This window comes from Bubalus kerabau, chromosome 2 (assembly GCF_029407905.1).
Source record: "Bubalus kerabau isolate K-KA32 ecotype Philippines breed swamp buffalo chromosome 2, PCC_UOA_SB_1v2, whole genome shotgun sequence".
In the NCBI taxonomy this organism is placed as follows: domain Eukaryota; kingdom Metazoa; phylum Chordata; class Mammalia; order Artiodactyla; family Bovidae; genus Bubalus; species Bubalus kerabau.
The window spans coordinates 131,670,549-131,958,906 of record NC_073625.1 but is presented as its reverse complement, the minus strand read 5'-3'; the positions used below and the strand labels follow the sequence as shown (position 1 = coordinate 131,958,906).

General features: G+C 39.1%; 1 protein-coding gene and 6 long non-coding RNA genes across 9 annotated transcripts; 4 read left to right on the top strand and 3 right to left on the bottom strand.

The window, feature by feature from the left end:
• Window positions 1-61,772: 61,772 nt before the first annotated feature.
• LOC129643830 (uncharacterized) lies at window positions 61,773-156,665 on the bottom strand. Its single transcript, XR_008710528.1, has 4 exons — window positions 156,530-156,665; window positions 80,592-80,665; window positions 75,837-75,909; window positions 61,773-62,079 (listed from the first exon to the last, which is right to left on the bottom strand). It is a non-coding gene; the product is annotated as an uncharacterized LOC129643830 (long non-coding RNA).
• Window positions 67,903-76,594, top strand: LOC129643833 (uncharacterized). The gene is made up of 3 exons (XR_008710533.1): window positions 67,903-68,640; window positions 68,759-68,827; window positions 76,249-76,594. It is a non-coding gene; the product is annotated as an uncharacterized LOC129643833 (long non-coding RNA).
• LOC129643832 (uncharacterized) lies at window positions 104,135-104,938 on the bottom strand. 2 transcript variants are annotated; one of them, XR_008710532.1, is made up of 2 exons: window positions 104,894-104,938; window positions 104,135-104,539 (listed from the first exon to the last, which is right to left on the bottom strand). It is a non-coding gene; the product is annotated as an uncharacterized LOC129643832 (long non-coding RNA). The 2 variants fall into 2 exon arrangements; XR_008710531.1 differs by having other exon boundaries at window positions 104,907-104,938.
• Window positions 156,666-157,079: 414 nt separating the features above from the next.
• On the top strand, window positions 157,080-202,896 carry LOC129643834 (uncharacterized). Its single transcript, XR_008710534.1, has 4 exons — window positions 157,080-160,933; window positions 176,476-176,583; window positions 196,018-196,104; window positions 200,040-202,896. It is a non-coding gene; the product is annotated as an uncharacterized LOC129643834 (long non-coding RNA).
• On the top strand, window positions 173,646-175,734 carry SOX2 (SRY-box transcription factor 2). The gene has a single exon (XM_055568956.1). It carries the CDS (start codon window positions 173,669-173,671, stop codon window positions 174,632-174,634), a length of 966 nt encoding a protein of 321 aa, XP_055424931.1. The 5' UTR covers window positions 173,646-173,668; the 3' UTR covers window positions 174,635-175,734.
• Window positions 202,897-215,349: 12,453 nt separating the features above from the next.
• LOC129643827 (uncharacterized) lies at window positions 215,350-230,314 on the top strand. 2 transcript variants are annotated; one of them, XR_008710526.1, is made up of 4 exons: window positions 215,350-215,834; window positions 218,483-218,700; window positions 220,147-220,492; window positions 230,201-230,314. It is a non-coding gene; the product is annotated as an uncharacterized LOC129643827 (long non-coding RNA). The 2 variants fall into 2 exon arrangements; XR_008710525.1 differs by having other exon boundaries at window positions 218,398-218,700.
• Window positions 218,606-219,425, bottom strand: LOC129643828 (uncharacterized). Its single transcript, XR_008710527.1, has 3 exons — window positions 219,369-219,425; window positions 218,886-219,063; window positions 218,606-218,722 (listed from the first exon to the last, which is right to left on the bottom strand). It is a non-coding gene; the product is annotated as an uncharacterized LOC129643828 (long non-coding RNA).
• Window positions 230,315-288,358: the final 58,044 nt, after the last annotated feature.

The window sequence follows — 288,358 nt, the reverse complement described above, 5'->3', positions numbered from 1 at the left end:
TCAACATCCATTTATGATAAAAACCCTCCAGAAAGTGGGTGTAGAGGGACCACACCTCAAAATAATAAAGGCCACACATGTATGGTAAACCTACAGCAAAAATTATACTCAACAGTGAAAAGCTCAAAGCATTCCCTCTCAGGACCTCCACGGTGGCTCTATGGTAAAGAATCTGCCTGGCAGTACAGGAGACAGAGAGATGTGGTTTCAATCCCTGGGTCAGGAAGATTCCCCTGGAGTAGGAAATGGCAGCCCACTCCAGTATTCTTACCAGGAAAATTTCATGGACAGAGAAGCCTGGTAGGTCCCAGGGTTGCAAAAAGTCAGACACGACTAACCGTGCATGCACACTCCCTCTAAGATCAGGAACAAGCCAAGGATGTCCACTGCTGCCACTTTTATTCAACATAGTTTTGGAAGTCCTGGCCACAACAATCAGAGAAGAAAAGGAAATAAAAGGAATCCAAATTGGAAAGGAAGAAGTAAAACTGTCTCTGTTTGCAGATGACATGCTACTACACAAAGAAAATCCTAAAGATGCTACCAGAATACTACTAGAGCTCATCAATGAATTTGGTAAAGTTGCAGGATACAAAATTAATATGCAGAAATATTGAACTTTTATACCCTAACAACGAAATATCAGAGAAATTAAGGAATCAATCCCATTTACCATTGCATCAGAAAAAATAAAATACTTAGGAGTAAACCCACCAAGGAGGCAAAAGACTTGTACCTTGAAAACTATGACACTGATGAAAGAAATGGAAGATAATACAAACAGATGAAAAGATACACCATATTCTTGGAGTGGATTGGAAGAATCAATATTGTCAAAATGACCATGCTACCCAAGGAAATTTACAGATTCAATGCAACCCCTATCAAATTACCAATGACATTTTTCACTAGAACAAACTGGAACATTTTTAAAGTTATGTGGAAATACAAAATACCCCAAATAATCAAAGCAATCTTAAGAAAAACAGTGATGGAAGAATCAGACTCCCTGTCTTCAGACTGTACTACAAAACTCCAATAATCAAAAAGGTATAATATTGACACAAAAACGGAAATACATATCAATCAGTGGACAGGATAGAAAGCCTGGGAATAAATTTGTGCACTGTAAGACAATGAAACAGAATTTTTCAAACAGAACATTGTGATATCCAGTGGGAGGCTTTTTGCTAGGCCTTGCATCTTAAGATATAAATGTTCTATCACAGTGGAGTTACCTCTGAGAAGAGAAGTAGTGGTGACAAGATGTTCTCAACATTATACACTGACAGATTCTCCAGGATGACGAGAAACAACTAGCTGGGCAATTACAAAGTTACTGCTTAGCATTCTGCCATCTGAAATTTGTCAGACTAGTATCTGCTATAAAATAACCTATATGGTATATGTGTAATAGTATTCCTGAGCAAAATATGGCTTTCATTATTTTTAAAAATTTGTGTTTGTTTAAATTTTGCCTATAAAACACATAGGTGTGGGGAGATAAAAATCTGTTGGATATATACCCAGTGAAATATTATCCTCATTTTATTTAAATCAGATGTTCTCCACTGTGCTTTTTAGGATAGTGCCAATAATTAAACATTTGTATTATAGCTTCAATCGTACGGCTGACATTTTTTTTAAAGATGTGATATTAAACAAATTTAATACCAATTTTTAGGTTGTTTTTTCCTGCAATTCTTACTTTGCATATGTAGTAACTGTGGTAAACAGTTTCAAGAAATGCTCTAGGGAAATACTACATATCTAAAGCTCTTTTTGGTTTTTGATGTCTATAGTTGCAAAAATAACTTCCTGTACATAAGCTTTAATTTTTTCATTCATTTGTTTATCCTAGCAGCCCGGGTAGAATTAAGTATTTTGAAAGTAAATAGAGTTTGGGTCATGATTCATTTTATTAACTTTGAGTGATCTCATTTTTTCATTTTTAAAAATCCTGATTATTATTTTGACCCCTTCTTTACAAAGAGGTAAAAATCACTTTAAAATAGTATAGTATGAATTTATTGTCTGAAGGATCAGTGATTTTTCTATACAATCATGAAATTGTAGCTCAAAGAGAACCATTTCTTTGATCTAGTCTGAGATGGAAATGCTAAATAAGACTTTCAGGTTTTTCAGTAGCATTATGTTGGTTGAACACTAGGCCAGTAGACTTGTTTCTCAAGACAATATCACAGGTGGCTCAGTGTTAAAGAATCCACTTGCAGTGCAGGAGATGCAAGAGACTTGGGTTCGATCTCTGAGTTTGGAAGATCCTCTGGAGAAGAAAATGGCAAACCACTCCAGTACTGTTGCCTGGGAAATCCATAGACAGATGAGCCCGGTGGGCTACAGTTCATGGGGTCTCAAAGAGTCAGACACAACTTAGCAACTAAACAGCAACATGATCAACTAATCTATGAAAGAGGAGGGAAGAATACACAATGGAGAAAATACAATCTTTGCAATAAGTGGTGCTGGGAAAAACAGACAAGTACATGTGAAAGAATGAAATTAGAACACAGAACATTCTCTAATACCATATGCAAAGATAAACTCAAAACGTATCACAGACCTAAATATAAGGCCAAACACTATAAAACATAGGGAAAAAAGGCAGAACCTCCTTCGGTATAAATTGCGGCAATATCTATTTTGATCCACCTCTTACAATAATGAAAATAAAAACAAAAATAAAATAAACAAACATAATTAAATGAAAAAGCTTCTGCCCAGCAAAGGAAATCATTAAAAATTTTTTTTCAAACGAAGTAATCAACAGTGATTAATCTCCAAAATACACAAACAGCTCATGCAACTCAATATGAAAAAAACAAACCTCCCAATCAAAAAAAAAAAAGGACAGAAGATCTACATAGATATTTTTCCAAAGAGGACATACAGATGGCCAAAAGAGCACATGCAAAGATGCTCACCATCACTGATTATTAGAGAAATGCAAATCAAAACTACAATGATATATCACCTCACACTGCTTAGAATGGTTGTCATCAGAAAAACCTACCAACAATAAATATTAAAGAGGAGGACATGGAGAAAAGGGAACCCTCTCACACTGTTGGTGAGAATGCAAATTGGTACAGCCAATTACGGAGAACAGTATGCAAGTTCCTTTAAAATCTAAAACTAGAGCTACCATATGATCCTTCAATCCCATTCCTGGGCAGACAGAGAAAGACAAATATATCACTTATATGTGGAATCTAAAAAAATGGTACAAAGAACTTATTTACAAAATAGAAATAGAGTCACAGATGTAAAAAACAAGTTGTGGTTACCAAGGGGGAAAGCCAAGGGCAGGGTAGAGAGGGATAAATGCAGAGATTGGGGCTGACAATATACACAAAACTATATATAACTAATAAGGACCTACTGTATAACACAGGAAGTGTCTCAATACTATGCAAAACTGATGTGGGAAAAAAAATGTAAAACAGAGTGGATATAGGTATATGTATAACTGATTCCCTTTCTGTACATCTGAAACACACTGTAAATAAAATATACCCTAATAAATACTTCTTTTTAAAGTATACAAACAATAAATGCTGGAGAGGATTTGGAGAAAAGGGAACCCTCCTACACTGTTGCTGGGAATGTAAATTGGTACAACCACTATGGAGAACGGTGTGGATATTAATTAAAAAACTAAAAATAGAGCTTGCATATGATCCTGAAATCCCACTCCTGGACATATATCTGGAGAAAACCATAATCTGTAAAGACACACCTCAGTGCTCATTACAGCACCATTTACAACAGCCAACACACGGAAGCAACCTAAAATGTCAATCGACAGAGGAAAGGATAAAGATGCAATGCTGCTACTAAGTCACTTCAGTCGTGTCCGACTCTGTGTGACCCCATAGACGGCAGCCACCAGGCTCCCCCATCCCTGGGATTCTCCAGGCAAGAAATGCAATACGTATATACAAAGGAATATGAGCCATAAAAAAGAATGAAATAATGTCATTTGCAGCAACATGGATAGACCGAAAGATTATCACACTAATTAGACACAGATAGAAAATTAGACACAGATAGAAAAATATTATATGCTATCACTCATATGTGGAACCTAATTTTTAAAAAGGTATAAATGAACTTATTTACAAAACAGAAGGACTTACAGATGTGGAAAACAAACTTATGTTTACCAAAGTGGAAACGTTGAGGGGGAGGGATAAGTCAGGAACTTGGGATAAACATACACACACTACTACATAAAAGAGATAACCAACAAGGACTTACTATTTATTACAGGAAACTCTACTCAGTATTCTGTGATAACCTATATGAGAAAAGAATCTAAAAAAGAGTGAAGATATGTATCTGTATAACTGAATCACATTGCTATACACTAGAAACTAACAACATTGTAATTCATTGATACTCCAATAAAACTAAAATTTAAAAAGACAAAAAATAATAAGTATTAGCAAGGATGTGGAAAAAGGAGAATCCTTATACACAGTTGATGAGAACAGTAAATGGGTTAGCCATTATGGAAAACAGTATAAAGATTCCTCAAAATATAAAAAATAGAACAACCATATGATCCAGCAATTTCACTTCTGGGTATATATCTACAAAGGAAATGAAATCAGCACCTGAAAGAAATGTATGCATTCCCATATTTGTTTCAACATATGTGCAATAGTCAAGATATAGAAACAACCTAAGTGTCTACCAGTGGATAAACAGATAAAAAAGAGATGGTGTATGTAACACTGCCAGTAAATATGAAATCTGCAACATCTGAAATCTGTCATCTGCAACAACATGAAGAAACCTGGAGGATATTATGCTAAGCAAATTAAATGAGAAATAAAAAGACATATACTGCATGTGCTAACTTATGTGTGGAATCTAAAAAAGCCATCATAGAAACAAAGAATGGAGGGATGGCTGTCAGAGGCCAGGAATGGGAAAATGGGAAAATATTGGTCAAGGGGTATAAACTTTCAGTTATATGATGAACAAGTTCTGGGAATCTAATGTACAGCATGGTGACTATAGTTAACAATATGGTGTTTTATACTTTGAGTGTGCTAAGAGTAGTTCATTAGCTTAATTTTAGAAATCATTTCCAGTTTGTCCATATATTAAATCATCACATTGTATATCTTAAATATATATGTATTTGTTAATTATATCTCAAAAAACTGGAAAAAATAAAAGAAACTGAAAATGACAAAGAGATAGGCAGTATTTTTGAATTGGAAGAATCAATATTGTCAAAATTTTATACTACCCAAGGCAAGCTACAGATTCGATGCGATCCCTATTAAATTACCAATGACATATTCCACAGAAGCAGAACAACAAAAATTTTAAATTTATAATGGAAACACAAAAAACCCTGAATAGCCAAAACAATCTTGATAAAGAAAAATGGAGCTAGAGGAGTTAGGCTCCCTGACTTCAGACAATACTACAAAGCTACAGTAATCAAAACAGTACCATAGTGGCACAAAAACAGAAATATAGATCAATGGAACAGCACAAAAAGTCCAGAAATAAACCCATGCACCTATGATCAATTAATCTATAACAAAGGAGACAAGAATATACAATGGAGAAAAGACAGTCTCTTCAATAAGCAGTGCTAGGAAAACTGGACAACTATGTGTAAAAGAATAAAATTACAACATTCTTAAACACCTTACACAAAAATAAACTCAAAATGGATTAAGGATCTAAATGTCGGACTGGATACTATAAAACTCAGAGAAAAACATAGGAAGAACGCTCTTTGACATAAATTGCAGCAATGTTTTTTTAAATCTGTCTCATAGAGACATAATAAAAGCAATAAAAATAAATGAAAACAAAAAACAAATGAGACCTAATTAAACTTAAACGCTTTTGCACAAAGACTACCATTAAAAAAAAAAGCAAAAAGACAACTCACAGAATGAGAAAAAATATTTGCAAATGATGTGACTGACAAGAGATTAATCTCCAAAATATACAAACAGCTCATGCAGCTCAATATCCAGAAAAACAAACAACCCAATCAAAATGGGCAGAGGACCTAAACAGACATTTCTCCGAGGAAGACACACAGATGGCCAAGAGGCACCTGAAAAGATGTTCAACATCACTAACGAGAAATGCAAATCAAAACTACAATGAGGCACCACCTAATACCAATCAGAATCAGATCAGATCAGTCGCTCAATCGTGTCCGACTCTTTGCGACCTCATGAATCGCAGCACGCCAGGCCTCCCTGTCCATCACTAATTCCTGGAGTTCACTGAGACTCACGTCCATCGAGTTAGTGATGCCACCCAGCCATCTCATCCTCTGTCGTCCCCTTCTCCTCCTGCCCCCAATCCCTCCCAGCATCAGAGTCTTTTCCAATGAGTCAACTCTTCCCATGAGGTGGCCAAAGTACTGGAGTTTCAGCTTTAGCACCATTCCTTCCAAAGAAATCCCAGGGCTGATCTCCTTCGGAATGGACTGGTTGGATGTCCTTGCAGTCCAAGGGACTCTCAAGAGTCTTCTCCAACACCACAGTTCAAAAGCATCAATTCTTCAGCACTCAGCCTTCTTCACAGTCCAACTCTCACATCCATACATGACCACAGGAAAAACCATAGCCTGGACTAGACGAATCTTTGTTGGCAAAGTAATGTCTCTGCTTTTGAATATGTTATCTAGGTTGGTCATAACTTTCCTTCCAAGGAGTAAGCGTCTTTTAATTTCATGGCTGCAGCCACCATCTGTAGTGATTTTGGAGCCCAGAAAAATAAAGTCTGACACTGTTTCCACTGTTTCCCCATCTATTTCCCATGAAGTGGTGGGACCACATGCCATGATCTTCGTTTTCTGAATGTTGGGCTTTAAGCCAACTTTTTCACTCTCCACTTTCACTTTCATCAAGAGGCTTTTGAGTTCCTCTTCACTTTCTGCCATAAGGGTGGTGTCATCTGCATATCTGAGGTTATTGAGATTTCTCCTGGCAATCTTGATTCCAGTTTGTGTTTCTTCCAGTCCAGCGTTTCTCATAATGTACTCTGCATAGAAGTTAAATGAACAGGGTGACAATATACAGCCTTGACGAACTCCTTTTCCTATTTGGAACCAGTCTATTGTTCCATGTCCAGTTCCAACTGTTGCTTCCTGACCTGCATACAAATTTCTCAAGAGGCAGATCAGATGGTCTGGTATTCCCATCTCTTTCAGAATTTTCCACAGTTTATTGTGATCCACACAGTCAAAGGCTTTGGCATAGTCAATAAAGCAGAAACAGATGTTTTTCTGGAACTCTCTCGCTTTTTCCATGATCCAGCGCATGTTGGCAATTTGATCTCTGGTACCTCTGCCTTTTCTAAAACCAGCTTGAACATCAGGAAGTTCACGGTTCACATATTGCTGAAGCCTGGCTTGGAGAATTTTGAGCATTACTTTATTAGCGTGTGAGATGAGTGCAATTGTGCGGTAGTTTGAGCATTCTTTGGCATTGCCTTTCTTTGGGATTGGAATGAAAACGGACCTTTTCCAGTCCTGTGGCCACGGCTGAGTTTTCCAAATTTGCTGGCATATTGAGTGCAGCACTTTCACAGTATCATCTTTCAGAATTTGGAATAGTTCAACTGGAATTCCATCACCTCCACTAGCTTTGTTAGTAGAGATGCTTTCTAAGGCCCACTGGACTTCACATTCCAGGATGTCTGGCTCTAGGTCAGTGATCACACCATTGTGATTATCTGGGTCATGAAGATCTTTTTTGTACAGTTCTGTGTATTCTTGCCACCTCTTCTTAATATCTTCTGCTTCTGTTAGGTCCATGCCATTTCTGTCCTTTATCGAGCTCATCTTTGCATGAAATGTTCCTTTGGTATCTCTGATTTTCTTGAAGAGATCCCTAGTCTTTCCCATTCTGTTGTTTTCCTATATTTCTTTGCATTGATTGCTGAAGAAGGCTTTCTTATCTCTTCTTGCTATTCTTTGGAACTCTGCATTCAGATGTTTATGGCCATTATCAAAAAGTCTACAAACAATAACTGTTGGAGAGAGCATGGAGAAAAGGGAACCCTTCTATGCTGTTGGTCGGAAGGTAAATTGCTACAACCATTATTGAGAACAGTATGGAGGAGTTCCTTAAAAAACTAAAAATAGAGCTACCATATGATCCAACCATATATCTGGAGAAACCCATAATTTAAAAAGATACATGCACCCCAGTGTTGATAGCAGCACCATTTACAATAGCCAAGATATGGAGGCAACCTAAATGTCCATCAACAGAGGAATGGATAAATGAAGATGTGATACATACATACAATGGAATATTATTCAACCATAAAAAAGACTGAAATAATGCCATCTGCAGCAACATGGATGGACTTGTAGATTATCATACTAATTGAAGTAAGTCAGAGACAAATATCATATACTATCACCTATATGTGGAATCTTAAAAAATGATAGAAATGAACTTATTTACAAAGCAGAAACAGATTCCAAGACTTAGAAAACAAACTTACAGTTTCCAAAGGGGAAAGGTTGGGGGGAATGATAAATTCAGAGTCTGGATTAACATATATTCACTATTATATTTAAAATAGATAACTAACAAGGACCTCCTGGATAACACAGGGAACTCTATATTCTATAATAACCTAAATGGGAAAAGCATTTGAAAAGAAGAGATATATCTGTATATATTACAGAGTCACTTTGCTGTACATCTGAAAGTAACACATTATAAATCAATTATACTCCAATATAATATTTTAAAATTTTTTAAGAAATTGTAATGCAATGAGATTACAAGGTGAAGAGAGAGTGCTCATGTTGATTTTTTTTCCTTCTGGTAAACTAGCCTTACATGCAAACTATCAGGGAAGAATACTGACAACTATTCAATTTTCATAGGAAAAAATGTGCTTATTGAATTTTTTTGATCAGCAGGGAGATTTTTGAAGCATGCACTTTGCACACGAACAATTTCCCTCTCCCAAAAAGTTCAGTATATTTTTTCTTTTTTTGCTTGTATGTTTGGAGCTGCCAGAACTTTAAAGCTCTCAGGGTGTTTCTAGCTTGAGTAAAGTTGCATCCATACAGAAATAAAAATATATCTTCTTAATTTTCAAAGCAATTTCATTTGAAAGTGAAAGTCGCTTAGTCGTGTCCAACTGTTTGAGGCCCCATGGACTATACAGTCCATGGAATTTTCCAGGCCAGAATACTGGAGTGGGTAGTCTTTCCCTTCTCCAGGGGATCTTCCCAACCCAGGGATCAAACCCAGGTCTCCCGCATCACAGGCAGATTCTTTACCAGCTAAGCCACAAGGGAAGCCCTTTCACTTATGTGTGAAATCTAAAAAATGAAAGAACATACATAACAGAACAGAAACACTCATAAGTAGAAAACTACTAGTGGTTGCCAGAGGGGAGGGAAGTGGGAAGATAGGCAAATTAGGTGAAGGGAATTAAAAGGTACAAATTACAAGTTATAAAATAAGTAAGTTATATGAATATAACGCATAGCACTATCTATTGTCAATAATCTGGGACACAGTCAATAATATTGAAATAACTTTATATGGTACATAATCTAAGAAAATAATGAATCACTATACTATAAACCTGAAACTAACATAATATTGTAAGCTAACTATACTACAGTTAAAAAAAAAAAAGGCATTCAAATAGTACACCATTGTTGCAGCATGTTAATACAGAACTCTTCAGAGTCTTAATTTACTTGAGCAAACCCAGTATAAACCCATGCCAAAGAGTGGGAAAGAAGGTTGGCAGCCAGAGAACTAGAAGCCAAATGGTTCCTCACTGGCAGCGGCATCTGGATGGGAGGTTGGCTTGCCTCCGGGACTCTTGGCCAAAGCACTGTTGTCTATACAGACGGCTGTGTATCTGTTCAGGAGTCCAACAACTGTGTGTATGTATTTTGGTAAGCTTTTATTTCTGGGCCAAAGATTTCCATGGCATTTTTACATCTGTTGGCACCAATTCTATATTCAGCTCCCCCCTTCCTCACCCATAGTTACATTTTAGTTTTAGATGAAAAACACTGCACATAAATGGAAATGCATTAAAAATAAATTTCTTGAGATTTTTTTTCTTAAATTCAATAAAACATGTATAGGTATGGCACTGACATTATTCTAGATGGTCTATCTTCCTTTCTCAAACCTCTAATAATGTGTTAATTCCCAAACAAAAAGCAAAAATATCCTTGATATTCACAAGATTTAGATAGAACCTAACTATAAAACTATCAGAAGTTACTTTCATCGTCAAAAGTATAATGGACCATAAAGAAATTTAAAGTCAAGTTACTCTTTCAATGTTCTAGAGAAACAAAATCATTTTATAATTTTATAAATGTAGTTCCTGCAATATAACCACAGGAACTGCCACACATCCAATCAACGAGCTTGTCAAAGTCCTGTTTTGCAGGGCTTCAACTTCTCAACCTTTTAAGAATCTGTTACCCCCAAATTACTTGTTTCAAGGTCACTCACTCTCACACTAATTCAATCAATATCTATCAAATAGCCCCTTTATACAAAATGATAGGGGATATAGAGATATCTACCCCTAAACGTTTATATCTTCTTTTTAATGAAGAAAGTTGGAACAGACTTTTAAACAAGTAGCAAGAGCACCAGGACAAAAAAAGTAAAAGCTCAGTGGAGGTCCAAAGTACCATATAGCATATTCCAGGAATAGGACAATAAAGAAATGAACCCCATTTTTATGTGAAACATTTCAGTTGAGCTTAGTGCTTTAAAGCTAGAAGGGTCTGTGGAAATCATGTAATCCAAAACTATTCTTCTATACTTTTGATGAGGAAACTGATAGTCAAAGAGAAGTAATCTGGGGGATAACGTGGTGGTCCGGTGGCTAAGGGCTTCCCAGGTGGCTCAATGGTAAAGGATCTGCCTGCCAATGCAGGAGATGCCCGTTCAATCCCTGGGTCAGGAAGATCCCCTGGAGTAGGAAATGGCAACCCACTTCAATATTCTTGCCTGAAAAATTTCAAGGACAGAGAAGCCTGGAGGGCAACAGTCCACAAGGTTGCAAAGAGTTAGACACGACTGAGCACACACATACCAATGATTAAGAATTTGCCTTTCAATCCAGGGGATGTGGGTTCAATCCCTGGTTGGTGAACTAGGACCCCACATGCTAGCAGGGCAACTAAGCCCAAGCACCGCAACTAGGGAGAAGCCTGAGCACCCAAATGAAAGATCCCACATACCACAACTCGACACAGCCAAATAAATAAGAAGTGATTTAGTCACAGTCACAGAGTAATAAGTATGAGGACTCAAATCCAGTTCTCTCTCAATGCTACTCCTCATGATTTGAGGGTTAGGGCATACTTAAAGGAAGTTTGCATAGAAATCCTTTAAAATATCATGGCTAAATTTCCAAGATAATAATAAACAATGAACCAAGAATAGGTCATTACTGTGCGACGTAAATGAGAGGTGGGATGGAGTTACTACAATTACAAGCAATCCTCTTTGGCTAGAGTGTTGGGACAGAACCCCAGAAATATCACTCAGTGCCAGCCTATAGATGTTGCAATTGATAATGAAAGAGGCATCTGCCACAACTTTTCTCTCCCTATGGCTTGTAGACATCTCTGTGGAGAAAGGAGGTGTGTCCAGAAGCTTGTAGACAACTACGATGTTACCTCCATCCTCTTAGGGACCATGTTGTTATTTTTTAGTTGCTAAAACATGTCCAACTCTTTTGTGACTCCATAGACTGTAGCCTGCCAGGCTCCTCTGTCCATGGGATTCTCCAGGTAAGAATACTGGAGCGGGTTGCCCTTCCCTTCTCCAAGGGATCTTCTCAACCCAGGGATCCAACCCATGTCTCATGCGTTGGCAGGTGGATTCTTTACCACTGAGCCACCAGGGAAGCCTCTTAGTGACCACAGTGTCATAAAAAATGGCTCCCCCTCGGATATACTACTTAAGTGTCACTCATCAGCAGCCCTCTGAAAAAGACTGAGGGCTCCATGGTTTGAAACAGGGTGTTCACGTGTTTAAACAGTCTTACTGTATTAAGCTGAAGTTACCGTACACAGTAAATACAGTGTAGTCTGTATTGAACACTACCGAGAAAAGCTCTTATCCAACTTGGTCTGAGCAAAATAAGATTGTTTTCTGAATTAAACTAGGTAATCAGTACTTGATGGACTGGAGCCCTGCTGAACTGATAATCAATATACAAAACCAACTTAAAGAGGCTGAAGGATGCCCAGACTAGAAGGACCTCTTCATAACCTAAAAGAATTAGCAAATCTGAAGGAGGAATACAGCACTTAGATGGGAAGTTAATCAACTACAAAGAAACACAGAAAAAAAACGAAAATGTGTGTATGGGCAGTGTCCATCCTATAACCATCCTAGGCAAGAGTGCCCTGGGCAAGGACCCACCTATATTAATCATGCCTTTTTATTTTCTGTATTTTCTAGTATTTTGACATCTAGGGCCTTGAGGAAACTGGAGAGACCTCCCTTCCTAGTGCTAATTCCAAGAGAGAGCAAACAACTTAAAATGACTACACTTTCACAAGTAAACCACCCAATACTCAAAGCCCATACCCTCAACTCCCTTCTTTATCTAGTTTTTACACTCTGGGCCCATTATCCACGAGCCCTAATCACCCCAGGATCAGGTACTAGACAAAGAGAGACAGTCCCTAACCCCTGAGCCTGCTAAAACTATTCAAACAAGCCCATCCTAAACCTGCTCATCCTGCCTCACCTACTTCTTCTCTCAGAATAAAGGCTCTTCCCCATGTTTTCACCTTGCTCCTTCCTCCTGAGCTACCCTGGTGCCTCCCTGTAAAGGTATATAGTGTGTCTCTTATTTCTAGGCATTTGTGCATATAAAACTTCTTCCCTCATATAAGTCATTTCCATGTCTGTATGACTACGTATCACTAACCATACCTGATTAAAACAAATCCCCTATACATTTTAAAACCACCATTCTGATGCAGTGACAATGAGCTCACAAATCTCTCTTAGCCTGAAGACTCTGAACAATCTAGACAGACAAATACCTTTCACTGTTTCCAGTCCATTCCAATCCTGTGCTCTAATCTGGCATCTCAGGTGGCATGTCTTAGGAACAGAAGATTCTGGATCAGTCCCTACCATTTTCTTAATTTAACATATTAAGTAGATATTTATAATATGAGCAATAACAAATTAGATTTCTAGGTATTTACATCAGTCTTGTAAGCCTGGTTCAGTTCACCTCAGTCACTCAGTTGTGTCCAACTCTGCGACCCCATGAATTGCAGCACACCAGGCCTCCCTGTCCATCACCAACTCCCGGAGTTCACCCAAACTCATGTGCATCGAGTCATTGATGCCATCCAGCCATCTCATCCTCTGTCATCCCCTTCTCCTCCTGCTCCAAATCCCTCCCAGCATCAGGGTCTTTTCCAATGAGTCAACTCTTCCCATGAGGTGGCCAAAGTACTGGAGTTTCAGCTTTAGCATCAGTCCTTCCAATGAACACCCAGGACGGATCTCCTTCAGAATGGACTGGTTGGATCTCCCTGCAGTCCAAAGGACTCTCAAGAGTCTTCTCCAACAGCACAGTTCAAAAGCATCAATTCTTTGGCACTCAGCCTTCTTCACAGTCCAACTCTCACAGCCATATATGACCATTAGAAAAAACATAGCCTTGACTAGATGGACCTTTGTTGGCAAAGTAATGTCTCTGGTCTCTGCTTTTGAATATGCTGTCTAGGTTGGTCATAACTTTCCTTCCAAGGAGTAAGCATCTTTTAATTTCATGGCTGCGGTCACCATCTGCAGTGATTTTGGAGCCCCCCCAAAATAAAGTCTGACACTGTTTCCCCATCTATTTCCCATGAAGTGATGGGACCAGATGGCATGATCTTAGTTTACTATGACTCTATTCCTAAAAGATCTCCTAATCGGACTTATCAGTCTTGGAAGCCTAAGTGTTGAGGACCAAAATCTAGAGGCTTGTTTCTCAAAATGCGGTCCTCAAACTAGTAGCAGCAGCATTACTACGGGCCTGTTAAAAATGCAGACTCAAACCTCAGGCCCCACTCTAGACCTACTGAATCAGATCTGTATTTTAAAGATTCCAGATTTGTATGCAAATTAAGACTTTGTGAAATACTATTCTAGAGCAAAGAGAAGCAAACTTCTTCCAGAAAGGACTAAATAGTCAAAATTTTAGGTTTTGTAAGATATATGATCTTTGTTGTACTTCTAATCTCTGCCATTTTAGACCAAAAGAAGCCTTAGACAATGGAAACAAAAAAGCATAGTTATGTTCCAAAGGACTTTATGTATGGACACTGAAATTTGAATTTCATATGACTTTCACATGTCACAAAACATTATAAAGATTGTTAACCATTTAAAAATGTGAAAACCAGTCTTAGCTTTCAAAGACTTACAATAGTAAGTGGCAGGCCAAGATAGTTTGCTCACCCCCAATCTAGACCATGGAAAAGTCAATAGGATAGTTATTCTTTCAAGTGAGGCATTAAACCCCATGTGCCAAGTGAGACTCTTCCTCTTTACACTTCCAGAGTTGGATTACATTTTTTGTTTTGATAATTAACATTTCAAATTAAGATCTTATAGGAACTCAAGGATTCTAGAACACAGATGCAGAAGCTAACAGAGAAAGAGCTCCCTTCCTAGTGGAAGAGCACTGTAATCTGAAATATCAGTACTTAAGCCAAACATACCATTTCCAACTTATTTCATATGGTTTCCTGAACTGACTGAGAAGCAATGAGGAAGTGATAGACCCTTAGCCTTACTACAACCATGCACTCACACGCAACAAGAATCATCAAAGCTTACTTAGTGTAAGTGCAGACAGAAGCAGACATGGAGTACCTATTACCTGATTTTCAATCCCTGTTTATAACAAAGGCCAAATGACAACATTCTGGTGTCTTGATTTTCTTCTAGCATTTGTGCAGCAGGCTATCTATTTGGAGGTGTGCCATAAGCACCCATCAGCCCTGACACCATCTAGTTCATCTGTCAACCACAGAAATGGTCTGGCCATCTCCAGTGGTTTTATTTTTCCCCAATGAGATAAGGCAATTGACCCTACAATTCCAATTAGTGACATGCAATGAGTTGCTGAATTAGGAATATCAATTTTACTGTTGAATTATTAGCTATTTCTCTAATTGGATTAACTAAGAAAAAAAAAGGTATTTCCATCATAATACTTGAAGTGGAAACTTCAAATAACTCTATAGCTCCCATGGTGATGTGCTTAAGTTTCCTGACATCCATTTCACCATAATATTCTGTAATGTGAATTTTCTAATTTTATATATTTATTCCCCATTCTAAAGCTTGAAGACACACACACACACACACACACACACACACACACACACGCATATGAATCATCTAGGGACATTTTTAAACATGCCAGTGCCCATGGGGCTCCTAGTGGTGGGTCCCGAGATATTCATTAATAAAAAAAAAAAAACTCCCCGGTTATTCTAATATATGGTAACTGGAACCACTGCTTTTGTGATTCCAAAAATTATTAAATATCACCATTTTTTTCTGAAAGTTTTGTAAGTCACCTTTTGTTACAATTATAAAAACTCAAACACTATTTTAAAAAATTAGGATTCTTCATGAAAATGACTTCCAGAATGTTCTCAGGATCAGTATCAATACAAGTGAAGCTATACACCTCCTTTATTTTTGTCTTTTTATCTAGATAAACCGGTTTCAAATGCTGATTAACTATAACCCAGTAGGTACATATTCCCTAATGTCCTAGAAATATGGTAGTTTTATTACTGCTCAACATAGTTTCAAAACTATAATTGCAGTATAGTTGCTTCTCTGGGTACTTTCATAATTTTCATTCTCTGTTAGATGGTTAATATTAAAGTAGATATATAGTAAATTATCAAAATGAACATACCTAGATGTTATTTTTATTGTTCATGTTTGGTTTTCTTACTATCTCAATTCCACCAGGATATGGGATTGTGATAAATAAACATTACTCAGATTTGTCTCTACCATCACCCTAGAAGTTTCTGCAGACATTCTAGCCTATGTGCCATCTCATCAATTCCAACTTTTGTGCCTCTGAGAAACATCTCAATAAATCAAAGTAGCACCTTGGGATATCTACTCCCCAGGGGTATTAGTAATCTTTCCTCAATTTTCCTTCAGGGATAAGTGAGCATACACTTGTTTTTTTTAATTTTTTTCTTATTATTTTGGGCATATGGAGGGAAAAAAGAATTAGTTATTCTTAAAATTTTCATCATATGAAATGGAAATGGAAGTAATTTGATTATTCTGATTACAAACAGTTGTGCTAAAAATAATTAAATGTTACTTTTTAAGTGCTTTCTATTCTAGGTACTGTGCTAAGATGCACATATTGTATCACTTAATCCTCACAGTAACACTATAACATAGGTTGAAAACGCTCCCATTTTACAGCTGAGAAGCTGAAAAAAATCAGCAAGATTACATAATTTACCCAAACTCATACAACTAGTTAGCAGGATCAAAATTTGAAACTAGGTCTTTAGGATTCCAAAACCCACAATCCTAACCACTCTGTATACAATTCAAAACTATACAATATTCAAACACACAATTCAAAACTACTACTTATCATAGTAAATGACCTTAAAAAAAAAAAGACAGACTGGGTCCCTTCTCTCACACTTTGCTTTCCTCTGCACAAAACTTGACTCTTGGTTAATAATTAATCAGCTCAAACAGGTTAATCACCTCCTGACCAATCTGTTTCTAACTGTTCAATTCAATAGAAGCAATCAGGCTGGCAGCAGTTTTGAATAGCTGCTTCAAGAAGATGGTTCCTTCAGTTTGGGATTGAAACAGGATTGAGAGAACTCAGACTGCAATTGTTTTCAGAGAAAATATCCAACTCTGGAAAAAAAAAATCAACCAAAAATTTTTTTAAATGACCATCACACACCCTAAGTTTGTGTCTGTGTAAAGCATAACTATTCCTTAAAACTATTCCTTAATAGTTACTGTACATACATGTAAATGGATATAATGAGTATGTCTATGTATGCATAGTGTATATGTACACATACACAGATTACTAGCAGGTGAGCATAAATTAAACCAAGTATGCATCCTTTTATTTTTTTTAGTCTTTTCTTCCACACCTGATAGATTTAAACCCCTACAGGTCATCTTGTCAAAATACAATTTCAGCTCTGAAATAAAATTACAGAACAGAAACAAACACAATCTATTACAACTCACTGCCAGTGTTGCCAGATAACTACAAAAAAATAGTGTCTCAGACAGAAATATCAATAACTTTAATGCGTACGATTTGTTAACAGGGAAGAAAACAAGCAAAGTTGCTCTCTGCTGACTGTCACTAATATTTATTCGTCCAGTGACTGTTAATCAAACCAAGTTTACAGTCCCGTACAGCACCTGTCACAGGTGCTGATCATTAATCAGCTATTACAGCAGTTTATTCTGCTGCTGACAACTTGCAATTTTCCACTGATTCAGCTAGTTTGTCAGGTGGGAATTATGGCATAGCGCATGTGACAAAACACATCACCCTTTTTTTTTTTTTTTTGCATTTTCAGGCTTCTCTCTCCTGCTTTCTCCCCCTTTTTAGACAAACAATATCTGGGAACTCAGAAGTAATAAGGCGGAATGCATAATTAATTACCCAGCTTGCTCTAATTAGGGATGAATAAGTTGTGTCCCTCTCATCATCACAAATGTGGTGATGGGTAATACCAGTTTATGCTGTATTAACTGCAAATATGCAATCCTTCTGAGAGCACTTTTGTTGATGAATTTGATGAATGTGACAATAATTAGCAGAGACAGATGAGAGCTAAATTACTACTGACAATGTAATGCTATCCTGCTCGAGGGCCTGGGAACGTGGCAGGATAACATGGCAGGGACCTGGGCCTCGTTTCTAATTAATAGTCTTTTTTTTTTTTTTTTCCTTTTCCTTTTTTTTTTTTTTTTTTTTGCCAGTGGGGGGGAAAAAGGAGTAACGGTAATTGTTTTCGTCAAAGGCTGCAGGGAGTTATCAGGGTAATAAAGTTAATTAGCAGAACAAACATCCTTTCACTGACTTACCAGTCTGAGGAAAAGAGGGTAATTCAAACTGCAGAAAGATATGACTAGATGGGATGATAAGAAAAGAAATTTTACACAGGAGGCCAACAGGGAAGAATGGTTTTCTCCCTTCACTTCTCTGACTTGAAACATAGAAAGAAATTAGACTGTCCCTGCTTTCAGTTCACAAAGTTGCTCATATAAAGAACTTTATTGTTATGGTTTTGAGTTTAGGAAATAAAGTTGGCTTAGACTGTTTTTTTTTTTCTAGGTAGTGATAGGTTTGTTCAGTTTCATCTTTATTCAAGTGACAGTTTCTTAATGTCTCAGGCTTAGAAGTTCAAATATTAGCCAAGGAGAACATTTAGCTGCATTCCGTCCTACAGATATCTGTTTCATTCTCTGAATCTTTGGGGAAAAGTAAGAAATTGTTAAGCAATTTCCACCAAGTAGTATTTACTCTCCTGTATAAATTAAAAATTAAAATGGGATTTTAAAAATACATATTTTATTCTATTTTTGTAGCCTCAAAAAATCACCTGTATTTTTTATGGCAACATTGTTTTTCACTTCCACTGTCTCTTTTACAAATACAATTGAACAATTTTTAAAAAGGTGAACATTTTAATGAATCTCGGTTTTAGACTTTATTCACTTCATAAACACTGCTTACCATAAGTAAATACAACATAAAGAGAAAAGATCCAAACATTCTGAAGCCTTTCCAAGTTCATTTTCTCCCTTTAAATATCATTAGTGGTTGGCCACTTTAAAATATCAAACACTTGAAACACGTATAAAATAAATAATACTAGAGGGGAAGGAAGTCTGATGCCCCCATAAAAAAGTATCTATGGATTTTTATTCCATTTAGGTACTGGTTTCAAAAAAGTTTTATGTTTTTTTGAAAAATTAAATATCTCACATTTATTATGTACATTAATGTGCACACATTTGTTTGCTGTCAGAGTCAAATAATAAATATAGCCTCCCATAATGTTCTGCTTGATTCTAAGTTAAGAACGTAAAGAGTAAGTAAATGGTAAACCTGACTTCTGAGTCTGGCCTCCTAGCAGACTTCTGCATGCATAGACTTTCACTAAGAATAGGGAAAACATACCAAAATGGCCTTAACTCCTAATATCTACATTTAAAAAGTGCTATGCTTGTCCCAAAGACACAAGCAGCATGAGAGTGGAAGGCATAACACTGAACTACACACAGACACACACACACCAAAAAAAAAAAAAAAAAACCACCTGAGTTCTTTATTCACTTTTCTATCAACATCTATATGATCATGAGCATTTCTGTCATGCCTCTGATCCTCAATTTGCTCATCAATGAAACTGGGAGCCTTTCCTACTAACTTGATGGTATTGCTGTTAACACAAAAGAAATCATTTTTGTACTTTAGAGACCAAGAGATAATCTATGAATATACTGTTAACATTATTACAGCACAGAAAAATCATGAGAAATAATATTGAGAAAATCCATCTCCTTTTAATAATCTTCCCATGTGTGTTAGTCAGAAGTCAGAGCTAAAAGACTTGACAAGAAGTTTTTGTAGTAAGAAGAACTGAAATCTAGCTTTACTTTGTGCTTTTGCTGCTAAATTTACCAGAGAAATTCTCATTGAAAAAAATATTCCCTTGGGGGTTCCCCAGGGGCTCAGTGGTAGAAGAATCCATCTGCAATGCAGGAGATGTGGGTTCAATCCCTGGTTTGGGAAAATCCCCTGGAAGAGGAAATAGCAACCCACTCCAGTATTCTTGCCTGGAAAATCCCAGGACAGAGGAGCCTGGCGGACTACAGCTCATGGGGTCGCAAAGAGTTAGACACAACTGATAGGGCACACAGCCCAGATAGATGTTTATCTTACACACAGATGAAATAATACAGAATAAGAGTGAGCACAAACAATGCCACAGAGGTAAACTTGAATCCAGATTATTTATTAAAATTCATTAAATGCTAAAAAAAGAAAAAAATACCCTCCAAGTTCATTTTCAAAATTTTCTTAATCTCTTTTAGAACATATTAAGGTCATGACTAAAGAAAACTAATAACTGGCCAATATAGAAAGATCTCTTAGATTTGTCAAGCAAAATTTCCATTTGAAAATAGTCAAATTATCACAGACAGATATGAGCACACACACACACACACAACAGATTTAGACGGCTATTCTTTGCCTTGTATCCTTAGGAACATTCTGAAGTTTTTACCATATAATCAAACTTTATGTAGGAAAACTCTATAAATCAAAGAAACATTGTAATGCTACTTTCAACAACTTGTAATAGTTCTTATTTAATAACAGCTACCATATGAGGTAATAAGTTTTAATAGAAGGTCATTTTACAGAGAGGGAGGGAGGGAGAGGGAGAGAGAGAGAAAAGATGTTAAGCAGCAACACAAAAATCCAAATGTGAAATTGTTTCTTTCTAGGAGTGGGTTGGAATTTTTTATTGTGAGAGAGGGAGTAACAGGGAACATGTTTGTTTCCTCTGGGACCAACACTGAATTTATCGAATATTTTGGTCTTTTCCCCTCTAGTCACAAGGTATGTCCTTTCAGAAAAGTAATGCAGAGTCTAATCAACCTAACTTCACTGACCTCCAAGGACTATTGAAAATTACAAAACTTGCTATGGTATTCTGACATGCCAGAAACCACTAGAAAAAGAAATTTGGTAACTCAGAGGTTCTCCTCATCTTGGGATGGAGACCAAAGTGATACTTCAAAGTAAGCAATAATTTCCAATACTAGCTAGCCTATTGGGTGAGCTAAAAACACTTAGTGAAAAAAAAACTATTAAGAGATTCACCAATCAGATACTGTAGGCACTGGGAGCATGTACTGTTGGTATTATTATAAATGTTCAGGAAATTTAATTCTTTCTTTTCCTTTTTGCTTGGAATTCCTTGGCCATTTTAGAGAGTTTTTTGACAGATTCTCAGTTCTTGAAGGCTCTAGGGCATTTTTGCTTCTTATTTGAGTGTAGAGAAGTGTTACTTAGTTAAATAATTGCAAAGGACTAAAAATAAACCATAGTTTACTTTTTCAGATTTTGAATTACAAAATTATTTAAATGTTGTGTATAATCGAAGTGCTACATTACTACGTAATGAAATTACAATACTGCTTAATGACATTAAGGAACTGCATGCAAAAAAATATTTGTACACAAGGTGGTGATGTTAGCAACCAACTACAGTACTTTTATTGTGCTAAAAACCACAATAAATAACAATAAATTATTTTCCCTGAGTGATCTCCAAAGGGTATGTTTAGGTATTCATACAGTGACAGTATACAAGGGCACAAAGCACGTAAGAAATTCGTCATCACATCTTACAGAAGTCGCAGGGAAGAAAGAGAAAAAGGACAAATCACACACACACACAGAGTAACTTCTAAGGAATAAGATTATATTGAATGTAGTAATGATTCAAGTATTCAGCTTTTAACACTTACGTCTCTACAACACGTATTTGGATATTTAAGTCCGAAGATTAAATCCAAAATGTAAAGTTGTTTCTAAAACTAGCTCTAGCAAAATATTCCCACTTCCCAGAAAGGTTTCTTTAGAAAGCCTCTGCCTTACCACTCTCCCTGGCCTTTGTAAACAAGTTTCCTTATCCTGGTGACTCAAATGGTAAAGAATCTGCCTGCAATGCAGGAGACCCAGGTTCAATCCCTGGATGGGAAAGACACCCTGGAGAAGGAAATGGCAACCCACTCCAGTATTCTTGCCTGGAGAATTCCATGAACAGAGGAGCCTGTTAGGCTGTAGTTCATGGGGTCACAGTCAGACACAACTGAACAACTGACACTTTTACTTCCTTACTTTCCTTATCCCAAGCCTAACTACAATGGTGATTAATGAAGAGCAATGTCGTACTCTCTATTCATGTTTCTTGTGAAGAAACTGAAGTTCTTAGATTTATATTAGCATAATTCAGAGCAATTAAAAAGTGAAGCTGATAAATAGTAAGTCACAATCTTATTTCTCATGAAATACTGGACTCATTAACATTATCAATACTAAAATATAAGTTAACTAATATATAGAGAGCTATATGCTAGCTAATATGTGTCCACAAAGAGTCGGACATGACTGAGCAACTGAACTGAACTGAATATGTGCTAACACAAATCAATTCATATTTTTTGAGTACTGGTACACTAATAATGACATATAAGGCAAGTAAATAATTTTATCATCAAGCCCCAAGTACAATTATTTGTTACAGTGAAATATATTTCTACTGATAGTTTTTCTTTAAAAAAAATTAAATGATGACACTAGCAGGAATGCAGAACTTGTTGGTTACAAAATGAAAAGCTTGTGTGCCATGAATCAAAAAGGTAGACAGATGTGTTTCAATTTTAAGATTCTTCTCCCAAGATGAAAAGAACAGCAATTGTTATTTGCAATCTAGAAAGCAAAATATCTGTTCATGAATTATCTAAGGATGAGTAGGAAACTTAAACCCATAGAAAAGTAATAAAAACGACAACAGATGTTTGTAAACCTGTGCTCTCCTGTTCAGTGTTTCTACGTGTTGTTTTTGCTTTGATGTGCTGTCAGCCGCCTCTCACCTGGGAGTAGTGATATCTTATCAAAGCCCAAACAGTTCCTCTTCACAACAGACAGATAATAGTGCTTTTCAATTTATCATACTGGAAGTCTAAAAGAACCATGGGAACGATTGGTCAGGTGACAGCTTGATGGACAGTTTGACAGCACTTAAAGCATCATGGGAAATGGCTGTCACCTGATTTTCAGAGCGACCAGGGAGATAACCTTCAGAATGATGAGGAAAACAAAAATCTGAATATTTGTATAAGATCCAGAAGCAGCATCAATGTTCACTTAAGTGATAATAGGTATGAATTTAGATGACTCAAAATGTTATTATCAAACTTGAGAGGTTTCTCCAAGTCCAGAAGTGCCCTTCCTCACTTTTGATGCCTTTTACAATTTTATTCAAATGTCATTTGAAAAATATATACATAATATAGGAATTCTGACTTTAAAAAGACACAATAAAACATATTAAGTAGTTAACCACATGCTAAATATATTGGATGACACTAATATTCTCCAGCTTTGAAATCACCTTTTCTTTTTTTACAAACTCCTCATATACTTTTTCTTAAATTTAATTTGCACATTACAGTTCTAATTAAAAACGCTATCATAAAGAATCATATGGATCAAGTGTCACACTCTGGGCTAACTCGGCTTCATGATCAGTGTAATCTTGGTGTGAGAAACAAAATAAGCACATCAATTTGAAGATCTTTTGCACAAAAATGTTTGAATCTGTATTCATTAATTTACACAGCCAATAAGAACTGAGTACTTACTACATCAAGGGTCTCTGCTAGATGTATAAAGATGAGAAAGAAAACACTTCAGCTTACAACTTGCCTACAGTTTGAATGTGAAAATGGATAGAGTTTTAATTAATAGTAGTTGGCAAGTGAGATCAAGAGATCAGTCCAAATTTATTGCCTTTTAGTTCATGAAGCTGATACACAGTCATTTGCAAAATTGTCTCTTGAATTTTTTCTCTTGTGAATTGTATATACAGTTTACACTAGTTTTATGGTCTGATCTGAGGAATTCGGCCTGAAAATTAGGATTCCAAAGAAAAAATAAGCAGTCAGTGTTTATACATTTACTGAGTGCCTCACACGCAAGTTTAAAGAATGATTCCAGAAGTAATAGAAAGGTAAGAGAGACTTAAGATGCAATTTCTACAATCAAGGACTCTAGACATCAAAAACCCTCTGTCTCTTAGATATTTCAGCTACCTTTTTTTTTTCAGAGCATACACATGATAATTTATTTTAAAATAATACCTAAGAAAAGTTATAAGAATAGTACAAAGAACTCCATTATACTTATCATCCAAAATTCACCAGTCGTTAACATTTTGCTGTATTTGTTTTTATCACTTCAATGCTCACTCTTTTTCTCACACACATAACCCTCTCTTCCTCCTTCTTCCCTCTTTTATTTAGTTATCTGTATATTGTATTTTATATAATTTTAATAGAGGGAAATGAGATTTGTGTCTAATTCATCTTTATATTCCTTTACAAAACTTAGCAACTGCCTTTTATATACTTAATAAAAATATACATGAATGAATAATAAATAATATTCAACCTAAATATAGTCTCTGATCTTTTAGATTTGTGTTTATACATAAATATAAAAGGAATTATATTATTCATCTAAAATGCATGTAATATTTTACAAAATGTGAATCTTCCTTCTATGTCTTATCACTAAGTGATTTAGTAAAAGAATAATAAATAAAATAATGAAATCACAGCAGGAATGTCAAATAACTTTCCAAAGGAAGTAAAAGATAAAAGCTTCAGGTGCTGCTGGCTCTTTGTCTTTCTCCGGGACAGACAGACTAACTATAGATGCCAGACAAAAAGCTGAGATTTAAACAAAAACTGTCTTTCTGAAAAACATTCTGGCACTATTGTTGAAACTGGTACCACTTGGCTGCTTGACACTTTTGGGATAACACTTTGCTTTCATAAAATTTGATGCTTTGGATTCACATTCCAACATGATTTTCCAAATCCAGTTGTGCCAAAGCCAGACAAGCCAAACAAATTGTGAGAGTACCCTTAGTGTTTTCCAGAGACCTGAAAAAAGCCAATAAATAATTTATATGACTATTAACAAAATGTTCTCCAAGTATTCTTCATAAGAAGACACATTATTTGGAAAAAAAAAATGAAGCTGAAGTTTGCAAATGCAAAACAAAATGCTTTTGAGTGTTATATGTAAAATGAAATACTTAGAGACTGATAAAAACACATTTTGCTTGTTTCAAATTGGAGGGCAAGATGCAGAAGGATTTATAATAACTGATTTTTGGAGAAGGTCCAAGTGCTACTGAACAATTGAATTCAGAGTCATTTCTGAATCATGTGCTTAGTCACTGTCATGTCCGAATCTTTTAGACCCCACGGACTGTAGCCCACCAGGCTCCTCTGTCCATGGAATTCCCCAGGCAAGAATACTGGAGTGGGTTGCCATGCCCTCCTCCAGGGGATATTCCCAACCCAGGGATTGAATCCAGGTCTCCCACAGTGCAGGCAGATTCTTTTACCATCTGAGCCACCAAGGAAGCCCAGAAAGCTTTTCCTTTCCTTGCTGAAATAAACCCATGCAACATCAGGTCCTAACAGGTCTCAGGTGTAGTCCCTAGCTCACCTGAAATGAATTAAGTTTCATTTTTAACAATTAATGTAGTCAAACCAACTAAAGTTAAATATAAAGCCAAAACTAAAGTCTTATGACATATTTCATAGTAATGCCAATATATGTGGTCTGGAAACTTAGAATAAGTTTTAGTGTTGAACTTTCAATCAGATTAAATTTTCACAGAAAGAAATTTTTGAACTAAAAATTCCACAAAAATAAAAAATGATTAAAACCATTTTAAAAATAAGATATGTACTGTCCCATTATAAATTTTAACATATAAAATTAGCTTTTGGGGGGACTGTTAAGCAACATTTTGAAGATATGTACTGTCCCATTATAAATTTCAACATATAAAATTAGCTTTTGGGGGGACTGTTAAGCAATATAAAAGTCTTAAAGTATTGGTTAATGTAGGCTGTATGAACCATGGACTTTTAAAAACACTATCCTTACTTGAAAAAGTGTATAAAATTGGTGATCTTTTGACTCAAAAATGTATGCACCACTGTTTGGACTCTGCTTTGGTATGAAATATAAAGAGAGCCTTGAGTCTTATGACCCAAATTTGAGCACTGAAGTTATTTCTGTTAGTTCATTTTTCTTTCAAGGTATGTACAGTATGCTTTAAATGTGGGATATTCTGAATTCATTTTCCTTTACTTTTCTGACTGCATCTTTTTCAGATTTGGTAGATTTTGATATTCAAAACACAGAAAGCTTTCCTTTAGATGCCTTCTCTTATAGAGGCTTTTACGTATTTATTACTGATGATTATAAAGCAGGTGGTGATGGAGAGGGAAGCCTGGCGTGCTGCAGTCCATGGGGTCAGAGAGTCAGACTGAGCAACTAAACTGAACTGAACTGAAAAAGCAGGATAGCTTGCACATTTAGAACACAGGTTTAAGGTTTTAAAATTTGAGCTCATCAAACTTCTTCTGTACCTTTCCAGTAAACTGGAGACTTGCCACAGAAAAGAATCAGTAAAAAAAGCTGTTTAATTTTCTTAATGCCAGAAAGCAATCACTGAAGAATCTTACCTAAAGCTGCTGTTATGGCTTATATAACGTCTTTACAGATAAAAAGGCTTAATTTTTGTTTCTTTTTTTCTCAATAAAAATATAAAAAATGCTGGAAAAGAGGGGAATTTGATAGCATATCTCACTTATACTATTTGAAAAGTGAAAGTCGCTCAGTTGTGTCCGACTCTTTGAGACCCCATGGACTAGACAGTCCATGGAATTCTCCAGGCCAGAATACTGGAGTGGGTAGGTAGCCTTTCCCTTCTCCAGGGGATCTTCCCAACCCAGGGATAAAATCCATGTCTCCTGCATTGCAAATGGATTCTTTGCCAGCTGAAGGGAAGCCCTATACTATTTAAACATTTACTATAAAAGCTGCATATTTACATTTATAAGACCATGTTTTGAATGTGGAAAAGGAATAGATTCTCAACTTTCTGTTCAACTATTTCTCAGAATTCTGATTTGTGATTATTCAGAAATTTATGACAAATTTTCTAAACCTCACATATACTGTATAAAGCTAGGATTATAAAAATGGCACCTTACATGGCTCAACTTTCATATCTACCAAAAGTATTTTAATAAACTCTTCTGGAGGATATAAGAAGAAAATACATGAAGCTAGATTAAGCCAATTCTTAGTATCCAAGTGTTATTAGTACCTACATTATTTACCTACATTAGTACCCACCAAAGTGAAAAGTCAAATTATTGCTCAACTCCAGTACTTTGGCCACCTCATGCGAAGAGCTGACTCATTGGAAAAGACTCTGATGCTGGGAGGGATTGAGGGCAGGAGGAGAAGGGGACGACAGAGGATGAGATGGCTGGATGGCATCACTGATTTGATGGACGTGAGTCTGAGTGAACTCCGGGAGTTGGTGATGGACAGGGAGGCCTGGCGTGCTGCGATTCATGGGGTCGCAAAGAGTCGGACACGACTGAGTGACTGAACTGAAGTGATTTTTTATCTCCATTATATCAAATTAACACTTAGGTTTTTTCCATTGAGATGCTTAACTGGCAGTTGTGTTGGAATTTCATAGGTGCAGCTGTAGTGTTTTAACAATCGAGCAGCAACCTTCCTCTTATTCATTCTACATGGCATTTTAAACCCATCATTTTCTTTCTAACTTTATAGTTAACAGAGAGCAAATGAACATCCTACTTTCCACCCCTGCAATGTTCCTTATCTATTATGTTGGAAATTTGCTCTCTCTTCTCTCAGTCAAAAAAGGCTTAATCCTTTGTTGTTTCATTTCCCTCACCATCTTAGGAAAGTTACAGCTCTCTGAGACTCAGTTTCCTCACCTGTAAAGTGGAAATAATTATGCCCACCTCTCAGATTTGTTATGAAGATTAGAGATTACTACAAGTAACTGCATAGGACCTCCTGTAACAGTCTGCTCCCCATAAAAGCTAATTCCCTTCTCTTTGATTAGTATTGAAATCCTTATTGATTGACTTGTGTACAAAGACAGGTTATTCAATGTCTTAAATTAACCTCTTTTCAACTACACTGAAGCATAAACCAATGCATCAGCAGATACTAATCTTTCTTGCTGGGCTGATTCATTAAAAGGGATTCAGCACAACACAAAAAATCCTAAATCATTAAGGCTGACATTGACAACATTCAGACAACACAATCTTTCCCAAAGACAAAAAAAAAAAGATTCTTTGCCTACCTTACTAAAAGCCAATGGGGGACTTGGGCAAATTGAGAGACTGGGATTGACACATACACATTATTATATGTAATACAGGTGACTAAGGCAACTAATAAGGACCTACTGTATAGCACAGAAAATTACTCAGTACTCTTATGGCCTATACGGGGAAAGAATCTAAAAAAGTGTGGATATATGTATTTGCATAAAACATACTCACCTTGCTGTACACCTGAAACTAACCCAACACTGTAAATCAATTATACCCCCAATAAACATTTTCAAAAAAGAAAAGGCCAACACCAATTTCCCCTTAAATATTTTTCCTACAATTCCATGAGGCAATAATAGAAGAATAATCAGATTATAGTCACAAGGATGTTTATACAGATGTTTGAAAACTAAAAAAGATATACAAGGTATTATTCACATTTGCTACTATGGAATCAAAGAGCTATCCTATCCTCAAAACAATAACAGAAGAAATACCAGTGACAGGCATTGTGGTCAAGTACTTAACATGGATTATCTCATTTAATCCTCACACCACTACTGAAGTAGGTATTACCATTATCATTCATAGATGAGAAGCATGGTCATGGAGATAATAAGCAATCTGGTGAAGGCTATATAGTTTTTAAGTGGTAGGACTGAAATTCCAAATGATCTACAGAAAACTATATTCATTTGGACATAAGCTTTAAAAGAATAGCAGTCTTTTTATTCTTTAAAAAAATAAAATTATATAACTATTTCATTATCTTTTGTCTCTCAGCCAATAACAAATCTAATTTTAAATATGTAAGCATTCATAGCATTCATTTACTGTGGTTTACAAATTTTGTTGGCCTCAGATAGGCAACCCACTCCAGTGTTCTTGCCTGGAGAATCCCAGGGACGGGGGAGCCTGGTGGGCTGCTGTCTATGGGGTCACACAGAGTCAGACACAACTAAAGTGACTTAGCAGCAGCAGATATCCTTTACATTCTTAAAAATTATTGAAGACCCCAAAAAGCTTTTGTTTATGTAATCTAGATCTAAGAATATTATATTAGAAATTAAAACTGAGCAACTTTAAAAACACTTAACAATTTATTTAAAAATAACAAAGAATTCATTACATGTGAGCATAACTAACATACGAAATATAACTAGAGTTATTTCATCAAAAAAGTGGCATTACTTGACATTTTTTTCAAATCCTATACTATCAGGCTGAATAGAAGACAGCCGAAGAATTTGAAATAAAAAACTTCCAACAAAAATCCAAGACCAGATGGTTTCAAAGGTGAATTACACCCAACATATAAAGAAGAACTTAAACTAATCCTTTCCAAACTCTTCCAAAAAAAACTGAAGAGGAAGGAACGCTCTCAAACACTCTGTATGAATCCACCATCACTGATACCAAAATGAAACACACCACCAAAAAAATAAAATTACAGGTCAATGTCTTCATTGAATATAGATGCAGAAATTCTCAACAAAACATTAGCAAACTGAATCCAACAATATATAAAGAAGATCATACATTACAACCAAGTAGGATTCATCCCAAGTTCTCAAGTATGATTCAACATACACAAGTCAATCACTGTGATATACCACACAAAGACAAGACAAAAACCACATGATCATCTTCACAGACGCAGAAAAGGCATTTGACAAAATTCAACATCCATTCATGATAAAGTCTTACAAAGGTGGGTATAGAGGGGAACATATCTCAATATAATAAAAGCTATTTATGACAAATCCACAGCTAATATAATTCTCAATGGTGAAAAGCTGAAATCCTTCCCACTAAAATCTGGAACAAGACACAGACTTCCACTATCACCTCTTCTTTTCAAAATAGTATTGAATGTCCTAGCCACAGCAATCAGATAAGAAACAGAAATAAAAGGTATCCAAATTGGAAGCAAAGAGCTAAAATTATATACAGAGGTCATTATATGCAGGTGATATGATACTATATACAGAAAACCCTAAAGACTCCACACAAAAACTACTACAACTGATAAACTAATTCAGGAAAGTAGCAGGATACAAGATTAATGTATAGATATCTGCTGTATTTCTTCAAACCAACAATGAAATGTCAGAAAAGGAATGTAAAAAAAATGATATATTTTAAAATTGCACCCCCCAAAATAAAATACTTAGGAGTAAACCTAACCAAGGAGGTGAAAGACTTATATGCTGAGAACTATACAACATTAATAGGAAAACTGAAGATGATTCAAAGAAACTGAAACATATTCCATGGTCTTGCATTGGAAGAATTAATATTGTTAAAATGGCCAAAGCAGACCCAAAACAACCTACAGATGTAATGCAATCACTATCAAATTATCCATAACATTTTTTCACAGAATTAGAACAAATAATCCTAAAATTCATAGCGAACCATAAAGGACCCAGAATTGCCAAGTGAAAGTCACTCAGTCATGTCTGACTCTTTGCAACTATACAGCCCATGGAATTCTCCAGGCCAGAATACTGAAAAGGGTAGCCTTTCCCTTCTCCAGGGGATCTTCCCAACCCAGGGATCGAACCCAGGTCTCCTGCATTGCAGGCGGATTCTTTACCAGCTGAGTCACAAGGGAAGCCCAAAAATTGCCAAAGTAATCCTGAAGAAAAGGAACAGAGCAGGAGGCATAACACTGCGAGACTTCAGACAGGGTAGCTACAAAGCTATAATAATCCAAACAGCATGGTACTGGCACAAAAACAGACATGTAAGTCAATGGAATAGAGAGCCCAGAAATAAGCCCACACACCTGTGGTCAATTAACCTCAACAAAGGAGGCAAGGCTTTACAATGGGAAAAAGACAGTTTCTTCAGCAAGTGGCACTGGGAAAGTTGGACAGCCGCATATAAGTCAATGAAGTTAGAACACACCCTCATACCATACACAAAAATGAACTTAAAATGGCTTAAAGACTTAAGAAGAAGACATGACACCATAAAAGTCCTAGAAGAGACATTGGCAAAACATTCTCTGGCATAAACTGTACCAATGTTTTCTTAGGTCAGTCTCCCAAGGCAACAGAAATAAAAAAAATAAAAGAAAGAAATGGGACCTAATTAAACTTGAAAGCTTTTGCATAGCAAAGGAAGCCATAAACATAACCTGCAGAATGAGAGAAAATATTTATATATGATGTGACCAACAAGGGCTTTACAAAATATACGAGAGGTCACACAACAACAAAAAACAACTCAATTGAAAAATGGACAGAAGACCTAACTAGACATTTCTCCAAATAAGAAACATAGATGGCCAATAGGCACATGAAAAGGTGCTCAACATCACTAATTATTGGGCAGCTCTGGTGGCTCAAGATGGTAAAGCGTCTGCCTGCAACGCGGGAGACGAGAAACGCAAATCAAAACTACAACGATGTACCAGCTCACAACAGTCAGAACAGCCATCATTAAAAAGTCTATAAATAACAAATGCCAGAGAGGGTGTAGAGAAAAGGGAACCTTTCTTCACTGTTGGTGGGTATGTAAGTTGGTGTAGCCACTGTGGAAAACAGTATGGAAGTTCCTCAGAAAACTAAAAATAGAATTACCATATGATCCAGCAATCTCACTCCTGGGCATATATCCAGATAAAACTATAATTCAAAAAGACACATGCACCCCCATGCTCACAGCAACACTATTCACAATAGCCAAGACACAGAAACAACCTAAAGGTCCACTGACAGCTGAATGAATACAGAAGATGTGGTGCATACACACAATGGTGTATCAGTCAACTATAAAAAAAGAATGAAATAATACCATCTACAGCAACATGGATACAATTAGAAATTATTACACTAAGTGAACTAAGCCAGAAAGACAAATATCATATGACATCACTTATATGTGGAATCTAAAATATGACACAAATGAACCTATCTATGAAACAAACAGAATCATGGACATAAAAAACAGACTGGTGGTTGCCAATAGGGATGTATGGAGTGGGACACTGGGATTAGCAGACGTAAGTTTTTATATAGAGAATGGATAAACAAGAAGGTCCTACTGTATAGCACAGAGAACTATATTCAATATCCTATGATAAACCATAACAGAAAAGAATATTTTTAAAAAGGAATATATATGTGTATAACTGAATCGCTTTGCTGCACATCAGAAATTAACACAACAGTGTGGGGAGTTCTCTGGTAGCCTAGTGGTTAGGATTCCAGGCTTTCTCTGCCATGGTCCAGGTTCAATCTCTGGTCAGGAACTGAGATCCTACAAGCCACATGATGTAGCCAAACCAGGAAAAACAAAAGAAATTAACAACATTGTAAATCAATTTTGAAAATTGATTCAATTTTCAAAATCGATTGAAAAACTTAAAAAAGAAGACAGCTAAATGCTCAGATCTGTTTCTTCACTCAATCTTCTGTGATTTTGAAGTATATCGAGAAATTCTGATCTCTTACAAATGTGCAGTTAGAAAGGGGAGGAGTGTCTAAATAGCCTTTATAGTTATGAGTATCATCCTTTTATGCAACACCAAAACTTGATGAACATGGTTTCTTTAATGGTTAGTTTCAATATGGAATCTGAAACATCAGTGAACTTTCTGTACTCTGTTATATTGGCTTATTTCTAGTGCCTGGCTTTGAAATCAGGCTTCCAGGTGGTTCAGTGGTAAAGAATCTGTCTGCCAGTGCAGGAGACCCAGGAGACATGGGTTCCATCCCTGGGTCAAGAAGATCCCCTGTAGTAGGAAACGGCAACCCACTCCAGTATTCTTGCCTGGAAAATTCCATACACAGAGGAGCCTGGAGGGCTGCAGTCCATGGGGTCACAAAGAGTCGGACATGACTGAGCATCCACATACACAGTAGTTTTGAAATATTATATTAGTCCTTTGGAAAATATCCGTCTACTTCAAATATTCTACATGTCAATATATTTCATTATGTAATATTTAAAATCAAGCCATATTAATTAAAATTACCACTAATTTTATCAAAGAGTCACCTTGCATCTCAATCATGATAGTGCTATCCTTGAGACAACTATGTTACTTCAGTACACAGCAGAAATGCTTTATGTGTATTTCCCATTTAGTTACACAGACTATTAAAAAAGACGTGTACTCAAGGGACAGCATTTAATAAAATTAAAAACTTTTATTGTTGAATCAAGGAAATTCTTAAGTGCAACTGGCTTTTTATTGTAAGTGTGGAGGTGAAGAATATATTGACTATTCGAGTTTAGTACCACTGCCTTATATCATCAGCAGTTTATCCATCATAATTTGTGTACAATCAGTGCAAAATACCAACACAGCGAGAAAATAAGTAACATCTTAGTAGTATCATGGGCTTCCCAGGTGGCTCAATGATAAAGAATACACCTGCAATTCAGGAGATGCAGAAAAGGTGGGTTCAATCCCTGGGACAGGAAGATCCCTGGAATAGGAAATGGCAACCCACTCCACTATTCTTGCCTGGAAAATTCCATGGACAGAGGAGTCTGTTGGGCTACAGTCAATGGAGATACAAGAAGTTGAAGATGGCTGAGCACGCATGTGTGTGAGTATGTGCGTGCACACACACACACAGTAGCATCATAAAAATAGTTTTGATTTCACGGACTCCTTGAAAGACTCTCAAACAAGGGTCTAAAGACTACACTTTCAAAACCATTGATTTAAGGTTATACTCTCCTTTGCCAACCAAATCTTCAATCTTCCCTAGGCAATTCTGGCAGAGGAATTAAAATGGGATGGAAAGGATGCATACAGAAATTTTTTTATTCCTTTGATTCTTGGGTCTTCCTGTTGTATCACAACAACTAAAATTTGGCCTCTTCACATACTGTAAAACACTAAATTCATTTCTTGGTAACTGCTTGTCTATATTATTATGGTGTCAGTCAATGTCTACAAGTTATTACACTGTCTGGAAAGGTTTTTTTGAACATATTAGGAGAAAGACAGAATAAACAAGTAATAATATTTTCCCAGCATATAAATTATTTACTATGTGTAAACTGCTCCACAGGTAAAGTTATTCAGTCAATAGGGTATCTCTCTCACTAATCAACCTCTACATTAATTTACTAATTTATCTGTACCTCCCAAAGTGAGAAGTCTGTTTCCTAATTTGAACAGATTATGAATATATTATGATATAATTGAAGATACATGCTGCTGCTGCTAAGTCGCTTCAGTCGTATCCGACTCTGTGCGACCCCATAGACAGCAGCCCACCAGGCTCCCCAGTCCCTGGGATTCTCCAGGCAAGAACACTGGAGTGGGTTGCCATTTCCTTCTCCAATGCATGAAAGTGAAAAGTGAAAGTGAAGTCGCTCAGTCGTATCCGACTCCTAGTGACCCCATGGACTGCAGCCTACCAGGCCCCTCCATCCATGGGATTTTCCAGGCAAGAGTACTGGAGTGGGTTGAAGATATATAGATTGTACATATTAGATCTTTTCTGTAATGAGTTCAAGGATGAAATAATACATGTTTTTAAAGGTCAGTTATCATGGGTAAAAGATGCTAAACTAAACTTCAGAGGAATTCTTTTACTCTGGGCCATTGTAAACTACTTAATTCTGAAAATACCTCCTTAAAATAAATTTAAAAATTTATTCCAATTAATCCTTTATGAATAAGGGTTAAAGACTTAATCCTATGAGTTTATAAATCCATGGTGTGTAACAAATTTCATGTTTATTTAACTCTATTGTCCAAATCAGTTCATACAAGTTCTTAAACAAGAAGGATTGATGCTGAACCATAAGACACCTTGTGATCTATGAACCCTTTATCTTAGAGTCATTTTAGACTCTGAATATGTAACTAGTTTATTTTATTTTTTCTTACTTTTTCTGGTTGTAATCTAATAGTAAGACACAATAGAGGACTTTTACCAAATTTTCATTCATGATGTAACATTTTAAATAACTTTATTTAGAGTAAAAATAAAACTGAAATATTTATCATAGGAGTAGTACAAGTGAGCATAGAGTGGAGCACCTGCCATTTCTCTAGTAAGGCAGTGCTAACCAGTGGCCCACTTTTGGGCTTTTAGATATCCCTTTCCCGGTATGTCAACACCTCACATACCTCCTATCTTCCTTCTTAAATGCTACTCATTCTTCAAGGTCCTCTTCAATAAAGCCTGGTGATTCCTGGTTCCATGCTTGTCCCTGTCGTATATTTTTAATCTAGGGGCATTTCTTCTATTCCTTCAGCATTTTTTCCAGCTTATTACCATAGTATTAGTTATTAATCAGCACCCAAGAAAAACTATCATGCTCAAATATAAACTGCTGCTGCTGCCAAGTCACTTCAGTCATGTCCAGCTCTGTGCAACCACACAGACGACAGGCCACCAGGCTCCCCTGTCCCTGGGATTCTCCAGGCAAGAACACTAGAGTGGGTTGCCATTTCCTTCTCCAATGCATGAAAGTGAAGAGTGAAAGTGAAGTCGCTCAGTCGTGTCCAACTCTTAGTGACCCCATGGACTGCAGCCTACAAGGCTCCTCCATCCATGGGATTTTCCAGGCAAGAGTACTGGAGTGGGTTGCCATTGCCTTCTCCGCAAATATAGACTATCAGAAAAAAAAAAAAAGACAGTTATTTCACTGAAAAATTATTTAAATGTTTTGCCATATATTATGACTTTGAAAAAATACAAAATTCAAGTTAAAGACAACAAGAAAATTCAGAAAAACAATTTCCCTGTTTTACAAATGTTTTACCTCTAAGAATGAATAAATTTTGAGAATGAATAAATGGGTTTTCTGCAAGAGTAAAATGTTGGTTATAATACTGGCTATAGACTGAAAAATACATACAATAAAGAGGAAAATAATGATCTTTTGAGAAAACAAGTTAGACATGTATTTAGTGAGAAGAATAAAGCAAGTTTGACAGGTTCAGAGAAGAAAACAAAATCAGAACTCAGCTCACCTATAACAACAATTCAAAACATCTGTTTCCGTTGAAACATAAGCCTCAATAAATCTGCTAGAGTATTACGACTTTCTCAACTGTGTGATTAAATTTTTAATAAAAATGTGAATTATAAATATTGGAAGACAGTTTCCATTTTTGTAGTGTATAATTTCCATTTTGTAGATATACTATAAAATATTTGCATTTATGTATATAATACCCACATATGTATTACATATCTTATTTTCCACTCCATTTACTTTCTACTATATATAACAATGTAATATATGAAAAACAGTGTTTATTATAACTAATGAAAAAGGAAAGGATTATGCAGTAAACAGGAGTGGGAATTGAACGCAGGACTTGGAAAATTGCCAATTATTGCCAATTAAGGTGGCCACTTCATATTACATACTCCACACACAAATAAAATGTGCATGTTTTGAGACAAAATGAAAGGAAAAAGTTACTACGGGAATTTTGTAATTTGGCAGTGGGAAGATTCTAGATACTAGTCATTTATCCAAAGTGTATTCATTTGATTTTAATTACCAATGGTTTTTGCAATGTATGCATATTTGTCCTCCTCACAACTAGCACTGAGCTTTTCACACTCTAACTGTACAACGTATTTTTGATAGGTGGTTGATAGATTTATTCATTCATTTACTCATTCAACTCTGTTATTTAAAAATATTTGACTACATTCACCTTTTAAAGGTATTTTTTTTCCTCTAAAGAGAGTACATTTTGATACATCTTTTTATCTTTATACACACATATGCTATGCTATGCTATGCTAAGTCACTTCAGTCATGTCCAACTCTGTGCGAACCCATAGACGGCAGCCCACCAGGCTCCCCCATCCCTGGGATTCTCCAGGCAAGAACACTGGAGTGGGTTGCCATTTCCTTCTCCAATGCATGAAAGTCAAAAGTGAAAGTGAAGTTGCTCAGTCGTGTCCGACCCTCAGCGACCCCATGGACTACAGCCTTCCAGGCTCCTCCATCCATGGGATTTTCCAGGCAAGAGTACTGGAGTGGGGTGCCATTGCCTTCTCCGTATACACACATAGTTGTATCTATTATACTTGGACTGTACTTTCCAAGCAAAATAAGATGAAAACAATAGCTAAACTAAAAACAACCTTGTACCTATAGATTTTGGATCATAACATGTTTTCCAGGAATAGAGCAGTTGGGTATACCCAACTTTAAGATACTAGAAACCTGAAAAGTGGGGCCCTTCAATGACTGTCTTCACACCATAATCCAAACATACTAGTCTGGACTTCATTTTCCCAGTATAATGATTTTGGTCATGGATAATTTGTAGTGGAGGTCTCCATGCTGGAATTGGTCTCATTTCAGGATAAAAGATTTATATAAGAACAGCAAGATGATGGTCAAAATAATCTTTCAAAAGTCAGGAGATAACCTTATCTCAAGAGAAAAATACTGTCCAGTGACCACACATTCTAAAATAAAAGCCTTGCTACTGGTGTGACTTTTCTATCAGGGAAACTGTAAAAATATGATAAAATAGAAGCTATTACTAGAGTTCAGGGAAAATTGAAGGTATTTTATTTAAATATTGCTCTTTCCCCCAGTGTGCTCCTTGTTGTTGATTTTTTTGCATGATATAATTTCATGGTATTTTGATAGAATTTTGTACCTAAAAGAAATCTTAATATGTATTATTGACCTGAAAGTTCAGAGGCAACATTACCAAATAGCAAGCAGTGTCTGAGTTAAATTTTATTATTTATGACAAAGGCATCTCTATCTTGTCTGGACATGTTAGTCAGTTGTGCTTAAAGTGCAGTCCTCAGTCCTTTATAGGCTGTGTTTATTTCTTCACGTCAGTTTCCTGTTCTTTTAGAAACCTTAAATCTAAATAACTGTGGGGTTTTTTCCCTGCTTGAATGAAAGTTGCTTTCTTTTCTTCCTCCTTCTATATGGTTGCACAAGTTCCCTTCTAGGTTCATGAACCTATGACTGCTTAGTGAAGTTGAATATAATTCTTAATGGATGCTCATGTATTACTTTGAATATCCAAAGACACTTATGGAAAAAGACCTGATCATATGTACTACTGTATCTTGCAGGGGCCACTTGCTCTCATACAGTCTATTTTGCTGGGCACTGCAGTGCCTACAGTACTCTATTAAAGCTGGTGATTTGGGCAGGAACAGACTCACAGACTTAGGCAACGAACTTCCAGTTACTGGGGTGAGGGCGGAAAGGATGATCGGGAGAAGTAGACTGGGAGTTTGGGACTGATTGCTATATTTAAAACAAATCATCAACAAGGACCTACTATATAGCACAGGGAACTCTGCTCAGTACTCTGTCATAACCTAAATGGGAAAAGAATTTGAAAAAGAATAGATACATGTATTTGTATAACTGAATCGCTTTGCTGTACACCTGAAACTAACACAACATTGTTAATCTACTCCAATATAAAATAAAATTAAAAAATTAAAATAAAGCTGGTGATTTGGGGATAAAGTGACAGACTGACAGATATGGTACATAGATGGATGGATGGATGGTCAGGAAGTGAAAATACATATATAAAATATATATATATACACATTAATATATACTTTGATCTCTTCCTGATGAGGTCAAAGGTTTAAACTATTTTCTTTCCAAGGCCTTTGGATCACAGACATCATCTATCTTGCTGCAGGAATGTTTCTTCAGCAGCCTATCCAACACTGTTCTTTTTTTATGAATGGCATATAGGGATCTTCTGAAAAAGTGCCAGAGTTTCAGCCAATGCAGATTATCATCCATGAAGATCTTTCCAGGCTACAGTTATTTGCATGATTGCTGAATCTTACATTTCTTCTCCCTCAGAGCAGAGGTAGACTGCCCAAATAAGATAATATAATTCCTGGTCTTCTTTCTGAAATGAGTTAAATAACATTTTCCTATGTTATATTTTGAAAATTATTTAAGGAATAAATGGGTATTTTAAAATAAATATTGATGGTTAATTTTTAAAGGAATTTATCATGTGCAATCCAAAAACTGGGCAAACGAATGATCTGTAAGAATGGATTTCTTTTTCTGTGTAAAAATTTTGTAAGCATTCAAGCATTCTTTTTAAAAGAAAATCTAAAATCAAGAGGTAGCACTATGAAAGACTTACATAGATACATATTATGACAAACACCCCCCTGCTAAATTAGAACAAATTATTTTACCTCTCCTTTCTCTCTGAAAAATAGGCATAATCTTAGCCTCTGACATGAAAGTTTTTCAAAGTGACAATCAGGATATGCCAGCTAATATGCACATTGGCATTATGTGGGTTGTGGTTTGCCTTTCTGAGAGATGGGATATCAACTCATCCTGCATAAAGAATATTTAGGGAAAAAAAAAAGAATATTTAGGATGACATTAGATACCGAAAGACAAGGATAGAATAAAGACATGGCCATTTTCACAATAATCTAGGATTTATGTCTAAAATTAATTTCTAAGTTGTGACCATCCATATGAGCAATATCACCAATTAGAAGTTTCCTTGGTGTGTGTTGTTATAGAGGAACTGTAAGATATATGCAAAATATTTTCATCCAACAATAATTTCAACAGAAAGTATCATATAAGGCTGAATAATGAAAATAGTTTGGCCATTAAAAAGAGATTGAAAGACCAAAATCTATCTCAATTTAAGATAGTTTATAATACCAATGATATTCAGTAAAGACCTTTCCTGAGAATACTATGGAAGCAGCAAGTTAGAAAAACATGTTGATATTCATCCTACCCATCTGGAAAAAAATAGGTATTATGAATACAACACTATGCAGGTCAAGAAGTAACACTTAGAACTGCACATGGAAAAACAAACTGGTTAAAAATTAGCAGTGGAATATGTCTAGGCTGTATATTGTCACCCTGCTTATTTAACTTATATGCAGAGCATATCATGCAAAATGCTGGACTGGATGAAGCACGAGCTGGTATCAAGATTGCTGAGAGAAATATCAATAACCTCAGATATGCAGATGACACCACCCTTATGGCAGAAAGCAGAGGAAATAAAGAGCCTCTTGATGAAAAGGAAAGAGGAGAGTGAAAAGTTTGGCTTAAAACTCAACGTTCAAAAAACAAAGATCATGGCATCTGGTCCCATCACTTCATGGGAAATAGATGGGGAAACAATGGAAACAGTGACAGACTATTTTCTTGGGCTCCAAAATCACTGCAGATGGTGACTGCAGTCATGAAATTAAAAGACACTTGCTCCTTGGAAGAAAAGCTATGGCCAACCTAGACAGCATATTAAAAAGCAGAGACATTACTGCACCAACAAAGGTCCATACAGTCAAAGGTATAGTTTTTCCAGTAGTCATGTATGGATGTGAGAGTTGGACTATAAAGAAAGCTGAGCACTGAAGAATTGATGCTTCTGAACTGTGGTGTTGGAGAAGACTCTTGAGAGTCCCTTGGACTGCAAGGAGATCCAACCAGTCAATCCTAAAGGAAATCAGTCCTGAATACTCATCGGAAGGACTGATGCTGAAACTGAAGCTCCAGTACTTTGGCCACCTGACGCGAAGAACTGACTCATTGGAAAAGACCCTGATGCTGGGAAAGACTGAAGGCAGGAGGAGAAGGGGATGACAGAGGATGAGATGGTTGGATGGCATCACTGACTCAATGGACATGAGTTTGAACAAGCTCCGGGAGTTGGTGATGGACAGGGAAGCCTGGTGTGCTGCATCCCATGGGGTCTCAAAGAGTCGGACATGACTGAGCAACTGAACTGAATGAATACAACAGCAGAAATTGGACACCCCAATTTAACATACTTGTGTGATAGGGATCTTTGGAGTGTTCTGGTAGTGAGAAAATATGGGCCTGAAGTTTGAGGAACAGCTACAATAAACAAGCACTTTGAAGAAGACTTTGATCACATGAATTCAGTAACTGCTTAAAATATTCCTCACACAATAGTTTTATTTCCATTTCAAGTTGAGAAACTGACTTTCAGACAAGCTGACTTTCTTAAGCTGATAAATACCAAGATGTGTGAAGGATGTGTTCTTTTGGTTATATTTGGTGTGTTCTAGGAGTCAGACACGACTGAGCGACTTCATGTTCACTTTTCACTTTCATGCATTGGAGAAGGAAATGGCAACCCACTCCAGTGTTCTTGCCTGGAGAATCCCAGGGACGGGGGAGCCTGGTGGGCTGCCATCTATGGGGTCACACAGAGTCGGATACGACTGAAGCGACTTAGCAGCAGCAGTAGCAGCAGAGGCTGTACAAGACAACGGAGACAGAACATTTTCATCAAATAATTTGCAAGTTGGTGAGGTATATATAGACATACATACAAATGTGACAACACTAGGATAAATAGAAAAGAATGAGAAACACAAAACTCAGAAGAATGGTTACTCTTTTCTAAGGAAGGACACTTCCATTTTTTAAGTAGAGGGTACATGGGTTTTTAAAATTATTATTATATATATCATTTATGCATACAGAACAATATGAATTTCCTGTTTGTATGTATAAAATAAGGAGCTTCATGTTTTAAAAAACATAATTACAAGTAGCTAATGGGAATACCAGACCACCTGACCTGCCTCTTGAGAAACCTGTATGCACGTCAGGAAGCAACAGTTAGAACTGGACATGCAACAACAGACTGGTTCCAAACAGGAAAAGGAGTACGTCAAGGCTATATATTGTCACCCTGCTTATTTAACTTATATGCAGAGTACATCATGAGAAACACTGGGATGGAGGAAGCACAAGCTAGAATCAAGATTGCTGGGAGAAATATCAATAACCTCAGATATACAGATGATACCACCCTTATGGCAGAAAGTGAAGAGGAACTAAAGAGCCTCTTGATGAAAGTGGAAGAGGAAAGTGAAAAAGTTGGCTTAAAACTCAACATTCAGAAAACTAAGATCATGGCATCCGGTCCCATCACTTCATGGGAAATAGATGGGGAAACAGTGGCTGACACGACTGAGCGACTGAACTGAACCTATATGTGATTTACAGGTATTATACCTATCTGTGGAAAAGTCCAAAATAAAATTTACGTATCAATCAGATAGAAATTTATCTGAGAGAAAATAATTTGGGGGTCCATATATAACAGATGAGGACAGTGTCAGAATAAGCCATTTGATAACTGACAAAAACTAACAAATGCTTATATGCAATTAAGCTTTTTATCCTCAAATCACTTCAGGGGTGTTATTTATTTGTGACAACTCTTAGTACCACAAGGTAAGAATATGAGAAAATAATGGCTAATACAATAGCCTTCTTCAGTTCAGTTTAGTCGCTCAGTCGTGTCCGACTCTTTGCAACCCCATGGACTTCAGCACACCAGGCCTCCCTGTCCATCACCAACTCCCGGAGTTTACTCAAACTCATGTCCATTGAGTTGGTGATGCCATCTAACCATCTCATAATCTGTCATCCCCTTCTCCTCCTGCCTTCAATCTTTCCCAGCATCAGGGGCTTTTCAAATGAGCCAGTTCTTTGCATCAGGCGGCCAAAGTATTGGAGTTTCAGCTCCAACATCAGTCCTTCCAATGAACATTCAGGACTGATTTCCTTTAGGATAGACTGGTTGGATCACCTTGCAGTCCAAGGGACTCTCAAGAGTCTTCTCCAGCACCACAGTTCAAAAATATCAATTCTTCAGTACTCAGCCTTCTTTATAGTCAGCTCTCATATCCATACATGACTACTGGAAAAACCACAGCCTTGACTAGATGGACCTTTGTTGACAAAGTAATGTCTCTGCTTTTTAATATGTTGTCGAGGTTGGTCATAACTTTTCTTCCAAGGAATAAGTGTCTTTTTATGTTATGGCTGCAATCACCATCTGCAGTGATTTGGGAGCCCAAAAAAATAAAGTCTGACACTGTTTCCACTGTTTCTCCATCTATTTGCTATGAAGTCATGGGACCGGATGCCGTGATCTTTGTTTTCAGAATACTGAGCTTTAAGCCAACTTTTTCACTCTCCTCTTTTACTTTCATCAAGAGGCTCTTTAGTTCTTCTTCACTTTCTGCCATAAGGGTGGTGTCATCTGCATATCTGAGGTTATTGATATTTCTCCCAGCAATCTTGATTCCAGCTTGTGCTTCATCCAGCCAAACATTTCTCATGATGTACTCTGCGTATAAGTTAAATAGGCAAGGTAGACAATATACATTCTCGATGTACTCCTTTTCCTATTTGGAACCAGTCTGTTGCTCCATGTCCAGTTCTAACTGTTGCTTCCTGACCTGTATACAGATTCCTCAAGAGGTAGGTCAGGTGGTTTGGTATTCCCATCTCTTTCAGAATTTCCCACAGTTTGTTGTGATCCACATAGTCAAAGGCTTTGGCATGGTCAATAAAGCAGAAATAGCCTTCTTAATAATCTGAAATATTTACCAGCTACACTGTAAATCCACATGTTCCTTAGAGTAAGTATCATAGGGACTTGTACACAACACACACACAAATCAGGGCTTTATTTAAAATTACTAACATAAATATACTTACCATGGGCTAGGTAATTTTCATACATTATTTTCCTCACAGCCACCCTGAAAGATAGGTGACTGTTTCTCATTGCAGTATACAGAAAGTGTGGCTCAGAGAGAGTCAGTATTTTGCCCAAGGTCAGAGGAGTAGTATATAGCAAGAAAAGTATTTGAACACAGATCTGTTCCCCCATACAATCACAGGTAATAGCAATCCTTACAACCACCCTGTAAGATACATTCTATTGTGCTCTGCAAAGTCCCTTCAGTCATATCCAACTCTTTGCGACCCTGTAGCCCACCAGGGTCCTCTGTCCATGGGATTCTCCAGGCAAGAATACTGGAGTGGGTTGCCATTCTCTTCTCCAGGGATCAAATCTGCATCTCTTCCATTCACTGCTTTGGCAGGCAGATTCTTTACCATCTGAGCTACCTGGAAAGCCCATCCTAAATTTACAGATAAGGAAATTGAGGCATGAAGGGACTGTCATATGTCCACAGTCACACACTTGACTTGGACTCAGGGAGACTTAACTGGGATGGAGATTGGACTAGATCTCATGTCCTCAGGTCTGGGTTCATGGCCACCACTGTGGTGGAAGAGAAGGACACCATCTCATACATGAACTTTCCCAAGGCAAACCAGGAAGAGCCCTCACTGTAAATAACCTTATTTCTGGATTGAAGGGGCTTAAAACTGGCAAAAATGCCCCCTGCCCTTTGGCCTCCTAAGATCTGTCCTAAGAGTGGACAGAATCTCCCAGGTACCCCATAAGACCAAAATCCACAGAAATATAGACTTAACACTTGAGTTCAGTGTCACGTTAAACTGGAGCAAGACAAGAATCCCCTCAAAGCTCTCTTTATTTCTCCTCCTCCTTCTCACAGGCTTCTGACATCAAAGTTTACCATTAAAGCATCGTTAATAGAAATATTACTGTATATATTTTCACTAGAGAGAAGAATGTCATGGAAATTTTTCATGATAGGTGTTTACTGTAAGTTTGACATGCATTATGTTAGCGCATTCTGCTCTCCTATAATTTTTCTATGCAACTTACTTATGTGCATATTTAAATGGTGTGCCACTTAATTGAAATTATAGTGTGTTTAAGCCAGATCTGACACTCACTGGCAGTTGCTATTAAGGAATATTTGGAACCTATGAACAGGTCATTTTCCAAATAGTACGGATATAACCATGTTATCTAGCAGAATGTTTCAGGAAATCAAATAACTGATATTGCTAACCTAAGTACCCCATTCACTGCAGGCAGGATTATGTCTTATTAACCTTTACAGTCCAAACTCCAGATCCACATATGACCTAACAGTGGTACCACTAACTTCTTCTCATATAAAGACTCTGCATACAAACCCAAGGATCTGGTAAATAACTTTTAAAAAAAATTGTTCAATCATTGGAGTACTTCTTTAAAAATGTAAGTATTTGTACTGCATACAAAAATATTTTTATTCAGTTTTCTTTAGATTTCATCCGAATATTTATTATAAACAGTCTGTGACAAAGAAAACAAATCCAAACTATCACAGGAAGAAGGTCCTTGATAGGGTAACAGTCCAAATAGTTCAAGGAACTAACAAAAACACCAAATAGCCTCTAATTTTAGTTGTGAATTTAGAAAGGCTAAATTTTATAATAAGCAACAGATTTTCTTCTCCCCTCCTTTGTTTCCTACTATACATATCTACTTTAGTTCTCAGGTACTTAGTCACTCTGTGTCTGCTTCTCATCTGTCAAACAGGATAATAATAATACCTTCTCTCTGGGTTGTTGTATTAAATGAGGTAAAGCAGTTAAATGCACATATCAGATACCTGTATGTGATAAGTGCTGTATTTTAGATAATAATATTATTTATAATTATTGTTCTATGATTATTATTCCATGATTGTTATACACTATACCTTACAATAGCTTTTAAAAAGTAAATTAACAAAACATTTGTGGTACCTCTATGAATATAAAAAATTAATTATGAACATAATGAAATGAAAATTTGTATATGATCAAAGATCACTTTGATGATAATACTCATAAAAATTATACAATGGAGCCACTCTTGAAATGTCCTTTATTTTTCTACAGACTAGATTACATGACATCCTAATGTGTTCTGCAAAGAAACTTCAACCCTGTATCAAAGATGTCTATAATGCAAATTTCACTATAAGAAATATATGACTACCTTGATCTCTTATAAGATTTGGCTTTCCCCTGTAACTTTTGCTTGTGAAATAGAAATCAAGTAAATAGGTAAGTGATCAGTATGTTTTAACTATGAGGGATGCAAAAGGGGAAAGGAATTAATATTTGTTGAGCACTTTCTAAGTGCCAGAGAGTCTGCTATGTGTTTTACATTGGCCATTACTTCATTTAATCCCCATAACTGTTCCCCTGAGATAGATATTATCCCTACTTTAACAAATGTGGACATTGTTTCTCAGAGACTTCTTTATTTGACATGATTAGTCAATTAATAAGGGATGGATCAGAGTTTAGAACCTAGATCTCTCAAGCCTATTCTCCATATACTGTAAAACTTTGCGAAACTGCTTTTTAAATTGAAGTATAATTGATGTACGATATCATACTAATTTTAGGTGCACCTCATAGTAATTCAATATTTATACATTTTTTCTTTTTTAATTGAAATGTAATTGCTTTACAATGCTGTGTTAGTTTCTGCTGTACAACAAAGGGAACCAGCTATATGTATACATGTCATATGTCCCCTCCCTCCTGGCCCTCCCTCCCACTTACCTCACCCATGTATCATCACAGAGTACTCAGTTGAACGCCCTGTGTTTCACAGCAGCTTCCCACTAGCTATCCATTTTACACGTGGTAGTGTATACATGTCAATCCTACTCTCCCAGTTCATCCCACCCTTCTCTCCCTCTGCGATGTCCACATCTCTTCTCTGCATCTATGTCTCTATTTCTGCCCTGCACATTGATTCATCTTTACCATTTTTCTAGACTCCATATATATGCGTTAATATAAGACATTTGTTTTTCTGACTTACTTCACTCTGTATGACAGACCCTAGGTCCACCCACATCACTACAAATGAGCCCATTTTTATGGCCAAGAAATATTCCATTGTAACATTTATATACATTTTGAAATGATCATCACAGTAAGTCCAGTAACAACCTGTCACAGTACAAGATTGTTGCAATCTTATTTTTTCCTATTCTGTACTTTACATCCCCATGACTTATTTTATAAATGCAATTCTGTATCTTTTAGTCCCCTTTTTTGCACCCCCAACTCCCTCTCCTCTGGCAACTACCAGTTTGTTTCTGTATCTATGAATCTGTTTCTGCTTTGTTTTGCTGGTTCTCTTGTTTTTTAGATTTCATGTGTAAGTGAAATCATATGGTAATTGTCTTTCTCTGACTTACTCACTTAGCATAATGCCCTCAAGTTCCATCTATGTTGTTGCAAGTGGCAAGATTCAGTTCTTTTTTATGGGCTTCCCTACTCAAACAGTAAAGAATTTGCCTGCAATGCAGGAGACCCAGCTTTGATCCCTGGCTCAAGAAGATCCCCTGGAGAAAGAAATGGCAACTCACTCCAATATTCTTGCCTGGAAAACTCCACGGACAGAGGAGTCTGGCAGGGTACAGTCCGTGGGATCACAGAGAGTCGGAGTTCTTTTTTATAGCTCATAATATTGCATTGTGTGTATATATATATACATATATATGCCACATCTTCTTTATCCATTCATCCACTGATGGACACTTAGGTTGTTTCCACATTTGGGTTGTAAATAATGTTGCAATGAACATAGGAGTGCATATACCTTTTCCAGTTAGTGTTTTTGTTTTATTTGGATAAACAGTCAAAAGTGGAATTGTTGGATCATATTTTTAATTTTTTGAAAAACCTCCATACAGTTTTCCACTGTATGGAAAGTGGCGGTACCAACTTACATTTCTACCAACAGTACACAAGGGTTCCCTTTTTTCCACGTCCTCACTGAGTAACTACCTTTGACTGACTACTGTTTTATAGAACCAGATAACTTATTTCTCAGAATTATCTGAGAATCACCTTTAGAATAGCACATTGTGATCTTCTGGGAAATGCTAACAAATTTTTTTTCTTTTGCTGACTCTAATTAGGATATTTCTCTTTAATTTTGGGGAATCCTGGCAACAAATTTCTACAAAGAATTTCTGTAGCAGCTTAGAAACTTCTCCATAAACATTTCATTTGATATTCTCATATTTTACATTAGTGTAAGTGTTCTATACACCCCAGGGGAAGTGAGCTGCCAGTCAACGCCCCACAGGGGGATTTATGAAATGAAATCCTGCATATGTTGTTTGTTTCTTTTCAGCCCAGACTGCATGAATTATTTGAACTAAATGGGGGTGGGGGGGATGGGTGAAGGGGTACAGGAAGCTAATACAGAGCTCTGCACCCCCATGGATGATAAATAAATACTTATGGTCTGAATGACAGACTACTTATTACAAAAGTCTAAAACTTTTTATTTTGAGATACTGGTTTTATGTAACTCCTGCAGATTTGTTTAAAAAAAACAAAAACAAAAAAACAATTTACCCCAATTATCATCACCATCCTTCCTAAGTAAAAGCCAGACTCGGCTCCTTGAACTGCTCTCCTTCCTCCTGCCAGGAGAGGGACTGCATGTGAGATCCAGGTGCTTTATTCTGACCAGGTTTACCTTCTGAGACAGAAGAAGGGTTAGTCTCAAGATTTGGAAGGAGCTAGACTGATAGGGAAAGAACCATGCTGTCATGGTTAACACTTGATCTTTTAAGGGCCTGAAAGTGAATGTGTAGTTGCTCAGTTGTGTTCAACTCTTTTCGACCCCATGGACTGTAGCCTACCACACTCCTCTGTCCATGGAATGCTTCAGGCAAGAATACTGGAGTGGGCTGCCATTCCCTTCTCCAGGGGATCTTCCTGATCCAGGGATCAAATCCGGGTCTCCGGCATTGCAGGCAGATTCTTTACCATCTGAGCCACTTTAATGAATCTGACGAGACCAGATCCATGGAATTCTCCAGGCCAGAATACTGGAGTGGGTAGCTGTTCCCCTCTCCAGAGAATCTTCCCAACCCAGGGATTGAACCCAGGTCTCCTGCATTGCAGGTAGATTCCTTACCATCTGAGTCACTTGGGAAGCCCAAGAATACTGGAGTGAGTAGCCTATCCCTTCTCCAGGGAATCTTACCCTGTCAGCAATCAAACTGGGGTCTCCTGCATTGCAGAATTCTTTGCCAGCTGAGCAACCAGGGAAGCCTGAGTTTTACTCAAAGTTTTTCTACTTTCTAATTGTTTAACTTGGGCAAGATTACTTCCCAGAGACTCCAGTTTCTCATCTCTAATATAGAGGAAATATCAGGAGCATTAAATGAGATGCAATTTTTAAGACACCTGGTACATAGTAAGCATATCATTTACTAAATATTAGCAACTTTTGTTTTCATTTTTGAGGAGGCAAGAACACAAAATAGTATCATGCCCTGAATATACACTATTAGATATCTGGGAGATTTTACAGGATTAATTGCCACTTAAAGGCCTTTTTTTTTTTTTTTCTAAACTGTAGTTATCACTGAACAACCCAGCAGAACTCCTTGTTCACTTAGTGGCTGTACATATAGTCTGACTGAAAACTAACATCCTCTTCTTCAGTAACCTTCTTCTCCAGGAATCTATATAGTACTATAGTCCTCAGATTATCTCACTAATTACTTAAATCCTATTGTTTGAATATAAGTTGTCAAATAATCATCTACTTGTTCATATAGAGTAATATAAAACATAAATATATGGTCAAAAGGATTTATCTTCACCAGATAAATTTTTATATTTATATATATATATATATATAATATATTTATTCTATATGTCTAGGGACTCAGCTGGAATCAAGTGGGGTTATTATTATCATTCTCAAGCCTGTGAGTGAAAGTTGCTCAGTCACGTCTCACTCTTTGCAACCCCATGGACTATACAGTCCATAGAATTCTCTAGGCCAGAATACTGGAGTAGGTATTCTTCTCCAGGGGATCTTCCCAAGCCAGAGATCAAACCCAGGTCTCCCGCATTGCAGGCGGATTCTTAACCAGATGAGCCACAAGGAAAGCCCATTCTTAAAAAGCCTGTACTACCTGGAATTAATGTGGAAGCTATCCATTTTCAAAAACTAGGCAAAATGAAATATTCTATGGTCATCCTACTGCATTATTTTTGATATAGTGGTACATGTTTCAATCTGCAGAGAGCTAAACTTAAACAGTGGGATGTGCTTTACTGTTATAGAGACTGTTTCATCCAGAGATGCAGACTTAGCTTTTCTATTTACTTTTGTTTTAGTAAGTTTTAGAAAAACTTACTAAACTTACTGTGTATATATGTGAGTGTATGTGTACAGTATTTGCCTGACCAGTTACACTTCAAGTATAAGAATTAAGGGGCTTTCCTGGTGGCTCAGTGGTAAAGAATCTACCTGCCAATGCAGGAGACATAATTTTGATCCCTGGTCTGGGAAGATCCCAAATGCCATGGAGCAATTATGCCCACGTGTGCTCTAGAGCTGGGGGGCTACGACTACTGAAGCCCGTGTGCCCTGGAGACCATGCTCTACAACAAGGGAAGACACAATAAAATTAGAGAGTACCCCCTGCTTACCACAACTAGAGAAAAGCCTGCACAGCAGTGAAGACCCAGTATAGCCAAAATTAAATAAATAAATAAAATCATTTTTAAAAACTCAAAATTTCTGTCATTCATCCCAATATTTCATTTTACGGAGCTCCTAACTTCTATATTTAACTAGATCACCATTTTCCAGTGTGGAGACATCAGTGTATATAGCTAAAAATGTATTTCAGTATTTATTTATTTTAGTATGCTTTCAGAAATTTAAAATACTAAATTATGATATAAAATTTCCTTTTTCAATAAAATTACTAACATAAAAAGAGGTAATTTAAAGTATTAAGGAAATATTATTATAGGATTTAATGTGGAAATGTCAAATATTACAGAGGTAGGGCTTTCCTGGTGGCTCAGTAGTAAAGAATCCATCTGTCCGTGCAGGAGACATGGTTTTGATCCCTGGTCCAGGAGGATCCCATATCTGGTGGAGCACTGAGCCCATGTACCACAGCTACTGAGCCTGTGGTTCTAGAGCCCCAGGAGCCACAACTAGCGAGCCCACGTGTCACAGCTGCAAAAGCCTGCGCATCTGAGAGCCTATGCTCTTGCACCAAGTGAAGCACCAAAATGAGAGGTCCACGTATCACAACTAGAGCGTAGTCCCTGCTTGCTTCAACTAGAGAAAAGCCTGCACAGCCATGAACACCCAGCACAGCCAAAAATAAATAAAAATTTTTTAAAAGTTACAGAGGTAGTATTTGAAAGAAGTTCAGAAAATAACTACTCTAAATAACTCATTGAAAGCATCTTGTTACATGTTAATATTAAGTTATTTTGTTGTATGGTTTTACAGAGTATTTTGAGTGGTAAATACCTGATAGTTTAAAGAAACCAGGTTGTATCATTCGGTAATCAGAGACTCTTGCCTGACTAAATTAGCAGAAGAATGTGGTATGTAATTTTCTATCACTCCTCACTATAAAATAAATCCCAAATAAAGCAAAGATCTAAGGGGAAAAAAATGACAGAAGGGGGCAACACAGGATGAGATGGTTGGATATCACCAACTCAATGGACACAAGTTTGAGTCAACTCTGGGAGATAGTCAAGGACAGGGAAGCCTGGCATATTGCAGTTCATGGGGTCACAAAGAGTCAGACACAACTTAGTGTCTGAACAACAATAATCTTGCAGCAGAACAGATCTTTCAAAGCATGATTTAAATTTCAGAATACTTCAAAGATCTAAGAATTTGACCTTTTTTTTTTTTTAATTTCTCCATTGCAAAGTAAGTAAATAATAAATAAAATCAAAAACCAAAATAGAAAACTTATTTGCAGCATATGACAGACAAAAGCTAATTTCCATAACATAGTAAAAGTCTTACAATACACACACACACAAAAAGACAACTAAAGGATAACAGAAAATCTAAGGTCATGAAACTAGTAAACATAAATGGCTTTTAAACATACTTGAATGTACTTAAATTTCTCATAATACAAGAAATACAACATAAAACCAGACATTCCTTTTACCTGCTTCGTGAGAATTTTAAAAGTTTGATAGATATAAGTATATATTTATATAGATATATGACACATGTATGCTGCTGCTGCTGCTAAGTCGCGTCAGTCGTGTCCGACTCTGTGCGACCCTATAGACGGCAGCCCACCAGGCTCTGCCGTCCCTGGGATTCTCCAGGCAAGAACACTGGAGTGGGTTGCCATTTCCTTCTCCAATGCATGAAAGTGAAAAGTGAACGTGAAGTCACTCAGTCGTGTCCGACTCTAGCGACCCCATGGACTACAGCCTACCCGGCTCCTCCATCCATGGGATTTTCCAGGCAAAAGTACTGGAGTGGGGTGCCATTGCCTTCTCTGATGACATATGTATATATGTATATGAATCTAAGCCTCTGCACCAGAATTAGCGAGCCCGTGCTCTAGAGACAGCAAACAGCAACCACTGAGCCCACACGCTCCAGAGCCCAGTGTTCCACACCAAGAGAAGCCCCAATCACTGCAACTAGAGAAGGCACACATGCAGCAAGGAGGACATAGTGCAGCCTAAATTAATTAATTTTTTAAAATTATCTATTGTGCTTTATAAAATTTTAGTTTTTCTAAGTTCAAAAATAAAATCTGAGGCTAGCTGGTATTTTAGTTGAATCCTTTAAATTTGTGTGGACTGGATGAAAAATAAAGAAAACCAATAAAATATTAGACTATTTTGTGTATGCAATAAAAATACCAGGTTTTTAAAAAGAATTTAGAAGCCTGAGTAATTTTTTTCAGTCATTTCCAGGACTCTTGGATTTGTACGCAGAGTCTTCTTACAATGATAACAGTCTGTTTATTCAAGTCTGCATTAAATGCTAAATCCCAGGGCCCCATATCAACGCAAGCATTACTGGAGCAAGTGACCAAGGGAGAGAGTGGTAAGACACGAACTGGGAGATAGAGCCAGAGGTCAGGTCTTTTGGGGCCTTAGAGCCTACATAAAATATTTGGACTTTAAGTTTACCATGCAATGATTGGAGGCTTTTATTTTTAAGCATGTCATTTCTGAGGTTGATCTGATATGAATTTTTAAATCACAGAAGTCTATAATAGCCATTTTCTAACAATATATATGAGCCATGCCATGTAGGGTCACCCAAAACAGAAGGGTCATGGTGGACAGTTCTGACAAAACGTGGTCCACTGCAGAAGGGAATGGCAAACCATTTCAGTATTTTTGCCTTGAGAACCCCATGAACATTATGAAATGGCAAAAAGACAGGACACTGAAAGATGAACTCCCCAGGCCGGTTGGTGCCCAATATGCTACTGGAGATCAGTGGAGAAATAACTCCAGAAAGAATGAAGAGAGGGAGCCAAAGCAACACCACCACCCAGCTGTGGATATGGCTGGTGATGGAAGTAAAGTCCAATGCTGTAAAGAGCAATATTGCATAGGAACCTGGAATGTAAGGTCCATGAATCAAGGCAAATTGGAAGTGGTCAAACAGGAAATGGCAAGAGTGAACAATGACATTTTAGGAATCAGTGAACTAAAATGGACTGAAATGGGTGGATTTAACTCAGACGACCATTATGTCTACTACTGTAGGCAAGAATACCTTAGAGGAAATGGAGTAGCCATCATAGTCAACAAAAGAGTCCAAAATGAAGTACTTGGATTCAATCTCAAAACCAACAGAATGATCTCTATTTGTTTGTAAGGCAAACCATTCAATAACACAGTAATCCAAGTCTATGCCCCAACCAGTAATGCTGAAGAAGCTGAAGTTGAATGGTTCTATGAAGATCTACAAGACCTTCGAGAACAAACACCCAAAAAAGATGTCCTCTTCATTATAGGGCACTGGAATGCAAAAGTACGGTCAAGAAATACCTAGAGTAACAGGCAAATTTGGCCTTGGAGTACAGAATGAAGCAGGGAAGAGGCTAATAAGAGTTTTGCCAAGAGAACACACTGGTCATAGCAAACACCCTCTTCCAACAACACAAGAGAAGACTCTACACATGGGCATCGCCAGATGGTCAATACCGAAATCAGATTGATTATATTCTTTGCAGCCAAAGTTGGAGAAGCTCTATACACTCAGCAAAAACAAGACTGAGAGCTGACTGTGGCTCAGATCATGAATACCTTATTGCCAGATTCAAACTTAAATTGAAGAAAGTAAGGAAAACCACTAGACCATTCAGATATGACCTAAATCAAATCCCTTACAATTATACAATGGAAGTGACAAAGAGATTCAAGGGATTAGATCTGATAGAGTGCCTGAAGAACTATGGCTAGAGGTTCATGACACTGTACAGGAGGCAGTGATCAAGACCATCCCTAAGAAAAAGAAATGCAAAAAGGCAAAATGGCTATCTGAGGAGGCCTTACAAATAACTGTGAAAAGAAGAGAAGTGAAGGGCAAAAGAGAAAAGGAAAGATACATCCATTTGAATGCAGAGTTCCAAAGAATAGCAAGGAGAGATAAGAAAGCCTTCCTCAGTGATCAATGCAAAGAAATAGAGGAAAACAATAGAATGGGAAAGACTAGAGATCTCTTCAAGAAAATTAGAGATACCAAGGGAACATTTCATGCAAAGATGGGCACAATAAAAGACAGAAATGATATGGACCTAAAAGAAGCTGAAGATATTAAGGGTGGCAAGAATACACAGAACAACTATACAAAAATATCTTTATGACCCAGATAATCACAATGGTGTGATCACTCACCTAGAGCCAGACATCCTGAAGGCGAAGTCAAGTGGGCCTTAGGAAGCATCACTATGAACAAAGCTAGTGGAGGGATGGAATTCCAGCTGAGCTATTTCAATTCCTAAAAGATGATGTTGTGAAAGTGCTACACTCAATATGCCAGCAAATTTGGAAAACTCAGCAGTGGCCACAAGACTGGAAAAGGTGAGTTTCCATTCCAATCCCAAAGAAAGTCAATGCCAAGGAATGTTCAAACTACTGCACAATTGCACTCGTCTCACACGCTAGCAAAGCAATGCTCAAAATTCTGCAAGCAAGGCTTCAACAGTACGTGAACCAAGAACTTCCAGATGTTCAAGCTGTATTTAGAAAGAGCAGAGGAACCAGAGATCAAATTGCCAATATCCGCTGGATCATCAAAAAAGCAAAAGAGTTCCAGGAAAGCATCTACTTCTGCTTTATTGACTATGCCAAAGCCTTTGAATGTGTGGATCACAATAAACTGTTGAAAATTCTGAGAGAGATGGGAATACCAGACCACCTAACCTGCTTCCTGAGAAATCTGCATTCAGGTCAAGAAGCAACAGTTAGAACTGGACATGGAACAACAGACTGGTTCCATATAGGAAAAGGAGTACATCAAGGCTGTATATTGTCACCCTGCTTATTTAACTTACATGCAGAGTACATCATGAGAAATGCTGGACTGGATGAAGCACAAGCTGGAATCAAGATTGCAAGGGGACATATCGGTAACCTCAGATATGCAGATGACACCACTCTTATGGCAGAAAGTGAAGAGGAACTAAAAAGCCTCTTGATGAAAGTAAAAGAGGAGAGTGAAAAAGTTGGCTTAAACTCAATATTCAGAAAATTAAGATCATGGCATCTGGTCCCATCACTTCATGGCAAATAGATGGGGAAACAATGGAAATAGCAGCTAACTTTATTTTTGGGGGGCTCCCCTCCCAAATCACTGCAGATGGTGATTGCAGCCATGAAGTTAAAAGATGCTTGCTCCTTGGAAGAAAAGCTATGACAAACCTAGACAGTATATTAAAAAGCAGAGACATTACTTTGCCAACAAAAGCCCGTCTAGTCAAAGGTATGGTTTTTCCAGTAGTCATGTGTGGATGTGAGAGTTGAACTATAGAGAAAGCTGAGTTCCGAAGAATTGATGCTTTTGAACTGTGGTGCTGGAGAAGACTCTTGAGAGTCTCTTGGACTGCAAGGAGATCACATCAGTTCAATCTAAATGAAATCAGTCCTGAATATTCACTGGAAGGACTGATGCTGAAGCTGCAACTCCAATACTTTGGCCACCTGATGTGAAGAACTAACTCATTTGAAAAGATCCTGATGCTGGGAAAGATTGAAGGTGGGAGGCGAAGGGGACAACAGAGGATAAGACGGTTGGATGGCATTACTGACTCAATGTACGGGAGTTTGATTAGGCTCCAGAAGTTGGTGATGGACCGAGGCCTGGCATGCTGCAGTCCATGGAGTCGCAGAGTCAGACATGACTGAGTGACTGAACTGAACTGATGGTATCTCTTATTCTTTATAGCAGAGGATATTTTGCTTTTTATAACACATTGTTTTAATTTTTTAGTGTGAAAGTAATTTATCCTTTTCTCACTTTGGAAAATTGAGAAAAATATTTAAAAAGGATAAATGCATCTGCAAATCTAACCTAGAGGTTGACAAATTATGGCCAGCAAGCCTATTTTTTGTAAATTAAGTTTTATTGGAACACAGCACCCCGCCCCGCCCCCCCATCTGTTGACTGTTAATTACGGCTGCTTTCCACACCACCACAGCAGTCTGGTAGTTATGACAGAAACTCTACGGTCTACAAAACCTAAAATGTTTACATCAGCCAGCACTTTACAGAAAAGGTTTGATGACCTTTGTTCTAACCCTCTGAAACAATGTTATTAACTACATTTTCAAAGGTATGTTCTAGACATATTTCTAAAGTGAGGATCAGACTATAAATACAACTATATATTTTGCTGAGCTCTCTCACCACTATACCATTAGCATTTGTGCATGTAATTAACATTCATTATGAAAGATAGCCAGAGGCCAACATTTTTTAAGCTAGTATATATTGTACCTTTTAAATATGTCATCATCTATGTAAAGAATCCTTATTTATTCCCCTATTTTCTGACATTTAATTTTAATTTTTATTCCTACATAATGCTGTGGTGAATAATTTTGTTAATACTTTTTTCATTTTTATTATTTCCTTCAACTAGGTTCCTTAAGGCAAAATTATTGAATCAAAGGGTATCAACATTTTTATGACCCCTGATAAATATACTGAGATTTTATTTTTTTTTTCTTTTAATTTAATTTTATTTTTAAACCTGAAACAGATGGTGTGGGGAGGGAGGAGGGTTCAGGATGGGGAGCATATGTATACCTGTGGCGGATTCGTTTTGATGTTTGGCAAAACTATACTGAGATTTTAAATCATTGTTTGCCAAAACTCTGGGCCTCTGCCAAGATTGTATAACAACATATGGAGAAACTAAACAATGGGGAGATTGCTTGCAGAAATTACTAATTTTTCATATTTTAAATATTTGTGAGGATATTTATAAATATAACTAATCTTTATTTTGGATAGAATATTGTTCTAAGTGATTTACATATAATAACTCATTTAGTCCCTACAATGACCCTTTGGGATAGGTTTTACTACCCCTATTTTAGAGGCAGAGCAAAGATTAAAACCTAGATACTGTGACACCAGAGTTCCTGCATTTAACCACTTTGCTAAACAGTTTGAGTATTCCTGCTTCTTGTTCATTTTTCTTTTCATATACACTATCATATTACTACTACTATTAAGAATTATGTTCTGTGTGAACCTTCTAGGAAGTGTGCTTTGACTCTAAAGATCTGTGACTTCAAAAAAGTTGGAAACCCATTTATCTCAAGGACTGTATCCTGTTGGCAACAGGATTATTAATTTACATTACATATTCCTCCTTCCATTCCTTTGGGCTTTCTGTATTTGTTCTCTCATTTTTTCATCTCTCAGTACTTTGTCTTGTTGACATTTATCTCCAAAGTTTAAAGTTTCCGTGTCATGCTGTTATTGAAAATTTGTTTAGTGTTACTCCTAATTATTATTACCACCATGAACACAGAGGCAGAATCAGCTTCCAGAAACTCAAGGAAAATTTTATCTACTATAATTTTTTTAAAAGATAGATGCAGACACAACTTTGATGTTATAATTACTTCTTTTGGGTTTCCAGCTATTTTTAAAACAAATTTACACCATTTCATGCTTGTGTGAAACCTCAAGGATAATGTTCAAGAGTTCCTCCAATTATTTTTCCAAAGCATAAGGCCTACATCTTAATTGTTTTAATTAGCAAACCTATGAAAATTAATTAAAATTGGCATCATACTTCCAAAATTACATACCACTGAATACTGAACATAAAAATCTTAATTGAAACACTGAAAAGCTTGAAACCAACTTGTTTTAATTGTCTAAAATGTTTGCTTGAGGAATAAAATAATGAAAACAGTGAGTAAAAAGATGATGCCTTTTTCAGGGAGTCTACAAGACCTTCTAAATTCGTGCTTCAAAAAGTAATAACGATGATGATGTGGCCAGTTTCTTTTTCATTCTACCAAGAAACAGAGTTTGCTTTCAGTAGAGGTGCCCACCCTGATGAGGGGGAAACAATTCAGTTGCAGTGAGTCCCTGACAGCTTTGCATGGAGATGCAATGTGAGCAGCCTAAGGAAGTGGCATCAACTAATGTCCAGGCAGAGCAAGGAAGGGAAAAGAAAGAAATGCAAATGGTCTGGCTGTCAGGAGAGTAAACTGTTGCTCCTAGTAAGTGCCAGGAACTGGGTTAGAAGCCTTCCTAGAGGCTTTTTTTTTTTTCCCCCTGAAAAAGAACAGGCCAAATTGTGTTTTTATTAACCTCATTTTACAGCTAATGAAATCAGATTAAAAGGGATTAAGTAATCTGTGAAAAGCCATACAGAATGCACATGGCAGGACATGTTCTCTTCACCATTTGCTCCTTCTCCCTTGGTGGATCATGTCTCCCCTTCAAGCTCTACTCCTAATTCCATTCCTGCTATGACCACTTCAAGGAGGGAAGCAGTTCATACATGACAAATCTACAACTAACATCATACTCAACAGTGAAAAGCTGAAAGCCTTCCTTCTAAGATCAGGAACAAAACAAAGATATCCACTCTGGCTACTTTTATTCTACATGGTTTTGGAAGTCCTAGCCACAGCAATCAGAGAAGAAAAGGAAATAAGAAAATAAAAGGAATCCAAATTGGAAAGGAAGAAGTAAAACTGTCATTGTGTGCAGATGACATGACACTATACATAGAAAATCTAACATTGCTATCAGAAAACTATTAGAGCTCATCAGTGAATTCAGTAAAGAGGCAGGATACAAAGTCAATTTACAAAAGTCTGTTTAATGTCTATATATTAATAATGCACTATAAGAAAAAGAAATTAAGGAAACAATCCACATACCGTTACATCAAAAAGAAGAAAATACCTAGGAATAAACCTACCCAAGAAAGCAAAAGAACTGTATTCCAAAAACTATTAGATGCTAATGAAAGAAATTAAAGATGACACAAACAGATGGAAAGATATACCACTCATCCTGGGACTGGAGGAATCAATATTTTAAAATGATCATACTACCCATAGCAATCTACAGATTCAAAGCAATCCCTATCAAGTTACCAATGACATTTTTCACAGAACTGGAACAAAATTTTTTTAATTTGCATAGAAACACAAAAGACCCCCAGTAGCCAAAACAATTCTGAGAAAGAGCTGGGAGAATCAAGCTCCCTGACTTCAAACAATACTACAATCTACAGTAATCAAAACAGTAAGATCCTGAAACAAAAACAGACACTAGATCAATGGAACAGACTAGAAAGCTCAGAAATAGGTGGGACTATAAACTAATACAGCCACTATGGAAAATAGCATGATTTTAGTTTCTTAAAACTAAAAATAGAACTACTATATGACCCAGCAATCCCAATACTGAGCCTATACCCAGCCTAAAACCATAATTTAAAAAGATACATGCACTGCAATGTTCACAGCAGCACTATTTACAATAGCCAGGACATGGAACCTACCTAAATGTCCATCAACAGAGAATAGATAATGAAGGTGTGGTACGTATATACACGGGAACATTGTGATATAAATGTGAGTCACTCAGTGGTGTCCAACTCTTTGTGACCCCATGGACTATATAGCCTGCCATGCTCCTCTGACCATGGAATTTTCCAGACAAGAACACCGGAATGAGCAGCCATTCTCTTCTCCAGGGGATCTTCCTGACCCAGGGACCAAACCCAGGTATCCTGCATTGCAGGCAGATTCTTCACCATCTGAGCCACCAGGGAAGCCCAAAGGAATATTACTCAACCATAAAAAGGAACAAAATTGTATCATTTGTAGAGATGTGGATGGATCTAGAGAGTGTCATACAGAGTGAAATAAGTCAGAAAGAGAAAAACAAATATTGTATATTAATACAGATAGGTGGAATATAAAAAAAAAAAAAGGTCAGATGATACTATGTGCAAAGTTGAAACAGAGACACAGACGTAGAGAACAAATGTATGGATACCAAGGGGGAAAGGGAGCAAGAGGAACTGGAGACTGGGACTGACACATATACACTATTGATACTGTGTATATAATAGATAACTAATGAGAAATACTGTATAGTACAGGGAACTCTACTTAATGCAGCTTGGTGACCTGAATAGAAAGGAAGTCCAAAAGGGAGGGTATATACATATAAGTATGGCTGATTCATTTTGCTATACGATAGAAATGAACATGGGCTTCCCTGGTGGCTCAGATGGTAAAGAATCTGCCTGCAATGCAAGAGACCAGGGCTTGACCCCTGGGTCAGGAAGATCCCCTGGAGTAGGAAATGGCTACCCACTCCAGTATTCTTGCCTGGAGAATCCCATGGACAGAGGAGCCTGGCAAGCTACAGACCATGGGGTTGCAAAGAGCTGGACACGACTGGGCAACTAACACTTTCACTTTTCAGAAACTAACACAGCATTGTAAAGCAACTATATTCCAATTAAAATTAATTTAAAAAAAGAAAGCTCAGAAATAAACCCATACATTTACAGTCAATTAACCTATGACAAAGAAGGCAAGAACACACAATGCAGAAAAGATTCTGTCTTCAATAAGTCACGTTGGGAGAACTAGACAGCTACATGTAAAAGAATTAAATTAGAACATTCTCTAACACTATATACAAAAATAAACTCAAGATGTATTAAAGACCCAAACGTAAGACCAGATATTATAAAACCCCTAGAGGAAATCATAGGCAGAACACTCTGACATAAATTGCTGTAGTATTTTTTTTGCATCCATCGCCTACAGTAATAAAAACAAAAGCAAAAATAAATGAATGGGACCTAATTAAACTTAGCTTTTGCACAGCAAAGGAAACCATAAACAAAACAAAAATCTATGGAATGGGAGAAAATATTTGCAAATTATGTGACAGATGAGGGATTAATTTCCAAAAACACAAACAGCTTATACAGCTTGATATTTAAAAAAAAAAAAAACTAAAACAAAAACAACCCAACAGAAAAATGACCAGAAGACCTCAATAAACATTTACCCAAAGAAGACATACAGATGGTTATCAAGCACATGAAATGACACTTCACATCACCAATTATTAGAGAAATGCAAATTAAAATGAGGTATCACTTCACACTGGTCAGAATGGCCATCATCATGAAGTGTACAAATAATAAGTGCTAGAGAGGGTACAGAGAAAAAAAACATTCCTACACGGTGGTGGGAATGTAAACCAGTGTAGCCACTATGGAGAACAGTATAGAGGTTCCTTTACAAACTAAAAATAGAGTTACCATAGTATTCATCAATCTCATTTCTCAGTGTAAATCCAGAAAAGAGGAAAACTCTCATTCAAAAAGATACATGCACCCTGTGTTCAGAGCACCATGATTTACAATAGCCAATAGCTGGAAGCAACCTAGATGTCCATCAATAGATGAATGGATAAAGAAGATGTGATATATATGTGGATTATTATCCAGCCATAAAAAAGAATGAAATAACATCATTTACACCAACATAGATGGACATACAGATTATCATACTTCATGAAGTCAAAGACAAACATTATATCACTTACATGTGGAATCTAAAAAGATGATACAAATGAACTTGCATACAAAACAGAAATAGACTCACAGATATAGAAAACAAGTTTATGGTTTACCAAAGGGGAGAAAGGGGGAGGGATAAATTAGGAATTTGGGATTAGCAGATACACACAACTATATATAAAATAGATAAAAAACAAGGATTTACTGCATGGCACAGGGAACTGTATTCAATATCTTGTAATAACCAATAAAGTGATGGCATCAGCAACTCGATGGACATGAGTTTGAGCAAGCTCCAAGAGTTGGTGATGGACAGGAAAGCCTGGTGTGCTGCAGTCCATGGGGTCACATAGAGTTGGATACGACTGAGTGACTGAACTGACTGACTGAATAACCTATAATGGAAAAGAATATGAAAAAGTAAATATGCGTATATATATCTGAATCACTTTACTGTACACCTGAAACATTATAAATCAAATAGACCTCAATAAAAATAATATGATAGATTCAATTTCTCTGCATCCAAATAAAATAAAAATTGGTGATCTGAATATAATAAACTAAAACTGCTTTGAAAAGAAAACATTTTCTTAAGAGTTAATACTTATCTGTGCAACTTGGATGATTCCTCAAACATATTTTCAGTAGTCACTTTTATAAAAATATCACTACTCCTGTATTTTTGCTACTATCACTTTTATTCAAGAAGTACAAATACATCTTTCCACATTCTTCTCATTTTATTTGATGTTTCAGAAGTATGCACTTCCTCCTGTTATGCATGTGTTATGTAGTTTATTTGTAATAAACCTTTCTTATTGCATGCAAAGACATGCAAAATAAAGAAAATGGCAATATTTACACTTTGCCCTTTTGGTTTGGAAAGTTTCCTCGCCATATCAGTTTTCATACTTATTATTCTTCAAACATAATGGGTGCATATTCTTGGATTTTTCTCTGGATTCTCCAGAGATCTAATAGTACATTTAGAACATGTTTCACCACAAACATGTGCATCTGTACCATGTATGCTACAGTAATAGATTTTCATCAGTGATACAAGATCATATTTATAATTTGATTTTGGAGTTCTTAAAAAACTCTCCATGGAACCCTTGGTTCCAGAAAACACTATGAAAACCATAGTAATAGGAAATGGATAGTCATTAAAGGTGAGAGACACAAACGGATCTGTATTTTATAATAACATCTCTGGTCATAAAATGGAGACTACTTAAAGAGGGAATATATTATTAGAACCCGAGAGATCTATTAGAAGCTTATTGTAAGGCACAATGGAGGGCTGAACTTCAAATTAAGAATTAGAAAAGATGCAATATTTGAAAAGTAAAATTTTAAAAATTAGACAATTATCAGTTATCAGAATTGAGAAATAAGAGATCATTGAAAGCTTCCTGCTTTGGAATCCACCATAAGTAAGTGTGGTAAAGACAGACAGGGTGTTGAAGACAGGGGAACATGTTTTCATTGGTTCACAGTTAAGCAAATAAAGAATCAGATTGATTTAAAATACTATGCAGCTGAGGTACTATATGTTCAGTGGACAGCTAAATACAGATCTAGAATTCAAGAGAAAGACTAGGGCTGCCTTTGAATTTGATAACCAATTTGATAAAGCCATGGGAGTGATAGGCAAGGAGAAAGTGCAGACTGAGTTGAGAAGATGGTTAAGGGCCAATTCTGAAGACCATGGACCATTATGGAGAGTGTGGGGAAAGAGCTACTGAAAAGTCAAGTTACTCTAAGTCAAGCAGGCAAGAGTTAACATTATAGAAGTATGCAAACTAGAAATGTGGAAGTAAGGTGAAAGCCAGTGCTAAGCCTCTGAGAAATGCATTTTTTCCTCAATCCTTTTTTTCCTCTTCTAAATCTCTGTGCACCTTTACCCTCTGCTGTCTCTTATTCAAAAAAGAAAAAAAAGAAATTAAAGCCTTAGTGAATGATTTTACTCCTGCTTCAAAAAGAAGCTTGGTGCCATCCAGTATGACCTATTTATTACACTCTTTACCTTCACAAACCATTTTTCCATATAAATCCTTCTATGTTTCTTTTCTTTTTCCACTCCTAAGGCAACTCTGAGTCCTCTTACTTCTTTTCTACTCCTCACTTTATTCTGTGTTCTCATGATAGGTCTTCTTCCCACTTCAACAAATACAGTCTCCTGAAGGCTTCTTTATTTTTCTGGGCTCCAAAATCACTGCAGATGGTGAGTGCAGCCATGAAATTAAAAGACGCTTACTCCTTGGAAGGAAAGTTATGACCAACCTAGACAGCATATTAAAAAGCAGAGACATTACTTTGCCAACAAAGGTCTGTCTAGTCAAGGCTATGGTTTTTCCAGTGGTCATGTATGGATGTGAGAGTTGGACTATAAACAAAGCTGAGTGCTGAAGAATTGATGCTTTTAAACTATGGTGTTGGAGAAGACTCTTGAGAATCCCTTGGACTGCAAGGAGGTCCAACCAGTCCATCCAAAAGGAGATCAGTCCTGGGTGTTCAATGGAAGGACTGATGTTGAAGCTGAAACTCCAATACTTTGGCCACCTGATGTGGAGAGCTGGCTCATTTGAATAGACCCTGATGCTGCAAGATTGAGGGCAGGAGGAGAAGGGGACAACAGAGGATGAAATGGTTGGATGGCACCACCGACTCGATGGACATGGGCGTGGGTGGACTCCGGGAGTTGGTGATGGACAGGGAGGCCTGGCATGCTGCGGTTCATGGGGTCGCAGAGAGTCAGACACGACGACTGAGCGACTGAACTGAACTGAAGGCTTCTTCCTTTAGTTCTTAAAATATGAAAACTTCTTCCCTAACACTGGCTTCTTGGAGGCTGCTGCTCCCATTAACTGCCCTCTTTCTTCCTTTCCCAACCAGTATTGAAAAAATATTTTTTATACCTACTGCACCTCATTCTTCTCCTCCCATTCTCTTCTGAATCTCCATAGTCTGACTTTTTCCTCCACCCCAATATTAAATTCCTTGGTCAAAGGTTAGCAATGACTTTCTTCCAGCCAACTCTTTTGTCCTTTTCTTAGATCAGCCTAATCAATTGCCTGCCTCATCTGACATTGCTGATTGGTCAGCCTGTCTTCGAAGCCACTGGGGTGTCCATGGTCTCGTCCTGCCTCTGTGCCAGGTCTCTCCTCTAGCAGTGTTTCTTCCTCCTCCTAACTCAAATTGTGGGTATTCCCTGAGTTGCAAACCTTGTAGTTATTTCCTCACTGTACATGCAATGTTCCTTCAGACCATTCATCTATTCTGCTAGTTTCCACTGCCATTTCTATTCCAGTGGCTCTCAAGCCCGTATCTCCTGTCCTGACAGAAAGATTACGTTGGTACTCCCATCTCTCTCAAGCCATCTGTGAATTAAAAGTGAAGACAGCAGGCTGAAGACAGAGGATGCAGCTCATCGAGGGCAATACTTTGAGAATCACTAGTTTAGAACAATGATTCTCAAAACTTGGCTTCACTTTAGAATCACTAGGATAGCTTTTCAAAAACTCTGAATGCCCAATTCTTTTGACTGAAGTGACTTAGCAGCAGAGAGTCAGACACGACTGAAGCGACTTAGCAGCAGCAGCCCAATTCTTTCAACCATCACTCACATGTTTTCCAGAGTCCAACCCACCTGAGTTAATATTACTTGTCAACCACTGATTTGAAGTATCCTTCTCAAAACTTAGGACCCAGAAATAAGTATGACCCTCCAGAGGTTCACCCAGTGTAAGCAGGATACAGGAAGGCTGCTCCTTGCTGGTGGTGTGGCACCACTCAGTACCTGTCAGCAAGCAGAGGATCACCTCTGTTAACCAAGGTCCCTGTTTCCCTTACACTACAAATGATGCCCAGGAACCAAAGAGAAGAAAGGAAAGAGTTAGTCGCTCAGTCCTGTCCAGCTCTTTTTGACCCCATGGACTGTAGGCCACCAGGCTCCTATGTCCATGGAATTCTCCAGGCAGGAACACTGGAATGGGCAGCCATTCCCTTCTCCAGAGGATCTTCCTGACCCAGGGATCCAACCCAGGTCTCCTGTATTGCAGGCAGATTCTTTAACCACCAAACCTATGTTGTATCATATAATTCTACTTTTCTTGATTCACTATATATTCATATATATATATATATATATATATACACACACACACACACATATACACACAAAGAGAAAGAGAGAGAAGTATCATAGATTTTAAAACCAAGGTGTATGTAATATGGCAAAAGCAGAGTCAGAGAGAGGTTATTCCAACAGTGATGTTGTGGGTTAAGATGGAAGATCAGATCATCTTGAAAGCAGTTTTATTAATGCTTGTATGACCTGCTATAGATCTAGACTAGTACATAGGTCTTTGGAGAGCAAGTGTAAGGATATAAAAGTGATGTTTCATGAATTTTATCTGGTATATTTTGAATAATAATATCACTGCTATAGCAAGTATAGCAAAGGTAACAGGGAAGACAGTAACTTGTTTGAGTAAACAAAACTTATTTAGTGCTGTCAGCATGCCAGTATCGTGTGACGGTATCACATGCTGTCACATACATATATTTATAGAATATGTGGGGCTCCTAGGTGGCGCAATGGTAAAGAATTCACCTGCCAATGCAGGAGACACAAGAAACAAGAGTTCAGTCTCTGGGTCAGGAAGATCCCCTGGAAAAGGAAATGGCAACCCTCTCCAGTATTCTTGCCTGGAAAATACTATGGACAGAAGAGGCTAACATTGAGAGAGAAAAAGCTGCAAACACTGTCAAGTCATTCTAGACAATAAAACTGTAGTTCAGTTTACATTGTGACATTCAATAAAACAAATTCTATGGATTTAGGACATCAAGGTGAAATAGTGAGAAGTCATGTTTCTTATCTGTTTGGGTGTGTTTTTTCACTTTTAAACAAGATCTTATAGAGGGATGGGAGTGGAATAAGAGAGGAAATCAGTTCAATCTTTCATAGCATATTTACATCACCAAAAATAATAATAATGACTTTAATTGTACAGGGATAGAAAAAATGTTTGAATATCCTTCTTTGACAAGATTCAGGACTTTGATGTGAGGGAAAAAAATACACATTTACAGTAAGTTTAGATTTGGTGGTGGAATTTAAACCTCATGGCCATCAACATATCATAACGAACGTGACACTAGCGTAATAGCACTTGTTTGAGCACTTTTACAAAGAGCAGGGGGAGTCTTTGCAGTGCAGTAAAGGAGTTTAAATTTTTAAGGATGTTTTCTTTCCAATGAGAAACAACACCTACTCAAAATAAGTTGGAGATTCATGTTCAGAACCTATGTTGTCAGTCTGATGTTCAGGAATGGTTACAGAAGGAAAGAATCTCAAGGTCACTGGGAATGATCGTTAGAGTATTCTTATAGGGCTTATCTGTGCTCACATGCCTAATTTTTTTCCCAGTGCAAAGAATGGCCACTTGCTTGAGACAGGCCCAGTGCCATCCTTTATTCAAGTTCCTTTATACTCCTCTTTTTAAAGAAGCTGTCAAGTTCTTTTTTTGCAGCTGACAGAAAAGGCCAAATCTGTGGTACAGGAAAGGAGGCGCAAAAAGAAACTTTTTTGTGTTGATGTTTTACTAAGTGAGCTAAGGAGAATTTTAGAATCATGTAATTTACTCTGGAGGCATTTACTGTACATAGCTATAGTGATGGTAATTTCTTTCATTGTTGAAGTGAAAAGATAACCATCAATCAGTTGTCAATTGGTCAATTGCAGAAGTGATGAAAAGAAACTGGTAGGAACAATCACTTCTGTGGCTACCTAGACCATTTGCAGGCTTAAGAAAAGTATGGGAACTGGATTGCATCTTAAAAAGGGATTGGACCAGATTTCTAAAAGGTTAATAGGCATAACTTCCTCGCATAGAATGGCTTTGCAGTTAAACATGATCAGGAAATGCATTTAAAAACAATGAACAATTAAAATGACATGGGGTCAAAAAAGTTTAAAAAATGTATTAAACTAGATATCAGGAAAGTAAGCCCCCAAATTTTGGAGTTCAGTGTGTTCTTAATGGAGGAAATAAATATAGTATATTAATAATCCAACACAAGTATTTTAATACAAATCAATGAAAATTATTTTGTACTCAGCCCTTAGCATCAATATGGGTTCTTTGAAATGAACTTTCCAGGTATTTATCATAAGAAATTGAAAGTCCAAGTTAATTTTAAACACTGTTATTAAGCAAATTTCTACAAATATTTTAATGTTTTAAACCTATGGAAGCTCATATAAAGGTTAAGATAGATTTAAAAATCATTAACTTGCATAAAAAGCAAGTGGCACTTTGGGATTTAGTGTTACAAGCAAGACTTCATTTTAATTTATCCTATTTACCTAAGAATAGCAATGTTACTGATTTATTCTGAAAGAGCTTCCCCCACACACACAGTGATTTTTTTTTTTTTACTGTGGTAGGTAATAAAAAGGATTACAGGCCCCCAGAAGGATGAGATATCATCAGTTTGTAATCCAGCCCATGGTTTCCTAGATACCGTATTGTCTATTCTGTTCCGCTATGTGAAAAATGTTGAATATCAACAATGGGTTTCAGTGCTGTATTGTTGAGTTTTGTATGAACTAATCTAGCTTCACTAAGGAAGAAAAAAAAAAAGAAAGAAAGAAAAGAAAAGAAAGAAAGAAGAAAAAAGAGGAAAAAAAAAAGAACCACAGCTTTGGACAAAAGTCTATAGCCAGTGCATTTGAAACTCCCCTTGCACAAGGGCTGACTGTAGCTGGGGAAAGACAGTTTACTCATTTGCTCTCTCCTTTCATACAGTCAGCTGGCCCTCTTCTCAGGTGTAGATCACCTATTATCATTTCACCTGTTTTGATTCTCTGATGAGGCAAGTCCCAGGACTTATCAGCAGGGATAGGCCTCATTGCCAAGACAGCTCTGTTCAGTATTTGGAAGGTAAGCCATTTGCGCAACTTCTCTGCTGTAGTGTGCTGGCCTAGCTCTAGAACTTTTGCAGCATATCACTTATTTTTAACTTTTACTTTTTTCTTCTCTTTTCTTCTTTTGGAGAAAGAAAGCCTGACAGGTTTCTCCGGGAAAGTGACCATCCATGGAATGAATGAAATGTTCCCTTTCTATTCCTGTAAGTAATTGACTTGTAACTAAAAATTGAACTGGCTGCTATGTCAACTGCAATGTGAGCTGCTGCTGGCACAGGTGTTGCTTACTCTTTAGCCTGGAAAGAAAAGGGGCTTAACCTGTGATTAAATTTCAAGTCAATTGACCTCAACAAGATAGTACATAATTCTCACTTGCCTACTGAATGGCCTGAGTCTCATTTTGACCCTGATTCTGGCACCTGCTTTTTTAATGTTTGGTGTAGCTAAAGCTAGAGGTTGCTCTTTTGGTTACAAATAAAGTGGGAGGAGAACAGTTCTAAGCAAATAACAAATGATGGTCAGCCGATTAAGTCTTTAATCCAGTGCTCAATGTGTTCTATTTCTTTAATGAATTAACTGCAAGTCATGTAAATTATTATTCAAACTTTTGTTTTAAAAAGTATGGGTTCATGGGCAACCATTTTATTACTAAAGACATACAGTAAATCCAAATCAATGAATTACAAACAAGCAAAAGAGGTGAAAATAATGACGTTTTCAAATCCTTAAGTTTGATTATGTAACCTATCACAGGCTCTCTAAATAAGACTTGCACTTTAATGATTTTTTTAGCCCTAGGAATTAAATAGCAGCATTGTTTTTCCTAGAATTACCACAGTTATCCAAGTAGGAGAGGAGCGAGTTTCTGTAAATAAACAAAAGACTGTTGAACTTTAGCAAAATGACCCTATTTGAGTTCTTGGAGAAAAACCTCTATTTCCAAAAAGCAAAATAAAAATTAATGACATCTAAAATTACCATTTACACATGAAGCTATTCTCTATTTTTTGCAAAATGGTTGCACGCTAAGAACTGGTCTGTAAGAGGAGAACAGCCTGGACTGTTGTTTTTTCTTCCTCATTTCCTTTTTAACCTGAGAATTAGAAGAAAGTGCTGATGATGCTTGCTTAACCCTGCTTTTAGTGCCAGGCTGTGACCAGCTCTCTGTGAAACCATTTCTGACCCTCTGCTTGCAGTGTTGAGCCTGAATTTTTCCCCTTCCTTGCCCATCACTGTCAGTCAATTATAGGATTGAACTGAACCAGAAAATCTGGTACAGTCTGGTAATTAGTACAAAGGGTTTCCAGTCTAGTGTAAAGACGGGGATGCAAGAGCCCCAGCAGTCACAGAAATCATTTTGATTGGCCGTGGACATTGCCTTTTAGTGCTGCTCGGTGACTTCCTAAAGATACTGCCTCCTACCCTACAGGTCTTCTCCTTTAAGTACATTATGGACCTTTTTTAAAGTCGTGTGTCTGTGTATGTGTGTGTGTTTCTTTTTTTAGATCCAACTTCTCCCATTTTTAGTCTGTCATTTTTGCCTATCAAACAGACACATTTTGACTTGCCCAACAAAGAACCAAGTTATCAACACTCACAGAAACTGACATTTTTAATTCAGGCTTCATTATGTCTTTGAATTATGACAGTGAAGTACAAAGACATTTTAAGAGTTTTTTCATTATTTTTTTTAAATCCAGCATTGGGATGTTTATCTTTCTTTAGTATTCATATTTCCTTTTCTACTTTAATTCTCAGAAATATATAATTAGCATTATCAAAACCATCAGCTATTATCCTTTATGACTTTTGACCTTTATTTTTTTAATATGTGTCAAGCTAGAGCACTCTCTAAAATAAGTAAAAACGCTTTCAGAGATTTTAATGAAATATTTTAGGGTTATAAAAACAATGAAATAATTTAAAACATGAATCTCTTTTAAATATCAATGTTACATGACAAACAAATAATATATGATAAAATTATAGTGACAATAAATTTCAGAAAAAAATTATTTTGTAAAACAAACTTGTATTTGATGGTAAGTAAAATTTTATAATCTATAATTCATCACATCTTTAAACTACTACCATGGAGTTCTTGGCTTAATATCAATGCTATGTTTAGGTAAATCATATATTTTTTTGCAGAAGCAAACATCCTCTTTGATTATAAATGAGAAAAACTCATTAGTCACATATTAAATGCAGCAAAAGTGTTTGGTAGCTTGTCAGTGTAAACAAATGCCTGCTTTCAAAAGATAGACATTTGTATATTTAAGGACAAATTTAATGTCTGACACCTTGTACAAAACTGCAAAAGCAACAATCCCTAATATAACAGAAGCAAAAGAAAAAAACAAGGCTTTTCATTTCCAAGAATGCTATCCTTAGCACAATCTGCATCAGGATTTTATTCATCATACATGTGTGCTGTGAATCTTCTAAAGGCCCATTTACTTACCCACATCTTAATGTAGTTTTAAATATCTGTTTTATCCTACATACAATCTTAACAAAAGTAGTTATGTGACCACGTCTGGTACTGATTTTTACATGTCTGGCTTTGCTATTAAATTTCAAGAAGGTTAATATTGCTTTTGTAACCCCTGTCACAAGTAATGTATTTTCCCAGTAAACATGTCATAATTTTAAAGGCTGTTCAAGAAGCAGTACTTCTGTTGAAATAGTTTTGCATTCATTTTTCTATTTTTTTAACCATAATATAGTGTATGCTTTGAAAAGAATACGCATATTTATGTAATTAACACTTTTTGTTTTTAGTAAAACCTTGCTCATTAAAAATAAGAGAGTCTTAGAAACCGTACAAATGGGCAACTTCCAGTGACAATATTTGCATTCAAATTTAATCCACCATCATGTTGGTATCTTGAAATGTATCCATAAAATGACTGAGGGAAGGATACACTCTGGTAATATTTTTCTTATTTTTTAATCTAAAATATATGTTGAAATTCAAAAGGTGCTTGCCGCATGTGGTATGGTACGTATTCTACATTCTGTAATAGCTAAATGCTGTGTGAGTCTGTATAACATTACAGGGGTTCACAGGCTTTAATATGGACACAAATATTCTTTTCTGCTTCAGTCTTACTTCAAGTGGTAGGAATAAGGCTTGGGTAAAACTAAAGATTATCTAACATCATGATTTTCAAACTGTGTTCCCTTGAGCTCTTGGGCTCTCTGGGGATACTTAGGGCCATGGAGGAAGGGAGGCCAAGTAGCCTCTTACCTCTTGCCTTTATCTGCTGTGACTGTTAGAGTTCCATGTAAGATGGGATAACCCTGCTGGAAGGAAGAAGTAAATATCTTATGGATAAAGAAACGTTATCCATAAGATAACCAGGGTTTAATGTACCACTCCGAGTCAGTAACAATGTCAATTTTTTGGCGCAATTTCTTGTGCCTTAGTCTTAAACTCACTCTACTAAACCACAATAAACTTTCCCTACACATCTATAGATCTTTTTGCATAGTCATCCTAAACAATATTACTAAAAACACACACTAAGAGATCCATAAGTCAATGTTCAAAACCAAGATACTTACTGAGAATACAGCATCCAGGTATGTAATACAACTGAGTAAAGGTGGTAGCCCCAAATCATGCCCTTTATTTGGCAATAACATTAAATTTTTGGTTCATTATTATAGCCCTTAGGTAAAATACTGATTCATCTATTTTTAGTAAAGTAATATTTGGGGAGTATTTTTAAACTTTTAATTGTGATTTAAAAAAACAGAACATAAAATTAACCATCTTAACTATTTTTATGTGTAAAATTCAGTACTGTTAATTGTATTCACATTTTGTGCTTAAGGGTATCATGTACAGTGAAAGAAATTAGAACTTAAATTCAAAAGAGAATTAAAGAAAGTAAAGCTGAATGAAGATGCTACTTTTCCCAAACTGTGTTTTATGGAATAGTCTTTCTATAAGATGTGCCAAGTAAAAGAGGAACATAGTCAAATAATCTTTAAAATATAGCATGTTATATCCTGCTCTAAGAAATTTACAGTGACAATTTGGACCTGAAAAATTCTGAGAAATCATATTGTAAAGATCTCTTTGAACTTTGTATAATATAGAGTATCCTAAACAATTTTTTTCATAGACTTTCCTCACCTATTTTGCATTTTAAAAATCTATCTATTCTTCAGAGCTAATGTTTTGTTAAATACGTTTTGGGAAATTCTCTAGTAGAACTTTTGCAGATTAAAGAAAAAGACCTACAAGGTAATGTTTATGTTATTTATGTTAACTGGTTCTGTATTTACCCATCCTTTATCCTCAATTTTTTGGACAGGATATTAATAGACATCCCATTAATTCAATCACTCAACAAATATTTAATCACAACACTAAATGCCAGGAGTATAGTACTGAGGAAATCAATCAGGGCCCATGATCTTACAGAGCTTCAGGAAAAAAACCACCACAAGTGCTCTAGTGTCTAAAAAAGAGAGAAAAGGAAACAGAAGAAGCACAAGCAATTTTAGCTCTCTCTGGCACTCACATCTGGTTATTTTTGTTTTCCCTAATTCTAAAATGAGAGAAGAGGGAAAGGAAAAAAGAAAAGCAGAATATCAATCTGTTTACAATCTGTTCTTTGAATAGAGATATGCCATATTCTCCTGAGGTCTACTTATGCATCAATTAGATCTATGGTAATTCTCTAATAATCCAAAGATGGGCTTCCATTGTTTATAACGAGGGAGATGGGTAGGAATGGAAAGAAAGAGAAAGCAAAGGAGGAAGGAGGGAAGAACCGCCGAAAGGAAGAGAGGGAAGAGGATGGGGGGAGAAAGAAAATGCAACACAGTGTTTTCTGCTCTTTCCTCCTATTGTAACTGCTTAGTTACTAATGTTACCTTCTATATAAGATAATTCTTTTTCAAGTGTAAGCTAAAGACCTTGCTTGTTCAACAACAGGCTGCATGTCATCACTGTCTTTCTAATAATTCAAGAATATCCCTCCATCAGATTCAAGCCCTACTTCTGTTAGGAAATATTTTCTTTAATTAACTAACCAACCTACTAGCTCAGGCTCTGACCTCTATACTGGGGAATCTGTGTCTTCATCTGAGCAGATGTCTCCTAAGCAAAGGAAAAGACAGGCCCGTGGGTTCAGCTAGTACATGACTCTCTAGAACTATCCCAGCCCAAGAATGCCTACACAAAAATGTTAGACATAGTCCTACCAAAAGATGTTCTTGAAAGGTTTAGGAAGAGCCTTGCCTTCTTACTGGACGGTTTCCTCAGGTCCTGTTTTCTTGAGTAGAAGTCAATGACCTGAGGGGTAGCTCCTGTATATGCTACTTGAAAGTAAATATTGTAGATTACTGGTCTTTGATCATAGAAATTTAGGAAGAAGGAAAGGCTGCAAAATTTATAAGAGAAAAATAAAAAAGCTTACAACTAAGAGAGAAAAAAGGAAGACCTATGGTTTATTGGCTACATTTGCCATCACTGATGTGCCACAGGTGATTCTGTAAATTGGTTCTGAGCTGCATTCTCTAGGAAATTACAACTTCATTTTGTTCTTTCCCTCCAACTCCTCCCAGCAATTCCTTCAATGGAAATAGTGTGAGATAATATCATTGTCAGAATACTATGAGGAAAGGACTTAGTAAAGAATTTGGGATTTTCAAGTTTAAAATTAAGAGCTGTGTTAGTCTGGTTTCTTGTTCTAGTTAGCTGGGAATCAATTTTCTAATTCATTCTCCTCTCTGTCATTTGCCTGTTGATAACATGCTAGGCCACTGCACTATTTGGCCTGTGTTATTCCTTTTAATTAACTTTTAAAAATCAATTATGATTACTTGCATGGATTTCTATTCTCTCTTCTCATCAAATTTGTTTGGCTTATTTTTTATTTACACACCACTACCCACTGCTGTGAATTAACAATAACAAAAAATCTGCACTCCTCCCTTCTACCTCTTGAACTGGAGAAACAGTTAGCTAATAAGAGGCTAAATGAGCCTTAGAGTATAGAGAAGCAGGAATCCTTAAATTATTTAAATTGAAAAATGGCTGGTTTTACAATCAGAAAAACTCAAGTGGACTGTAAGCCCTACTTGATTGTCCCCCCCTTATCTGGATGATCTTGTAATGACAGCTGGAGTTATCTACCATCAGCATCACTGTCCACAAAAGCGTCTCCTCTCTCTGCTCCACTCTGCAGCAGCCCTGGGGAGCTGGAGTTGTTTCAGGGGAGAGGGTCCTAGAGGACTGGAAACTGTATTAAAATGCAAAGCTGTCTCTAGTGACAATAAAAGCTCAGTAAACAGTGACAGATCTGCAGACTAGAAAACTGAGATTTCATACAGTGCCACCAATAGCCTAGGGTCAGTGTAAAATAAAAAGCAATGTGAAATAAAGAGCAGTGTAAAATAAAGACTAAGAGCTGGAAGGAAAGGAAAATATCATGTTTCAATGTTGGCAGTGCAATAAATGCCGTGTGTCAGACCAGGCCTTGCAGATTTCTGTCTCAGGAAGCAACCCAGTCAAATATATTGTGGGAAGTCAGGATAGTGTCTGCTTTGAAAGATTAGGGAAGTACCCCCCAAACATTCCTGATTTTCTCTCCATAAGCAAATTTTTCTTGAGCTGTATCCATGAATTTTCTGAAACTTTTTGTTGCGAATAGTATTAGTAGTAATAAGATGGTAACAGCAATCTATCACACTTTTTGAAAGTCCTTCACTTCATTTGCCATACTGCCACAAGGAATCAAATCTTCAACATATATTTTATGTTACTTGCCCAATTTAATCGATTGCATTGTAAAATAAAATCAAATTTATTTGACATTGTGTCCATTTAACTCAAAGGACTCCACATAATATTACTCACTAATAAGTTGAGAAGCTGAAAATTAAGATGCCAAAGTATAATTAAGTCATTTGTTACAAAAAGGAAAATTAAAAACATGATTCAAGTGATTTCAATTTGAGAATGCTAAGCTTTTCAAAAATCCCTCTTTATCTTGCATTCAAAGTCCTTACTAGAAAAAAAATTAAGCACAAAAGTTATAAATAATACTTAAAATAGCTCAGTACTCATAAAAATCAAAGTACTCATAAAAATCAAAGTTCCCTGTGATTTGAAAACTTTCTCAGGAGAGATTTATTAATATTATCATCACCACCATGACAACCACCTACAGCCACTTATTGAGTGCTTACCATATTTCTCCCCAGCCCTTCTTTCTCCTCCAAGCCTCATGTTTAAGCTCATTTTCCCTTCTGCTCAGGAACCCTGAGAAGCAAAAAAAAAAGCAAAAACAAAACAACAACAACAACAAAGTGTTGATCTAAATTACCTAACTGACAATTTCTCTTTTTATTCAACTAGCAAGTTTAGCTAACAAATGAAAAAGCTGAACGGAGTACCCCATTCCTTCATGTTCAGCAGAAAATATTAAAATTACTGGTCAGATCACAATTACTCAAATTATCAGAGGAACCCCCTAAGTATGTAATACTTTTGTCCTTATTTTTCCTAAAAATATTTCGTTTACATTTGATGTGTTTATATACTGATTTTTGTGATGATAAAGCCTGGTAGAGTTACTTAAGATGTTTTTTCCATTTTCAGTTCAAAGATGCCTTAAGGTGTGACCTTGTACACCAGCTTCCTTCCTCAATGTAAGAAAACAAGATCCTCTCTGTCCCCAAAAACAAGACTGGGCACCGGAACACAGAGAGGCCCCTTTGTCCAGCTCCCTCCACCACCCCCATTAATATGCACTGCTGCAAATGAGGCCCAGTGAGGAACGCTTTTGACTTAGGAGATTGGATTTTTTGCAAAACCCCAATCTTTGTTCCACAGGGACACATGTCAAATGACAGTCCCCCATAGTAATTGTAACTCCACCATGTTCTCCCATTCAGGACAGTGTTCTGGTGTGCAAGTGAGTGAAAACAACGCTGTTACAAGGATAACCTTGAGTTTTCTGGAATTAATTCTTAAACCCGAAAGCTTATCATTTCACATTTCTTGTAACATATCTCAATCACAGCAGATCATGACACACACACCAAAGTCTTGTGGACAGTGGGGTTGAAGATATACATTTAGCACAACTAACAGCCAAACAAGAGCTAATAAATGAGGAGATCCTTTGATCCCTAGAGCTAACCAGAGATGCAAGAGAGCACTCTGAACTACCACTGCCTCTTAAGAATCTTTCAGTAAATGATAGGATCAAATCCTACTGCTCTGCTCCTTCCAGCCTGGTACCTTTCATACCAAGTTGGCTCAACAGCCTTAATTTTATGAGGCAGGGCAGGACAGAGGGTGTTTACATTAAACTAGATTTTAAATAACTGTGTGTGTGTGTGTGTGTGTGTGTGTGTGTGTGTGTGTGTATTAGTTGCTCAGTCGTGTCTGACTCTTCTTTGCGATCCCATGGACAGTAGCTCACTAGGCTCCTCTGTCCATAGAATTCTCCAGGCAAGAATACTGGAGTGGGTTGCCATTTACTTTTACAGCAAATAACCTTAAGGTACCAAAATATTCTTAATAGTATGAAATTAATTCTATGCCCTGTGACTCAATTTCTTTTTATTAACTGCATTTTTGGTATGGGTTAACTTGGACTTTACGTTGAAAAACAAAATTAATTTTGAAATTTTCAGTGCTCAAAAGTGCAATGACTTTCTGGAGAGCTTTTAAAAAGACAAATAAAATCAGACTCTCTGAGAATGGGACCAAGTCATCGATAGTTTTCAAAGCTCCACAGATGATTCCAAGGTGTAACCAAGATTAAGATCCACTGGTCTAAGGAGGGGAAAAGGGCAGGAGAGGGAAGTTAGTACAGGGCAATATTGAGAAAACTGTGGTCATGCAATTATAATTGGTGTTATTTAGATTTATCAACCTGATATTCTTAGAGCTGCCAATGACACTGGAGAGATGGGCCTAAGATGTTCCCCGATGGCAATCATTTGCTGTCTCCCTGTGCCTCTATCCTTGGAGCCTCGTATCCCTGGGAGCCAGGGCAAAAAGGAAGTGCTGACTTCTGCATAGCCGCAGAATTCTCTTAAAATAGATTCATTAAAATCTTTCTCTACTTCTTTCTCTTTAGAGGCAGGTAGAAGTAGATAGTCCTATACCTACTACAGACCTCCTCAGAATACACAGATTCAGACTAGAGTGAAAAAAAAAAATATATATATATGGTATATCTATTGCAAGCAAGGTGCTAACTTAACCCGTACTACCACCTCATGAGTCAGGTATTAGATGTGCCTCCATTTTACAGGTGAAGATACTGAGAAAAAGCAACATAAGAAGGCTGCTCAAGGTCATACAGCTAAAACGTGTCTAAATCTGGACTTTTTACTACTCTAAGACAGATGGAAAACTGACCAAAGGTCACCCCAGCCATTCATGGACAGCTGTCTGTATCAAAGCAATTCTTCATTCTTTAGGTAGAGAATCAAATTAGTATGCTAATTGTGTTCTTTGCTAGTATGTGTAAGCAAGCATTATACTCACAGACATAGAAAAAAATCTTAGTATTCAGACACCACTATGGTATATTTGTCCTCTTTTGAAACATCATCACTAGTTCTCATAACCAATTTAAGTCTATTGGAGTTTCTTTGATTAAAAAAATGCTTGAAATAGCTAAGAGAACCCAGCATATGCATCTAAGCTCAAGCTTACATGGAACCTTTGAAAACAGTGTATGACTCCTTTATATAACTTTTTTTTTTTTTTTTTTTTGATTTGTGCTTAGTCGCTCAGTCATGTTTGACTCTGCAACACCACGGACTGTAGCTTGACAGGCTCCTCTGTCCATAGGATTTTCCAAGTAAGAATACTGGAGTCAGTTGCCATTTCCTCTTCCAAGGGGATCTTCCTGACCCAGGGATCGAACCCGAGTCTCTTGTCTCTCCTGCATTGGCAGGTGGATTCTTTACCATCATGCTAACTTTTTTTGATACTGAACTGTTGAATTTTTATTGGGGTATAGCTAACTTACAATGTTGTGTTAGTTTCAGGTGTACATCAAAGTGAATCAGATATACATATACAAATATCCACTGTTTTTTAAGATTCTTTTCCCATATAGGCCATTACAGAGTAGAGTTCCCTGCGCTATACCGAAGGTCCTTATTAGTTAACTATTTTATATATAGTAGTACAGTAGGCACCCAATATGCTACTGGAGATCAGTGGCACTGACTCGATGGACGTGAGTCTGAGTGAACTCTGGGAGTTGGTGATGGACAGGGAGGCCTGGCATGCTTCGATTCATGGGGTCGCAAAGAGTCGGACACAACTGAGGGACTGAACTGAACTGAACATACATGTTAATTCCAATCTCCCAATTTATCGCCCCACCACCCCAGAGTAAATGGAAATCTTGAATTCACAGTGCTAGAAGAGAAAAAAAAAAAAAAAATACATCTTGTACGGTCTCCCTGTGAAGTCCTACTTTGTGAGCATAACTGGGATTTGGCGTCAACCCCAAACAGCTGGAGCCATCTGTTTCCTATTTTGTAAACTTTTACTCAACCAGAAATCACTAGCTACCTAAAGAAACAGCCTAAGGTAAAACTTGCCCTTTACTCAAGCACTGCCTTGAGTAAATTGTGTCTACTATGTGCTAGGCACTGTTGCTCTAGCTATTTCATTTTTACCCCTTTCCCAACTTACTAGCTCTCCTGTCCCTCTTCTTCTCACACTCCCAAAGGCCTTTTCTCTGTCCTTCTACACCTCAGAGCCCAAATCTGCTCCTCGATTTTTCATTTATATGAAGGCAAAAGTACTTGATAACAGCTAACAATAATTATGATTTCCAAGGTGATGTGCATTTTCACAGTGATCAAATTCTTTATGCTAAAAGGGCAATGGTCTTATAATTCCAAGCAATGGTTCCCTGGAGATTGATGAAGCTTGCTCTGATCTTGTCACTTCATGGCAGCCTATGGCTCTCCTGAGGTCAAGTCCATGCCTTTCCAAGTTTTTATCCCAAGTACTTGGCACAGTGACAAACATATCTGGCACTCAATAATGAAGGAAGCTCTGGCCTGGGGCAAGCAAGTTACAATAACAAGTTGCTGACATGAATGAACGAGAAGGTGCTGGGTTAGTTTTGAGCCAAAATACCATCAGGAGAGGCCAGGTAGAATAATAAGAGGAGATAACCCAGAGCCATCATTTGAACTCTCCTAGAAGCCTGTATCAGTTTTGAGAGATTCCTGGGAGTTCCCGTTAGCTCTAGGATCTACAGATCTGGTTTTACTTAGAAGCTCTGCTACTTTTCAATTTGTTGAATGGAACTGGGATAACAAGTAACTGAATTATTTTCAAAAAATCCATACTGAGCATCTGCTATGAGCCAGGAATGCTGCTAGGCATTGCAGATACAGCAGCATAAAATCTAGTTCCTGCCCTCATAAAGCTAATATTCTACTTAAAGAGTCTGGTGTGAAAGCATTAATTACATAATTTAGTATTTAACTGGAGTCATATTCAGCGCTACAAAGGAAAATTGCAGGGTGCTAAGAAAGCATATAACAGAGGGATATGATCTAATACAGAAGATGAGACAAAGCTTCTCAGAAAAAAAAAAGTCATTCAAGCTGATTCCTGAAAGATAAGGAATTAGGAAAGGAATTAAGTGGGTAGAGTAGACATTTCTAGTAAGTACCTTTACCATGTGATACACGAGAGCTAATCCTGAGAACTGTCTCAACTCCTTTTCTTGATGTTGTTCATGAAGTAAAACTTTTGAGACCTTTGCAACAAGTTAGCCTATTCAAGGCTCTGAATTCAGACAAAAGGAAACACTGGCATAGAAAAAGAAATCATTTCCATACAGTCAACAACTTCCTGAGGCACACACAAGTATACTGGGATCCCATCCATGACTGCTCTTCTGTGCTCTCACCTAGGTTATTAGCATGAACGCCCATTTGACTTACCCCATCAGCAGGCCAGCAGCTCAAATTCTAAAATTACCACAGACCAGACTTTCGATACGGTTCTATCCAAAAACCTTGGGCAAAAGAAAAGGAATTAGGAAAAAGGAAATGAGACAAGGCCCTGAAGACCTCAGAGAGAGTCTGATCTATATAAGGGATATTTTAACCATTCCACCCACCCTTCTTTTAATACGGAGCCAATTCTTTGTAAGTTTGCAAAAAGACATTTCCAAGCTCATCATGCTATTTTATACATCACCTTTCCTTGGCCCTTGGTGCCCTTCTTCAGCTAATTAAATTCTTGTTCCTAAACTTTAACCTCTGGTATTTTATCTTCTTACCTTACTGTCCCAATCAAGATCTCCCTTTTTTGTGCTTTCACAGAATGCTGTACTTTAATACCTCATCAGTTATAACTGATTTACTTATCTGACTCATCTATTTCTTGTGGGAGTAAGTTCCTTAAGGGCAAAGCTCATTTTTAATCATTTTTATATCCCTAGTTTCTAGCAGAGTACTACTTTAAAAATCCACTGAATGAATTAATGCTCACGTATGATACTTTTCTTAGCCTCTAGACAGACACGGAGGTTTAGATTTTATATATCTAGTAAATGGACATGGAAGCCTGGCGTGCTGCAGTCCATGGGGTCTCAAAGAGTCAGACACGACTGAGGGACTGTGAAATGAACTGAACTATTTAGTAAATAAGTCTCGTTTTGTACATAGGCAATTTTTGACTCATACCAGCCTGAAATTTAAAGATAAGTCTGCTGTGATTATCTTAACAAGGCTGTTGCTCTATAGTCTTCCTTTGAAAACATCTTAAGAACTAAGTAGACCAGTATACATGGCCCCACTGACTAATAGATCAGTCAAGAACACGATTAGTTTTGATGTTCAACACTGAATAAGATTCAACCATATGCATGCTGCTGCTGCTGCTGCTGCTAAGTCACTTCAGTAATGTCCGACTCTGTGCAACTCCATAGACGGCAGCCACCAGGCTCCCCCATCCCTAAGATTCTCCAGGCAAGAACACTGGAGTGGGTTGCCATTTCCTTCTCCAATGCAGGAAAGTGAAAAGTGCAAGTGAAGTCACTCAGTTATGTCCGACTCTTAGCAACCCCATGGACTGCAGCCTACCAGGCTCCTCCATCCATGGGATTTTCCAGGCAAAGTACTGGAGTGGGGTGCCACTGCCTTCTCCGAACCATATGCATAAGTCTGATCTTTTAGATACTGCATTTTAAATAACTTCCATGTTTCATATTCCAAGCTAGAAGCAAGGGAAGAATAAACTATGCCTAGCAAGATACTTATCAAGTAGTAAATACTTAAATATTTATTTAATGAGAAAAAGAAAAGATATATTAATAAAGGAATAACTAGGTACAAGTATAAATATAGTACAATCCACAGGAATCAAGTTATAAATTAGAATAAGAAACTTATCATTGCCCAAAATGACTAAGCCATCAAACATAAAAAAATAAAAGCTATTGGAGAGTCACATGGAATCAAAATAGAATCAAAACATCATTCAAATATTAAAAAAGAGTGTGTCTGAAAAAAAAATACTAACCTGGAGGAGGCAAAATTTGGTAAATGAGGAGAATATATTATAAACTCTAAAGAAATCCTCATACCACCCAATCTTTCTTCTCACACCCATCCTCCTCCCTATCCACCCCAACACGCACAATCGCCATCCTCAGGTACACACATCATGGTTGTCTTGTCTATTTTCTCTTCCTAAAATAACTTTGATCTGCAAAAGAGGAAGTCAGAGATGATAGCAGGATAAAAGAAAGTTTCCTCCAGCTAAAATTCTCCTCTTCCAGTTCTGCCTATTATTCTTCAAGAAAATGTGAAAGTAAAAGTTGCTCAGTCATGTCCAACTCTTTGTGACTCCATGGACTATAGTCCATGGAATTCTCCAAGCCAGAATACTGGAGTGGGTAGCCTATTCCTTCTCCAGTGGATCTTCCTGACCCAGGAATCAAACTGGGGCCTCCTGCATTGCACGCAGATTCTTTACCAACTGAGCCACTGGGAAGCACCATTATTCTTCAAAGACTGGCATAATTGCCACCTCTTCTATGAAAACCTTTTTTGATCTACTATATAGCCCCCTAACTAATTGCCTCCTTCCTCTGCACTATCACCACAAGTTACCTCTTCCCCCCTTTTGCAATTATTTTATTAAAATCTTTTATTGCAGTTGCTTACATCTGTCCTTCCTCTAGGACAGCAGCTTTGAAAGAGGCACTGGGTCTCATTTACCTTTATATTCTGTTCTCCCTCCCTCTGTTCTTCATCCCTAACCCAGAATCTGGCAAAAAGTAGGAACTCAGAAAATGTTGTATGGAAAGGAAGAAAAAAGAAAAAACGGAAGTTTATTTCTGATGAAAAAAGCCATTTGTCTTTCTTCAAAATATTTTGTCTTTTCAAAGTCAGGGGCAGCCTTTTATTCCCGAGGTGTTAGGGCGTGTGCCCTTAAACACCTTACTTTGGCAAAGAGCCCAAATTCCATTTCCAACCAGCTGAGTCATTTTCAGTTTCTTTGTAGTTCATTCATGCTTTCCGCCTTCATTGACACATTAACATTTCATGGTGAGTGGGCCCTGTTCAGCTGGCAGCCCCTCAGCCCCACACCTCTAAGCTGTACTCACTTCACTAGTTCCCAATTGCCCGCCTCTTGGGAGGCTCTCTGTCATCAGCATCATCTAGCTGGCTCTGCTGTTGTCACACCTAAGTTATGATACTGAACACCATGAAGCAAACTCGGAGACTGAGAGACCTCTGTTAGAGGCTATTTTCTCTCATATGTTTTTTTCAAAAGCACCTAGTTTAAGAAAATAAGAGAAATACAAATAATGAAAGAACTGGATAGGTCTAATATCGGCTTAATTTGTTATCTTGTTAAAACCTCTCATGTTTATTCTTCTCAAATACCTATACTCTGTACCTCCATGCCGTCTGCAACAGTGACACTCAGTGAGTTTCTAGCTTGATCTTGTTTTGTAGGTAATGAATTTAATATCTTAACCTCAAAAACAGTAATACTCCATGAACGAATTTAGTAACTAAAAATCTAGCATCTCGAAAGCATGGCATACAAAGGTTTCTGCTCATTGACTTCCAAAAGGAAATCATACATGCATACACATATAAATATCTGTTACAAGGTTAGCATTTCAGGATTGACTTTCATGCCTTAGGCCCTTAGTAGGTGTTCAATAACTCCCCACAGAGACACTGATTCGTTTTAGTAGATTCCTGTTATTTCCAAAGAAACAGTATTTTCCAGACTTTTCTGATCAACAAATGAAATGTACATTTTTTTTAAAGCTGTAGAAATAGAATACTTCATATTGCAAGGTTATTTATTACCAGCCAGACCCTCATCTTGCTCTACGGGTCTCTGATAATCACCTATTTCAGAAGCCATTAGCCTTCTGTGTGTTGTTAAGCACTCTTCACTGTAACGTGTCTACGCCTTTGTATTCTAGGGGGAGGAATGGTGTGTACTGAAGTAACAGACCTCTGTTGACCAAGTAAGAAAGTCTTTGATACACAAATAGTACATTAAACTGCTTTTATTTGTTATTGTTGAAATTAAACAGTTTGTGGAATCCCTGCCCAAGTATGGGAACTTACAAAACCTTTGAGAATGTGTACATTAATTCAAATTTTTAATGTTACTCAAACACAGACTTATAAGGAAAATGTACATTGAAAGGATGTAACAGTCAAAGCTTAGGCACTTATAGGAGGACAGCAGGAGTTGGATTTAACAATGATTTTGGAACCACTGTTTTTTAAAAAGGAGGCGAAATATTGCTTTTACTGTTTTCAGATAATAATGACTGTTGTTGCAAATTATAAAATTTAATTAGCTATATAAATGCCAGAGGAACAAATAGTGTGCTATTGTCTTGATATCTTTCCAGAAATTAGTCTTTTAAAATAAATTTGCCATATTAATCATCTAAAAATATTTTTGATCACTGAATTAATAGTTTGCAGCCTGTTTTCAGGTACTCATTGCCATAGGTGATTGCTTCTTAATTACTACATGGGTTCTTTCTATTCACTCATATTAATTCATGTTTTCTGGCACAGTCCCAAAAGGCAGCCTTGCCCTATATCTTCTAATTACTTCTATAATTGAATTTGCCCACTTTTTCTAACCTATTTTTTAAACTGACTGTGTTTGTTCATGGTTTATTGTGTCTTTTTTGTGTCAGTTCTCTGCAAGCAGAATGTACATTGATTCTTTCCTCGTTTCTCATTAATTTTCAAGAGCTTTGCTGCATGTCTGTTTTTTCAGTCTGTCAGACCTATTGCTGAACCAAAAAAATAAAAAGACTCTTTTTATTAAAGGTTAGGTAAAATAGACTGAAGTTAATTAATTCATTAGTAACTCTGAGCCAATTACTGAAGCCTTCTCTTATTTATATACTTGTTAACAAGACAGAAATGAGAAAGGCCAATTACAGGCACATGTCCTTCAGAAGTTCAGCAAACCCAGAGCTTATGCATTTATCAATAGTCATCCAAAAAATATTCAGTTAATCTATTATATATGTGAAACTACATTAAAAAATTTTTTGACTAACATTCTATTCCATTCTGTTGATAAATTCTAACATGTTTTTGCCCCCATCCAGATATCTTTAACCTGTCTAAATTCTTCTAAAATTATCTCAATGTATTACTTAGCCTTACAGCAATTACAAAAATAGAAAAAAAATATTTTCTGGTTTGCAGCATTTTCTTCTTTATAAGCTTTTAACTGATAAAAGCTCAGATAACTGATTAGCAGATTCAGTATACTAGAACTCTTTAAATATATTCCACTTGATTTTTATTATGTCAAAACTTTACAACATGCAGAAAGGCAGTTTTTCCCAGATTTTTCCTGGTGACCAATATAAAAAAATTTAACTTGTTCATCTATACAAACTACCTTCACAGTACATACTATAACCATTACTTCCCCTTCCTTACCTCAGAAATATTTTAATTTAAATGGATTTAGGAGGGAAGGGGGGTGATCAGTGACTGATTAGTTTTTTTATACATTTATATTCTCTTTATAGGTTTGTGTCACCATGGGACCAACAAATCAACAGAATGAATTGACATTAATGTCTCAATAAACTGACTGGTTGTTTGGTGGAATTAAAACTTGAGGCTTTTTTTCCCTCAGTTTTTTCTTACTTTTGAAATATTGTATAGACGTGGTTTTCCATAGTCAAGTGATGCCAGGGTTACTGCTCCCTTAGTTTTCCCACAGTTCCAAATGTATTCAAACTTAATCGATTATTTGATAACATGATAAGAACAGTCACAGTATTACAAAGTAAGAAAGAATCTCAGCAGATGGTTAGTTCAGGTCTTCGATTCTTAGAAGACCAAAGAATAAAATTTTATAAAAGGTAGTATGCCTTTCTTGATACTTTCTACATCTGAAGTTAATACTTTCTTGCCTCTAAATTTTCCTATCCTCTTATTTATAACCATTTTATGAAGTTTTCCACTTTTTATGGTGCATTATAATAACTTGTATCTTTTTTTCTGCTGAATTGTTACTTAATTGAGGAAGAAACTGTGTTTTATGCATTTTTTAGCCCTAACACTTAGCACAATGCCTGGCAAATAGTAGGCCTTCAATAAATACATACCAAAAGAATTAGGAATGAGGAGTCCATAATCTCCTTTTAATGTGTTCGTTGTCTAACCTCCCTCACTGTCTGAGCTAAAGAGTCTCCTGCTTGAAATCAATTAGTGTATCTTGGTTTTATGTGGTAACTACAGTAAATGGATAACAAATGTTCCATTATTAATTCAGTATGTAAGCGTCTTTGCTCAAGATTAAAAATCTATAGTAATTCTTCCTCAGATGAACTGTTTCTCATTCCTTTAATTACTATATAACTAATTTTTTATGACTTTACCGGCCTCGAGTTTGTTACTTTGGGCCAAGACCACACAGGCCCTTGTTAGCACTCTTCCCAATTCCATGTGCAGTGTGGTCTCGGTATCTTCATCAACACCTATGTGGAACAGAAATTAGATTTCCCAGATTCCTCTACCTTCTTCTACCCATAAATTCTTCAAACCCCTGCAGCAGTGACTGGTTTTCCTTCTGTTTCTTTTTTAAAATATTGTCCTTGCCTCTCTTTTCTTTTTACCCTTTTTTCCTTCGTCTCTTTCCCTGACCTCCCTCCTTTTCTTTCCTATTTTTTTTAAATAAGGTATTTCATTGCTCTATCTCCTAGTAACAGCACTTTGTATGTTTATGATGATTTTCCAGTGTATGAGCTCTTTTCACAGGTATCACCTTATTTAATTCCTACAGGCTATTATGCAGATAAGGAAACTAAAATTCAAAGAGGTGAAGTGACTTGCTCAAGGCCACACAGCTAGTTAGAACTTGGGGTTTTAAATTCCTGATTTGTCTGCCAGTGAGTACAAAATCCTGAAGGCCCCTTTCCTTAGATAGTTCTTTATGTGAGGAAATTGGATTTGCAGCCAACTAAATGATTTTTCCAGTAATTATACAGATCACTCTAAGGGGAAAAAATGTCGCCTAGTAGTTTAGGGGGCGTATATCATGTGAAAACGCATATTCTGACTCAGTAGGTCTGCATTTCTAATGAGTTGTCAGGTGGCCTGGGGACCAAGACTTCAGTCCACGGACCTCACTTAAAGTAGTTAGGCTAGTGACAGAGTGAGGCTCTGGAGTTGGAGGGACTTGATTCAAGTCCTGGCTTTTCTATTTACTATAATCTGGGGCAAGCTACTTAGTCCCTCTGACCCTCAATTTCTTCATCCTTAAATGAGGATAGTAATATGTATCCTGCTGAAAGCCAAGGGAACTGACTTTCAATGAACTGGCCTGCTTCCTCTCCATACTACCACCTGATCAATCTTCCTAAGGTCTCCCTCTACTCAGACACTTCCCAGGGAGCCTCACCGCCTGGTGAATTACATACAAACTTCTCCCCTTGAGGCTCAAACCTTCAAAAATATTATAGCCAAAGCTGCCTTTCTAATTTTATCCCTCCTTACTTCTTACTCACACCTTGTATGTCACCAACACATTAGATTTCTATTTTTTCTTCTTGATTCAATTTTGTTCCACTCAGCCTTCATCACATCTCTTTCATTCTTCCTTTTAGTCCCTTTTCCCATCCAGGCTCTTAATGGGAGTGCTTTCCTGCTCTCCATCTCCTCTCACTGCTAATTCCCACACAGAGCTAGATAGGCATGTCTGGATCTGAATTCTCCTAACACTCTGTTTATATCTTGGTTGGTTGGTTTTGTATCCTTTCTTATGTCTTAGTTATTTCTACAATTATATCATATCCTATTAGACTCTGAGTTCCTTGAGGATGGGATCCAGTATTGTCCAGACATCAAGGAACATAACTTTGGGGTGCACAGAGCTGGGTGCATATCTCATGAGGCACCACCATTTACCAGAATAAGTCTCCTAACCTGTCTTAGCTCCATTTTTCTCATCTTTATTTTTTTTTCTCTCATATTTAAAGTATGTGCCAATAATTACCAAACTTGCAGTTACGGGGGAGAAATGCTGTATGGATAAAATACCTCACACAGTATCCAGCACATAATAAGAGCTCATGTCAGTGAAACTGAATAGATTAGAACTGACCATGTAATCCCAACAGAACTCAGACATTTATCCTAGCGTATGAACAACTGGACCCAAGCCCAGGCTTCCAATCTGTGTGAACATTTTAACATTTTCTTTTCTGGCTATGTTTATGTAAGTGTTAAGTCTTCTCAGAATGTTCCATATTCAGCCTTCTTCGAATGAAACTACATTTGTTGATCTAGCACCCAGTGAGTATAGTTTAAAATGATATTAGAAGGTAACACTGTATAGTTAAAAAAAAGCATATGGTTTCTAGTTAAACCTGAGTTTGAATCTAAACTGCTACTCTTCCAACTTTCTAATCTCTCAGATCTATAACAATCTCAGAAGTTGGATCTAGGATGTTTTCACTTTCTTCTTTGTATTTGTCTATATTTTCAGATTTTTAAAATAAAAAGCATATTATTTCTATAGCCTAGATACAATAATAATATTACCATGAGTGACAGCAATAACTTTGAATGTTCCAAACCTCACTTTTGTAAATTACATTTATACTTATATTTTTACATATGTGTGTGTGTGTGTGTGTGTGTGTATATATATATATATATATTTTTTTTTTTTTTTGCTTCACTCTTCAGGGCCTTTGTGAATTTAAATGTTTTACTTATTTCAGTAATTGCTAAGGAGTAGTACATTCTTTTCATAATCTTATAAACTAATTTTAAAAACAATTAAATCTATCAATAAACTATATCACCATTCAGTTTAGGATTTGGGGGAGGACAAATAATATTACATTTTGTCAGTGCAACCAGATTTCATTCAATACCTGGATATAATATGAGAGGCAGAAATCAAGTTCGATCTAAACTTGAAGGCAGTCAAACAAATAGACTCACAGACATATAGAGGACAGATCTGTAGTTCTTAAAGGCCAGAGAGGGATGAATTGGGAGTTTGGGACTAGTAGATGCAAACTATTACATGGAGAATGGATAAACAGCAAGGTCTCACTGTATAGTACAGGCAACTATTCAGTATCTTATGATAAACCATAGTGGAAAAAAAGAATGCATATACGTATAACTGAGTCACTTGCTGTACAGCAGAAATTAAACAATACTAAAAATCAACTATACCTAGATAAAATAAATTTTAAAAATAATCAATTTAAGACAGTCAAAGCCAAAGTCACGGCCACAGTCAGTATGCTGTTTTGTTAATGGGAGTAAAGATGGCTTAAAAAAAAAAAAAAAGAACATGGGGCAAACCTTGTTTTAATCATGGAGTATATGGAAAGAAAATTAAATGTCTATATTAAAACCTATTCTTTCAGACCACCAATAACATTTTCCCTCGGCCTCAAGAGACACTCACAAAACAATGGCTCACAGTGCTTTTAGGACAAGAACTGCAGTTGTGCACTGTGCATGTATAGTCCTACGGAGGAGGAAGGCAATGTTTAAAGCTGCTGTCGCCTCCTGGAAAAAAAAAAAAAGAAAACTGGGACTCTGAGTCGAGTACGTATGCATTTTCTGTTTTTCTGTCCTGTGGGTCTTTATTGCTAAAAATATTTTTATGAAGTTGTTCTGCGCTTCTTTAAGCTTCGTGTGGTCTTGTTTGCTTGTTCTCAAATCTCAAACCACGACATAGTTATGAAACATCTTGAGTTATTAAAAGTAGAGAAAACTGTACTTTGTTTGTGAACTGAACAGCAGGCCAAGCAATGGCTTCATAAAGTAAAATCTTATATGAAAAAATGTTCTTTTTTCATTATAAGCTAAAAGGATGACAAACTGAGACACACTCCATCAAACAGTTAAGAGCATGGGCTTCAATTTAGACCCACCTGAATGTGAGCCCTGGGTCTACTGCTGGCTAACCATGTGATCTCTGACAACTTAACCTCATTAAGTCTATCTCCTCTTCTGTAGTGTGGGGAGTATATCATAGTCCTCAGAGTTAAGGTGCATATTCTTTCACATTTTAACATCTCTGATATAAGAATGCATCTTAGAACTGATGATATGTCTTGGTTTAAATAGTAAAGCTTTTTTCTTACTAGTAAATAAATTGTGGAATTTACAATCTATGACATGTGAGATTTGGTTAAATAATATATACTTTATGGAGTTGTTCTGAGATAGAAGTAAAATAATGATAGAAAACTCTAAGTAATATCTATTAATGTTGTTCAGTATGGTTTTTCATAAACTCTGGCATTACCCTGTCCTTTTAATCATAATTTTTGTCTGCCAAAACTGGAAGTTCTTTTCAAAATCCTTGTGCTGGAATAGTCTACCTACTGAATTGTTCATTAAATTTCCTCTAATTTCTCTGGCAGCAAGATATTGACCCTAAGGGCATAAGTCTGAAACATGATCAAAATAAAGGTTTGGACAAGTCCACACTGATTTGTCAGATTAAGCTCTCTGCAGACAAAGAGAGGAGTAAACAGTGAGCATGCCTCACCAGTGCCCAGCCCATAGGTAGCATTACCACAGTGTTGTTGAGAGGCAGCAGTGTGCATAGCGTGGTGAAGGACCACAGATTCTGAACTGGACTGGCCGAGTTCAAATCTTGGCTCTTCCCTTTACAAGCTGTGCAACATTGGAGAAGTTACTCAACCTCTCTCTGGCCTCCATTTCTTCCTGGGGTTATTGTGAAAATTAAATGAGAGCTGTCTATGTCTAGAGAGGATGCTTTGTAAGTTTGCTATTATTGAAAATACACCCTTCTGTGTTTAAGTTCCTTTTAAAAAGGTCTGAGTTTTCTTTCTTTAAAAAAAAAAATCTATTTTTTTTTTTGGAGCCAGGGGGGCTGTGCTGGATCTTCCCTGTTGTGTGCAGGCTTTCTCTAGTTAGAGTGAGCATGGGCTGCTTTTTGCTGCAGTACACAGGATTCTCTTGCTGCGGAGCACAGGCTCTAGCACCAGGGCTTCAGTAGTTGCGGCGTGTGGGCACAGCAGTTGTGGCGTAGGGGCTTAGTTGACCCGTGGCACATGGGATCTTCTGGGACCAGGAATCAAACCCCTGTCTCCTGCACTGGCAGGCAGATTCTTACCCACTGGACCAGCAGGGAACTCTCAGGTCTGAGTTTTCTGATACTAAAAGGGAATATTCTAATCAATTTACTGTTCAAGAAAGTAACTGTTATAATTCTATTAGAGGTTTGTATATATGTTTATATGTTACATAAAACCTATAATACACAAACAGTGCCTTTGAGGTATTTTTAATTATGTGGCCCAACTGATAAAACTAATCTACTTATCAGTAAATACATGACTAAAAAAAAAATAAAAAAAGTTTGAGGTTCTTCCAACAGCCTCTGGAGTATCTGTATAATATCTTGTTGTGGCTTAAAATTCACTAAGATTCAGGTCAGCCTGTAACCACTATGTTTAAGAATTTTAAAATGGATGGCCTTCTTCCAACATTTGTTCACTTGTAACCCATATTATTCTAACTTTTTACAGTTGTGAACATGACTATTATGCCTAGAACAATTATGGCCATCAAATGTGTATCTCTAAGCACTGAGACTGGGCATGGCTTGTAACTTACTGTTCGCACCTTTAAATATAGAGAATCAACTCTGAAATGAAATAATGCTTACCAATAGTCATTTTTTGAGTGGTAATTATGTGTTAATTCACTCAAATAATTGTAATCAATATTATTTTTTCAAAAGCAAAGCACATTTTTAGCTTTTATCTTTCTCTTTATTCAAATTTTGTTCACTCTCTAATGTCTGTCATTAGTGTCAATATCAAGACACTACAGCACAGTGTTAGAATGTTGGGGTCCCAACAACTTGCTCTAAAACCCAGTCTGTCACTCAACTAAGCCCCAAAATCTTCAATAAGATTTATTCTTGTTCATGTCATAAGTCTGATAAGAGATGATAATTCCTTTATCCTGTACCTCTGCTATCCTGGTAGGGAAAGCAGAACCTAGAGACAATCAGTCCTGGAAATGACTTATGTCACTTCCATCCAGATGCATCAGCTAAAAAACAATCACACAACCCGAACTGAATTACAAGAGAGCCTGGTAAATACTACTTGCCCAGTTAGAAAAAATAGTGTGGTTCCCTGGTGGCTCAGCGGTAAAGAACTTGAGTGCCAATGTAGGACACGTGGTTTCGATCCCTGGGTTGGGAAGATCCCCTGGAGGATGAAAGTATTCTTGCTGGTAAAATCCCATGGACAGAGGACCCTGGCGGGCTACAGTCCATGGGGTCACAAAGAGTCAGACATGACTGAGCATGCAGAAATAGCCTTTTCTCTACCACAGCCACTTACAAACTGTATTACTTTAAGCAAGTTACTTAAATTCTCAGAGCCTATTTTTTCATTGGCAAAGTGGCAGTAATAATATCTATCTTGCAAAGCTGCTATGAGGATAAGTGAGGAAAGGAACATAAAGCATGTGGCATATGATAAGTAATCTATAAAACTGTTATGTTTTAGTACTAACAATAGTTTCTCCCTAAAACACATACATGCATAGAACCAAAGCCACTAGAAACCCAAGTGCTTTGGTCCTCACCAGTTTAGCTCTCTACTGAGCCTCTAGCTCCCGCCCAGCCTGCCGGGAGTGCAGCACTCAAGATAGCTGAGACTCTTGGCCATGGGGCTGATATCAGTTATAAGGGTCATACTACAGGAGCAAGACTAAGGAGAAACCAAAGCCAGGGCAGGATACTGAAAATGGCTGTATATTCTCCAGGAGTCTTGGAGGGGAAGACTTTATGGGGACGAATTAAAGGGGTAGAGGACAGACAGCAGAACTCACCAGTTGTGTGAACTTATGCTCAAAGTTGACCCCAATATGTATAGCTGATTCACTTTGCTGTACAGCAGACACTAACACAACATTGTAAAGCAACTGTGTGTGTGTGTGTGTGTCCTCAGTCATGTCTGATTCTTTGCAGCTCTATGGACTGTAGCCCGCCAGGCTCTTCTGTCCATGGAATTTTCCAGGCAAAAATACTGGAGGGGGTTGCCCTTTCCTCCTCCAGGGGATCTTTCATCCCAGGGATTGAACCAGAGTCTCATGTGTCTCCTGCATTGGCAGGAGGATTCTTTACCACTGTGCCATCTTACTCCAATTTAAAACAAAAAGTTTCAGTTACATAAGAAAAAATTAGTTTCTGTCAAGACAGATGGGGGAGGGAAGGACTAGGAGTTTGGGATTAATAGATGCAATCTATTATATATACGATGGATAAACAACAAGATCTTACTGTATACACAGTGAACTATATTCAATATCCTTTGATAAACCATAATAGAAAAGAATATGAGAAAGAATATATATATAAAACTGTGTCCCTTTGCTGTATAGCAGAAATGAAATACAACATTGTAAATCAATTATACTTCAATAAAATTATAACAACAAAAAACACAAAGTGGACCCCAAGTCCCAAGATGGCAGCTACAAGAAAGGGGGAAAAAAAATGAACACGTACTGAATACTTACAACGTAGCAGGCATCATGCTGGGACCTTCACACAAGTGACCTCATTTAATTCTCACGAAGATCCTTAGGTTAAGAATCACAAACCCCTGTTTCCAGTATGGTCAAAGTAACTCACCCAAGTTTACATAGCTAGTAAGTTGGGATTGAGTCTTCAAAATCCTAATGTAGTGCTCTTTGTACTACACCACCACTTTACATCTCCCAGTGATGCTAAATTGTGCTGAGGACCAGTAGATCTCAGAAAGTAGACAGGAAGTTTGTCCTGCTCAGTGGAGCAGGAAGTAGATCCATTAACCTCCTCAAGTAATCCCCTCTACCCCTACTTCTCACATAACCAAAATAGCCTGGAGTACAACAGTAGACCCTGCCAAAGACATACAAATATATCCCTATCTGCTTGCTAGTATCTGAAATTTATTTCACTGAGAGAGGTAATTAGTGTGTGGATGGGTTTCCATTAACATGTATGTGATATCATTTCTTTTGTGGGGGCACATGGAAGGTGGAATCATTTTATGAACAGAGCAAGGCTTTGGATGGAGAATATGGATTAAACCAAGGCCACAGCTCCATTTTCACCAGAAAATGGTTCAGAAGAACTTCTGAGTCCTCTGTAGCCATGTAAGTCTAAAATATGGTGGGAATTAATCCCATAGAACAGTCTCACAGAATGAACCCTGAGTACCATGCCATAAAGTGCCCTCAGGGTATCCAAACATATTCAGAAAAACCAAGGGATTTGGGGCTTGGCATCTTACAGGAACAATATAAAGGCAGAATATATTTGCAGCAGCAGAACTGAAATGAATATAAGACCAGGTTTTTCCAATCTATCAAATTTACTTGGAATTGTGAGCAGCATAAACTCTAAAAGTTCTAGCCTCTGCCTCTATTTTTAACACATGCTAAGATTCTACCTACTCATTTGGGCAAGTATAAGAAAGAGTACATAAGATGCTCAGCATCGCTAAGATTAGAGAAATGCAAATCAAAACTACAGTGACTTACTAACTCATGCCGTCAGAATGGCCATCATTAAAAGCCTACAAATAAATGCTAGAGAGTGTGTGGAGAAAAAGGACCCCCTCCTACTCTGTTGGTGGGAATGTAAGTTGGTGTAGCCACTGTGGAAAACAGTTATGGAGGTTCCTCAGAAAACTGAAATAAGAATTACCATGTGATCCAGCAATGCTACTCCCTGGCATATATCCAGACAAAACTATAATTCAAAAAAGTACATGCACCCCCTATGTTCATAGCAGCACTATTCACGATAGTCAAGGCATGGAAACAACCTAACGTTCATCAACAGATGAATGGATAAAGAAGCAGTGGTACAGATATTCAATGGAATGCTACTCAGCCATAAAAAAAGAAAAAAGGAATGTCCTTTGCAGCAACATGGATGCAGCTAGAGATTATTATACTAAGTGAAGTAAGTCAGAAAAAGAAAAATACCATCTGATATCACTTAAAGGTGAAATCTAAAATATGGCACAAAGGAACATATCTATTAAACAGAAACACGGTCACAGACATAGGGAACAGACTGATGGTTGCCAAGGGGGAGGGGTTCAGGGAAGGATGGAGTGGGAGGTTGAGGCTAGCAAATATAAGCCATTATATACAGAATAGATAAACAAGCACAGAGAACTATATTCAATATCCTATGATAAACCATAATGGAAAAGAATATTAAAAGAAGAATGTATACATATATATGTATAACTGACTCACTGCTGTACAGCAAAAATTGGCATGCTGCTGCTGCTGCTAAGTCACTTCAGTCGTGTCCAATTCTGTGTGACCCCATGGACTGCAGCCCACCAGGCTCCTCCGTCCCTGGGATTTTCCAGGCAAGAGTACTGGAGTGGGGTGCCGTAACACTGTAAATCAACTTTAATTAAAAAAATAATAATAAAAGGGAAAAAATCCATAGAGCAGGACAAAAATACTAAAAATAACTATATTTTAAGTTCAAAAAAAGAAATAGTTCATGACCCAAGATGCCTCTCTTACTTGCAGTATATTTTGGGACTCCTCTGTCATTTCTATGAAATGGTATCTTCCTTACTATTACTTCTCATGGATACTATAACACTCAGAACAGGGTTTCCATAATATACATTGTACTGAGATGCAATTCAGTGTAGTGGTTAGTGGTTCTGTTTGTACAGGTTTCGTCATGTACAAGCTGTCCAAGTTTGGGCAAGATTTTCCTGTGTGCCTCAGTTTCCTCATCTGTCAAATCTAGAGATTAATAGTGCTACTTCATAAGTTTGTTTCAAGGATTAAATAATATATGTAAAACAATTAGAAAAGTTACAGACACAAAGTAAAATCCAAATTCTCTAACAAGGCCCTCAAGGATGACGGAAAGAAGCTGGCAAAGAGAAGATTCAAGCTCTAAATACTTTTATGTCATGCAAAAGAATGGAGACAAGCCAGCATAAAGTGGCTAAAATTTGTCTCACTGGTCCATGTCTCAACAGTTCAGAAACAAAGGCCAGTGCTTCTGAAATTTTAATGTGCTAATGAATCACCTGGAGATCTTGTTAAAATGAGGACCTGTTAGGTCCAAGGTGCAAGTTAAGATTCTGCATTTCTAACTGGCTTCCAGGTGGCACTGATGCTGCTGGTCTGCAGAGCTCACTTGCAGGAAACCAGTGTCAAGAGAACACCTATTCTAACTGCCACAAAGGCTCTTTCTCCAGAACAAGAAAATTCTCCAGGGATCTTCCTTTAACTCAGTCTCTTTTGTCACTTTGGTCATGGATCAATAAAATGTTGGAAAATAAGTATTGATTCAGAGGAAAATGGCACAGATACTATATCTTGAATTACATAAAATATTTTTAATCCTTAAGCATGTGATGATTTTTTTACCCTTGAGATCCAAAACTGGTTTCTCTCTTCTGCTCATCAATTATAAACTAAAAGAATGAGACCTTTTTTGAGGTAGGCAAAAATGTCTCCATCTGTTTTCCAAATAGGGATGGGATTAGCAAAACTAAGCATTCTCTTGCCAAATGGTGACCTTCGCCAAGTAACCAGTTCTTTAATTCTAACCTCACACGCATTTGAAGGGAAATGTAAGCCACATGTTTGTGTTCCACTAATACATAAAGATTGACATTTCTCATAAAAAGAGTTCTGATTGTTTAGGAGCTTCAAACTACTAGACACTGTTTTGCTAAGACCAAAGTTGGGCCTTGGCAAAGAGCTAAATTGAACAGCATTCAGATCTGAAAAGCCTAAATCCAGTTAAATGACTGTTTTGACCTTGCCGTTTTTGACCTCACAGATTCAGATTAAATTAATTTTTAATCATTTAGCCATTTTTTTTCACTATTATCTATTCACACTTCTTCATAGAAAGCTACAGTATGCAGAGACTTGAACTTGTGAGTATATATGTATTTTAAAACATGCCTGCAAGCAAAATCAACAAGCACCGTGTCTAAACTTTTCTGAAGCCAGAAAAAAGACCTCAGGAAAAATGATCCATAACCCACCATCAAATCATGCTCGAGCTCAGCTGTGACTGACTCTTTGTGACCCCATGGATTGTAGCCTGCCAGGCTACTCTGTCCATGGGGTTTCCCAGGAAAGGATACTGGAGTGGGTTGCTGTTTCCTTCTCCAGGGTATCTTCCCGACTCAGGGATCAAACCTACATCTCCTGCATTGGCAGGAGTTTTCTTTACTGCTGAGCCACCAGGGCAACCCAACCATTAAGTCACTTATGACTAGTTCTTACTTCTAATTCCACCAAGATTAAGCCAGAGCCCTACAGCAGAGTTGGCAAACTTTTTCTGTAAAAAGCCATTACTAAATACTACAGGCTTTGTGAGTTATACAGTATATTAGTTTGCGAGAGCAACTGTAACAAAGGACTCCACACTGGGAGGCTTAAACAACAGGAAAGTATTGCCTCACAATTGTGGAGGTTAGAAGTTAAGATGAAGGTGTCGGCAGGGCCGGTTCCTTCTGATGGCTGCAAGCCAACTGTCTCACGTCTTACCTAACTCTGGTGGTTTGCGGGCAATCCTTAGCATTCCTTGGCTGCATCACCCTCATCTCTGCTGTCAGCTTCACATGGTGCTTTTCCTGTGTACATGCTTGTGTCCAAATTTCTCATTTTTATAAGGATACCAGACATATTGGATCAAGGTCACATTCTCCGCCAATATGACTTCATCCTAACCTAACTGATTAAATATGCAATAACCCTATTTCCCCAAATAAGATCATATTCAGAAATACTGGGGTCAGGACTTCAACAAATGGAGCTGGTGGGGAGGGAAGCGCACATTTCAACCTATAACATAGAGTATCTGTCCCAACTACTCAACTCAGCTCTTGTAATACAAAATCAGTCACAGAAAATTCAGTTTAAAAATGGGTATAGCTGTGTTATAAAGAAGTTTCACTTAGGAAAACAGGCAGCAGGCAGGCAGGCAATAGTTAGATGAGCCTAGTCTTAAAGCATTTCTGATCCTTTCTGAATATGAGAGAAACCAGGAAGAGATTTGGCACTTCGCAGGAAAAGAGAAGAAAAAACTTCTCAAGCTTGGAGAAAATCTACTTTATATTTTAGATTCTAGTCACAGTGTTTTACATTAGACTTAATATTTTATGTTTGTATTCAGATAGAACCTGAGTTAGTATACATAGTTTCAATTAAGCAAACTGATACAAATTTTATGAAGACGACTCTCAGTTCAGTTCCAAAATGACAAAAAATAGACCTTTCCATTTAATATTATGCTGCATGTTTTGTTTTCAGTATAATTTGTCCAAAAACATTATAATTATTTATGATTCCCAATCCCATAGGAAATGTGTATATATTTATCCTCATGAATATATTTGTATAATCCTCTCAATATGATTACCATTTCTAGAATGCCCACATGCACTATATTTCATTGTGTACAGAGTCCTGGACAAGACACAAACATTGCTTCCAGGGATTTACTCTGTCCTGGAATTTGGCCTTGGAGTACAAAATGAAGCAGGACCAGATGGTCAATACCGAAATCAGATTGATTATATTCTTTGCAGCCAAAGATGGAGAAGCTCTCTCTATACAGTCAGCAAAAACAAGACTGGGAGCTGACTGTGGCTCAGATCATGAACTCTTTATTGCCAAATTCAGACTTAAATTGAAGAAAGTAGGGAAAACCACTAGATCATTTGGGTATGACCTAAATCAAATCCCTTATGATTATACAGTGGGAGTGACAAACAGATCCAAGGGATTAGATCTGACAGAGTGCCTGAAGAGCTATGGACGGAGGTTCGTGACACTGTACAGGAAGCAGTGATCAAGACCATCCCTAAGAAAAAGAAATGCAAAAAAGCAAAATGGCTGTCTGGGGAGGCCTTACAAATAGCTGTGAAAAGAAGAGAAGGAAAAAGCAAAAGAGAAAAGGAAAGCTATAGCCATTTGAATGCAGAGTTCCAAAGAATAGCAAGGAGAGATAAGAAAGCCTTCCTCAGTGATCAATGAAAAGAAATAGAGGAAAACAATAGAATGGGAAAGACTAGAGATCTCTTCAAGAAAATCAGAGATACCAAGGCAACATTTCAAGCAAAGATGGGCACAATAAAGGACAGAAATGATATGGACCTAACAGAAGCAGAAGATATAAGAAGAGGTGGCAAGAATACACACAACTATACAAAAAAGATCTTCATGACCCAGATAACCACAATGATGTGATCACTCACTCAGAGCCAGACATCCTGGAATGTGAAGTCAAGTGGGCCTTAGAAAGCGTCACTACGAACAAAGCTAGTGGAGGTGATGGAATTCCATTTGAGCTGTTTCAAATCCGAAAAGATGATGCTGTGGAAGTGCTGCACTCAATATGCCAGCAAATTTGGAAAACTGAGCAGTGGCCACAGGACTGGAAAAGGTTAGTTTTCATTCCAACCCCAAGGAAAGGCAATGCCAAAGAATGTTCAAACTACCACACAATTGCACTCATCTCACACGCTAGCAAAGTAATGCTTAAAATTCTGCAAGCAAGGCTTCAGCAGTATGTGAATCCTGAACTTCCAGATGTTCAAGCTGGATTTAGGATTTAGAAAAAGCAGAAGAATCAAAAATCAAATTGCCAACATCCGTTGGGTCACTGAAAAAGCAAGAGAGTTTCAGAAAAACATCTACTTCTGCTTTATTGACTATGACAAAGCCTTTGACTGTGTGGATCCCAACAATCTGTGGAAAATTCTTCAAGAGATGGGAATACCAGACCACCTAACCTGCCTCCTGAGAAATCTGCATGCAGGTCAAGAAGCAACAGTTAGAACTGGACGTGGAATAACAGACTGCTTCCAAATCGGAAAAGGAGTACATCAAGGCTGTATATTGTCACCCTACTTATTTAACTTATATAAAGAGTACATCATGCAAAATGCCAGGCTCGATGAAACACAAGCTAGAATCAAGATAGCAGGGAGAAATATCAATAACCTCAGATATGCAAATGACACCACATGTATGGCAGAAAGGGAAGAACTAAAGAGCCTCTTGATGAAAGTTTAAGAGGAGAGTGAAAAAGTTGGCTTAAAACTCAACATCCAGGAAATTAGGATCATGGCATCTGGTCCCATCACTTCATGGCAAATCTATGGGGAAACAATTGAAATAGTGACTGACTTTGTTTTCTTGGGCTCCAAATCACTGCAGATGGTGACTGCAGTCATGAAATTAAAAGATGCTTGCTCCTTGGAAGAAAAGCTATGACCAACCTAGACAGCATATTAAAAAGCAGACATTACTTTACCAACAAAGGTCCATCTAATCAAAGCTATGGTTTTTCCAGTAGTCATGTATGGATGTGAGAGTTGGACTGTAAAGAAAGCTGAATGCCGAAGAATTGATGCTTTTGAACTGCGGTGTTGGAGAAGACTCTTGAGAGTCCCTTGGACTGCAAGGAGATCCAACCAGTCCATCCTAAAGGAAATCAGTCCTGAATACTCATTGGAAGGACTGATGTTAAAACTGAAACTTCAATACTTTAGCCACCTAATGCAAAGAACGGACTCATTTGAAAAGACCCTGATGCTGGGAAAGATTGAAGGTGGGAGGAGAAGACAACGACAGAGGGTGAGATGGTTGGATGGTATCACCAAGTCGATGGACATGAGTTTGAGTAGGCTACAACAGTTGGTGATGGACAGGGAAGCCTGGTGTGCTGCAGCCGTGGGGTTGCAAAGAGCCTGAGGGACTGAACTGAACTGAAAGATATACACAAAGCAAATAGATAATACAGTATAGTAACATATATTAAAACATCAACCAAAGGTTACATGTATTCCTGGCATGCAGGGGTACTGCTTTGTCCTGTCTGAGTTCCTACACATACATATATATGTGAACCTTGTTTCTTCACTTACAGATCCTTAAATGGAACCAAATTACAGAGTTCTGTATAGGGTCATAGATGGAAGTGTTTTAAAAAGCTTTTACAGAAAGCTTGAAATTTCACTATGTAGGAAAGAAAAGCTATCAGTCAGCCACATACTACATATTTTGTAATAGTAGCATAGGTCATGATCCCATTTACATTAAAACACAGACTGGGCTTATTAACGATCTTTTATATTAAAATGCTGGGCCTCTGAAAAACCCTGGAACTCTTCCTCCATATGGTTATAAAGGTGGCTAGAATCAGAGGCCAGCATCAGCTTTAAATGTTAAGGGAACGTATATGGAAGCAGTGAGTGGTCTCATTGAAGATGAAACAAACCTGGTCACAGGTATCAGAATTGCATGTTGGGGCTCATTCATCTTCAGCAGAAGTGCCCCACAAAATCACTTACTTGGAGTGCCCCCAAGATTGGCCTTGTATTAGGATCTTAAAGAAAATACCCACTGGATCGTACCAATTATAAAATAGGTCAAATTTGGGGTCCAAAAAAAGTGGACCATATGCCTTTAATCAAGCTTGTTACCTAAAAGGTTTTCAGTTCAGACAGAAATTTTCAGAGAAAGTGTCAGCTATGATGATATATATATTTATATAATTGCTATATGACCTGAAATGTCAGATATATGTGGCTTTAACAATTTTAACTATTTCAGGTCCAAAGAAAACTTCTAAAATCATAATTAAAATGCAGTTAGTCTCTTTATAATTATAAACGCCACTACATTTCCTGACTACTATACCCATGACCTTCATTAACATAAGCCAAAATCTGCCTTTACACATACAGATGATCTCATAACCACATATAATTGACTTTTACTGCCTGAAATAAGATTTGAGCTCAAGGAATGCAACTAGAATTTATTCTATGAATAAGATAGTAGAAAATCCTTAAAAGTTTTTTATTCTAGAAATTCTTTTAATCTCTTGGATTCCCCAGCCTATAGTTTGGAAAAAACTGTCAACTATCCTAAGGATTTTGTACACAGTTGTTTGGATACGGAATGGTTTCTCTCTTTTCCTTCTACTTTCTCTAAAATAAAGAGAACGGACATCCATCTTCCCACAGAACTAGAAAAAGAGAATGGAACTAAAGGGCTTTTTTCTTCTCAACACTTTGCAAACTTTAAGAAAATGAAGCCCTACAGCATGTCAATGCAGAATAATGATAATATTAATAATGATGGTGACATTGATGATGATGATGAATTAGACAATATCATTCTCTTCTTATAAGTAAAATGATGAAGTGCCTTTCCCAAGATCAGTGGCTCCACAATTAGAACTTGGGCTTTTCCTCCCTTCACACCTCTTCTTCTGAACAAATATCACTAATGTTCATCCTCACCAGGAGAAAACCATACTGGCCCACTCAATGGCCAATTAGAATAAATTGTAAATTAGGATAAATATGATAGGTAATACAAAAATCAAAAGCTCTCAAAAGAAAAGGAACAAAAAACCTGAATAAATAAGCTTAACGGTCCATTGTTTGTGGGGAAAATGATGAAATTATCATCAAAATATTCTATGAATTGAGAATGAAGATACATTTTTATGTGGAAAGATTTTACAAAAAAAAAATCTATCTAAAAAAGTAAGACTCTTCTAGGACAGGTATTAGTTTTCATAAAGGGAGCATCAGTCTGTGTCTGGTAAGGGAAAATATATGCTTTATGTAAATCTCAGTAAACTGGTTAATTAAGATTCTTCATACTAACCCATATTTAAGGGACTATTTGTGACGAGGCTAAGCATCTGGACATTAAAACCGTATCCACACAGGAGAGTTCCAATTATCCCTGAAGCGGCCACACAGTCTGAATCATTCAGGTGAAAATACCCCTTTTCTTTAAGAGCAGTTTTAGGGACACAGGTTAACAGTAAATTCTGTGATGCTTTTTTTGCCCTGAAGAAAAAAAAAAAAAAAACACCTAGTCTAAATATCAATCCTCAGATATCAAACCTGTGTTTAAACCAAGTACCAATCTGCTCCCCCACCAAAATTCTGGGTGAGGTATTGTCTCCACATTCAGGGACATTAGTCCAGCAGTGTGGGAAAAAAAAATCTTCATTTGGACAGTGCATCTTCCAGACATTCCCTTCTATTATTGATTTGTTTTCTCCTGTCCCTTTTCTCCTTCTTTTGTTTCCTTATCATAGCTTCAGGTTATTACGTGCGAAGTATTGATGGGAATGGATGGTTTTGGTCGATGGAGAGCTAATGCATCCCTAATCCCACTATTGTTACAGAGTTATGCTTTACTCTGGTCTCTGATGGGGGAAAAGGTGCAAAGCTGTTGATCCTAGTTTTATTTGTCACAAACCCATCCATCAATCAAGCGCAAGCATGTCTGAATGCTGAATGACATGTGGGTCTCAGCTGAAAAAATTCGATAACACTGTATTGTCAGCTCTCTCACTCTTTTTTTGATAAGAAATACATTTGACTGAAATAGATAAGCATGCAACTACTAAAGACTTGAAGAGAGAAAGTGACGCATTGGCACCAAAGGTTATATATCTTTGGTATTAATGATACTTATGAGTAAATAAAATGGGAGAGGGCAGCTACAGCTAGAGACATACAACATCCCTAAGGCTTGGTTATGTTTAAGTATTGTCACTCTACTATTATTCAGGTTTTCAAATATTAATCTGACCGTATTTCACAGTGGGCTACACTGGTTAAAATGTAAGCAAATGTGCATTTAGTGAAGGTGGTGAGGTGGACAGAATCAAATATCACTTGTTTACACTGCTCTGAACAATACAGATAGATCCTTTTTTTGTTATGTATGGTACATGAAGCCATGCAATATTTTTGTGTATATATGAACTCATAAGTTCACAACTGTCTACTCTTGTGAGTGAAAGCATTTGGGGGAAAAAAGCTTTAATTATTTTAAACTGGAAATATATATACATGTCATTTTAATAGCGACTTAACTTATAATTACAGTCTCAAAAATGGTTTCTGTGTGTCCTTTTTATTCTTAGTTACTAAATTAGGTACTTTAATACATTATAAAAGCCTGTCTTTTCAGTTATACACAATTTTCTATTCATAGTTATTTCAAGATAATTACATTTGGAAATAGTTAAAGCGTTAAAAACAACACTAGTATAATATAATTTTAGAGGCAAAATTAATCAACAAATCAGAACATTTTAAAAACCATTTGATTTTCTTGTCATAACATTTTAGAGAAGACAAGAATTTTTTAAATGACCTAAAAAAGCCTATCAAGAAAGGTAACAAAAAGACAGTCCTGAATTAGAGGGCACGACAGATGAACATTTTGTAGCTGTTAAGTATCACCATGCTCTGAAAGTAAGCCATCTTTTCTCTGTTCAGTGACTGGGGGCTAGAAAACTGCAAAAAAAAAAAAAAATCAATGTAGAAGTGCTTTAGATTTGTGGGGTAAATTACATGTGCTTGGCCGCTCCATTGTATCTGCCCTATATTCTATACGAGATACTTTAGATGGAACTGTCACATAATACATATACTTAATATTGATTTTTAGAGATTTAACAGAACTTAAATTGAACTCAATAGCAAAGCAAAAGAAACTGTATCTTCTTCAAATCCCTAATACTTGAAATATTCTTGAAATTAACTAAATAGTAACTCCCAATTTTAAGTTCATGATGATAGACCAAAAAAAAAAAAAAAATCAAGTTTGATTCCTAATTCTCCTCACTTTGTTTTGCTTCTCTTACTAACATTTTAATCTTACTTTTCCACTTCTTTAAAACCATGTTAATTCTTTTTTTTTTTTTTTTTCATTTTTTAAAATTTATTTATTTATTTATTTATTTTTTTTTTTTTTAAAACCATGTTAATTCTTAAAGACTTCCCAGGAGGGTCCATGAATCAGCAAATGGGAGCCAAGTGGAACCTTTGAGAGTTGCTAGAAGTTCCAAACAATGACCTTTCTGTTGACTCTTCTTTTGGGTTTTCAACTTGTTTTAGTTTGGCCTCAGTTTGCAGTGATTTCAATTTGCAGGGCTTCCCTGGTGTCTGCAATGAAGGAGACATGGAATCGATTCCTGGGTTGGAAAGATCCCCTGGAGCAGGGAATGGGTACCCACTCCAGTATTCTTGCCTGGAGAATTCTTCATGGACAGAGGAGACTGGTGGAGTATAGTTCATGGAGTCACAAAGAATTGGACACAACTGAACAACTAACACTAACAGTGAATTATACACTATTGTGAATTCTAATCCCATTTAAATAAAGTATCTGAAGCCACCAGGATCAAGGAGTCCATGGTTTTCCAAGGGCAGCCTCTCCTAGCTAAATACTATCTATGAGGCTCCAAACAACTCTAGTTGAAAGAGAACCCAATTCAGTCCCTGGTAAGAAAAATACTATGAGGTTATTCCAGTCAACTCTGAATATCCAGGTCCTGGACTTTGGACAGAAATATAACCTAGTCTGTACATATTCTTGAATAAGAATTTATTGCATCTAGGGTGACCTCAGTTCCACAGTGGGCCTCCAGAAAGAATATAGACTTTGTAATTTTACTCATCATGATGAGAAGCAATAGCAACGTCAAAAAACAGAACCATCTTGAGATCTGTTGGTAGTAGGGCCTCATTCCATCCACAAATGCCTTGGGAAGAAGGATAAAATGTGGAATAAAGGGGATTTTATGTTCAGGTGGTATTTTGAAATCTTTTTGAAATATTTTAGAAAATAGTTAATTTTATAAAAAAGAAAATGAAATCACATACAAAATGCCATAACCCACAAATAGCATCTGTAGCTTTTCTATAATATATATGTAATACAATGAAATATTGAGATTAATCAATTGGTCTAATGGGAATATTTTAATGTGGCTAATTACACACTAATAACCTTATTCCAAAACTCCTCTGATAAAAGAAACATCATTAAGAGAAGATCTGTTACTTCCAAGTGACCAATATTTTCACATAAATGAATGTTAAAGATAGCCAAGATATTAAACAGTATCTATTTTCCCATGGGACACAGAATTTTGAACTCTACTCCAATGATCAAAGAATTTAGAAACAGCTTTTCTCTAATGACTATGAGATAAAGTTCTAATGACTCCTGCTAGTCCTACTTAGTATAACAACCGTGTTTGCGTGTGTGTGTGTGTGTGTAAAACCATTTGACTCTGGGAATATCTATTATAGTTAATATTGCAATCAAACCTTTTTTAAATGGGGACAAAGTAAAATTAGGAAAAAATATATCTATAAAAACAACTCAAACTCTACTAAAGAATACAAAAGAAGATTTTGAAAAGTGGAAAGATATACCATTTTTCTGACTGAGAAGACTCAACGATAAACAGATTAATTCTTTCCAACTAAGTGTACAGATGTAATATAAACAAAATAAAAGCCCTAATGCCATTTTTAACCTTAGAGACTAATTCTAAACTCTATTTGGAAGAATAAATGTGTGATGACAGTCTAAAAAATGTTAAGAAAGAAATAGGAGAAACGATTTGTTCTACCAGGTAGCAAAGCATTCTGTAAAGCTTCAGTAATTAAACAGTGTGTGTTCTGTTTGTATCTCCTGAGTAGATAATTTGTATCTCCTGGGCCCCCAGTTATGATGATGTTCATTATTAAATTATAATGTCATATAGTCTAAATCACTCTCCAAACCCAAAGGGGAGAAAACAGGCAAAACAGTAGCAGCAATGGTGAGACCTTTTCTTCCTATCAATATTCCTAAGGTTTGAGCCCTAGCAGAAGGTGAAGGGGGAGGTGGCAGCTATCACAGAAGCCCGTAAGAACTGGAAAACCTTGTTCCTCTGTCTATTTTCTCATCTCACAGAGAGGTAGAATTTTAAAAGGGCACACAGAGAAATATTTTACACTCTCTCTAATTCCTGTCTCCTTGCATTAGTCAAAGTTATATAGTATTAACAGCTATATCTTTAAATAGTTTTACAGTGAAACTGAAAGTGGTACTCGCTCAGTCATGTCTGACTCTTTCTTGACCCCATGGACTATAGCCTCTGTCCATGGAATTCTCCAGGCACGAATACTGGAGTAGGTTACCATTCCCTTCTCCAGGGGAATGTTCCCCCAAATAGTTACTTTAAAACTCTAACACCTTTGTAGGAAAGAAGGGAAGACAATCTTATACCTAAGCCCACTCAAGCATTCTTGGTGCTGATTATAGGGAAAAGTTGTCATATATGATTTGAAAAAGTAGAAACTATCTATGGCTTTTAGGCCTGGCTCTAGTTCATGGATCTCCCAAATTCTGCCAAAAAAGCGAGATGTTAGTGAAACAGAAAAAGCAGTACAATAAACAGAACCTGGGAATTTGGTAGCGGTAAAAACAACATTTTAAATAGAGAGGGCTGCTCTCAGACACTACTGGTATGAATGTAAAATTGGTAAGCCAATTTAGAAGCCAATTTTTGCAGTATCTGTTAAGATGAAAGACATGCATAGCCCAAGACCCAGCAATTCCACTTTTCCATGACAAACACTGGCACATGTGCACAAGTAACAAGGTCACAGCACCAGCTGAGCAGTGAAAAATCGGAAACTACAAACGACCACAGGGGATTGGCCAAATACTATGAATATAATACATAAGTAGGAAAGGGTGAGATCAATCCCTCTATACTGGCACAAAAGAGATTCCTAAAACATATCACTGAGTGAGAAAAAACAAGCTTCAGAATATTATTACATAAAGTATTTTATGCTTGAGGTATATATACATGTATAGTGCACCAATCACTGTGAAAAAAAAATGACATAGATTTTCATTAATCCTTATCTACCTCAAATCATATACAAAAATATACTTATGTATTACCTTAGCTGTGACTTTAAGCTATAAAGTTAGTTACTAAAAGGAATTATACGAAACTATTTATTTAACCTTATTATGGTTAAATAAAAGCCAGAAGGTATAAAAGAAAACAACAGCAACAAACTTCTGTATAACAAACAGCACTAAGAAAAACTGAAAGAAAAACTGTCAGAGGAGTTCAGACGGTACAGCATCTCTTAGGGAGAAATCCATTAATATGCACATTTAAAATGCAGATACCCTATATCCCAGCAATCCCTTCCCATTTACAAGATTTTATGCCAAGGAAATAATTGTATATATTGTCAATTATGTGTGTAAAAGGATGTTCAGCATGGCATTTTGTATTTATTACTGCACATAAAAGGGGGGACACTAAATGTCCATCAGTAAGTAAATGGTTCAATAGATCATGGTGCTTCCATATAATGGAATACTATAAAGTCATTAAGATGAATAGTATTAACTTTGTCAAGTTCCACTGACCAAACTCTGAATTAAATGCAGTATCTCATTCAATCCTTTCAACAATGTTTTGAAGCAGCTGTAGTAAGAATTGTCATTTTAAAGATGACAGGGCTGAGACTTAGGTTAAGCAGCCCAAAAACATACCACTGTCTCACTCTGAATCTGGAGCTTTTTGAAGATCCACGTGTACACAGACATAGGAGGATATTGGCAAAATACTAATATGAAAAAAAAGGAAACTGAAGAGTAGTATGTATAGTGCAGTCACATTTATATACATAAATGTAAAAGTCTGACAGGGAGAGAGAAACATGTTAAAGTGGTCTCTATATGGATGGATCTTTTCTACTTTCTTTTTACTTGATTATATTTTCTTATTTTTTTCCAGCAAGGAACACATACTGCACTTTTTAAAATAAACTAAGCAATTCTAAGATAAAAAAACAATAGTGTTTCAGAGCAGGAAAGATTATTATTCTAGCAAATGTAATTATTTAAATAAAGATTTTTAAGAAGTTCGATGGTTTTGCCTAGAAAACACATTTCCATGTGTAAGTAAATGCTGTGTAAGTTAGAGTATGAAAATTCAGCTGGCTTTTCCAATAATCAAAAACTGATATCATTGGAGAGATAAAACTGATCTTTTTCTAATTACCTAGAAGCTCAGGAACTCTTTTAAAGCAGACTGGAATAACAGCTTTTGAGCAAGCAATTAATAATATGAATTGGGGTTTTTGACAGAAAGGATGAAAAAAGCAAGTTACTTTAAACCTACTATCTCCACTTTTCAAAAAGCATCCTCTAAGATTAGCTGTGCTTTTTCCAGGCAGTGTACTGATCTAGAGGATCCCTAATCCATTGGGATGAGCCTGCCCGATCAATAAGATGGAATCTACACTTGTCACATCCAGGGATGTAGTTCTGGAGACAAAATCGCCACCAAATGTGAACCCTCAACCAAACCATGATCTTGTCAAACACCCCTACCACTTTTCTTTTCTCTTATTATCTCATTCCTTTTTTAATGACATCAGGTTAAAATGAGTATCAGAGGGAAAACTGAAGACAATGTAGCAAGACAATGCAGTTCTACTTTCTCAACTGGAAGATGTACCAAGTGAGACCCAAAATATAAATTAGCCCCTTCTTCCTAAAGCTAGAATCACAACCCAGGTCTCCTTCATGGCACAGAATTCTTTGACTGGACAACTCTGTGTAATATATAGTCTGAGTGGGCTGGTGTATAATGAAACACAGTTTTTGCCTTAGGGACAGAGTCAGGCAGAGGTGAAGAAGGGTAAGATTCTGGGATGTGGGCTGACTGTAGACATGTACGTTTGAACACCAGCAATCAGAGCCACTTTTCCTTTTACCATAATTTCCTGAGAATGATGAGCCAACAGTTCCAAAGCTCTAGATTCCAAAATACCACATCCTAAGGAATATTCATGGGGTCGCAAAGAGTAAGACACGACTGAGCGACTGACCTGAACTGAACTGAAGGAATGTTCACATCCATTTGTGAGAAGCCAAGGACTCGGAGAGAAAAGAGCAACAGCTGTTTTCTCTCTTCCTTTAGTCTGCAATTTGGTTGAAAGATATCTAGAACCACCTTCTAGTATGATCTGAGAAAAACAGTCCTCCCACCTCTAAAACAGGTCCTCTAGGGACTTGCTGAAGTACTTGACACATCCACATTAAAGAGTCATTCCTTTGGGACAAAGAATTATTTACATACTCAATGCTGAAGAAATATCTACTAAGAATCTATGTGCCCAACACATGTTCTTTATGCTTCCCTCCTTAAAAAGTGACAAATGAATAATAACTGGGCTCTATCCTAAAGGCATTTAAAATCTAGATGGGAACGAGAGCAGAAATAAGATAATTTAAGTAGAAAACGATGTGTTAGCACAGGGTTAGGATGAGTGTCAAGCACTCAGGAGACCTGAAGGCAAGCTGCAACAAAGTGAGGTGAGACTTATCAGGTGGCAGGCGTAGGCATGGGGCCCAGAGCTGGAAGGAAGTGTAAGAGACAAAGACAGAAAGTGAACACAAGCTGAGCACGAAGGGCCCACTTCATCCTGAGGAGGAGAAGCTGAAGAGGGTTAAGCTAGCAAGGAAGGGTGGGGAGAAGGTGATATAGAACATATTATATTGATGCTTATGTATCATAGTGGAGAAAAGAATGCATCAGGTGATCAACAGTCGTTAACACTTACGAAGAATTTGTTCCAGGAAACAAAAAGGGGAGAGGAATTAATCTCAGAATTACATTCATGCTCTAAAACTGTGTGAAACGGTCTTGCCAGAATTTGTAATCCTGTGGAAGAAAAAAAAAATCTGGCAAGCAAAATCTTGCCAGAACTTGTAATCCTGTGGAAGGTCGAAATCTTTGCGTGCAAAAATATTAGAGTACATATGTTAACCTACAGGGTGGAGATTTCAGTGCATTAGTGGTTCAGGGAAAGGCCTGCTCCGGAGAAGACTGAAGCAGCCTCAAAAGATCTTATAAAGGAGAGGGGAAAATACTTGCTGGGAAGAGTGACAGCAAGTGTCTGTTTGGGGGTGACAGAAGCTAGTGACATTCATTCAAAAACATTAACCAAGCCCTGTGCGGGTGCCTTTGGTGGATGAACAATAGATAGAAATGACCTGTCCTCAAAGGCCTTCAGTTTAGTGTTCGCTGGGGGTGACAGAAATAAACAAGGTCTTACCATACAGCACAGGGAACATATTCAATATTCTGTAATCAACCATGACAGAAAAACATGAAAAAGAATATATATCTATAACTGAGTCACTCTGCTGTACAGCAGAAACTAACACAACATTGTAAATCAACTATACTTCAATAAAAGAAAAGATACTCGTCTGACTGGAATAGAAGCTTTGCTGAAAGAATGATTCAGAGCAGGTGTGTGTGTGTATGTACTGGGCTAGGGACTGGGAGTCAAAGGACTTGCATGGCCAGGGTTCAACTCTGAGTTCTTGAGGAGACAGATGGATAGAAAAGCCAGTGAGAACTCTGAAGGTAAACTTGATCACTTCACAGTACATCCTTCTGACTTAAACATACACACATGCACAAACACACACATGCACACGTATCTATTCACATGCATATTTAATACATACTGACTGAAGTGTACTTTAGAAGTATACATAAGTTGCTCCTAGATGAAAGATTTGCTGTAGAATACTTAATTAAAATGTGTCTCTATTTCAGTTAGAGCTGCCTTCCAAATACATTATTGCTAAAAGCAATCAAAACGATAGCCCTTCTTTGGTGTGAATAGATATGTTTGAAAAAAGGTAACTTTGGTTCATGTGTTACTTTTTTTAACTACTTAACCTATTTATTCCATTTATATAATAATTTTACCTCTTTTGTGGGTTTTAAAACTTTTTATATCAAAGTATAGTTGATAATTATGTGATTCATGTATCATTTAGTTGAAGGATGTTTTTATAGAAAAAGTATATGTGAAGGTCATAGCAGGGACCCTGGACCTTGGCTTAAAAACAAAAGTTTGTTTTCTACTTGGAAAACTTTTCTATCCATTATTTAAAATGTATAATGTACATAAAAATATGAAACAATCATCCATAAGTGACCAAAGCTGACATTCATTGTAGCTCCTTCTAACCGTGTATCTTTTAACCAACTGTCTCATTAAAGCTGAGCTTGCTGTTTGTATTAGTAGACACCTTCAGGTGCTCCCACTGCCTGCAAAGCACAGGTGACTGTGTTAACTGACCCAGGTCTCTGGCCAGCTAACCTAAAGTTTTGTATTTATTAATATGTTCAGGGTAAACATCAATTTCAGGTTTTGCACTGAAAGGAACCTCAGGGAGTGAGTTCACTGCCCTGGAGCAGTGATTCTCAAAGTGTAGACCTCACAACAGCAGTTTTGGCTTCACCTGTGAGATGGTTAGAAATGCAAAATCATGTGCCCCACTCCCACCTGCTCCATATAAACCTCTGAGAAACGAGCCCAGGAAAGAGCATTTTAGCAAGCTTTCCAGGTGACTCTAGTGCACATATGTATTTGTGAACCCATGCTCATGGGGAACACACAGCTAGTTAGCAATAGTCCCAGTCCACTGCAACCTGGGAAAAACATGTTTGATGGTGCCTCGTGTGACTTACATAGAGTAGGCACTTACTAAATGCTTGTTGACTGAAAGAGCTGACTTCTAAATTCTCCCAAATTTCTAACCCTTTTCCCATACTTTTTTCTTAGAACAATGTCTGGCGTTTTATTATCTAGTTATTGTTTACAAACTCATCACCTTCCACTGCTTACACTTGCATGCACCATTTTTGAACACATACCACTGCAACCTGCCTCTGAAGTAAACACTCCCTTTATTTGCTGAGAGTTCCCTTTGGTGTCAACAGAAAAAAAAAAAAAAAAAACTAAGTACCACAGTGTTTTCTTCACTTTCCTCATTCTAGGGCCTTACTACCCAAAGTGTGAACAGCAGGTTAGCAGCATGGGCATCACCTGTCATCTTGTTAGAACTGTAGAATCTGGGGCCCTACTCCAGACCTAATGAACCAGAATCTGTATTTTAACACAATTCCAAAGTGATGCATATACAGTTAACATCTGAGGAGTCAACTGCTAGGGAGCCAGTTGCTACTCTTAATCGTGCTCAGACAGGCTTTGAAGTAAGTGTATCTCAGTATTAACACTATGTGACACTCATTCACTCATTATTCAGCAAGTGTTTCTTGAGTAGTAACTACTGTGTGCAAGGATGCGTGCTTGATTGTGCTTGCTAAGTTACTTCAGTAATGTCTGACTCTTTGTGGGCTCCTCTGTCCATGGGATTCTCCAGGCAAGAATACTGCAGTGGGGAGCCATTCCCTTCTTCAGCAGATCTTCCCCACCCAGGGACTGAACCCAGGTCTCACATGTCCTGCATTGGCAGGTGGATTCTTTACCACTAGCGCCACCTGGGAAACCCATGTGTAAGGATGGGTGGTATGGAAATACAAAGATGAAAATGACTCTTTTAGGAACATAGTATAGCTAACAAGGGAGATGGACAGTGGGTGCCAATAGCTACAGTGCCAAGCAGGATATGGTTAAGAGTCTTCTGAGTGGTCTAAAAATACTGGCATTCAGAGAGGGCAGAGAGTACTGTCTCCTAGGGTAGAAGAGGATAAATGAGTCATTCAATTTGAAAACTTGACTGAAGTATGAAAATAAGAAGTTTATTGTCTTAGCAATGCATGGCCAACTACAGTAGAAAAAGCATCTTTGGAAACAGAGGCCTGAGTTCAACCCCAGCCAGGTGATCTTGGGAATATTACCTAACTCTTTGAAGCTAATTTCCTCATCCTCGAAAGAACATAATACTATATTTCAGGATTGTTAAGAGGCTTAGTGAGAGTGAGTGCACAGCTCCTAGAACAGCACCTGTCACACAGCAGGCACTCAACAGTGATGCTATTGCTGCTACTCCTGTTGCTGAGATTCTTTGTGAGAGGTACTCTGTCTCCTTTGATCTCAGAAACATGGCAGGAGCTGCTTGAATGTGACACCGCTGGAGTAGCCCAACAGATTCTAAGAAACAAAAGGGCAAGAAAAAAGTCTTGACAATTACTCTTGAATATCAAGATGTTAAAGCTCAGTGTCTGGCTTTCCAAAGAAAAGACCCACACAGAAGGAGTGCCACACAGTCAGCATAGCCATGAAGATAGGGTGATCATACACCTTATCACTTCTAACTCTTTTAATAATTAAAGACGTGCTATTAATAATATTTATATAATTATAAAAATTATTAAACCAGGATAGTCCCGGGAAACAGATGTATAGGCACCCTACCTAAATGCAAGAAAGGAAAGGACAAGATTTGGAGCAGAGGTAATGGTAGGTAGGGCTTCCCCGATGGCTCAAACGGTAAAGAATCTGCCTACAATGCAGGAGCCATGGGTTCGATCCCTGGGCTGGGAAGATCCCCTGGAGAAGGGAATGGCAGTCCACTCCAATATTCTTGCCTGGAAAACCCCATGAACAGAGAAGCCTGGCAGGCTACAGTCCATGGGGTTGCAAAGACTTGGACACGACTGAGCAACTAAGCAGCAGTAGGTAAGGAGATATGGACAAATTTTTTTTTTCTGCATTTGATAAGTATATTTATAAAATCTGTCCATGGGGCTACAGATTGATAGGACTTTGGTAAAGTAGTTAAAAACATACTTCATCTGACTTAGTCAGCAAGCTCAGCCACACGGACTAGCCCAGAACTGAGTTTGAGTGGCAAAGCACACCCATTAACATTCATGTGCCTACGAAGAAACAAAAGAGAAGCCCCTCAAACCTTCCCTCAAAGTTTACTGAATCTTCCATGAAATGCAATCCATTAAGATATTCATTTAACTAATGCCAGACATAAAAAGTTGTGTATCAGAAAATATAATGGGCCTGGCACACTCATAAGCAGCATGGGACCTGACAGCTTCATTGTTAGAGGATAGAAAACTCCCAAAGCAAAGTTTCTATGACCTATAAACCTATAGCCTCTACAGTTGCCATTGCTGCAACAGCATAGTACAATAACTGATGTTCATCATTATGATCCTGAGTCAAGAAAAGAGTTGTCATTTAAGAACAGAAGCAGTATAGTGACACTGAAAGAACACTAACAATGGAAAGACCTAGGATACAGTCAGAACTCTCCCATTCCCTAACTTCATGATCTTGGGTTAATTATTTAATCTCTCTAAACATTATCAGCATTAGCATCATCTCCAGAGTAGGAAGATTACATAAGCTTTGGAAGTTCTCAGAATAAAAAGATCTTTATAAATGAATTGTACTGCCTTGAAAAGTAGTGAATTTTCCATCAACAAATGAGTATTCAAATTTAACTTTAAAAGTTTCTTGGTATGGGTTTTGTTGAATGGATTTAAGCATTGGCTGGAAGACAAATCACCTCAAGATGATCCTTTACAAAACTAAAACAATATTTTATTTATGTAGAATACTCTCAGTTCAGTCACTCAGTCATGTCCGACTCTTTGCGACCCCACAGACTGCAGCACACCAGGCCTGCCTGTCCATCACCAATTCCTGGAGCTTGCTCAAATTCATGTCCATCAAGTCAGTGATGCCATCCAACTATCTCATCCTCTGTCGTCCTCTTCTCCTGCCTTCAATCCTTCCCAGCATCAGGGTCTTTTCAAATGAGTCAGTTCTTCACATCAGGTGGCCAAAGAACTGAAGTTTCAGCTTTAGCATCAGTCCTTCCAATGAATATTCAGGACTGATTTCCTTTAGGATTGACTAGTTTGATCTCCTTGCAGTCCAAGGGACTCTCAAGAGTCTTCTCCAACACCACAGTTCAAAAGCATCAATTCTTCAGCACTCAGCTTTCTTTATTAGAGATTCATAAAAATGCTAAGTGAGATGCTATTGTAAATAGTTTATTTTTTTCTGAATATAAAGAGAATGTATATCAACTGAAAAGATTAATATACTACCAAAACACATATGTTGGGCTGGCCAAAAAATTCATTTGGGTTTTTCTGTAACATCTTATGTAACAACTTTTTGGCCAACCCCAACACAAGAGAAAATAATCTTAATTCTACCCTTCCACAGATGACCATCATAAACATTTTCTTTCAGTCTTTCTTCCGCAGAATTTTTTCCAAAGTTGAGAATTTACTGCTCATACAATTTTTATGGTTCTGAAAACTGCTTTCGTTTTTAATTTACAATGCATGATAAACATTTTTCCGTCCAATGAATGGAAATCTGCCACTGAAACACAGAGGGCTGCAGTTGGCTAACAAGAGTGACACCTAAAGCACAGGATTAGCATAAGGTTAAATAAAGCACAAGGCCTGGTAAACACCTGCCAGATGCACTACACAAAAGGAATGTCTTCCAAGGCCCCTTTGTGGGGCCCTGCAGCCACCCCTGAGTTCCCCTGGGCCCCTCAGGTAGAAGGGGTCCTATAAACTTGTTTGCATCCACATAAATCCCTTCAATTTCTGTCTGGTTTTCTTCACCTCATCCTCCACCCTGGCCATCTCGTCCAATTCTCTTATCTTCTCTTCACTGCTCAATTGCATATCGTGTACAGCCTCCTCATTTCCTTAAGACACTTAGAGCCAGCCCTTTTGTTGGTTTTTCTTTGGGCCTTCCTGGGTACATCCTCCCCAGCTGAGTGCTTTCTGGTGGCACTTGGTTCGCTGGCTGGCTTGTCTTCTTTTAGTTTTCCCTTGCTTTCTGCTTTTCTTTCTTTCGCTTTTCCTCACTCACTGGCATTCCCTGGCTCTCTGGGTTTCCTTCTTTTAGCTTTGTCTCACTCTCGGACCTTTCCTTATCCTTTAGAATTTCCTCATCTTCCATCTTTCCCTTGTGATCTGTCCTTCCCGTCTTCTAACTTTTCCTTGTCTTCCACAGTACACGCTACTCCTGGCTTTGCCACATCCAGTGGCTCTTCTCTGTTTTCCATCTTGCCTTGGTTCTCAGGCTTTCCTTCATTTTCACTGCAGAGTTTTTCCTTGTTGACTGTCCTCTCCTTTTCCTGTTCTGTGGAGATTCTGGATAGGTTCCTCCTCTTTCTCTAGCCCTACAGAGCTCTGGGAACAATAGACACGTAGACCTGAAAGAACCTGTGGCCACAATTAGGGATTTGCAGATGGCTCTGGGTCCAAGAGCACAGAAGGAGGATGGGTACCTGGCCTGGTGCCCAGTTTGGAGCCCAGCAGTCACCACACATTCAATTTTTATCCTACTTTTATTTTTGCTTTGTTATACCATAATCATTTTTGTGTCATAAAAAAAAAAGTTTTAGGCAGTATTTTAACATTGCAAAATATTACATTATCTGAATACCTCAAATTTGGGCACAAATTCACATGCCTAGGTAGGAGTCCTGCTCTGCCATTTACCAGCAGTGTGAATTTGGGCCATTTACTAACACCTCTGGGCCTCCTCTGTAAAAATGTGAATAACAGTACTACCTACTTCATAGTTTTATTATTAGGATTAAATGAGTTAATACATATAAAATACTTAAAGTGTCTGGTACAGGAAAAAGGAAAGTGTTAGTCACTCAGTCATGTCCGACTCTTTGTGACCCCAAGGACTGGAGCCCACAAGGCTCCTCTGTCCATGGAAGTCTCCAGGCAAGAATACCAGAGTGGGTTGCCATTTCCTTCTCCAGGAGATCTTCCCAAACCAGGGATAGAACCTGGGTATCCTGCACTGTAGGCACTCTTTACTGAGTGAGCCACGAGGGAAGCCTTAATACTTAAAGTATCTGGTACGAACTTAGAAGTGTCTGGTACACAGTAAGTGTTTAATAAATTTTAATTATTACTGTTGCTACTCATTTTAATCAAACATAAGTCATTTAGATTGCTTTCAATCTTTTCATTATTATAAACAATTATGTGATAAACATCTTTGCAATGAATGAGTTTTTAAAGATATTCTTCACAATCCAAAATCTTCAGCCATTTTTTAAAAACTTGTTTCAGCTGTACGCTTCAGCTATAAAGCAGTGGATGAACAGATGCTATTTATCTGGAACCACTGGCTTTGCCAATATTTTTTAAGTTAGAACTATTTCTATTGTTCTATTTCCTCTTTTTTTAACTGTGATACAACACACATAAAATTTCCCACTACTGACATCCAGTACACTGTTGTGCGATTTGCCAATATGTTGCCAGACTACTTATCCTAAAAATCGTCAAATATAAGGCACAGAATGGAAGGAAAAAAAGGTAAAGGTTATTAACCTTAAAATGTCTCTCAAGAAAAAGGAAAAATAACTTCTTCATTCTCAAATTTTATTAGGAAATCATTAGGTCCAATCACCAAATTATAACCACCTTAAATACTTTCTAAAGACATATCATACATATATACTTATTAAAACTTCAACTGTCTGCATCTCTGGAGTCAGGAAGAAGATAGCTGAGGGAAGACTATCACTTAGAGTCCCATTACTTAAGGAGTCCTATTATACTTCAGGCATTGTGGAAGCTGGTTAACGTAAAATATCCTATTTAGTCCTTATGAAGACTTCAAGTTACAACTATTGTCCTCCATATTACCAGTGAGGAAACTGAGGTTTGGCAATGTAAAGTAATTTGTCTAAATTAACACAGCTAAAAAGTGGCAGAGATGGGACTCAATCTCAGATTTACCTGGTTCCCAAGTTCCATTCTTTCCTTTATACTATGCTGCCTTGTTGATATAAGTATTCGTTGTTACCCCAAGAGAAAGTTATTCTCTGAAAGTTGTAACAGAAATTCCAATAATCATCTAGATAGAAAACTGCAAGTCTACAAACCAGCAAATTCAGTTTTTGCAACTTTTCCTAATGGATGATATAGTTCTCCTAACATTTCATCCTCCTCTATTGCCATCAATTTGTTGCCTGGATATCTCAACATCCCTGAAAGGGTTATTCTAAAAGGATTAGGCATTAGCATTGTCAGTTCTATGCCAAAACACACAAGGCTTGTTGACTCAACAAGAAACTGCTTGTAGAGCAGCTTTACATAAACCAAAACCACAGATCTCCAAAGCTTCTCTCTTTTCTATCACAGTTATTTTCTTTTTCACGTTTGACAACATACACAGACCATCAAGAAGAAAATGTTTTTCACTGATTTACTAGATTTTAGTAATAGAAATTAGCACTGAAAAGTAGTCTTCTGTTAATAATCTCTTTCGATCCAAAGCCTTTTTTATTTGCTCATGTTCTCCAGTTTTCCATGATGCTAAATTTCTCATTTATAACACAAGAATGACTTAAAAACTGTACCTAACATTGTTATATAGAGATCCCCTTCTGCTTCACCTGCTCTTGGCTTACTTTTCTTGTACCCTTCATTCCATCCCACTGATACCCTCCTGAGGTGGTTTTCCTGGGGTATTACTAACCTCCAAAGAGAAAGAAAAAGAACAAGCAAATACTGTAAATCTTAGGGGAAAAAAATTCCTTCCTAGATGACTACAATTTACAACCATACTATTTAGTCTAAACAGAAATTACGAATTTTAAGTTAACCTTCAATGTTTTTTTTTTAAGATTTTTTGATGTAGTTCATTTTTAAAGTCTTTATTGAATTTGTTACAATATTGTTTCTTTTTTATGTTTTGGTTTTTTAGCCATGAGGCATGTGGGATCTTAGCTCCCTGACCAGGGATCAAACCCACATCCCCTGCACTGGAAGGCAAAGTTCTAACCCCTGGACCGCAGGGAAGCTCCCGAAGCTACCAACCTTCAACTCTTACCGGGGCCAGGGTTCCCCTCTCCTGTTAATGTTCAGTGTTTTGAGGTGGGGGATCAGTAAGTGTCCACAGATTACAGCACTCTTTTTCCAGAATGACATTCATCTGCCCAGGCAAAATTAACTCCATCAGCAGAAACAAGTTCATAAACAATGACTGTGCAGATGTACAATGCAATCTCCATCAAAATCTAGAACTTTCCAAGGCATTTTAACCAAGGGGGGAAAAAAGCTTGAAGAATTAAATTTCTCTTTCTTTCCTCCCGTGCTCCCTGCCACCCCTCACAGTAATATCAATATTCTGTGTAACTTGGATATTTCAGAGGTTATTATAGTAAAAAGGCCATGGTCTGTCATTTACTTTCAGTAAATAAGCTGTAAATATACACACACAAAAAAAACAGAAGTTTTGGAGATACATTTTATAGTTTATCAAGATATGAATATAAATAATTATTACCAAAAAAATTATTGGGTATGATTATCATACAGATCTACAGATGGCCTCAAATGACATGACACACTGCTGACTTACAGATACTTGGACTGTAGGACACTCAATGCTCCTTAAATCACACCATCAACACGGTTGCTTATTTCACCTAAGGACTATGGGATTCAATTTTATGTGGTGTGATTACAGAATATTAGAAAATCAGCTGGTAGAATAGTTTGAGTCAAGCAAATTGTTAAGAAAAAAAATCACTGAAACCTATCCTCTAAGCAATTTGGAAAATATTTATCAAAATTATAAATACATATACTTTAATACAATTTTACATCTAGGAATTTATTCTAATGAAAACCTGTGTAAAGAATGACTTTTACGAAGTCATTATGAAGTCATGACTGCATGAGGAGGTTAGTATCCCTAACCCCACAGGGGTCAAGAGTCAACTATAGAGGAAATAGTGGTTAGTTAGGTCAAAACAACTGATACTGACAAGGCCTCAAAAAATAAAACATGATAACTCATGTATGTTTCAAACTGCCCTGAAACAGGAAAATACTGCTGTAAATATTCCTCTTATAAATTTTCTCAGATTACAACATTTTAAAATTTAGTTTAAAAAAACAAATACTAATGCTTGTTGTTATTGTTTATTTGCAAAGTCATATCCTACTTTGCACCCTCATGGACGGTAGCCTGCCTGGCTCCTCTGTACATGGGATTTACCAGGCAAGAATACCGAAGTGTGCTGCCATTTCCTCCTCCAGGGGGTCTTCCTGATTGAGGGATCAAACCCACATCTCCAGAATTAGCAGATTCTCGACCGCTGAGCCACCAGGGAAAGCAAATAATAATAAGCAAATCAACAATTAAATGGGGACTTGCCTGGTGGTACAGGGGTTAAGAATCCACTTGCCAATGAAGGGAAATGGATTCAATCCCGGGTTCAGGAAGATTCCACATGCTGAGGGGCAACTAAGCCCATGTGCCACAACCTGTGCTCTACAGCCAGCAAGCTGCAACTAGAGAAGGCCCACTGCTGCTGCTAAGTCGCTTCAGTCGTGTCCGACTCTGTGCGACCCCATAGACGGCAGCCCACCAGGCTCCCCCATCCCTGGGATTCTCCAGGCAAGAACACTGGAGTGGGTTGCCATTTCCTTCTCCAATGCATGAAAGGGAAAAGTGAAAAGTGAACTCGCTCAGTCCTGTCCGACTCTTAGCGACCCCATGGACTGCAGCCTCCCAGGCTCCTCCATCCATGGGATTTTCCAGGCAAGAGTACTGGAGTGGGGTGTCATTGCCTTCTCCAGAGAAGGCCCACATGAAGCTCCAAAGACTCAGCACAGCCAAAAACAAAATTAATTTTATTTTTATAAAAAGGCTTTAATTATACAGTTTATAATACCTGTACCTATGCAAACATAATGAAAGGCAATTTAATCTTTTGACTTTCACAAAGTTATAAACTTTTAATGTAGGCATCATTATGTATTTTATCAACCAGGACAACAATAATCATTCCTCATTCTCTTAAATATATATTGAGCACCTATAAGATATCAAGTACCAGGTTGGCCTCTGGAAACTCAGTGTTGAATAAGATAGCCTTGGTCTCTAACCTCTTGTACAATTCTGATACTCTATCTATTAAGGACAGAAAAGGTTCTATGCAACACTCAATAGCTGCTTTCCACTTTCAGTAAAACTGTAAATATTCAAATGTGAAACAAAAACAGCTGGAGCAGATGGATACAATTTAACCTTAAATTAAAAAATCCTCAGACATATATTACTTATTCTCTCCACACTCATATGAGTTCAGAAGGCTCAGTGTGCAAGGAGAGTTGGAAAAGACTCCCCTCTTCCTCATGTCTCTATCTTCTTCCTATACATGCACACTTTTGTTGGCCCACAAAGAAGAAAATACAGGAGTGCTTTTAATATAAGGTTCCATAAGTTATGGTTGGACTAAATGATAGTTTCCTAGGTATAAACTGTTGTGTTATATTTACTCTCTTTTTAGAAAGTCTGGAAAACACATTGCTTAAAACCTGTGGAAAAATTATTGGACGGTCCCTATTAGAATTCACTTGCATACTCTCTTCATTTGAGTTGAGATATACAATCATAAACCTCCCCAAACTAGCAAAGCATACTTTGGTGAAAGGTGATGAAGGGGATGGTTTTCCAAAAGCAACAGCAGTGAGAGGAGAATAAGGGCAATGAGGTGAGAGTAACTTCATCCCTGAGTGCTTCCTTCACACGTGACAGACATTAATCGTACTTCAGAAATAAGATGCTCTCCCTCCTGAGACAACCAGAGTCTGGGGCAAAGAGCAGTCCCCAGATGAGAAAACAGACAGAAAACATGAATGGCTGTTAAGGCATATTCCATTCAAGCCTGAGTAGACCACAGGGAGGAGACACTGTTGAGGCCTACTTCCTGGGGAATACCTAGGCTGCAAAGATGGACAAATACTACAGTCACAATAGAAGATCGGGAAGATGCTCAATAAACTGATCTCAACACTGCTAATCTGATGAAGTGAATTTCTGTCTTTGCTTCCATGATTGTTTTTAACAATTAACACACATACGCTCTTATGCAGGTAAATGACACGTTTCACAAGCAATAGCCTTCAGGAAAACAATATGCACTTTGCAAACCCAAGTTCTGCTAAATGAGAGAAATTATTTTCTAATAATAATTAGAAATGTTTTGGGAGAACCTTTAATTATTCATAAACAAGGAAACTTTTAATACATCATTGCATTTCTTTTGGCTACCAGAAGAGTAGATATGATTTAAAGCAACTACATGTCTCTAACTTTATGCTATAAAAAACTTCAATATGCCTCACAGTTTTGCAAGACCACACACTGTCAAATGTCTAACACACACAATAATCAGTGAGTGCTATACCTCATGTGTTGAGACAGGGTTGGGGGAGGAGTTAGGAAAAGGAACATAAATATGCTAACATGAGATGAACCAGTGAGAGCAAATCTACTGTTGAAAATTGTAATATCTCACAGAAATAGTCCTCTGTTGTCTACTTATTACATATATAGGACACCGAAATTTTATTTATTACAGCTATATGGACTTCTATATATTTGAAAATTAATCTACCAAGATGCAATTTTCTTATAACAATAGCCTACAGTGGTATCCCTTTCGGTTTATGCAGAAATGAAGTACTGTAAAATGAAGAGAAAGGAAACACAGATCTTATCTTTAATCATACTTCAAAAAGTTATTTGGAAAAAAAGATGAATTTTCATGAATCTCATTCATACTTATTCCTTACCAAATTTTGACTGTTTGGCCAAATAACTTATAAGAAAAAACTATAAGCAGTTTGTTGGAAAACTGGACAGCCACAGGCAAAAGAATGAAACTAGACTACTATCTTATACCAGATACAAAAATTAACTCAAAACGAATTAAAGATTTGAATATAAGACCTGAAACCATAAAATTCCTAGGAAAAACATTGGCAGTAACTTTAATGACATGGGCTTAGTGATGTTTCTGTGGACCTGAGTCCAAAAACAAGAGCAACAAAAGCAAAAATTAACAAATGGGACTACATCAAACTAAAAAGTTTCTGCACAGCAAAGGAAATCATCATCCAAATGAAAAGTCAAACTACTAAGGGAAGAAGACTTTGCAATGGTATATCACATAAAAGGCTAATATCCAAAGTACATAAAGAACTCATACAATTCAGCAACAACAACAAATTTCTAATGGGCAGAGGCTCTCAAAAGACATTTTTTACAAAGAAGACATACAGATGGCCAATAGGCACAAAAAAAGATGCTGAACATCACTAATTATTAGAGAAGCAAAAGTCAAAACCATAATGAGATACCACCCTGCACCTGTTAGAATGGCTATTATCAAATAATAATAATAATAAATACCGAGAAGAATGTGAAGAAAAGAGAGCTTTCATACAGTGTTGGTGGGACTGAAAGTCGGTGCAGTCATTATGGACGGCAGTATTGAGATTCTTCAAAACATTAAGAATAGAACTACCTTTTTTTTCCCTGCTCAGTGGTGTCCAATTCTTTGCGACCCCATGGACTATACAGTCCACGAATTCTCTAGTCCAGAATACTGCAGTGGGTAACCTTTCCCTTCTCCAGGGGATCTTCCCAGCCCAGGGATCAAACCCAGGTCTCCTGCAATGCACGCATATTCTTTACCAGCTGAGTCACAAGGGAATGACTCAGCTATTTCACTTCTGAGTATTTATCCAAAGAACACAAAAACATTAATTCAAAAGATACAGGCATCCCTGTTTACTGCAGCATTATTTACAATAGCCAAGATACAGAAACTACCTAGGTCTCCATGGATCACTGAATGGATAAAGATACGGTATACAAATACATAACAAACTAGTACTCAGTCATAAAAAAGAATGAAATCCTATTATCATCCTATGACAACATGAACGATTTTGAAGGTATTATGCTAGCAATAAGTGAAATAAGTCACATAAGGACAAATACTGTATGATTTCATTCATAAGTTTAAAATTTAGTCGCTCAGTTGTGTCCAACTCTTTGTGACCCCACGGACTGTAGCCTACCAGGCTCCTCTCTCCATGGGATTTTCCAGGCAAGAGTACTGGAGTGGGTTGCCATTTCCTTCTCCAGGGAGTCTTCCCGACCCAGGGATTGAACCCAGGTCTCCCACATCGTAGGCAGACGCTTTACCGTCTGAACCACCAGGGAAGTCTATGGAATCTAAAAAAACAAAAGAAATGAATAGGGAATTCCCTCGTGGCCCAATGGTTAGAGCTCTGCACTTCCACTGCAGAGAGCATGGGTTCAATTCCTGGTCAGGAAACCAAGATTCCACATACCATGTGGTACAGCAAAAAACAAATGAACAAACAAAACAAAAACACTGAGAAAAAGACCAGATTAGTGGATAACAGAGGGGAAAAGGGATTGGGGATGGGTGAACAGAGTTAACTGTATGGTAATGGGTGGTAACTAGACTTGTGGTGATCACTTTGTCATGTATACAGATGTTGAATTAAATTTTTTTTCAAAAATAAATTTAAAGTAGGCCTGATTCAATATGGTACAGAATATCAATAAGATCTCTGAAAATTAGTTTTTCAGGAAAGATGATAGAAATAATCTCTGGAATCATTTTCCAATGCTATTACTTGGTAATTTTAAGAGTTGATAATGATTTTAGGCCCATAAATATGTAACTAGAAGTGAAGTTCTTTGCTTAAAGTTCACTAAAGTTTTAGGATTACTAATGGATTTAGGACCATCTTAGCTATGGTTTTTCCAGTGGTCATGTATGGATGTGAGAGTTGGACTGTGAAGAAGGCTGAGTGCCCAAGAATTGATGCTTTTGAACTGTGGTGTTGGAGAAGACTCTTGAGAGTCCCTTGGACTGCAAGAAGATCCAACCAGTCCATTCTAAAGGAGATCAGTCCTGTGTGTTCATTGGAAGGACTGATGCTAAAGCTGAAACTCCAATACTTTGGCCACCTCATGCGAAGAGTTGACTCATTGGAAAAGACTCTGAGGGATTGGGGGCAGGAGGAAAAGGGGACGACAGAGGATGAGATGGCTGGATGGCATCACCAACTCGATGGACATGAGTTTGAGTGAACTCCGGGAGTTGGTGATGGACAGGAAGGCCTGGTGTGCTGCGATTCATGAGGTCGAAAAGAGTCGGACACAACTGAGCGACTGAACTGAACTGAACTGAAACCATAGATTCTGTTATCTTCTAGCTATCATGTAAATTCCAGTAGTAGTAGCTGATCTTAAACAGATGGGAATACCAGACCACCTTACCTGCCTCCTGTGAAACCTGTATGCAGGTCAAAAAGCAACAGTTAGAACTAGACATGGAACAACAGACTGGTTCAAAATTGGGAAAGGGGCACATAAAGGTTGCTTATTTAACTTATATGCAGAGTACATCAAGCGAAATGCCAGGCTGGATGAAGCACAAGCTGGAATCAAGATTGCTGGGAGAAATATCAATAACAGACGCAGATGACACCACCCTAATGGCGAAAGCAATGAGGAACTAAAGAGCCTCTTGATGAAAGTGAAAGAGGAGAGTGAAAAAGCTGTCTTAATACGCAACACTCAAAAAACAAAGATCATGACACCCAGTCCCAGTCCCATCACTTCATGGCAAATAGATGAGGAAACAATGGAAACAGTGACAGACTGTGTTTTCTTGGGCTCCAAAGTCACTGCAGATGGTGACTGCAGCCATGAAATTAAAAGACACTTGCTCCTTGGAAGAAAAGCTATGGCAAACTTAGACAGTGTATTAAAAAGCAAAGACATACACTAACGTATGTAAATAGACAGCCAATGGGAATTTGCTGCATGACTCAGGGAACTCAAATAGGAGTCTGTAATAACCTAGAGGGGTGGGAATAGGCATGAGGTGGGAGGGAGATTCAACCACAGATACACCTATGGTTATTTCATGTTGATGTATGACAGAAATCAAACCAATAATATAAGCCAATCATCAATCAGTTAAAAATAAATTTTTTTTAAAGTAAAAAAAAGAAAAGCAAAGGCATCACTTCGTCAACAAAGGTCCATACAGTCAAAACAACAGTTTTTCCAGTACTCATGTAAGGATGTGAGTTGGATCATAAAGAAAGCTGAGCACCAAAGAACTGATGCTTTCGAACTGTGGTGCTGGAGAAGATTCTTCAGAGTCCCCTGGAGAGCAAAGAGATCAAACCAGTAATCCTAAAGAAAATCAGTCCTGAATACTCATTGGAAGAACTGATGCTAAAGCTCCAATACTTTGGCCACATGATGCAGAGAGTCAACTCACTGGAAAAGACTGATGCTGGTAAAGATTGAGGGCAGGAGGAGAAGGGATGACAGAGGATGAGATAGTTGGATGGCATCACCAACTCAATGAACATGAGTTTGAACAAACTCCTGGCGATAGTAAAGGACGGGGAAACCTGGTATGCTGCAGTCCCTGGGGTCACAAAGAGTCGGACACGACTGAGTGACTGAACAACAACAGTAGCTGATAATCAATACAAAATCTTTTTGCCATCCACACTTTCGGTTAGTAGAGCAGAGCAATTGACAATAAGATTATGTTGCCTGGGTTAAAAGAGACCTTCAAAAAACTCTGAAATGTCTTAGCTACTCTTAAAATTCACCTTCCTGGTGTTCTTCACAGTTCTCTACTGCTACTTCCCCAGCAGCCGCCTTCTCTTTCTTCTTTCATGTTCTTCATTCACCATATATTTATGGAACATCTACTAGGTACCAGTGTGTGCCTGCTCAGTCGCTCAGCCATGTCAAACTCTTTGTAACCCCATGGACTCAGCCCACCAGGCTCCTCTGTCCATGGAATTTTCCAGGCAAGAATACTGGAGTGAGCTGCCATTTCCTCCTCCGGGGGATCTTTCTGACCCATGGATTGAACCTGCATCTCTCGCATTGGAAGGTGGATTCTTCACCACTGTGCCACCTGGCAAGCCCACTAGGAACCAGTACCAGAGCAGCAACTAAGACAGGCAAAGATTTTGTACTCCAGGTTTAATTACCTTTGAGCCTTCATTAATCACCAACTGCTTATATCATTCTTAATCCAAAGTTACAAAAGTGATAATTCTCCTCTTTAATCTAGATTTACCTAACTACATTTAAAATCCCATTTCTTTAAGCCAAATCTCCATCCCCTGGAGAAAGGAATGGCAGCCCACTCCAGTATTCTTGCCTGGAGAATTCCATAGACAGAGGAGCCTTTTTACTACAGTCCCTGGAGTCACGAAGAGTCAGACACGACTGAGCAAGTTAACACTTTCACTTTCACACTTTCCTAGTGGTTCAAAAGTAAAGAATCCACCAGCCAACGCAGGAGACACAGGCTTGAGTTCCCACATGCCACAGAGCAACTAAGACTCTGCACTTCAACTACTGAGCCTGTGCTCTAGATCCCTTGGAGTCGAAACTACTGAGCCCAAGTACCACAACTACTGAAGCCCTCTGCACACCCTAGAGCCCACGCTCATCAACAAGAGAAGCCTCCACAATGAGAAACCTGCACCACAACTAGGGGGAAGCCTGGGCAGCAGTGCGAGTCCAGAATAGCCAAAAATAAATTAAAAAAATTTTAAAGTAGGAAATAACATAATCTCAGTGTAAAGGACAGTCCTAATATAAACTTAAATTTAATGATGAAAAACTTACTATGTTCTTCTAATATTTCTATTTTACCACAGACAGGTGTAAATTTAATCATGAATCACTACTTAGGAACCAATAATATAGATTATGCCAAGTCTAGACCTATCAATTATTTTAAGAATTGTATTTGAAAAGTATTTGTAAAAATCTGGCTGCCCTAATTTTAAATTTTAGATAAATTATCATTAGTCTTCACTGACCAAAACAACTAAGTTTTTAAGACCAAAAAAAAAAAAAAAATCCTATCTCTACTTCTAGGTGAGATTTTAATAAAACCATTTTAGAAATGAGAGAATCTACCCTATTTAAAAAAAGCAATTTCTAAGAGTTTCCAAGAGTTCTCAGGATAAACCATCTTGGAGTTTTCAAACCATGCTGGAGAACTTTGAAGATGTGTTGTAGTTGTACATAAGCCCGCAAGTTGTGTCTGTAGGGGAGCAAAATATCTGTTACCTGTTCAATAGTTTGATTTGCATGCACTCTCAGAAATGAATTCCAGATGCAGAAATCATTAGTTTCCATAAACATTCTCAGGCAGGCAGACAATATAACTTGTCTGCTAATAATGAGAAAAATCTTTGACAGACTATTCCATAGCTGTATTCTTGCTCTTCCCATGTGGGAAGGGGAGGCAGTTTCTGCAAGGAAATTCTCATTCCAACCACATGTGAAAATAGAACAGTGATGCCTCCAAGCTGGAAATGATGCCATCCCCAGAAATTTCTGTGCAACACAGAAAAAGATTAAAAAATTGATTCAGCCCTCATTTGAGTAATTTCTGATTTTTCTTCTAAACATAAATATTTATCTATTTTTCCAAAAATAAAACTTAATTTGAATTAAAAATGATATAGTTTGATCTCATGTAGAACAAATTTAAGAAAATTTTGACCTTAATTTTGTTAGTTATTAAAGTTGAGTCTGTTAGAAAATAATTATTACTCGGAAAAATAATGAATAATTTAATGATGAAGGTGCTATATCAAAAATGAATGCTACAATTATGTCAGTTATAAATATGCATTTTTCGTTAATGAAAGCTTTTTAAAAAGTGGTAAGTGGATTATTTTGTATCAACATATGTGTCTGTCCATAAAGACATGTAAAACTGTAAATGCTTCAAACAAACTGAATTGCACCTTTCCTCTGTTTTCCAATTATATGTCAGGAATTTGATACCATGTAAGTGTATTCTGTTGGCCAGAGTAAAAGAAAAAAAAAATAGTGAGAGAAAACTTATGGCACTTACAGTATATGCACAAGGAGCTTACAATAATAATTTGTATTATGTATGATTCATGAGTTTGAGGAAACAGTAAGAGGTTATTATGTTATTATTCACTTACATTAAGTATATATTATATTACATTTATAAATTTATAAAGTTATAAATATAAATTTATACCTTTGATTTACTGGATTTTCAGTTCTTATGGGATATGTTCTATTTGACCAAGTAATTGACTGATGTAATAAAAGTATGAAAATTCAGGAATCAATGGATCAATTATAAAATTTCAAGCTCTGTGACTAGTCCCAGAACTCAACAATCTGGTTTCTGTCTACCTGTACACAAAAAGGTAAATAAATTTTTCAATTTAAATCAGTTTATTTGGTATAATATGGACCCTGCTTTACTGTTTGTTTAAAAAAAAAGGGGGGGGGCATAAGTCAGAACCACCAGCTTTTATATAGACATTTGTCCATTCACATGGAGTAGTCTTTGCTCAAACATATTTTTATTCAGGTCTGGGAAGTGGAGCATGACTGGAAGCTCATGTTTATAAAAACAAAGAGAGAGAGAGAGAAAGGAGGTGTAGGAAATAAGATACTGTCCCAAGGAAGAAAGACCATGGAACTAAAAGTGAGTTTTATCTCATGTGTAACATTATCATAACTAATAGCACTGCAATGTCACTGTCCATTTTTTTCATTCATTAATTCAATATGTATTAAGTGACTACTGAAAATACTAGTACATAATTTCAATTTCACGTATCAGAAAATATATGGATTCTTTTTCTTCCCATTTTCTATCTTTGCAACCATAGAGAGAAATTTAGTACCTGCCAGGTAGTATAAACCATTTTAAAAAATCTGTTAAATGTAATGGGTAACATGTTCAGTTTTTTTCAAAACAAAATATATGGTGATAGATACACAGACAATGTATGACTAGGAGAAAATATTTGCAAATGATGTGACCAAGAAGGGATTAATTTCCAAAATAAACAGACAGCTCATGCAACTCAATAACAGGAAAACAAACAACCCAATCAAAATATGGGCAGAAGACCTAAACAGACATTTCCACAAAGACGACAAACAGTTGATCAACAGGCACGTGAAAAGATGCTCCACATTGCCAATTATTAAAGAAATGCAAATCAAAACTACAATGAGGTATCTATCACCTCAAACCTGTCAGAATGGCCATCATCAAATATTCTGCAAATGATAAACGCTGGAGAGGGTGTGGAGAAAAGGTAACCTTCCTACACTGTTGGTGAGAAACATAAATTGGTTGCAGCCACCACAGAAAACCACCTGGAGGTTCCTTTAAAAACTTTAGAGTTACCATATGATCCAGCAATCCCATTTCTGGGCAAATATCAGAAAAGAATAAAACTCAAAAAATAATTTGAAAAGACAGCTGCACACCAGTGTTCACAGCAGCACTGTTCACAACAGCCAAGACATGGAATCACCTGGAATGTCCATCAACAGCCAAACGGATAAAGAAGATGTGGTACATTTATACAGTGGATATTACTCAGTCATAAAAAAAGAATGAAATATTGCCATCTGCAGAAACATTGATTCTGATAGAGATTATCAAACTAAGTGAAGTAAGTCAGAAAGAGAAAGACAAATACCATATTATACCACTCATACATGGAATCTAAAAAAATAACACAAATCAACTTAGTAATAAAACAAAAACAAATCCACAGACATAGAAAATAAACTTATTATCAAAGGGGAAAGAGGAGGGGTAGATATAAATTAAGAGTAGGAGATTAATAAATCTACAGCACTATATATAAAATAAATAAGGATTTACTGTATAGCACACAGAACTATATTCAATTATCTCGTAATAACCTATGATGGAAAAGAATCTGAAGCTGTACACCTGAAACTAACACAAATTGGAAATCAAGTATAGTTTAATAAATAAAATAATGTAATCCACATCATAATGATATATTAAAAAAAAAAAAAGATAGTGGCACAAAACCATTCTATCATTGTCATTCAGCACCATGCTAGGAGGAAAGACAGATTCATTTAAGAATGTCCTCCATGAGTCAGCAGAAATCATTAGTTTTATTAAATCTCAACCCTTCCGTACAAGCCTTTTTACTATTCTGTTATAAAATGGGAAGTATACACAAAACACTTCTGCTGCACCCCGAAGAAAGGCCTATGTATATCTCATGATACTGTGTGTTGTACCTGAGTTGCAAGCTGAACTACTAGTATCTTTTTTCATGGAACACCATTTTTATCTGAAAGAAGAGATTGCAAACAAACTATGGTTTATTCAGACTTGGGTATTTGGTATTTTCTCAGAAGTAGAGTGAGTCTATAACCTGAAGAGGAAAAATTGACAGTTGCCAATGATAACTTGCAATGAAAACTAAAATTTTGGAAAACCTGTATGCAACTGCTGGGAACTTCAAAGTTTCCCACTACTTAAGCACTTTTCTGATGAGATCAGTGTTATAACTAACAAATGTCATTTTTTTTAATTGTATATGGTCCCTCATGTCTCATTGGTAAAGAATCCACCTGCCAATACGGAGATTTGGGTTCAATCCGTGGGTCAGAAATATCCCCTGGAGAAGGAAATGGCAACCCACTCTATATATTGTTTACTGGAAAATCCTATAGCAGAGGAGTTTGGTGGGCTACAGTCCATTGAGTCTCAAGAGTTGGACACGACTGAGTAACTAAACAATAGTGATACACATAACTCAGCAAAGCAGAATTTTCCAACTGACCAATGCATGAAATTATAAAATCATGCATGGTTAAAGATTCATCAAAATATAAGATACACCAGTAAATTTAGTATAACGAACTACATAATGTTCATTGATAATAGTTTCAGATCTCAGAAGGTGATTGAAAATCACCTTGAAGAAACTACCACTTGTCGAGCTTTGGTGCAATATCAAAGACAAATATCCACAATTAACTGAAAAGGCTGTTAAGATACCCCTCATTTTTCTAACTACATATCTGTGATACTGGATTTTCTAGATATATTTAAATCAAAACAACATTTTACAAGAGATGAATACAGAACAAATATGAGAATCCAGCTGTCTTCTATTAAGTCAAACATTAGAGATTTGTACACATGTAAAATGATGCCACTCTTCTCACTAAATGTTTGCACTGCAAAATATTATTTTTAATTTAAAATTATGTTAACATTTTATGTTTTATGATTATTATTTTAAAATTATTAAATATTTAACATTTTTATTTCTAATGTGGTAAATAACAAGGGCTCTTAGGATCCTCAATAATAAGAATATAGAGATCCCAAGACCAAGATCTCAAGATCCCAAGATCCCAAGACCAAGATTTTGATCCCATCAAAATCTTTGAAAGTTGCTTAGTGTTTTTCTCTCAGGATCAGTCAAGCAGTTCATGTGAATACCCTTGATGCTTGCCAGGCACATAACTATGATTTTACTTCTGCCTAAAGTACTTCAGAAAAGAACAGGACTACAGAAGACATCTAAGAAATGCACAGTGCAAGAAAAAATTTCATTTTTAAATTACAAAGTAATGTATGATAAAGATAGCCACTGTTGCAAAAGACTAAAAACCACCTGTTTGATCTGTTGTTAGATTTTGAACTTCAGACACACAGACAGCATCTAATTGTGGCCTTAATTTCTCAACATGTTGTCGTCACTAGTCCATGCCAGATCCCTTTCCTTTGCTTTATTCTTTCTTCACTTTGATCTTTACTTTTCACTCTTTATTCAATTTGCACCTCAATTCCCTCCTCTGAGTATTAACCCATTTTAAAGAGATTAGCATGTATCTTTAATTATGTGTAGTAGTATAAAATACTACTATAAAATATTATAAAATAGATATATCTTTATAAATACATGTAGCATTATAAAATGATATATCTTTAATATGTGTAGCATTATAAAAATAGATATATCTTTAAATAAATATGTGTAGCATTATAAAACAGATATAGTTGTTCTGTAAAGAATTGTGTGTTCTGTTTAAATAAATAGCATTCGTGCTATAACTCATTATGTTTTCTATTTTTCTTTCATTATGTTTTTAAAATTCTTCCATGATCAATGAGTTCATTGCTTCTTACTGCTGCATAGCACTTCATAGTATGCATCCACTCTATTTTACTTATTAAAATTATTTATTGGATGCATCTCTCTACCAACACTAGTGATATTATAACATCCATGCATATAATCTCAGATGCATCTAACTCTCTACCTCCATTTGCAGGAATATAATATCCATGAACATGTCCTCACTAAAACTTTTGCTAGTTCTCTGGAAAAATAGACCCATGCGTAGCACTGCTATGCATATGATTGTGCAGTTTATATCCCCATCACTCACTGCTGTGTTCAGTTGTGTCTGACTCTCTGCAACCCCATAGGCTGTAGCCTTCCAGGCTTCTCAGTCCATGGAACTCTACAGGCAAGAATACTGGAGTGGGTAGCCAATCCCTTCTCCAGGGGATCTTTGAACCGAGGGATCAAACCCAGGTCTCCTGCACTGCAGGCAGATTCTTTACCATCTGAGCCACCAGGGAAACCTCATCAGCAGTGCAAAAATCTCCCCTATCCATATCCTCTCCAATACTTGGTATTATCTACCTTTCTAAGGCTTCCCTGGTGGCTCACATGGTAAAGCGTCTGTCTGCAGTGCAGGAGACCTGGGTTTGATCCCTGGGTTGGGAAGATCCCCTGAAGAAGGAAATGGCAGCCCACTCCAGTACTCTCACCTGGAAAATCCCATGGATGAAGAAGTGTGGTAGGCTATCAGTCCACAGGGTCACAAAGAGTCGGACATGACTGAGTGACTTCACTTTCACTTTTCTTTCACCTTTCTAACTGCTGCCATTCAAATGTCAATACTTGTAAAGTGGTATTTTATCATTGCTTTAATTTGCACTTCACCTCCTTAGACAGGAACTGTAGCAGCTCTTCATACATCTGCTATTTACTCAGACATCTCTGATTTACCTGTTCATTCTGTTCGAGTTTTTTGCTTGGGTTCTCCATATTTTTCATGTTGATTTAAGAGGTTCCTCCACTTTGGGGATATTATCCCTTGCTGGTTTTAAATACAGCAAATATCCTTTCCCAATCTAACATCTATTCATCAACTTCATCTATGGAATACTGCACTGAACAAAATCCTCAACTGTGGTGTAACCAAATCCAACCACTCTTTTTTGACTTTCAGTTGGAGCTTCTAAGAAAAAGTCTTTTCTAGGGCCAGAAAGGGATAAATTAGGAGGCTGGGATTAATATATACATGCTACCATATATAAAATAGATAATCAAGAAGTAACTACTGCATAGCACAGGGATATTAATATTTTATAATAACTTATAAGGAAAAAGAACCTGAAAAAGAATATGTATACACACACATATGTGTATATGTATATGTAATGATTTATAAGGAAAAAGAATCTGAAAAAGTATATATACACATCACTGAATCACTGTGCTGTACACCTAATACTAATAAACATTGTAAATCAACTATACTGCAATAAAATTAAAATATTTTTCCTATCCTTTGGCCACAAAGATTTTATTTCACATTTTCTTCTACTATCCTCTACTAGCATTATACCTTTATCTATCACTTTATTAGGGGCCAATCTTTATATGTTAGAGGTTTATATTTTTCTCTATATAATGAGATAGTTATCCTCACATCATCTACTAAATGATTTGTCTTTTTTCAACTGTTTTGTGATACAAACATTTATCATACAAGTCTTTATATATACCTAGATCTATTTTTGAGCTCTCACTTCTGTTTTATTTATACATTGTTGAACAACAGCAGCATCATCACCATCTCCATTTACAACATATATTATCCGATGACTAAGGGTGACTATCAATTTGGCTTATCTTTTTCTTTTTTTTTTTCTTTTTTAGGCAAGATATAGTGACCTGATTTATTTATTTATTTATTTAATTTTATTTTTAAACTTTAAAAAATTGTATTAGTTTTGCCAAATATCAAAATGAATCCGCCACAGGTATACATGTGTTCCCCATCCTGAACCCTCTTCCCTTCTCCCTCCCCATACCATCTCTCTGGATCATACCAGTGCACTAGCCCCAAGCATCCAGTATCGTGCATTGAACCTGGACTGGCAACTCATTTCATACATGATATTTTACATGTTTCAATGCCATTCTCCAAAATCTTCCCACCCTCTCCCTCTCCCACTTTTTCTATGCACAGTTTTAGAAATGTTGGAACCATCAGCCATCCATATATATTTTAGAATTTGTTGGGTTCCTAAAATATCCTCAAGAATTTTGACTAGAATTTCACTCACTTTGCATGTATACCTGGAAAGAATTAGTAACTTTATTAGGTTAAATAATACAACAGTGCACACAGTATCTCTTCCCATTTATTAAAATCTTATGTACTTTTCTATTTTTCTACTAAAGGAAACAAAAAAATTATGTGTCTTAAAATAATACATTTTTATTATAATAATAATTTGTCTTAAAAGGAGTATTTTTTTCAGTTGATAAACAAATACAGAAATACACAAATTCTATTCATCTTATTAAACTTTTGTTACTACTCACAGTATGTTCATTCAGTTGAACTTTCTACATAGATAATCATATCTGCTCTTCCAATCCTAACATACCTTTGATGCTAAGTCACTTCAGTCATGTCCGACTCTGTGCGACCACATAGACGGCAGCCCACCAGGCTCCCCCGTCCCTGGGATTCTCCAGGCAAGAACACTGGAGTGGGTTGCCATTTCCTTCTCCAATGCATGAAAGTGAAAAGTAAAAGTGAAGTCGCTCAGTCATCCTGCCTTAAAAGACAGGTGGGACCTGTAATATTATGTTTAAGTGATAGGGAAAATTGTAAACATCTTTCTCTTGCTCTTTGTTTCAATGGAAATGCTTCTAATTTATTCCAGTGAGTTTTCTGTAAATTGTCGGAGAAGTCCTCTGATATTCCTAATATTCTGTTCAGATCAGATCAGATCAGTCGCTCAGTCATGTCCGACTCTTTGCAACCCCATGAATCGCAGCATGCCAGGCCTCCCTGTCCATCACCAACTCCCGGAGTTCACAGAGACTCACATCCATCGAGTCAGTGATGCCATCCAGCCATCTCATCCTCTGTCGTCCCCTTCTCCTCTTGCCCCCAATCCCTCCCAGCATCAGAGTCTTTTCCAATGAGTCAACTCTTTGCATGAGGTGGCCAAAGTACTGGAGTTTCAGCTTTAGCATCATTCCTTCCAAAGAAATCCCAGGGCTGATCTCCTTCAGAATGGACTGGTTGGATCTCCTTGCAGTCCAAGGGACTCTCAAGAGTCTTCTCCAACACCACAGTTCAAAAGCATCAATTCTTTGGCGCTCAGCCTTCTTCACAGTCCAACTCTCACATCCATACATGACCACAGGAAAAACCATAGCCTTGACTAGACGAACCTTTGTTGGCAAAGTAATGTCTCTGCTTTTGAATATGCTATCCAGGTTGGTCATAACTTTGCTTCCAAGGAGTAAGCGTCTTTTAATTTCATGGCTGCAGTCACCATCTGTAGTGATTTTGGAGCCCCCAAAAATAAAGTCTGACACTGTTTCCACTGTTTCCCCATCTATTTCCCATGAAGTGATGGGACAGGATGCCATGATCTTCGTTTTCTGAATGTTGAGCTTTAAGCCAACTTTTTCACTCTCCACTTTCACTTTCATCAAGAGGCTTTTGAGTTCCTCTTCACTTTCTGCCATAAGGGTGATGTCATCTGCATATCTGAGGTCATTGATATTTCTCCCAGCAATCTTGATTCCAGCTTGTGTTTCTTCCAGTCCAGCGTTTCTCATGATGTACTCTGCATATAAGTTAAATGAACAGGGTGACAATATACAGCCTTGACGAACTCCTTTTCCTATTTGGAACCAGTCTGTTGTTCCATGTCCAGTTCTAACTGTTGCTTCCTGACCTGCATACAAATTTCTCAAGAGGCAGATCAAGTGGTCTGGTATTCCCATCTCTTTCAGAATTTTCCACAGTTTATTGTGATCCACACAGTCAAAGGCTTTGGCATAGTCAATAAAGCAGATATAGATGCTTTTCTGGAACTCTCTTGCTTTTTCCACGATCCAGCACATGTTGGCAATTTGATCTCTGGTTCCTCTGCCTTTTCTAAAACCAGCTTGAACATCTGGAAGTTCACAGTTCACATATTGCTGAAGCCTGGCTTGGAGAATTTTGAGCATTACTTTACTAGCGTGTGAGATGAGTGCAATTGTGCGGTAGTTTGAGCATTCTTTGGCATTGCCTTTCTTTGGGATTGGAATGAAAACTGACCTTTTCCAGTCCTGTGGCCCCTGGCTGAGTTTTCCAAATTTGCTGGCATATTGACTGCAGCACTTTCACAGCATCATCTTTCAGGATTTGGAATAGCTCAACTAGAATTCCATCACCTCCACTAGCTTTGTTCGTAGTGATGCTTTCTAAGGCCCACTTGACTTCACATTCCAGGATGTCTGGCTCTAGGTCAGTGATCACACCATCGTGATTATCTGGGTCATGAAGATCTTTATTGTACAGTTCTTCTGTGTATTCTTGCCATCTCTTCTCAATATCTTCTGCTTCTGTTAGGTCCATACCATTTCTGTCCATTATCGAGCCCATCTTTGCATGAAATGTTCCTTTGGTATCTCTGATTTTCTTGAAGAGATCCCTAGTCTTTCCCATTCTGTTGTTTTCTTTGCATTGATTTCTTTTGCATCTATTTCTTTGCATTGATCACTGAGGAAGGCTTTCTTATCTCTCCTTGCTATTCTTTGGAACTCTGCATTCAGATGTTTATATCTTTCCTTTTCTCCTTTGCTTTTCGCTTCTCTTCTTTTCACAGCTATCTGTAAGGCCTCCCCAGACAGCCATTTTGCTTTTTTGCATTTCTTTTCCATGGGGATGGTCTTGATCCCTGTCTCCTGTACAATGTCACAAACCTCATTCCATAGTTCATCAGGCACTCTATCTATCAGATCTAGGCCTTTAAATCTATTTCTCACTTCCACTGTATAATCATAAGGGATTTGATTTAGGTCATACCTGAATGGTTTAGTGGTTTTCCCTACTTTCTTCAATTTAAGTCTGAATTTGGCAATAAGGAGTTCATGGTCTGAGCCACAGTCAGCTCCTGGTCTTGTTTTTGCTGACTGTATAGAGCTTCTCCATCTTTGGCTGCAAATATAATCAATCTGATTTTGGTGTTGACCATCTGGTGATGTCCATGTATAGAGTCTTCTCTTGTGTTGCTGGAAGAGGGTGTTTGTTATGACCAGTGCATTTTCTTGGCAAACTCTATTAGTCTTTGCCCTGCTTCATTCCATATTCCAAGGCCAAATTTGCCTGTTACTCCAGGTGTTTCTTGACTTCCTACTTTTGCATTCCAGTCCCCTATAATGAAAAGGACATCTTTTTTGGGTGTTAGTTCTAAAAGGTCTTGTAGGTCTTCATAGAACCGTTCAACTTCAGCTTCTTCAGTGTTACTGGTTGGGGCATAGACTTGGATTACCGTGATATTGAATGGTTGCCTTGGAAACGAACAGAGATCATTCTGTCATTTTTGAGACTGCATCTAAGTACTGCATTTCGGACTCTTTTGTAGACCATGATGGCCACTCCATTTCTTCTGAGGGATTCCTGCCCGCAGTAGTAGATATAATGGTCATCTGAGTTAAATTCACCCATTCCAGTCCATTTCAGTTCACTGATTCCTAGAATGTCGACATTCACTCTTGCCATCTCCTGTTGGACCACTTCCAATTTGCCTTGATTCATGGACCTGACATTCCAGGTTCCTATGCAATATTGCTCTTTACAGCATCGGACCTTGCTTCTATCACCAGTCACATCCATAGCTGGGTATTCTTTTTGCTTTGGCTCCATCCCTTCATTCTTTCTGGAGTTATTTCTCCACTGATCTCCAGTAGCATATTGGGCACCTACTGACCTGGGGAGTTTCTCTGTCAGTATCCTATCATTTTGCCTTTTCATACTGTTCATGGGGTTCTCAAGGCAAGAATACTGAAGTGGTTTGCCATTCCCTTCTCCAGTGGACCACATTCTGTCAGATCTCTCCACCATGACCCGCCCGTCTTGGGTTGCCCCACGGGCATGGCTTAGTTTCATTGAGTTAGACAAGGCTGTGGTCCTAGTGTGATTAGATTGACTAGTTTTCTGTGAGTATGGTTTCAGTGTTAATATTTCATAAATAAGTATTAATACTTTATTCTGCAACTTTTATCATAGATAAGATGCTTTTTATGTGTCTCATGAAATCATCATATATTTCTTCTTTGATCTAATACTAAAATGAAATACATAGATACAATTTTTCTGACACTGAACTATCCTTTCATTCTTGGCATAAATACTACTTAATCAATATGTACTTTTTAGGGAATTCCCTGGCAGTCCAGTGGCCAGGAGTCAGTGGTTTCACTGGCAGGGCCCAGGTTCAATCCCTGATCAGGGAACCAGCCAAATAAAAAAAGTACTTTTTAAAACATACTATTGGATTTGGCTAGCAAATATTGTATTTAGAATTAATGCACCAACATCCATAATGAAACAGATATATGCTTTTCTTATCTTGTATCTTCCTTATCTGTCTTTTATCTCCATTTTCCTTGACTTGATAATCAAGATTATAAAGCTTTGTATAAAATGAGCTGGGCAACTGGGCAGCTCTTCTCTTGCTCTTTTTTTTTTTTTCATTTTCTGAAGCAACATATATAAAATAAATACTATTTGTCCCTTGAAAGTTTTGTAAAATTCCATTGGAAAACCATCTAAGTGAGGGAGCCTATTTTGGTAGAGAGGTTATAATTTCTTTTTCTTTTAATCATTATATATACACTCACATACTTTATAAACCTTGTATTATGTGAATGTGTAAGTTATACAGAAAATTATACACACACCTTTTAAAAAAACAGAGAAGTAAGACACCATCATGTTTTTAAATTCATACAATGCAGTCTGTGCCGAATATCTTCCATTTGCCCATCCAGACCCTTTCCCATCCTGCTCTGCCTCAGGAGGCTGCCCCGTATAGACATGTTGCCTAGATTCTAGCTCCCTGACTATTAGGCAATCTGCAGTGAGAAATCCAAGAGAGGGAGGAGAGCATTCATGCCCCTGTTGGGCTTGTTGCCCAAAGGGCTTGTGACCAAAGTCACAGCCCTTCCCAAGGTAGCTGTCCCTCCTCCACTCTTTGTCTCTGAATTCCAGAAATTGCTCCTTCTCTTCATTCTTTTGGGCCTCAAGGTGTTAACAGTCCCTGCTGCTGCTAGGTCTGGGATACTACACTAATTTTTGTGGTTTCCCAACACCTCATCCACATGTTTGTAAACAGTCTCTTTAGTAACTGTTTTGATTATCCTAATTTGAAAGTACCATCTGTTTTCTCCCAAGACCCTGATATGGACATGAAAAGAGAAAATCCAACTCCAACTCCAACAGATTAACAATTATTAACAGTTTGGTGTATATCCTTCCAAACACAGAACATACTTGTGACATATATTACACCAAAAGCATGCAGATAAAACACAGACAATGAGAACTTGTTTGGAAACGTGAACATTTCTGGTTGCTATTGATCTCGTCTCATTTTTTTAAACTCTTTCCTTTCTTGGTCCCTATAATGTTTCACAATTCTAATATTTGTTTAATCTGTTTGACAACTCTACCTGTTTCCCCTATGGGCTTATCTTCCCTAGTGGATAAGTAGTAAAGAACCCAACTGCAATGCAGGAGACATGGGTTTGATCCCAGGGTCAAAAAGATCCCCTGGAAAAGGAAATGACAACCCACTCCAGTATTCTTGCCTGGGAAATCCCATGGACAGAGGAGCCTGGCGTTGAAAAAGAGATACGACTGAGTGGCTAAACAACAAAATCTTCCATTTAAGTGTTTGGATTTTGTCTGAATGCAGAGTTCCAAAGAATTTCAAGGAGAAATAAGAAAGTCTTCCTAACTGAACAATGCAAAGAAATAGAAGAAAACAACAGAATGGGCAAGACAGCAGATCTCAAGAATATCAGAGATACCAAGGGAACATTTCATGCAAAGATGGGCACAATAAAGGACAAAAATGGTATGGACTAACAGAAGCAAAAGATATTAAGAAGAGGTGGCAAGAATACACAGAAGAACCATAAAAAAAGATCTTAATGACCTAGATAACCATGATGGTATGATCACTCACCTAGAGCCTGACATCTTGGAATGCAAAGTCAATTGGGCCTTAGAAGCATCACTACAAACAAAGCTAGTGGAGTTATGGAATTCCAGTTGAGCTATTTCAAATCCTAAAAGATGCTGCTGTGAAAGTGCTGCACTCTATGTGCCAGCAAATTTGGAAAACTCAACTCCAGGCCACAGGACTGGAAAAGGTCAGTTTTCATTCCAATCCCAAAGAAAGACAATGCAAAAGAATGTTCAAACTACTGCACAATTGCACTCATCTCACACGCTAGCCCACCAGGGCTTCCCTGATGGCTCAGAGGTTAAAATGTCTGCCTCCAAAGCGGGAGACCTGGGTTCAATCCCTGGGTCGGGAAGACCCCCTGGAGAAGGAAATGGCAACCTACTCCAATATTCTTGCCTGGAGAATCCCATGGACAGAGGAGCCTGGTAGGCTACAGTCCACCGGGTCTCAAAGAGTTGGACACGACTGAGCGACTTCACTCACTCACACGCTAGCAAAGTAATGCTCAAAATTCTCCAAGCAAGGTTTCAACAGTACGTGAACCAAGAACTTCCAGATCTTCAAGCTGGATTTAGAAAAAGCAGAAGAATCAGAGATCAAATTGCCAACATCCACTGGATCACAGAAAAAGCAAGAGAATTCCAGAAAAACATCTACCTCTGCTTCACTAACTATGCCAAAGCCTTTGACTGTGTGGATCACAACAAACTGTGGAATATTCTTCAAGAGATGGGAATACCACACCACCTGACGTGCCCTCTGTGAAACCCCTATGCAGGTCAAGAAGCAACAGTTAGAACCGGACATGGAACAACAGACCAGTTTCAAATTGGGAAAGGAGTACGTCTAGGCTGTATATTGTCACCCTGCTCATTTAACTTACATGCAGAGTACATCAAGTGAAATGCCTGGCTAGATGAAGCACAAGGCGGAATCAAGATTGCTCGGAGAAATATCAATAACCTCAGATATGCAGATGACACCACTCTCATAGCAGAAAGCAAAGAGGAACTAAAGAGCCTCTTGATGAAAGTGAAAGAGGAGAGTGAAAAAGCTGGCTTAAAACACAACATTCAAAAAACAAAGATTATGATATCCAGTCCCATCACTTCATGGCAAATAGAGGAGGAAACAATGGAAACAGTGACAGACTGTGTTTTCTTGGGCTCCAAAATCATTGCAGATGGTGACTGCAGCCATGAAATTAAAAGACGCTTGCTCCATGGAAGAAAAGCTACAACAAACCTGGACAGTGCATTAAAAAGCAGAGACAGGAGAAGGAAATGGCAACCCACTCTGGTATTCTTGCCTGGGAAATCCCATGGACAGAGGAGCCTGGTGGGCTATAGTCCATGGGGTTGCAAAGAATTGGACATGACTGAGTGACACAGCAGCAGCAGCATATTCCTAAGATTGTACAGGTGTCGCCACTGACTCCAGCTGTTTCCATCACCCCCAGAAGACAGCCCTACCCATTTGCAGTCGCTCCGAATTACCACTTCCCCAAACCTCGGGCAACCACACTGTGTTCCTATGAATTGGCCTATTCTAGACACTTCATATAAAAGGAATTATACAGTCAAAAAAAATAAAAAGCAGAGACATTACTTTGCCAACAAGGGTCCGTGTAGTCAAAGCTATGGTTTTTCTGATAGTCATGTATGGATGTGACTGTAGGATCATAAAGAAGGCTGAGCACAAAAGAACTGATGCTTTTGAACTGTGGTGTTGGAGAAGACTCTTGAGAGTCCCTTGGACTGCAAGGAGATAAAACCAGTTAATCCTAAAGGAAATCAACCTTAAATATTAATTGGAAGGACTGATGCTGAAGCTGCAATACTTGGGCCACCTGATGTGAAGAGCTGACTCATTAGAAAAGACCCTGATGGTGGGAAAGATTGAAGATGGGAGGAGAAGGGGGTGACAGAGGATGAGATGGTTGAACAGCATCGCTGGCTCAAAGGACATGAGTTTGTGCAAGCTCTGGGAGATGGTGAAGGTCAGGGAAGCCTGGTATGCTGCAGGCCATTGCATCGCAGAATCGAACACAACTGAGTGACTGAACAACTCTTCTCTCACCATCTTCTCTCTCTGAGACTGTATTCCCCACAAAGCTTCAACTATAATTACAAGACAAATGATTCCTAGATCTCTGTCTCTAGTCCTGATTTCCCTCCCAAGTCCCTCCATTTTCATCACTCTCTGATAGCTATCTTCATTCAACCTGAGGAAACTAACAATGCCGATACAACAGGATCAAAACTAAAATCACATCTTTTCCACTAATTCAGTTTCTCCACCTGATTTTCCTCTTTCTACTCCTAATACCATCATTCTCCTTGTCATCCCAGCCCAAAATTTGGTGACATACTTGGTTCTTTTTTATTGCTTTCCATCACTTCTACTTTGACAAATTTTAGCAGCTCCTACAGCCACACTATTCATCCAATATTAATCTCCTTGTTTACAGTCACGACAGCCAAATTCCAGTATGAGCCTCTTATCCTGGAATCTTATCACAGACTTCCAACTTAGCTACCCACTGATAGTTTTTCCTTCCCTCATACCTAGCCTTCCAAAAGACTGACAACCTAATCCTCCTTAAAAAAAAAAAAAAAAAGAACATTTCTATTTTCTAAATTAAAAAATAACTGCCCAGTATTCCCCAAATTTAAGTATTTCATAGTTTATATTCAAGTATCTCTACTATATGACCTTAAACTGATACAAGCCTTCATTTCAACACCTCCCCTATACTCCTATCATGGAGCTTTAATATGCTCTTTTCTCTTCCTCATATCCTCTGCTGTTTTAAATCCTTCAAAGTCCAGCTCAAACATTACTTCCCTAATGTGCCCCCCTTGGAACATGAATCATATTAATTGTATTCTGCTTCACACTGCATGTGTATTGTCTTCTTGTTCACCAGATTAAAAGTTCCCTGAGAACAGGGGCTACTTCTTAATCATTTTTGTTTCCCTCATAGCACCTGTATAACCCCTTTACAGTATTGGCGGTCAATAAATAGCAATTCTTATGTTAAATCAATGAAACCAAATCATCAGAAACTAAGTTTTCTTTCCTTTAATGAATATTTAGAAACCACCTGCTTTTTGGTTTTTTGGTTGCTGTTTTTAATAGTTTTTCTTTTTAAATTTTATTTATTTTTGGCTGTGCTGGGTCTTCATTGCTGCATGGGCTTTTATCTCATCACGGTGCACAGGGGCTACTCTCTAATTGTGGTACTCTGGCTTCTCACTGCAGTGGCTTCTCTTATTGTGGAGCATGGGCTCTAGAACGCAAGAGCTCAGTAACTGAGTTTCCTGGGCTCTGGAGCACAGGTTCAATAGTTGTGCAGCACCAGCTTAGTTGCTCCACAGCATGTGAGATCATCTCAGATGAGGAATTGAACCCATGTCTCTCACATTGGCAGACAGTTTCTTTACCACTGAGCCACCAGGGAAGTCCAATAGTTTTTCTTTTCAAATGCATACATACCTATACTCTGTAAGTTGTCTATTCTGAATTCTTAAAAGATTGTAAATTCTATAAACTACATACAAGAAATGAAATCCAACATAAGGTATGGCTGATCACAACATGATCCATGTGTTTTTGTGTTCAGTCACTCAGTCTTTGCGACCCCATGGACTGTAGCCCTCGAGGCTCCTCTGTCCATGGGGATTCTCCAGGCTAGAATACTGGAGTGGTTTGCCAGGCCCTCCTTCAGGGGATCTTCCCAGCCCAGAAACTGAACCCAGGTCTCCTGCATTGCAGGTGGATTCTTTACCATCTGAGCCACCAGGGAAGCCCAAAACTGTTGCATGGTCTCTAACCAAAAATAAGTGTGACTTTGGCACAAGTCAATCTTTCTTTAAAGAAAGAGTAGAATAAGAACTCTGGGCCTTTAACTGAAAGACTATGTGGTTACTTCCTCTTTAGTGACACTACCGTCCAAACCTACTTGAATGGAATTATTCTAATTGTATTTTTGTAGATAACCAGTGCAAACAAAAAATAAATATGGTACTTGTGGCTGTCAGAAATTCAATGTGTTGAGTGAACAGCTCAGCTTAAAAGCTACATTATGAAGTGTTATATAGTATATACATAAAAGAATAACTTGTAGCTTCAAAGATGGAATGGCACAGGTGGCTGAAAAATCTGTTTATTACTTCCGGGTGAAGAAAAGATTGAACATTTTCCTGCCTTCATTCCTTCCTTCCTTCCTAAATTCATCCTACATGCTGATCATTATGGTAGGCACTAAGGGTATCCAGTAGGATAAAGACATGAGCCCTTCTTTAAGAGAGAGACACAATTAGAAACAAATGATGAGAAAATAATCTAAATGTAAAGTTTGTGCCAGGTATAGCAGCAACACAGAAAAAGAAAAAAAACTGTTAACAGTTTTATCCTTTAGAGCCTTTGCTAGTTTTTCTATAAATTACTATACAAGATCATTCACCAGACAAAACCAAGAAAAAAGAATATTTTACAAGACTTAAATATTTGAATAATGGCTATATTACTCAGAAAACTTCAGTTCATTTAGGCAAATGATGAGATCACTGATCTTAAAATTGAAGAAAAGCATATAGCATTGTAGGAGAAGGCAATGGCAACTGATTCCAGTACTCTTGCCTGGAAAATCCCATTGACAGAGGAGCCTGGTGGGCTGCAGTCCATGAGGTCGCTAAGAGTCAGACAGGACTGAGCGACTTCACTTTCACGCATTGGAGAAAGAAATGGCAACCCACTCTAATGTTCTTGCCTGGAGAATCCCAGGGACGGGGGAGCTGGTGGGCTGCCCTATGGGGCCGCACAGAGTCGGACACGACTGAAGCGACTTAGCAGCAGCAGCATATAGCATTGTAGGGCCTAAAAACAACATACAATTGCAAGTATTTAAAAGTGATGGCTAACTAATAAGAATCAACTTACAGCACAGGTAATTCTACTCTGTAATGGTCTATATGAGAAAAGAACCTTAAAAAGAGGGGATATATGTATAACTGATTCACTTTGTTGTACACCTAAAACTAACAAAACGCTAAAAAAAAAAAAAAAATCAATCTTGCGCACATGCTCAGTCATGTCCAACTCTTTTGCGACTCCCATGGACAGTAGCCCGCCAGGCTTCTCTGTTTATGGGATTTTCCCCAGCAAGAATACAAACAATCCTCCTCCGGGGAATCTTTCAAACTCAGGAATCAAACCCGTCTCTCCCATGTCTCCTGCACTGGCAGGCGGATTCTTTATCACTGAGCCATCTGGGAATCCCTGTAAATCAACTAGATGCCAAGAAAAATTTGTTTAATAATTGTACTTTTACCATTAAAAAGGTGGGGGGGGCCTAGTCATAATTATTTTCTGTAGTCAAGAGGAAAAAGGCCTGTTTACTTCATATTTTAACAGAATGCTTACCTGCCTGAGATTTCTTATCTCTGAGCTAAGCAAATCATTTTAATTTCAAGCAAAGTCACAAAGCATTATTTCTCAAAATATGTATTTAATTAACTGCTTATTTACTGGGCTTTTTCCTCTCTAAACCGTGAGCTTCTTCTAGGACAAAGACTATTTCCTATTCATCTTTATATCTAGGGCCCAAGCACAATTCCTGGCACTTAACAGGCAATAAATACTTATAAATGAAAAATGTAAATACAGAATTTTAGATCCTTTCCAGCTCGCAATATTAAAGTTTTTAATGCTCATCGTTTGCATACTTCTTTTTATTCTTCTACTGATAAAAACAAGGGGGATATTTCTAAACAGTCTAATTTGTGGTTTACTGGTGATCCAACAAACTAAAGCCCCAAGAATTACTGTGTGTGCCCTCAGTAGCTAAGCTGTGTCCAACTCTTTGCAACCCCATGGACTACAGCCCTCCAGGCTCCCCTGTCCATGGGATTTTCCAGGCAAGAATATTGGAGTAGGTTGCCATTTCCTCCTCCAGGGGACTATCCTGACCCAGGGACTTTAATTCTCAAAAAAAAAAAAAAAAAATTAAAAAGGAGAAAGGAAGGATTGGAGGGAGGGAGAAAAGAAATCTATTTATATTTCAACTCAAAACTGTACGCTTCCTGAAGATGTTCCTCTTGCTAGGTAACTGAGACACCTTGAGCAAATAGAAAATGGCATACATGGCCCTAAACTTCACTTAAAATGATTGTATTTATTATTTATATTTTTATCCTCACTTTTGCTGTAGCTGCCATGAATGGCTTGGAAAATGCAAAATATGCTAAGCAAGAAACACAGCCCATACCTGAAGAGTTAGCAGTTGAAAGGCACAAAGAGGTAGAATGGATTTAAAAGCCTCTTGAAGAACAGCCTTTTGCTGCATAGATGCCAGGCAAGACAGTATGTGGCAGGAAAAGAGTTGGGGAAACTGCTTTAAAAACCTATTAACTAGGAATGTGAAAAAGCAGGGAACAATTGGGAAAGGAGGGAGGTGCTCACTGCTTAAAAGGCTTTTAAATGTGACTATATTTTTGTTGGCTTTTTGCCTGCAACATAAAATGAGGATGGTGTACAGAATAGCTAGATGGCTGCTGAAGGTGGAATGAATGGAAGCTAGGCTAGGGAGTCAAGGCCTAATTTTGAGATGCCACTATGGACTGTGTGCAGCTGTCAAGACCACTGTCAGCAATGGCTTAGTGAAGTAAACACAAAATTCAGTCAGCCGGTTCAATCACCCTTTCATTCTTGTGGTTTTCTTGATCCGTAAATATTTCCCTATGCGGTCTTTGCAGCAGATAACAAGGAGTTAACAAATTAGCCAGCCAAACAGGCAGGAATGGAGAAAAGCCACAGAACTTAGAATTGAACAGCTGACAGAAGATTCTGCAGGTGTGAGATGAGAATCAGCTCTGCATTTTCCATGTAGCACAATTTTCTCTGTCTGGGCTGTGGCCTGATTTTCTGGCCCCTTCAGAACAAGCTGAGTTATAAAGGGGAGAATTCCAGAGGGCTTTGTTCTATGATCTTATGAACTCTAACTTACTTTAGAAAGGAAGCAATCTCCTATGTTTAGACTGATAATATTACACGTTGTAAGATTTTAGTTTTATATTAGGAAGGAAAATACTCTAGCTGCCATCCTACTTAAATAAGAAATGGTGGATTAAACTGCATAGCACAATGAATCATTCCCTGCAATTGGGAGTCATGGGGCAGCCCACACATACACACACAACACGTGTAAGAAAGGGGATCACTACTTGCAATGAATATGTAAACATCACAACAAATAATAAGGTCATAACAAAGTAGGTAAAAAGGAAAGAAATGGACTGCATTAAAGTGTATCTTTCTAATGTACTACTTTCTAATATTCTTCTAATCATTCATTTGCTGGTAATGGACATTCAAGGCTAAACTCCACACTGCGGCAGTTCTTCTAAATCTTTTTGACTGATAGTGGTAAAATACACACACACATATATATATACACACACACTAATTACATAACACATTAAAGTGTTCAATCTGATGCCTTGCTTAACAAAACATTCCACTGTTTCCTTCTGGGGTATCTAAAAAAGTGATTGTGCCTGATCAGATTGATAATTAAAGAATTAATTACGCTTTACACTGGTGAATATGGCCTACCAATCCAAACCCTTTTGACCAAACTCTGCTTTTGGAATAAGGATAGAAAAACTCAGCAAGCTCAGGCTTTTTTCTAGATAGACTCTGGGAAGGACAGGTAAATACCTTTAGTTATCAACATTCAGAAGTTGATACCTACTATTAAATCTCATTTTGGATCTTCTCTTTCCCCAAAACCTACTTTATGTCCCTATAATCGTATGTTTCTAATTTCTTCTTCTAAAACAAAAATCCTATGATTTATACCATAAAAGATTAGCTGCTTTCAGATACGCTGCCCTTACTGAGACCTGAAAGTCTCCCCAATCCAAAAATACATTCCTTTTTTTGTGAAGGTATAAAATTTTATCATTAGAGATTTTAATATTTAGGGAAGTCATTGTCCCTTCCCTAAATGACAGATTCAATTTCAAAAACAAAAAATTAAGCAAACATAAAAATAAAAACTATGTGTACTACAAATGTAATTTTTAATTATCTATGGGCCAAAGATCAGAAAGGAATACAGAAAATTTAAGTTATTTACATTGTTAGGTTGGTTGTATTATAGAGGACAGTTTCCTTTTAAACTTTCTCTTTAATGTGTTTTTAATAAATATCAGTAAGGAAAAATTAATATCACTTTTAAAGACCAGTTCTGCTTGATTGCTATACCTAACCGTTGGAGCCTAAAAAATAAATACATAAAATTTAAAAATAAAAAACATAAGATTAGTCTCAATTATATACAACTAGATGTGGGGACAAAAACACAAAGCAACAAATATTCATTTAGGATTTAATGTATAGTATATTTATTATGGGGAAGACGTTAATGAGTGATACAGAGATACAAAAATGACACTAAGATCTCTGCCCACCTTCTCCTTCAGTAACAGCAACTTTGAAGAAAGAACACAATGTTATTACCAGTCATTAGTATATTAGGTTGAATCTATTGGCCATTTGTTTCAGATTTTGAAAAGCGGAATGGTAGGGTAAAGCTGGGACATTACCTAGGAAAGATCAGCCAGGATTAAGATACTTAATGAAGGAAGATGAGGGCAGTGGGTACAAACAGAGGAAGTGATAGCAACAAAAGAGGGAAGATGAGAGCATGCTGACAGCGTACTCTCTATTTCAGAGGATTGATCAGAGTTAGCTGTGGCTTTGAGCAAATAATTTTCAACATATAAAATGGACCCTGAAAATGTATTATTCCTATCATTTAAGGAGCACCAAGTAATTAAGGAGGGATATTTAAACACAAGTGTACGTTTATATTCACAATATAAACTCTGAAATCATGTGTATTTCATTTAAACCACCACTGTAGTGAAGACTCTTTTAATCCAACCATTTTGAAGCTCATTCTGATATCTGATGTTGCAGATATCCTTGTTCTACTATTCTGTCCCAAATGTTCAAAACAGGACGGGAAAAAAAGTAATATCCTTAAGGAGTGGAATTCATCATTAAAAATAAAGTATTTTCCAAGTTTTTGGGGAAATGGGTTACTTTCTCTCCCTCTCTCATTCCAGGCATCAAACTATATTGACTTTTACTCAATGATAAAGAAATACGGCATCAAGAAGTGTCAAGAAAATTCACCTTAAGAGACCTCAAAACAATACTACTAAGCAATTGTTTCTAAATGTTTGTCTCTCCAAGACTAAGTTCTTACAGCTGATAACTCTCTTTAGGAAGTGCTGACACTCACAAGGCCCTAAATTTTCATTTGGTCCCTAATACTCTATTTGGTAATCAATATCCTCTTTTACTCTTCCCAGAAACCCCATAAGCCTTATTCTTCATCAGTATCACATTTTTCTTTTCATGGTCTTTTATTTTTAATCCTTCCTTTTGGGCCAAGTTGTCTGCCTTTTATATCTATATTTATTTTCCCTTCTTTTCTCATTTGACCCTTTTCAGACCTTTAGATTATAAACGCTGACATTTGTGACTCATTTTTTGCCAAGGCAGCCTTTCATGAATAAAATTTCCCTCCTCCACAAGACTGTTCTAAGCAAGCATAATTTTAAGCATCCACAACTACTGTCCAAATAGAGATTCACTTCATTTGATTCTTCATGTGCTAAATCAAACATATTTAAGAATATGACTTCCTACTTCTGTTCCTTTTCAATATTTTCTCTGTGTCTCCTTTATTATACCTTTCTATTGCCATGTGGAAACTTTAGCTATCCATGGTCTAGTGTGAACTGTACATAGGACAGTGATAATGACCTTCTGACCCTACAGTTCTTCCTGGCTGTGGGTAGAATTGATAGCACTTTTTCAATTTCTCCCTTGTCTTTGCTTGAACATACTGGAATTACAACCTCTGACAGAGGCAACATCCCTTTTGTAGTGGAAACAAAAGGAGTGTGTAATGAATTGGTTAAGATCACATTGCATGTTTAGATGATGAAATCCAACTGCAGCTCAATTCCTTCATTTTCTCTAGCTGGGCCTGGTCTTTCAATAAGACATTATTGACTGGCATCTTCCCCAGAACAGGTGATTCGGAATACAGTCTTGCTGCTTCGAGTTCTTTAGACTGAAACACAACAACTGCACAGGTCAAGGGAATCAGATATGAGACAATAATTCCCAGTATCTTAGGATGAACACTCTAGATGATCCATACCCAGCTGGCATTAAAAGAATGAACAGTCCTTGAATTTATATGATGTGCCAACCCTTTCAAATTAACTTTAGTTACCAAGATGGCAAGATGTGAATTTTAGTTTTATATGCCATTTCTCTGCAAAATTCTAGGACAGAGAAGTTCTATGGCAAGGAGAGTGGAGAAAGGCAATTTTTATAATTCATCAATACAGATTTCGCTATACTGACATTATAAAACAAATTATTAATCTTTATGACTATGGAATCAATATCACAATTATGTGGTATTAAAATCTATCTTTTTATCATAAGACATATAACACCTTTGGTTGCTCTGAACAGCAAATTACTGGCCTCTTTCTGCCCTCCCTCTTATTTAACTTGTACTTTTCTTTTTCTAACTTAATCTTTTTACAAAAAAGCACTTAGAATTTTTCTTTTCAAAATGGCATAATACCAATATTGGCTGCAGAAAATATTTAAAATGTGTGTTTTTCAAAGAATGATCAGATCACTTATTCATCTGATAAAAATGACTATATTCATCTCAATTATTTTTGCCAAGGACTGTAACACTAATTTTACTCTTTCTAAAAATTAAAATGGCAAACAGTTTATATAAGGTGTTGATAATTACCTATATTATTGTACTGCTGTGACAGATGTTGGCAAAAAAAGCCTAAAATGCCTACAGCTGTGCACTCCATGACATCTAGTTTATACTCAGACAGAAGGCTAACAGATGTTCTGAACTGTCACTTTGCCTAAATGTTTTTAAAGTCTAAGGACCTGCTTTATAATTCACCAGAGTCTGGTTTGGTTTCACACAGGTCCTCAGAATTCCCATCTGTGACAATTAGTTTTAAAGACATTGACAAATCAACCCGTGTGTCTTCCCTCTTCTTTAATAAACAGGCATCCGTTTATATATGGACTGTGGATTGTAAAAGCTGTTTTTATATACATCCTAGTTGTTAAGTTCTTTCCTTAACATAGATTTTATTGGGCTACCAGAATTCATGAAGCTCTGTTTTGAGCTGAGTGGATGGAAAGAGCCAGGAAATCACCTATTCTTTTCTTTTTGCTAAATTTCATGCACCATGAAAGTAAAATGTTAACTATTTCCAAAGACAGTTTTATTTTTTCTAGTGAATAAAAGTGTTTTATTTCAGTATTTTAATAACTCTGCTCATAACAATAACTATTAATTGCACAGCCTGTTAGGATAATGAAAGAATAAAATAAATGGCATTCACAAAGCAAACAGCACATCTTCCCCTGCCTGACAATCTAATACTTCCTCTTCCCAAACATACCTTCAGATCCTTCATACAGAATTACTGCCCCGTGCAAAGGCCATCAATGCCTTATTTGCTGTTTCTCTTAATTTTAACAAGCTGGATTCCTGTAGTACACTTGCTTAATAGTTTAAACATTCTGTTAACAATCAGGTGTTTGGCCTATCCTGTTTCTCTCCCATTCTGTATCGAAATATAACTCCAAATAGTACATCTTTCTGGGTTTGTTTCTAAATTAGTCCCCACACTTAATTATGAGGATGAGAGGGATGCCTTATTCCTCTTTGTTATAGGCTAAGCTCTCAGTAATCCCAAACAAAAGAGCCAGTTCTGGAAGATATAGGATTTGCTAGCAGGATTATGGTCTCATAGATAATGATGTGCAGTCAGCAGAAGCGAAGCTTTATTTTAATTCAAATAAGCTAGTAAACAAACCACTGACAAGTCTGCTGGTGAGAGTAACTGGCTGCTGTTGCCACATTGGCAGCTAAATTATAGAAAATCTATTATACCCTGTTCACCATATGTTTAATTTAATACAAGATACAAATTAAACTATCCACAGTGCCTATTAAAATAACAATACTTTTTTATATTTGAATGTCTTAAAATAATTTCTACTGACCTTTTAAAGGGTGGTTTTGATATAGGTGATTATCGGGGGGGAAAGGTAGTTAATAGAAGGCAAAAAAAATTAATTGCCTTTGAGAAAATAAAAATATAAATGTTCACTGGCTTGCAGTTGTTAATAAGGTTAATTAGCAATCATGCGTTCTGTTATTACTATATTTCCCTCCCACCCTTTTCATTTCTGAGGCTGGAGTTTTAAGAGTGATACTTAGTTTGACCTGAGTCTATCCTCACGAAATCATACCTTGACCAAGCCAGCCTATGGGTAGCCTGATGCCAATTGAGACCTAAATACAGAAAACTTGCATTTAAACTGTAGGTTCAATTTTGGTATGGCACAGGAAAAAGACACAGAATTTTATATCCCTGCTTCAAATCAGTCTCTTCATAGCCAAAAGATCCTAAGGAGAGCCAGAATTAAGACCTTGCCTTCTAGAAAAAGGAGAGAAAAACAAACAAAAAAAAGATAAAATGACATACTGTTCACAGTTTCCACCTGAACCTGCAATAATCAGTAACCAATGGTGCTTGCTTGAGTCTATTTAGACTCAGTTAACCAGATTCTAAACACTGAGCTGGATCTTAGAATTATAGAGCTAGATTTCAAACCTAGATTAACTATTGCCACCTGTGTGACCACAGATATTTAAACCAGCTGGATCTTTCCCTTACTTTTTTAAAGAGGATAATTCCATTTTATAAGATTATGAAAATTAAATATGAGAAAGTTTCTGGTACATAATAGATGTCCATTAAAGGTTAGGTCCTTTCCTCTTGTTACCCTCAAACAAATAGAATGTTGCTCTTTTTTCAACAGTGAAGAAAGAATGTTGGAAAAATGGATTGGAAGGGAAGATATAAGTAGGAATTCTCCCTAGAATCAGTTTCCTTGGATCATTTAACTACTTTCCACAGGCAAAACTTCAAATGGGATGGTCCTTTTCTCCCAAAATTCACAATTTTTACTCTAAGAATGTGTCAGCAAATGAACTTATTTATAAAACTGAAACAGACTCACAGACAGAAAACAAACTTATGGTTACCAAAGGGAAAGGGAAGGGGGTTTAAATTAGGAGTTTGGGTTTAGCAGATATGCACTACTATATATAAAATAAACAAGGACCTACTGTAGAGCACAAAGAACTATATTCAATTAACTATAATGGAAAGGAATGTGAAAAAGTTTATTACTATATATAATGGAATTAATTTACTGTATATCAGAAACACACCACTGTAAATGAGCCCATTAAAAAAAAAATATATATATATACATAAAAAGAAGAATGTATCAGTAATCTACCCATACCAACTGCCCATCCTTGGGCCTTTGAAATAGAGAAGCAAAGAATAATCACCACATTCTGAGGTACCTTTTTAAATATTTACGTACATACAGCTTTTGCACTGGGTCTTTAAGGGTGTTATGGAGCCGCACTCCACCATTTCAGTTCAGTTACAAGCCTATCAAATCCAACTGCGTACTGGTAGTTACATCACAGAATAAGGTATATGTGTGGAGAATATCCTCAGTTTATGTCATTCTTGAAGTCCAGTAGATGGTGACACTATTTGAACTAAAACGCAAATTACTTTATCTTGGGAGCATAGTACTAGTTGACTATGCCAAAGGGACACAAAACAAATATTCCACTACCCTCAGAGGTTGAAAGACCAGAGACATTTCCATTTACTGAAACTCTAAAACTGATAAAGTTTTTTCAAAAGTCACAGATGTGTGGCATATCTTAAATGTTCAACACTTTTAAGTGCTAACACATAAACACAGAACATACGATTGCATGAATTTCATGTATCTCAAGAAAGTTTAAGGAGGCCATTGATGAATGCTACTCACAGGCCTTACTCCTACCTCCAACTTGCCTCTTAATTACAAAAACACATCCTTCTTAGTCCCTTCTTAACGTAAAACAAAGACTGGGGGATCCTCAGAGAGTTCCAGAAGTTTGAACACTAGTGGGGAGGAAGACCACGCCTGGCATGTGACCAGCGAGGAAGGAGGCCGCCTTGGAGCCTGCAGCCTCGGCTTCTCACCTGGGCCTCCCAAGTCGTGGCCGCGGACCCGCGAGCCGCCTCCCCTGGGAGGGTCTGCCCTCCGCTCCCGACTAAACGTCCCTGAATCCCTCGAGCCGTCGAGATGCCCACAACCCAGCCCCGGGGAGGACACCACGCTCTCCACTCTTCCTGGGCTGTGCCGGGCTCGGCCTCCACACGCGGCGTAGTGGGAATAGAACCAAACCCCCCATACAGTGCACTCGAGTATACGAGCGAGTCCCAACACGCTTGAGTCTAGAGTCCGGGAGGCAGGCGCGCACGTCCGCGCCTCGGGGCGACCAGCGTGGGAAAGGGTGGCCTGGAAAGCAGGCCTGCAGGCGACCCGGGACTCAAGCTTCCACTTACTCGGTCCGCGCCGCTTGTCCCTCGGCGGATAACCTCCGCCTTCCCGCTCGCAGCCGGAGACCGAGCGGACCCGGAGGCGGGGCCGCGCGGGGCCTTGTAGGCCGCGCCGGGAAGTACGGGCCGAGAGCGCGGGAAACGCGGCGGCGCGCGAGGGACGCTGCTGCTGCGGGGCGGGGGTTATGCAGCCCGGCAGACCGATCGAGCCTCGGCTCTCCAATGCGAGCGCGGTCGGGTCAGGCAGACTGGTCCCGCAGGGCCCCGCCAACTTAGAAGGCCGACCCGACCCAATGAGACTCGATCACCCACATTCCCGGCTGTCCTCGGGAGGAGAGGGGGGCGAGAAGTTTATTCTAGAGTCTCTGAAAACCGACGTTCCCAGCCTCTTCACACACTCGCGCGCGCTCCCGGGTTAGAAGCTCAAGAGCTTGGATTTTAAAACACGTTTCTCCCCGAGTCGTGTCCGGCGGAGGGTCTGCCTGGCCGCGCTCCCCTGTCCTTTTAAGTGCGCATCAAGTGGCAGGTTGGTGTGGCAGTGGTGGTTTATCTAAGTGAATAAATGAATCATGTCGGGCGAGTTGACGGGAGCAACACGTTCAGAGTCCCCTAGTGATTTGGAGGCACTCGCGGCCGTACCCTCCGCAGGCTGGGGAGGCAATCGCCCTCGGATCTGGCGCGGGCCGCTCCCATCCGAGCCCCGCTTGGCCGGCACTCGGTCGCCCGCCCGCGCGCCCGCGCCCGCAGAGGGTTCCCAGACCCAGCCCGCGCCGGAGGCTCCGAGTCCGACTTCTTTCCGTGTGGAATGGTAGAGCGGCCAGTTAGTGAATGATGGATTGCCTACGAGAGGGAGGCTAGTTTCCACGATAGCTGATGGCTAAAGCATGACACTATGCCATCCCTGTGAAACTCGTGATTTGTATGGTCATCAGTTCGCTGGAACACCCAGACCCTGATCGTGCGTAGTGTTTCCTTCTAAAATGCACTCGCCAATTTAAAACCAGGTCCCGAGTGCCCCTCTTGCTAATCCCCTCTGCCACTAAGTCCAATTAAATCCTCTCTTTTTAAAAATCTCTTCTCTTTCCTCCTTTCTTCCTTCCCTTCCTTCCTTTTTTTTCTTCTTTCCTTTCCTCCCTACCTCCCTCAATCTGAGTCGTTTTTGCTGAATGCAGCCTAGTCTGGTGGTGGGGGAGGAATATCCCCCCTCAACATCTCCCCAGTAGGGCTTTCTGCTTGTAGAGTTGGAGAGCTCATTTGGCCCCAAAGCACTTTTGAATAGTGAAGTTTCCGATTCAGAGGCACCTATAAACGCCCCTAAATAGTGCACACGTATTCCCCACCCCCTCCCCCCGTCAGAAAGCCGGCCCTGTAACTTAGAGTCGTTTTTGTGGTGTGTGCTTGCTCCAACGAGAGGGGAGCTGACCAGTCAAATTAGTTTGTGGATACAGAAAGGTTATTTTGCTTTTTGTTTTTTTTTTTTTAAGCAGTTTTCCAATTGAAGGCAGCTGGTTCTTGATTCCCTCACCTACTAAGGCAGTTAGTCACTTTCCCTTCATCATCACCCACTCCACATTTTAGTCATAGGCTGAAGTCTCCTCACATGTCAGATAGAATGAATTGCATTACAGCTTTTTAGACAAATTTTGGAGGCTTACCTACAAAACTGTCCTCCTATCCTTAACCAGAGAGAGAGTGAGGCCACCTGAGAGATTTTAAACTTCCTTTTGACTGGGATTGAATAGATTCAGTTGATAAAATATGTAAGGTTTACTCACCCTTTAGACACCTCAGGGTACTCACTGATGCCTTCCTAGCTTACAGACACATTCAGTCCCAAACCCCTCCCTTGGTGGAAAAAGGACAAGCAGTTCAGAATCTTCTTTCAGTTCATTATGAAAAGGAAAATAGCTTTCAGCAGGTTGGGACCTCCTTTATAAATTTTGACATTCAAAAAAATAGGACAAGGGAAGCAGGAAGAGATCATTCCTTTATTTCAGTGGATTACTTTTGTAGTGCAAAGTTATGAAACCCTGGAATAAACATTTTACATTTGCCCTCTCCCACTCCACCTTAGTTGGAGGAGGTGTTTCTACTATTGACTTTCAGTTTTGCATAATGCCCCCCCCACACACACACCTTTCCCCTGGTGAGGAAAGTAACACTCCTCAGCCTATTCTATTAAAGGTTGCTCTTGATTTACACTCTCCACTTGCTTGCTTCACCAAAATACACTTATACAGGCACATTTTTCTTGATCCAGAGCATGCAGAGAGGTACATAACTTTTTAGTATTGCCTTAACTTTCATTCCTTTCAAACTGATATTAAGGTGTTCATCCTGAGACATAAAATGAATTTTTGAGAAACAGCCATGTGGAATACTGTTTAATTTTCTGTTTTATTGTTTGTGTTTTTCAAGTTTTGCAGGAAAGGCTTTAATTAGTGTCTAAGTAATAGTCCCCAAGAATTCCTTATTAGATTATTTCAGACCAGTTGTAAACAAATAACATTACAGTTTCCAAAAGGGAAAGTAGAAGCTAAGATCAGTTCTGTCAAGACATTCATTTGAGTATTCATCTTTTATTTCGAATGGTTTGTAGGAAGAAAGGGAGGACTGAATGATGAAGGGGGCAAGAGAACCCAATGAAAACTTGTTTTTAAGACTAAAGCCATTTCCCCAGACTATTGTCTTTCCACAAGTGACAATACACAGAACAGAAGTCATGAAAGTGGATTACTGTCACTTTGGACTATTGGAGGCCCAGAGAGCCCTGGCATTAATTCCTGTAGAAAGGTAGAGGAATTTAGCCATCTTCTCCTGCACTTCTCCTGCGGCACCCTCATTGCCTTAGGGTTCAGGGCTCAAAGTTGATACAGACCTCAGCTGAGTCTAGGTGTCAGGGCTCCCCCTGTGAGGGGAAGCAGATGTTCTCTGTGGAACCAAGGGGGAAGCAGGGTGGTTATAAGAACCCTGAGGGCATGGGGCACTGTAGCAGCAGGGCTGTGGCCAACAGTCCCCTTGCAGGATAGCAATCCATGAGTCAAAGCTAACTAATAGTAAATGAAAGAGAGCCAAGAGTAGGACCCTTTGGGTACTAAAGACTAACCTCTAGTTTGTTCTAGTCCTCCCCCTGGGATCCCATCCTAGGTTTTCTGTGATTGGAGATCTACCTAGAGAAGAAGGGAAGCATAGTAGGAAAACATGCCTAACCCCTGTCCAACATGCACGCACGGGTGGAGCTTGCAGAGATCAGCAGACACATCTCAAGTCCTCAGTGATCTATGTGTCTGGCTTGTGCAGTTATGCATGGCCAACAGGGGGTGGGGGTTGGCAGGGAGGAAAGCCTGTTTCCCCCCCACCCCCCACAGTTACTCTGTCTGGGGCTGGTGTGTTTCCTCTTCCCCCAACCCTCCACCTCACCCCATCAGAACGAAACAGATTGAAACTCCATTGCCTTTGCCTGCATTGAGCCTAAAAACTCAGGATTTGATAAGGTTACTGCACCATTGATACAATTGCAGATTTTTTTTAAAGCTTCCTCAAAGAGACAGATGTTTGGGCTGATTAAGAATCGAGGAGGAAACCTGCAGCTGCACCAAGGAATAATCTATTGGACAAATATTTTAATAAAAAATATGAAGAGATCAGCCCGACCTTGCAAGGTCTTCTGCTTTAAAAAAATCTTTATCAAACCCCTATTCTATGGCTTCAATAAACAGAACCCATTACCTCACGGCATCTTTTGTTGGCCCCATACAAGAGAGAACAAAATGGTTATTCAGGGGAACGCTTTCGATTTTTATTGTGGGTAGCCTGCACAAAGAGCCGTGTTATTGTATTTAAAAGAACCATCTGTAGCAGAAACAATGGCATCAAATTATCTTTGAATACCCACTGAAAAAACATAAAGCTTTTTTTTTTATTCTTCTTCTGTACGGTGGGGGGATAGAGCAGTGTTAGGATAACTGACTTTTTTGTTGTTCTCTGGGTGCATTCTTCTCGCTCCCCCTCTCTCTCCCCCTCACCCTCTCTCTCCTCTCTCTCTCCCTCTCCCTCTCTCTCTCTCTCTTTTAAAAAATCAGCCATTTGGGGTTTTAAGCCATAAACGATTTTTCTTGTTGCAGGGGATTGCAGTGGCAAAGCTAGGCTAGGTCTTGGAGGCTGGTGTAAGGCGAAGCGGGTGAAGGCAGGAGGCTGATGGAGAGACTGGGGGGAAGAAAAGCCGAAATGGATTCATGGTGCCTTGGATGGAGGACGAGAGGAGAATAGCAAGCTCCTTCAACTCGTTCTGTCCGGTGAGAAGTGATCAAGCTTGGGCTGACAAGAGGCTCAGGGAGCCCTCACGTTCTTTTGCTTTTTTACCTGCCAATCAAACTGCTACAAGACAACACCCTGATCTGGCATGGACATGTAAGTAGCTTGCAACCCAACTTTGACATTCACTGCTAGCTCACTCCTCTCCGCCCACCCCCCCCAACTCACTCTTCCTCTCATTCTATTTTTTTTTTTTTTTTTTGACCTTTAAGAGATCTGGAAATACACTCTGTGTGGCAGTCATTTTACACAGATTTAAGTCTGAAGGCGTTAACTTTTGGAATTAAACACTAATTTTGATTTCTTTAACAAATGCAGAAATGAAATGACATTATTTTATTCTCTTCTGAGCAGTTTTAGCACTGAACATAATCAGTTGCCTTCCCTGGTGTGTGTTTCCTTTTCTATGAAAATGAAGAAATCTGTGAGCCCCCAGAGAGAAATGCAGAAATGAACAATTCAGGCTTCCATTTCAAAAATATTAAATTCTAACATTTCATCTCTACAAAGAATCTTCTCCATACCTAGATTACACAGAGTAGAAAGAGTGATTTGCGTCAAAAGGTATATATCATTAAGGGGCTGCTGCTGTTTTATCTGGCATCTTACTATTTTGGTGGTGGCTGAGGGGAAGGGTGTGAAAAGAGAAGGAAAGGGACATGGCGACACCTTGTTCTTTATGAGAGATTGACACTGAGGAGGCTAGAAAAGCAAGAGGGCAGGATAAGCCGGAAATATTACCTGAGAGAAGGAATTACAGAGCATGGCGAAGCTGGAAGCTAGGAGGGCTTCTGTGGGAAGTTGTGCGAAGGGGTGATAGGGCTTGCTCTCTGGTGCCCTCTAATGGCAATTTAAACCAACGTTTTACTTTCTCAATTCTACACAGAAAAGCAGCTGGGTTTTGTCGTTACCGTTGGTGGGCTCCCCCCCCCCCCCAACTCCCCGCAGACTTAGAAACTGTAGACTACTTGTGTAAATTAATTGTTTTCATCCTGGAAACTTATGTACGTGCCTTAAAATTATCAGTATATTTTCCTCAAACATTCGTCCTCTTCCAAAATTTTGTTAAGAGTAATAGAAAAGGAGAGGCTAATGGCAAACTGACTTATGGAGGGTGGCCCATGCCCAATTAGTAATTCGGGGGAAAAGATTTCTTTCCCACCTGAACAACATTCTGACTCTCTTACTGCACTCGAGAAATGCAGCGGGCTGGGGTGAGGAGGGAAGATTTGGAAATTGCAGATTCTGACATAGGTTCATTATAATACAATTTTAAGGGGTCTCTTAGGAACCTCTGTTATTTCGACATGAGGTGGTAAGAGGGCTTTCCTTCCCGCCTCCTTTTTCTTTTTCTTCTTTCTTTCTTTGCTTTTTTCCTTTTCCTTTTTTTTTTTTTTTTTCTAAATTTGGTAGATAAAGGTTAATCTTGGGCTGAATGATAGAACTATGATTGACAAGAGAAAAGGTGTTGAGGGCAGGTCGCGCTGTCTTATTTACAGCCCACTGCTTGCTGTAGAGTCTTTGTTAGGACTGGAAAGCTAATTTAGTGCTGATCAAAAGCACCACAGAGTTAAAGGACTGGTAATGACTGCTAATTTCATTTCAGCCTCATGCATCCCCAACTGCTGTAATTAAAGACACGCTATTTAAATACAGGTGAAGGTTTTTTTTTTTTTTAAGTTAGGGTGGGGGTGGGTGGATTACAATTTTATTTAGATTTCATCTTACACTTGGGTGTTATGTAGTCCAACATCAAAAAAAATTTTTTTAGAGTCGCTTCTTGTCATTTATACCTGGCTTTGCAGAATAGGCAACGTGAAGTGTGTCAATCACATAAAAGTCCCTATTTAAAGAAAGAAAATGGGTAAAAAAGGATGCAGAGGAGTAACTGTTTTGGGGGATTTAAATATTTGGGTCTCTTTTTTCCCCCTTCAAATTAATAGAAGGGCCTTCGAAATAGCTAAAGTATTTGAAACTTGGGGCAGGGTGAACAGGCCAAAGAGATCAGTGTCAGCTTTTTAAGTACTTCTAAAAAGATCATGTGAACAGATGGAAAAATATATTTTTAATTAAATAATTTCCCTCACACTGTAGCTGCAGTGTTGGCTCAGAAACCATGTAATTCCCCCACCGATAGGAGTCTCTTTATATAGAACATCAAAGGATAAAAAGCTCTACATTTTCGTAGTTGGTTAAAACTGATAAACCCCCGCCACACACACACACACATACACACACACACACACACACACACACACACACGCACACGCGCGCACACACACCCCAAAAAAGAATTTAGCCTTTAATCTCTTTTTATCCACGAAGACTAAAGCTCTGTACTCGACCCCGTGAGCGGCTCTCGCCTTCAGGGGCTAGAACCCGGCTCAGATGTGAAGCGGCGCTGAGCCGCCGCGCAGGTTCGAGCCCAGCGCCCCCTGTTGGACACAGTCGGAGCTGCGCAGCGCCAGTCCTGGAAATCGCTAGAACCTTGCTCTGGGGTTAAAGATAACACGCTTTATTACCGTCCAAAAAGGAGACGGGACCAGGAAACAAGTTCTTGTATCTTTGAAAGATAATATAAGTTTAATTCAACAAAACTAAAAGGAGATAACACAATTTTAATTCAATAAAAATAAAGACGAATCTATTCTCCCTCCTCACATCCTGCAGCCACATCCTGCCCCCGTTTGGGTTTGGTACTCTCTTTAAAGATTCAGCGAGAGTAAAACAGGTACAGAAGCATGATTTTAAAAAGAAAGAGAGAGAAAGAGGATTTTCCTCTGTAGCAGTGGAGAACCAACCAAAAGTTACCTCTCCCGTTCTGTACACATTAAAAACAAACAAACAAACAAACGAAGATGCTGTTGCGTGCTGTATTGATGTTGTCCACAGCATCTTGTTGCCCTAAGAGGTCCTTCACATGTAGTAACAGAGTCTCTGACTAAACGAAATAACTTGCTCCTTTAAAAATTTATTTTCAGAGTGTAATTAAAAGGCCAATCTCTTATTTGAATGTTTCCATTCCCCCAGACCAATCTTGATCAAACTTTTCCTTTTCCGGCTAGCGCTTAAATTCCAGGTATTCTCTAAGAAACAGGTTCCTGATACCTCTCCCTCTCTCTTCACCACCCCCCACCCCCACCCGGAGCTGTAGGATTCCAGGAAAGCTGTGCCGGCGGTAAAGAGTATTTTCTTTTGAAATTCAGCATTTTCGTTGACTAGGAATCCAAATCATCCTAGGGGAAAAGGAGTATTTTTTTTTTACACTTTCAAAAACTACCTGTCTACATAAGAAAGAGCTTTGACTTTTTCTTTGGTTTGGGAGTGAGGGCAAAGGTACACTTTGAAATCGTTCAGAAAGATAACTATAAAAATGACACAGTCTCTGAATTTAAAACAGTGGGGAAACATGGATTTGTTTAGGTGTTTAAGCTCAAACTGAAACGATGTGTGTGCTAAATGAACACACATGATCTCAGCAAGGTGTTTAGTGATATGGTTCTTGAGGACTGTACTAACAATTCTAACTTGTAGATAAAAACCTTAAGAAGTTTAAGGCTTGCTTGCTTGCTTTAAGTTTGCCTTTTGAAGGAAACTAGCTTAATTTTCATAATAGAATTACTTTTTAAAATATTTAATACTGTGGCTACACAAGTTGTTTTTAACGTTGATCTTACCTTTGTTCTCACCTCCCACAGTCATCAGATCTGAGATTGTTTTCGGGGAAATTGCTGTTGGGTGAGAGGAGAGATGTTTTCTCTCCCTGATTCCAGAATCAAATCTTGGTTTCTGTTTCTCAATACGTGAGTTCAGAAACAGTGGCAGAAAGAGATTCAAGGCTTTTATTCAGTTTTTACCTGGAATTCTATGGAAAAGACAGGCAAGCAGCCTTTCCCCTCCCCCCCCCCCCTTTGCTTCACTGAAAGTCTAGTCCCCATTACAGAAATATTAAGTCTGGGCAAACTTTCATGCCAACCTCGTTAAGGTGACAAACTGAGCTCTGACAGCCGCGGTCCAAGGCTGCCTAAGGCGTAGGGAGGCCAAAACCAGCAGAATCTTGGAGGTGACCAGCTAAAGGGGCTAGATATATGCTTGCTGTTCGGAAGTGATGTAGAATTTGCAAAAGCAGAGGCCGAGATTTAACACACACTCGCGCGCGTTGCCCCCCCACCCACCCACCCACTTCTGCCCCGCGGGGGTCCCAACCTACTGGGAGAAGTCTAGGGAAGGAGCTGCACCTGGCTGTGAGAGGGCAAGCAATAAGCCCCCAGATTCCCAGGACCCAGGGAGAAAGCACAGCCCCAAGTTTAGGAAAAAGAACTGAACAAGTGGGTGGCCTAGGCCTGGAAATACCACCCAGCTCTCCCAGCACAGTGTCATTGCTGTGGTTTCAGGCGGCCTCAGCCCCTGCAGGAATCTCACGCCCCACGCTGGCAAGCAGGAAAGCAGCCTCGCATCTTTGGGGCCTGGGGAGGAGGCAGCGACTGACTCCGTAGAAGCAGGAAAAGCCGCAACACTGGCAACCCGCTGCGTTTTCTCTGCAGGAGCCAAGTGCCCTTTGGGGCGGGGCGGGCATTTTTGGTCTCTTGTCCCAGTGTCCAGGCCAGTACCCACGTCTGTTGACTGAGCCCCCTGCTTTGTAAGTAGTCAATCTTGTCCGTTTCTGAGGGCGATCCAGGAGGATGGGCTAGCCTAGCTTTGGGCCCACTGGGTGCCAAGTCCTCAGACCCCTCTCCCCTCCATCTCTCACACCTTTCCTGGTGAATACAAACCCTCCTTCTGAAAGCCAGTATATGAGGCTCGGAGTTTGGTAGCTATTTGGGAGTGTAGAAAATGATTATTAAAACCAAGATTATAAGGATGAACCTTCATTTATTATTGTTTGCTCTTTTACTTTGTCTTTAAACTTTGAAGATCTTTAAGTTCATTTGATCCAACCCTGAGACAGACAGGGAACCAGGGAGAAAGTACAGTGCAGCTTGGGCAGGAGCTGGGGTATAGACAGATACTCACCTCTCCACCACTCAGTGGGCAGATAAGTGCTGCCAGACTGTGGGTCCTAATCCAAGGCCCAGCTGCTATGTGGGTTGCTGAAGGGTGTTGAAACTACAAGTACAACTTGACACCACTGAGCCCACAGTGCTTGTCAATAATCTGTGAATTAGGTGCAGAGATTGTCACCGTAGATCATAACAGTTTCTGAAGGACTCATTACAGCCTATCGTGTCAATGATCTTCAAATTAAGGAGAGGGGTGGGGCGGGAGGCAAAAGGAGTAAGGAGAGCCTGCAAAAAGGAAAGAAGTGTGGGAGGGGAGATAAAAGTCAGAGCCCCAGCTCCCAAGGAGCCTTTAAAGATTATCAGGCTAGCGATCTGAGAATTCCGTTGGGATGGATTTGGAAGCCCAACTTCATGTGAGCCTGAGCCAGGTCTGGAAGCAGGGGCGCTCGGGCTTGAGCAGAAGTGGGCCCCTGGGAAGGCAGACTCTTCAGACATTTCTTTTGAGAGCAGAAGAGCTTTGGGGAGAGTACTCCAGATGTAGAGGGGAGGCCTTAAAGATGCCAGTCCATCCAGTATGGGTGTGCACTTTCATTTACAGTGCTTTCCAGGGCTAGATGTTGCTGCAAATCTTGGAGCAAAAGTGGGTAACAGTTTTGTTTAGAGCTGATAGTGATTGTACGGTGTTTATTTGTTGGTTCTAATGGTTTTCTTTCAGTGTATTTTCATGGAAACAGGTGAAAGTCTTAATTCCTTTTCCTTTGATAGTACTCCTGTCCCTCACACATACCTTAATTAAGCAGATCTTTCTTCCCCCAACTTGCTTTTTGGGGTGTCAGATACCTCTGCCTTGTGAGGTTGTTGAGTTGTCACTCTTGGGGAATTTGTATTATGCCTGACTGTACTTCTGGAAAGGGGATTTTGCAGGTAACACAGGAGCAGTGTGCACCATGAGATCTCCAAAAGGAAGGACATTAAACCCCACTACTGTAGCTTGGAAGGGACCAGGCTAAGGGAAAGATGTTCTCTCTGCTTGGTGGGCTGCCGGTGCAGGCTGTGAGGAGCCCAGCCCACACTTTGGTGTTACTTATCTGTCATTTAATATGGTCTAGAGAAACTTTAAGGAGGACTTAGATTTGTTTTTCACATAAAAGCTGTGGTCATAGTCAACTGAAATAATCACATTTGGAGAATTTGAGACAATCGTCTTTTTCCCAAAATGGGGGCAACAATCCTAGTGGCTGGCAAATTAGGATTCTAAGGAAACCCTGTTCCTTTGGTATGATTAGTTGCATGAGATAGTATGGTCAATCAGGGAGGTACGTATTTAGACTCACAAGCAATGATTTAGAGGTGGGAAAAGGCCCATGTGTTTTTTGGGCCATTTGCAGTTCTTGGTGATCTATATGCTGATTTTTATTTTTCATTTGCTTCTCCTAAATTTAATATCAAAATCAGAGGATCTTTTTTTTTTCAGTGCAAATGAAAACCACTGGTGGCAGCTATTTACTCATTTTTAATTAAATTTTTTATGTTGTATTGGAATATAGCTGATTTACAATGTTGTAACAGTGTCAGGTGGACAGCAAAGGGATTCAGCCACACACATACCTGTATCCATTCTCCCCCAGAATGGCAGCCTTTAAATTTTCAGTTTATCTTTTTAAAAAGAGAATTTCTGTTTTAATAATTAGATTATTTAATGGCCACACTGAATTTTCCCTGGACAATAGCTGCAGTACAGAGACTGAATCCTATGTTAAAATTGCTTGATAATTCAGGAATAGAAATGAAATTGTGAAATTGTGTTAAATATTTTCCAGAAAATATTTAAGCTGGAATATACAGGGATGTGTGTGTGTGTGTGTGTGTGTGTATATATATATATATATATACACACATACATACTATAAGCAATATGATTCTTATATACAACCCTAAAGACATACACAAGTGATTATATATAACTCTGTTGCCGTAATTTGAAAGGAGAAATATATTTAGTTTTATAACTATTGAGTTCTTTTTAAAATGTATTTATTTCATCAGTGGGAATTAGATGAAAGAAATGAGTATAAAAAAGGAACTGAATGCAGAGTAGCCCTGCATTCCTTAGGTTTCAAGGGTCCTTACAGCTCTTGAGTGAAATTATTTGGTGAAATTGGGTCTGGACTGAAATAGCATTTGTTATCCCCTTATTCATTTGTTATGTGTAATACCACTTCTGAAAATTAAATGCAAGGTGCTGAAGGGACAGACAAGAAGAAAAAAATATGATTAAGCAATTTAAAATTGTCACTCTATCATGCATCCACATGCATGTCTATGCCTTAGTAAATAAAAAGGGATAGAGGTATATGCTAGTCCTTTGTATCAGCTAGAAACATTTATTGTTTCTGTTGCTGTCAGTAATCCTCCACACTTCCAAAACCTGACAAGTTTGCCAATATGAAGAAAATGGGAGAAATACAAGTGAAAGTTTCTATCATTTTGAAAATTGCTTTATAAAAATTGAAGTATCCCCCTCTTGGATTTCCTTCCTGTGAGGGACCCTTCACAACCTAAAGCAAATGAAGTTTGGTAACAGGACAATTCTATTCTAATTTTTGCTCTTCCTTTCAGTATTCTAACTTTTTCCAGACTATTTTGTATTGATGTTCTGGGGAAATATATGGTGCTTTTTTTAAGGAAAAAAATCCTCTATGTTTGTTTGATAAATCTTGGAGAATCAAGTGTTGATCATTTTGAAAGTCTTGTGGCATGATCCAGTTTGGAGTGACTGAGGTTTTTTGCAGTTTAGAAGGGGGAAGGAAGCATTTTAAAAATTGACTTATACCAGTTTCCTTTCTTTATAATTCTCAGTTTTCTTTTTTCTTGCGTTGGGAGCTAAATGTCAATAAAATCTCATCTTACCAGATTGCACCAACGTTGTCCCAAACACTGAAAATCTTCCTTTATTTTTGGCTTTTAAAGTCAGGAACTTTCCTTGGGTTGCCGTACTTCTCTTTTTAGTTGTATTCGCTTCTTACTTCCCATACTGCTGGTGTGATCTCTTTCACTCCAGTATGATCACTGCTATGGTCACTTTCCCTGGAGCTGGTTGGAAGGTTAGGATTCGAAGGAAATATGATTTAAAAGAGGAAGAAGAAGAAGAAGAAAAAAAAACCCTTCATTTGGCCAAATCCAACTCCTAATATACTTAACCAGTTCCAGAATTAGAAATCCTTTCTGTACATTTTCTTCTATTTTTCTCTCTTTTTTTCCTTACGTAATGAAATTAAAACTTTTGGAACCCACAGTTGACATTTTTCAGAAAATTGAGTTATCAAGGCAGTAATTATTTCACGGGGAGATAAAACTCTCATAGCCCTAACTGTCAAATAGGACCCTTTTCAGATTTTAATTACAAAATAAAATTAGTCTGCTCTTCCTCGGAATGGTTTGTGAGTGGTTAAACAGAGCTTTCCCCCCAATACTGGTGGTCGTCAAACTCTGCTAATTAGCAATGCTGAGAAATTCCAGTTAACAAGGACATTCTCCAAGACTCTGCAGGTTCCCTGCCGTTTGCCTTCATTTCCATAAGAAGATTAAGAGAGGAGGGGAACACACTCAAATGCAGATGCAGAAAAGAAGCGTTTTTTAACAAGCATCATAATAGTAAGATGCCTGGCTAGTTCTCACCTAATTACTGCAAGTTAAACCTCTATTTGCCACTAAGGAGAAAAAATAAGTCTACAGTCCCCCATCTCCACAAAATTGTTAGTTGGCTTCAGATATAACACTTGAGGAGGGATGCAGGAGTTCAGGAGGGAAATATGAATGCAAAAGATTTTTTTAAAAAACTGAGTTACACTTAATCAGTTAAGGATTTGGAGTTGGGGCCTATAATAAAACAAAATCGAATCAAAATATCCTGGGCATTAAGGATTCTTAATTTCTAAGCTTACTCTGAAAGTGTGCAGCTTTTTGCTGCCCAAGGAAGGGAAATGTTACACTATCTTTAGATTAAGCACTTTCACATTTTCATAAACTGTGCCAGTGGCAACATTTTAAATTCTCAGAGGATGAAGCACCCTCTTCCAAGTCTTATTTTGATTCCTCAGTAGTCAATGGTGTATTGTTATTAGTACTGTAGCCGTCTGTTAGAAGCCTAAAGCCGGGCTGCTTCTGTCATCTATTATGATTGTTATAGTTATTATTATATTTAGGGCCCAGTGATGGTGCTGGATTGAAATAGAGTGGCCGGTGATCTGATTTTTTTAATGCATATGTTCTAAAAAATCTAATGAGAAAATTGTTTCTGCTATCACCATCTTCTTTAATCTTATTTTCATAGCACATTATTATGCATAAACGCCAGCCACAGTTAGTTTATTGCCTTGATAAGTACAGCAGGCTTAATTAAAATAAAGCTGTAAATAAATGCAACCAATGATAACACAATTGTAATGTATTTCCATAGCTTATTTATATGATAAAAGCAATTAACAAAAGACCTAGCCAGCCCCTTTAACCTCTTAAATGCATTATTATAGAGTTCAGGCACAAACACATGCATCTGAGAATGTATAAAAGCTTTTATATATCATACCAAGGAAAAATTTGTGCCTCTTACTACTACCCTTGAGAGAGATTAATAACATTTGCTTCTATAACCATCCATTATTAGTATTTATTTTAATACATATACACCATTATCCACATCAACCCCTTGTATTTTTTTTCTTCAAACTTAATTATCCATAACCTTTTTTTTTTTAGTTTTCCGATAATGCTATTAAGCGCAGACCAATGCATACACAATCATAAAGTGAACGTTTGGTCTGCCCTTCATGGCGTCTGGACAATCACAATTCATTCATATGTTGAATCTCATAATTTGTACCTATTTTTTCCCATGGTTTAACCTCCCACTTATCTCTAGGTTATATGTACATTTCTAAGCTAAGCAAATTAAATCCGATTCTTGTGATTTGGTTTCATAGCTTATACATGTTAACTTTTCTTTTGTTTAGATTACGTGCAATTAGTTTGGTCTCACTCCCATCCCCCTCATTTTTTTTTTTTTTCTTTAATTATTTCCAAACACCTTATTTTAAAGGTTAAAAGCAATAGTCTTGGAAAAGTGAATCCACCAGTAGGGGGCGCACCAGCCACATCCCTGAAACCAGACGCGCTGAAAAGCCGGTGGCCGCCTTCTGTTACCCAGATCCTCTCAACCTTTTCTCTTTCCTAACTCCAGGTCTCTGTTTAGCTTAATATTACACCTCGAATAAACTGAAAACTTTAAAGACTTTAAAACAGAAGATTCTGCTTTATTTTGAAGAGTAAGTGTGTAAGTTTTCGAACTAGCATCATCTTTCCCGGATTCCTGATAACTACAACTAACCATAACTTAAGTGCTAATAAGAGAAACTGCAGGGGTAGGAGAGGCTGATTGGAAATAATAATTTATTAAGAAAAGTCTGCAACTTTTCTGGGTTTCCAGGGAGCAGACTTGAGTTTGACTAGAACAGAAAAGCCTGGGAAGGCAGGGATCGGGAAGCTGGAGCTGGGGGGTGGGGGTAGGGGGTAGGTTATGGGAAGAAGGTTAGTAAGGAACAAAACAATGCACAGTTTTGTAAAGATAATAAATGGAACGTGGCCGACAGATACTATTCAGTACATTTTCTCTGGGTGAGTAAGGGTAGATCAGGGGAGGAGGGAGGCGGAGAGAGTGTTATAGAAGAAAGAAAATAAGTAACCCTGATGGTTTAAGCCCTTTATAAAAAAGAAATGGCATCAGGTTGTTTTGTTGTTTTTTTTTCCCATCTCCTCCCGTCCCCCCCGCCCCACCCCCCCGCTTTGTAGTCAAGTGCATTTTAGCCACAAAGATCCCAACAAGAGAGTGGAAGGAAACTTAGACGGGGCTTTGTTTGACTCCGTGTAGCGACAACAAGAGAAACAAAACTACCTATTTGTAACGGACGTGCTGCCATTGCTCTGCGCATTGAGCGCCTACCTATTGAAATCTTTACGTCGGGACAATGGGAGAGCGGCTAAAATTACCCTCTTGGGTCCTGGGAGGGCAGGATTCCTGAGCCCCTACTCCCGCCCCCATCCCATCCTCCTCCAGCCCGGGCCTGGCCGGGTTCGCTCCCTTCTCCAGCCCAGGTCGCCTTCCTCTTGCCTTGCCTGGCCTGCACCTGTGCCTGGAGAGCACCACCCCCGCCTCCCAGGCCCGGAACCCCCTTCGAGGGCAGCCCAGACCCAGGCTGCCCGGGCGATGCGGCCACCGCGGTAGAAGTCAGTGGGGGAAATGCCAGGGCTGGTTCTGCTGGAGTCCTGGGAACTCTGCGTGGGAGGGAGTTTGTGAGTGCGGCTCAAAAGCCACCTCCAAGCAGTGCCCGGAGATGCCAGGAAGTTGAGACTACCCTCCCCCATAGCCTGCACTTCTCAGGGCCCTTCGGTTGATCTTTTTCTTCCCCCAGCCCGCCTTTGGAACCCCGCTCCACTGAGATCCCTCCTTGGGGCGGGGAGCTCAGGAGAATGGGGAGAGAGGACGAACGTCCCATTTTGCACGGACTGAGTGGAGGAAGATGGGTGGGAGCTGTGGCTAGGGTGAGGACCAAGCTGTGGTTTCCTGCCCCGCGGGCTGAGCTGGGCCGGGAAGAGGGTGGATTCGGCTGCTCACACAGGCCTGGTCTGACCTCAGCTCTGGAGGCAACCGCACAGTCGGAGCAGGATTTATTGGGGAAAAAAAAACAAGAGTACATTACGTGGAAGCAAGAAGGTTTTGAGGACAGAACTTCTTGTCGGGACAGTGTGAGAAGGGGGCGAACGAGTGTCGGTGCCCGTGGAGCGAGCCGGGCGAGCGGAGAAGCCAGCTTAGGGAGAAGCGCTGGATCGGCTGGAGTTGGGGGAAGTGTGCGGAGGAGCGGGAGAACAATGACACACCAACTCCAGCACGGCTGGTTTCCAGAAATATTAGTGGGACAGTCTCACTGAGCCACCTTCTCTGCCCTGCCCCCCCCCACCTCAGCTTCTCGCGCCCCCCTCCTCATTTCAGCAGTCCGCACCAAAAGAGTAAATTCAAGATTAAGTTTAAAGAAGAAAATATCGTAGTCTTAGGGCTGTTTACCCACTTCCTCCGAAAAGGCGTGTGGTGTGACCTGTTGCTGCGAGAGGGGATACAAAGGTTTCTCAGTGGCTGGCAGGCAGGCTGTGGGAGCCGCCTCCCCCTCCCTCCCCCCTCCCGCGCCTTCCCCCCGCCTCCCCCGCTCGGCTGGCGGCGCGGCAGGCCCCGCCCCCTTTCATGCAAAACCCGCCGGCAAGGCTGGGCTCGAGTGGAGGAGCCGCCGCGCGCTGATTGGTCGCTGGAAACCCATTTATTCCCTGACAGCCCCCGTCACATGGATGGTTGTCTATTAACTTGTTCAAAAAAGTATCAGGAGTTGTCAAGGCAGAGAAGAGAGTGTTTGCAAAAGGGGGAAAGTAGTTTGCTGCCTCTTTAAGACTAGGACTGAGAGAAAGAAGAAGAGAGAGAAAGAAAGGGAGAGAAGTTTGAGCCCCAGGCTTAAGCCTTTCCAAAAAATAATAATAACAATCATCGGCGGCGGCTGGATCGGCCAGAAGAGGAGGGAAGCGCTTTTTTGATCCTGATTCCAGTTTGCCTCTCTCTTTCTTTTCTTCCCCCAAATTATTCTTCGCCTGATTTTCCTCGCGGAGCCCTGCGCTCCCGACACCCCCGCCCGCCTCCCCTCCTCCTCTCCCCCCCGCCCGCGGGCCCCCCAAAGTCCCGGCCGGGCCGAGGGTCGGCGGCCGCCGGCGGGCCGGGCCCGCGCACAGCGCCCGCATGTACAACATGATGGAGACGGAGCTGAAGCCGCCGGGCCCGCAGCAAACTTCGGGGGGCGGCGGCGGCGGCGGCGGCGGCAACTCCACCGCGGCGGCGGCGGGCGGCAACCAGAAGAACAGCCCGGACCGAGTCAAGCGGCCCATGAACGCCTTCATGGTGTGGTCCCGCGGGCAGCGGCGCAAGATGGCCCAAGAGAACCCTAAGATGCACAACTCGGAGATCAGCAAGCGCTTGGGCGCCGAGTGGAAACTTTTGTCCGAGACGGAGAAGCGGCCGTTCATCGACGAGGCCAAGCGGCTGCGAGCGCTGCACATGAAGGAGCACCCGGATTATAAATACCGGCCCCGGCGGAAAACCAAGACGCTCATGAAGAAGGATAAGTACACACTGCCGGGAGGGCTGCTCGCCCCGGGCGGCAACAGCATGGCGAGCGGGGTCGGGGTGGGCGCCGGCCTCGGCGCGGGCGTGAACCAGCGCATGGACAGCTACGCGCACATGAACGGCTGGAGCAACGGCAGCTACAGCATGATGCAGGACCAGCTGGGCTACCCGCAACACCCGGGCCTCAACGCGCACGGCGCCGCTCAGATGCAGCCCATGCACCGCTACGACGTGAGCGCCCTGCAGTACAACTCTATGACCAGCTCGCAGACCTACATGAACGGCTCGCCCACCTACAGCATGTCCTATTCTCAGCAGGGCACCCCTGGCATGGCGCTTGGCTCCATGGGCTCGGTGGTGAAGTCCGAGGCCAGCTCCAGCCCCCCCGTGGTTACCTCTTCTTCCCACTCCAGGGCGCCCTGCCAAGCCGGGGACCTCCGGGACATGATCAGCATGTACCTCCCCGGCGCCGAGGTGCCGGAGCCCGCCGCCCCCAGCAGACTTCACATGTCCCAGCACTACCAGAGCGGCCCGGTGCCCGGCACGGCCATTAACGGCACACTGCCCCTCTCGCACATGTGAGGGCCGGACGGTGAACTGGAGGGGGCGGGGGAGACATTTTCAAAGAAAAAGAGGGAAATGGAGGACAGCAAGAAACAGCATGGCGAAAAACCCGGTACGCTCAAAAAAAAAAAAAAAAAAAAAATCATCCACAGCAAATGACAGCTGCAAAAGAAAACGCCAATCCCATCCACACTCACGCAAAAACCGCGATGCCGGCAAGAAAACTTTTATGAGAGATCTTGGACTTCTTTCGGGGGGACTATTTTTGTACAGAGAAAACCTGGGGTGGGCAGGTGGGGAGGGCGAGGGAATGGACCTTGTATAGATCTGGAGGAAAGAAAACTACGCAAAACTTTTTAAAAGTTCTAGTGATACGGTAGGAGCTTTGCAGAAAGTTTGCAAAAGTCTTTACCAATAATATTTAGAGCTAGTCTCCAAGCGACGAAAAAAATGTTTTAATATTTGCAAGCAACTTTTGTACAGTATTTATCGAGATAAACATGGCAATCAAAATGTCCATTGTTTATAAGCTGAGAATTTGCCAATATTTTTCAAGGAGAGGCTTCTTGCTGAATTTTGATTCTGCAGCTGAAATTTAAGACAGTTGCAAACGTGCAAAGAAGAAAATTAATCAGATTGGGCATTTTAATTGTTTAAAAATTGTACAAAAGGAAAAAATTAGAATTAAGTACTGGCAAAACCATCTCCGTGGTCTCTAAAGGGGCAAAAGTTTTAGATTGTACTAAATTTTTTTAACTGTTAAAAGCAAAAATGGCCATGCAGGTTGACATCGTTGGTAATTTATAATAGCTTTTTTGTTTCCCAACTTTCCATTTTGTTCAGATAAAAAACCAACATGAAATTACTGTGTTTGAAATATTTTCTTATGGTTTGTAATATTTCTGTAAATTTATTGTGATATTTTAAGGTTTTCCCACTTTTAGTTTCCGTAGTTGTATTTTAAAGATTCGGCTCTGTATTATTGAATCAGTCTGCCGAGAATCCATGTATATATTTGAACTAATACCATCCTTATAACAGGTACATTTTCAACTTAAGTTTTTACTCCATTATGCACAGTTTGAGATAAATAAATTTTTGAAATATGGACACTGAAATTATGCTTGAGTCTTTCATTTATTTGGATAACATTGTGATTATAACCTAGCTCCTCGGGGAATATACTGTGCTCAGCCAAGAACGCAGAGTACCTAAAACCTTGGTATTCTAGTCCAGTAGCATGTGCTAATGTTAACTGCAACAAATAAATGGCTGGATGATTAATTGAATAAGTATTCTCGAAAAAATGGAAATGCTTATGTCATTTCCAAAATAGAAACTAGGGACATATATTGTAAACCCACCCCCTCCTTTTCTAAGCAGCATGAATAAGCATGATGGGGACTTAAACTGATTTATGCCACTTGTTGCCAGAAAGGAGTCAATTCTGAAAAATTTCATGTAGCTTAGCAGATGGGGTATTGAGCCAAATCAGAACCAGGTTGGCTGGTTTTGTTTTCGTTTTCTTCACAGCACAATGGCCCTTTGGAAACGTGGTTATAGGGGGAAATGATGCTTCTTGTATAGGAATAATTGCAAACTAGACAAGCAAAGTGCTCATCTGCTGGGTGGATGTTTAGATTACTCTGGCCCTGCTATTGTCTGAGAAGAAACAAGTGGTTTGCTTCTTTGTTCCATCACTTCATAAACTTTCTTCTCTGCCTTTTCCTGTTTAGGGACGAGGGAAAGCAGAGAGCGGCTTGCAAAAACTCCCCGACTTATCACAGCTATTTATTATTATTATTTATTTTCTTTTTTCCTCTCTCTCCCTCCACGAATTCCATTTCTTAAATTGACAGCGTGGGTCCAAGCCTGTAGCCCCAAATCGGATAATCTCTGCAGCTGATAACAAGCAAAAGAGAAGCCAGGCAACAGCCATATTAAAGAAGAAAACAATCAACTCTGAGGTAGATATTTTACTTTGTCCGGTCTAATCACATTTAGAGATGATTGTGCTTTTGATCTGTTAACCATGTTTTACTAGAGTAGTAGAGAAGTAGGGGGAGGGGAAAAGGGGTGGAGAAACAAGATTGGATTTGTTGTTTTCTTTTGCCCTAGGAAAGGTAAAGAAAGACTGTAGTTATCCTCAGTGGGAGCGGAAAAGTTAGGGAATCGCCACGGTCTCTGAATTAGCGATGTTTCAGCTTCGCAGCGAACCCGCGCGCTCTGGCGCAGAGAATCTGTAAGACCGACTCGGGGACTTTCTTTTATTCACTACTTACGTCGTTCATCTTCCCCTACCGAAGGGGACCAGGAACCTAGAGTCCTGCCTTAGGAGCGTGGGTTTCCTTCCTACAATTTCAAGGGCTTGTTGTGTGAACTTGCCACAACTTTGGAGAAGTTGGAATCCAGCTGCGCCTTTCACCCTTGAGTAAAGTATAGGCTGCAGCCACTAAATTAGTTCATCCCGTTGGTTTGCATCTTCTTGTTTTCCAAGAAAGTATTTCTCTCTCGTGGTGTTGTTATATTAGTTCTGGGCTCAGCTGAGGATATCCTCATATTTTCTCTTTTTATTTCATATGGATTGCTTTATGTGTTGGTTTTTTATTTTATTCCCTTTTTTCATCCTCATTTTTAGGGTAATATTGTACTGAGAAAGACAATTATTATGCCAGTTCCCAATTCTAAGTGAGGCATTTCTCCCCCTAATTAATGCAGAGACTCTAAAAGAATTTCCCCTGGCCTGGCCAGCCATTGTAATGCATATACAGATTATTCACGTGGTAATGAGCACATTCGCCAGTTCTTGCTCACACATACGAATAAAAGAAACTTTGAATAAAGATCCAAATGATCTTGCTGGGGGGTGGGCAGAATATTCCCGGAATTTGAGCCAATCAACTATATAGAGTGTATATATTTGAAAAAAAAAAAAAGATATATTAGAAATATGTATTGGGGTTTGGAGTAATTGCACTGCACTAACCTCCTGTTTAAAAAGCCCCACAGGATCAGACTGAAAAAGAAAAAAACTTACTGGCAAAATGCTCAGATTCAAATATTTTGCAAGAGTGATATTGTGGGAAGTTGAACTAGTTTTGAATGACTGTTACTGTCTGCTGAAAGGAGAGTACTTGCATTCTCCCTCCTAACCCTTCATAGGTCCTAACCAATGAATGGAAAAACATTTTGTTTGCAAATATAAATGCTTTTGATAAACTGCGTTTGAGGAAAATGATGCATATTTCATCACTCATTGGATTGGGTTGGTTCCCCAAGATGTGTAGTTTCATGGCTAGATCGATACTGAACATATGATATTTTAATTATAACATGATTTCCAAGAAGGGGGTAAACCCATAAGCTTGCCTAGAGATGATTATCTCCCAGTGCTAAAGTTGTTGAGTGTTCAATTCCTTCCTTGGGATATTATCCTGCTCACTAAAACTATTCAATTTGCAGTGAAAGAGGTGAATTTAATGTTTTGCTAACCTTATACACAGGATAGAAATGGGCAGAAGGATGAGATTATTTGTTCCCTCTGCAATTTTTTTCTCTCCCTGCATCCCCTCCCATACTTTAAATAAAGAGTGTTAAAATATTTTGCTGAGCTGTAGTAGATTAGCAAGGTTTCTTGCCAATGCTGGGAAGCCGGTATTACAGATGGTCCCAGGGGAAAATGGCTCACATTAACTACTAAATGAATATTTGACAAGGGCTCATTCGGAGGTATTATTACTATAAACGTGTCCCTACTGGACTTTTCAAGGGTCAAAGAGCAACGCTTCAATTAATTATTTAGTCTGCTAGTAGATTTGGTTGTAATAGCTGTACTTATTTCTAGAACCGACACATTCTTACAGTAGGAAATCTCAGGAGAATCTTCTCCATCAGCAGTGCCTTGAATTGAAATACACACAGAGCCCTGGCTGACTTTTTCATAAAATCTTTTCCTGGACTGGGAGTATGTGTATGTGTATTAAGGGGGAGGGGGGTTATAGTCTCTTTTTCTATTTTATTTACTGGTTTTAGGTTTCAAAGGAAGAAAACAAGAACATAATAAGTTGTCTTAATTTCTGCATCATGTCTGGCATAGTCTTTCAGGGCCTTGCAATTTGGAGAGAGAGGGGAGGAGATTTATTTATAACCTTTGCCTTTTCTAAGTGGAGATGTCACAGAATTTCAGAAACTCAAGCAGGCTCGGAATTTAGAAAGGATACAGATTCCCATTTGCCAGTAAAATTCAGGTTTTAAAATGGAAGACTCTGTAGATTGAGTACTGAGTTCTAGTAGTCTCACAGTAAATTAGGGTACAAGATAATCCCTCCTCCCCTCCCTACCTATTGGGTGTGAACATTTCCAGGTATAATGGGGTGGGTGAATGTTCCATTTCTGCCTTGTCATAAGTTCCTCTGAGACCCCAGGTAAAATGGGAAGAGAATGATTTTGAGAGTAAGATTCTTTGACAATAATATAAGGTGAATGAATAAGAGATAAGCTGCAAGGGGTGGGGAAACGGGGAACGGGATGCAGTAATTACAAACCCAATTCATTCAGCTTTTCAGAACTTTTGTTGTGGGCGCTCCATTGATGGGTTTTGAGCTGACACTTTTCTCACGTTATAAAGAACTGATCAGCACCTCAGGAGGACAAGAAATACCGTTTAACTGCATAGTGATGGGGTCTTCATTTAGAACCCTTACAAGAAGAAAATTAAACAGTGCCTTTGTGTGCACAAGGTTTACTTTTCAACTGCTAACAGTTTATAGCTAAATGCCCTGAGATTGAAGTTTGATTGTGGTTTGATTGCCTGATATCTGGCATTGTTAATTAATTTATTTGTTGTAATTAAAAGATTTTAAAATATCCTTCCCCCCTGCTTTTATTTCTTGCTTTTGGAGGATTTTGCAAAACAGGTTCTTATATTTTGCTTTGTGGAAGGAATTTCCTTTGCCATGAGCTTTAGCAGAGGCCTGAGTTAACATTTTCCTGAACTTCCTTTCCACCACCACCCCCAATATTGCCTTAAAATAATTTGCATCTCACTGTTTTTTATACTGCCTTTCCTTGCTCTCAGAGCAAAGGCTGTTTTCAGGACAACTACAAGTGAGATTGGGGGTAGGGTTGATTGATTTATTTTCGTTGCTTTTTTTTTTTTTTTGACCGAATTTGGAAGATGGCTGGATGGATTTCCTTGGGGACCTCCTCGATGAGGTGAATCCCTTTAAGACAGGAGAAGAGGGAGAAACTCTTGACCTTTACTATGAAAATATGGATTAAAGTCCAAAGGGACACGGCTTCCAGAGTTCTAGAGTAAGCAAATGTGGAAAGAGCTTTCCAGAGATTAGGAAATTGCCCAAACCAGAGAACTGGTTTAGTGTCTTTCATAGTTATTTTCTATTTAAAAACTTTCCTGGAAATATGACCTCTAATATCACCCAGAGAGACGTTGTAACATTACTCCCTTCTGACGATGCTGTCCAGTTTTACAATTTTTGTTTTCAATTTTTTCTGTTTTGCTTATGTGGCCTTTAGGAAATTATAGATTTGACTCTCTTATTATTTTAACTAAGAGACTTCTCTTTGGGAGAGTGGGCTCCTAAGACAAGCCAAGATTTCCCATGGTAGACAGCTCTCTTTCTGTATGCGGGTTCAAGGGATTTTATTTTATATTTGGTGTAACGGTCGTATTTCTTATTCCTTGAGCGATGCACTTAGTTTCTGTTAAAAGCAAATAGGACGTCCTCTCTTTTCAGGATCCAAAGATATTTGTTACTTTTGGGATTTTGGACTTGAGAGGCTTGCTCTACTTTGCAAAGAAGTGCCAGGTGATGTAAAAGCTCCCAGGAGTCACTCGTTTCATTACCCTCGTCTGCCTTTATGTACAGATGAAACGTGCAGTATTAGTAAAGATTTCAGCGCTTTGAACTATCTTCTGCCTCCCTCCCCGTGCTTCTGTGCGGGGCGCGACTCAGGGCTATGAGCGCGCGGGCCTCCCACCGTCTGCCCCAGGGAGCGCGCCGCGCCCAGCGCTGGGAGCGGATGCGCGGGCAGATGGAAGCTGAGGCGGCCAAGCGCTGGGCCGGGGCCCTGACGTCACCGCGGCCGTGGCCACGGCCCCCATCGGGCTCCCTGAGAAGGTGCTGCGTGGGGCTCGAGTTCTCTCCGCGCGGACCCTGCCCAAACTGCCCGATTTCCTTTCTAGGCCCTGGGCCGTGCCCGCGTCGGGCAAGTTTGCAGTCTGCCGAGTTGTTGAGAGCTCTCGCCCCTCCAGAGTGCTCTAGCTCCTGTACCCCAGCCCTCTCCACGTTGACATCGTGACGCCAAAGACAGCTCTAGACTCTAGACTTCCCAAATCAGAGGCTCACTGACTCAAGTTCTGCCTTCCTTTTGCCTCTTAACCCAGACCCTTATTTTTAAGGGGTTGTTTGTCCTTGTTTGGCGCCGAGGCTCAGCATGAGTTATCTTGATCTTAGTCCTTCCCAGTGCCAGAGGTTGCGGATAGACATGGCTGTGGGATGCTACAGGAGCTATGTGGGCTCCCGGGAATATTGCTCCCCCTCTAGGATCAGAGTAGGTGGGGATGGGAGGATGCAGATCTCTCTTTTCCGTTTATAAAATAGGGATAATATATAATTACCCCGCAGAAGATGAGTACAAAGTCACTGACACTAAACAGGATTAACAGCTATTACTTTTCTTACTGCCCAATGGTAATAGGGAAGGTGATAGGGAAGGCAAAAGAGTCTCATTTGGACTCCAGAGTTCAATACCGACATTTGGGTTCCTCCTCTGCTTGCTGGTCTTTGGCCATGAAATTAGCCTTGTTTGGACCACCCTGCTCCCTTTTCCAGTGCCCTTCCTGGCTTTAGGGTTCGCCTAGGAAGTTATCCTGCAAACTTGCCACCCCTGGGCATCTTTCCGAAGGGAGGGATACAGATATTCCTGGCAGGAGCCGCCCCCACCCATAAAAGGCAGAAAAAATAATTACTGTATTAAAAGGAGCAGCAAATTCTTCCCAAGGGTTCTTATCGCTGGCGGCCAGACCAGTAACAGGACTGCGCCCCCACCCCCACCTCGTGACGTCAGGGTCTGCAGGGCCTCCGGGATGAGATGATTCGTTTGAGCGTCCCAGAAAGGACCATGCAAACACTTGCAGGACGAGGCCAGGGGAGCTGGCCCCCTTCCCCAACACCCAGCTCCAGCTTTTGAAGTCTCAGAGGCTCTCCGCCTCAACACAACCAAACACAGCGATAGCAAGAGTCTTCACTACACATACAGTTAGCCACAGGACAACCATCTCTATCACCTTGGCACTCTATATATTTATATATTTATCCATTTACATATATGTAAAGAACAATATTTATAGTTTTTTGATTTGCTAACTAGAGTTTGTTGTGAAGTCTGAATGAGTTGATTTTGATTTAACGTGTGTTTTGAGATGATAAACGCCTTTACAAAGTACACCACATCCTTATTTTATTTCGTGCCGCATAAGTTTCACTGGTGGTTGGAGAACTGGACTCCCAAAAGTTCTCCGGTTCCGATATGGAGAGGTGATTAGGACAGTTGCTTCTGGCTTGCCATTGCTATGCCATTTCGATTTTCTCTTTCCTTCTCCATCCCTAATAATTTGTGTAGCTTGTAATAATCTTTTTTTAGAATCAAAAAAGTATTGCTGAGAGAACTCCTTGGAACAGTGATTTAAACTGTAGATAAGAATGACATTTGGTCTGTGCACTCCATATGAAATGGATAAAATTATGTGTTAGGTGAAACACCTCTGCATTTCTCAAGTTTTATTTACGACCCAATGTAATTCATTGAATGCCCTTGCAACAGGAAGGATTGTAGGGCCTTATATTGGCTAGACTAATGATTTGCTGAGAATGAGCCAATATTTCACATACAGTCAGTTTAGTATCAACTTACATCCAGGTTGATTTGACTATCACATGTAACTCAATTCTGGGTTATTGCATAATATTACAGTTTAATCAGTCTGAAATACTAACTGGCAAAGTTGTGTTTCCTTCTGCTTAAAGTCCTCTTCCCTTTCTTTGTTTCCCCCCTTACTCCTACCTCCAAGGAAAATCTCATAAACTCAAGTTTGCCTTGTGAGAGTTTGTTTACTCCAACTTCTGTTAAACTAGACTAACACTCTCTCATCAGCTTTCTAAACACTCTCTCATCAGCTTTGTAAAATGGTGCAAAAACATCTTGGAGTCTAAGATGGCAAAATAAACCTGAGCATATGGGAGGAAGACTTTATTGTTAGAAAATTGATTTAAATGTTTAACTCACACTTCAGCCTGGTTGCCTCCCTTACTACCCTCTCTCACTTTGCTCACTGCCCACCCTTGGCTCTTGGGTACCTCACCTCTATTAGCAAGTTGGTTCACCAGCATAAATTATGAATGCATTTCCAGCCACCGTTCTGTAAGATAAATCAGGGGCTTTTCTCTTTTGCAAATTTCTACTTTCGTTCCCATTAAAACTTCTCCGTGAGCCATGCTGCAGTGTCTTTTTGCAAACTTACTATGCCGGTGTAAAATATGAAGGTATGTTTTCAATAGGAAAAATCAGGTAATCTTTTCTCAAGAAGCCTTACACGTTAAGGATACAAAATATTTCATGGTTAGTTGTGTGAGCTTCCAAATTAGCTGCATATAAAGTATTTTAAGATTTTTTTGGCTGTCACTGGCTGGCAATACTCATTTTGTGTGTGTGTGTTGGTTTGAAAAGCAGGAAGAAATGTAATGAATTGAGTGCTGTCAGAGATGTCTTCTGTTTGAACAATCTGCGATGGGCTGAATGGCAGAGACTCCCTCATCCAGTGCAGGTGCAGTAGAGCTGGGGAAGGGGGAGAGGGGGGCTCCCTCTGTTCAGTCAAAAAGCACCATTCTCCACAATAGACCACACACTGACAGCCAGCGTGACATCAACTCACACTTTCATACTTTTCCCCCCATCCATAGTTCTGAGTTCACAAAGTGGCCATACAGTAGCCTTGGTTAGGTTTCTTTAATGAACATTTTTGTGGCTCCATGACCAACATTGAAATCTGCTGAGCCCTGGGAGGAACAAATAGATTTTTAATCGAGAGTTCCAAATCAAAACGTATAGCCATAGGTTTTTAAAGTTAAGCTGGTCTCTCCACTCTCTCCCAATACCCATGCCCACAACAGCCACCCCCGCCCCTCCGCCCCCAGATGATCTGAAAACTCTGAGTTTAAAGTTCTTCTAAGATTCACTAGGTTCCAAGACGCTGTTTTCTGATGTCTGGAGAGAGAAACCAAACAGGAAGGGAGAGAAGGCACGAATTTGGGGTGTTTATTTAAATTTAAAAGAACCTCTAGTATTTTATTATGCTTCGTAAGAGGGTTAATCCTGCAAATGAACGGACATTAATCTGGTGGAGTGGAGTCTGTCCCCTTTTGAATTGGTTTTACTGGGAGATAGAGAAGGGGGTTAGGAAAGGCAGCAACTGTTCCAAAACTCTCGACAAAGATGCGACCACCCTTTGGCTGCCCCGCAGCTGAAGGGCCGGACCTTCTGAAGATTTCATTTTTACATTTGTTTAAACTCAGGCCTCGGTGCCTCAAGTTTTAAATGGAATTATTCAAGGAGGGTTCGCTACTAGAGAAATTCTTCTCGTCCATCCCTTCTTGCCACCACCCCCACGCGGTTCCTACTCTTCTCCGCCCCCAACCTCTACCCCCGCACCCGCCCCGCACTGCTTAATCTGAGCTTTTGGTGGAAAGAGGGAGGGGCAAGAAAAGGACTGTGCGGACCAGGAAGGTTCCCCCAGCGCCGCCGCCGCGCGGGGCCAGATTCCATGGCCCTGCCACTGGCTGATTTCCCTCTGTGCCCGGACTTGCTGAAGCATCGCGCCGAGGAAAATTGCTCCCCTGTTTGCTTATTTAAAAACCATGTAACCGTATATATTTTTAATCGCGGCAACAAAAATATCAACTTTCTAGCCCTTGGAGCAAAACCTTTATCATTCGCCTGAACATTGTTCAGTGGGGTGGGGGCGGGAATAGGCAGACCTCCCAGGGCCGAAGTCACAGCCTTACCCAACACTCGCCTACGGCGTGGAGGCAAAGAGTCGGGAGTTCGAGGATATGGTGAGCAGGGTAAATAAGGACCAAGTTCTCTAAAAACCTCAAATAACACAGAAGAGATGTATCTTACCATCTCCGTGGCGCCCTTTGCTTGGGACTGCAACGAGTTGCCGATGACCTGCGATAAGTATGCCTACGGCGCCTACTAAAGTCTGGGCCTCGGAGGAGAGGCGTCTCCCTCCCCTCGACCCGCTGCCCGCCACCACTTGATAACTGCCGCGTCTTCCGGCAGGTACACACCCACAATTAATCTTTCTTATTAAAGCCTCCATTCTGTACCCAAGGGGCGACTCAAACCTATTTAGATTTTCTTGGTTGGCTGCACAAATTTAAGTGGGCAAAGAGTTATAAACCTAATAACAGAGGGCGAGAGAGAGTGATTTGAGTAGAGAAGACGCAAAGATCCACTAGGAGTGTGAGGATGCTGCGGGCCTTGCCCGCTCGAGGCCCCCGCCTCCGGTTGCACTCTAGGCTCTGGGAAAGACAGCGAACCTCCCGCGCACACACGGCGCGCAACCTCCGTACACACACCTTCATCGCTCACAGGTACACTTGCCCTGAGATTGCCTCTTCCAGATTTCTTATAAACCCCTCCCAGAAAGGAGGACATTTTCAGAGCATCCCAAACCAGGGAACTCCCAGAGAACCAGGGAAGGTCTGCACTGTTTGGGATTAATGGAGAATAATTAACACTGGAGACCGTTAATCACCACTTTGCTGCTCTCTCCCTCCTTTCGGGCCTGCGGCGACTGCCTCTATCGCTCCGGCTGCAGGCGCGGGTGGGTTCGCTGGTGAAAGTGAAGACGTCGCGGTAGCTGTCACCCAGTTCGGCTGTACTTTTTTAAACGCTCGCATATTGTTTGATTACTAATTCGAGTTAATATGATCTTTATGGCAACATAACAGTGGATAATTGGCCTTTTTTTCTGAACAACAATGTAAATCACAATCGCTTTATTATTTAATAACGTCAAACGCTTCGTTGGATTGGCCCCGACCGAGAAGACCTTTTCTTTCTAGACAGTGTTGTGGAGGAAGAACAATGAAGATCTAATTGTGGAGATTTCATAAGTTGGCTCCCGTAAATGAACAGCTTAGATATGGAAGTTCCAGCAGATGCGGGCACTACTGCCGTAGATACTCTACCCCCACCCCACCCCCAATGTACTCAGCCCAAACACTCTATTGGAGGTTTTTTGTGGTGGTGGTGGTCCTCAGATCCTAGCAACCACCCAAATCTTCCAGTAGCAATTAGAGCTTTTATCGGGCTTGCTCTTCAGCCCTTTATGTTGCCGATTTAGCATTAAGGCATTGAGTCCACATACCAAATTAGCGGAACTCCCCAAGAGCCACAACCACTAATGGCGCCCCTTCGGTTATTTTGGTTGTTGGACACGGAGAGCACGGACTCGGGGCTTTTAAAAAGTCTTATTTTGTTTTGATTTGATTTTTAAAACGGATTCACCAACGCAGTGTCTTGGAATATACTTTTTCAGGTAGAGTTTTACAAGAGGCACGAGTCATTATTTTGCTAATGCCTGCAAGAGCAGATGAAAGCCAGAGACCCCTCAAATGCAGATGGCAACGCTTGGAAGGATGGGCCCTCGTGGCCCGAATGAGAGATGAGTCACATTTGCCCCCAAAGCCCCAATTCTAACGGTTCTCTGTCGCGGCTCTTGCAGACTCAGGAGGACCGCTGTCTCTGGGGGTCTTAAGACTTTGGAGTTTTTTGCAAATGGGGAACCCTCACCATTTGCAATTCCGGTCAAGGAGAGAGACTCCGAGTCTACAGCAAGTTTTGGTTTTTTGCGTGTGCCCGCCTCTCCATTTTATTCAACTTCTACTGCTGGTCGGGAGGAAGAACAATTCGCCCCCCTCCTGCCCACCCGCCTCGCTTCTAAGATAAACAAGAGGTGCGAAATGCTTCGCCCGCACACGCGCCCTCGGGGCCCCTCTCCCCTTTCCCCCGGCGTACGGACTGTGCAGCTGTCCTCCTCCCAGACCTGAGTGGAGACACCCCACCCTCTCTTCCCACCCTCATTTTAAAACCGTCACATCGACGGTTCTAGAGTCATGTTCACATTTTCGGCCCCTCTTCCAATTTTTTCCGGTCCACTCTCCCCCTTTCTGAGAACCGAAAAAGTGACAAAGAAGAGTTGAGAAAGTGAGAGAAGGACATGGATTTTTCAAAAGTTATTCCCCCACCCCACCCCACCCCGCCCTGTTAAAAGTATATTTTACCACAAGGAGTGCATTAGGAAACTTTCCCTAACAGGACTTGGGCGCAGTGTTATTCTTCTCCAGGGGCCCGCTGGCCTCCCCGCCCCCGCTGGACAATGCCCGCTTTGAGGCTCGGTGGCCTGCAGGCAGCGGGAGACGAGGGGACTGGGCGGCCTTCCTCCAAGGGGCCCGCAGCTGGGGGAGCGCCGGGCAGGGAACAGGGCCGGGGAGGCGGGCCGCGCAGAAAGAAAAACCATAAAAACACAAGTTTCCTCCCCCACCCCCTCCACCCCCCCAAACTCCCCAGCCCTCCACAGAAGTCGGCTTTGAGGACGTGGGGGAAGGGCGGCTGGGGAGGGGGATGTAAGAGGTTTTGCATTTTGTTTCTTTCTTATTCTGCCCCCACCCCGTCCCAAACATTTTACTTCGACACAGAATTGTGCAGCCTAGCGTTTCCAAACCCCTCGCCTTCACTCTTGGGGACCTGGTCTCTGGTTAATATCTCAACCCGGGTCTTTAACGCTCGAATCGACCCGACGCCCAAGCCTGGACCCAGCCTTTCTCAACGCCGACTCCCCCCTCCCCCCTTCCACCTCAAGCCTCCCCGCTCGGGGTGCCGGGCCACAAGGGAAGCCCCCATGACCATGTACTCTGGGATGCTACTTTCTAGTTTGGGGTCTTTTTTCTCCCAAAGAGAACACCACCACACTCCCCCCTATGCAGCATCAGGGCAGGACCGCTGAGATCAGCAGAAGCCCTTGAAGGGTTACCATATTGGTGCAAGCGTTTGTCTGATGTTTTAAAAATTATACCAAACGGGGCGCCAAGGCCACGTGCTGTGCCTTCGAAACGCCGCCGCGGGCCCTGGCTTTCAGAGCCGGGGACGCCTGGCTGGCGCGGAGCGGGCGCAGAAGCCCCGCGAGGGCGTTAGGGGCCCGCGCTGCGCCGTAGTTCTGGCCGCAGCGCTGAATGAAGCGCATTATCTGGAGCGTGTTTGATCTGGGACTGCGTAGTCAGCTTCTGCTTTATTTGTTTGTTTGTAATCTCATATTTAGCAAGCCGGGACGGTGGCAGCAAGGGAGAAAAGGAAGGGATGGAGGAGGGGGCTTCGCAGTAACCACACCCCTTCCTAATGAGTTAATTTCCATATTTGCGCCTCCCGTGTCTAGCGCCCTCTTTTTCGCGACGCTACCGTGCTGTTGCGTCTTGCGCAGCGCAGACGCCTCCTCTCAGGGTTGAAATGAAAAAGCTCGCGGTGGGAGCAGAAAATTGGTCTATTGATACATTCGCTCCGAGTCTTGGTTGATTTTTTGGCATCACCGGCAACCGGTTATTCCCCACGCCCCAAATGGTGCGCACACGGATTGCAGAGCTCGCAGAAAGCCAGGCAGGCAGCAGACAGAAACCGACCTTCCTGCTTTTTCCCGTGCTCCAACTGTCCGACCCCCACGTCCCTTTCTTTTTACCCAACTCTAGAATTTTTTTTTTTTCTCTCTCTCTCTCTCCCTCAAGGTGATGGCAAGAGAGGGCAGGGTCGCAAAGAAAGGGAGGATATAATCCCAAACGAATGAATCAAAAGTGAAAGTTTCAAAGTAGATCCCCGGTCCTGATCGAGAAAAATAATGTTATCTTTCACTCAAGAGAGTGTGCTGGCCCGAGTCGTGTGTATGTCAGAGAGGAAAGGAGAGAAACTGAGGTTGTGGTTTTGTCTCTTCTCTGAGTTGGTTAAAAGTTGTGGCAAAGATAGTGAAGTTTTGGAAGACCCTCAGTCGAAAACTCGAGGCAGGTTTCAGGCGCTTCTCACCTGCTTTCCTATACATTTTTGTGGCAAGCCTGCTCAGGAAATTGGAGAAACAGACTTTTACAATGTGCTCACACACACACACACACCCCCTTACCCGCACCGCATCACCCTCCTTACTTTGCCGCGCGCTAACTAGGGTGTGGGCTCGGGTTTGAGCTCCAAAATAGTGTGCTTGTCAATTGCGAGCTGTAGCAATATCAAAGTGAACTGTCCCAAGTAACTCTTGTCTAGAAGCTGGGAAGAAGCTTAAGCAGCTCGCTTTAATGATGATTTGTAGCTCGGCGAGGGGCACGGACAGCAAACACCCCGCAGGTGTGTGCCGTAACACCACCATCCGGACTTGAATGTAGATTACTCTGGCGATCGTTTGATCGGCCCTTTGAAACCCTTCACAATTGCCTGTGACGAACGGCCAGTCTCAGTTTTTCTCGGAATAATGCCTTGAGGGTAAGTCCTTCGGGCTTTTAAAGAGCTCCAGTATTTTTTTTTTTAAGAAGAAAAAAAAAAAAAAAGAAAGACGTTCGATTTTGGTTTAGACGTTGTCAACTTTGAGTCGCTAACAGGCATCACTCAAGCTATTCAATACTTAATGGCCGTTACCTTTGCTGCTTTTATATGTATACTGTATATATATATAATATATATATATGTTAACGAAGTCATTAATTTTGTTACAAACTGCCCTGCCTGTTTACAGATGTTCCTGTGGGTGTTTATTATAGACATGCATTATTATTATTAATGGCATTGTTAATCTTGTCTTAGTATGTTCTCTGTATTCTCTCTGAGTTATATCTCTTTGAGCAAGTGGGAGTTTAGCTTAAACATTAAAGCTTTCCAAAAGTAAAACTGTAGTTTAACCTGCCACCAACACCTTCACACCATCCCCCATCACCAAAATGAAAAAGGTAGTGCCTGTTCAGCCTTTAATATTTACTTTGAGTGTTTATATAAGGGGAGGAAAATGAACTTTTGTCTGAAACGTGCAACAAGCGGCACTTTGATTCCATAAAATAAATGTCAACAGTTGCAAGAGCTTATCAAACTAGGGTAGGGGGTGGAGGGTGGGAGTTGCAGTTGAATTAAAGGCCCATTCCTGCCATTTCAGACTACAAAGGGTTACACATAAATAAGTGCCACATTTGCCTATTGCAAAAGTTTTCTCGGTGCTTTCTAAGTCACAACAGGGGAGGAGGAAAGCTGTCGTTTATTATCAGCTCTGGGCAGGAGCAGACCCCAGTACCATGAGGCTCTTAGCTTTGGCCGGCAGAAGAGGGGTAGCCTTTCAACAGCAGCCCCCTTTGTTCTCCCGATCTCTTTCCCAATTTCAAGCTTCACTTGCACATCCCAAGTTTGTGTGTTAATGACGCTATTACCATCTGGCTCGCCCTACTTTCCAAAAGATATAAATCTCCTAGCTCCATTGCCCGCATTATCATTTAAGTGCCACCATAGCCAGAAGAAAAAGATGCTTTCAAGACTCCAGATTCTCTTGCACGGACTACCCCTGGCATGACTCTTCCACGATATTTATAGACTATACATTGGGTGCGAGAGAGCTCCCTGAGAGCCCTGATTTCTCAAAAGCTGTCCCTCCAAGCCAAGGAAGACATGCTACTGGGTGAAAGGATTTCAAATAAATTTCCCCTTAATATATTTTTGGTTTGTTTATAGCAAGCAGATCGTTTGCCCCAGCATAGTTTTATGTGCCTGTGTCTCCCTTTCTCCTGGTTCAGGTTTGTAAAAAGTCGAGGTACAACTCCTAGACATTCAAGATGTGCCACTCTTCAAACCCTATTTTGAGTGGGAGAATAGACTGACCTCTTTATGGGAGTGGGGGCAGGGGTGAAGGGAGGAAAAAAGTCCTGTGAGGCAACTTTTGGGAGCTGGGACAACTGCATCCACTCTCTTAAACCCTCACTTTTATAGTGCCTTCGTAGATGTGTAGATGTTGTGGGATGTGCCCACTTCTAGCTGTAGATTTAGATCCAGCTCTTTTTTTCCCAGGTAATCAGTGATTTGCGTGTTTTGAGAGCAAAAGCTGAGAAACTACAACAAAAAGAGTTGGGCTGGCTTGCGAGTGACTCCGCAATGACTTCATTTATCTGGCCAGGTCTGAGTGACCAGAGCGGAGCAGAGTCTGCCTCCAAGCACACGGAGTTTAGACTCAGGCCACTAGCTGATTTGAACAGCTCATTTCCCTGAGAGCTTCTCCTGTCTGTGGCCCTAGATGACCATATCCAGGGTCATCTCTCTCCTTCCCAATGCCATCTTCACGGAGGTGAGTTCCACTAAGATCAGCCAACCCCACAGGTGGGAAGTGGGATTGGAAAGGTAAACTTCTCAGGTTCCTAAGAAAAGCTTTTAAAATCATCAGGATTTGAGCAGACCCCTTTCTCTGGCTCTTAAAAAAAATCTTGTCAGACAGAGAAAGAAGAAATTACATTCTTCTGGAGGGATGAAAAAACTTACCTGAATATATTCCTAATACTTTGAACTGAGCACAGAAGATACCCAAAACAGTGATTAATTTATATCACACCCGTGTCTCTGTTTGCATGCAAAACCCATTTTTTTTTCCAGTTCACTTTCCTGCTTCCCCCCCAAACTCAAAAAAGATCTTGTTTAGAAATGTGTATCCCTATTTTTTCCTTTTGAGAATATTATCAAGTTGATATGAACAAATTGCAGAGGATATACCATTTAAGTAAGATGCACTTTTAATCACTGATCATTAAAATGGTTATGTTAAATATACTCAATTACATGCATGACTTAACTCTAACAGTACTTTCTATTCTCCCAGCTGCTCACGTATTCCTTAACGATAGTCTGCGGTAGAAACTTGATTATGCTGAATTCATACATTTCGATGGATTTCATCAGCCTAATTAATGCTTCAGTGTGGTCCTGGGGTCTGAATGAACCCTTTACTATGTTTGAGGTTAAAGGCAGTATTGGAATGTAGTTGGTTTTTCTTTTTTCAAAGTACTCATGAAGTACTTTGGAATTCCACTAAGAAAGGTAGGTAGCAGTTGTTAAACAGAAAGACAGCAAAACAAGGACACCCATCCTGATGACAGAAGAGAGACAAGGCTACTCTCTCATCCTTCCTTCCATATCAGTGTTTCTGGATTTGATAGACAATCTCCAAATATTTAGTAAACAGGAAATTACCACCTGCCCCCTTGTACCTTAAAACTATGCTAAAAAGGAAAAGTTGAACATAGAGTTATACTGCTGCTAAGTCGCTTCAGTCGTGTCCGAGTCTGTGCGACCCCGTAGACGGCAGCCCACCAGGCTCTGCCGTCCCTGGGAGTCTCCAGGCAAGAACACTGGAGTGGGTTGCCATTTCCTTCTCCAATGCATGAAAGTGAAAAGTGAAAGTGAAGTTGCTCAGTCATGTCCAACTCTTGGCGACCCCATGGACTGCAGCCTACCAGGCTCCTCCATCCATGGGATTTTCCAGACAAGAGTACTGGAGTGGGGTGCCATTGCCTGGTGGCTAAATAAATTACCTTTAATTCATCAAGACTGTCCCTACTCCCCACCCTTCTCCCTGCTCCCATAACTTCTGGATGACTTTCCCCTCCATTTCAACTTTCACGTTTCCCAAGGAAGCACTTAAGGCCAGCATTCATGAGAAACTCCAGTCACCCCCCATGTGGGTAACTGCATTCAGCCTTTTCAGGTGTAAATTAACATCTGAATACATCTCAACCTTGCTGACCCTTGCCACCACCGCTGCCATCCGGGCCTCAGCAGAGTCTCAGCTAATCTACAAGGCCACAATTGGCAGGGCAGACTGAGGTCAGGTTTCCCAAACCCCACCCCCAACAAAAGGACGAAATAGTGCTCGTATTGCTTGTGAGAGCAGGACCGGTATCTGTCCATGTCCAGTGAGACACCTGCGGAAGAATATCATTTAAGACATTTTTTTGGTGGTCAAGGAAAGAAGTGTATGGAAAGAGGAAGGTAAAAAGAGATTGAGGCATCTGTAAGAAATGTCCCAACCAGGGCAGCTGACACTTGAAACTTTTACTTCACTTTGAGTTCCTCAGGACAAATGGTTCAGGTCAGAAGAACCTCCCTCCATCAGGAGATCCACTGACTCAGATCCTAGTGGCCACAGGGTAACCTCATACCTCAACACCAATCTGATGGAAGAGGAAGGATTTGAGATCTATAACCAAATTACCACTTGGAATTTTGTGCTTGTTATGCTAATGTAATGACTTCTGTAGTAAGAGTATATTTTTCCGAGTTGAAAATGAGCTTTTTAGAATGCTTTGTGTAATGACAGACATTAGACAGAAGAGATGAATGTGCCAGCTATGGTGGCACAATACTCCTGGCACACACCCTGAACCATTTTAACAGATAAGTGGAGACCCAGATAGTGTGTAAAATTGAGCTTAGAGTGAGTTCAGGGAACTGCCTGAGAAAACAGATGCAGCCAGAGTACTGCAATGGTGAAGATGCTCTTCAACCCCCACCTTTTCTCTCAGACCTAGTTGAGTAGCACCATGCATCACTCAGTCCCTTGGGGTGATTGCCTGGGTAGGAAAAGCGAAGTATTTCATAAATAGATGTTACCTCCAGCTCATGATTTGTGTGCTCTTAAATTTAGATTGTAGACAGTAAAGGAAAGAAATATTTTCTGTGTGGTGGTGGGGGTGGAGGGGGTGTGTATGAAATTATAGAGAGAAAAATGAACAACTTAAAAATTTCAGAGCCATATATACACTGATGTTGTCCAGTACATCTGTATCCAGTGTGTCATATCTGTGCACTGTGTGATTAAAGAATTCAGGCAAATTCTCAAATTTGTGATATTGACCTCATGTGATTTATGTCTCAAGAATCAAGGACAAGATGATTTAATGATTTAATGCACCACATTTCTAAATAGTCTGGGATGGGATCAGTCATTTCTCATAATCGTGAGGAAGATAAATTCACATACTGAGCAAGAATCCAAGAAGAGATCTTGTTTCATCAGTTACCTGAATGTCCTTGATCAGAACTCAGTTACTCCCAGCCTGGTTATTTTGTGCCTATTTCTTCCCTGCTCCCCGCCCTGCTCTGGTCTTGCCCCCACTTACCCGTGGCAGTTACTTCGGAAATAAGGGACTTGGTTACTGGATGGATTTTCATCCCGTCTGCATGTCACAGGTTCCAAATGTCAACTTGCAGCTATGGAGAAGCCTGTGAACTATGATAATGGATAAACTCTACTGTGTTAACAGTCCTGTTTGGGGCTGGAGCAAGTTTGCCAAGACATAGTCTGAATGAGTTGGGGGTTTCTGAGAACTTGTAAAATGAAGCCAATTTGAAATTTTGGCACTGAATGCTGAGCTTTTTATAATAGCCCACGTTGTCCCATTTTCTTCTAGAGTTGAATAGGAGCAAAATACCTGGCTTGATGCAGTGGTTCTCTGATGACAAATGAACTAATTAGAGGTGGTGTTTCTTAGTTTACCGCAAAGATCTTAGCCGTGGTAGATGTGGGAAATGCAGATTCCAATAGCTTTAGTTTTAGAAAAGACAAATTTTATGCCTTTATGCTTTGAATTTATAAACTGAATTTGTCTAACCTAGCTTGCTACTGTCTGATCTAGTACTTTGCTTTGTAGAAGTGGGTCTAGGTAGGTTAAGTGTAGCTGTACTATTTAATACATCATTTCATTGACAGAGCAAATCTATGAATGAAATTACCTTTCACCTTTGGTGTGTAAAGGATTCCAAGTACAGAATGGTATGCAAATAGTATGTCAAGGTCATGAGGCTTTTTAGCAAGGTTCTTGTGAGATAAATTAACCTTTTAATCACATAATTTAATCTATTGAGTGGCATAGATTCCACAGTAGGTCCACCCAGTACCACTTTAAAAATACTGCCAGTGGTGAAAGAAGTCATTGAGTTGAAAGTACTTTATCTAAGATAAAAGAGGAGAAAATATAGATAAAGATTACATCTTCTTCATGTTCTCATATGATATGGCAGCATTTGTACATGGCAGATTGTAGAGAGAAAGCCAAAAATGCAACTAGAGACAGCAACTTTGAGGCAGAAAAAGAGAGATTATGGGTTCCTGCTACTTATGATCAGATGCCATTCAGTTACTTTTGAGCTGAAAGATTTATATACTGCAGAAATCCTGATCACATTGATGGAATGATGTAGGACTTCAAAGGATGGGTGTTGAAGTTGTTGAACATTTAGTTTCAGATTTCGACTCCAAAATCCACATCTGAATTGCTCATTGGCTCAGGGAGGAAAATGCCTGATTTAAAATTCTCTCATAAACTCTATGAGAGCAGACAAACTTAGATGAGGTTAGAAATAGCTTTGAATCCCAGATCCCAATGTTTTTATACTACTGGATAACAGAAGAAAAAAAGGAGCACCTGGTCTCTAACCAGGAGAGAAGCCTATTTGAAATATCTCAGCAGGTCCATCCATAGCCAATCATAGTGACCACGACATTTAAACCGTCTAGGTAGTTCTGGTCTCATGTCATCCAAACAGCATATTTTTCAAACTCACAAATGCCAGATCGTGTTATTTCTGTGGCAAGGAATTGCTTAGGATCTGTGACAACTGAGTTTTTCCTATCGATTATGTGATAATGCAGTTCATTTATAGAGCTCAAGGAAATGGGAAACGCCTTCAGTTTAACAAGACCCTAAATTCAAATGCTGTGTGGTATTTACTTGCAGAAATCAGAATTCAACTTGGAGAAAGTGGAAGAGTGGCTTCAACTGTGAACTCAAACTTTAATAGCTAAATCAGCCACCTAGGTGGGCTGTGATTGATAATGGAAACCGAAGCCTTAAGTTTACAGATAAATCACATAAGAAATCATATCTTACATAGAGAATTCTGTTTAGATCGATGTGTATGTTTGAATTTGAATGTGTATGCTTAAATTTGAAACACAAGTGAATCCAAAATGTAAAAAACAAATCAAAGGGCACTCTAGTGAATCTGGTGTGTGTGTGTGTGTATGAGTGTGTGTGTATGTGTGTGTGTGTATGTGTGTTTGTGTGGGTGGGGGTGGGAGAACGTGTGATGATGTGTGTGTGTGGGTGGGTGGAGGCACTAACTTGCAAACACTTTGAAAGAGCTTTTTCAGATTTATCTTAAATTCTGAAACGATTTAACTTGCACACCTTCCAATGCATCCACAGGTAAAAATATTATTTCTCTTGAGCCTCAATTCCTAATCATTTTCTCTGTCGCAGGATACAGACAGGCATGCAGAAGTAACTAGACGTCCAACACATGCCAAAGTCTTGCGGGCCCAGGATTTCAAACAAAAGAAAACTCGGGTAACGTGACTGTAAATCAAGGGCGCTTGAGACCATAGACACGCGCACCCAAAAGGGTTAATCGGCGGAGAGGGTGGAGAGAGGCTCCTCCTGCGGTCTGTGTTGATTCAGACTGCTGAAAGAGAACCAGAGCTCCAGCGGGCGAGTGGGAGCCCGGCGGTCCTGCACCGCGCGCGGTCCCAGGCTGAGGGGCTGGGGTGGCGCCGGGCTGGGGCAGGGCGCCACCTGGGAACCGCGGACCCGGCTGCGACCCGCGCGCCCCCTGCCCACCTCTTGGTGCGTCTGCTTTTTTATTGCCTGCAAGTCATCTTGCACGTTGAAGGCGCGATTATCGACAATTTGTCAGCCCCAATTTGTCGCTGGCAATAACTTTTGGTGACGTTTCACTTGCAGGCATTTGAGTTTGGGGATGAGAAAGCTGGTGGTGGGAGGGCATTGTCGTGTGTGCTGCCTCTCATTTCGACGTGGCTCCGGGCAGGCAGAAGAAGGGAAATGAGCGTTAATGTGACCACAGTCACTCCAGCATACAAGTCATGCGGATCCAGGAGAGAAAACTGGTTCCTTCTCCTACAGAACTCTCCCTTTTCCCCCAGGTCCCTCACAAAAGGGCCTCATCTCTCTCTCTCTCTGTCTCTCTCTCTCTCTCTCTGTCTCTCTCTCTCTCTCTGTCTCTCTCTCTCTCTCTCTCTCTCTCTCTCTCACACACACACACACACACACGCACACAATGTGTGTTCTTGGGCCTACAAGTCATTTCAGCAACCTGGGACTGAGTGATAGCTGTTTATTTGTTTTGCTCACCTTTTCCTTGGCGTTTGTGGCTATGGATGTCTCTCCAACACTCAGGGCCAGGGCCCTCTCTCTAAACTTGACCCCTTCAATTCATGCCCCTCTTCTTGCCTCCTTCTGGGACTAGTGGGTGTGGTGCCCAAGAGGCTGGCCTTTCTCAAGGCGGGAGCAGCTGGGGCAGCTGCTTGGGAGCAGCTGCCAGTGCCTCACCCCTCTTTTCTCAGTCTTTACAATTCAATTTCAAAATTTCTGTCTTCAACAATTTCCTAAGGAGCCTTTGAAGGATGCCAAAAGAGTGAGCCCCTTTTCTAGTGGTCCTGTCTCAGCAGAAGGAAGGCACTGGCCAAGTTGCCTTAGCTAGCACTCCCCAACCTTTTTGCCACCAGGGACCGACTTCCGTGAAAGACAGTTTTTCCATGGACCTGGTCAGTTGGGGTTGATGGGGGTGGGGATGTTTCAGGATGATTCAAACACATTTATCGTGCACATTATTTCTATTATTATTACATCAGCTCCACCTCAAATCATCAGGCATTTAATTAGATCCTAGAGGTTGGGGACCCCTGCCCTAGACTGTGGAGAAAGCAATGGCACCCCACTCCAGTACTCTTGCCTGGAAAATCCCCTGGGCGGAGGAGCCTGGTAGGCTGCAGTCCATGGGGTCACGAAGAATCGGACATGACTGAGCGACTTCACTTTCCCTTTTCACTTTCATGCATTGGAGAAGGAAATGGCAACCCACTCCAGTGTTCTTGCCTGGAGAATCCCAGGGACGGGGGAGCCTGGTGGGCTGCCGTCTATGGGGTCGCACAGAGTTGGACATGACTGAAGTGACTTAGCAGTAGCAGCAGCCCTAGACTGTGCCGTTCTAGGAGCAGTGCAGTGGATTGTTATAGGAAAGGAGGCTGGTGTTTGGGAAGACAGTTATGTGCGATTAAGAGGTGAAGGCAATGGGTCATGTAGTCCTTAAATGCCATCTAGAATTTCAAAGAAGTGCTATATCCTTTCCATGATGTTTTAGACAGGAGCGCTGTGCCCACCTGGACTGAGGGAACAGCCCTGGCAAAGTCTCAAGACAGGTCAAGAAGCTGGGGAAGGCAATCAGCTCTTGCATCGTCCACATTGTTTCTGGAGCACAGCCTGGCTGATCCTGGGGCTAGAGCTCAGAACCAGGTGGGAAGTTCTCAATCTTTAATCTCACAATTCCCCACTGACTTTCTTGGCTGGCTTCTCATCCTTGATTCCAAAAAGAAAAAAATGTGTGTATATAGAAAAGTTTCCTTCTGCACAGGAGTTTCCCTTAACAGCTCTTTCTCCTCTGGGTGAAGTCTACTTCTGGGAAAAGGGGAGACGACTGAAGTGTTTTTGAGAAATAGAACGATAGATAGACTCACACACATAACTGTAGGATAGGTAGCTGAACTTCATTAGGAGCCTTGAGTAGCCAAGCAAACATTCTTCTGACCCTCAACCTCAGAGTTGTTTTTCATTCCCGTCCCCCAACCACCACCACCTCCAAAACTTTAACAAGTAATTAGTACCCCAAATTCCTCCCTTAACCAACACCCATTAGAATCTATGGAAAAGATATAGCATTTCTTTGAAATTCTAGATGGCAGTTAAGGGACTACCTGACTCTTGCTGCCTTCACCTCTTAATCACACATACCTATCTTCCTAAACCGGAGAAGGCAATGGCACCCCACTCCAGTACTCTTGCCTGGAAAATCCCATGGACGGAGGAGCCTGGTGGGCTGCAGTCCATGAGGTCACTAAGAGTCGAACACGACTGAGCAACTTCACTTTCCCTTTTCACTTTCATGCATTGGAGAAGGAAATGGCAACCCACTCCAGTGTTCTTGCCTGGACAATCTCAGGGACTGTGCAGCCTGGTGGGCTGCCATCTATGGGGTTGCACAGAGTCAGACACGACTGAAGCGACTTAGCAGCAGCAGCAGCAGCAGCATCTTCCTAAACACCAGCCTCTTTCCATATTAAAATCCCTCAGCATACCTAGTACTTTTCCTCCTCCCCTCAAATTCTTATCCTTTACTCTTTTTTCCCCTCTGGAGCCTTGAACCAGATTCTCAGGATTCAATCATGGTCTTCTCCCAAACACCATGACAAGTTAAAAGGGAACTTTGATGATTGCACTGAAAATACATGATATAGAAAATAAATGTTATAGTTGAATGCAGTTGACAAATGGCAGTTTGGGGTATGAGCAATGAATTCCATATTTTTCTAGGGGCTTCCTTTTGCTTCATTTTTAGGATCCACTGATCCTAATAGAAACAAGTTAAAGCTAAAGCTAATTAGAGAAATATTAAAGAAAAACCACATTAAGCCCTTTCTACACTGGCAGCCATCAAATCTTACATAGCTCATGGTTATTTGGACAGACCTTCATACCACTGGAAACTGAGACTAACACCAAGAGCCCTTCTTCTCAGTATTTAATTATAAACCTGGCAGAGTGAAGACTCCATACTGATTAAAAGAAAATCAATCAGTGCCTGTTAGCCATAACAAATCAATAAAAACAATTAGCTGAAGAAATAATATTAACAGCCTACCCTTGTTATCTAAGTTCCTGAAAAATTTTAAGCTTCCTACAGCACACATTATTGTATTATTTCCTACCTGATTTTATGGAATTAAAGTTGTTTCCTGGAAGTATAACTTGAAGGAGTTTTACAATCATTTTATACCATGGTTCCAGAATAACTCTGTCACCAAGGCTCTGAATAGGTCTACAGGTATGGGGTTTTAACACCCTTTCTACCCAGTGAAGCGATCACACATTATAGTGGAGAATCCACTAAGCTAGAAGTGCTGAGCAGGATCTAAGTAAAGAGATAGGACCAGATGATCTCTTAAATCCCTCCCAGTCCCTGAATTCTGTAGTTCTAGAACCAACCAATTTTCAACATAAGAGAAGACCCATATTTATGAATCTTCTAAATATCTATTTATTTCATTGTCTTTTTAGTAGAAATTTATGCAGAAAACTGATAAGTGATTTTTGTTTTTTCCCTGGGAGAGGTCCTAACTTTAACTTGAGGAAACCAAACTAAGAGACTTGGCACTGTTTTCCTACGTACAAATGAACCATTGTCTCATACTTTAACTTCTTTTCCTTTTCAGATCCAGCTTAGAAATAATGTTTCACTCAAGATAAGGCTTGTGGTTTAGGAGATTCTGGTCTGGCCTGCCTCACTTTAAGACTTCTATCATCTCTTTTCAAAACCTGAGGAGGACCTCATTTCCTGTTTGATAGTTCTTCATGCTTTGCCAGCCTCCGGGTCTTTAACGAAGCTTGCCAAGAGTTCCCGGCTGGGAAGGCCAGCCTGAGTTCATCATAGAGAATGAGCTGGCACCACACTTGTCGTGACTCACCAGCCTCATTGCCCACTTTGCAATGGCAAGAACCACACCATCTAATTGAAAGACCTGTGTTTTAACAAAGTGCAATTGGATCACATGGCAAAATCTTCTCAAAATATGTCTCCAATCTTTCCTTTCACTGGATGTTTTGAACCCAAAGGAAATTATATTCTGAATTATATATTTTTTTGTTTTTAATTGAGATTAATTAACAGATACTTGGTTTTATGTCCATTCCGTTTTAGGTATTTAGTGGTGATTACAAAGCAGTGAAAATAGGTCACAGCAAAATGAACATTCCAGATTAGGTTAAAGCATTCCTCTGAAATTTCAGTATTCATTTTTGGAGTGTCAGTTACTACATTTCTGTAATTCATCATTTTTTTTCTTTTTTGGCTTACAGTCAAGATGAGAAATGATATCGAGACCAAAGACATTGTTTTGTTACATAGCCAGTGCTTTTTAAAATGCAAAACCACCCTCCCCTCACCAATGCTTAATCGTTTGTGTGTGCTTATGTTCACACACACACACACACACACACACACACTGGAGAAAAACCTTTCAAGACTTCCAGGACCTGGGTCATGTAAGAGGCAGATGAGAAAATTAGAGGAGGACCAGAAGGAGGCCAGAACAGTAGCAACACTACGAGTCCATGATTTCACTTTACAAAAAGTCCTTATATACCACACAGGCATTTTTAAAAAGCAAGTATTATTATAATTAAATAATATACTTCTAACGTATTATGATTCTCATCTAATTTCAAGATGTATATAGGAGCCGTTTAAAAGTATTTTGTATTATAATCTGTCACCAAAAATCAACTAGCAGAGTTTTATAATGTGTGTAGGTTTACCCAATGGGAATTAAATTTTAATTTATAAGTCTTTCTATCACTGTAGAAATTTAGGACAAGATAGCATTTGGTATTAACATAGAAGAATATTCTATAGCTTTTTTTTTTTTTAGTTTCAAATTCATCTAAAAGAAAGTACACTTTGAATTTTTCCTCCTAGTGTTCTTGTGTTATATTAGAGTATTTTCATGACATTGTTTTTAATGTAAACATTATTTTATTAAGTCATTAGTTAAAAATTTTTTAAAATATAGAATAATGGTCATTTGCTTTCCTCTTAATTTTACTATTTCAAGTCAAGCAAAAATGGACATTTTTCTCTCAGAAAAAATTGAGTGTGTTTTTGACACAAAAATGAATATTTAGTTACAGTGTTTTTCCCCGACTAAATTAGCATTTATGGCGGATCTTATTTAAAAGCTGATTAGTCTCAAAGAAAAGCAGAGAGATAATAGAATTTCCAAGTAAATTATGTTGTTTAAAAAGTATTTTAATACATTATTCAAATTGTTTTCAGTTATTGGGTTAAAAAAAAAACAGTATCTGTTACAAATGTGAAATTTGGTTTTGAAAGACCTTACAAGTTCCAATTTCTTTAGGACAACAGTGGAAATTAAAGTCATAGACAATTTAGAACTCCTTCAGTTTTTTCCCTTTGGGGAAAAAAAAAAAAAACTTGTGATAGGCATCTCTGCAAGGTAGGTTTTAACATATTTTTTTCCTATTTTTTTTTCCTTCTTTCAGTAAGAAGGATAAGCTTTTAGAGTACCCAGTCACCGTGGTAACTGCCAAAAAAATTCTCCTGAAGTTTGAAGAGGTCAGCTAGCAGGGTCAACAACTCTAGCCTCTCTCTGAGCTCGGTCTAGCATGCCCCAGCCTGCGGTTGGAGTGTCAGGCCAGATCTGACCCTGGGAGGTGGACTATTCCGGCTCTGATATAAATTTTTTGAGTCAGTTCATGGCCTGGACTCTCCAGGTGGCCTCCAAAATCGATTTTGACCCCCTGACCCTGTCTCACGGAGGCATAGCATCCACCCTAAGTAAGGATTTAGCCAGGAATGACAGCTTTCCACTGAGTGTTATTGGGGACAGTATAAACAGTTTGGAAAGCAAGTAAGGAGGTGTGAGTGCTAGAAATCATTAAAAACACATTAAAAAAACAATTAAACTTTTTTCTTAGCTTAAAAAAGTTTAAAATGTTTATTGGTTGTGTAATTCTTACATGATTTTTAAGATTTTTTAATCAAAAAAATTTGAATATAAATACTCAATGAACCACACATCTTCATCCTTTTATGAACTTTATTACAAATATACAAATAAGATAGCCTCACTTACAACAAAATAAGTAGCAGGGATGTAAAACTAGGGAAAAGAAAAGCTAGTTATTAAAATACATAAATAGATAAAGAGTTTCAGGTATTTTATCTTATTTTCTCAAGTATTTTAAATATTACACTTCATGAGCTTGTGTCTTGAAATGTTTAAAATGTGAAAATATGGAACCTTAAAAAGAAACAACCACCATCTGAAAGAAGATAAGCTTGTTTTTCACTTCAAGTGCCTTGGTACTTTGTAAAACAACTAGCTGATATACTCATTTGGATACAAATGAGGTAAAAATTATAAATAGGGAAAGTTAGATCTTTAGAGTCAAAGAGGGAAAAAAGAACAAATTTATAAATGTATAGTGTCTTAGAATTAATTTTATGTATTTTCAATAGTTTAAGATATCAGAAGCTTGGGAAATAAATATAAAATGTGTAAATCATCAATGATTCTTTTTCCTTCTTTTTCTTCTCCTCCTTCATTTTTTTATTTTTTCTCCCAGATGCCACCCTGAATATTTTATTTTCTCCAAGAAAGTGGAGTACTCTTTGAGAGTTCTAGCCTGTGAACTCATTATGTAAATGTGGTTATCAAGCAAGACAAAACTGCCAAGAGAGAAGATTTTATCCTAGGAATATTCCTTCTTCCAGTGGTACTTTGTTTAAAGTTTCCCCCATTGTCCAGTGATGTTGAAATGGCTCCAGAGCAACTCTACGGTAGCTAAACTCAGATGCCATTTCATCTGAATCCTTTGTAAAAATTAGATTTTAAGTAGGGGTGAATGTCCTTTCCGGAGAATAAACCAGGAAGAGTGGAAGCAGAGGGGGAGGGGACTGAGCAGTTTATACACATATATACTCTTTGTGTTTGAAGGCCTCTGTGTCTTGGTGTCTCACTATGTTAAATCCCTATTATAAAACTTATCTTCACAAAGCCTATTATAGTATTCTGAGAACAAATTGGACCATGAATAACTTAGTTGGAAGTGTAGATTATTTTCTACTTAGGGAAAGTTAGAGATGACAACAGCTTAACTAAAAGAATAGTGATTAATCTTAAATAGATGGATTTCAAAGTTTCACTCTTGATAAAGAGTAGCTTTGATAGTTCCCCTCTTCAGACTCATGTTTCCACTTTCTTTGTATTCAGAGTTGTCCTAGTGATTACACTGTCCACCTAATATAGCATGGCTCAAACTGTGGATCCTTTTCTTACAGTTTGTTAATCTGTCTGAGAGGTGGCCAGAAAGACATTCTACTTCCTATTGGTAAATGTATGATTTCACAGTGGTACCCATGCCTAGATATCAAACTAACTGTTAGGAAAGATATGTTGCATAAATAATAATTTCTCAACTAGATAAAATTATTACTTAAAAACATCTTAAATTTGTTTTAATGCCCTGTAACTTACAAAGTACTTCTCAGTTCATAATTTTGTTTGATCCTTAGAATAATGTCATGAAATAATATCATTAATCCCATTTTACCAAGGAGGCAGCTGAGTCATTGGCACACTGATCCAGCTGATAAATGGGACACCTCGGATGCCAACTCAGATTTTATAGCTTCTGCTTCAAGTGATTAACCTATAGCAATAGGCTTTTTAATTGTTTTTATGTTCTATATCCCCCAAAACCAAGATTTTGTATTAAGGAGCAAAGTTTTTATATTTCACAAAAAAGTTATGACACAATTTAAAAACTTTTTTTCATTTAGAAATGAATTTTACTAATTATTATTTTCTTTTGTGTGTATCTATGTATGTATCAATGGTCTTTCAGTTAATCTCTAGAAGTCAAACATGGGCAGCCCTACATAAATTAAATAACTACCTGGAATTTTTTAAATGAACATGAAAACCATCGATAATACTATAGGTGAGGTTTCTTGTCTAGTGTTTTTTGTTTTTGTTTTTTTAGCTCTGTTGAGATATAAATGACAAATAAAATTGTTAGATATTTAAAATGCACATCATGATGATTTGATACAGGCATACTCGGTGAGGGGATTCCTCCAGTCAATTAATACATCCATCACCTATGCATTTATTTATATATTTTTTGAGGAAAATATTTAAGTTCTACTGTCTCTCTTTTGGCCATGCCAAGTGGCATGCAGGACCTTAGTTCCCTGAACCAGGAATCAAACCTATGCCCCCCACAGTGGAAGCTTGGAGTCCCAACCACTGGACCTCCAGGGAAATTCCATTGAGTTCTACTCTATTAACAAATTTCAGTTATTCAATACAGTCTTATAAACTATAGTCACCATGTTACACATTAAATTTTCAGACCTTTATTCATCTTATAGCTGAAAGTTTGTACCCTTTTATTAACCTCTAATTCCCTCACTCTCCAGCTCTGCCGTCTAGTGTTTATAAACTGGTACTTTTAACATCTTATCAAGTTTGGATAAACAAAGTTGTGAAGGGCTACTTCCTGTTTCTCTTGGATTTTTTACTCTATGTGTGTAAATAAAAGTTTTCAAACTACTTTATGAATGATAAATAAAAGGTTTAGTTCACCTGATGTTGATGTAACCTATCTAAACACAGAAATCAAAAAATATGCAAGGATTACAACATGTGATTCTAATTAGGCTTTTGATTATATTGTTTTAATTATGTAATATAGATGTGTGAATGTTATTGATAATATGAAAAAATCCTTTTTTTATTTCTTAAAATTTATATACTCAAATTAGTCACTTTATATATACTTAAATCAAGGTTTTTGCTCCTGAATTTTGCTAGCAGCTAGACAAATCCAGTCAAAGTTTTTAGGATTAGGAAAAAATGAAAAGGTGTCTGGAAAAGGGAAAACAAGTGTTCTGGTTGAATGTGTATCAATAATGACATACATATATTATAAGCTTTCTTGGGCCAAGGTTTTTCAATTAAAACATGACATTAGACTGAGAATTGTTTATTGTGATTTCTAAGTAGATGTTAAAGCCCCCAAGTTCAAACTTCTAATGTCTTCTCTAGAATTTGCAAATTAAGAAATGTAAAAATAAAGACTCTCATATTCACATTGATATGTTTGCTTAGATGCCGTTTTTGTTTTGTACATTACCAGTCTCACTAATTTTATTCATATCTGCCTTTAACAGCTACTATTGTCCTAAACAGGCTTTTTTCCCCCTGTCTTCCTCCCTTCCTTCCCCACTTCCTCCCTTCCTGCTTTCCTTTCCTTCTTTCTTTCTTGTCTTCTCTTTCCTCCTTCCCTTCTCTCTTTTCCTCTCTTCCTCCTTCTTACGTTACTCATCAGTTTTTAAGTAGTTTTGTTTTAAACCCAGCTTGAGTTAAGAGGCTTATCTAAGGCAATGCCTTATGCCAGACAAATATTCAGCACAACACAACACTCACTGCAGCTGAACCTACAAGTCAGAGAAGCTAAGTACAATACCAAGAATTTTCTGACAGCCAAACTCTACTCCTTGGGGTAAACTTTTAATGTTAAAGAGTCTAGCAATGTCCCTCCCTCTTGCTGTCTTCATAGTATTTCTAAGTCAACTAAGTTATTGGTTAGTTTTCATGTAAACTTCTCATGTTGCAAAAGAAGATAATGAAGAAGGAGGAGGAGGATAATTATTTTAGGAATCCAAAAAGCAATATTGTCAATTGCTACATAAAACTTGCATATAAGTACATAGAAGCACCACCCTAACGTTGGGAAGCATAAATAAAGGTTTCTCATTTTTCTTTTAAGTTACTCCTGCTCAATATACTGAGGTATCAAAGATATGTTTTCTTTCTTTCCTTCTCTTTCTATACCCCTCCTCTTTCTCTCCTGAAGCTGTTATCAATAGGATTTTCTTTTCAGTGATACAAACATTTTCCCCAATGAGGTTTTTAAGCAAGTCAACCAGGCATAAAAATGTTTTATATTCTTCTGAAAGGAATATTATTTATCTCTGTAGTAGAAGATCACAGTATATAGTGCAAATTCAGTCAATTATTTGTGTATTCATTTCTATAATATCAGATTTTTTTCTCTCTCTCAATATTGTGAATATATCTTATATAATTGCTGATAGATGCAGTTTCTGATTATGGAACTTAATTTGCTAGAGTAACCTGTTTATGGTGAGTATTGTTGGGTGCCTAATATCCATTGGGTAAGCATAACCGACTACCTCTAAAATGGCACCCCACTCCAGTACTCTTGCCTGAAAAATCATGGACAGAGGAGCCTGATAGGTTGCAGTCCATGGGGTCGCTAAGAGTCAGATACAACTGAGCGACTTCACTTTCACTTATTACTTTCATGCATTGGAGAAGGAGATGGCAACCCACTCCAGTGTTCTTGCCTGGAGAATCCCAGGGATGGCAGGGCCTGGTAGGCTGCCATCTATGGGGTCGCACAGAGTCGGACACGACTGAAGCAACTTAGCAGCAGTAGCAGCAAGTAAGTATAAGGTATTCCTTTAAGTTATTCAAAGATGAAAAGTATAGATCCCTGCCATCATGGAATTTTGTGGAAGTAAGTATTAGAATTAAAAAATATTTAAAAAGCTCAGGATTTGGGTCCAGCTATCTGGGAAAGAGAAATGAGCATGTATAGAAGTCTCTTCAGAATAAGTTTTTGGTAAAGGTCTGAACAAATGACTGAAAATATGGAGTAGCCTGGACAAGTTTGATAGAGAACATAGGCCTTAAAGTGTAGGTAGGGCTCTGGTAGACAGACATGGGACCATATTCTATATGGAAGGGGAAGGTAAGGAAGTGAGATTATACAGTGTACCATAGAAAATGATTTAATGGATTTAAATTGCTTCTAGAATAACACAATGTGAGGCTGAATATTCTGTTTTAATGGGTCATCCTATACTTTATTTAGTAAATACTGTCATTAAACATTTTATTAATAATAAAAGCATTTATCTTAAAGGAAGTTAAAATTCAGTGATGAGAATTGAGTGTGAGAAATCTAGTGCTTTTCGTATTGTTTTATTCCTGGATCTGGGTGCCTCTGTGATCCTCAGTATCTCCATCTGGATATCTCTTTCTCATATTTGTGAAATAACATATCAATTATTAAATTGAAGATCTTTATGAAAAATCAATTATACTTTTTCAAAGATATTTTGTGGGTCACTCCCTATGTGCCACTTGTACTCAGAGTTCCAATATAGGATTACAAATAAATACTGCATCTTAAAATGTATTATTATTATTTTTTTATATTTATTTATTTATTTGGCCACACCAGGTCTTAGTTGTGGCTTTTGGGATATTTAGTTGCAGCATGTGGGATCTAGTTCCCTGACCAGGCATCAAACCCAGGCCCCTGCACTGGGAGCTTGGAGTCTTAGCCACTGGACCACCAGGGAAGTCCCCAGATATATTATTTTTTAAGTTAGTAAATCTTCAGCTTGAGAGGAAAAAAATCATTTTTTAAATTCTCCATTCCGAAGTTCTACATTCATGCTTATGTAAGTGAATGAAAGTTTAGAAATACATTTAAATATGTTTAAAAGGCTACTGAGATATCTTGCAATCAGGAAGTATCAGCCAGTTGTATAAACAAACTCAAAGTCTCTGATAAAAAGATACTAAAAGGCACAGAAGCAAGGAATAAAAGCTCACTGAATACATTCTAGCAACCTCATACTCATCCTGCAATAATCAAAATAATAAACTAATACAAATGTTTTTGGTGATGTAATGCACAAGAGTCCAAGAATGGAATGTTTGTTGTGGCAATCTTCCTAACATGAAACCTCAAGTCAAGTGGAAATTAAATCTTAGCTCCAAAGCTTAGAAATCCAGGTCCAAGAAATATTTTAAGAAGAAAATGTAAACACCAAACTCGAGTAAAATATGAGGTAAATAATGAGGATTGGTGTGAGAGTTTGTGAGGGCAAAGTGAAAGTCATTCAGTCATGTCTGATTCTTGGTGATCCCATAGACTATATAGTCCATGGAATTCTCCAGGCCAGAATACTGGAGTGGGTAGCCATTCCCTTCTGCAGGAGATTTCCCCAATCCAGGGATGGAACCCAGGTCTTCCGCATTGCAGGCAGATTCTTTACCAGCTGAGCCACCAGGGAAGCCAGTGAGGGCAAAAGAAACCTTTATTCTTATCTGTGGCTGTTTAATCAAGTTGTATAAAGCACTGGTTAATTGTCCAGAATCATTTATTTAATTTCAATTTAACTTTGCCCTTCTACATACCCCCAAATTATAGTCCTGCTCTAACAGAAATCCTTCACATATAGTCTCCTTTTGGTCAAGAAACTGAGTGCTTATAGGGGACAATGCATTATGTAGGTGCTATTGAAATAAAAAGGTGTTGCAATTAAAAGGAAAAGTGTCATACCCACCCCCCCATCTCAAAGATACAAACAATATTCATATTTAAGGCCCCACCCAAAGTAAATTATTGACATTGCTTTCAGTGCCCACTTAAGGACCACTTGCTTTAAAGCTTTTGCTTTATAATCACTGCAGCTGTATATCAGATCTCCCCAGTACTGTACTTCTAAACTTGACTGTGGAATGGCAAACAATACACAGGTTTATAGAAGTGAAAGTGTTGTGTAGGATAAAAAGTGAAAGTGTCCCTTGTCACTTCTCCAAAAGTATATAACCTTCCGGATCTCAGATAGATAGATGATAGCTGGATGGGTGAATGGTGGACGGAAAGATAGGCAGACAGATGATGGGGAGTTGATAGATTGATAGGCAAACAGAGAATGAAGAACATAGATTCTGGATCTAAAGAGTCAAGGTTTTGGTTCAAACTCTACTACTTACCCCATGTATGATCTCACCTGAGTTTTCTCATCTATTAAAGTGAAGATCACAACAGTACAATTGCATTGGGTTATTGCAAGGACTAAGTGAGTTTATGTATGAACTGCTTAGAGCAGTGCTTGGCACACAGTAACCATTTTATGTGAAGTTAACTACTCTTCTTATTATGACTACATATATACTAATTTTTTAAAAACAAATGAGACTTCATGATGTTTTTCTCACTTCATAATATGTCAGGGAAAACATTCTTATAATTCAGGTCAATCTAGTTCACTCTTTGTAACTGCTGCCTAATATCCCACAGGAGGGTTGAATCAGAATTTCTTTCACCATTGTCCTATTGATGGTCATTTAGGTTGTTTCCTGGTATTTCTGCTTCAAAGCCACTACTCATATCTTGTCCTTGAGTATAAAACAAGAGATGCAGAAGGGGCAGGCATATAGGCATTCCCATTTTATACATGATCAAAATGAGGCTCAAAGAAATTTAGTCAACTGCATAAGATCAAACAGCTAATAAGTAACAGAGTTCAGAGAACTAGTTTAACACAGTTTCACACTGTTGTATCTCAAATCTTCCCATTTGAATTAAAATAGTTTCACAGACATTGTGGTCCTTATGTCACAATAAGACATTTCTGCTTTCTGGAATAAGCACAAGGCATAAGTTAATGTGCTGCAAAAGTGGGCATGAACAGAGAGATATAAGAGAATGAACTAAAAGACTGAATGAAATAGTAAACCTGGTGAGGTCCTAAGTACTACAGATAATACTGAATTTATGAGCCCAATCTTAAAAGCTTAAATGGTTTGAAATCAGGATAGATAAAACATAGTGGTGGGAGAGGGAATATAAAGGATGGCTTGCTATTTGACTATTTGGAAAAATATTATTTAAAAAACAGCCATATTGACCTCTCGTCTTCTGAGATGGGACACATTTAATTAACTCTGATCTGGCATTAGTATGACTGATATTAATACTTAATACCTCCCATACCCAAAATCTATAACCTATCACACTCTTCTTAAATAATAAGATAATCAAACCTTCATTAATTACAAATATGAAACTGACTTTAAATTATTGTTCTCTTAGAACATACAGTCCATTTATAATACAATGAAGCATTAGCCAAGTATATTCCTCTCTCAGGCAAGAAACTATTGTACAATGACTTCAAAGTGTATAGAGCTCATTGTGGAAATACCCTTCTAATAAGCCACATTTCTAATTCCAGCAGTATTTAACTTCAGAATTTTATTCTCGACTAGGTCATTCACTGTCTTTAGGTCTGGGACAATGACTTCTCCAAGTTGAAGTTTTCCTCCTATATAAAACATGGTTTGTGTGTTTATTTTGTTGGGAAATAGGTGAATTCATCTTCTTGGTGTTTATCTGAAAGTTTGAGAAAGCCTCGGAGATGCCAAACGTGACCTTTTACTGCAATGCCAACATTTAGAAATGTGAAGGACATAGTGTGACTTATAGTAGAGAATGGGTAAAAAACGAAGCACCGTGGCCTTTTCCAGATAGATTTCTTAGCATGAAGTATGTTTATTTATCCATCTGTTGTTTACCTTCTGCCTCTGTTTCTGAATTATGATAAGGTATAAGCAGCTTACAAAAATACTTATCAAACTCAGTAGGATACAAGGCAACAATTTAACCACTAATGACAGCCACCTCTAACTATGAATGACATATAATAAATTATGTTTGAACTGGATTTTCAGCTGCAGATCCTTCTTCTGCCACCCAGACAGGCCTATCAAGCTGCACTTGTGGCCTTAATCCCACTTGGATGTGTGCCCTGCTGCCTCTACTTTCCATCATTCTAGTGCTTTAGTCTTCTTGAATAAGTGAACAATCTTTGTTTCTGTACCTTATTAGGCCAAAGACCATAACAGCTAGTGATGGCATCGGCAGGCCCTGCGGGCAGGATTCTCTGCAGATCCAGCCAACCTCCAACAAACCCCTTTTTATACTCCTGTTTCTAGGAAGAATTATGATGGCGGTGCCCTGCTGTTGATCAGTCAAATCTGTGGTAGGCCTAGAGATAAGTCCTGTAAGTGTGGTGTACTGTAAAACAGCGGCTCCCATTCATGAGTAGCTTGTGTGTAATAAACCACCAAAAAGGGGGGTGGGGTGGGGAGGCAGCTGCAGTGTGCAAGAGAAACAACGCATCTCATTCTTGGGAGCCAAAACTTTGTAATTCGCTACTGGGCAGCCTGCTCTCGCTGACATTCTTTCTGATAACAGAGTACTGCCCTCTCTTTATTTATAGCTGGACTACTAACCCGAGATCTATTTGGTAACTAGGTATACATATTATAACAGACTGTTATTAAGGAAGAAATGAAAAATACTATCAAGTTGCCTCTGGTAAACAAAATTACTGGGTCAAGGGACATTTTCCTCTACCAGCTGATAACCTTAAAGACATTTCTATTAGCCACGGTTTCACAGTACTGGTTTCATAAGGATGCCATTTCACAAGACACCAACTGAAACACACAGAAGGAATACTCTCTGGGAATGAGTTTCTTTGGTAACATAGTTTTTAGACATAAAAGTGTTCATTGAATAGAGAAATGTTTGGAGGATGCTTGTCTTTAAAGTTAAAGAAAAATCTATAAAAATGTAAAACTAAATTTTATGTTTTGGTTGTTAAGTGTCTAAGAAATTCTCTTTTGCATCAGTACTACAAATGACTCATCGGCCTAAACCAAAATGTAGGAGGCAATTTAATTGTGAAAGGAGGACAATACACTTGTTGGGGAAGAAAAGGGAAAAAATTCTCAAGAAGCCCTTTTAATTCAGGATGGGTTAACCTAATAAAACAGAGACACACTTGAATTTGCTCACGACTACTTAATGAGAAGATGAAAAATGCTGCAGTTTCTGTAATAAACCCTTTCTTTTTACATCCAAAGCAGGTGCACAGCATTGTGATATCAACACTGTACTAGCTCCTCATCAGCCCCCCACTGCTCTTCCAAATAGGAATGGAAGACTGTACATTCTAGGCATTTTTGTCTTTACCACTCCGAACTCAGGGTCAGGAAAGTGGCTCTAGCAGAGTGGAAGGCTTGCCAGTTGTTTTGGAATTCTTGCAGGTGTTTAAAAAGCAAAGGATTCTTTTCAGAGGCACATCTGCATTTGTCATATGCCATTTGTGCTAAAGCCTGTGGTGTTTTTGTTTGTTGGTTTGACAGATTGACATGTAATGGCCAGGACCGTTGGGCGGCTGCTCCCAACAAAGTCATTCTGATGGCTGGAGTCCTCTAGAAATCAGCTCGCCCGAATTACCCGTGATTTTTCTCTGCCCTTCAAAGGAAAATGCAGAGTTCTAATGCTCTTTTGGCTTTTTGTTTGCTTTCGCAATTCTTTTTCTTTTTTTGTTTCATTGTTTTAAATTCTAAATTAAGATGAACTATGGATTTTGATGGGATAATAATATCTACAAAGAGTTTTTAAAGCCAACCAGTTCTTACCATTTACTTAGAAGTTGTTAAAGAGATTTGCACATTTTAAATAAATATTGGGATATCATAAAATTATTATAAAAATTAAGAGAACATGTCTGTGTCAGTGGTGGATAAGGGAACTTAACAGAGGTAAAAACTGCCACTTTTGAACTTCTTAACATTTTTAAACAGTAAAATAAAATTACTCTTGAAACCATTTTTCCTTTTACATGTTAGTGAACAATATACCTGAATTTGTATGTAAGTATGCATCTTATCAACCATGTTACCACAAAGCCAAGTACATATGTGTGAAAGCAAATTTTAGTATGGTGTCTTTTGTTGACAAAGTTAAATCAGATATTCTTATTAATCTTCTCCATACATAGGTAGTATCTCACAAAATTAAGAGCTCAAAGCTCAAGCTTCAAGTATTAACTTTATTGTTAATGTAAGTTTCTGATTTCAATAAACTGGGGGAGGCTATCACCCTGTCACCCTGTTTGGAAAATATAAACCAACAAAGGAATACCAAGAGTTAATCAAGCAAACGCAAAATGTCATCAACATGTTCACTGCACCCCTTTACACTTGCTTGGTTGACCTGAACCTCTCCTGGACATACATCCTGCCTTACTACACAATACCACTTTACTGGAGAGGACCGTTCTTTTTGACAGAGCATCTCAATTTGGGTCTTATTTGTCAGTTTCCTCTCAGTTCCACAGGTCTGTCTGCATAATCAAGTTTCCATGGAGCCCTGCACTGGAGAAAGAGGAAAGGCAAAACAAAACAAAATTCAGAACTGGCCAAGGGAGCCTGGAAACTGCACATTGCCATGGTTTGTGTGAGAGATGATTAAAAACCAAAAGCCAATGGCTACACTATAAAATGAAAAAGAAGAAAAAAAAAGGCAGTTGTTTTTTCTTCTTATATTGAAAAGCTAAAGTTCTGGATATTTGAAAAGTTTTAATAATGTTAATTTATTAATCTATTGATTTATTTTAAACTTTTTGAAATAAAGATTTCTTTCCTGTTAGCACAGTAGGGACCTGGGCTAAAGGAAGTAGGAATTAAATAAACTCAGGTCTCTACTGTTTGCAGTTAGGTGGTCTGATGTGGTGAATAAAAAAGATGACACTCAGTTGAATTTGAATTTTAGATGAGCAACAAATAATTTTTTAGGTACAATATTGCATGGGACATCTTACAATACTAAAAATATTTGTTGTTCATCTGATATTAAAATTTAAGTGGTGTCTTTTAAAAAAATCTGTCAATGGTATTTGTAGCAGAGATTGATTAATGATAAATTAATGATCAGAAACTTTATGGTTTGAAGAATTTAGGTTTTTCTTTTTTTAAAATTAGGTTTATTTTTTCTGGGGTTCCTAATTTCCTTAAGACTTTCTGTTACCTTTTTAGAGTAATGGGATGAATGATAATAGCTACTTTGATTGGGCACCTGCCCAAATACAACCAGGTGCCTTCCATTTATTGTCTTATTTAATCTTCACAGCAATCTGAGGAGACAGATGGTGTTGTGCCCATTTTACAGATTAGAAAACCAAGGCCCAGAGACAATTTTTCTTGAGCTAGACAGCTAATAAGTGGGAGAACTAGGATTGAAAACCAGGTTTGTCAGAGTCCATAGTTGATACTTCTCCTCTTAGCTGCAATAGCTTATTAAATGTGAACGTTCACTAAAGTTACAAATGATGGAATCAGCTAATTAGAACTCATTAAACAACATCACAGGTTTCCCTGGTGGCTCAGTGGTAAATTCACCTGCAATTTAGGAGTCATGGGTTCGATTCCTGGGTGGGGAAGATACCCTGAAGAAGGAAATGGCAACCCACTCCAGTATTCTTGTCTGGAAAATCCCATGGACAGAGGAGCTGTCGGGCTACAAGTCCATGAGGTCGCAAAAGGGTCGGACAGGACTTAGCGACTATACCACCACCAAAAACATCATATTGCTACTCATCTCTGTGTGTGTGTATTTGCCTTTTTCTTGCTAATTGCAAGGGTAGTGTCAGTGTCTAAGGGAAGATTTTAGCATCTTCCCTTAGACAAGCAGCCACAATTTTATAACGTCACATTAAAAGAATGTCATAATATTTAAAATAATCAGAAGTTTGTCTTTTGTTTGAACCAAGTATGTTTTATTATTATATAAAATTTAGAGCATATTGTCCTAATAACCCTTACCTAGTTCTCATCCTATGACTCAGTTTGCCCATTGATGGTATATTCTGTGTTGTTGCCTTTCTGAAGTTTTACTTGCTGTACAAACTACTCACAACTGCTCCCCGCCACCATAAAAAAAAAAAGAAAAAAATCAACCTTTTCCTTGCTAACATACAAAATAGAAAATGTTATTGCTTCAATAACTTAGATGGATCAGGCCTGTAAAGTATTGAACTTAGGCTCTTGTTTCCCTGGAAATTCTTCAACCCCCAGTTTACCTTTGCCTGTGGTAAACTGTATGATGTAAATATTATTCTACAATGACGCCCCTCCTCCTTGTCCTTTTATGGTCCTTTGATTTTACGTAGAAGGTCATTACATAGCTTCATTTATCTCTTTGAATGCACAGGTTTCATGGTCATTTAAATAATCACGGACTCATCAGTTCTCCCCATACTTAATAAGATCAATACAAACCAGAACAAGAGGCTTCACTCCTCTATTCACCAAGATTTCTCTTTTCCTTCTCCTTTCTTTCACTCTCCATCTTCCCTCTACTTCTCTAATCCCTTCCCTTCTTTCCCACCTTCAAACATGTCATATACAATACAATGGTTTTTTAATAGTTTTTTCTGTAACGACTCAAAACATCTATTCAGCTGTTATCCAAGACATGGTGAAGTGTTGCCTTTATACAAATGACTAGAGGCAGCTGTAGCAATTTTGGTGTTTGCTAGAGAGAGAGAAAAAAAAAAAAAAAAACCCAACCCTGCTGGTCTGGCCTTAGAAATTAGTTCAGCAATGAAATGGTTAATAGGATGAGTAAAGGCTATTTTTAAGTCTGGCTCCCCTCTCTGATACACTCTTGAAAATTCACCCTGTACTGCAGAAATCCTAAATTGCAGTGCCCTGCACCCCACTGAAACTCTTCAGTCTGCTGTAAGTAAGCCTCAGCATGGGCAAGATTGGGGGTGAACAGCTGGAGGAGGGGCTCAAGCCCTGGGCCTTTGTGATGGAGGGGCGCAACACTGAGATCCTGTGGAGAAGGAACACAGAAACCCTCAAGGCCTAGAGAAATAGACCCAGACAAAAGCCCCGTTACATGGTTGCAAATCACCCCACTGCTGTTATTTTATTTACTGTGGTCTGCAGGAGGATTGTTTTCTCCTTGCAAAATTTTTAAGCTTCATGGGCTTTTCTCCTCCACAACAGCGGTCACTTATACCACAGTGCCACATAGAGACAGTCCTCACCTTCAGCTTTCTTAAGGAAAACGGGAAGAAAAAAAAAAATCTTGTGTAGTCAGGATGCAGTGTTTCCTATCTTCCAGTTCTTTTCCAAGGATTGAAGTACGTGTATTTAGAATATTGACTTATACTGGTTTTATTGGTTTGGTTATGTTCCATGTTTTTCTGGCTTTACGTGATTATTTTTCTTGAAGATGACACGTACATTCATGCTTTTGGACATAAATTTATTTAGATGTGGAAGGGAAAGAAAAGGCAACACCATTTTGTATTGACTCAATTAGAGATACGTAAATGAACGTTTTCCCCAATAAAATAAAATTTTTTTATTCAGTTTCAAAATTGATAGAAATGTTATCCTATCATAATGGCAAGACAAATGCTATGAGTTTGAGGTGCTTTTTTTTCCCCCTCTGAGGGTTAGGAGAGGAGGTAGGCTGACAGAAAGAGTTATTTTAAAATCTAAAGAGAAAGAACCATCTGTGAGGGCAAGTCTATTTTGTACAGTGTTCTTTGGTTATTTGCAGGAGGGGGCTCTTGCCTCCTTGCAGAGGGAGGGAGAGAAGCCTGAGGAGGGAAAAGCAGTTTACTTCTCTGTATAGAAATACATGGCTGACTTTGGTAAACATTTCTCCACAGTTGAGTCAGAGCTGCAAGCTATGCCTTAGGGTAACTGAGGAGGCGGGAGGGTCCCTTCACAGTAACCAGAGTAGCAGAGGTCTCTTCTGTTTAGGCGGTTGTAGTGTCATGACTAGGAAGTTGAAAGGGGAGCTTGGAATAAGTGAAATTTTAAAAAGTGTAATTTTCCTATGACAAATCCACGGAGATATTTGCAAGGTATTTGGGCAGGTAATTAGCACCCAAACCAGGTTTCAGGAAATAGTTCTGGTCACCTCAAATGAAGAATATATAATGAGCTGAGGAGCTTGATTTTCAATGGATGATTTACCCAGGACAATAGCCCAAACAGAACTGGGTAAAGGGTTTACAAATGGTAACTTGAGAAGCAGTGGGCTCCCTTCCCAGCAGCTTAATTCTGTCCCCTTCCCCTACTACTCTGTCCCTTCTCTTCAACCTCTCTCCTCTCTTCTTCCATCATTTCACAAAATACATGACTAATATAATTTTCCATGAGAAGTTGAATACAGTCCTTAAACTTTTTTTTTTTTGTCAAAGAAACATAGATAGGGTGCAAAAAAAAAAACCAAAAAAACAAAAAAACAAAAAAAACAGAGTAAATTTGCCTATTGGCATCTAGACCTAACTAGTTCTGGGTTATTTCAGGCTGAAACTTTTTTTGCTTACTTGCTGAGGCTCATTGTGAAGTCTTTCCTTATCTGAGTTTCTTGCACTGGATAACAAGCAATGCTGAAAAGATTACCCATTCTTTTCAAAGCCAATTCCAGAAGACTGACAACATGGAGAACCGAAGATGATTTATATAAAAAATAGTTCAACATTTCTTAACTGACAATGTTACATGATTTTGTTGATTTAAGAAAGGCTCCTTACCCAGAGACAGTCTGATTTGCTCTGCTGCAAGCATTAATATTTCTAGTAAAATAATATCCTCTGCCATAGTAACTATGGTAAGCAAAATAAACAATAACTGTAAACTTTCACCTACTGTAGTCTCTTTGTATGTTGAGAGATGGATTTTACTTCATTGTAATCTAAAATGTTTTTGTGATTCCTGTTTTGCTCTTTTACGGTTTAAGTCCTTCCTATTCCCTGATTGGTTTGGGTTCATATTTAAAGCTAAGAGAAGGCAACTCAGATGTCATTTTACAGACAAGGAAATAGGTTCAAAAAGTTCAAATTACTACCCAAGGTCACCCAGTGTCAGAGCCCAAACTAAGATTTCTTAATTCCTAATTTTGATTGTTTTTCCCAGAGCTTTAGACTACCTTCCTATGTGGTTAATAACATACGATCGCTGCCTAAGAATACCAATTTCTACTGAGGCATGCTCTCTGTCATTAAGTGCTCCAGCAAACTGTTAATTAAGATTGTTTTGAGCTGTTTACCAATTTAAGTGATGTCAGATACTTCTCTTGGATTCTGTTAGCCTCTTGGGAATGACAGAAAATTCTGTTGATTCTGTTGCCTGTCGTTTGGCCATCTGTTCTAAATCATGATTGTGGCTGCCATTTGGAAATCCATAATCTGATACTGTTATCAGAGTTGTACATTTAAAACACATTAAGCTCTTTGTGGGTTACAGGTCCTTCTTAAGCTCCCCTTAATTTTTATAGGATATGCACAGAGAAGGCTAAATTTTGAAGCTGAAAGATGTAGACTGAAAGAATGAAGAAGTTCCATCCTTGTTCTCTTCCCCAGCACTGTGGAAGCTGTTTCTGTCGAAGAGGTCAGAAATAGAAGATAAAACCCTTGAAGGTGCATCTGCTGATCAAGCACAAAGCAGTCAGGAAGTAGGGGTGAGGGTGTAGGTATTTCCTTGCCATCCTTACGAAGTCCCCCTCAAGCTACATTGGATGTTCACCTAGGAAATGATCAACACTCTTCAGTGTGCACAGGTCTACAGAAGACTTTCCGAGGTATTCTGTCTTTAAATGTTTACTGAAAAAAATTAATTTGGATGTCACACTCTGCACTTTCCAGAGTTAATTCTTAGTACCGTAATGTCCCTAATACCCTTTGTCATTCAGGCTATTATAATGCTAAGGGTTAAATATTTTTCTGAAATAATGAGTTAACACACAAAAAACACATAGAATAGCACCTGGTCCATAGCAGGGGCTCTGCAAACATTTGCCACTATTATTCACGTGTTGATGTATCCTTCATCGAGTGCCCAGTCCAGGCAATGGAGACACACTAGAGGTGAGGGTCATAGGTCCTGCCCTCGAGGAATTTATAGTGAAGAAAACAGATAGGTAAACTGGTGATAACAGGGATACCTGTGGAAATAAGCAGAAGATGTGGTGGGAACACTTAGGCGGGGCAAACTGACTTTCTGGGCCCCACCCCTCCTGGCATTAGGTGGTCTAGAAATCTGTATTTCCAAAAGCTCCTCAGGCAATTCCAAAGTAGCTCTGGCTCTGTGGGTTGCCTAATCTTTATTAGGCTGGAGGAAAAATCTGGGAAAGCCTTTCTGGAAGAGCTGATATTACTTACAGCTGGTATCTGGAAGAATGAAGGATATCCTAGGCTGAGGGAAAATTGCTCAAAGGAAAATATGAAAGAGTCTCTGCCATTTGGATACCTGCTGGTAGATGGGTCTGGTTGGAGTGAGTGTTAGTTGCTCAATTGTGTTCAATCCTTTGTGACCCCATAGACTGTAGCCTGCCAGGCTCCTCTGTCTGTGGAATTCTCCAGGCAAGAATATTGGAGTGGGTAGCCATTTTCTTTTCCAGAGGATTTTCCTGACTTAGGGGTTGAACCCAGGTCTTGGGCACTGCAGGCAGATTCTTTACCATCTGAGCCACCAGGAAAGCCTGATTGGAGTGGAGCCCCTGCAGAAAAGGAGTATGTAGGTAGGATGAGCATATATATCATTACTTAAACCAGGACACTTTGGAGAGTGAAAGGAGGTATGATGAATCATTATATGGGGAACAGGACATGAGGTTTAAGCAAGAGCTCTGAAGAGATTCTGAGGGCCTTCAGAGTAGAACTGTTTTAAGTATCACCTGGGGCAATGGCAGCTATTGAAGATTAGGGCTGACTGGTGACAAGATTAGGTTTACATTTTAAAGTTTTCTCAGCAGTCTTGGAAAGTTATTCTAAGTGAAATTTTAAAGAATGGTTCACGTTTCTACAGTTTCTTTGAATATGTCATTTAGCTTTAATCTTAATAAGAATCCTAACTTAATGCTGAAAGTGTTCTTAGTGGTTAAAATCAATATAAGAATGGCAGTCTAAGGAATCCACAGTGTTAATAACTGTGGTCCTAGTATCATTATTTCATATATATATATATTTCATTCATTCATCTGCTCGTTATTTATTACACATCTGAGACTAATCATTTTCTCCTCTAGGTACTGGGGAAGCAGAGTGAATGAGGTCCCTGTCTTTATGGAGCTTACTTTCTAGCAGAAGGATTTCCCTGGTAGCTCAGATGGTAAAGAATCTGCCCACAAAGCAGAAGACCTGAGTTCAATCTGTCCTCAATGCAGAAGACCGAGTTCAGTCCCTGAGTTGGAAAGATCCTCTGGAGAAGGGAATTGCTACTCCAGTATTCTTGCCTGGAGAATTCCACGGACAGAGGAACTTGGCAGGCTTCACAAAGAGTTGGACATGACTGCGTGACTAACACTTTCACACTTTTCCAGCAGAAGAAATAGACAACAATTAAACAAACATGCAATATAATTTCAGGTATTGGTAAGTGTTGAGGAAAAATTCAGTAAAGATAAGGGGTTGAGGGCAGGTGGGAAGACTGTGCTTAGTCGCTCAGTCATGTTAGACTCGTTGTGATCCCATGGACTGTAGCCTGCTAGGCTCCTCAGTCCATGGGGATTCTCTAGGCAAGAATACTGGAGTGGGTTGCCATGCCCTCCTCCAGGGGGTCCTCTCAAACCAGGGATTGAACCCAGGTCTCCTGCATTGCAGGCAAATTCTTTACCATCTGAGCCACCAGGATAGGAAGACAGTATTTTAATAAACTCTGATGGAGATACCCTCCTTGAAGGATGGCATTGAATGCAGTGAGGGAATGAGCATCTTAAGTTCAAATGAGGAAACAGAAAGTGCAAAGGCTGTGAAGCAGGCACAAGCTTGGTGACTTAGAGGAACAGAAAGAAGAGCCTCAACCTGTTTTTGCATCCCAACTCCATGAATTCTTCCCTGGTGGCTCAGACAGTAAAGAATCTGCCTGCAATGTAGGAGACCTGGGTTCGATCCCTGGGTCAGGAAGATGCCCTGGAGAAGGGAATGGCTACCCACTCCTGTATTCTTGCTTGGAGAATTCCATGGACAGTGGAGTCTGGTGGGCTATATAGTCCATGGGGTCACAAAAAAGTGGACAAGACTGAGTGACTAACACTTTCACTTTCATTCCTGATTCTGTACTGAGGCCTTCAGGGCATCACATGATCTGGCCTTTACCTATCTATCCTTCCTCCTATCTAAGTTTTACAGTTTGGGAGGGAGAGGTGGTCTGCAAGTGGAGTGTCCTTGAGGAGGGTGAGGGACATCAACTTTTCTTTCTTTTTTTTTTCTTCTTTTAATTTGTTTGGTCGTACAGTTTATGGGATCTTAGTTCCCCAACCATGGGATAGGACTCGTGCCCCTGCACTGAAAGTAAAGAATCGTAACCATTGGACCACTAGGGAAGTCCAACATCAGCTTTTCTTAACCATACTCTGTATTCTCCTCACTCTGTTATTCTAACAGCACTTTTTCAAGAGAAAGAATTCTACCACCACAATCTACTGCCTGAGTGCTTTACAAATGTCATTTATTTAAGCCTTATACCAGTTCTATGAGATTGGCAGTGTTGCCATTTTGCAGGTAAAGAAACTGACTCAAAGAGGTAAAAGAACTTTTCCATAGTTATATTGTATCAAATGGTGATTTCAGGTCTTTTCTCTACAAACTGTCTTTCAATGCCTTGGAGCCATAAGTCATACTAGTAGGGTATGCCAATAGTACATTCTACATAAAAGTCAGTAGAATGTACATAAAAGTCAGCTCCTGACAGAAGCTCCAAGGCACAAACTGTGGAACAGTACTTTCTTTTTCCCAGGAGGAAATCTCAAAGGCTATGCTATAAACTTTGTGTGTGTATATATATATAACAATACAGTAAAGAAAGCCAGAATTCCAATACTGATGCTGCAACTAATTAGCTCTGTGACCCTGGCATGTCCCTTAGTCCATCTGAGTCAAGTCTCCTGATCTGAAGAATGGGTGTTATAATTTAACTCCAGCTTAGGTACATGTGTAAGTGCTTTGAAAAGGAAAATGATGTACACATAAAAGAAATGATTAAGTTCCCAGAAATTTACTGTAAGTATGTATCTATTTGGTTAGTAACAAAATTATGGGTTCGATTTCTGAGGTTTGGAATATTAAAACACACACACAAACACGCACAACTGTTGGAGTGATAAATAATTGTAAACTCTCTTAGTTAAATGGTATTTTCGCCCTTCAGCCTTTTTCATCCTTGTACTTTAAAGACTATATTGAGAGGATAAGAAGCTGTTTAGGCTACTGCCAAGTAAGATGAACTGTGGGGTGCCTTCTTTTTGGGCACTAGAAAAAGAACAATTATTTCTGGAAACTAAAAAAAGAGACAGAGAAGGAAAGGAAGGAAGACTGCAGGGCAGGTAAGAAAGAGAAATTTCTATTTATGTATGGCCATTTGACCTTCTGTGGGGTGACTTAGTTTAATTAGCTGGTTGTGACCAAGTGTGATCTAGCTGTGCTATAGTTGGGGGTTGGCACAAAATATAAGAACCCAACTCCTTAACACCCTTAAAATCCCAAGGAGCTGTCTACTGAGGCCTGCCTAGCAGAGGAGTCTTTAGTGTCTGTAGGCACTTGTCCTCCTGGGTTGAACTTGGTACAGGCAATCACTGTTGTTTCTGCAGTCCATGGAGGAAGGCTGACTGAGAGCTTGAAAAGTTCATTTAGGAAGAGTGGATACAGAGCTAGTGTGGAAAGATCAGTTAACCTAGGGGTGGCTGTCGTCTTTCAAAACAGGGTCAGTATGGTATAACCTTCTTCCCTAACTTTTCCATTCATAGTTTTAAACTTTTGTATGGTTTCCTTCCCCAGAAAAGCATTAAGTGTTACTGAAAGAAAGGAAAGGAGAATCAAAGTCTTCAAACATGTGCCTGTCAACAGTAATCTTTTAGAACTGAAAAAGGAAGTTTCTACCTTGAAGAGTTTAAATGGAAGGGAAGGACGCTCATTATAATACTACTGTTCAGAAGCTTGAGCAGGAAATTAATTATTGCAGTATTTTTCATCTTTGATATTTCCCCTTCTACTTTAGGCAGATCCCAAATATCTCTAGTGTTTTCAGATAAGGACTCAAAGTCTTTCCCCCAGGACCTATGGTGGATGAGGGCAGCTGGTAATTTGACCAAGAGCATGGGCTCTGAAATTCCATCAGTTCAGTTCAGTCACTCAGTCATATCTGACTCTTTGCAACCCTATGGACTGCATGCCAGGCTTCTTTGTCGATTACCAACTCCCGGAGCTTGTTCAAACTCATGTCTATTGACTTGGTGATGTCATCCAACCATTTGATCCTCTATCATCCCCATTTTCATCCTGCCTTCAATCTTTTCCAGCATCAAGGTCTTCTCTAATGAGTCACTTCGCATCAGGTGGCCAAAGTATTGGAGCTTCAGCTTCAGCATCAATCCTTTCAATGAATATTCAGGACTGATTTCCTTTAAGATTGACTGGTTCCAAGGGACTCTCAAGAATCTTCTCCAACACCACTGTTCAAAAGCATCAATTCTTTGGCACTCAGCTTTCTTTATGGTCGAACTCTCACATCCATACATGACTACTGGAAAAACCACAGCTTTGACTATATGGACCTTTGTCAGCAAAGTAATTTCTCTGCTTTTTAATATGCTGTCTAGTTTGTCATAACTTTTCTTCCAAGGAGCAAGCATCTTTTAATTTCATGGCTGCAGTCACCATCTGCAGTAATTTTGGAGCTCAAGAAAAGAAAGTCTGTCACTGTTTCCACTGAGTACATTTGTGTGGTAGTATGAACATTCTTTGACATTGTCTTTCTTTGAGACTGGAATGAAAACCAATCTTTTCCAGTCCTGTGGCCACTGCTGAGTTTTCCAAATTTGTTGGCATGTTGAGCACAACACTTTAACAGCATCATCTTTTAGGATTTGAAATAGTTTAACTGGAATCTCATCACCTCTACTAGCTTTGTTCATAGTGATGCTTCCTAAGGCCCACTTGACTTCACACTCCAGGATGTCTGGCTTTCGGTGGGTGATCACACTATTGTGGTTATCTGGGTCATGAAGATCTTTTTTGTATAGTTCTGCTGTGTGTTCTTGTCCACTCCTCTTATTAACTTCTACTTCTGTTAGGTCCATACCATTTCTGTCCTTTATTGTGCCCATCTTTGCATGAAATGTTCCCTTGATATCTTCACTTTTCTTGAAGAGATCTCTAATCTTTCACATTCTATTGTCTTCCTCTATTTCTTTGCTTTGATCACTTAGGAAAGCTTTCTTATCTCTCCTTGCTATTCTTTGGAACTCTGCATTCAGATGGATATATCTTTCCTTTCCTCCTTTGCCTTTAGCTTCTCTTCTTTCCTCAGCTATTTTTAAGGCCTCCTCTGACAACCATTTTACCTCTTTGTATTTCTTTTTCTTGGGGATGGTTTGGTCACTGCCTCCTGTATAATGTCACGAACCTCCGTCCATAGTTTTTCAGGCACTCTATCATATCTAATCCCTTGAATCTACTTGTCATTTCCCCTGTATAATTGCAAGGGATTTGAATTAGGTAATATCTGAATGATCTAGTGGTTTTCCCTACTTTCTTCAATTTAAGTCTGAATTTTGCAAAAAGGAGTTCCTGATCTGAGCTACCGTCAGCTCCCGGTCTTGTTTTTGCTGACTGTATAGAGCTTCTCCATCTTTGGCTGCAAAGAATATAATCAATCTGATTTTGGTCTTGACATCTGGTGATGTCCATGTGTAGAGTTGTCTCTTGTGTTGTTGGAAGAGGGTGTTTGCTATGAAATTCCATTACCTAGTTTAAATTTAATCTTCTCCCTCCTAGCTCTGTGACCATGGGGAGGTTACTGATTCTCTTTAGTATCCCCATCTAGGACATGAGACTATTCATCCCTATCTATTAATTAAGATCTAATAAGATTTCAATTAAAAAAGATAAAAAATCATTGAGATCTCACATTTAGTGGGTAAGTATAAATTCATTTTCCTTTCTTCCTTATTTGGTAAAGCACCCACAGTTTTTAATATATCTTTCTAAAGGGCAGTCAGTAAGAAAGTATTTTGTTCTGAGATTTACATGGCTAAATCTTCAAAGTTTTGCAAATTTTAGGGTCAAAGGCAAAAAACCTTTGAATAATAATTGAAGTTTTGAATAATAATTCATTTGGCTGTAAATTGCTTAGCATTTGGGACTACCTCTCTTATATTTTTATATATATGGCTATTCATTCAACATTTGTTATGTGCTAAGAACTGTTTTCCAGTAATTTATATTAATTCTTTCACTTGATTATCACACACCCTGAAATGAAGGGTTTCTGTTTCCATTTTAGAGTGAGAAAACTAAGGCTCAAGCTCTTGAACACTGTACAGCCTCCATGGAACCCGATGCATAGTAAATACTCAATAACTAAGTGATGGTCGAATGAATAAATTGACCCATTACACTTGTAGAGTTCTTTCAACTTATACATCCTGTTCACATACTGGATCTTGTTTTATTCTATTTTCAGGAAATCAAATAATTCTTCCCTTCTCTTTTGAACTGGGAGGGACCTTATAGCTTTTAGATATAACTGAAGTGCCTTAAAATACTAATGGAGTGTTAGTATTTTACATAGGAAGAACGGTTTTCTAGTTCAGTCATTCTGATTGGAGAACACTTCCAAAGGAAGGAGGAAGAAATTGTCAGGAGCATGCCCAACTCTAAATAGCCCAAATCTACTGCTTACTATTCTCTATTCCTTGCTAAGAGTAGAAAGACAAATGACAAGACAGAAGATGAAAGTCAGTTTTGATGTTCAAGTCAGCTTCCGTGTCCTTGTGATCTTGTCATAGATCATTTATATTAACTTAACATAATTACTTTAATAGTGATGTGTATTATAAATAGACTAATCATCCTGAATGCAAACTGTAGAAATTAAACAAATTAAGTGTTTAGCTCAAAGGTTTTTTTTTTCCCCCTCTGTCTCACTCTCTCTTCTTCTTCTCTTCCTCCTTCTGTGTCTCTTCCTGAACACAGGCAGCCAGAGATTCAGGCCCCAGATTTCTCTCTGCAGAGTGTACTTTACCTTTTGGATGGGACTTTAAAGACTTTAAACAGCTTGAGACTTATAGTTTGCCACAGGAGCATGTAGCAAATTCCTGTTTCTACTTTTTGAACCAGGAGCTGGAGTATAAGAGCCCCGCGCAGGAAGTCGCAGGTGGTGGGAAAGGGGAAACAAGGTCATTTTCAACCATGTACATTGAGGTTGTACCTTTAAAGTCAATTCTAAATTTAATTGAAAGCTGAGGGCAGAGAAGCCAAGATCGGAGCAATGTGGTGATTTATTCTGAAGCCTGTAAGAAGTCATGCGGCTGAATGTAGGATGAGCTGGAGCTTTAATAAAAATGGCACTGGGGAAGCCAGCGGGAAGAGGCACAAGAATGGAACTGGGTTAGATGAAGGATCTCCAGGCCTAAAAGGGAGCAGGGGTCTGAGAGAGCAGTGTTTGCCCAAACTCTGCTGTTTTTACCATGATGGATGCACGTAAGTAATCTGCATCAAAAGGAAAAACCAGGATCAGACAGAAGCCACCAAGACTCTTTAGACAGTGAATTTTGCATGAAATCATTAAGGTGTCCAAACTGCAGAAAGGCTATGGAATGAATGGCAAGGAAACCTCATCTAGTATTTTTCCTAGCTGAAATTTAGCTGAAGAAAAATGACATGTTCCTTTATTAAAACACTACGGGACTTGACAGCAAGGCTCCCACACATTTCTAGGCCTGTTATTGTCTACTAAATGATATTGGACCATTGCTACAGAAAATCCATAACATATTCTCAGAATCAAATCTTCTCTGTTGACAAATGGTTTAGGAACAAAAACAAACAAAAACAACAACAAACCCAAACCAAAAACCAACAACAACAAAAAACAGGCTTGTCAGCAGATCTTAGAAAGAGAGTTGGACTAGAAATCCTACATAATTCCTGGGTTCTAGTGGGTTCTAGGCTCTCTGATCTGAGGGAGGCACTGGTTGTAGGCACTCCAGTTGTAGGGACTATATGATCTATATCCTTGACTCTAATTTTTCTAGACTTTTTTCTTTAGATCAACTTCATATTTTATTCAACATTGGTATTCATTTTAATCTTACTAAAAACATAATACATGTTCATTGCAGAAAATTTGATTAAGATAACATTCAAAGGACCAGGAAGGTCCTTCCGACTGAGAAATAATTGTCATAATCAGAATTTGGATATGGTAGTGATGGCTCTTTTAAAAATCTTTAGATGAATGGTCACTAACTTTGAGTAAGTCTTTTGCTCCAAGAGCAAAATGTTCTAGCTCTCTGGCTTGTGATATCAAGATTCATGCTATCTCAGAGGAAACTATGTGCAAGGCTCTGTCTGGATTCTGTGAATCAGGAGCTTGTGACCACCAACTTTCAATCATCATCAAGTCTCCTGCTGCTGCTGCTGCTAAGTCTCTTCAGTCATGTCCGACTCTGTGCGACCCCATAGACGGCAGCCCATCAGGCTCCCCTGTCCCTGGGATTCTCCAGGCAAGAACACTGGAGTGGGTTGCCATTTCCTTCTCCAATGCATGAAAGTGAAAACTGAAAGTGAAGTCACTCAGTTCTGTCCGACTCTTTGCGACCCTGTGGACTGAAGCCCACCAGGCTCCTCCATCCATGGGATTTTCCAGGCGAGAGTACCGGAGCGGGGTGCCATTGCCTTTTCCAACCAAGTCTCCTAGAGGGGCTTAATTATTTGTGTGTGTGTGTGTGTGTGTGTGTGCTTTTTTGGTAATATTTGGATAAGGACAGGTGGCTCAGTGATCAAGAATCCACCCACCAATGCAGGAGATGTGGGTTCGATCCCTGGGTCCTGAAGATCCCCTAGAGGAGGAAATGGCAACCCATTCTGTATTCTCGCCTGGAAATTCCATGGACAGAGGAGCCTGGTGGGCTACAGTCTATGGGGTTGCAAAGAGTCTGATGACTGAGCACACATGCACAGACAATAACAGAAACCTAAAAATAATTGATATGTTGGGGTACTGAAATTATGAACAACTTTCTTCTAATTGTTTTCCATATTCTTGTTATAATATCTGTGCAACTGGGAATTCCCTGGTGGTCCAGTTGTTAGGACTCCATGTTCTCACTGCAGAGGAGGGCCTGGGTTTGATCCCTGGTTGGAGAAATAAAATCCCACAAGCAGCATGGAGCAGCAAAAAAAAGTTGTGCAGTCAGTGAAAATAGTAAGGAAAAAAGGCAACAGCGGAGAGATGAGGAAGTATGATACCATGTGTGTTTGGAACACCTTGGACAAGTTACTTAGGCTCACTGAGCCTCAGTTTCCTGTCCTGTAAAATGGGAATAGTAAGACCTACATTGCAGGGCTGCTAAAAAATTAGGAATAATGTATGTAAAGCAACAAGCATTGAATTGGTCACACAATAAGTATCCAACCCATGGTGGCATAACAGGGTCGATTTTAAAAAAACATTCTCCTTCAGCTCCCACTCTCACATGTGTATGTGCTGAGTTGCTTAACTCATGTCCAACTCTTTGCCACGCCATGGACTGTAGACTGCCAGACTCCTCTGTCCATGAAATTCTCCAGACAAGAATACTGGAGTGAGTTGCTTTGTCCTCCTCTGGAGGATCTTCCGAACCCAGGGATTGAACCCATGTCTCTTCCATTTCTTGCATTGGCAGGCAGGCTCTTTACCACTAGCACCACCTGGGAAGCCCCCTACTCTCACAGTTCATATGTAAAAAATATAAGGAGATGTTGCTTAGAAGTTCCTGATACATAGCTGTTCCAGTTCTTGGGAAAATTTTCTAACTCAGTCCAGGAGAAAAACCAATACCTTAGTCTTCTAAGGGATTCAGTTTGCTGGTGATTCTGTTCTGAAAAGCCACTTAAACATAGTCAAGACAGTGTTTACCAGCAACAGGGGACTTGACTGTAAACCATCAGCCTAGAGAAAGACAAAAGAAATTCAAGAGTGTGGGTCAGCTCGTGTCAGGAGAAAACAATACACACAGTCAAAAGATTTCTGTCAGCACATCACGCTTCTGGTCGTTTATTCAAAAACATATCTTGGACACTAATCGTGTATCATCCAGACCCGGGCCATCTCTAGGGATGCAAAGCTGAGGGGCAATGTTCACTGTGATTATTTTCAGTTTTAATTTCCAGGTTGGGAGTGGGAGGTAGATGGGTTTGAATCTCAGTTTAGCAGTCCAAGTGACAACAGCTTACTGGCTGACCAATCTGCTGAAAATCAGTGTTTACACTGGTATCTCGGATACCAGTGCTTTTTAGACAAAAGAATGAGCTGAGAACATGAATTAAAGTGCCTGGGCCAGGCACTTAATAGGTCCTCAGAAAATGATGATAGTGGTTGTTGCTGGTAATGACGAGATGCAGGCTTCATCTTTGAGGCATGCTCAGCATAGCAGCAGGGAAAATGTATGTGAATAAAGTCCTGAATAAAAGTGGGCTTCCCAGCTGGCGCTAGTGGTAAAGAACCTGCCTGCTAATGCAGGAGACATAAGAGACACGGGTTAGATCCCTGTGTTGGGAAGATCCCCTGGAGAAGGGAATGGCAACCCATTCCAGTATTCTTGCCTGGAGAATCCCATGGACCGAGCAGCCTGGTGGGTTATATAGTCCATGGGGTCACAAGGAGTCAGACCCGACTAAGTGACTAACACACACAGTGCCTCAGTGTTAGGAAGGTATGTGAGCAATGAAGCCGATGTGAAGAGGTGGGGCTTCAAAGAGAAACGTAGGATCCTCACCATGAAAGACGTGTAGAAATTCTCGGAGAGGAAAGTGAAGCAGAGCAGTCCAGGCAGAGAAGCACAAGGCAACCATAAGGGCGCACAGTTTGAGACTTGGGCAGGGATGTCATTCTGTGTCTTGAACCTACTGCTGCCACGTGGCTAAGAATAATGGGAGATGGGGAGAGAGAGGGCTGAACTGCTCCAGGTGGGAGACCACCCAAAAGCCTTGGGTCTTAGTGTCTTGAACAAGAGGCAGATTTGATATGGAAGTTGTGCTGGACACCCTTCATCAGCCCCTCTAGAGTCACCCTCCACTCACTTCCATCTGCTCATGATGCAGGGGCTGACAGACTGTGGACCCATCAACTGGCTTCCTTGCCCTCCAGCTTCCAGTAGGCTTCAGCCAAGGAGACATGGGGAAGAAATGAAAGAAGACTAAGATTGGGTCTTTATTGGAGTATTTATTGCCTTGATGGAAGATCCAGCACCTGTTGGGTGACTTTCTCACAGAGATCCGTGTGCCCTTCCTTTCCCGTGATGAAAGCGCTGAGGTATGGAAACCATCTCTTACTGTGTATATAGTCCTTTCATGAACTTTCCCTGAATTACCCAATTTGAGCTACCAAATGTTTCCTGCCAGCCCCTTGACTGGTACATATCTTGAAGAAGTAATACAATCAATGTGTCTGTCAGAGAGGGTTAGAGCAGCGAGCTGATGGCACTAATCCCAAAAGACATGAGATTCCAGAGCATACGATCTGTAAAAAGAAAAATGGTTTGTCCGTTTTGTTGGGGTTGCTAGTCTGGAACCACTTGGAGACATGGGATGACTTATTGGAGAGTGTCCTCAGCCTTGCCTCCAAATGAGCCACTCACAGCAGGCTTGAAGGGTGACACTATCCAAAGATGTTCCCCATCTCAATAGATGGACTGACTTCAAAAGGAAAGCCTTGAAATAAGCTGTCTAATGTCAAGATTTTTCTTATTAGGATAGCTAAGGGGATCATAAGTGGGAGTGGTTGTTGGGAATTCTCTGGCAGTCCAGTGGTTAGGACTCCACATTCTCACTGCCGAGGGTGTGGATTCAGTTGATTGGGGAACTGGGATCCCACAAGCCGTGTGTAGTGGCAGAAAAAGAAAAAAATAAGGTGGGAGTGGTGGTGGGTAACTGATGTAGCAGACTTATAAAGAGAGTTCCCCCCTCCCCATCTTGATCTGTTTTTCCTTTGTAAAGAATCAACAGAGTTTATATTCTTCACCCCTGCCCCTCACCTTTTCCCAGGTCTGTAGGAACCATCTACTCTCTCCACCCACTCCTGCCCATCCGGTGCTCCGGGAAGGATGGGATACAACCATTTAACTTTTACAGCTTTCCCCAGGGGAGCTGAATTTTGAAACTCAGCTTTAATTATATAATGAAAGCATATGTTTCCTATTGCAAGGATTGTAGACAGCAGTGAGGAGGAGGGAAGAGTTGGGGTGAGATTGTGTGAGGAGAGACGACTGAGTGACTTCTAGGGAGCAGTAGTTACAGCAGCGAGTAGAAGACCATTCTCAGACCTCCAGGAAGGAGCTGGGAGCATCTCCTTCAATAATCATGAAGTACTGAGAGCTAGGTATGCAGGCCACTGCTGGGCTTGGGGAAATTTGGAGTACATGTATATATCAGTAGAGGAAAGAACTGGGGTGGGGTTTAGAAGAGAAGAGATGAATTCAGGTTGGTGAGACCTAGAGACAGTATATGAGTTGAATCTCAAGATAGGCAGATGTGGAAGTAGCAGGGAATTTCTGGGTACTTCTTCCCCATCTTTGCCACCTCCCTTGCCCTGGCCCCTCCAAGCACTGAACCAGCTCAATATATGTAGAGAAAAACTTCAAATATTTGATGATATAATATACTCAGAATATGCTTCAGGGTGTATGGTCTAAGACAAACCGTATTTTGCATAGGCTATCTTCGTCACCTTAGTCACACCAGCAGTAGATAAATACGTGCTTCTAATTACAGAATTAATACACAAATACTTTTTTTAAATTTGGTTGAGCCAGGTCTTTAGTTGCAACATGTGGGATCTAGTTTCCTGGCAAGGGATCAATCCTGGGGCCCCCACGTTAGGGAATGTAGAGTCTTAGCCACTGGACTACCAGGGAAGTCCCCACACATACTTTTTTTTATCATAAAAAAGTCCAAGCATTACAGACATTCCCTTTGAAATCACCACACTCAAACCCATATTTACTTCTAGAAACATATTGTTCTGTGTGTGGGTCTATGGTTGCATAATCGTATCATACTGTGTGTTCTATACCTTGCATTTATCACTCAATATATCCTGGAGCTCGTTGTGAGGTATTTCACAGAGAGCTACCCTCATTCTTGTTAAATCCTGCCTAGCATTTGTTTATTTCAAGATACAGTTTTGAAAATACTTTTCATAACTCTTTTTTTTTTTCATAACTCTTTTGTAAACTTTCCTTGTGGCAAAATAATATACCCCAGAAATATTCAGGACCCTCCCCAAGAGAGTGTATTGCCATAGGAGGACTGGAAAGGGGGTTGGAGAAATGATTTTCAATCAATATCCCAGGTGATTTTATTACTTGGCAAGTCTGGAAACATTATTATGGTTTATTTTTCTGTTTCCCTATCAAAGGCTATTTAAGTAACTTGAATCTTTTATATTACAATACTACAAGGCACAGTCTTCCTAGTGAGGCTGATACTGAGCAATGCAATTGTTGGGTCATGCAGTGTGTGCATTTTAATATTATATGAGATACTGCCAAATTGCCTCATAATGTGGCTGTAGCAATGTACAGTCCCCTCACTATCTCAGTATGTCTTCTTGTATCAAAAAAAAATGAATTACATCCAATCTGTCTTCATGTCTTAATATCAAATTTTACCAGAACTCATCATCATAACCCATCTCTCTCAATATGTTTCATACTATTCTAGTAAAGGGAACTGAAGCTCACTCAGATACTCAAGCCAGAAATCTGACTCCTCTCACTTCTCACTCCCTAGCACTAATTGGTCATAAAGCTTATCAATTTTACCACTTTAATATCTGTACATTCCTGCATGTCTGCCATTACTACCTAATTCTTACTACCTAATTCATTTTTGTCTTGTTTTTTTTTTTTTCATCTTAGACAATGACATAGACCCCTCATCCATCTCCTGGCTTTTCTTTCCACACCCCACCCCCTAAAATTTATATATATTAACCTATCAGCTTACTGATTACAACTCTTGAATGGCTACCAGTTGCCATGAAAACCAACTCCAGACTTAAGATTTTACAAAGATTTTGAAATCAACCACTTTTTGCCCATTTCTATCCCACTTGATAGAAATGTTATGTATGAAGAAACTGCTTGAAGGACATGCAGTCTATCCATTCTCGCTATTCTAGATTTTATTCATTGACAAACCATAAGCATCACTTGGCCAGTGCTACTGTGGTTCCTATAGAATTACTTCCTATGAGTTATTGTTTGCTCTGTGTATCCCTCTTTCAAGAAGTACTGCAAAAATTTCTCTATCCCCCAAATCTAGAACAATGCTTTATTTACAGAAATATTGTCATATATATATCTTGTCTATCTATCTATATGAATGACACATAGAAATGCACACACATCAAATGAAAACCAATAGGAAAAATCCAAATGTAATCATCTACTCCAGGATGTCTTTTCTGGTTACTTTTATCTACTATACATTATGTAACCTCAGACCTACTTACTCATCCCTGCATGCTCTGAGCTTTATTATGTCTCATGCAATATTCTCTGCCTAGACTCCTTCCCCCACCCACTCTTGTTAAAAGCTGAAGAACTCTAATGCAGCCTGAAGACCAACTCAAAGTCAATCCCAGTAAGTTGAGGGGCTCCTTCCTGTGTTCCCACAGCATATCATATAACAGTCTTAGAATTTCTCACATTGCTTTGCCACATGGCTCGTGCAATCTTACTTCCTGGATCAGGGATTGATCCCTGGTCCTCAGCAGTGACAGCGTGGAGTCCTAACCACTGGACTGCCAGGGAATTCCATGATGATTTTAAACTTAGGGTTTTCCTCAATTTTTTGAACCTGGGTTTCCGTTTATGATTAAATTGGTGCCAAATTGTGTTAAGTTTCATTGTACCTGACTAATAAGAAAAGATCACATAAGAACTACACTAGTACCAAGCTAAGACTGAAGAGTTCCCCAGACAGCTAGGGAAGGAGTCACAGAAAAGGAGGGAGAATTTGGGTCACCACCTAGCATCCAGTAGCCTGGTCATGAAGACCAATAAGACCCTTCAATAGCATGTTCTTTCAAAGAGCTGTGATTTGGTTTCAGCACATCACCTGTGTCACATTATGTTACTATTTATTTGGATTCTATTGGTTTTGTGATTTGGCTTTCATTTAAATTTATTTTTACTTTATTGGTGCTTAAGTTCTATGTATAGACAGAGTTAAACGCCCAAACAATATTTAAATAACATTATAATAAAAATAGTCTAAAAAATAAATAAAAATAATCTAAATCAATGCTAGATCTACTTTTTTGTTTGTTTGTTTGGGCTGTGGGGAATGTAGGATCTTAGTCCTTCAGCTGAGGACTTCTGCAGTGAGAGTGTGGCATCCTAACCACTGAACCACCATTGAAACTAACATGGATCTAAAGTTTTTCTTGAAACAACTGGGCATTGGTGTGATTAGAACTCTACTTTAAAGGGCAGAAAGACTCCGGCTGCTAGGCCCCTACAATGACCACATGAAGGGTGGGAGCCTTGGCCATTTGACCGGGAGCTGACATGAACTGTCCAGTGTAGGCAAAGGGCCTTAAAACCTCACTAAATCTTCACAACCACTAGTGTCCTGATTTTACAGACGAAACAAACTGGCTCAGAGAGGTTAAGGAATTTAAGCATGGTTAGATGTAGAGAAGTGCTACAACCCAAGATTTAACGTAGAGCTATAAAAGCCAGTTCTACCTTTCCTATTTAAATTTTCAGTTTTTTGTTTTTATTCTTGTATCAAGCTTATACATGCCCATAGCTTAAAGAATAGAATGGTTCCATATGGTTTATAAGGAAAAGCAATAGTTTTCTACCTCCTAGACCCTTACTTCCCTCTCCCTGGAGAGAACCACTTTCATGTATCAGCTGTTGCTGTTTATATTTACCTCCATGTTTCCATATAACATGCTTAATTGCTAGCTTCTTGCTTTTTCATTTGTAGGTGCCAACTAACAACTTTTCACTCTAGTAGAAGATGAGGTTAAGCTTTGTCTCTCTTTGCCCCCACTCCACTCACTCACATACCACCCTTCTCATCTCCCTCTTCTCCCGATTTAATTATGTTCTAATTTTTGTTTGGTCAGCACTAGGGTTTATACTACAATGACTTTTCACAGCTGAGTCATCTCATAAACCATGATTTTTTTTTTCTTGTGTAACTTTTGTTTTCCCTGATAATTATCTTATCTTCCCATTTGCTTTATCTTCCTATGTGTTTTGCTTTGTTTTCTTTTCAGTTCAGTTCAGTTAGTCACTCATGTCTGACTCCTTGCGACCCCATGGACTGCAGCATGCCAGGCCTCCCCATCCAGTCCATCACCAACTCCCAGAGCTTACTCAAACTCATGTCTGTGGAGTCGGTGATGCCGTCCAACCACCTCATCCTCTGTCGTCCCCTTCTCCTCCCACCTTCAATCTCTCCCAGCATCAGAGTCTTTTCCAATGAGCCAGTTCTTCACATCAGGTGGCCAAAGTGTTGGAGTTTCACTTCAACATCAGTCCTTCCAATTAATATTCAGGGCTGATTTCCTTTAGGATGGACTGGTTTGATCTTCTTGCAGTCCAAAGGACTCTCAAGAGTCTTCTCTTGAAAGCATTCAAGAGTTCAAAAGCATTGGCCCTCAGTTTTCTTTATAGTCCAACTCTCACATCCATACATGACTACTGGAAATTGCTTTTTTAATATGCTGTCTAGGTTGGTCATAGCTTTTCTTCCAAGGAGCAAGCATCTTTTAATTTCATGGCTACAGTCACCATCTGCAGTGATTTTGGAGCCATAAAAAATAAAGTCTGTCACTGTTTTCCCATCTGTTTGCCATGAAGTGATGAGGCCAGATGCCATGTTGAGTTTTAAGCCAACTTTTTCACTCTGCTCTTTCACTTTCATCAAGAGGCTCTTTAGTTCTTTGCTTCTGGTCATAAGGATTGTGTCATCTGCGTGTCTGAGGTTATTGATATTTCTCCTGGCAATCTTGATTCCAGCTTGTGCTTCATCCAGCCTGGCATTTTCCATGATATACTCTGCATATAAGTTAAATAAGCAGGGTGACAATATACAACCTTGATGTACTTCTTTACTGATTTGGAACCAGTCTGTTGTTCCATGTGCAGTTCTCTTGCTTCTTAACTGTTGTTTTCTTTTAATTAATTCATCTTTGGTATTTGTCTTCCCTCAAGATGCGCAGACATCACATGTTCTACCAATTTGATCTCCCTGCAGATTCTCCCCAGGGGCGTTATGATTTGCACCAACTTGGACTGGCTGTCCTCATAGATTCCCATCATGGGCACCCTGCTCATTCCTGTCACAACTCCCCTGGGTGAAATACTGCTTCCTGTATCCATGGCTTCCTCTCTTTGGTTTACTGACCAAACTCTAGCTTCCTGAGAAAGTATGGAGGAGAGGTAACTATTTTGAAAACTTGTAATTCTGAAAGTATTGTTTTTTCTACTATCATACATGGTAAAGGTTTGGTTAGATATAAAATTCCACAGTAATAATCATTTTCCTTTAGAATTTTGAAGACTTTTCTCCATTGCTTTCTAGTTTCCAATGTTGCTATCAAGAAATCTGAAGCTCTTTTATTGTGACATGTTTTTTTTTTTCTTTTTAGAATCTTGTAAGATTTTTTTTTTTTTTACCCCAGTGCTATTCCACTTTTCTCTAACGTGCTTTAGTGTTGGGAACTTCCCTGGCGGTCCATTGGTTAAGACATGGTGCTTCCACTGCAGAGGGCCTGGGTTCCATCCCTAGTTGGAGAACTAGGATCCTGCATGCCACATGGGGAGGCCAAAAATTACAGGGAAAAATAGCTTTAGTGGGGGATTGTTTTCATCCTTTTTGCTGGATAGTCAGTAGGCCCTTTTGAATCTGAAAACTCATGTTCTCTCTACTAGAAAAAAAGTTAAAAATTATTTTACTGTAAGTTCCTACCTTCTATTAATATTTCATCTGTTCTTTCTGGAACTCCTATTCTTTGGATATTGTATCTCTATCTTTTATATTTTCTATTCATTTTATCTTTAGGTCTTTTTGCTTTATTTTCTGGAATAGCCTTAGCTTCCAACCTACCTTTGTGTCTTTCAGATTTTTGATTTCCAGTAATTCTTTGTTTGTTTTCTGAATGTTTGTGAAAAAAATCTTATCCTGTTTCATAACTGCAATGTTTTATCTGATAGTATTAATTTTTTTTTTTTAGTTTTCTCCTCATTGTATAATCATTGTTTGATTCATACTTCTCTTTTCCACCCATTTGTTTTACATTATTTTAACATTAGAGGCTTTTCTGAGCAGTCTGTCAGTCTTGCCCACCTGCTCATATCTAAGCTGTCGGGGGCTTGTAGATTGAGGTTCACTGGGAAGCCATGTCATTAAACCTTCCAGCTGGGGAAACTCTAGGATGAGTGTCTTTAGATTTTTTCCTTTGGGGTGGCCAGAGGAAATGCTTCCATCTTTTGGTTAGTGGGTGAAGGTGTGACAGGAGCTGAGTATAGAAAGAGTACTGGCCAGATGTGTGTTGGTGTGGTGTGCCTGTGGGGTGTCTCCAGATCTTCACCCTTTGACCCACTACAGCACTCCTGTCTTCAGCTGTACCTGGTCTCCCCAGCCCAGGGACCCTCTGTTTTACTCTCAGAGAATAAATCTTTAGCAAGGATGGTGAGGAGTTATCACCCAGCTATGCAGGGTGCAGGAATGAATCTGGAGGTCTCTAGGATAAACAAAATAGCTTTAAATTTTTTTAAACACTCTTTTTCCTAATAAAAGACAAATATTTATTACAAGCAGAAAAATTGTAAAGGAGACTCCAGCAACAAAGAAGAAAATAAAACTCAACATCCAAAGCTAACCACTGCTAACTTTTTTGTATATTTCCTCCTAATCTTTTTACTTGTATGTGCATTTACTTGTGTTTGCTTGTTTTATTTTTTCAAGCAAAATTCTGGTGATAAAATGAATATTTCTAATTGTTTTCTACTTATGAATATATCATAGGCGATGTTTCAGGAATGGCTTTTAAAGAACTTGATCAGCTTTCTGTTGGCAAATACCTCTTGGAATCTAATAGCAAACATGACTGAATTTGTAAGCCAGCCCCTGAATTTAGAGGTCAAATCCTGCCCACATCCCCATGTACACATTTTATCCTTTTAAGTTAGTGAGAAAAGGACAATGTTCAATGAAAAGAAGTAAGATGTCCTTAAACCCACCAAAGAGTTTTAGGAAATACACTTGGTTACATCTTTTAACTCAGCCCTTTTCACTGGCAACACCAACAGTTGAAAGTGTCAGGAACTCACTGTGAGAGGGGGAAAAAAAAATTGTTATCAAAAGGTAATAGGATGAAGCCTGGCTAAGTCAATTCCATTGTTCTGTAGAATTAACTTCGGCAGGTCACATGCACTGACCTAAAGTCAAACGGGTTCAGAACAGATTGGGTATAAAAGAAGTGCACATTTCCTGATACAAGGGATGGGGCTGACAAGCTTTGACTTCTTTAAAAAAAAAAAAAAAAATTATTTATTTATGGCTGCCACTGGGTCTTGTGTTGCTGCACAAGGTTTTTTATAGTTGCCCAAAGTGGAAGTTACTCTGTAGTTTCTGGGCAGGGCCTCTAAAGCGTGGGCTTAGTTTCTCTGGGGCATGTGGAATCTTCCTGGACTTGGGATGGAGCCCACGTCTCCTGCATTGGCAGGACGACTCCTAACCACTGGACCACCAGCGAAGCCCTTGACTTCTTTTCTGATTTGGTGAAGCCCTCTTCTTTCCCTTACCCCTTTCCCCCAACTCTGCACATCTTCAAAAGAACAAAACCTTCTCCTGGTAATATGTCAGTAAGAAGAACTAAAACAGACACTGCAGGTTAACTGTCCTCTTGGGTGTTAGTCACATGAAGCACAACTACCTATCTGGGTGATTCTGTGGGAGGAACGCACTTAGGAGGTCCGGTGGGCTGGTTGGCAGGGCATTCAAACATTCTTTGTCACTGGGCCTTTTTCTTGCCACAGGCTCAGCCCTGTCTCCATCTTGGGGTTAAGAAGGTGGAACTGCCCCCTGTCCTGCTCCCTTTTCCTGGACTGTGCATTGCATATGGCGGCACACCATGGCCTCCCTCAGCGACCACTCGCTCCATGCACGGAGGACCGTTTACATCCTGGCTGCTAGGCCATTTTCCCATGTCTCGGTTGGGCCAACCACCTTCTTACCCTGGCATTTGAGTTTCCTCCTCCCGTGGGAGATTCCAAGCCTAAGTGTGGGCAATTATCTTGGCTCTGAAGGAAGGAAGAAGTAGGAGGATATGAAGTAAAAGGGCTGCAGGTGACCAGAAGGGGAAGAATGAGGGATAACAGTGGCAGGAAGGCAATGGTACACAGCTTCCACCAGTTCACACAGAAAAGTTAAAACAATGTCAGGAACTTTTCATAAGGTTAAAATGTATTTAATGATTTTATTCTGTGATTATGAACTTAATGGTGTATTAGAATGTTCTTTCTTTTGTGAGTTAATGGAATTGAAATAAAGAGTTGGTAAGTTGGTTCATAATTTTATTATTATTATTTTATGAAATTGTATCTGTCTGAGAAATTCCAATGCCTGGCAGAGAGGTTTGACGTCTAGGCTTAACTGCTATTTTGTATCCTTGGGCAAGTGATTTAACTTTCTGGGTTTGGGTTTTCTCATCTGAAAATAATAATCACTGCTTCACAGAGATTGGTGGTTTAGTTGCTAGGTCATGTATGACTCTCTTCAACCCCATGGACTGTAGCCCGCCAGGCTTCTCTGTCCATGGGATTCTCCAGGCAAGAATTACTGGAGTGGGTTGCTGTTTCCTTCTCTAGGGGATCTTCCCCACCCAAGGATTGAACCTGGGAATCCTGCATTGCAGGCAGGATTTTTTACCAACTGAGCCATCAGGGAAGCCCACAGAGGTTAAAGAAGACAATGAAAGACTTGTGTTTAGCACAACAGAGAGCTCAGTAGTGCTAGCTTTTATTTTTATTAATATTGGATAATGATAAAAGAAATTTACTTGCAGTTGGAGACTTGTTAAGGTGAATAGGGCTCACTTAATATGTGAAGCAGATTTTAAGTATTGGTAATCTGGCAAACATTTGGGAAGACTGGGTTGAATTTTCCCTAGGATAATTGGAAAAGCAATGGGCTTGGTGGCAGATTCGTGTTCACGTCCCACTTCTTGTGATGTACTAGCAGGGAGACCATGGGCAGTTGACATCAGAGTCTCATTGGTCCCTCATCTATCAGATGGGGATAATAATGCTTACCTTTAAGGGTTCTTGGAGGCCACTCTCTTCAATTATTACTAATAGTAATGGCCCAGCACAGTAGGTAGTTCTTGGCATAATTAATCCTCATGACAAGCCTTTAAGGCAGGTTCTATTATTACCCCCAGTTTAAATACTGTAAGAAAACTTAGAATAAGAAGGTCAAGTAACTTACCCAAGTCACCCAGGTGGTAGAGCCCAAAGTTGAACTCATATTGGCTTCCAAGGCCAACTACTAAGCAATACTAAGGATAAAAGTGCCGGATGGAGATGTTTCCAGTATGCTCACAAGGGAATTAGATCTGGGAGGAAATGCAAATCAAAAAGTTAAAGATATGAATTTGGAGAAACATGTATTTTTTTCCTAGTGTGTATTTTCTTTGCTTATATTTCGAGGGGACCATAATTTGAATTGGTTAAATTTTTATATATACACATTGTAAACATTTAATAAGCATTTGTTTGCTGAATCAGAATCCAATTTGGGATTAACATATTAAAGTTAACTCCTAAAATAAAGACTAAGGCACTATCTCTGCCCTCAGGGTGGATAGTTACTAGGGGAGGGAAATAAGCAATGTAAGGAGACAAACTTTGGAGGTGTGTTTGAATGCCCAGAATTGTAGCACTAGACTGGTGGTAAAGGAGAGGTAGGGGTGGGAGCATTTTGAAACAACTATCGCCAGAAGAGAGTATTGAAAGCTGATATGAACTAGCCACACAAAGTTGAGATGGTGAGATGAAGAAGAGCCTTCCAGATAGGAGGTTGCAAACTGGCAGTTTGATTTTGGTTAGCAGATGTGTTTTGATTATTCACAATTTAATTATTTGCCAACATTTAGAAATTGGAAGAGTTCACATAAATGCAAAGATTTCTGGGTTCTTTTGAAAAATGGGATGATCTGGAGACCCTGGGCCCACATTCTGGCCAGACAACAATTGCTGGCCCTGGCTAAGGGCAACCCTATGAAAAGGACAGCTCACCAGTATTGTACCTAGAAACCTAGTTCTCTATTCCTCTCTCACAGAAGGCCTGAGAAGCAAAGAGGTAGGATGTTTGTACTGACAGCTATTTGCAGTTGCTTAGATGTAAAGTTTCTGACAGAGCTTCTGAAGAGGGGCTAAGTAAACTGATTAACAATCTTCATGGATTTATAGATGGCCAGGACAACAGAATAATCGTGAGGAACACTGTAGTAAGAACTGTTTTCTCTCTTTTTCTTGGATACATTTTCCAGCTTAGATGAGGGGCAGTTTTTTTTTTTTTTTTTTAACCTTAGCTTATCTAAGGCCTAAATGTGAAATGTGCATACTTCAAAACAGTTATCCTCATGCTTTGCTGCTTTTAAAAATACCTAGGCCAATTATATAGAATCCAGGCATCGGAATAGTTTTTAATACTTTCCAGGTAGCTCTGCTGAGTAGCTACTTTTGAGAATCAGAGTGTCTGCCTTTTCCTCTCATGTAGTCTCTCTGAACCCCTGGCTCACCTCCAGGGAGAGGTGGGTCAGTGACATTGCTGTCTTTCAGAACATCCATTTCCAGGCGGCAGGGAAGAAGCTCCCGCTCAACGTCTAAGTGTGTTTGTCCCTCGGATTCAGAGGAAAGCCCAGCTCTCAACCCTGGGGAGAAACTTCTCCACAGGCTGAAGAGACTTGCTGCTTTTTGGCACCTGAAGAATTTTAACCTGAGGGTTCTGACAATTTAAATAATTGGTATGCTATACTATTCTGGCTGACAGAAGTGTGGTTTAATGCTGATGAGTCTGAGTTGTAAAAACATGTAACAAACAGGCTTCAGGCTAAAGATATCTGGATTTAAAAAAAAGGAAAAGAGAGAAAGGAGGGGAAAGGAGGGAGGGAGGAAGTAAAAACTAGCAAGTGAGCTAGTTTCCTCATTTTATTCCACTGACTTAACATTTTAATCAGGTTTTTCCCTTCAGGATAGCAACTTAGTGACCTTGGCCATGTTTTCAGATGTTCTGGTTCTTTGGGATGACTGACTTATATAACAGCTAGTGTGCACAATAACAATTTTTCATAGCTGTACTTCACTGAAAAAGAATTGTTGAAAAATATCCCAACTACCTAAACTCAATCTGTACTTTTGACCAAAGCACTGACTTCTCTGGTCCCCAAGAGGAAATATCAATGAAGATTGTGGCCTCTGCCTGCATATTGTAATTTATTGTAACAGTACTTTTTGGCCAACATACAAGTGGACCATTGACTAAAAATGATGAAGGGTGAAGACTTTCTGAACTTTTTTTCTGATGGTGAAGTTGAAGCTCCAATACTTGGCCACCTCATGTGAATAGCTGACTCATTTGAAAAGACCCCGAAGCTGGGAAAGATTGAAGGCAGGAAGAAGGGGATGACAAAGGACTAGATGGTTGGATGGCATCACTGACTCAATGTATATGAGTTTGAGCAAGCTTCAGAAGATGGTGAAGGACAGGGAAGCCTGGCATGCTTAGGTAGTCCACAGGGTTGCGGAGTCAGACACGACTGAGCAACTGAACAACAACGACAAATCATCTCATGTCTTGGAGCTAAAGTATCTTTCTATGAGTTTAAAATGAAAAGTATATGCATTAAAAATTTAGCAGTTCTAATTTCTTTGCTCAGACAGACTGTTTAGATGCAACTTTATTTGTAGGGCAGATCGCACACACGCTTGTCTGATCCTTGAAGAAAATGAGTCAGGATAATGGCTTACATTGGGAAAACTTGGCAGTCACCAGCTGACTGCAGAACTTTTGGAGCTAATCAGAAATGTTGAATTGTCTTCAGCTTTTAAAATGATTTTGCTTTAACACAGGTTAGCTGAAGCAAAAAATAATACAGTAGGAGCTACGCGTCTATCAGAGTGACTGACAGACTGAAATTCTCTAGAAAAATAGATTATTTTCCCTCAAAGAGAGTAAAGTTTTGGTTTTCAAAGTCAATCAGAAAACTAACAATTTGGACAGGAGAGGAATCAGCTTCTCTTTTTGAGACAGTATATTTCTAATGATTTTTATGGAGACTATAATAAGGATCAGGAAACAAAAGCTTGATATGGACATGTTTTTAGCTAGCAGACTGAAAAGAAATAATGGCGTGAATAAAGTTTTTTTTTTAATACTGACAAAGTTCTCATTCTTTTATATTGTCTGAAATAAAATTGATAAATGAAAAAAAAACTGTAACAGCTAAGTTCTCTAATACTAGCTATGTTTTTTCATGGTTAAAACTTTATCATAGATACTGTCTTGTGTGTTTTTTCTAAATTTGGGGGAAGATTCAAATTTATATAGCAATCTCCTGAATACTCAGTATATTTGATATATGTATATAGTATTAAAAATTAAATTTTAATAAGAAACCTTCCTATTATTCAGATGTCAACAAAAAATTTAAAATGTGATGGTTTATGTATCTTAGCAACACTGTGTCTAAGACTATAGGGACAAACACACTTAAGACACTTTAAACACTTTGTATATTTGTAGAAATACCAGCATTTTTCAATAAGGAAAGAAAAAAACTCCCTTCCATATCTTCCTGCCTCATAGTCTTTAATTCCCTTTCTATAAAAAGGCATTTATGGGCTTGAATCAAAAATAGGTCAACGTGTGGAAAGAAAGTTTCAAATGCAAACAGCACTGTTTCTCATTCTTCCTCTAAGTGTGGCATCTCTCCTGGATGTTCTCTGAAACACCAGCATCCTTTTTGTGTAGTTTCTATAGTATTTTCCTTAAAGTCCTTGGGATACCTCTGCCTTCTCCCCCATCCCTAAGAGGAACGGGACTTTTCTAAGCAGTGGCGGCATTTCCCCCATTTGGAATGTTCTTGTCCTATCAAGCCTTAAGCCCTCTCTTCCCTTCTCCAGCTGGCTAACTCCAGGCCCAATTCAGGTGTCATGGACTCCTTCTCAGGGTGCCCTCCCTGACCACCCTTCTCCAGACAAAGCTGGGGTCAGTACTTCCTCCCCTGGTTTCCTGGCACCTACGTCTGGTTGGTGTTGCAGTCTGCACTCCTGTTAATTCTTCTTTGCTGGCCTTTCTCTCTAGACTGTCCATGAAAGCTCTTTTGTTCACTGCTGTGTTCTCAGTGCCCCAAACAGTGCCTGGCAATAGTAGTGTTCAATTAACATTAGCCGAATGAATAAATAAATGACGGTTTAAAATAGAATTCTCAAATGATAGAGGTACAACAGAGCCAGAGATCAAGAAAATCTTGGTGGAGTCTGATTAGCAGATTGGTTAGCAGTGCTGATGGACCACACAGCTCTCTTTCCTGGGAAATGAGACAGTAGACATCAGTGGTCGGCACGTTTAGCTTTGGAAGCGACTTCCTTTAAATCTGTCTCTCCCTTTTATCTCCATTAAAGAGCCTCGCTGGATCTATAATAGACAAGAATATAAAAGCATCATTCTCTTTCTCATCCCATCCTGTTTACTCAGCAACCCCAGCCCCCGCCTTTGCCTCAGCCCACATGTTCTCTATTAATAAGCGTTAGGAGAGGCCAACCTCACCCAGCACAGTTTTCCCCCTTTTCTTTTTTCCGCAGGGAGACCTCAGCCAACTGCCAGAACTCATGAGTGAAAGGCCTCGCCGGCTCTTGGGAGCTTTGAGGGGAGGGTGAAGACAAAGGTGACGTCTGGGCCTCCAGTGACTCTGAGACCCAAGTGGCCTCAAGTGTTTTCAAGCCAGTGAGCAGCTCTTTTAGAATTTGGTGATAAGCCATGGCTTTCATTTGGGGGAAATTTAGAGGCACATTTTAAGGAGTAAACATATTAACTATAACTAGAAATAGGGCCAAATTCTTTGCCTTCGGAAAAGTCAGTAAAGCAGACACACCCTTGTGCCTTCTAAGTGAATTAACGTACTGTGTTCTGTTGGAGAGCCATTTCTCTCTTCATCTTTAATTTCTGCCCTGAGGAGCCATCTGTACTTGGAGGGTATGTGTTCAGGATAAAACACACTATGGACGGAGGACTTTCATGCCCAGCTCTCGATGAATGACTCTTTCATACTTGGGGTGGGGGCTCCCTCTGATTTTCTTACTAGCCAGAACTTAGCTGGGCCTAGACATTTCTAGTGGCAGAAAGGTTCACACAAATGTAAAAACAAAAGGCAATGACTGAATTTCCTACTTTTTGTTGTTGATTTGGTGGTGGTTTTTAACCTGTATTATATTAACCCATAGTGCAATATTATTCTCCTCAGGGATCTCATGATTTTCTTTGATAAAAACAGATGAAAACTTCAAGTTATTTTAGGGCTTCTGGGGAAGAGGTGGTGCATGAATTCTTCTTTCAGTAGAGCAAAGTCCTAGAGTCCAGGAAGAGTTAATACCTTCAAAAGGTGAATGGTATACTTCCTTCTTACCAAAGGCTGAGGCCCAATGCTTGATTTAGAAAAAACAATTCATTAAGTAGCTGGAGTCATGCTGTCCATCAATATGATTGGCAGTCAACTATACCAATCAATGGACTTATTTACATTTGAATCTCTTCCTTGTTTTGTATAGTCTTTTGGAAACTCCTTTTCTTTTAAGATTTTACTTTATTATTTTCTGTTTATACGTTATATATGCCTATAGTGGAAAAAATTAGAAAGTATAAAAAAAGCATAATGAAGGGAAAAAAACCCACAATGTTACCACCCAGAGACAAACAGACCATTAACATAATGGCCTGTTTCCTTGGAGAATTTCTTCAAGCCTACTTTTTTGATTCCTGCCTGCCCCTGCTTCAGAAACGCTTTCCCTAGTAGTTTTGCCAACAAAAGAGAATCCTTGTTGTGCCCTGTCTGAATGTGAATAAAACTGTCCAGCTGTTGGTTCTCATGTGGCACATAGTAGGCACACAGGGCACATTTACCAATATGGCTGATTATCTCCAGAATCCCCGTGAACTAATTCTTGAGTAACCAGTGGTATATACATCAGCTGGACCATGTGAGATGAAATTGAATGCGCGTTAGAAAGAACATGCTATAGAAACGTTAATAGGCATGTGTTTTAATAGTTGCTCAGCAGTTAGGATGAAGAAATGAAGTTAAAGAAGAGGAAACATTATTGAGCTCTTTTTCACCAGAGCATTTGTAAAGGGTAAGCTCTGGGAAGCCATGGGACTCCAGACTATCCTGAAATCCAAGCCTATGCATTTGGTTTCCACATTATATGTCACCTAAACCTACTCAAAGTCTCCATTAAGGACTGAGAAAATAGCCCTTATTTTATACAGAATAAAATTTGGGGTTCTGAATTTCTAATTCATGCCTCTTATTTAAGTTCCCACACAAAACCTAGCATTCAGTGTTTGCAGCACCTCCACTGTGTTTCAGTATATCCTTTTCAGATCATTCACCAGACAGCATCCTACAGCTCTCATTCATAAAGTCCAATTATAAGACAAGAAATGTCAGGAATATACACTTTGAGAGTGGGAGGCAAACAGAACAGTACATTGTGACTTTGTAAGAACAGCCATGCATTTCCTCTGGGCTTGTTTTCAGTTCCTTTGTCAGCTGATTACATGGTCTTTTATAATTTCTCATCTACAGAATGGAGCTATTTGCTTGTGGATTATTTGAAAGACACAGGCTTATGCAAAAGAAAAACGAAGTCATCGTGAGGTAGAATGATATTTCTGGGTAGATGTTTTTGCTTTTCTGTTTCTTTTTTAACATAATTATAAGAAAATAATTTGTAATAGTGACTCTTTAGGTGTATGAAACAAGTAAATATTCTATTAATTCAATCTTAATGCATATGTAATGCTATCTAGGCATTCATTATTTTTGTGATTGTGTTTACCAATAATTTCATTTATTTTCATATAAAGAATGTTATCTTACATGTAGTTTGTTTTCAAAGTACACAAATTTTCAAAGTATATAGATTAGGGTTTTTGATTCCTACAACAATCTTTTTAATTTAGATAGTACTTTATAGATTACAAAGTGTTTTCATATATATTATGTTACTTAATTCTCATGACACTCCTGAAATTTAAAACTGGTCAAAGTGCTTTGGATTTTAAACCCTCATCTGTGGCTTTAGTCTTCTGTTCAACCCCTTAGTAAATTTCATTTTTTTCTCTGTCTTATATCCCTTTACTTGCTAACATTTGAGACAGCTCAGGGTTGCCTCTTCTATGAGAACTTTCTCCAATAAATTAAATCAAAGTGACTTCATCTCTTCACTGTGTCCCTTCACTACTCTATATGTTTAATTTTCATTGGAAAAAATTTTTTAATTGGTTCTTTACAAAAATTTACATGAGATATGACTACATTCTTGTAAAATTATAAAAATCTCAAGGCCCTATGAGTCAATATCACTTACATAAAAAGTTAAAAACAAATTTAAAAAAATTGTATCTTCTCATGTCAATATATATAGGTCTTCTGAATTCTTTTGAAATACTGTATAGTATTTCATAGTATGAGTGTTCTATATCAGCACCATTTAATAGAGTTTTCTGTGTTGATGGAGATATTCTGTATCTGCCCTATCCAATATGGTCATCATTAGTTCCACATGGCATCTGAGCACTTAAATTATGGCTAGTGAAACTGAGGTGCTGAAATTGAATTTTATTTAGTTTAAATTCAAATAGTCACGTGTGGCTGGTGGTTGCCATATTTGACAGTACAGATTTCTACTTTATATTAAAATCATTTGCTAGTCTCTTAGATTGTTTCCAGTTTCCCCTTAAAACAAAGTGTTGTCAACCAAGTAAAACTTTAGAACAAAAAGGAACTACTTTTGTTTTATTACATGTATTAATTCTTGAGAAGTTTGCATTCATTTTAATGCAGGCTTCTTTGAAGTTCTACAAGAAATTATTGCATGAAGTAGGCAATAATAAAGACATTTTCTATATGAGAGACTGCTTTAAAATGTGCTGCAAATAAAAATATTTATGTCAGTTATTACTATAATAGTAAAATATTGGAATCAATCCTGTATCTAACAATGACAAATTGGCATCAATATTTTATGATCCTCTATATATAATGATGGCCAAGGCAGTCATTAGAAATGATAACAAAGGAATTCCTTGGACGTCCAGTGGATAGGAGTCGGCATTTTCACTGCCATGACCCCAATTCGATCCTTGGCTTGGGAACTAAGATTCCTCAAGCTGTGTAATATGACCAAAAAAAGAAATAATGATGAAAATGTTGTAATTTATTGTGATAAAAATAAGTCTGTATTTTCAAGTGAAAAAAAAAGGTTACCAAATAATATGTATAATACGGTTCCCTTTTCATATATGTATTAATACATGCATGTGTTTGAGAACATGGTCTTTGGGGACTGATCTGGGTTTGAATTCAGGCTGTGTCACATATCATTATGTAACTTTGGACAAGTCTCTCACTTCTTTGAAGTTTGTTTTCCTCATTGCTAAAATGGAAAGCTAATATTTTTATCTTATGTTGAATAGCATATGTAAAGCACTTAGTACATATGTAGTATTTAATAAATGGTAGTTGTTTTTCTAATACTAGTATGTATTGGCATAGAAAGAAATCAGAAATGATATAACAAAATGATTTTCCAAAATGCTGAAAGTGCTCTTTTCTCAGTTTTAAAGTTATTGCTGATACTGTTTTTAGTTTAATTAATTGGATGGAACATTGATTTCTTGAATATGAAAAAGTCCATTAAAATTATGTATATATGAGACAAAAAATGAATAAATTCTATATATAATATCAAAATATGGTAAGATAATAAATTATGGAGCAGCATAGTTAATGTAATCCCATTTGTGTTTGAAAAAAAAAAATTTTTTTAAAGAAATATAAAGTTACTATGGATCACCTAGCAAGGAAAAGCAGAAAAATCTTTTAACTTTTACTTTATGACTTTGATTCTGTTTTCATATGATTTTATTTAAAAATTTTTATTAATTGTTAAAATAACAAGTGTTCCAAGAGCTTTCAACAAAAAGATAAAAAGAGAGAGGAAAAAGAAAACTGTTTTTCATTCAAGTCTACCTTTGCTGGTTTGAAGAAACATGCTTTTCAAAGGCTTAAAAAGGACTTTAAAATTACTTCAATATTAGTAACTTTTCAATTCAGATGAAAACTGTGATAATTCTGCCACTATATCATATTTGTGTAACATTTTACTTTTTCTGCTAAAATACTACTAATATTTATTGAGCATTTATAAGATAGAAATGAGAAAGATGAAAAGAGGTAATTATCTTTATAAAGAGAACTAATCTTTCATCACTTTCTTATTTTAAAAAACCTTACAGAAAAAAAAACACCAGTTATGGCACTTCATATGTATCTTTTTGGCCTCTTGCCATAATTTTCTGCCTTTTTCTTTTAATATGGCATTCTAAAGACCAGACCCAATAGACTTAAAAAAAAAAAAAAAAAAAACCTACGGAGTTCCCTACTGGCCTAATGGTTAGAATCCTGGGCTTTCACTGCCATGGCCTGGGTTCAGTCCCTGGCTGGGGAACTGAGATCCCACAAGCTGTGAGGAGTGGGCAAAACAAAACAATACTCATATTTTTCTTAATACAGGAAATAGGTATTCACTATAGAAGAGAAAAATAAAATGCTTATAAGACCACTCCAGATGCAATCGTTGTTATTCTTAACATACTGATATGAAATCACATTGATATTTTCACATGTATACTGTGTTCTTTTATACATCATCCTTAATGGCTGCATGGTATTATCTTTCATGAATTTTCAAGGATTTACATAACTAAGCCCCCTTGCTGAACACCTAGGTCATCTCTGGCTTTTTTCTTTATGGTAAACATTCTTATATTATAGTTGGGTATTCGTATTCAACTATAACTATTTCCCTGGAATAAATCCCTAATAATGTAACTGTTGAGTCAAGGTTCAAACAAAAATTAAGATTTTAATATGTCTTAATAAATAATTGTTAAAAAGAATCAGTGAATGATTGTGAGCTTGTGGTAAGAAGATGTGTGGAGGAGGCATCTGCAGTCAGGCTCAGAAGCCGAGTTGGTGGATGGCATAATTAGAGATGTTCTTAAGCCGTTTTTGGGTCAGGAGAGTAAAAAGGGTGGAAGAATCTCCACATTCTTACAAATACAGTGCACTAACTATTCAAGAAAGGAGGCTTAACCTTCTTATTACCGCCAGTTCCTGGTGCTGCTCTACAGTGTATCTTGTAAGAGAATATTTAAAACACAGAAAAAGAGCAAGTCTCTATCCAGCCTCTCTCCTACAATTGTGACTATTCAGAATCTACTCATGTTTCAAGGAGTAATTTAAGTCTTACCTTCTTCATGAAGCATCCCTGACTCTCAAGTATTTCTTCCTTTATTAATGCATAGCATTTCTCATCCTCATTCCTATATTCAAGAATCATTTTTGAAAAGACTTTGCACCAACACTCTGCTTGTTTATCATTCTTATTTTCACAGATATCCGGTGAGGTGGTTATTATCTTTCTCAATTTGTAGATGGGGCCCTGAAGCTGGGTTAGACCAGGCAACCTTCCACTGCGCTACCAAGAAGAGGCTAATTCAGAATGAATGCAAGATCCTTCCCTGTCTTGAAATTTTGAAGTCTGCTAACATTTTTTCTAAGAGGTAGGAAACAGCAGAAGGGGAAGCAGATACAAAAGTAGAGGGAGAGTGAATGTGAAAAGGAAGAGCAGTGGTCTAGGGCATCGCTGGGAGGGGTTAGGGTGTCTGGCACAGAGGGTCATGGATGAAGTGGCAGGAGATGCTGTTGGGAAGGAGAGCTGGGGCTGGCATCTTACTGGATGCTGAAGCACATAGCACGGCTCCGGAAACAGTGAAATTCAATCAAGGGAGCTGAATCTTACAGTATGTTGAAGATTAACGCTGTCTTTGTTAAAAGATTCATCTTCCTAATTAGACTGTGAGCACTACAAGGTTAGTGATTGTTTTCCACATTTGTAGGGTCTCCCGCACAGTACCTGGCATATGGTAATGGTATATAAACCTCTGGTGAATAAATTAATTAATTCATAAACGTTTTCTTGGGAACCAGCAGAGACAAAACAAACCAAAAACAAAGCAAAACACTGCTTTTAGAATCTGAAGACCTCGTTTCAGATATCTTCTCTCTAGCTTACAGGTGGTGTGACTTTCTGTTAGTTACATAACCTCTTTGAATAATTTACTCATCTGATGATAATACCTCAGTGTTATTGTGAGGATTAAATCAGAACATACTTTTGAATTAATTCACAGTACTTGACAAAATTGTAGGCATCTATAAATGTCAGTTTTCTGCTTCCAGCTTCCCGCTATCCAGAATTGAATCATGCACTAGGAGAGCTTATAGTCATATTTAAAGAATAGTCTCCATTTCTATTCAATATTCAGTGCTGTTGTCAGACTGTGAGTCTCGATTTCATATTTTTTAAAAGGTGACTACTTTTTTTTTTCAAGTTTCAGTAGATTTTTTAAATTAATTAATTTATTTTAATTGGAGGCTAATTACTTTACAATATTGTAGTGGTTTTTGCCATATATTGACATGAATCAGCCATGGAGTGTACATGTGCTCCCCATCCTGAACCCCCATCCCATCCCTCAGGGTAATTGATTTAATACTTTTAAAAAGGTGACTACTGTTTAAAGCATGTATTATTAAGTACCACATACAGGGTCTCAGTAAACAGATGAATGAATGAATGATTTGAATCCTCAGAATTTTGTCATAGTATCTACAGCATTCTCAGGATGCTAAATGTATAAATACATCTGTCACTAGTTGATTATGTTGTTTTTAGCTGATTTGAGAGACCTCACTCAAAATCATTAAATTCCTTTTGTTTTGATTCTCTCTGTATCACACAAACTTCTGATGGCCAGTTTCCAAGCTATCTTGATATCTTGAATAAGAGGACCTTGGAATCAATGAATAGGAATTACATCTATTTAAAAATAGCTTATTGTTATCTGGACTAAATCTCTGTTTCTTTTTTTTCCTTTTTGAAAACAGGTTTACTGAGGTAAATTCATATACCATACATTTCATCCATTTAAAATATATGTCTCAGGGAGTTCCCTGGTGGTTTAGTGGTTAGGACGTGGTGCTTTCCCTGCCATGGCTTGGGTTTAATCCCTGGTCAGGGCAATGAGATCCTACAAGCCCAGCAGTGTGTGGGCAAAAACAATATAAATAAAATAAAATAGTTTAATGAAGTGTACAAAATTGTAAACATCAAGGGTTTCAATGACTTGTAATATATTCACAAAGCTGTACCACTATCACCATAATTTAATTTTTACATCTTTTTCTAATCTCCAAAAGAAACCATTTACCTGTTAGCAGTCATTGGCCATTCCCCACTCACTTCCTCAGACCAGGCAAATACTAACCTCACTTTCTGTCTATAGTTCTATCTATTCTGGATATTTTATAGTTATAAAATCATAATGTATATATATATTTAAGACTGGTTTCTTTCCATGAACATAGTGTTTTCAAAGTTCATCCATGCTATAGCATATATCAGTTCTGATTGCTTTTCTCTAGATGAAAATACTGCATTGTATGGATATATCACATTACATTTACCCATTCATCAATTGATAAACATTTTGGATTATTTCCATTTTTGCCTGTTATAAAAGACACCATCATTTCCACCAGACACTGTTTAAAACTGGTCCACACCTTCCCATTGATTTTTAAGATGATATTCAAAACATTGTATATAGTTTTCAATACTCAGCAAGTTTTGGTCCCAGTGATTGCTTCAGTTCAATCTTGAACTCTACTTGTTCCATTCATATCATCTTCAAAATTGCTGCCTCAAGGTTTTTGCATGTGTTCTTTTCTCTTCCTGGAGACCACCACCTCTTTATCCACCCACCTCTTCCCTCCCCTGCTTAGTTAATTCCAAATTCTTATCTGAATGCAAATATTTTCTCAGAGGAAAATGTTCTAAAATTGATTTCCTTGTCCGCTTTCCCACTCCACCCCTCATCTAGCGTAGGTTCTCTGTTTTATTTCCTTAGCTTTTGATTCCTTTTTCTCAAAACACTTGTTGCAGTTTATAATTATGCATATATTTGTATGATTGCCTAATCAATGTTTATTTCTCCAGGTAAGTATGTGTTGAAATTGGTTTGCCCACAATAAACACAACACCCAGCCATTAGTAGAAAATAAATCAATCTTGGCTGACAATACGAATAAAGACCACCAGAATTTTGGTTTGGATAACTGATAGATCATGAGGCCATTAATTAAGCGAAGGAATGCAAGATGAGGAATATTATTGAATAGGGCCAGAAAAAGGGGAGAAGTTAAGTACTAAGAAAGTTGCACTTGAGGAAGTCCCAATGAGGAAGGCTAGCAGACAGTTAGACTAAGACTTTAGAGAGGTGGAAAGAGATGTGGGATGGAAACAGGTTCAAAGGATCTTGGGAGTGGCTGAAGTCTCCCTGGAAGAACATTTAAAAGGAAAAAGGAAAGAGGGCAGAAGACTAAACTCTAGAGACACATATATTGAGAAATAGGCAAAAGAAGAGAGAATAAAGTTTTAAATGAAATATCAAAGATATGGGAGAAGAATCTTGTCAAATGGTCAGAGGAAAGCTCTGAGTTTGATCATTTGGGTTAAGTGATGATCATTACATTTTTCCATTTTAAGGGATTTTTGAGCATCCCATTTCCCAATTTTTCACCTAATAATGTTAGCATCCATTTATGATTTTTCAGTAAATCAATTATTTTAGTGTGGATTGCTGAGTAGTGAGTAATGTTTTTGTTTCTTTGTGCAAATGTGCTAAGTTACTTCAGTCCAACTCTTTGCAACCCCATAAACTGTAGCCCACCAGGCTCCTCTGTCCATGGATTTCCCAGGCAAGACTACTGGAATGGGTTGTCATTTGTACCTCCAGCTGATCTTTCCGACCCAGGGATTGAACCCACATCTCTTATGTCTCTTACATTGGCAGGCAGGTTCTTTACCACTAGTGCCACCTGGGAAGCCCCTTGAGCCCTCACCAGACCTCAGGTTTGGTTCCATAGTTGTATTACCAACATTTAATCCAGGGCCTCACTCACAGCAGGGACTCAAAAAAAGAAAAAAAAAAAAAAAAAGAAAGAAAGAAAGAAAAGAAAAAATGTACTGAGCGAATGAAGGATTGAAGGCTCTCCAGAAGTAGGCTTCTGTAACTGGCAAATGGGAGAGCCTGGGTGAATTGGGCTGACCAGGCTTCCCAAAGGGATTGGATTTTACCAGAAAGGCACAGGAGAGCCCTTGGGGCCTTCAAGCAGTAAATCAGGCCTCTACTGGATTTATGATTCAGCAAGGTCTCATTTAATCCTCTTAAAAACCCGATGAGATAATTACTCCTATCTCTGTTTTACTGATAAGGAAAACAACCTCAGAGAAATTAAGTAAACTATTCAAGGATACTAGGAAGTAAGTGAATTTGACTTAAATTGAAGAAAGTAAGGAAAACCACTAGACCATTCAGGTATGACCTAAATCAAATCACTTATGAGTATACAGTGGAAGTGAGAAATAGATTTAAGGGACTAGATCTGAGAAACAGAGCGCCTGATGAACTATGGACGGAGGTTCCTGACATTGTACAGGAGACAGGGATCAAGACCATCCCCATGGAAAAGAAATGCAAAAAAGCAAAATGGCTGCCTGAGGAGGCCTTCCAAATAACTGTGAAAAGAAGAGAAGTGAAAAGCAAAGGAGAAAAGGAAAGATATAAGCATCTGAATGCAGAGTTCCAAAGAATAGCAAGAAGAGATAAGAAAGCCTTCCTCAGTGATCAATGCAAAGAAATAGAGGAAAACAACAGAATGGGAAAGACTAGAGATCTCTTCAAGAAAATTAGAGATACCACCGGAATATTTCATGCGAAGATGAGCTCGATAAAGGACAGAAATGGTATGGAGCTAACAGAAGCAGAAGATATTAAGAAGAGGTGGCAAGAATACACAGAAGAACTGTACAAAAAAGATCTTCACGACCCAGATAATCACGATGGTGTGATCACTGACCTAGAGCCAGACATCCTGGAATGTGAAGTCAAGTGGACCTTAGAAAGCATCACTACGAACAAAGCTAGTGGAGGTGATGGAATTCCAGTTGAGCTATTTCAAATCCTGAAAGATGATGCTGTGAAAGTGCTGCACTCAATATGTCAGCAAATTTGGAAAACTCAGCAGTGGCCACGAGAATGGAAAAGGTCAGTTTTCATTCCAATCCCCAAAAAAGGCAATGCCAAAGAATGCTCAAACTACCTCACAATTGTACTCATATCACACACTAGTAAAGTAATGCTCAAAATTCTCCAAGCAATACATGAACCGTGAACTTCCAGATGTTCAAGCTAATTTTAGAAAAGGCAGAAGAATTAGAGTTCAAATTGCCAACATTCGCTGGATCATCAAAAAAGCAAGAGAGTTCCAGAAAAACATCTATTTCTACTTTATTGACTATTCCAAAGCCTTTGACTGTGTGGATCACAATCAACTGTGGAAAATTCTGAAAGAGATGGGAATACCAGACCATGTGACCTGCCTCATGAGAAACCTATATGCAGGTCAGGAAGCAACAGTTAGAACTGGACATGGAACAACAGACTGGTTCCAAACAGGAAAAGGAGTATGTCAAGGCTGTATATTGTCACCCTGCTTATTTAACTTCTATGCAGAGTACATCATGAGAAACTCTGGGCTGGAAGAAGCACAAGCTGGAATCAAGATTGCTGGGAGAAATATCAATAACCTCAGATATGCTGATGACACCACCCTTATAGCAGAAAGTGAAGAGAAACTGAAAGCCTCTTGATTAAAGTGAAAGAGGAGACTTAAAAAGTTGGCTTAAAGCTCAACATTCAGAAAGCTAAGATCAAGGCATCTGGTCCCACCACTTCATGGGAAATAGATGGGGAAACAGTGGAAACAGTGTCAGACTTTTATTTTGGGGGTCTCCAAAATCACTGCAGATGGTGATTGCAGCCATGAAATTAAAAGACGCTTACTCCTTGGAAGGAGGGTTATGACCAACCTAGATAGCATATTCAAAAGCAGAGACATTACTTTGCCAACAAAGGTTCGTCTAGTCAAGGCTATGGTTTTTCCTGTGGTCATGTATGGATGTGAGAGTTGGACTGTGAAGAAGGCTGAGCACCAAAGAATTGAAGCTTTTGAACTGTGGTGTTGGAGAAGACTCGTGAGAGTCCCTTGGCCTGCAAGGCGATCCAACCAGTTCATTCTGAAGGAGATCAGCCCTGGGATCTCTTTGGAAGGAATGATGCTAAGGCTGAAACTCCAGTACTTTGGCCACTTCATGCAAAGAGTTGACTCATTGGAAAAGACTCTGATGCTGGGAGGGATTGGGGGCAAGAGGAGAAGGGGATGACAGAGGATGAGATGGCTGGATGGCATCACTGACTCGATGGACGTGAGTCTGAGTGAACTCTGGGAGTTGGTGATGGACGGGGAGGCCTGGTGTGCTGCGATTCATGGGGTCGCAAAGAATCGGACACAACTGAGCAAGTGATCTGATCTGATCTGAATGACTAATGAGAGTGAGCTTCTTTTAATATTCCTGTTGACCATTTGTATCTCTTCTTTGGAGAAATGTCTACTTAAGTCCTCTGCCTGTTTTTAAATTGGATTGTTTGTCTTTCTGTTGTTGAGTTGTAAATTTTCTCTATCTACTCTGGATACCGGACCCTTATCAGGTATATGATTTGCAAATAATTTCTTCCGTTCTGTGGGTTCTTTTTTCACTCTTTTGATAGTGCTCTTTGAGGTACAAACATTAAAAATGTGTCACAGAAGATATCTTCCTGTAAGCCTCGTGGCTTTTATTGCACATTTTTTCAGAGCATGGTGGTTTTTAAGGACACCTGTCTAATTGGGGGAAGACCCAGTGGAGAGAAAGCTTTGCTTGTCTGATGACTGGTAATTGTTTGGCATTGCTGGGGCTTCTTGCAGAAGCTAAGATTAGAGTTAAGGGTCTGCGACCTCTTGTGTGTCAGGCAGTGCCAGAAGCACTTGTAAATCCTCATGATAACATTTGGAGGTAGGTCCCATTTTAAAATGTTTTATACCAAGTGCTTCCCTGGTGGCTCAGAAGGTAAAGAATCCACCTGCAATGCCAGAGAGCTTGGTTAGATCCCTGAGTCAGGAAGATCCCCTAGAGGAGGGCATGACAACACATTCCAGTACTCTTGCCTGGAGAATCCCCAAGGATAGAGGAGCTACAGTCCATGGGATTCCAAAGAGTCCAACACAACTGAGAGAGGAAGCACATATGTCAAGAACTGAGGAGTAAAGTCTTGAGGAAACTTTTTCAAGGTCACATAGGGATAACTGGTAGAGATTGTATCTGAATCCAAGCTGCTGCAGAGTGCATGTTCTGAACTAGACCCCATGAGAGAAGTTTTGTTTCACTCATCTTTCTTTTTCTAAAGATTATGCTGGGAAAAAACAGTCTCCTCTCCCCAAATTTAACAAAAACTGTTCTTTGGCCATTTGTTTGACCTTTCTCTTCCAAAATCTTTTGTACGTATATTCTAATCATGGCTGGAAGAAATAATTGATAATTTTTCCATATAGTGGAGACAGCTTCCCAGGCGGCACTAGTGATAAAGAACCCACGTGCCAAAGCAGGAGACATAAGAGATTCAAGTTTGATCCCTAGGTTGGGAAGATCCCCTGGAGGAGGGCACGGCAACCCACTTCAGTATTCTTGTCTGGAGAATCCCATGGACAGAGGAGCCTGGCAGACTACAGTCCAAAGAGTTGGACATGACTGACATGACTTAGCAAGCATGTAGAGTGAAGAGGTTGCTTAGCTTAGTGGAGTTCTAACACTTGGCACCTGTATACCCATTTTTCAGCCTCAGTTTCCTTTTATATCAATTGTTTCTTAATTCTTGACAGCTCCTCTTGGTTGTCTAATACACACCTCCTACCAAAGCAGAACTCTTAATTCCTAGTCTCTCCCACAGCCCACTGAACAGAACCCAATCCCTAAACTTCCTCACCAATTCAATTCAGTTGAATAAATTCAGTCCAATACAATTCAGTCCACACCACCAATTTCTTCCTTGACACTCAAGCCAAAACCTCAGGGTCATCCTTGATTACCACATTCCCACTAGTTCCCTCTAGCCCCACACATATTCAATTTCTCACCAACTCTTCTAATTTGAACTCCAAATGACATCTCTGATAGGCCCATTTCCCCCCACCCCCAACCTTTGCCGTCTTACCCAGTCTAAGCAAGCATCACCTCTGCCCTGGGATCACCTCTTCGTCTGTTTCCTGATCTCTTTCTCCTCTTTTCGTGCTCAGTTACTTGGTTGTGTCCTACTCTTTGTGACCCAATGGACCATAGCTAGCAAGGCTCCTCCATCCATGGAATTCTCTAGGCAATAATACTGGAATGGGTTGCCATTCCCTTCTCCAGGGGATCTTCCTGACCCAGGGATCGAACCCATGTCTCTTATGTCTCCTGCATTGTCAGGTGGATTCTTTACCACTAGCACCACCTGGGATGTATGGATGTGAGAACTAGACCATAAAGAAAGCTGAGCGCTGAAGAACTGATGCTTTTGAACTGTGCTGTTGGAGAAGACTCTTGAGAGTCCCTTGGACTGCAAGGAGATCAAACAAGTCAATCCTAAAGGAAATCAGTCCTGAATATTTATTGGAAGGATGGATGCTGAAGCTGAAGCTCCAATACTTTGGCCTTTTGATGCAAAGAACTGACTCATTTGAAAAGACCCCAATGCTGGGAAAGATTGAAGGCAGGAGGAGAAGGAGACGATAGAGGATGAGATGGTTGGATAGCATTACTGACTTGATGAACATGAATTTGAGTAAGCTCCGGGAGTTAGTGATGGACAAGGAGGCCTGACGTACTGCAGTCATGAGGTTGCAAAGAGTCGGATATGACTGAGCAACTGAACTGAACTGAACAGAACCACATGGGAAGTCCCTGCTCCTCTTTAATGCAATCTTTATAGAGTAAGTTTCTTAAGATTTCATTCTTTCCAAGGTAACCCCCATGCTTAAAAATCTTCAAAGACTTTTAGCCCAGAGTAAAATCTACACTCCTTACTACACCCTCGTGAGGTCCTACATACTGGGGCCCATTTTTCCAACTTCATTTCATATGACTCAACCATGCTCGTTATGTAAAAAGTCAGCCTTCTCTTTGTTCCTTGAACAAGCTGGGCCCTTTCCCTCTCTGCTCTTCTTGTCTTCAGATCTCAGTTCAAGGGTTATTTTCTCAAAGAGGCTGTTCCTGATGTGCCTCCCCAGGCAGGCTCTATCTCATCAATCTGTTTAGATTCTTCATAGCAATGATCTCAGTGATCCTTTCTAATTATCTTGCTTATTTGTTTTTGTTTATCATCCTATTTGTTGGTTTTCTGTCTCCTACATTGTAATGTAAGCTCCATGATGGCTGTGACCTTGTCTATCTTAGTCATCATTAAATCTTGACAGCTTGGCACATGACGGTCCACAATGAATGAATAAAGAAGTGTCTCAACCTATAATAAGGACATAAACAACTGTCTCCTGTAGGTGGGGTACTATACTAGTTGCTGGCATAATTAAGATTCATAAGGAAATTGTGGGACTGGACTGGCACTCCAGTGGTAAGGATTTCACACTTACTCGGGGGGCATGGGTTTGATCCCTGGTCAGAGGAACTAAGATTCTGCATGCCATATGGCACGGCAAAAAAAAAAAAGAAAAAAAATTCATAAGGCATCTTTGTTTTGAAAAGGAAAGTAGAAACAAAACAGGTAAACTAATAGCTATATGAAATATTTACATAAATATAAATATAAAGTGAGAAGAAAGATTTACATATAGAAGTAATAATATCTGGTAGAAGAAGAGCAATGCTAGAGAAAATCCATAGAGATAGTGATGTGAGCTGAGCTTTGAAGGATGAAAGTGACAGATGGACACGGAAGAGGAAGAAGAGGGGACAGTGTGAACCAAGGCATGGAGGTGAGGTGTAACAAGGGTTCTGAGGAATAGGAAGGAGCCTGGAGTGGTTGGGGCTTAGGGTGGTTTAGGAGGGTATTTGGAGATGAGGCCAGAAGTGTAGTCTGGAGTCAGTTAACGACAGCTTTGGAGATTCAGCACAGTTTGGAATGTGTTGTATATGGCAACAAGGCACTCCTCTGTAAGCAGAGGTGCATGTTAAGCTGCTTCAGTCATATCCAACTCTGTGCGAACCTACGGAATGCAGCCTGCCAGGCTCCTCTGTCCATGGGATTCTCCAGGTGAGAATACTGGAGTGGGTTGCCACGCCCTCCTCCAGGGGATCTTCCTGACCCAAGGATCGAACCTGTGTCTGTTACATCTAACCTGCATTGGCAAGCAGGTTATTTACCACTAGTGCCACCTGGGAAGCCCTGTAAGCAGAGTAACGCATCTTATTTCATTAAGGTCCCTCTAACAACAATATGATGTGAACCAAACCTGGAGACAGGAGGCTCAATTTGGAGGAGACCTAATGTGGAGAAGGAAATGGCAACCCACTCCAGTATTCTTGCCTGGAGAATTCCATGGATGGAGAAGCCTGGTAGGCTACAGTCCATGGTGTTGCAAAGAGTCAGACACGATTGAGCTAATTCATTTTCAGTTTCTAATGTGGCTGAAGGCAGGCTGAGGAGGTGTGAGGTGCATTTCAGGGATAAAATCCACAGGACATTGGCCAGTTGGATATGTTTAAAGGGGAAAAAAACTAAAGAACTATCTGTACATTTTAGCCAGGGTAGACAGTGGTGTTGTTAGGCAAGAAGGTTCAGTTCAGTTCAGTCATTCAGTCATGTCCGACTCTTTGCGACCGATGAATCGCAACACGCCAGGCCTCCCTGTCCATCACCAACTCCCGGAGTTTACCCAAACTCATATCCATCGAGTCAGTGATGCCATCCAGCCATCTCATCCTCTGTTGTCCCCTTCTCCCCCTGCCCCGAATCCCTCCCAGCATCAGAGTCTTTTCCAATGAGTCAACTCTTCGCATGAGGTGGCCAAAGTACTGGAGTTTCAGCCTTAGCATCATTCCTTCCAAAGAGATCCCAGGGCTGATCTCCTTCAGAATGAACTGGTTGGATCGCCTTGCAGGCCAAGGGACTCTCACGAGTCTTCTCCAACACCACAGTTCAAAAGCTTCAATTCTTCGGCGCTCACCTTTCTTCACAGTCCAACTCTCACATCCATACATGACCACAGGAAAAACCATAGCCTTGACTAGACGAACCTTTGTTGGCAAAGTAATGTCTCTGCTTTTCAATATGCTATCCAGGTTGGTCATAACTTTTCTTCCAAGGAGTAAGCGGCTTTTAATTTCATGGCTGCAATCACCATCTGCAGTGATTTTGGAGCCCCCCAAAAAATAAAGTCTGACACTGTTTCCCCATCTATTTCCCATGAAATGATGGGACCAGTTGCCATATCTTCGTTTTCTGAATGTTGAGCTTTAAGCCAACTTTTTCACTCTCCTCTTTCACTTTCATCAAGAGGCTTTTTAGTTCCTCTTCACTTTCTGCCATAAGGGTGGTGTCATTTGCATATCTGAGGTTATTGATAATTCTCCCAGCAATCTTGATTCCAGCTTGTGCTTCTTCCAGCCCAGAGTTTCTCATGATGTACTCTGCATAGAAGTTAAATAAGCAGGGTGACAATATACAGCCTTGACGTACTCCTTTTCCTATTTGGAACCAGTCTGTTGTTCCATGTCCAGTTCTAACTGTTGCTCCCTGACCTGCATACAGATTTCTCAAGAGGCAGGTCAGGTGGTCTGGTATTCCCATCTCTTTCAGAATTTTCCACAGTTGATTGTGATCCACACAGTCAAAGGCTTTGGCATAGTCAATAAAGCAGAAATAGATGTTTTTCTGGAACTCTCTTGCTTTTTCCATGATCCAGCAGATGTTGGCAATTTGATCTCTGGTTCCTCTGCCTTTTCTAAAACCAGCTTGAACATCAGGAAGTTCACGGTTCACGTATTGCTGAAGCCTGGCTTGGAGAATTTTGAGCATTACTTTACTAGCGGGTGAGATGAGTGCAATTGTGGGGTAGTTTGAGCATTCTTTGGCATTGCCTTTCTTTGGGATTGAAATGAAAACTGACCTTTTCCAGTCCTGTGGCCACTGCTGAGTTTTCCAAATTTGCTGGCATATTGAGTGCAGCACTTTCACAGCATCATCTTTCAGGATTTGGAATAGCTCAACTGGAATTCCATCACCTCCACTAGCTTTGTTTGTAGTGATGCTTTCTAAGGCCCACTTGACTTCACATTCCAGGGTATCTGGTTCTAGGTGAGTGATCACACCATCGTGATTATCTGGGTAGTGAAGATCTTTTTTGTACAGTTCTTCTGTGTATTCTTGCCACCTCTTCTTAATATCTTCTGCTTCTGTTAGGTCCATACCATTTCTGTCCTTTATCAAGCCCATCTTTGCATGAAATGTTCCAGTGGTATCTCTAATTTTCTTGAAGAGATCTCTAGTCTTTCCCATTCTGTTGTTTTCCTCTATTTCTTTGCATTGATCACTGAGGAAGGCTTTCTTATCTCTTCTTGCTATTCTTTGGAACTCTGCATTCAGATGCTTATATCTTTCCTTTTCTCCTTTGCTTTTCACTTCTCTTCTTTTCACAGCTATTTGTAAGGCCTCCCCAGACAGCCATTTTGCTTTTTTGCATTTCTTTTCCATGGGGATGGTCTTGATCCCTGTCTCCTGTACAATGTCAGGAACCTCCGTCCATAGTTCATCAGGCGCTCTGTTTCTCAGATCTAGTCCCTTAAATCTATTTCTCACTTCCACTGTATACTCATAAGTGATTTGATTTTGGTCATACCTGAATGGTCTAGTGGTTTTCCCTACTTTCTTCAATTTCAGCCTGAATTTGGCAATAAGGAGCTCATGATCTGAGCCACAGTCAGGTCCTGGTCTTGTTTTTACTGACTGTATAGAGCTTCTTCATCTCCCCTGGCCTTTATAGATATGAGTTTTTACCCTCTTGGGACAAAGTGAATTGTCTATTCACATGGCTGATGAAAGAATGAAGGCAGGAGGAAAAGAGGGTGTCAGAGGATGAGATGTTTGGATGGCATCGTCAATGCAATGGACATGGACTTGGACAAACTCTGGGAGATGGTGAGGGACAGAGAGGTCTGGCGTGCTTCAGTCCATGGGGTTGCAAAGAATCAGATACGACTTGGCAACTGAACAACAATAACAAAGTAGTTGATGAAGGAGCAAAGCATGGAGCCCAGGACACCTGAATTCTGTCTGGCGCTCTTAATTTATCAGTACTTCTCTATCAATCTGTGGGAATCCATATCTTCTTAAAATTTTTTTCTAAACCTTGGCTGATTTATACTTTTATAAAATAAAAGTGAATTCTTAGAAAAATGATATTTAAAAGGACAAACCTAATTTTTAAGTTATTAGGCACCAAACTATCCTTTAGATAAGTAGCTTCAGTTGTGTCTGACTTTTTGTCAGACATAACTCCATGGTCTGTAGCCCACCAGCCTCCTCTGTCCATGGAATTTTCCAGGCAAGAATACTGGTGTGGGTTGCCATTTCCTTCTCCAGGGGATCGTCCCATCCCAGAGGTCGAACCTGCATCTCCTTTGTCTCCTGCATTGGCAGGCAGGTAAATAACCATCTGGATCTAGGTAAACTACCCTGTTGAACTGCTATAAATGTTTCTAAAGACTTACTCCCAATTTTTATACTTATGGCTAACCCACAGATCAATCAGATGGCATATAAGCACTTGTCCCCAGAGCAAATTTGAGCTCTCTGGTCCACACAGATCTGAAGGAGCAGTGGGATCTGAGTTTGCAAGAGTGATGAGACGAATCAAAGTTGAGATGAGATCTGCTGGGGTACCGTAGAGAAAGATACCACTTGTCCAGTTTGCCAATTACTGTTCTCTAGTAAAAGTGTTCTTTGCAGTGCTCCCTCTAGTGCAAGGGAGGTCTTACTGTCACAACTTCACTGAAAGTGCCACGCCACTGCCCTTCCCTCCTCCCCCAAAAGGATTTTCCTCCTAAAGAAATCATTTCCAGTAAACCCGTCGGAACAGTTAGTAGCCATTCTGAATTTCAGTTCCTGGGTCATTGGACACGTTCCATACGTGGGCTGGCAGTTTGGCAGGCTTCTCAGTTCACTACTCCTGCCTGCCAAGGGAAAGAAAGGCATGACTCTTTGCTTGCTCATTCTATTCCTCTGCAAGGAAGGAAAAAAAAAAAAAAAAAAAAACCTCAAACACTGCTTGCAGTATTAACATTGGAGGGGAAAGAGCTAATATTCACTTACACAATCCAACTTACACTTGCACAATCTACTGAAGGAAACAGCAGAGTGACATTTGCACCTAATCCTTCCATGGAGCTGTGACTAAGACTGCAAACAGCAGAGGGAAAGCACAGAGCTGCTTGGTGCATGGGGGCAAATGAGTTATTTGATAGGTAAGGGGCACCTGCAGTAAGAGGAACAGATTTTTTTTTTTAAAGGGAGTTTTGCTTCTGTAATCCTCAAACAGAAACACAATAAACAACCCAGTTGGTGACAGAGTTGCAACAAGAGGAATAAGGTTCAGTGATCTAAGGGAGATGGAGGGTGTGGGAGGAGGGAGAAGTTAGGGGGCAGAAAGTCACAAGGGCTTTGAGACCACGTGGACTCTGTAGTATTGGGTTGTGTTTATTTTACACAAGTGACTCTGAGGCTTCTCAGCTGGCACCCTGTCATATCATATATGTGGCATTTCCTTGTTCCTTATTCAGATGGTAAAGTAGGAAGGCAGTGGCCTGTGTGTAGCTGCTCTGGGCTCTGTGAGGAGTAGATGTTTGATGCGAGCACACCAACCACACTGGTGTCCTTATTCTGCTTTGGGCCATTTTAAGTTGGAATCGTCACAGTTTTCTTTTTGCTGGTCTCTTAAATATTTATGTGTTTGGATGATGGAATGATAGTATTCTGGGGGCAAGCATGGAGATTTTGACTTTCTTGGTATTTATCATCACTGTCTCTGTGAATTCTAGTATTTGAGCATTTCTTGTATAAACCCAAGCTAGCTGTCATTCACCAGCTATTCTGATAAGAAGAAACCTCCAAGGGACTCCTCTTGTTTACTTGTCTCCTTTACCATCCCAGGCTCACCCAAATGGATGCATCATAGCCATTTCCCTGTCCCATTCTACTCCTCCAAATGCAAGTGCTCTCAAATGAACCCCCCACTTCTACCCTCACCTTACCTACCTGATTATCCAAGACAGAAACTTAGGGGACACTATGGACTACTTCTGCAGATGGTGATTGCAGCCATGAAAATAAAAGACCCCTACTCCTTGGAAGGAAAGTTATGACCAACCTAGATAGCATATTAAAAAGTAGAGACATTACTTTGCCAACAAAGGTCCGTCTAGTCAAGGCTATGGTTTTTCCTGTGGTCATGTATGGATGTGAGGGTTGGACTGTGAAGAAAGCTGAGTGCTGAAGAATTCATGCTTTTGAACTGTGGTGCTGGAGAAGACTCTTGAAAGTCCCTTGGACTGCAAGGAGATCCAACCAGTCCATCCTAAAGGAGATGAGTCCTGGATGTTCTTTGCAAGGAATGATGCTAAGGCTGAAACTCCAATACTTTGGCCACCTCATGCGAAGAGTTGACTCATTGGAAAAGACTGATGCTGGGAGGTATTGGGGGCAGGAGGAGAAGGGGACGACAGAGGATGAGATGGCTGGATGGCATTACTGACTTGATGGACGTGAGTTTGGTGAACTCCGGGAGTTGGTGATGGACAGGGAGGCCTGGCGTGCTGCAATTCATGGGGTCACAAAGAGTCGGACACGACTGAGTGACTGAACTGAACTGAACTGATGGACTACTTCCTTTTTCTTCATTTCTGCCTCCATCCCCATGTTCAATCAATCACGGTCTTATCAGTTTTATCCTTCCTATATTTCTGACTGCCACTGCCTGATTCTTTCCTCCCTACACTTCCTGCCCACCTCCTAACCCACAGCCCTCTCCTACTACCTCTATTCTTATCCCCCTCAGGTCTTTTATTTTCACTGTCACTAGGAAATCTATCTAGAGCACCAACTCTGTCCATGTTGCTCTTGGGGTTAAAAGCTCTTCAGTGGCTTCTCATGGTTAAGAGAGTAAAATCCATGCTTTCAGCATGGTAAACACACCTTTCTTTGACCTGTTTTCTATCCACCTCCATAGGGTCTTCTCTTTAAGAGAATATTTGCTGATACTTAGTGACATAGGGGACCTGAAATCACCTATGCACCCTGCTCATTTGCTGGTCCCTTCTCACTGTGCTCAGCTCAGGTGTCCTTCTTGACATACCAAGGAATTGCTGAGGGATTTTTGTGTTTCTCTATCACTTTTTTTTTTTTGCTGAGCAACTTGTAGGATCTTAGTTCCCCAACCAGGGATTGAACCCAGTGTGCTGTGTGCTCAGTAGCTTCAGTCATGTCCTACTCTTGGTGACCCTGTGGACTGTGTAGCCTGCCAGGTTCTTCTGTCTATGGGATTTTCCAGGCAAAAACACTGGAGTGGGTTGCCATGTCCTCCTCCAAGGGATCATCCTGACCCAGAGATTGAACTCTTGTCTCCTGTGTCTTCTGCATTGCAGGTGGATTCTTTACTGCTGAGCCACTGGGAAAGCCCACTAACACTGGACTGCCAGGTAATTTCCCCTCTATAACATTTTATAGATTATTTTTACACTGTTCTGTCTCCTCTCCTATGCTGTGAAGTCCTTCAGGGCAGGGATTGTGTTTTCTTCAGCTGTGCATTCTTAGAGCATTGTGTGCGTTTGACTCTTTGCGACCCCATCGACTGTAGACCACCAAGCTCCTCTGCCTATGGAATCTTTTGGTTAAGAAGACTGGAGTGTGTTGCTGTTTCCTACTCCAGGGGATCTTCCCAACCCAGGGATCAAACCCACATCTCTTAGGTCTCCTGCACTAACAGGCAGATTCGTTACCACTGCACCACCTGGGAAGCCCTCTTAGAGCATTGTATAAATACCCACTAGGCACGCAATTAGTATTCACTGAAGCAAAGGGAGTATACATCCCTCAGTTTTTCCTTGTTTCCTTATTTTACATTTATCCCTGTGTATGAACCAAGTGGTTGGAGAACATCACCAAATCAATGGACATGAATCTGAACAAATTCTGGGAGCTAGGGAAGGACAGGTAAGCCTGGCATGCTGCAATCCATGGGGTCAGTCCATGGGGTCACAAAGAATCAGATACAACTTAGTGACAGAACAACATGAGCCAAGAAAACTTAGGCTTGTTTTCATATACTAAAAGATCATTTTTTCTTTTTTTGTAAGAACTGATGGTAAAGAAGGGAAGCAGTAGCAGTGAACCTAATGTGTGTTGAGTGTGGTGTGTGTGTGTGTGCCTGAGCGAGAGAGAAGAAATGCCAACAGAATGAGATTCCAAGGAGTCTTGTGCCCTTAACAAACTTAGACATCACCAGAGCCTTTAATTATTCCATTTTGTTATTTTTTATTTATTAATAACAAATAACAATTATATACATTTTAAGCAGTACTTTTCCCTTTATTATCTCATTTGAGCTTTACAATACTTCTAATGTCACTTTCCTCATTTTAGAGATGAGGAAACAGATTGAATGATTTGCCCTCAGCTAGTTGGCTGAGTATTCAACACGGTCACTTCAGTCATGTCCAACTCTTTGCAACTCCATGGACTCTAGCCTGCCAGCTCCTCTGTCTGTGGGATTCTCCAGGCAAGAATACTGGAGTGTCCATTTCCCTCTCCTGCATCTCTTATGTCTCCTGCATTGTCAGGTGGGTTCTTCGCCACTGGTGCCACCTGGGAAGTCCCTTCTAATGCAAGCTCTAGTGCTCTTACTGATGCTGACCCCTCTTACAGTTAGGGGCAGGGGTGATAGACTTCTGCCACTTGGTATGTACAGAAGTCACAGGGAGTCAGAGTGAGTAAATATTTTTGTCCTTTTTTTTGGGTGGGGGAGATTTATATTAACAAGGGGAAGCCCTGACAGCATGCATTAATAGACTGTCTAACACAGTGTATGGCACACAGTAACTGTCAACAAATTACCTCTCCTTATCAATTCTAGAGCTATTTTGATAACATTTATAAAAATATCTTGCTGGGATTTTGATAGGAATTGTGTTAAGCCTGTAAATCAATTTGAGGAGAATGAATATCTTTACTGTGTTGAGTCTTTTCACTTCATCAGCACCATATGTCTCTTTATTTAGAGCATCTTCAGTTTGTTTTATCAGTGTTTTGTAATCCTCATTATAAAAGTCTTATACATATTTTGTTAGATTGACATATACATTTTTTTTTTAGTGTCCGTTGCTAGAATTTAAAAATACCATTTTTGTAGTTTATCTTATATCCTGTGATCTTGCTGAACTCAGTTATTAGTTCTAGGAGGGTTTTGGGGGTGGGTTTTTTTTTTTTTTGTATTTTCAGTGAAGAAGGTTGGCTCTCTTCAAATAGAAATGGTTTTACCTTTTCCTTTCTTATAGGTATACCTTTTATTTACATTTCTTGACTCTTTACTCTGGCTAAAACTTCTAGCACTATGTTTAATAAGAGTGGTGAGAGTAAGCATCCTTCTCTTGTTCCCCATCTCAGAAGAAAAGCATTTAGTCTTTCTCCAGTAAGTGTAACATTACCTTTGTAGATGTTCTTCCTCAAGTGGAGGATGCTCTCCTCTAATCTTCTTCTGAAAGTTTTTTGTTTTTTTTTTTTAAATAAAAAAATGAGTGTTGAATTTTGTCAAATTTTTCCATATCCATTGGTATAATCATGTGATTACTGACATTTTGTTCCCTCAAGATAAGTATTCTGGAAATTCCCTGGTGGTCCAATGATTAGAACTCAGTGATTTCACTACCAGGGGTAAGGTTTGATTCTTGGTGGAGGAACTAGATACCACAAAAAGATTAGTATTCTTTCCCCAAATTGTATGTCTCCTCTCAGCATCTTCTACCCAAACAATTCAAGGTTGCATCAAAGGCTTTAGCAAGTTCTGAAATCAGATTTGCTTTCAGACCCAGGCTGATATCAACAAGGAACGGGGTTCCCTATATTACTCATGTGTAAAATGTGTACAGAAATTTTACCTTAAATCATGTTGTTTTGGCTTCTTTTGTACCTCTGTTACTGTGGGTCACCTGGAGAAAATCCTTTGCTCCATGACAAAGGAGTCAATTGCATATCTCTCCTATTTTTGCCTACAGTGCCTACAGTTATTTATTTGAACAATTTCCTGTCTTCTACAATAGACAGATTTTCAGTTCTCAATAAGAAACAAGGCCAAAAGAAAAATGAACAATTCCTGAGGTCCTACTATGTGACAAGTACCCTCACATAAATCATTTATTGACTCCACAAATAATATATGCACAATCTAATGAAATGAATGGAAGATACATAGATAATGAGGACAAAGTTCATGTTTAAGATGAGTTCCTAGTCTACAGAGAGACAGATAATGTCTAAGGAGAAAGAGCAGAAGAAGTAATATGTAATATTAACACTCTTTGGAGGTAAGTATCTTTATTCCCAGTTTATAAATTCAGTAAATGAGGCCACCAGAGGTTAAGTGATGAATTCATGAATTCATCAGAGTTATAACCAGAATTTCAAGTCAGATCCAAATCACAATAAAACATCTCTCATTAGGAAAAAATATAAAAAAAAAAAACAAAAAAAAATCTACTAGAAAAATACACTGTAAAATTTTTTCAAATGTTAGGCTTAGAAAATAAGGTACAATTAACATACAACATTAAAGATATTTTTTTCGTTTTTGTGTCCTAAATTACTAGCAGAGAAAAATCATTGGCTTTGATTTGATCCATCTTTGAAAGACATAGGAGTTGGAGTCTTGTAAAATGAGCCCTAAGACTGAATCAGGCAGAAAGTTGATGAAATTCACTCCTGGTTTCTGGACATTCTAGCTGTATGAACCTGGACTTGTCATATAATATTTTCTAGACTTGAGATCTCACATCTTTAAGGCACAGGTAGATAATACCTACTCCAAGGTGAGGATTATACAAAATAGGGAATGTAGACACATATTAAATGTTTAATTTTGAATCAAACACTTTCATTGTTCTGGCTTTCCCCCAGGGTTTTATTTTACTTAATTTGGTTTGTTTACTTGTTTAAAAAAAAAAAAAGTTAAGAAGATGGGTAGAGAGATGAAGATGGGAAAGAAACGAGGTACTTTCACATTATCAGGTGGATTATGGTTTATAGTCTATAAAACCAAAGTTTTAGCTTTAGGACAGCAAAGTGGATGCTGCTCAAGGGTGAAGTTCAATGGTGCTTCATGTCCTGGCACTGGGATTGACTTCCCAAGGATTTATAGACTCAACAAATTAAAACCACTGTTACCTCTAATGAAATTTCTAACCAACGTATCTTACATGGTAACATGAGGCCTTTATGCTTGGAACAGCTGAATGGGCTACAAACTGACATAAATTAGTTGACACAGAGCAATTCTGGATGAACCAAATTGACCTAGGAAAATGCCAACTCATCCTGGAAGTGGGTTTGCTTGTTCTTTTCCCTTTAGTCTAATTAGACATTACACTGTCTAATGACATCTCTGGTTATGCTGCTCCCCAGATTAGTGCTTCCCTGAATGATAAGCAGCACTAAAAAGTACTGAAAGACAACTGTCGGAAGCCATTCTGCAAATTACTGCCTCCAGAAAGTGAAGGCTTCTCAAGGATGCCAAGTCATAGCAAAGACACTTGGAGGCCTGCCTACAGATCTTTAGGTAACTTGAGAGCATGAAAGTCTTCCCAAAGGCCTTAGAAGAGGCCACCAACCTCTCATATTCTATGGTCATTTGGGCTCAGGTAAGCATGGCCTTGAGTGGAATTCACACCTTCTCCATCCTGATACTGGGATGATTTGTGTGCTGGAAATTCACATCCATAGCAATGCCCTGTATGGGACCTGATCTCGCCATCCCAGACTATGGAGGGAAACCAAAGAAGGGAGGGGGGATGGTGCCAGTGCATTTATTTGCATTTGCCATTTTTATTTGCCTCAGGGACATTAGACTGCAGGTCTCCTTAAGCATGGACTGTTTGCTAAAGTCTGGCGTTGGCTTTTGTGGACTGGTCTAGCCAAGAGTTGTTTTAGCCCAAATGGGGAGATGGGGGTGGGGCTGGGGTGGGGTAAGACATCTGCAGAGCCCAACAACCGTTACCAAGGCCTACCTCGGCTCTGCCTCTACCTGCCAAACGGTAAACAAAGCCCCTGGGAGAACTCGGGCGAGCTGAACACCTTGGTCAAACACGAAGCAAACCACCGCCAGGTGTGCTTGCTGAACAGACTCTCCATCAGCGTCCCGTCATGCAGAAAATGTTTATCCAATTTGTCAAGATAATCTTTCCTCAAATAAGCCTTGGGCCTACTCCTTGGAACAGCCTGAATTTAGTCGGTATAATGTAACTCTATTTTTTTCACCCATTTTCCTTTAATCGCTGTGTCAACTCTTCCCTGGCTTTAAGCAAACTGAAAGTAATTATATCATTCTTAAGTGAGTAATCTTTTGACTGGGTTAGCTGATTCGTGAGTTACTCTAAAATCCTTCTAAACTGTGCAGACCTTTTCCAAACACATTTTCTTAGATGTTTCACAGAGTTAGGCTCATCGATGACCCGCGGATGTGTTTATTCTGTCACGTTTGGTGGCTACGCCACGACTATATTAGGACATTTGAAAAGAAGTCGAGTGTAGAAATTTGAGAGCAGGAAAAAAAAGGTAACTTCACCTACTAATTTAGGTGTTCCTTGGAAATTTTACAGTCACTGTAAATAACTTGTAGCTTCAAGCATGAAGCATGTTTGATTAGTGCTTTGAATCACGATGTAATATTAAAGGCTGGGCTTCGCAAACTTAAAAGCATTCACTGCTTTCATTTCATTATATAATTTCTTTGCTATCTGACACCCTGTGTGATATTGTTTTGTTTAAAAAATAGAAGCCTTCAAGGTTACCACATTTTTCTTAGTGCTGCTCATTGACATACTCCCACAGAACTCATGATATATGTAAAAATAGAAAGCTCAGCCATCTGGCTATTTGATGGTTTCTATTTTTGTTTCTCTTTGCAGTCACAAACTCTGTTGAGTCTGAAATTTCCTATGTTCTGCCCTATATGTAATTGTGTATATGTACACACACAGTTTCTCATTTAAATTTAGCCATTATCAATCTGGGTTTGTTTTACCGACCACAGTGGCACTTTTGTGGGGACACTAACCTTGCTTCATCTATGCATTAGACAAATCTGTGTTAAGTCCTGACTTTGAAGACTGTTACCCACAGTCTAGGGGATGCCAAGTCAAAAGCATTTCTTATTAATATGTACCCACCTATGTTTACTCAGAAGTTTCATTGGTAATAATATGCACCTTGCTTTGGCTTTGATGAAAAACCTAGAACCACAGGGCCAGAGGGAAATTTAAAGCTCATATAATTCACTCTGTTCATTTTACACTTGAGGAAAAAGATCTAGAGATGGACAGAGACTTGTGCAAGGTCACAAAGCTAATTAGCAAGCAGGTTTTTTTTAGAACCCGGATCTCTTGACTTTTTCTAATGCTTTGTCCATATTCATAAAACTGGATTAAAAAGATTAAAGATACTTTTGGGCATGTTCACAAGTGTACATTTGAATTATATTCATTATACACTTATAACTTTGAGTATTTATAGGATTGTGCTTAAAAACAAAATTAAAGTGCATTGCTACACTTTGGTGACTGAAGGAGAGATTTCTTCACTCTTTAGTTTGAGCAGAAAGCACAAGCACGAACTTTATTGCATACAGCAAATAAAAAGAGAGGGCAAGCTACAAACTGGAGAAAGAAAATGCTCACAAAAGATACATCTGTTAAAGGACTGTTATCCAAAAATATACAAAAAACTCTTAAAAGTCAACAATAAGAAAATGGAAAACTAAGTTAAAAAGTAGGCAAAAGACCTGGACAGACACCTCATCAAAGAAAATAAACAGATGGTAAGTAAGCTTATGAAAAGGTGCTCCATATCATATGCTATTAGAGAACTGCAAATTAAAACAATGAGATACCTCTATATACATATTAGAATGGCCAAAATCCAAAACACTAACACCACTAAATGTTGGCAAGGAGCAACAGAACTCTCATTCACCACTGGTAGGAATGCAAAATGGTACAGCTACTTTGGAAGACAACTTGGCAGTTTTTTGTTTTTGTTTTTTTTAACAAAGCTTAACATACTTCTACCACACAATCTAGCAATCATGCTCCTTGGTATTTACCTAAATGAGTTGAAAACTTATGTTCACACAAATACCTACTCAGAGGTGTTTATAGTGGCTTTATTATTGCCAAAACCTGGAAGTGACCAAGATACTCTTCAGTAGGTGAATGGATAAACAAGCTGTGGTATATCCAGACAATGGTACACTATTCAGTACTAAAAGAAGTGAGCTATCAAGCCATGGAAAGACATGGAGGAATCTTAAATGCATATTAGTAAGTGGAAGAGGTCAATCTGAAAAGACTACATACTGTATGATTCCAACTATATGACATTCTGGAGAAAGCAGAACTATGGAGACTATGATATAGAAGTATCACTGGTTCTTGGAGGTTAGTGGGGAGGGAGGGATGAATAGGTGGGGCCCAGAGGACTTTTAAGGCAGTGAAACTATTCTATATGATACTATGATGGTGGACATCATTACATATTTGTCCAAACTCATAGAACGCATGGTACCAAGAGTAAACCCTAAAGTAAACTATGGACGCTGGGTGATATTGACGTGTCAAGGTAGGGTCATTAATTGTAACAAATGGACTACTGTGGTGGGGGATGTTGATAGTGGGAGAGGTTGTGAGTGTGTGGGGGACAGAGAGTATCTGCGAACTCTATACTTTCTGCTCAATTTTGCTGTGAACCCTCAACTGGTCTAAAAAAATAAAGTTCATTAATTAATTTTAAAAATGCGGATTCCTGCTCAGCTACACCTCTCCACCTCCCCCCATCTCCATTTCACCCCCATCACCACTTCCAGCTTCCCCTCCCCCACCAATGCTGATTTAGCTGTTCTGAAGTGAGGCCCTGGAATCTGCATTTTCAGCAGTTTTGATGACTGATGGGAAACTGTTCTGTCAGAAATCCTAATTTCTGCCTTCAAGTTCTGAAGATGGAGCTCATCTTTAAAAGACTCACCATTTATGCAACTGTTATTTTCAATATGCAATTGTTAACTACAACCTCCTAAAGTAGCCTACTTGGAAATTCCTACTTGGCAGTTAAGTTGCTTAATCCAGAGGTCAAAGTGTTTTGGAAGGAGGCAGCACATGAGGCAGGGCTACTGTGTGGTTATCTCCCTCTTTCTGCTGGAGGTGAGGCCTGGGGGGAGCTTCTCCTCCAGTTACTGTTGAGCCTGCCCTGGTTGGCTGCACCTGCTTCTGGCCTTTGCTTTCCTGTCCTGTGATAAGAGCACAAAGCTTCCAACTGAGGAACTGCCTACCAGGAGTTGGTAGGAGCAAAGTATTCTTTAAAGAGATTTGTCCTACCCAGGGTCTCAGCCAGCTACAGGCAATGGCAAGCCAAACAGGAAAACGGTACATCAGCTGGAGAGTCCAAGGCCTGTTCTGATTTCTTAGCATTTCTGAGTCGTTTCTTGGGAGTATCATTGTTTCCTATGTGCAGGACTCTCTTCTAGGCAGTTGTATGTCAGGGAGCAAAATCTTTATCCTCATGGAGCTTATATTTTATTTGTAAGAGTTAACATTTATACAGTGCCTGCTCTGTGCCATGTACTCTCATGTATTAATTCATTTAACCCTCACAACACCACAGGTTAGGTGATGTTGTCAACCCTGTTAACAGATGCAGAGACTGATGTCCAGAGAGGTTAAGAGGTTAAGAAGTCTGCCCAAGGTCCCACACATTCTCATTGCAACAAAGACTGTGGCTGAGTGCCTCTCACAGGACAAAGTTTTCCTTTGGATCCTTGGGCACAGATTATTCTATCTCAGTAGCCTTAAATTATTCATCAGGAGGGAAAGGGGACTAGCATTGATTAAATACAGACCATATGTCAGGGACTCAGGGAGGAGCTCTCTGTTCTGATCTCATTTAATGCTCACCAGCAACCTGGGCGAAAAGTTAGAGCTGGCAAGAGGTGGAGTTTTTCTTATTTCAGTGTCCACCTAGTGCTAGGAACATATGTGTGATTCACCTTATGCAAACCCACTGCCCCTGCTAGAGAAAAACAGTAAACACATCACTTGTGTTCTTAACTCAGAATGCACAGATGGCCCTCAGAGAGGGATGCCTTCAAGCTATTCTGAAAGTACATTTGATGGAGAGCAGAATCTTTGCATTGTCTTAAAGTGTGCCCTCACAGATTGTCTGTTATAGGTGCAAGAGAGAAAAAAGCACAGCAAATATACAGTGGAGGAACTGACCTTTTCTGGATGGTCAGAATGAACCTTACTGATGAGGAATGGATGGACGGTGAAAGGCACAGCATCCCCTAGATAGTTTGCCAACCAAGAATGCAGAGCCTCAATCTAACCAGGAAGAAACTTCAAATGAATGCAAAATGAAGAATATTCTATTTAATTAAAAAAAAAATAAGATGAGGGATCTTTATTCTTCAATAATGTTAATATCAAAAAAAGACAAAAGCTATGGAAATCTAGATAAAAGAGGCTAATCAGACATGGCAATTAAATGCAGTACATGGCCCTAGACTGGATCTTGTCATGGAGGGAAAAACAATGCTATAAATGGTAGTGTTAGTGCACAATCAAAACAGGGAGGGTGAATTAGATAAAAACATACAAATTTATAAAGTGGAAACTACTGTGATTACATAAGTTGTTTACAAAAAATTGTACTTGTATACACATATACACAGAGCAGGAATGAATGAGCTGGATGAATCAAATGATAAAACAAGTTGGGGAGGTTGGGTAAAGAATATATGGATATTTCTATAACACATTTATTTTTCTCAACTTTTTATGAATTATCTTTTTGAAATGATCACCAAAAAATAAATTGTACATGGATATTTGTCTGGAAGTGTACATGTACCTTTTCATGGGGAGAAGGTCCATCAGTTTCCTTAGATTTTGTAAGAATCTGTGACAGAAAAAAGTGACTGAGATACAGCATCTTGATTTGTGAAGAAGACTTCATCTTCCACTGGAAAGAAGTGTATTCTTTAACAGAAAGAGCACGTATAGTAGTCTCCCTTAGCAGCAGTTTGCCATTCCTGTTTCCATTACCTGTGAGCATCTGCAGTCCAAAATATTAGGTGGAAAATTCCAAAAATTCACGATTCCTAGGTTTTAAATTGTGCACTGTTCTGAGTAGCATGATGAAATTTCTTACTAGCCTGCTCTGTCTCACCTAGGACATGAATTGTTCCTTTGCTCAGTGTATGCTGCCGGTTAGTCTCTTAGTAGCCATCTTGGTTACCAGATTGACTATCACAGGGCTATCAGATTGAGTTATCCCAGTGCTTGTGTTCATGTTACCCTTATTTTACTTACTGGTGGCCCATAAGTGAGAGAGTTGTGATGCTGGCAATTGGCCAGAGAAGTCATAAAATATTTTCTGTAGGTGAAAGTTCTTGACTTAATAAGGAAAGAAAGAAATTGTATGTTGAAATTGCTAAGATCTACAGTAAAAACAAATCTTCTACCTGTGAAATTATGAAAAAGGAAAAAGGAATTTATGATTGTTTTTCTGTTGCGCCTCAAATTGCAAAACTTACAGTTCACAGTGTGTGGTAAGTGCTTAGTTAAGATGGAACAGACATTATATTTGTTCAATAAGGTATTTTGAGAAAGAATTTTATGTATGATTACATATATAATATATATAATTTTCATTACAGTATATTGTTATACTTATTCTAATTCATTATTAGTTATTAATCTCGTTCTGTGCCTAATTTATAAATTAAACTTTATCACAGGTATGTGTTTATAGAAAAACATAGCGTATGCAGGATTCAGTTCTATCTGCAGTTTCAGGCATCCTTTGGAGGTTTGGGGACATATCCCCTGTGGATAAGGATTGCAGGGTGTGTGGGGAGGCAGGCTACTGTATTTCCAACTTATGGATTCCAGTTTCTGGTACTCACATCTGCTTTTCAGCTTAATCTTTCACCTCCCTGAGGTGTGTAATAACTACCTGCAGTATCTGGGTGGCCTCTTGATTCATTGAGCATTCACTGAGAACCCCCAATGTAGCATGTATTCTGCTACAGATATACAAGGATTAAAAGGTTGTAATTGTTAGCAATTCTTTGTTCCTTAAAAAGCATACTGTGATTTTAACTAGAAAATGCTGAATGTCTCCAAACATGTGTGAATCAGAGTTAAGGGAGTTAAGAAGATTTTAGGCAGAGAGATGGTAGGTAGGCTTCCCTAAAGAAGAATCATTTAAGCTAGACTTAGCAGGATGAATGAGCTCTGTAAAGGGGTGTGTGTAGACTGGGCAAAACGTGCAGAAGTCTGGGCTGCTTTGGGGGGATTTTCCATTTGAGTTGGAATGCCTGGCATATGATAGAATTTCGTAATATAACATTGAAGGTTGGATTAAGACATCTGGATTCATTTGCTAGGAAATAGGTGATACTGGATTTTTGAACTGGCAAGTGATATCATGTGATGCTTTGGGCTGACTGACTCAGTATTGTGGAGGTGAGACCAGATGGGGGGGAGGGGGAAGGGAAACAGGGCCAGACTCCAGGGTTTCCCTCAGTTCTGAGGGACCTGCAGATTGCAGAAGGCAGGGAGTAAAGGCTTCCAAGAAAGGCTGAGGGAGGGATGCAGGCCCTCCTTCATCCCACCAAAGGTGGGATGGGTAGAGATGAGGGCTAAGCAGTCCTCCAAAAGCCATCTTCAGCCTGGAGACCAAGGCAGGCCGTCAAGTGGTTCCTGGGCAGGGAGTTGGGGGAGAAAGCTGCTCCAGCAGGGCTCCCTCCTCCCCTGCCACAGATCTGTGCCACCCGCTGTGAACACACCTGGCAGAGGACTGAGGTTTGGGTGGGGTTAAGCCAAGGCAATGCCGGGGCTTGTAGCTGGCCCCAGGCGCTGGATGACTTTACAGCAACTCTGGACTAGGTCTTCATGTGGAGGGTTCTCAAGGCTGCCCAAATCCAAGGGCTCACAGAACAATCCTTTTGGTGTTCTGCTGTCACTGCCCCCTAATTATTCATGAACACTTCTGCGTGGCACAGCTATGATCTTGTTTCTTTGCCATGGAAATAAAAACACAGCTCTAGCCATCCAGGAGAAAGACAAATGCCAACTCACCTGATGCATCCAGATTTTTTATTCCAAGGAGCCTTAAGGAGAGTTGAATCTAACACTCTTACTTCCCAGTTTTCCAAGAGTAGAGCTGCATGGGAATACCTCATATTCCCCCGAGACTTAGAGCCTGTGTTAAGGTCCCATCTCTCTTACTGTGAGGTAGGGCCCATCAGTCCACCTTGGGTCTTCCTGCCACTGACCATCAAGGGCAATTTCTTCTGAGTCACAGAATTTTAGAACTGAAACAGACTTAATAAGTTATCTACTTCAATCCTGTCCTTGCACAATTAGGAAATGGAGGTTCTAAAAGCTGGGCAACTCATCCAATGTCATACAGACAGGGTAAAGTACAACCAGAATCCAGGTGTGCTGGGTTCCTTGTCTGGGGTTTACCAGTTTTGGGTTCCCCAAAAGTTCCTTAGAAACTCTTAGAGCTCATTCATCTTTTTTTTTTTTTTTTTTGGAACCTTCTATAGAAGGGATCTTATGGATAGCAGACCCCAGGGGAGATTCTTGAAAGAAATTGCCCCAGTAAGATTGGAAAAGGAACTGGGGCGGGGTGTTTGTGTGTCATGACATGGCCCTTGTCTCCAAAAGCCTTAAAGGAATTGGAAGGATTTGGTATTTTACAAAACCTGAAACAGGTGTCTTGTTTGTTCACAGAATCTTTTCAGAGAAAGTCATAGTGCATCCTGAAAGAGATGAGAAAATCATAAAGTTTTAAGTAGATTAGATAGTTGAAATTAGCTTTTTGTGATCTTGCAAAGTTCTCATTTCTTCCCAAATCATATAACGCTGAGCAAGTTGAGCAATCAGGTGAAAATCACATGCAAACAGAGTCTAAGTCCTGATAAGAATCCTAAAGGTAAACAGTGAATTCCTACTAATGGCTAAGTCACTAAGGTAAGATCCAGTCTAAATACACACCCTTGGTTAAATAGGGTTTCATTAGCTCAGGTTACAGTGGTTCAGGAAAATTTTTCTTTTATGCTTGTCAAGTGAAATTAATTATATATCATCCATCAATCATTCCTGCCATAGGTCTATGGGAATATTAAGGATTCCACAGATCCTCCCCAACCTGGCCCCACCTCCACTCCCCACCCTACCAGCAGCACTCTGGGCATATTTTGGTGCCCATAGCTAAAAGTTCCTAGGATTTTCTGGGAAGCCACAACTATGGTTTTTACTGATAACCTGTAAAAGTTTCCTTTTTCCAAACTTGACACTCAGTGTGTGCTTCAAGTTACTGACAAATATTTGATTTTGCAGAGTATGTCTCAGACTGCACAGCAAATCAGGTTCTTGCAAGTTTCTGGTAATAATTTTGATTATGTTGAAAAATTCAAAAATGTTTAAAGAAAGAGAAAATAATTTTTAAAAGTATAACCCATTTTTCACTGCTATATGAAACCATTGTTAGAATTTTAATACATTTTCTGCCATCTCTTCTTTTGTTTTCTCCTTTCTCTTCTTATTAATAAAACAGTGCATGTGTAGTATATATAATTAAAAAAATATGGATAAGAAAATAACATAAAAATTAGCCACTAACTCATTTATCTTGACATAAACTTCCCAGTCTTTTTTAACATTTATGTATTTTACTTAGTTCTAATCATATTGTAAAGCTGCCTTTTCACTTACCTTGCAAAAAAAAACAAGCATATTATTTTTAAATTTATTTTTTTAATCAAAGAAATACATTGTTGTTGTTCAGTTGGTAGGTCATATCTGATTCTTTGCAATCCCATGGACTGCAGCATGCTAGGCTTCCCTGTCCTTCACTATCTCAGACTCATGCCCATTGAATTGGTGATGCTATCCAACCCTCTCATCCTCTATCGTCTCCTTCTCCTCCTGCCCTCAATCTTTCCCAGCATCAGCGTCTTTTCCAACGAGTCAGCTCTTTGCATCAGGTAGTCAAAGTATTGGAGCTTCAGCTTCAGAATTAGTTCCTCCACTGAGTATTTTTTTGTTTTTTTGGAGGTGCTTCCCTGGTGGCTCAGATGGTAAAGAATCTGTCAGCAATGCAGGAGACCTGGGTTTGATCCCTGGGTTGGGAAGATCCCCTGGAGAAAAGAATGGTTACCCACTCCAGTATTTTTGCCTAGAGAATCCCATGGACAGAGGAGCCTGGCAGACTACAGTCCATGGGGTCGCAAAGAGTCAGACACAACTGAGTGACTAACACTGAAAGAAATAAGTATATATGTTTAAAAATTAAACAGCACATAATCATTTTATTGATGTTTTAGTAGTCCCTAGCGGAGAAGGCAATGGCACCCCACTCCAGTATTCTTGCCTGGCAAATCCCATGGACAGAGGAGCCTGGTAGGCTGCAGTCCATGGGGTCGCGAAGAGTCGGACACGACTAAGTGACTTCCCTTTCATTTTTCACTTTCATGCATTGGAGAGGGAAATGGGAACCCACTCCAGTGTTCTTGCCTGGAGAATCCCAGGGACGGGGGAGCCTGGTTGGGCTGCCGTCTATGGGGTCACACAGAGTTGGACACGACAGAAGTGACTTAGCAGCAGCAGCAGCAGCAGTGGTTATTTACTTAATAATAACCCTAATACTTAATAATTATAGATGAAAAAATTTTATCTTTTTGGCTTTAATATTTAAGATTTTTTCCTCTTATAGTATTTTATTCATCACATACTTAGTAAGCTTATATCTGGTCTAAGCAGTAAGTTAGGCATCACAGATAAAATGTATTTGTTTATTAAAAAAAAAAATTACTGAGTGTCTAGCATGTGCCAGACAGTGTTCTAGACATTTGGGATATAGAAATCAACAAACCAGACAAAAATCTCTGCCTTTGCCTTCTCAGAGTTAAGTTCTGGTCGAGATTAATAAGAGATAGTCTTAGCTGAGATCAAAATATAGCATCTTTGGGAAATAAGAGTAGCAAAAATTAGTATTTATATTTGATTCTTATGAATATCTACTCTTTTGTGAGTAGGTATATGTGAGTGTATCTATTCCAGCTGATTAGAATACAACAGTGAACAAGATATCCTCCTCTATTCTCTATGGGCATGTCTTTCAGTGTCTCTAAAAGGCATTTGGGAGCCCTGGGAAATTAGCATGCCCAAATGGGTATAATAATACTTGTCCTGCTACCTCACTGGATTTGTGTGAAATCAAATAAAATGAATCTGCAAGTGCTTTGAAAGCTTCAAAGTAAGATAAACGTTGGAAGAGTTGATATTAGTATTTTCAGCAATGGAGAGACCTATAAACACAAGTGAAGTAAGGAAATGATAGCACCTAAGAGTGATGACTAAGGGCCAGATGGGCAAACCGTCTACTGGTATGGGTTTACCCAATGCAGGAGACACCTTTACCAGTTAACAAAGACCTGACCACAAGTTAAAATTTATCCTTTTTAATGGCTGAGTAATACTCCTGGGACAACCCAGAGGGATGGTATGGGGAGGGAGGAGGGAGGAGGGTTCAGGATGGGGAACACATGTATACCTGTGGCGGATTCATTTTGATATTTGGCAAAACTAATACAATTATGTAAAGTTTAAAAATAAAATTAAAAAATAAAAAAAATAAAATTTATCCTTCCCAGAAGTAAAGTCATTCAATGAATAGGGCCCCTAGGATAAAAAATATTTTAACATCACTTAACATCTTACTGTATCACTCCACTAATTCTCACAATAGCTACATATTTCCAAAAAACTCTGCTCTCACCCTTTCCCTAACTCAGTGGTTCTCTAACTTGGTGAGCATGAAAATCCCCCAGGAACTTTACAAAAATCGCAGGGCCAGGTACTACCCTCAGTGCTCTTTACTGGCTCTCCAGGCCAATCTGATACACACCAGCTCTGACAATTAGTAACTTTTAGCTTACCTACAATCTGGCAGTTTACAGAGCTAAAAAATACCTTGGAAAGCATCCTACAAATGCCTTCACTTTATAAGGAAGGGGACAGACGTTTTGCTAAGTGAAGTGGCTTGTCCAGGGTTGCGCAGTCAGCCAGTATCTGAGCTGTCACCCAAGTCATAGGCTTTTCCACTTGATTGACCAACGTGTTGCACTCTCCTCTCTGCTCTTTTGGGGCCTCTAGGTGCAGGAGTGTCCATGTGACTGTGGAGTGTTGGTGGCACAAAGCCACCAGCTCTCGTGTTTGAAGAAAGTGTGATTTCCCAGAGAAAAGCTGCCCTTCAGAGTTTCTAGCACTGCCTTACCTAACCACAAAAGTACTTATTTTGTCTGATAACAATGTATTCTATGTAGTGGCCCCCAAGATAAGTTTTTAAAACACTGTAAAATTTCCAGCTGAACACTAGAGATTTCCAAATTAATCTTTCCAAACTAGAACATTATCACTTGCCATAGAAAAGCATTTCTCCACCCATCAAGGTCTCTTGCTTCTTCAATCTCCTGCCTAAAACTAAAGTCCTTTACCAATCCAGATGCCTGGATCTGACTAATATTTCCACATTCTGAAACTATGCACTGTAAATGATACAGTTGTTTCTGTCTTTATTTTTCCTGAGAGACAAAAAGATCAAGCAGTGATGTGCCACTGGGATGTTCATATACAACATCAGTTCAGTTCAGTTCAGTTCAGTCGCTCAGTTGTGTCCGACTCTTTGCAACCCCATGAACCACAGCACGCCAGGCCTCCCTGTCCTTCACCAACTCCCAGACTTTACCCAAATTCATGTCCATTGAGTCAGTGATGCCATCCAACCATCTCATCCTCTGTCATCCCCTTCTCCTCCTGCCCTCAATCTTTCCCAGCATCAGGGTCTTTTCCAATGGGTCAGCTCTTCGCATCATGTGGCCAAAGGACTGGAGTTTCAGCTTCAACATCAGTCCTTCCAATGAACACCCAGGACTGATCTCCTTTAGAATGGACTGGTTGGATCTCCTTGCAGTCCAAGGGACTCTCAAGAGTTTTCTCCAACACCACAGTTCAAAAGCATCAATTCTTCAGCACTCATTTTTCTTTTTACTCCAACTCTCACATCCATACATGACTACTGGAAAAACCATAGCCTTGACTAGATGGACCTTTGTTGACAAAGCAATGTCTCTGCTTTTTAATATGCTGTCTAGGTTGGTCATAACGTTCCTTCCAAAAGTAAGCGTCTTTTAATTTCATGGCTGCAATCACCATCTGCAGTGATTTTGGAGCCCCCAAAAATAAAGTCAGCCACTGTTTCCACTGTTTCCCCATAAAAGTCAATAATATTATAATAATTGGTGACAGAGTGTTGCTAAATTTATCATTGTGGTCATTTCATAACATATTTAAATGTTGAAATGCTATGTTGATACACCTGAAACTACTTTAATATTGTTTATCAACTATACTTCAATAAAGAAAGAAAGAAAATGCCACAAAATATGCAAAACAGCATATACTGCTTATTTATTTATATATATGTGGATTAATGTTATCTGTCTGCCTATCTATTTCCTATCTAGTTGTCTAATTTGGAGGTGATATATACCACAGTTGCAGGTGGGGTTATGAAAGATGTAGTCTCTGTTAAACTGCTTCAATTATTCATTGCATGTATTACCTGTTAGGTAGTTAGAATAGGGAAAAGAAGTCCAAAATGGCGGTGGCTAAAAGACAAGGAAGGGAAAAGCCTGCAAAAATAGAACAAAGGAAGGTCCGAGGACTGGAGTGAAGACCTCAGGTAGAACAAACAGCACTCCTGGCTAAGCCCAATTTGCATAGGGCAGGCCCAGGGGGAGGAAAAAAAACATATAAAAGGAGGAGCCAAAGTGCTTTATCTCTCTCTCTCCCGTGTGCGAACGCTCTTTCTCTCCCCCTGCCCCATCCCCAACCCAGTGTGTGAGCTCTCTTTCTCTCCTGCATGCTGGCACGCTCCTCCACTCTCTTTTCACGTCTTTGGATTGGCATGCCCTCATGCTTCGAGGGTGGATTCTCCTGCTATCTTCTAAATAAAATAGAGCTGTAGCACTGATTTGTCTAAGAGCTGTAACACAGTTTGTCCAAGACCCAAGAGATGCGCCGAGGGCTTTAATGTCCGTCACTCCAAATCTTTGTTGTGATGAGACAGAACCGAGGAGCATACACTCACCTGACATAGCCTTTGTAATCAGGTGAAATCAGGAAAAGATTGAAACCAAAAAGAGAAGGGGTCAGCAGAGGATGGGATAGTTAGATAGTATCACTGATTCAATGGAGAAGATTTTGAGCAAACTCTGGGAGATTGTGAAGGACAGGGAAGCCTGGAGTGCTGCAGTCCTTGGAGTCATAAAGAGTTGGACATGACTTAGCAACTGAACAACAACAAATCAGGTGAAAAATAAAACTAGCGAAGCATATGTTCTTATGTTTTTCTTAGTTTTCTATATATCAGATCAGATCAGATCAGTCACTCAGTTGAGTCCGACTCTTTGCGACCCCATGAATCTCAGCATGCCAGGCCTCCCTGTCCATCACCAACTCCCGGAGTTTATTCAGACTCACGTCCGTCGAGTCAGTGATGCCATCCAGCCATCTCATCCTCTGTCGTCCCCTTCTCCTCCTGCCCCCAATCCCTCCCAGCATCAGAGTCTTTTCCAATGAGTCAACTCTTCGCATGAGGTGGCCAAGGTACTGGAGTTTCAGCTTTAGCATCATTCCTTCCAAAGAAATCCTAGGGCTGATCTTCAGAATGGACCGGTTGGATCTCCTTGCAGTCCAAGGGACTTTCAAGAGTCTTCTCCAACACCACAGTTCAAAAGCATCAATTCTTTGGCGCTCAGCCTTCTTCACAGTCCAACTCTCACATCCATACATGACCACAGGAAAAACCATAGCCTTGACTCGATGAACCTTTGTTGGCAAAGTAATGTCTCTGCTTTTGAATATGCTATCTAGGTTGGTCATAACTTTCCTTCCAAGGAGTAAGCGTCTTTTAATTTCATGGCTGCAGTCACCATGTATATGTGTATGTGTATATATATATATATATATATATATATATATATATATGAAATTCCCTGGTGGTCCAGTGCTTAGGACTTGGTACTTGCAGTGCTGAGGCCTGGGTTCAACCCCCCTAGTTGGGGAACTAAGAACCTGCAAGCCAATTGGCACAGCCAAAAGGAAAAAAAAAAAAAAGCCATTTCTCCTGTCCAGGTTTTAACCCAGGCAGTTCCATGGAGGTTTCCTTTCTCAACATTTTGCAGATGACAAATTACATTAGAGCAGCCAGAATCGAGGGGAGGCCAGCTTGAGGTAGTTAGGTTTCCACGCACCATGCTTGTGTACTCAGTTGTGTCTGACTCTATGTGACCCCGTGGACTGCAGCCCATGGACTGCAAACCACCTGGCTCCTCCATCCATGGGATTTTCCAGGCAAGAATACTGGCGTGGGTGGCCATGCCCTCCTCCAGGGGATCTTCCCGCCCCAGGAAGATCCCACATCTCTTCTGTTTCCCCCATTGACAGGTGGAATCTTTACCACTAGCTCCACCTGGGGAGCCTGGGAAGCCCTTTAATTTAATGCAAAAGGCTAGATTGGTCTGAGGGGAATATTTTTAACTAGAGATTTCTGGTTCCAGGGAAAAGTTCATATGAATAAGAATGCAGATTTCTGGTGAGGAAGTGATAAAGGTCTTCCTTATCTTCAATTAGTACTTAGCAAAGGGATGGAAAGGATAGCAAGAGGAGCCTGTGGGCTGGGAACTGAACTTTAGCTCCTGGCCTTTAAGCCCTTCACCTTTCTGCCTACTAACCAGGCACTTTTCTGTGAGGCTTGTCTAGGGTTTATCAGGCTCTCCTCACTTTGTGCCTAAGTATATGTGTGCTTTACCTTCCTCGCTAGACCATAAACTTCCTGCCGGTATGACTGATCACATTTAGCCATGTGTGTGCTTAGTCACTCAGCTGTGTCTGCGACCCCATGGACTGAAGGCTCTTTTGTCCATGGGGATTCTCCAGGCAAGAATACTGGAGAGGGTTGCCACGCCCTCCTCCAAGTGATCATCCCATAAACAACTCATGTTGCCAAACACCTGGAGCAGTGCTTTCTCAGAGGTGCCAGACAAATACTTAACTATCTGCATAACTTTCTTGCTCAAATTCCCTTTGTTTCTCTGTTTCTTACCAAGTAAAAGACAATTTTCTGGCATCACGTTCCAACCAGCTTCCCCATTTTTTTTTTTTTTTTTTTTACTTGTCTCCTTAAATGTACCTTGGGCTCTGGAAAAATGTGACTGGGAACCAATCCCTGAATACAGCCTGGATCCTTCTGCCAAGCTACAGCCTGATTCAGAATAAAATTCAAATTTTGGATTCACTGCCTTTCCTTGACATCCTGAAGCCAGCACAGAGAAATGGTTGAGTGGTTTATCACATGACCCCTTGTTGTTCAGCTGCTCAGTCATGTCTGGCTCTTTGTGACCCCCATGGACTGCAGGCTTCCCTGTCCTTCACCATTTCCCAGAGTGTGCTCAAACTCAGATCCACTGAGTCAGTGATGCCATCCAACCATCTCATCTTCTGTCATTTCTCCTGCCTTCAATCTTTCCCAGCATCAGGGTCTTTTCCAATGAGTCGGCTCTTCGCATCAGGAGGCTAAAGTATTGGAGCTTCAGCTTCAGCCTCAGTCCTTCCAATAAATATTCAAGGTTGATTTCATTTAGAATTGACTGGTTTGATATCCTTGCTGTCCAGAGGACTCTCAAGAGTCTTCTCCAACACCACAGTTCAAAAGCATCAGTTCTTTGGTGCTCAGCCTTCTTTATGGTCCAACTCTCACATCCATACATGACTACTGGAAAAGCCATAGCTTTGACTATACGGATCTTTGTCGGCAAAGTGATGTCTGTGCTTTTTAATATGCTATCTATATTTGTCATAGCTTTTCTTCCAAGGAGCAAGTGTCTTTTAATTTCATGTTGCAGTCACCGTCTGCATCTGCAGTGATTTTGGAGCCCAGGAAAATAAAGCCTGTTGAGTTTTAAGCCAGTTTTATCTCTCTCCTCTTTCACCTTCATCAAGAGGCTCTCTAGTTCCTCTTCGTGACACCTGGGGCTGTTCAAGTCCAAGCTTCTCTCCTAGGAACTCTGACCTTGGGAAAATTACTCACCCAGGGGAGTGGGAATAAGAATAATAGCTACCTGTAAATTGTTAATGAGTACTTTGTTTTAGCATAGTTCTGGGGAATGGGTTAATGCTGGATATTGTTATTATTATTTATTTAATGCCTTTATGTTAATATCTATCTCCCCTTCACCACCACCCAAGGCTTTTGAGTTTGTCACATGAGCTAGGAGGAAAGAAACTTTGGCTATATTGAGGGTAGGGATTTGGGAAGAACAGCTTGTAATGAATGGACCTTGAACTTCTTAGAAGTTAGTTTGGAATTAAAGATTTTAAGTTTACAGTATAGTCCATGATCTTTGAGAAGTAATGAAATAATTTAAACAATATTTGACAAGATAATTGGCCAATTCCGCAACCCAATTGGAAGAATTGAATTTCCTTAAAATTCTCCCCAATATATGGT

Bases quoted from the DNA above. Each gene is read 5' to 3' on its own strand.
- SOX2 (XM_055568956.1), top strand. From the start codon at position 173,669: ATGTACAACATGATGGAGACGGAGCTGAAGCCGCCGGGCCCGCAGCAA.